This window comes from Macaca mulatta, chromosome 8 (assembly GCF_049350105.2).
Source record: "Macaca mulatta isolate MMU2019108-1 chromosome 8, T2T-MMU8v2.0, whole genome shotgun sequence".
Classification (NCBI taxonomy): Eukaryota; Metazoa; Chordata; class Mammalia; order Primates; family Cercopithecidae; genus Macaca; species Macaca mulatta.
In genome coordinates, this window is record NC_133413.1 from 84,508,941 (window position 1) to 84,797,298 (window position 288,358).

Here is a 288,358-nt window from a genome sequence, read left to right on the forward strand (position 1 = left end):
AGGTCTGGTGCAGTGGCTCATGCCTGTAATCCCAGCACTTCGGGAGGCCAAGGCCAGCGATTGGATCGCTTGAGCTCAGGAGTTTGAGACCAGCCTGGGCAACATAGTGAGATGCCCCATCTCTACAAAAAATACAAAAGCTAGCCGGGTGTAGTGGCGTGCATCTGTGTGCCCAGCTACTTGGGAGGTCAAGGTGGGAGGATTGCTTGAGCCCAGGAGGCGGAGGTTGCAGAGATCACAGCACTGCCTTCCAGCCTGGGAGACAGGAGACACTGCCAAAAAAAAAAAGCTGAACATATGCATTCCCTGTGAATCAGCAATTTTACTTCTGGGTATTTCTGGGTATTTCCACAAAATGCATATAATTTGAGCACCAAACGTCATGTACAAAAATGTTCACAGTAGCTTTATGCATAACAGCTCAAAACTGGAAACAACCTAAATGTCTATCAACAGTAGAATTGATAAATTTGTCTCTCTCACACACACACACACGCACAGACACACACACACACACAGACACACACACACAATGGAATACTTCACAGCAGTGCAAAAAAACTATTTCTAAATGCCACAGAGATGAATCTCACAAACAACGCTGAGCAAAAATGCCAGAAATGGCTGGGCATGGGGGCTCATGCTTGTAATCTCAGCATTTTGGGAGGCCAAGGCAGTCAGATTGCTTGAAGCCAGGAGTTTGAGACCAAATTTGGGCAGCAAGGTGAGACCCTGTCTCTACAAAAAATACAAAAATTAGCCAGGTGTGGTGGTAGGTACCTGTAGTCCCAGCTACTCAGGAGCTGAGGTGGGAGGATCACCTGAGCCTGGGAGGTCAAGGCTGCAGTGAGTCATGATTGCGCCGCTGCACTCCAGCCTGGGTGACAGAGTGAGATCCAGTCTCCAAGAAAAAAAAAAAAAAAAAAGGTGGGGGGGAGAGCATTCAGCTGCTTGATATCAAAGTTTCTCTCCTATATCAAATACAGTTCACCCCTTGTAGACTTGCACTTCTGGAAAAAAAAAAAAGGCTACTGACTAAAATAATGCAATGATTCTTGTTGTAATAACTAATGCACTAGCCATACCCCCACAGAGGAGCAACTCAATATCTTGTCAATTATCAATTTTTTTTTCTTTTTTTTCTTTTTTGAGATAGAGTCTTGCTCTGTTTCCTTGGCTGGAGTGCAGTGGCACCACGTCTGTTCACTGCAACCTCCGCCTCCTGAGTAGCAGTGATTACAGGTTTGCACCACCACACCCAGCTAATTTTTATATTTTTAGTAAAGACGGAGTTTCACCATGTTGGTCAGGCTGGACTCAAATTCCTGACCTCCGGTGATCCGCCCACCCTGGCCTCCCAAAGTGCTGGGATTACAGGTTTGAACCACCTCGCCCGGCCAATTATTAAATTTAAAAAAATTATTTATTTTTTTGGACAGGGTCTCACTCTGTTGCCCAGACTGGAGCATAGTGGTGCAATAATGGCTTACTTCAGCCTCAACCTCACCTTAGTGATTCTCCTACCTTAGCCCCCTAAGTAGCTGGGGCTCTCTCTGCAGGGTAATGAGCTCACTCTGCAGGTAACTCCAGGTAAGCGTGTTCCTGCTTCTTCACTCCAAGAAGATGGTAGCAGATTTAGCCGTTGAGGAGAGTCACTGGGGTTGGGAAAATGAGTCCTGTTTAACTTTTGAGGTTCCCACTCTTTTCTCCATCAATGTGCCATATTTTACATGGCAAGCGTCAACTCAATGGACACTTTAATTCAGCTTCTTATTTGATTAAACTTCAAGTTTGCTTTTTCAATTATCAGAAAGCTGTTTGTGGCTGAAGAAGAGTACTAGAAATTTCCTAGGAAGATTCTGACTGTGCCTGGCAATGAGGCTCAGAGATTTAAGGTTGTACTCTTTCTTTAATCCATCCAATACCATTACAAGCAACCATTTCACTTCTCAGGCTATAAATTATGAAAGTTAATTCTTCACATTTTCCATCCTGGGTTTTTTTTTTTTTTTTTTTCATTAAATAAGCGTTTAATTGAAGCAAGATCAGCCACACCACGTGGGAGATGGAGTTATTACTCAAATCAACCTCGCTGAAGGCTCAAAGGTTAGAGGTTTTTGAAGAACAGTTTGATGGGCAGCTGGCTAGTGTATGGGTGCTACTGATCGGTTGGGGATGCAATCATAGGGGTGTGAAAAATGGTCCTCATGCACTGAGTCTGCTTCTGGGTGGAAGCCACAGGACCAGTGGAGTCAGAGGTCCAGGTTGGGCCATCCGGTTGTTAGAAATGCAAAAGCCGGAAAAGACATCTCCAAAGACCAATCTTCATTTCTACAATGGTGATGTTATCTACAGGAGTAACTGGGGGAGTTGCAAATCTATGACCTCCAGAATAATGACTGAATTCAGGCCACTTTCATTCACCTAACTTGGTGGCCTTTTATTAGTTTCATGAGGGCAGTTTAGTTTTGGGGGGGATGATGATTTTTTTTTTCTTAAACTTTTAAGTTCACGGGTACATGTGCAGGATGTGCACACAGGTAAGTATGTACCATGGTGGTTTGCTATACAGATCATCCCAATACCTAGGTATTAAGCCCAGCATCCATTAGCTATTCTTCCTGATGCTCTCCCTCCCCCACCCCCATCCTGTTTTATTTATTTATGTTATTATTTTTTTTTTTGAGATAGGGTCTTGCTCTGTCGCCCAGACTGGAGGCTGGAGTGCAGTGGCACAATCTCTGCTCACTGCAACCTCTGCCTCCTGGGCTTAAGCAATCCTCCCACCTCAGGCTCCAAGTAGCTGGGATTACTGGGGTGTGCCACCATGCTCAGCTAATTTTTGTGTTTTTTGTAGAGACAGGGTTTCGCCATGTTGCCCAGGCTGGTCTCGAACGCCTGAGCTCAAGCGATCTGCCTGCCACGACTTCTCAAAGTGCTGGTATTACAGGCATGAGCTACCGCGCTCAGCCCTATCCTGTTTTTTGATAGGTGCATTGCAAGCATCCAAAGCTCTGCCCTCAATGGGCACTATATATGTACTTTTAAAAATTATTATTATTTTTATTTATTTATTTTTATTTATTGAGACGGAGTCTCCCACTGTTGCCCAGGCTGGAGTGCAGTGGCACAATCTGGGCTCACTGCAAGCTCTGCCTCCCGGGTTCACACCATTCTCCTGCCTCAGCCCCCTGAGTAGCTGGGACTACAGGCGTCCGCCACCACGCCCGGCTTTTTTTTTTTTTTTCTTTCTGTATTTTTAGTAGAGACGGGGTTTCACCATGTTAGCCAGGATGGTCTCGGTCTCCTGACCTCGTGATTCGCCCGCCTCGGCCTCCCAAAGTGCTGGGATTACAGATGTGAGCCACCGTGCCCGTCCTCTCTCTTCTCTTCCCTCCGTCTGTCCCTTCTTTCTTTCTTTCTTTCTTTCTTTCTTTCTTTCTTTCTTTCTTTCTTTTTTTTTTTTTTTTTTGACAGTCTCCCTCTGTCACCCAGGCTGGAATGCAATGGCGCGATCTTGGCTCACTGCAACCTCCGCCTCCCTGGTTCAAGCAATTCTTCTGCCTCAGCCTCACGAGTAGCTGGGATTACAGACACGACGCCCAGCTAATTTTTGTGTTTTTAGTAGAGAAGGGGTTTCACCATGTTGGCCAGGCTGGTCTGGAACTTCCGATTTCAGGTGATCCAACCGCCTCGGCCTACCAAAGTGCTGGGATTACAGGTGTGAACCACTGTCCCTGGCCCATCTTTGCTTTCTTAGAATAAACATTACTTAATCATGGTATAATGGTCCTTGACTACAGTCTGGGTTTAATTTGTTAGTATTTTATTCAGGAATATTGCTTCTATTTGCCTGTGGACCTCTTTTTTAGGGGGTGGCATTCTCATGGTTTATCAGGATTATATCAGCTTGGTAACATTGACTTGGAAATTTGTCATTTTTTTCTATATGCTAGAACAGTTTAGTGTGGGAATCATGTTACTTAAAGATTAAAATACACTCAACCATAAAACAGTCATCTCATGCCTCTTTGGAAGAGATATCTTAACAATTACTTCACTTTCTTCCATGGTTGTTGGTCTATTCACATTTTGTCTTAGGTTAAGTTTTATAATTATTTTCCCAGAAAATCACGCACTTACAATGTAAAAGTTTTTGGTATGGTATAAGTAATAATCGCTTGTGGTCTAAAAGACTTTTCTCTATTTCTGGGTATATAACCTTTCTCATAGCAACATATCTATGCATTTTGGCTTCCTTATTTTTTCCCTTGGTATGTCCTACAAGTTTATCTACTGTTTTGAACCAGCTTTCTTATATTCTGATTTACTGAGTCCTATTTTCTAATTGTTTCTATTTTTGCTAATTCTTTTATCCACTTTCCTTAGCATTGTCTTCAGATTTTTTGAATTTAGTCACTTTTCTTTACTAGTTATTTTGATGTCTAAATGTTCAATAGGGCCTTTTGAGTTTATACCTACCCGAATTGCTGATCGTATGGTAATTCTATTTAACTTTTATTAAAAGAACTGCCAAACTTTATCACAGCAGCTGGACCATTTTACATTCCCACCAGCAATGCATACATCCTAGACAATATTTGCTATTGTAGCTATGGTATCTCATTGTGGTTTTGATTAGAATTTCCCTGATGACTCATGACTTGAGCATCTTTTCATGTATTGTTGAGGTTATTAATATATCTTCTTTGGAGAAATGACTATTCAGAAGCCTATTCATTTTTCATAGAGTGCCAAAGACTATTCATTTTTCATAGAGTGCCAAATATCTAGATTGGCAATTAACAATCTAGAACCCAGCTTTCCTACTTCCAATTCGGTATCCTTTTCTGAAAGTGGGAGACTGGATGATGTGCAGACATCCCCAGTTAGGCTACTTAAGATCAAATCTTTTATTTCAGCACTTATACACAGTTAAGATGTAACACCAAAGGATCCAGAGGAATGTAATTGAGACACTACCCCTACACATCAATAAATTCAACCCCATAAACATTTACTGAATGCTCACTATGTGTAAAGCATCTGTGCTTGGCACTGGGGGAGATACTGAGATAAACACAACAAACAAGGCCAGGTGCAGTGGCTCACACCTGTAATCCCAGCACTTTGGGAGGCCCAGGGGGGAATATCAAGAGGTCAGGAGTTCAAGACCAGCCTGGACAATATGGTGAAATCCTGTCTCTACTAAAAATACACAAATTAGCTGGGCGTGGTGGCACGCACCTGTAGTCCCAGCTACTCGGGAGGCTGAAGCAGAAGAATTGCTTGATCCCAGGTGGCAGAGGTTGCAGTGAGTTGAGATAGTGCCACTGCACTCCAGCCTGGGCAACAGAGTGAGACTCTGTCTCAAAAAAACAAAAAACAGAAACAAAAAACAAATTAGCTGGGCGTGGTGGCAGGTGCCTGTAATCCCAGCTACTTGGGAAGCTAAGGCAGGGAGAACTGCCTGCACCTGGGAGGCAGAGGTTGCAGTGAGCAGATATCGCACCACTGTACTTCAGCCTGGGCAATGGAGTGAGACTCCATCTTAAAAACAAACAAACCCCACTCCTACTCTCATTCCTGCTGTGTTACAATCTAGTCTTTAGAAGATATATATAGGACAAAAACTGCCACTAGGAAAATAACGAAAACGTAGTTACATATGAAAACAAATCGTGTAACTTTAAATCATGGTTTCATAAGCTTTTGGCCTTTTATGACTCAAAGTACAGCCATTCCACCAGTCCATGTCACTTCATGGACCCAAATCTTTAGGAATAGGTTTTCATCAGACAATACCACCACTGTAAGGATATGGTGGTACTTTATCAGGTAGATACTACACTTGTCCAGAACAGGAAAATCATCTTTCAGTGTGATGTTGCAAAAACACCAACAAGTTGGAGTCACAATGCTTAAATCCTGTCTACTTTGAGTGGAGTAACAGAGATGATGTTTTGCATTGTATGACAGCGTTTTATAAAATCCATTTGAATTACAATTTTGATGCAGCTTCTTTCTTCAAAAAGCAAATGCTTGGTGACTGCTTTACCAAAGAAAATTGAATAGAGGTTACCTTTTGAAATTAGTGTTTTCACAAATATACCAGAAAGAAATATTTGAAGTCATGTTAAAGAAAATTTGATTAATTACTTTTATTTCCAAGGTTAGGCTTGCAACTTTAAATTTGGTTCTGTGATGTGACCGCTATCTGAGCCAGTTACTGGTTATGTGAGAAAGCTACTCTTAATTTCTTTAGTTGTGCATCTTCTTCCAACCCAGCCTGGCCACTCACCTCTATTCAGAAGGTTTGGATAAAAAACCATTTTACTGACTATTGCAAGACACTGAAAGAAAAGTATCTCCCACCACTGAGGCTATTCAAAAGAACATTTATTATAAGCTCTAAAGGCAGTTCCAGACACATTTGGAGCAACAATAGCCTTATTAAAGATGATGTTCATTTATATAGAAATATTATATATTTATTAAAGTATTTATGTTATAGGCACATCTCATGCATTAATTCCCTACCTCAGTTTGCCGTTTTAATATTCTGTATATTGTGTATTTGAATACTTTAACAAAGATGACTTTCACTTCTTGGTGTCTTTCTCTAAAATCTGAGCACCGTGTTTGTTCTAATTAACCTGAACTACAATCTGGATCTAGAATCTCACTGCAAGTCAGCTTGTAACCTTAAATTCTCATGGTTTTGTCTTGGACTCTTGTTTTTCAAAAAAACCTCCACACCGAAAATCAAAAGGGAACATAATGGGATTCAAATGGTGGCTTTAAGAAACTAAAGAAACCTGAATTTTCAAAAATCGTTGAATGAAATTATGGAAAGACAAAAACTGCTCTTGATGGTCTGAAGAAAATGCACTTTCCAATTCAAAATTATACTTCATGGAAGCACATTCTTGCCATTTTCTACAGCAGAAATGACGCTACACTGATTTAAAAGATATTTGATAAGTCTACATCAAAATGCCTATAGTTAAAATCCTACTGATGTATTAACAAAACAAAACAAAACACAACACTAACAGTGGATTGGAGCCAGTTAGTATGTGTAGGTAGGATTAACCACAAGCTTTACCTCATGTAAAAAGGAGGCTCTGATGAGATCTTAGCTAATTCTGATTAAAAAGTCACCAAATTTGAATTCTTCTTATCCTCACCTGTCATCTTATGCATGCTTTTCTAAATAATGAAGCAACAAAGCCTATCTCAAGTCTTAGTATATAAAATATATGTAGGTCAAATGTAACAAAGTTTTTTATATTAAAATAACTGCAAGCATCTAACACTATAAAGAGGGTGACATGGTTTGGCTGTGCCCCACCCAAATCTCATCTTGAATTCCCACGTGTTGCGGGAGGGACCCAGTGGGAGGCAATTGAATAATGGGGGGCAGGTCTTTCTCATGTTGTTCTCATACAGTGAATAAGTCTCATGAGAGCTGATTATCTTAGAAAAGGGGAGTTTCTCTGCACAAGATCTCTTCTCTGGTATGCTGGCGTGTGAGATGTGCCTTTCACCTTCCACCATGATTATGAGGCCTCCACAGCCACATGGAAACATAAGTTGATTAAACCTTTTTTTTTTTTTTGGTAAATTGCACAGTGTCAGGTAGGTCTTTATCAGCAGCATGAAAATGGACTAATACAGTAAATTGGTACCAGGAGGGTGGGGCGCTGCTGAAAAGGTACCCGAAAATGTGGAAGTGACTTTGAAATGGGGTAACAGGCAGAGGTTGGAACAGTTTGGAGGGCTCAGAAGACAGAAAAATGTGGTAAAGTTTGGAACTTCCTAGAGACTTGTTGAATGGCTTTGCCCAAAATGCTGATAGCAATATGGACAATAAAATCCAGGCTGAGGTGGTCTCAGATGGAGAGGGGGAACTTGTTGGGGACTAGAGTAAAGGAGACTCTTGACATGTTTTAGCAAAGAGACTGGTGGCATTTTGCCCCTGCACTAGAGATTTTTGGAACTTTAAACCTGAGAGAGATGATTTAGGGTATTTAGTGGAAAAAATTTCTAAGCAGCAAAGCATTCAAGAGGTGACTTGGGTGCTGTTAAAGGCATTCAGTTTTTTGTTTTTTGTTTTTGTTTTTAGGCATTCAGTTTGATAAGGGAAGCAGAGCATAAAAGTTCAGAAAATTTGCAGCCTGAAAATGCAATAGAAAAGAAAATTCCATTTTCTGAGGAGAAATCTAAGCCTGTGGCAGAAATTTGCATAAGTAACAAGGAGCGGATGTTGATCCCCAAGACAATGGGAAAAATGTCTTCAGGGCATGTCAGAGGTCTTTGTGGCGGCCCCTCTCATCACAGGCCTGGAGACCTAGGAGGAAAAAGTGGTTTCAGGGTGGGCACAGGGGCTCATGCCCGTAATCTCAGCACTTTGAGAGGCTGAGGTGGGCGGATCACTTGAGGTCAGGAGTTTGAAACCAGCCTGGCCAAAATAGCAAAACCCTGTCTCTACAAAAAATACAAAAATTAGCCAGGCGTGTCAGCACGGCATGTGCCCATCATCCCAGCTACTCAGGAGGCTGAGGCAGGAGAAGCACTTGAACCTGCAAGGCAGAGGTTGCAGTGAGCTGAGATTGTGCCACTGCACTCTAGCCTGGGCAAGAGTGACTCTGAAAAAACAGCGGTTTCTGGGACTGGGCTCAGGGTCCCCGTGCTGTGTGAAGCCTGGGCACTTAGTGCCATGCGTCCTAGTCACTCCAGCCATAGCTGAAAGGGGCCAACATAGAGTTTGGGCCGTGGCTTCAGAGAGTGCAAGCCTCAAACCTTGGCAGCTTTCACATGGTGTTGAGCCTCCAAGTGCACAGATGTCAAGAATTGAGGTCTGGGAACCTCTGTCTAGATTTTAGAAGATACATGGAAATGCATGGAAGTCCAGGCAGAAGTTTGCTGCAGGGGCAGGGGTCTCATGGGGAACCTCTGATAGGACAATGTGGAAGAAAAATGTGAAATCAGAGTTGGTTGTGGTGGCTCACTCCTGTAATCCCAGCACTTTGGGAGGCCGAGAAGGGTGGATCACCTGAGGTTAGGAGTTCGAGACCGGCCTGGCCAACGTGGTGAAACCCCATCTCTACTAAAAATACAAAAACATTAGCCGGGCATGGTGGCAACATGCCTGTAATCCCAGCTACTTAGGAGGCTGAGGCAGGAAAACTGCTTGAACCCGGGAGATGGAGGTTGCAGTGAGCTGAGATTGCACCACTGCACTCCAGACTGGAGAGTGAAACTCTGTCTCAAAAAAAAAAAAAAAAAAAAAAAATAAAGAAGAATGTGGAGTCAGAGGCCCCCACACAGAGTCCCTACTGGGGCACTCCTAGAGTAGCTGTGAGAAGGCCATCCTCCAGACCCCAGAATGGTGGATCCACTGACAGCTTGCCCTGTGTGCCTGGAAAAGCTGGAGACACTCAATACCAGCCCATGAAAGCAGTCAGAAGGGAGGCTGTACCCTGCAAAGCCACAGGGGTGGAGCTGCCCACGTGAACTCACCTCCTGCATCAACATGATGTGGATGTGAGACATGGAGTCAAAGGAGATAATTTTGGAGCTTTGACTACCCCACTGGATTTCGGACTTGCATAGGGCCTGTAGCCCCTTTGTTTTGGTCAATTTCTCCCATTTGGAATGGCTGTATTTACCCAATGCCTATTCCCCCATTGTATCTAGAAAGTAACTAACTTGCTCTTGATTTTACAGGCTCATAGGTGGAAGAGACTTGCCTTGTCTCAGATGAGACTTTGGACTGTGGACTTCTGAATGAATGCTGAAATGAGTTATAGTGGGACTGTTGCGAAGGCATGATTCTTTTTTTTTTTTTGAGACAGCGTTTTGCTCTGTCGTCCAGGCTGGAGTGCAGTGGTACAATCTCAGTTCACTGCAACCTCTGCCTCCCGGGTTCAAGCAATTCTCCTGTCTTAGTTTCCCTACTGGCTGGGATCACAGGCGTCTGCCACTATGTCTGGTTAATTTTGGTATTTTTAGTAAAAACGGGGTTTTGCCATGTTGGTCAGGGTGGTCTCAAACCCCTGACCTCAAGTGATCCTCCTGCCTTGGCCTCCCAAAGCGCTGGGATTACAGGTGTGAGCCACCACGTCTGGCCCATGATTGGTTTTGAAATGTGAGGACATGAGATTTGGGAGGGGCCAGGAGTGGAATGATATATATGGTTTGGCTGTTTCCCCACCCAAATCTCATCTTGAACTCTCACATGTTGTGGGAGGGACCCAGTAGGAGGTAACTGAATCATGGGGGCTGGTCTTTCCTATACTGTCCTTGTGATAATGAGTAAGTCTCAGATCTGATGGTTTTAAAAATCTAATTCTGATGTACCTGTGTCTGTCCTATATGAGAATACAAAATTTATAGAATAATTTGATGATTAAGAACATGAGATCTCAAAGCAACTTTAAAATTTCCCCAGCTGGGTGCAGTGGTGTGTGCCTTTAGTCCCAGCTATGGGAGGCTGAGGCAGGGTGATCGCTTGAGGCCATGAGTGGAAGGCTGCAGTGTGCTATGATTGTGCGCCTATGAATAGCCACTGCACTTCAGCCTGGGCAACACAGTGGAGACCATGTCTGTTAAAAAAAAAAAAAATACCAATTAAAAAAACTTGAGGGTGAAGGAATCAAACTACAGAATGAGGATGTAAACTGAATACTACACAGGGCATTAAAAGTTCATCTTCTGTTTTCAGCTAGAGATCCACAAAGGAGATAAATCATGTATGTGCCTAATTCAGGATAACTTACCACATTAGTACATGAATGCAAAGTAAGTTGGAGGTTCACCTGGCATTAAATATATTGGCATGAAATCATAGCACATAAATTTTCCTTTATATCAGCAGTGACTGACAACCAGAGCTAAAACAGGATTTTCTCTATATAGCGGGCAATAAAAACAACTACAAGAATTCTAAATTCATCTAGCTGATATATTTAGTAATGACTGTAATACTTCATGCTTAATCCAGAGGCAGCAAAAAGTCCCATTTTCTCTCTAGTTCATAATTCTAATCTGACCATCTGTAATGTTACACAATCTTAGGCTTAAGCAACATCCACAAACACAATCTTGTTCATTAATTTTTTAAAAGTTGGTAAACATTACCTTATAGATGGATGTGTAACCTCCTAATTCTATAGATGTAAAATGGAGGCCCACGGCCTTGTTCAAGGTTGCATGGCTAATCAACACAAGATCCCAGACTTTCTCACTCTCAGGTTGGTATGCTAATATACCACAATATTTCTAAGCTAATAAATATTTGTTTAAATACACCATGGCTGGGCGTGGTGGCTCATGCCTGTAATCTCAGCACTTTGGGAGGCCAAGGCAGGCGGATCACAAGGTCAGGAGATCGAGACCATTCTGGCCAACATGGTGAAACTCTGTCCTGTTAAAAATACAAAAATATTAGCTGGGTGTGGTGGTATGCACCTGTAGTCCCAGATATTCGGGAGGCTGAGGCAGGAGAATCACTTGAACCCGGGAGGTGGAGGTTGCAGCGAGCCGAGACTGCGCCACTACACTCTAGCCTGGTGACAGAGCGAGACTCCATCTCAAAAATAAACACACAAACAAATAAATACACCATTAGGTTTAATACTTAAAAGAGTTAAGCCTAATAGCAATATAAAACCTTATGACAAATATAACTGGCCTGGAAATAAACCAGATTTATATACTGCAAAAAAAAAAACAATACACAAAAGATTAATGGCATCTCTGACTACCGGACATTAAGTGTTCTATCAATATAATCTATGTACACACTCTTTACTTAATTTTAAACAGCAATTTAAAAAAGCATTTTTTTTTTTTGAGATGAGTCTCGCTTTGTCTCCCAGGCTGGAGTGCAATGGTGTGATCTTGGCTCGCTGCAACCTCCACCTCCCAGGTTTAAGTGATTCTCCTGCCTCAGCTTCCCGAGTAGCGGGGATTACAGGCATGTGCCACCATGCCTGGCTAATTTTTTATATTTTTAGAAACAGGATTTCACTATGTTGGCCAGGCTGAACTCCTGGCCGCAAGTGATCTGCTCACCTCAGCCTCTCAAAGAGCTGGATTACAGGTGTGAGACACTGTGCCCAGCCAAGAATTTCTTTTTTTCAGAGACAGGATCTTGCTGTGTCACCCAGCTGGAGTGCTGCAGTGTGATCTCAGGTCACTGCGACCTCCACCTCTGTGGTTCAAGTGATCCTCCTGCCTCAGCCTCCTAACTGGCACTACAGGCACATGCCACTGCACCCAGTTAATTTTTGTATTTTTAGTAGAGATGGGGTTTCACTATGTTCCCCAAGCTGGTCTTGAACTCCTGGCCTTAAGTGATCCTCCAACCTCAGCTTCCCAAAGTGCTGGGAAAACAGGCATGAGCCACTGTGCCTGGCCATTAAACAATAATTTCATATTATTTCTCAGAATATGTGCACTATTTTCAAATAGCATTGATAAGCTTAGCAAAATTACACTAAGATGACAGCTCCATGCATAGTAAGATGTCTCTAAATGTATTTCTTTGTTAGCATGAGCTGAATTTGCCACCTAAGATAAATCCTTTTTCACAGTATCAACAAATATCTCCCTACTTTTAAGCAGAGATTGGCTGGGTATGGTGGCTCACACCTGTAACACCAGCACTTCGGGAGGCTGAGACGGGAGGACTGCTTGAACCCAGGAGTTTGAGATGAAGCTGGGCAACAAAGTGAGACTCTGTATCTACAAAAGATTAAAAAGAAAAAAAAAAATCAGCCAGGCGTGGTAGTGCATGCCTGTAGTTCTAGCTACTAGGTAGCCCAGGAGGCCAAGGTTGCAGTGAGTGGTGATCACACCACTGCACTCCAGTGTGGGCAACAGAGCAAGACTCTCTAAAAAACAAAACGAAAAAATAAAATAAAATAGGAAGACTATCTTGATAATAACTGCATGAAAGATAAGCAATTTAAAAAGTATAACCTAGTGTAAAAATGAAATAACTGAATAATAGAAAGAATTTTGTGGTAATTTTTATGCAGAAAAAAAAATACAGAATCTGCACATAATTTGAAAAGTAAACTAATCACCAAGTGTCAGAGAACTGTTAAGATTTCAGTGTTATATCTTAAATTTAACCAAGTAAAAATTTCCCATATTCAATCATATGGCAGAAATGTCCTGAGGCAGTTTAACAAATCCTCAGAAAATTAAGGCTAAAAGAAAAATAAATAAATAAGGCTAAAATAAATAAAAATAGAAAAAACAGAAAATTAAGGCTAAAAAAAAAAAATCAAACACCAAGTGTTCATCATACCTTTCAGTCAACTCAGCCTTTATTAACGTGCAAGCACCATGTGCTTCAAGATATACAGGCTTACCTAGTCTTTGATTCAGTTTTAATGTCTTAAGGTTATTCTGATTCCAACACATAAAATAACCTATAAAAACTGGTCAAAGTTAAACTTTATTTCTAGCTATGACCTAGAAATAGCTAGTGAGTTAATAGTGAATTAATAAATAGTGAGTTAATAAAGTAATAAAGTTAATAGTGACCTAGAAATAGGTCATAGCTATTTTTTCTTTTTTGAGACGGAGTTTTGTTCTCATCGCCCAGGCTGGAGTGCAATGGCACCATCTTGGCTCACTGCAACCTCTGCCTCCCAGGTTCAAGCAATTCTCCTGCATCAGCCTCCCAAGTAGCTGGGATCACAGGTGAGTGCCACCACATCCAGCTAATTTTTCTATTTTTAGTACAGATGGAGTTTCACCATGTTGGCCAGGCTGCTCTTGAACTCCTAACCTCAAGTGATCCACCCGCCTCAGCCTCCCCAAGTGCTGGGATTACAGGCATGAGCCACTGCGCCTGGCCTGACCTTGACTTTTGAAATCATCATTCAGGTTTATACTTGGCATTATTTGTCACCAAGTGGCAGAATATAATTCTTGTACTTGATAAATAATCTTCTATACTAATATATGTAACAGTATAGCTTAAGAAGTTGCTAAGGCGGCTCTGGGCGCACTGCCTAGAAGTTAGCCCTGCTCTGCAAGGAGTAGCTTAAAAAAAAGTTACTAAAAATATGTAATTTATATTTAACTCCTTTCAATAAGCTGGAATGTATAATGTTTAAGTACAAGAGGAAAAATTTCTTTTGTGTATGGTTTTTGCAGTTTCCAGAAAAGCTGGTCCATATCAGGCCAGTCTTTTCTTTTTTTCTTTTGAGACAGTCTTGCTCTCTCACCCAGGTTGGAGTGCAGTGGTGCGATCTCGGCTCAGTGTCACCTCCACCTCCCAGGTTCAAGCGATTCCCATGTCTCAGCCTCACAAGTAGCTGGGATTATAGGCGTGTGCCACCATGGCCTGGCTAATTTTTGCATTTTTAGTAGACGGCGTTTTGCCATGTTGGCCAGGCTGGCCTCAAGTGATCTACCCGCCTCGTCCTCCGAAAGTGCTGGGATTACAGGTATAAGCCACCGAGCTCAGCCATATTAAGTCAGTCTCAAATAAGCTGAAGACTTAAGTTTACAGACCCTATAATGACAACTTTGTTCCACCTCTGAGATAAAGACAATACTAAACCCATCAGGAGTGCTTCTTTTCCCATGCATAAGGAATGATGCTGTCATATTTTTTCAAAAAAGTTTTTGGCTGCTTAATAGAAAAGCTGAATGAGCTTGATTTCAGTAGAAGACCCACTGATTATGGGTATATTTATTGGGACATATTTTAATAGAAGATAATTCATGTAGGATATCTTCAATGCATTATAAGATTTTCACTGTATCTCTTCACATGTTATTCTATAACATTCTAACTGGATGGAGAAAGACTGGAATAGTTCAGAAACGTGTAGCTTTTAAGATCTGAATAAAGTTAATAGTGAGTCTTTTAAAACACATTGAAACAACTGGAAGTGTAATCACAACAAGGGACTATGAAGGAAGAATAAAAATTGCAAAAGACACTTTATAGTCAATGCAAATACAGTACTTTGAATTATCCGAAATGTATAATGCACAAGAACTCTAAGTCATGTAGTTTACTTGTTGACCATCTGGCTACAGTTCAGTTACTTCTGCAAAAGCTATACCTAGTAACCTTCCAAAATTGTTTTTAAATAAAGTTCTTAAATTATAGCAATAAACAAAAGGACAAAGCACACTTAAAGAATACTGCAGTTTATCAAAAGACATAAGAAATTTCAACTCATACTTGGAGAGTTATAAAAATGTTTTGGCTAAGTTATAAACATGTTTATAATGCAATTATTCGCATAACTCTAGTAATGCTAACGGCAGCTATAAGATCAGAATAGGTTTCTAAAAAACCACTAAAAACATAAAAATACTTAGCCCCATTATTTCCCTGTAGAACGTGTTCATTTATGCCTAAATTTCAGTATTTACTATATCATCATTGCTGATTTTAAGTCACATTCAAAGGATAAGGCAAAACCACCTACGAATTGGCATATTTGTTTATTTCTCAGTTTGTGAAAATGTCCTTAATTTGTTGATGTAGCAAACAAATTTCAACTTTGATTGCTATGCAAAAAAACAGAAGATAATCTGCTTTGCAATGAACTTTATATAGTTCAACTGCATACAGGCAACATGCTATATATGAAAAAGTTACTAACTGAACTACAGGTATTAAATACTGAAAAGAGTTAACAGTTTATTATAATTTATTTTATTTAACAATCTAGGAAGTTCGCAGCCATCAGCAGTTCTAGTGCAATTTCAGGTGCAATTGGGAATTCGGGAATCTCGGTGGAGCTGTTAGTGTAGCGAACCTTGTACGTAAAATACATGCATACTTTTGATAGCACATGTGAAGGTATCTCTCTAAAATTGACCTCATTGGTTTCGTTCTCAGCAAACTGACCTGTAAAACAAAAGAATTATGTATGTTATTGGCTGAATTGTGTCCTCCAAATTTGTATGTTGAAGTCTTAACCCCTAGTACCACAGAATGTGACTGTATTTAGAGATAAGTTCTTTAAAGAGGTAATTAAAAGAGGTCATTGGGGTGGCAATCTAATATGATTGGTGGTTTGTTCCCCCCCCCCCCCCCCGAGACGGAGTCATGCTCTTGTCACCCAGGCTGAAGTGCAATGGCGTGATCTCGGCTCACTGCAACCTCCACCTCCCAGGTTCAAGCGATTCTCCTGCCTCAGTCTCCTGAGCAGCTGGGATTACAGGTGCATGCCATCACGCCCGGCTAATTTTTGTATTTTTAGTAGAGACAGGGTTTCACCATGTTGGTCAGGCTGGTCTCAAACTCCTGACCTCGTGATCCGCCCACCACTGCCTCCCAAAGTGCTGGGATTACAGGAATGTGCCACTGCACCCAGCCATGATTGGTGTTCTCATAAGAAGAGATCCAGACAGAGATGGGCACAGAGGGAAAACTGTGTGAAGACACGGAGAAGATGGCCACGTACAAGACAAGAAGAGAGCCTCAGAAGAGACCAACTCTACCAATACCTTAATTTTTAACCTCTATACTCCAGAATTGTTAGAAAATAAAGTTCTGTTGTTCAAGCCATCCAGTTGTGGTACTTTGTTATGGCAGCCCTAGCAAACTAATCATCATTAAAACAACCTCAATTAGCACCAAATAAATTACGGAATTCTGATTTTTTTAGTATTAATGACATAATAATTTTTTTTTTTTTTGGCACAGGGTCTTGATCTGTTGCCCAGGCTGGAGTGCAGTGGCATGGTTATGGCTCACTACAACCCCTGCCTTCCGGGCTCAAGTGATCCTCCCACCTCAGCCTCCTCGAGTAGCTGGGACCACAGGTGAGTGCCACCATGCCTGGCTAATTTTTGTATTTTCTGTAGAGACAGGGTTTTGCCATGTTGCCCAGGCTGGTCTTGAACTACTGGACTCAAGTGATTCCCCTGCCTCAGAATCCCAAAGTGCTAAGATTACAGGCTTGGCCACTTGCACCCGGCCAACAACATTAAAAAACCTTCACTAAAATAGTACTTGGGGGCCGGGCGGGGTGGCTCACACCTGTAATCCCAGCACTTTGGGAGGCCGAGGTCGGTGATCACTTGAGGTCAGGAGTTCGAGACCAGCCTGGCCAACATGGTGAAATCCCATGTCTACTAAAAATACAAAATTAGCTGGGCGTGGTGGCGAGTGCCAGTAATCCCAGGTACTCGGGAGGCTGAGGCAGGAGAATTTCTGGAACCCAGGAGGCAGAGGTTGCAGTGAGCCATGATTGCGCCATTGCACTCCAGCCTGGGCAACAAGAACGAAACTCCATCTCAAAAAAAGATAGTACTTGAGATTCATCAAAACTGAATTTTAAAATTCTCTCCCTGTGGGTTGGAAACTTAAGTAGCTTTTCCTAAGAATCTTGGTGATATGATTACTGAAGGGTGAGCAGGATGAAAAAGTAAATCGTTTTTAAAAGAGATCAATCCAGGCAATCAAGTCTTTATGGATCATCAGGATCCCTGTGTTGTACTGAATTGCCATTTAAAAATAAAGCCAGGGCACATAACGGGTTTTTTGATTTGGATTTTCTGAGAATTAGTGAATATATAAAATCACTTGAATCCAGGAGGCGGAAGTTGCAGTGAGCTGAGATCATACCATTGCACTCTAGCCTGGGTGACAGAGCAAGACTCCGTCTTAAAAGATAAAACAAACAAACAAAAAAACTATTTAAACTATTTAACTATTTACCTAAAATAAGAAAAATTCTACTTAAAAGAAATGGGCTGAGCATGGTGGCTCACGCCTGTAATCACAGCACTTTGGGAGACCCACTTGTAGTCTCAGCTACTAAGGAGGCTCAGGTAGGAGGACCGCTAGAGCCTGGGAGTTCGAGGCTGCAGAGTGCCATGATGGCGCCACTGTACTCCAGCGTGGGCAACAGACAGAGACCCTGCCACAAACAAACAAGCAAGCAAGCAAGCAAGCAAGCAAAAGAAACATTTCAGGAAAGGAATTCCATTGTTTCCTCCTTCAGTTTTTTAATAATATGATCATGTTAATGAGATCTCTTCACAAGACATTTTCCTTTAACAGCATAAACAGTTTTTCAGTCATTCCTCAAAATTTCTGTAGCTACACAAAGGTTGTATCATTTAGCCTTTACATATAGGGATAAAATATTTTCTTAGCAGTCTAGTACTAGCACTGTGTACTGAATATAAAAGGCATTTCACATCTACAAATATACTTTGAGAATACAGTATTTGAGAATATAATATTTTAAAATACTAAAATATATATAAAATGCCTTTTATATATCTGTTGGTTGGGAGTATACTGTAGTAGGAAGAAAGCAGTACAGCAGGACTCAGCAAATAATTCACAACAATAAGGTAAATTTTGGTTTGCCAATAACTAGAACTTCCTTTCTTGAATACATATCTGAAATATTACCAATAGGCACTTATTAAGCTGTTGATACTAAACAAACATTAGTGATTTTTCTAAAAGATGAGATTTATATAACATAAAATTAACCATTTTAAAGTGTACAATTCAGTGGTATTTAGTATATTTACAACGTTGTACAACTATCCCTTCTATTTAGTTCCAAAACATTTTCATCACCCCAAATTAAAACCCAGTAATCCATTAAGCAGTTATTCCTCATCTTCCTCACTCCACCCCCAGCCTCTGGCAAACACCAATCTACTTTCTGTCTCTATGGATTTACCTATTCTGGATATTTCATATAAACGGAATCATACAAATGTGTGACGTTTTGTGTCTGAGTTCTTTTACTTAGCATGCTGTGGAGGTGCATACGTACTGTAGCATGTTATCAGTACTTCGTTCCTTTTCATGCAAACAGTAATTTGAGGCTGAATGTTTTCCTGATCTTTCCAAGATAAAAATCTCCTGTTTAAATTAAAGATCAAATTTATAAAAAGCAAAAGTTCTTTGCTTCTAGCCTGCTGTTATAAAATTAATTTTTAATTAAAATTCTGTTGGCATTTGTGATTTTTTTTTTCCCCCTAAAGTACCTCCTTGCATTGTCCTGTGGAAAAGCCCAAAATCAATTCATCATATTCATCAGAGCCATGTTGTATGTGTGTGTATGAGGAGTGAAGGGTGCAATTCAACCAAGGAGCAATGAGTGTCTTTAGCACCCAGATTGGGGCCCCTAAATACCACTTTCTACTAAAACAAAACAGCGATTTTTGAAGAAACAGCTGTTTTCAGGATTGGGGAACAATGTACATGACACGCCTAAGAAATCTTATTACAGAAAGCAGTATAACTACTCAAGACTAACAGAGCCATGTCAAAAGGACATAGGAGTTAACACAATGTGGCTCTTTCTGACATAAAAATGAAGCAAATGGAACAATCTTGAGCATCAGTAAGAATGACTGCAACAGACTGAAAAACATGAAATATAAAGTCATGAATTCATGATGACATGCACTCAAGAACAAAACACTCTTTACTACTGGATGATGCTGAAGAACCAATACATTACTCTGAAAAATTATATTTAAAAGGAAAAAAATCAAGTCTTTATCATCTTTCCCATATAGACCGTATTTCAATGTAACCAAATAGTATCTTATAGGACAATTTTAGCTAATAAATGCAAAAAAATTTTACAGAATTGGAAAGTCACTGTTTTGTAATCTCAAAGTAAATCTTAACAATAATCACATGAATGCTAATTCAGAGTGGGAAATTTTTAATGGATGAATCAGCCTGACAACCTGGAACCCACTGATCAAGCATGACACTGCTAAAAGACAAGATATAACAGGAATACAAGAGTGCTACCTACAAAGTATCCTTTGCCTACAAAAATGTACCAGAGTCTAGTCAAGTCTCTGGAATTTTAACTATGAGTTTACAGAATAAAACTCAAATATAATTCAATATGAAATATGGACAGCATACAAATGACCTTGCTTCTCTGTAAAATTAACCGATGGCCTGGAAAAAAAAGAAAAGGTGCAGGGGAACTATTGCAGATTTTGCAAGTGAAATGGCACAACATCAGGCATGTGCTTGAAATACTCCAAAAAAGTAGGGATAATGAAACAACTTAAGATTGGCAAAATGGGCTAGGCACAGGGGCTCATGCTTGTAATCCCAACACTTTGGGAGGCCGAGGCAGATGGATTGCTTGAGGTCAGGAGTTCAAGAACACCCTGACCAACATCTCTACTAAAGGTCAGGAGTTCAAGAACAGCCTGACCCCATCTCTACTAAAAATACTAAAATTAGCTGGGTGTGGTGGTGGCATGCCTGTAATACCAGCTACTGGGGAGGCTGAGGGAGGAGAATCGCTTGAACCCAGGAGGCAGAGGTTGCAGTGAGCTGAGACTGCGCCACTGCACTCCAGTCTGGGAGACAGAGTGAAAGGCTGACAAAATGTTAATAACTATTGAAGCTGGATGATGGGTACATGGAGCTGTATTATACAGTTCTCTTTACTTCTGTGTAGGTTTTAAAATCTCCATAGTAAAAACAGAAAAAGAATTGTGGCCACACACGGTGGCTCACACCTGTAACCCCAGCACTTTAGGAGGCCAAGTCGGGAGGACTGCTTGAGCCCAGGAGTTCAAGATCAACCTGGGCAACATCGCTACAGTAAATAAAATTTTAAAAAAGGTGCACGCCTGTGGTTCCAGCTACTCAGGAGGTTGAGGTGGGAGGACTGCTTGAGCCTAGGAGGGCTTGTGCCACTATACTCCAGCCTGGGCAACACAGCAAGACCCTATCTCAAAAACAAACAAAAAACCCCACAACAACAACAACAAAAAAAAAAAACCAGACAACAACAGAAAGAATTGCAAGGGATCCCAAATAGCCCAAACAATCTGGAAATAGAAATACAAAGTTGGAAGCCTCATACTTTCTGATTTTGAAACTTACTACAAAGCTACGGTAATCAAAACAGCATGGTACTGGCATAAGAACAGACATACGGATCAATGGAATATAAGTGAGAGCCCAGAAATACAAACATCTACAGTCAACTGAATTTTAACAAGGATGCCATGGGGAAACGGTCTCTTCAATAAATGGTAGTGGAAGAGCCACATGCAAAAGAATGAAGCTGATCTCTTACCTCACAGGATAAACAAAAATTAACTTAAGACCAAAGACCTAAATTAAAGAGCCAAACCCATAAAAGCCTATAAGAAAACACAGGGGAAAACACAGGGTTAGATTTGACAACAGATTCTTATATATGACACAAAAACCAAAGGAAAAATAAGTTACACTTCAAAATTAAAACTTTGGAAGGCCAAGGCGAGTGGATCACTTGAGGCTGGGATTTCAAGACCAGCCTGGCCAACACGGTGAAACTCCATCTCCACTAAAAATACAAAAATTAGCCAGGTGTGGTGGTGGGCACATGTAATCCCAGCTACTCAGGAGGCTGAGACAGGAGAATTGGTTGAACGGGGAGGTAGAGGGTGCAGTGAGTCGAGACTGTGCCACTGCACTCCAGCTTGGGCAACAGAGCGAGACTGTCTCAAAATAAATAAATATATTAATTAATTTAAAAAGATAAATAAAAATAAAAATGTGCTTCAAATGACACCATAAAAGGCGCGGTGGCTCACGCCTGTAATCTCAGCACTTTGGGAGGCCGAGATGGGCGGATCACGAGGTCAGGAGATTGAGACCATCCTGGCTAAGACAGTGAAACCCCGTCTCTACTAAAAATACAAAAAAATTAGTTAGGCATGGTGGCGGGTGCCTGTGGTCCCAGCTACTCAGGAGGCTGAGGCAGGAGAATGGCGTGAACCCGGGAGGTGGAGCTTGTAGTGAGCCAAAGTTGAGCCACTGCACTCCAGCCTGGGTGACAGAGCAATACTCGATCTCAAAAAAAACAAAAAACAAAAAACAAAAACTATGGAATGAGAGAAAGTATTAGCAAATCATGTATCTGATAAGGGTCTACTACTGAGAATTAATAAAGAACTCTCACAATTCAACAACAAAAATACAAACCACCCAATTCAAAAATAGGCAAAATACTTGAATAGACGTTTCTCCAAAGGAGATACAAAAATGTCTAGGAAGCGTATTAAATAATGTTCAACATCATTAGTCATTAAGGAAATGCAAATCAAAATCACCAGAGAGGCTGGGTGTGGTGGCAGTAATCCCAGCACTTTGAGAGGCCAAGGAGGGCTGATCACTTGAAGCCAGGAGTTTTCAAGACCAGCCTGGCCAACACAGCGAGATACCGTCTCTACCAAATATACAAAAAGTTAGCTGGGCGTGGTGGCGTGCACCTATAACCCCAGGTACTCAGGAGGCTGAGGCATGAGAATTGTTTGAACCTGGGAGGTGGAAGCTGCAGTGAGTGGAGATTGTGCCACTGCACTCTAGCCTGGGTAAGAGTGAGACTATCTCAAAAAACCACCACCACCACCACCACCAAACAAACAAAAACCCACCAGATAACCACTTCACACCCATTAAGATAGCAGCTTCACGCCTGTAATCCCAGCATTTTGGGAGGTCAAGGTGGGCGGATCACCTGAGAGGCGGATGGATCACCTGAGGTTGGGAATTCGAGACCAGCCTGACCAACATGGAGAAACCCCATCTCTACTAAAAATACAAAATTAGCCGGGCATGGTGGTGCATGCCTGTAATCCCAGCTACTCAGGAGGTTGAAGCAGGAGAACTGCTTGAACCTGGGAGGTGGAGGCTGCAGTGAGCCAAGATCTGACCATTACACTCCAGCCTGGACGAGAGCAAAACTCCGTCTCAAAAAAAAAAAAAAAAAGACAGTAACGAATATTGGCCAAGATGTGTACAAAGTGGAACCCTTGCACATTGTTGGTAGAAATGTAAAACAATTCAGCCACTATGGAAAGAGTTTTGTGGCTCCTCCAAAAGTTAAACAGAATTGTCATATTTGTCATATAATCAAGCAACTACACTCCTAAGAAGACATCCAAAAGAACTGAAAGTAGGTATTCAAACAATTATTTGTACACAAATGTTCACAGAACTATACATGGTAGCCAAAATGTGTCAACAACCCAAATATTTATCAACTGATGAATAAACAAATTGTGGTATATTCACATCTGGCTGAATGGATTATTATTCAGTCATAAAAAAGAAAGAAGTACTGTGAACGCACCACATAAATGAACCTTGGAAACATGAAAAATAACAAAAGCCAGATACAAAAGGCCATATACTATATGATTCAATTTATACAAAATGTCCAGAATAGGTAAATTAGAAAGCAGACTGGTGGTGGTCAGACACTGAGGGTAGAGAATGGGAAGGTATAGTGACAGCTAATGAGTATGGGGCTTGCTTTTGGAGTAATAAAATGTTTTGGAACTAGATAGAGATGATGGCTGCAAAATATTGTGAATGTAGTAAATGCCACTAAATTGTACACTTTAAAACAGCTGCTTTTACATTATGTGAATTTTACTTCAAGAAAAAAACGTTAAGAATAGAGACTTGGACTGGGTGAGGTGGCTCACGCCTGTAATCCCAGCACTTTGGGAGGCCAAGTCAGGCGGATCACAAGGTCAGATGAGAACATACTGGCTAACACAGTGAAGCCCCGTCTCTACTAAAAATACAAAAAATTAGCCAGGCATGGTGGTGGGCACCTGTAGTCCCAAATACTTGGGAGGCTTGAGGCATGATAATTGCTTGAACCCGGGAGGCGGAGGTTGCAGCGAGCTGAGATGCCACCACTGCACTCCAGCATGGGCGGCAGAGCAAGACACCGTCTCGAAATGAAAAAAAAAAGAATAGAGATTTGGAAGGTGGCAACTTGTATAAACTTTTTATCTAGCTAGGAACACAAATCACCAGTCTGTGGTTAAAAGGCTGACAATGGGCCGGGTGCAGTGGCTCATGTCTATAATCCCTGCACTTTGGGAGGCTGAGGCGGGTGCATCGCCTGAGGTCAGGAGATCAAGACCAGCCTGACCAATATAGTGAAACCCTGCCTATACTAAAAATACAAAAAATTAGCCAGGCTTGGTGGCAGGTGCCTGTAATCCCAGTTACTTGGGAGGCTGAGGCAGAATGACTTGAACCTGGGAGGTGGAGGTTGCAGGTTGCAGTGAGCCGAGATGTCACCACTGCACTCCAGCCTGGGCGACAGAGTGAGACTCCATCTCAAAAAAAAAAAAAAAAAAAAAAGGCCGACTATGGAAAACTAATGTAGGGAAATCCATTCAGTCTTGTTGAAACGTATAGGATAAATAACTGAAAACAGAAAAGGGCAGAAATCAATTTTTTCCCATTGCAACATAATCAAGCAAAAGGCCAGGCACGGTGGCTCATGCCTGTAATCCCTGCACTTTGGGAGGCTGAGATGGGCGAATCACCTGAGGTAAGGAGTTCAAGACCAGCCTGGCCAACATGGTGAAACCCCATCTCTACTAAAAACACAACAGTTAGCCAGGGATGGTGGCACACACCTGTAATTCCAGCTACTCGGGAGTCTGAGGCAGGAGAATCACCTGAACCCAGGAGGGGAGGTTGCAGTGAGCTGAGATCACACCATCGCACTCCAGCCTGGGCAACAGAACGAAACTCTGTCTCTCTCAAACAAACAAACAAAGAAAAAAACAAAAATGTAATCATACAACAATGTTAGAAGACTTACTCTCTTTAAATGCTGAATCATTTAATTCAACTTACAAACATCCATCAAACATTAAAAGCGAACATATGAAGAAGACAGAACTGTGCTTACCTGGGCCACTCAACATGGCTTTTATCGTGCCTGATGTTAATGCATGTTCTCTTTTTACAATAAATTCATGGCCATCAGATGATATCAATTTGACATACATGGCATCAGGGCCTTCACAGCCACCATAGGTTTTCTCCTCTCCATCTAAAGTAAAGTAAGTAGTAAAACAATTTTTGAATCACACAATGTATTAAAAATAAACAGGTTTGGCCAGGCGCAGTGGTTCACACCTGTAATCCCAGCACTTTGGCAGGCGGATCACCTGAGGTCAGGAGTTCAAGACCAGCCTGGTCAACATGGTAAAACCCCGTCTCTACTAAAAATACAAAAATCCAGCCTGGGTGACAGAGCAAAACTCTGCCTCAAATAAATAAATAAAAGGTTTATTAACAAGGTTAATATTTGAAGAACTCAGACCAGAAACATTTCTGAAAGGTATTATAATAGTCACCAAGACTTTAATAGTTTTTAACTCCTTGTTTTATACTTCTCTATAAACATCTTCCAATATCAAAATAAACTGTAGATTTAAGAATGCTACTTCAGTGAAAATTTACTAGTATTTTTCAAGGAGGTATTAACAGTTGTTTTGTAACCAAAGCAGCCCATTCAAATTTGGAGACTAAGACAAAATATTTAACTAGTATGACTTTAATTCTATCACCTGAAATATTCATTTTTAAAAATAAGATGTATAGCAGATTTACAAATCAGTGTTTATATGCCATGTGAGCTCGACTTCCTTTGACAAGCCCCAAATTCTAAAAGACTTCTTTTACTCAGCATTTCATACTTGATGGTTAAAAATAATGATAAAAGTACACATTTAAACAATACTCAGTTTAAATTCATGCAAGATTAAAAGTAATTAATACGGACAAAATATTGGTCTTTAAAAAACACCCAAAGCTGACATGAGGAGACAGAGTGCACAGATGTTACTCTGCTACCGCCACTGCTGCTGTACTGGCTTCAGTCACAGTAGCCACATACATAGAGCGTAAAAGTTACATACGCGAGTAAAAATCTCCTTAATTTTTACAATTTTGTACTGTAACAGAATTTTAACTTTTATAATTATTAACATGTGAAATAAAATAGCTTAAGGTTTATTCTAAAAACTTAGGAAGCCCTAGAAAGAAGCAGAAGGATGAAGCTGAAGTACTGTTCGGCCACAGATATCCATTTGTTAATTAATTCAGAAATCTCTAAAATTAAAATTAATATAAATCTCAAAATCACTCATGTGCTATCACTGCCAAAAATGTTTAATTTGATTTAAATCACAACAACCAGACAAATTTAAATTGAGGAACAGTCTTTGAAGTAGAAAACTATTTAGAGACTAAAGAGACAAGTTAATGCAGTATGATAATTTAAAAATGTTTTTATCTATCCATCTATTTATTCATCCATCCATCCATCCATCCACCCACCCACCCACCCGCCTATTTATTTGTTTATTTATTTTTTATTTTTTGAGACGGAGTCTCACTCTTGTTGTGGAGTACAGTGGCACAATCTTGGCTTACTGCAACTTCCTTCCACCTCCCAGGTTCAAGAGGTTCTCCTGCCTCAGCCTCCCCAGCAGCTGGGATTACAGGCACCCATCACCATGCCCAGCTAAATTTTGTATTTAGTAGTAGACCACGTTGGCCAGGATGTCTCGAACTCCTGACCTCAAGTGATCCACCTGCCTTGGCCTCCCAAAGTGCTGGGATTACAGGGATGAGCTGCTGCACCCGGACTAGTTATTTATTTATGTTTTATTTTTTTTAAGAGACAGGGCCTTGCTCTGTTACCCACGCTGGAGTGCCGTGGTGCAATCATAGCTCACAGTAACCTGGAACTCCTGGGTTCAAGAGATCCTTTTGCCTCAGCCTCCAAAGTAGCTGGGAAACAGGCATGCACCACCATGCCTGGCATTGGTCTTTGTTTTTTTAAAAAGGGCTTCTGTTCCATGTAAAACTTGTAATAAATATTCCATCTGTGTTATGTCATCTTATGTTATGTAACAAATGTTCATCTATGTTATGTCGATTTAATTCTCAGACCCAGCCAGGACCCTAAGAGGACTGAGATGGAGTTTTGCCAACTCTACAGTATGAATACACACACACACACACACGAAAGCAAACGTGGCAAAACATTAACAATCTGGTGAAAGCTATCTTTTTTTGTCTAATTTTTCATAAAAAGCTGGAGGACCCATAAAGATGTAAGTAGCTTCTAAATTATAGACTATTCAGGTATATAGATTTTTAGCAATTTTTGCCAACCTCTAAAAAGAAAGTAATAATGGTTATTATTTCAATTTATGCTTCTAATATTTTTTGCAACAGAAACCATTTCATGTTTGTCGTGAAAGTTTCAAATTTCTTAAGGTAAAATTACTCACTAAAAATCACAAATTGGAGTTACCAAGATATTATTACTGATCTGCCTATCAGGAATATACAGTCATGCATTGCTTAATGATGGAGATACCTTCCAAGACAAGAAATGCATCATTAGGCAATTTTGTCATGACGCAAACATCCTAAGAGTATACTTACTAAATCTAGAGTGTACTTACACCTAGGCTATATGGTGTAGCCTACTACTCCTAGGCTACAAACCTGTACAGTATGTTACTGTATGAATACTGTAAGCAACTCTAACATGATAGTATTTGTGTATCAAAACATAGAAAAGATACAGTAGAAATATAGCATAAAAGAGTTTAAAAGGTATACCTGTATAGGTCACTCACCAAGAATGGAGTTTGCAGGACTGGAAATTGCTCTGGGTGAGTGGTGAGTGAATGTGAAGGTCTAACACAGTACTATACTACTACAGACTTCATAAATACTGCACACTTAGGCTACAGTAAATTTACCTGTTGCTCAGGTTGGAGTGCAGTCACACAATCATGGCTTATTTCTGCCTTGAACTCCTGGGCTCACTCAAGCAACTCTCTTGTCTCAGCCTCCCAGGCAGTTGGGACTATAAGCATGAGCCACTGTACCCAGCACAATTTTTCTTTATATCCTTATTCTATATGCTTTTTTCTATTTTAAAAAATTGTAATTTTTGTTCTACTTTTTAAATATTTTTGTTAAAAACTAAGATACAATCACACATTAGCCTAGGCCTACACAAGGACAGGATCATCAAGATGTCACCGTAGGCAACAGGAATTTTTCAGCTCTATTATAATCTTTATGAGACCATGTCACACATGTGGTTCAACACTGACCGAAACATCATTATGCAGGGCATGACTGTGTAGTAAAAATAAGCTGTTGATATGGACAACTAATTTCAGTCTACTGAAATTTCACTTGCGTTCACCGATTTTGAAGATCTTTGAAACAAAAAACCAGTTTCTACTAGTTAAAACACAAAATTAATTATCTTTAGCTTACCCATTTTGTTCTTATGAAATTCTACTTTGCTTCCCCAGGAACTTTAGTAGTTTCCTGAAAATATAACAATATCATATTAAGATTAATGTTGCAAGAGACAAGTTTTCACTCATTGTTATTTAATATGTCCTTGGTGTTAAAAGTTTAAGAACTCTCCCTCCTGGTTACATTACGAGCTCACCATTCCTACGCAGCAAAAACACTGCACTTTAACAAAATCAATTGAATAGCAAAATGCTTTGAGAGCTTGATCAGCTGCCACTTTTGAATTGGAAAAAGACTACTTAAAATAGAAACAATCATTATAAATTGATTGGGGGTGGGGTTGTTGAAGAGGTTATAAGTGTGACATGTTAAAAGTAACAGACATGTAAAAATGTTCATTCCATTAAAATACATACACAGAACATAATTATCAAGAAAAAACTGCCATACTGAGGTGTTCTAAGGCAGAGGTCCTTTATTCTTTTTCTGGGTAAAGGACTCTGCTGAAAATCCGAACAAAACTATCGGTCCTGTTGCATAACAAAGAAGTTGGCTGGTTTTTGATCCTCGTTTTGAGATATGGCCTCTAAATCCTTGGAATTTCCCTAGTGATGCAAGTCTCTGCTATTCATCATGGGTCCTGGTAGTTTACGTTAAACAGGTAACTCACAGTGGGCCTTTGGATAGTTTAACAAGAGGACTCAGGACAAATGGTTCCGAGGTGGCTTTTTGATATCTCCATCACCTCCAGTTGGAGGGGTGCTGAAGACTGAGCTCAGTCTTGTTGCTTATGACTCACCAATCATGTCTACAGAATGAAACCCCAAGAAAATCCCTGGACACCAAAGCTCAAGTGAGCTTTTGAGGTTAGCAATGCTCTGTACACCTCGTTATGGTACACATCAATGTGCTGGAAGGATGATGCATATTGACTTAACACAGGGAGGACAGAGCAAGTTCTGGATCTTGTACTTAGTACACAGTAGTAGACAATAAGCAAATATTTGCTTGAATGAATGGCATGATATAATAACCAAGGACATTCCAGTAACTTCCATGAGAATAAAAAAGCACAGGGCTGGGTACAGTGGCTCACACCTGTAATCCCAGCACTTTGGGAGGCTGAGGCAGGAGGACTGCTTGAGCCCAGGAGATTGATACCAGCCTGGACAACATATTGAGACCCTATCTCTAAAGTAAATATAGAAATAAATAAATAAGAAAAAAGAGAAGTCTTGCTCTTTAATTAGATAAGCATACACATACATATTTTTATGCTTCCATCTGTTCCATATACAGGCTACCTAAGTTTTGAAATTTAACAATAAAGTGGTCAAAAATTTACAATTTTTTGAGAAATTATAAATTTGACAAAATAACAAGATGATTGCTAAAGAAAATGTTTCACTTTCTCAGTAATTTGTATTTTAGTAACATACTACAGCATTTATTCAGAGGAGGATCTTATTCATACTGATACTCTTTTTTATGTCATTTATAGGAAAAAAGCATTTCCTAACTATCCAGCTCTAAGAAATTCCTGACAAATTTTCTTTCTGGCATTAAGAGAAGGATCAAGAAAATGAACCATAACACTTCAGAGCAGAAAAGGAACTTGCAGGTAACCTCTCTAATGCCTCAGGTTTGAATGTCATCCATGTAGAGAGGCTAAACAATTTGTTTCAGGTAGTGACAGAGCAGGAGCAGAAATCAAATCTTAGTCTAGAACACTTGCTAAGCATGGAGACAGATATTCAAAAATACTTTTTTTTTTTGAGAGGGAGTCTTGCTCTGTTGCCCAGGCTAGAGTGTGTAGCGTGATCTCAGCTCACTGCAACCTCTGCCTCCCAGGTTCAAACGATTCGCCTGCCTCAGCCTCCTGTAGCTGGGATTACAGGTGTCTGCCACCATGTCTGGCTAATTTATGTATTTTAGTAAAGACCAGGTTTCGCCATGTTGGCCAGGCTGGTCTCGAACTCCTGACCTCAGGTGATCCACTTGCCTCAGCCTCCCAAAGTACCATTTCCAATGTGAGATAAAGCAGAGAAAACAGGCAGCAGTAACAATGAAATACGATGAACATTTTGCAGGCCTAATAAGTGGTAAACATTGTACTAAATGCCTTATATACATTAAGTAATTAATTAATTTGTTTGTTTGTTTTGTTTTGAGACAGAGTCTTACTCTTTGGCCCAGGCCAGAGTGCAGTGGCGTGATCTTGGCCAACTTCTGCCTTCTGGGTTCAAAAGATTCTTGTGCCTCAGCCTCCCGAGTAGCTGAGACTACAGGTGCATGGGATCATGCCTGGCTAATTTTTGTATTTTCAGTAGAGACAGGATTTCACCATGTTAGCCAGGCTGGTCTCGAGCTCCCAACCTCAAGTGATCCACGCAATTCAGCCTCCCAAAGTGCTGGGAGTACAGGTGTGAGACACTGTGCCTGGCCTATCTTATTTAAAAACAACTCTTCCACAAGGGAATTATTCTGATTTTAGAGATGAGGAACACTGGAAGAGTCTGCTACTTGCTCAAGGCTTCTACAGCTTAAGTGGCATCATTAGGATTTAAACCTAGGTAGGTTTGCCTTCACAGTCCACATTCCACTCCTTCCATTATTGCCTACTGCCACAGTAAAAAATTCTGGCTCCAGTTAAACTTAATTGCCACAATTCTCAACAGCTACTGATGTAAATCCTCAAAGAGTTCTCTAAAATTTAAAAATAGTACTGTCATTTTATGATATTACACAATTTAAAAATTCACAACAGCCATTATTATTTTCTTTTCATTATACTTTGTAATTACTCTTTTAAAAAACAAGAAAAGGCCGGGCGTGGTGGCTCAAGCCTGTAATCCCAGCACTTTGGGAGGCCGAGACGGGCGGATCACGAGGTCAGGAGATCGAGACCATCCTGGCTAACACGGTAAAACCCCGTCTCTACCAAAAATACAAAAAACTAGCCGGGCGCGGTGGCGGGCGCCTGTAGTCCCAGCTACTCCGGAGGCTGAGGCAGGAGAATGGCGTAAACCCGGGAGGCAGAGCTTGCAGTGAGCTGAGATCAGGCCACTGTACTCCAGCCCGGGTGACAGAGCAAGACTCCGTCTCAAAAAAAAATAAAAAATAAAAAAAATAAAAAACAAGAAAAGAAAAAATGCTAGAAAGATTGAAGTGCAAGAATTTCAAGGGCCAACTCTTCTATCTGGAAAATCTCTAGAATAAAACATTGAGGATGTTTATTTAACTAGCAGTAGCTAAGCAACAACGCAAAGTCACATCTTAGGAGCCCTTTGGGCAGCAACAGTTTCTCTAGAGAGTTAAGGTAGTAAATCAATTCCATTTAAACAACAGAGATTAAGCAGAGGAAGAGGAGACCCACCCTTTCTCCCAACATTGAGAGGGAAAATCAACATTAAGAGTTAAAATTCCTAATTCTTAGGTAGAAGTTAGAAATATTTAAAATATGATTACATTTGGACCTAACCCATAAGTTATCTAAAGAAAATAAGTTTGAGGAGACAAAAATCTCAGCTTGAACATCTATTGCATGACAGAGCTGAATTCTGGAAGTATGAATTGGGCAGGTAAACGCCAGTCATAAGGGAACCGTTGGACTGAGAATAGTTCTAGGCAGAAGAAAGAACATGAACAATGGCCTGAGACGTCATTATGCTTTTAGGGTGTTACATATAAACATTAATCTCTTCGAGTTTTTCTGTGTATGTGTATGTTTAATAACAAATACTTTACAGATCACTCACAAAAATACACTACAGATTAAAGACTCAAATGTAAAAAATCCACGAACTCTGGAAAAACACCAGAAAAAGGAATACAACTAGCTTACACAGGTATAAAAATGCTTGATGGGGCTGGGTACAGTGGCTCACGCCTGTAATTCCAGCACTGTGGGAGGCCAAGGTGGGTGGATCACGAGGTCAAGAGATGGAGACCATCCTGGCCAACATGGTGAAAACCCATCTCTACTAAAAATACAAAAATTAGTTGGGTGTGGTGGCGGCAGCCTGTAGTTCCAGCTATTCTGGAGGCTGAGGCTGAGGCAGGAGAATTGCTTGAACCCGGGAGGCAGAGGTTGCAGTACGCCAAGATTGCGCCACTGCACTCCACCCTGGCAACAGAGCAAGACTCTATCTCCAAAAAAAAAAAAAAGCTTGATGGGCTGGGCATGGTGGTTCATGTTTGTAATCCCAGCACTTTGGAAGGACAAGGCAGGCGGATGACCTGAGGTCGGGAGTTTGAGACCAGCCTGACCAACATGGAGAAACCCCGTCTTCACTAAAAATACAACATTAGCTGGGTGTGGTGGCACATGCCTGTAATCCCAGCTACCCAGGAGGCTGAGGCAGGAGAATCGCTTGAACCTGGGAGGCCGAGGTTGCGGTGAGCCAAGATCGCGCCATGGCACTCCAGCCTGGGTAACAAGAGTGAAACTCCATCTCAAAAACAAAAACAAAAACAAAAATTAGCTGGGCGTGGGGTGGTGTGCGCCTGTAATCCCAGTTACTCTGGAGGCTGAGGCAGGAGAACTGCTTAAGCAACCTCTCAGGGGCAGAGGTTGCAGTGAGCCGAGATCGCGCCACTGTTGTCCAGCCTGGGTGACAGAGCAAGACTCTGTCTCGAGGAAAAAAAAAAAAAATTATAGGACACAGGCATATCTTATAAAATTAGGATACCTAAAATAGCAGTCTCCCAATTACGTACCCACTACCGTAACTGTTAATAATATATGCGAGTGTATGAAACATGTATTCCTGTACAAGATTTCTGGAATTTCGTGTTTCTTAGAACAGATACAGTTGTTTGAAGATGTTAATTATTTGATATGTCCTCAAATTTCCTAGCACTAAAGCTACCTGCTCTCTTAGCATTAAGACTCTGAGTTTCTGTTCTGAGCTTGTTGTTCCAGTTTTGTCTTCAGTGGCAGTGGGTCAAAGACGGAAGTTCTCTGTTTTTACTAAGAATTCTATCAGGTCATTAAAGTAAACACACTTCTATCTTGAGGGGAGCTCTCAAAAAAAATTAAAATTAAAACACAAAGTAAAAGCATTGATCTCAATTTCCAATCTGTTTCTGATAGCTAATACTTAGTAACAGCTGAACTGTGCTTCCAAATGGTCAAACTTTTAGTAATAAAATGACGACTCATCTAATAATACCCAGTAATCAATGTTTTAATATCTCATTAGCAGGGTCTCAATTTCTAGTAACACACCCTCACAAATGCCAGTCCTATGATCTGTCATGTATTGTGGGGCTTAAGGAATTTTGATCAGAAGAAATCTCTGATACTTAAGAACTGTATTTTAGACCAACCACAAATCACCAATCAGAAATATGACACATGGGCCAGGCGTAGCAGCTCTTGCCTGTAATCCCAGCACTTTGGGAGGTCAAGATGGGTGGACCACCTGAGGTCAGGAGCTCGAGACCAGCCTGACCAACATGGTGAAACCCCACCTCCACGAAAAATACAATAATTAGCTGGGTGTAGTAGTGGGTGCCTGTAATCCCAGCTACTTGGGAGGCTGAGGCAGGAGAATGGCTTGAACCCAGGAGGCGGAAGTTGCAGTGAGCCGAGATCGTGCCACTGCACTCCAGCCTGGGCGACAAGAGTGAAACTCCGTCTCAAAAAAAAAAAAAAAAAAAAAAAAAGAGGTATTACATATGGTAGTGTGGACTGCAACAGGCAATCACAGTAATGTTAAGCGGTCCCTGGATAGTGAATGATGGTTATTTATATTTTGGTGGGCTGCAGTCGTTTCATATCAAATTATAAATGGCAAAAAAACCCCAAAAACAAAACAAAAAAACAGACTTCCTGAATCCTTATACTGGAAAAGTGAGTCAAAGTGTATGGCGAGAAAGGACAGTCTCTTCAACAAAGGAAGCTGGAACAATAGCCATATGGATTAGAAGCTCACTGTTAAACCATACACAAAAATCAATTTCAGATGGTTCACAGAATTCAACTTAAAATGCAAAAGGAGGCTACTAAAAGAAAACAAATTATTTTCATACCCTCACTGTAGGCAAAGATTTCTCAGCGGCTAGATGCAGTGGCCACACCTGCAATCGCAGCACTCTGGGAGGGAGATCACTTGAACTCAGGAATTTGAGACCAGCCAGGCACCCCAGCCTGGGTGACAGAGCGAGACTTTCTCAAAAAACAAAACAAAAATCTCAGAAAAGATGCAAAAAGCACAAATTGTAAATGAAAAACTTGATAAACTGGATTTCTCCAAAACAAAATTTCTGTTCATCAACTACCACAGCTGGGCATCATGGCTCACACGTATAATCTCAGCACTTTGGGAGGCCGAGGCAAGCCGAATGTTTGAGCCCAGGAGTTTGAGACCAGCCTGGGCAACATAGTGGTGAAACCCTGTTTCTATAAAAAATAGAAAAATTAGCTGGGCATGGTGGTGCATGCCCGTAGTCCCATGTATTTGGGAGGCTGAGATGGGAGAATCACCCCAGCCCAGGGAAGTTGAGGTTGCAGCAGGCCATGATGGTTCTACTGCATTCCAGCCTGAGCAACAGTAAGACTCTGTCTCAAATACAAACCAAAAAACCCCCTCAAAAACCAAAAAGAAAAATGAAAAAAATGAGAACTCAAGCCACATATTGGAAAAAAATATTCACAACGCATATCTGACAATGGCTTTGCATCCAGAGTAAATTAAAAAATGCCTGTATGTCAATAAAAAAAATCCAATTAAAGTTGGACAGAAGAATTGAATGACCACATTAAAAAGTGCTCAACATTATTACTTATCAGTGAAATGAAACTCAAAACTGCAACAAAATACTACTATACAGCCACCAGTATAGCTAAAATTAAAAAGACCGTCAACATTAAATGCTGGAGAGGATGTAGAGCAAATGAACTCTCATACACTGCTGATGGGGAGTCCATCATAATAGGAGAATGGATCAATAAGCTGTGGTACATTCATACAGAGCAATACTATTCACAAAAAGGGATGATCTACTGATATAACATGGAAGAATATAAAAATATTACACTAAGTGGAAAAGCCAAACAAAAAAGTATACACTGTATTATCCGATTTATATAAAATTATACAACAGGCAAAACAAACCAATGATGATAGCTCAGCAAGTGACTAGAAAGGAACATTCTGGAGTGATAAAAATGTCAAAACTAAATGGTACAATTAGCATTTCACCATATGTAGGTTATATTAAAGCTAGAATTTTAAAAAATGATAGCATTTCTGAAGTTTACTTTACCTGAACTCCAAAGATATCATCATTCTAGGATGGTTTTCTGCCTAATTAAGCTTTCAAAAGTGACACCAGTAATAAAATTAACCCAAATTCTCTAGATATGCAAATACTAACAGAGGAGGAATAAGTGTTGGTCATCCCAAAGAAAGGAAATATGAGACTACAAATCTGCAACAGAAAATCTGTTAAGTGAACAGCTATAAAAGGAAAGTAGCTTTTGATCTGGGTCTCGATGGATGGAGGTTTTTTTTTTTTTTTTTTTTGAGACAGAGTCTCACTCTGTTGCCCAGGCTGGAGTGCAGTGGCGCAATCTCAGCTCACTGCAAGCTGGTAGAGGTATTTTTACCAGGCAAAACTGGAAAGAGAGGGAGATCCAGGCAAAGTGAACAGTATGACCTGAGTCAGACAGCTTGGGGCACATAATGCAACTCAGTGTTGTTGGAAATCAGTTTACAAATTCATTCATTCAATAAATATTTACCAAGGGTTAGTATGCTAGATGCTCGCCTAGGCACTGGGGACAGAGATGAACATAACAAAGATTCCAACCTCATGGGAAGAATGGTGGGGACAGAAAACCAAAACAAAATAATACATACAGCATGGTGAAGAACTAACATTAACAGAGACCTGAAGAAAGCAAGGGAATGAGTCACGGATATCTGAAGGAAGAGCCTTTTATGGAGGGAGAATGGCAAGGAGACCAGTCTGGCCAGAGGAGTGAGTCAAGAAGACAGTGTAGGAAAACAGGAAAAGAGGTGAGAGTTTGGGAAGTTGGACTTCATCAAAGAGGCAAACAGCGATACACATAAGGAGCACACATTGAGATACTGACCAAGCCATGGGTTTTTTTTTTTTTTGAGACAGGTTCTTGCTCTGTCACCCAGGTTGAAGTACAGTGGTGCAATCCCGGCTCACTGCAGCTTCAATCTCCCGAGCTCAAAGGATTCTCCCACCTCAGCCTCCTGAGTAGCCTGCTACCAAGCCTGGCTAAATTTCTTTTTTTTTAAAATAGAGGTCTCCTATTTAAAAAAATAGGAGACCTCTATTTGTTGCCGAGGCTGGTCTCGAACTTCTGAGTTCATGTAAACCTCCTGCCTTGATCTCCCAAGGTGCTGCGATTACAGGTGTGAGCCACCACACCCAGTCCAAGACATGGGTCTTGAATGTCTTAATAGTAAACAATGCTACAGAAGAATGTATTCCTTCTTTGCTACATTACCCTGTTTCATCACTCCTATTTATCCTTTTGCTGCTTTCTATCATTTCTGAAGACTTGATTTCAGCCTTCCATATAATGCAGTGCTTAAAATCAGTCAAACTCCTAGCTATATCACTGTGGGAAAACTAACCTAATCTTTCTGTGCCTAGTTTCCTCAATGGTAAAATGAGGATAATACAGCATCTATCTCACAGAGCTGTTCTGAAGAATAAATGGCTTTACATATACAAGCACTCAGAATACTGCCTAGCACACATTACAACACTGGCCATTATTCTATTTTTGAACCAGAGGTTCATTCCCATACGTATCGAGGGCCTACCATGTGCCAGGCACTGCTCTACATGCTTGGGAGGAATCTGTGGACAAAATAAATCCAATAACCTCTCCTCCACCCGTATCCTGGAATTCACATTTTTAGTGTGGTGGATGACACACTAAAGGACCAGAAAGTAAATACTGTTTGCTTAGCAGGCTGTAAGGTCTCTGTTACAACTATTCCAACTCTGCCACTGGAGTGCAAAAGCAGCCACAGACAAGATGTAAACGATTGAGTGTGGCTATGATCCAACAAAACTTTATTTATGGGCAAAAAAAAGGTAAATTTTATATAATTTGCTCTCTTTTTTTTTTTTTTCTTAAGAGACAGAGTTTCACTATTGTTACCCAGGCTGGAGTGCGGTGGCGCAACCTTGGCTCTCACTGCAACCTCCACCTCCCGGGTTCAAGTGATTCTCCTGCCTCAGCCTCCCGAGTAGCTGGGATTACAGGCAAGCACCACCATGCCTAGCTAATTTTTTGTATTTTTAATGGAGATGGGATTTCACTATTTGGTCAGGCTGGTCTCAAATTTCTGACCTCAGGTAATCTGCCCACCTTGGCCTCGAGAAGTGCTGGGATTACAGGCGTGAGCCACTGCATTCAGCCAATAATTTTCATGTTATAAAATACATATTTACTTCGAATTTTTGTCCAACTATTAAAAAATTTAAAAACCATTCTTAGCATTCTTAGCTTGCGGGTAGTATAAAAGCAGGTAGTGGGTCAGATGTGGCCTGTGGTTCTAACTTGCTGACCCTGTTCTAGCAGGTTCTTAATCTGCAGTCCCTTACTCCTCGAGGTTCATAGATAAGCAGCAGAATCCCAAATCCTTGAACCTGTAAGCACAATTTTGTGCCTATGTGCAGTTCAGGGTAAGCGGAATGAGGAGGTCCACAGCTTTTCTCTCTTATCATAAATTAAGAACTAGCCCTGTTGAATGAAAGTCAATGGCTACCTTATATAGACGTGAACCCATCTCCACATCTGAATTTCTACTGTTAGGTATTTCTATCTTGAAACTCAGATAAATTAAGTGATAGGACTTCTGTTTCTTCATCTTCCAAATGAGAGAATTGGACTCATTTATGTACAAAAGTCCATTCTGGCTCCACTATATCATGACTAAATCCATCTGAAATTCATCCTTCCCTAACAACCACCTCTAACTCAGCTTCCCATGTTTATTACCCAGAGTTGCTCTCCCACAACACAGAACTTAAGGGCTCCAGAGTACTGCATATTCTCACTGAGTCTGTCTGCCTCACCCCTGCAAACGACCTAATTATTCTCTCAAATAATATCTACAAACCCCCTTGTTTCAGTTTTAAAATTATGAGCAGATATTCCCAACTTACAATGTGTATGAATCATAGATTTTACATATTATAATTAACAGAACCTTTAGAAAGATTGGCTAAAAATAAACTGAAACCAATCACTTCAGTTGCCTTGTCTCTCCACCTTCAGCGTTCCTGTTTTTGTATAACATACATTTTGTCCACCCTGCTGTTTCAAAATACTGAATAAAAACTGTCCTTCCTACCAAAGGTCAATCTTTCCACTTAAGCAATGATTGCTATCCCCTCACCTAACTAAAGACTCTGCTATGGCCATTATTCCCACCCACACACCAATCTACCATCTACTTCTTAACCTACTCTGATCAGCCTTTTGGCCCACCAGTCCATGTTAGGGGTTCTTATCAAATTTCAATTACTTCACTCAGTCACAGGGTCAATCTTTAATGCTCATTTAGCAGTGTTTTAAACAGTTGCCTACTCCCTCCATCATGAAACACTTTTTCCTTAGTACTCCAGATGTCACACACTCCTTCCATTACTTTTCTGCTTCCATTACTGTATGCTCCTCTTCTGACTGGAGTGCTCCCAGTCATCTGCCTTCTCCATTTAACATTCTCTATTTGATGTCCTCCAGACCACAGGTTATCATCTATAAAATATGACTCCCAGTCATCTCCCTAGTTTTTCTCCTGAGTGCCAGTCGTGAATACACAACTTTTCTACTGCACATATTCTCAGGTGCCTACTAGTTATCGAACTCAGTTAATTCCCATACAGAACTTCTGATTTATCAATCTCAGAAACTGATACACCCTTCCCAGTCTTCCACATTTCAGTACATGCACTGCTGTTTACCCAGATGCTTGGAAAAATGATTGGTTATTCAAAAAACATTTTTTTTTTTTTGGTTATTTTATTCCTGGGAAGAAAGCTAAACCCATTTGGTTCCAGCTTCAAATTACATTCCAAATCAGACTACTACTCACTTTCAACTCTACACTTCTAGTTCAAATTACCATATCTCAACTGGACATTTGATTTACTTTCCTGCTTACCACTCTGATCTTGTCTCCCACCACTCTTCCTTCACTATGCTCCAGCTACACTGGCCTTTTTGGTATTCCTCGAAATCAGTCAAGTTCACTCTTACCTCAAGGTCTTTGTATTTGTAATTGCTGTTGTCTCAAAAGCTTTTAAATCCTCATCATTTAGATCTCTAAGTAAAATATCAACTCGTCAGAGAGCTCTTCCTTCCCTGATGATCTTACCAAAATTAGACACTCCCATCCCAGTCACTCTAACCCTTAACGTTGCTATATTTTTTTTTCACATTTATCACTTCTTGAAACTATACTCGCTTACTTACACATATCCTTTCTTTCCTCAAGTTCCTTGACAGCAGGCCTAGAATAGTGCCTGGCACTTTGTAGATGCTCAATAAATATTTCTTGAGTGAATGTACTATTATTTTCCTAATCGCTGAGGCTTGAAATCCAGGCATTACTGGATGAGCTTTTTCTGCTCTTACTTAATAACAGAACAATAAAGAATTTAGGATAGTTTAGCTGAAATGCATTAACACATAAATATGACCATAGCCGGCCAGATTTGGTGGCTCACGCCTGTAATTCTGGCACTTTCGGAGGCCAAGGTAGGAAGACCACTTGAGCCACCCAAACAAAAAATAAGCTGGGTGTGGTGGTGGGCACCTATAGTCCCAACTACTAGGGAGGCTGAGGCAGGTGGATAGTTTGAGCCCAGGAGGTTGAGGCTGCAGTGAGCTGTGATCATACTACTGTACTCCAGCCTGGGAATGCAGAACAGAGTGAGACTCTGACTCAAAAATACGTATGAGCATAATAGCAAAGACTCCCCTGATTATTTTCCAGTACTAAAAAATCTACCAAAAAAACCCAGATAAACATTTTAGAAGATTTAAACAATTAAGTATCACTTTAGAACTTGATGTATAGGACTGACTATAACTTCTGGCTGTGAACTAGTGCCTATTATATTAGGGAATTACTATCTGGTAATGCATACATGCATATTTTTTGAATGGTAGTTATTAAATTTCGTATTTAAGTAAAAGAGGAATGGTCATTTAAAATTAAACAGGGACCCCAAATCATCATTGGCAAGAAACAATAAATACCCATTATAGTACGTACCACAGCTGTTTCCTTGCCATTGTATGTCCAGAATGAATAAATCCACATGTAAACTGCTACGTTTCAACAACATGATTATAATGTAAATGAGATCAGAGATATGTCATTTTAGGTCAATGAACAGAAAAGGAAACAACTTTCGGGGATCAAAAAGCAAATATGGAGCCGAGCGCGGTGGCTCACGCCTGTAATCCTAGCTCTTTGGGAGGCGGAGGCGGGCGGATCACCTGAGGTCAGGAGTTCGAGTCCAGCCTGACCAACATGGTGAAACCTCGTCTCTACTAAAAAACAAAACAAAACAAAACAAAAAAAAACAAACAAAAAAACACAAAATTAGCTGGGAGTGGTGGTGCGCGCCTGTAGTCCCAGCTGCTCCATAGGCTGAGGCAGGACAATAACCTGAACCCCGGAGACGGAGGCTACCGTGAGCCGAGATCACCCCACTGCACTCCAGCCTCAGGACAGAGCAAGACTCCGTCTCAAGAAAAAAAAAAAAAAAAAAAAGCAAAGAAAAAGAAAAAAGAAAAAAAAAAAGCCAAGACGGCAGTTAAAAAGTGAGGTTTTAAGACACTAAAGAATTTCAAGGCCAGGCGCAGTGGCTTACGCCTGTAATCCCAACACTTCGGGAGGCCGACAGGGGGCGGATTACTTGAGGTCAGGAGTTCGAGACTGGCCTGGCCAACCCAACATGTCGAAACCCCGTCTCTACTAATAATAGAAATATTAGTCAGGCGTAGTGGCATGCGTCTTGGTCCCAGCTACTTGGGAGGCTGAGGCAGGAGAATCACTTGAACCTGGGAGGCAGAGGTGGCAGCAAGCCGAAATCGCACCACTGCACTCTAGCCTGGGCAACAAGAGCAAAAGTCTGTCTCCCCCGGCCCTCTAAAAAAGAATTTCGGTTTTCTACACTAAAAGCAATGTGGAGTACAAATGCTCACTCTAAAATGGCACAAACTCTACAGTTATATGTTACTAAACAGATCTCAGTTCCTTAAGAGAAACTCACTGGGCACAGTATTTCACACTAGATACCTCCTTTCAGACAAGACTGGACGGGCAATAGATGCACGAAACCCCCAACTCATGAAGTCGAGCATAGATCATCCAACGAGTTACCCAGAAGGTAAACTTCTCGGGTACTGCTGCTGGAAGAAGCGAGAGACCTCTCCTTGGGCTAGGGACTGGCTTCAAGAAAATAACGAATCTGAGCGGACACGAGGAAAGCAGAAAAAAAAAGCGACAGGGCTACCATGCTCCTAACTCCACCCTCCCGCGCTCAGCCCGGAGAAGGCCCAGTCTCGCTAGTTGCTGCCCCTCCTTCCACCTCTTTCCAAACCCACCGAGCGGCGCCAGGAAAGGTCCCGCCGCCATCCCCTCCCCCAAACCAGGGGCTGGGAAGGCCCAGGGAGGTTAACAGCTTCCGTTCCTTCCCCGCCCAGAAGGGAAGGGGTGGGAAGTGGGATTGCGAGCTCGTCCCCTCTCGGCCTCCCTCGCCCTCCACCCTTACCCGGAGCTCCGTTTCCGCCCCAGCCCGAGACTCAATCGTCAGCCCCGCAGCCACCGCAGCCGGGTCCCCGCGTACTGCCACAGCCCCTATCCCAGGGCCGCCCCCCCCGCCCCCAGCTGCCTGCTTCTGTGGGTTCCGGGGCAGTCGAAAGAATTACTTCCGCTGGGTCACAGCAGCTTTCTGCGACGCTCGGGAGATCCGTACCTGGTGAGGCGAGGACGCAGAGTGCGTCGCTCACTTCCGTCTGGAGGTAGTGCGTAGCGCCCTACTCTCTTCCCCTATAGTAGGCCAGCCTATGAACGACACCGGCAAATTTCGACCAATCCGAGTCTAGCTCTTCTGGATTCCCAGCATGCAGCGCAGACCCTGATCCAATTACTGTAAAGACGCATCCTTAGAGAGGCTCTCGGGAGTCCGAGACAGCACTGCATTCTGGGATTTGTAGTTTCTCTGGTGGATACCGTCGGCCTTGGGACCGAGGCAGCCCTGCATCCTGGGACTTGTAGTTTCTCGCACTGCGTGTGAAGATTTTGGTGGTTTTAGAGACTGTCCCTGCCTCTCATTTAGGGGTACGCCTGGAGGTGGGAGACTGCTGAGGAAAGATTGAAACGTGGGAGGGCGGTTTCTTTGCTAACGAGATCGTGCTCTTTATGAAGCAGCATCTGTCCCTCGTGAAAAGTTGCTGTGCGTGCAGAAGAGCCAGCACAGCAACGACTAGCGCAATCGGCTAGCCTCATTTCCTCTCTTCCCGGTAGAATTCAATGCTAACTGAAAACTAACCAACCCCCCTCCCCCCGCACTACACCCCCGAGGGTCCTGCCTCTGACTCTGGGTTAGCTCAGCTATTCTGGATCCTGAGCTCACGCACAGAAAATCCAGGCGCCTGCCAATACCGTTACTCAGTTTTGGGGACCTTCTTTCTCATTCCACGCCCCCCTTCCCACCCCCAGCGTTTCCTGTGGTAAGATATACAGGCACCTTTCCAGGAAGGCTGAAACAGCTAAGTAAAGTTCACCTTCTACTGTTTTCCAGGAGTGTGGCATGAAGAGAATGTATGTAGGGCCAAGACAACATTGCAAGTTGCTCAACGAAGCACTCTGTGTGCTCAAAAAATAGATAACAGGCTATCCGGAGTTTATTGAACTGAGGACTTGACAGAAAGGCCTTTTTTCTTTTTTTAATTTGGTTGATTTGGTAGATAAAAGCATTGGCTTTTTATAATTAATTGCAATAATCAAGATTGTCTTGGATAAATTTTTCAAAGCCTTTGCAGAAATCAGAACAAAGATTTTTTGATAGTAACGGTAGCTCGAAGTAGAGTTTGGTGGGGAGGACAGGCATGGAGATGCAGATGAGGAGGCTAGGATGTAGGCCCCTTTTCTTTTTTCTTTCCTTCTTTTTTATTGAGAGGGTGTCTCGCTCTGTCTCCCAGGCTGGAGTGCAGTGGCGCAATCTCGGCTCGCTGCGGCCTCCACCTCCCAGGCCCAAGCAACTCTTGTGCCTCTCAGCCCCCTGAGTAGCTGGGATTACGGGTGTGCTCCACCACGCCGGGCGACTTTTTTGTGTGTTTTTAGTGGAGACGGGGTTTCACCATGTTGGCCAGGCGGGTCTCAAACTCCTGACCAAAGTGATCAGCCCACCTTGGCCTCCCAAAGTGCTGGGATTACAGGCGTGAGCCACCACGCCCGGCCTAAAAACATCCTTAAAATCGTTCTAAAATCCCATTAGTTTATATTTAACAAATGTCTCTAAATTACTGGAACTGGAAAATCCATCTAACATAAATAACAATTCTATGTAAATCTATAGTACAGAGTTTTCAGAATATAATCTCATTTTATCTATTTAGAAATTTTGAGAACTAGATCAAACAAATGTTTTTATTTTTATCTACTTACAGTATTTGTAGGGGGAACAGCTTTACAGAAGATAAAAAATTTGAGTTCTCTCAATATAGTTAAGAAAAACATTTTTACATTAAAAATTTAAATATATCAGCAAAATAATATAGTGAATATTGATTGTGAATGAATTACCCTAAACAGAAGAGTTTTTAAAATGTAAATAAGCCAAGTGTGGTAGCTTAGGTTCATCCGACACTTTGGGAGGCCCAGGTGGGAGGATCCCTTGATTCCAGGAGCTCAAGACCAGCCTGGGCAACTAAAGGAGACCCTGTCTCCACTAAAAATACACAAATTAGCTGGGTATGGTGGCATGGCCAGTAGTCCCAGGTACTTGGGAGGCTGAAGTGGGAGGGACACTTGAGCCTGGAAAGTCAAGGCTGCAGTGAGCTATGATGGTGCCACTGCACTCCAGCCTGGGTGACAGAGCAAGACCCTGTCTCAAAAACAAAATAAAAGGTGGGCACAGTGGCTTGCCCTTGTAATTCCAGCACTTTGAGAGGCTGAGGTGAGCGGATAGCTTGAGCCTCAGGAGTTTGAGAACAACCTGGGCTATATGGTGAAACCCCATCTCTACTATTAAAACAAATATTAAAATAAAAAGAAACAAAATGTAAGTAGAAGCTAACTTTTTATAAAATAAAGTTATCCGTATAGAGGTATTATCATTATCTCCTTCTGAATACTCCCCCCAATAGACAGTATTTGGAGTTGCCAACATGATCATGTTGTTCTATTGATTTATTTTTATTTTTACTTTTATTTTTGAGACAGGATCTAGCCCTGGCACCCAGTGTAGTAGTGCAATCAGGGCTCACTGCAGCCTCAACCTCTTGGGCTCAAGTGATCCTTCCGCCTCAGCTTCCCAAGTAGCTGGGACTACAGGTAGGCACCACAACACCCAGTTAAATTTAAAATTTTTTGTAGAGACAGGGTCTCACTTTGTTGCCCAGGCTGTTCTCAAACTCCTGGAATCAAGGGATCCTCTCACCTGGCCCTCCATGTAGTGTTGGAATTACAGGCATGAGTTCCCGCCCTTGGCCACACATTATTTTAAACTATGAATTTGTTCCTCTCCAGTGCAAATAACATACCAAATCAAAAAACAGTTATAGTTCTGCAGTGGTAAACAAAAGTGTGTCTCTATTACTAAGATGCTCATCCTTCAAGACTGAGCTAAATGTGAAGCCACTCTGAAGACATTCTGAGGCAAAATTAATCATGCTCTTCTTTGCACTTCTGTGGCATTTGTTTGTTCCTTTTTTGAGACACGGTGTCACTTTGTGGTCCAGGCTAGAGTGCAGTGGTGTGGTCTTGGCTCACTGAAGCCTCGAGTTTGGACTCAAGCAATCCTACCATGTCAGCCTCCTGGGTAGCTGGGACCACAAGCACACACTACCATGTGTGGTTTATTTTTTGTTTTAAGTTTTTAAATTTTTTATTTTGTAGTGACGGGGTCTCCCTGTATTGCTTAGGCTGGTCTCAAACTCCTGGCCTCAAGAGATCTTCCTGCCTAAACCTCCCAAAGCGCTGGGATTACAGGTGCAAGCCACGACGGCCGGCCACATTTTGTATATTGCGGTATCTCAATTATATCACATTATATTCTAGCCAATTTTCAGGTGTTTTCCTCCACTATTTAAGCACTGTGGAGTCCCAATTTTATCTAGTATCTTTGTATCCTCTGCTCCTAGCTCAGTCCTGACAAGTCACTCAGTACCTCTTTAACAAGTAATGAATCAATGTGTATATAGTTGTGAATGATTTCCGAAGACAAATCTGATAACACCTATCAATATTACATGAACAAATTCCATTTATTTTCCTCCAACCCGATGATTGAATTAAGTTATCATTCATTTTTGTTCAAATCGTATATTCTTCCTTCTGTGCCAAGAGGCTGGAATCATTTTCCGCAAAGGAAACAGTTTTTAGGGATGTCGTCCACGAGAAAAAAAAGATTCAACCCTGGCTTCTGGGCTTTGTCATTCTCGCACAGCCCTCTGCTCTTCCACACTGTTATAAAGAAGGTAAAACTCTAGGAAGGAGGAGCCGCTCAGCCAAGGACAGAGCGGCGGGCTCCCAGCTCAGCTGACAGGTAACGCGCGCTGCGGGGAAGGCGGAAGGCGGGCGGCAGATTCTGCGCACGCGCGGGCAGCCCAGCTGCCCGCCAGGCGTCCCGGGCGGTGCTTGCGCCGCTTCTGCAACAGTAGGGTGGGAAGCCGTGTCTTGCCGGCGTGGGCCTCTGCAGCTGGGGCGTCCGCAGCCGGTAGTCACTCGCGGGATGCTGTTTGTAGCCTTAGGCCGCCCGTGGGCGGTCGAACTGCATCTCGGCGGAAGTAGGATTGCATTGTGTGCGGCCGCCGCGCTCCGAGGTCCCCGGGCCTTTGTCTCCCGGGCTTCCTCCTGCTGCAGGCCTTCGGGGCTGGTAGCCGGCGGGAGTACGGGGCCCTGGGGAGCCGCGCGCCTTCTCCGGCGTCCGGGCCGAGCGCAGGTGGGGCGTCCGAGGTCTGGTGTCCCAAGTGAGGCGGGGAGGGCGGGCGTCGCGTCGGGCCTGGGGAGCCCCGGCGGCTCTTCGCGACCTCTCCCGGGTGTCCGTGACTGGAGCGCGGGAGGAGCCCCCTCTGCGGGGCTTGGAGAAGTAGCAGGCCGAGGGCCCCGGGGTCCTCAGCCTCCGCGAGTCCAGGAGAAAGGCTGGAAAGTGCTTACTTTTGTGGTGGTTCCAAATCCACAGGGTTTGTGTTGACGACTATATGTAGTTTTCTACCCTTGAGCAGAAGCTTAGAAGTGTAATAATTTGCAAGAAATTGGATGCAGCACCTGGAAATAGAACCGAAAGAGCCAGGTTAACCTGACTTTGAGCTTGTTTTACTTTTATTAGGTGGCTGTACTTTTAAGAATTACTTTGGTCCCTTGGAAAGGGGGAGGATGCAGATGTTAATTCTTTTATTTTGGTCTGAATAAATTGTCTCCTAATTGTACTCTGTAAAATATCAGGATTGGCAAACCTGGTTAAAACTTGGAAGAAATGCTTAAAATGGAAATTGGAATCTAATTACATTTCAGGATTGAGGAATTAGGCATGCCTTTTACATTTTGAAGTGTGCACTGTGAAACTCCTTTTCAGATGTTTGGGGAACTCTTCTTTTCCCTTGAAATTTGATGTAGGATTTCAAGTAAATTTTATTTCTTTTTTTTGGAGGTGAAGTCTCACTCTGTCACCCAGGCTGGAGTGCAGCGACGTGATCTTGGCTCACTGCAACCTCCGCCTTCCGGGTTCAAGCGATTCTCCTGCCTCAGCCTCCCCAGTAGTTGGGATTACAGGCGCGCTCCACCACACCCCGGCTGATTTTTTTGTATTTTTAGTACTGACGGGATTTTACCGTGTTGGCCAGGCTAGTCTTAAACTCCTTACCTCAAATGATCCTCCTGCCTCGGCCTGTGAAAGTGCTGGAATTACAGGCGTGAGCCGCTGTGCCCAGCCAAATTTTGTTTCTTGGCAAGAAATAAGAAGACCAGGGGATACACAGTATTTACAAGGTCTTTAGAGAAAGAATTGATATCTTTTAATACTATTGTACAAATATTTTAGAAGTATTTATAAAAGGCTTGGACTTGAAATATAATCTGAACTTGCAGAGTGTTTTACTTAAATTATTTTAGTAAAATTAAATTTTATTTTTTAGAGATGGGGTCTTGCCATGTTGCCCCGGCTGACCTTGAACTGCTAGGCTCAAGTGATCCACCTCAGCCTCCCCAGTAGCTGGGGCTACAGACATGTTCCATTACACCTGCTAAATGTATTTATTTTTTGAAAAGGTGTTGCATTTAAATAGAATGGAAATGATGTCCTCATTAACAGTGGAGTAGAAGAAACTGTTCCACTATTTTTACTTGTTCAAGGTCATACTAGAAACCTGAGAGCTGGGATGCAAAGCTAACAAACTCCAACTCTGCAGTTTTCTACTTGTGACTAGAATTAAGGCAGGCCATTCTATCAGCCAACTGATTTCTTTAGCTCTGTAGATTATTTGGGAGAATTCCTTATGTCACCTCGTGTGACAAGTTCTCTTCATTACAATTTTATTTTATTTGAGACGGAGTCGCACTTTGTTGCCCAGGTTGGCGTACAATGGTGTGATCTCAGACCACTGCTACCTCCGCCTCCTGGATTCAAGCGATTCTCCTGCCTCAGCCTCCCGAGTAGCTGGCAGGTGCCCGACACCACGCCCGGCTAGTTGTTTGTATTTTTAGTAGAGATGGGGTTTCACTATGTTGGCCAGGCTGGTGTTGAACTCCTGACCTTAAGTGATCCGCCCACCACAGCCTCCCAAAGTGCTAGAATTACAGGCATGAGCCACTGCTCCTGCCCTCTTCATTACTGTTTTAAAAATAAACTTAAACCAGGCATGGTGGCTCATGCCTGTAATCCCAGCACTTAGGGAGTCCAAGGTGGCAGATCACTTGAGGTCAGGAGTTCAAGACCAGCCTGGCCAACATGGTGAAACCCCATCTCTACTAAAAATATGGAAATTAGCCAAGTGTTGTGGCAGGCACCTGTAATCCCAGCTACTCAGGAGACTGAGGCAGGAGAAATACTTAAACCCGGGAAGCGGAGGTTGCAGTGGTGAGCCGCGATCATACCATAGCCCTGCAGTCTGGGAGACAGAGCAAGACTGTCTCAAAAAAAAAAAAAAACTTTAAAAATTTAAGAAGGTTGGTCGACCATAATGATCCCTGTTTCAATAGATCCCTGTTTGTTGGGAAGGATATGTTCGATGCTCACATACGCCGTCTGACAAATCAGAAGATGGAAGGCTAATTTATACTGGCAATATGGCCCGAGCAGTGTTTGGTAAGTAATTGGAGGTGACGGTACTTACTTTTTTTTTTCTCTTTTAATTGTAAAAATATCCTTACCATATCTTACTTGTTGTTATGGCATCCCTTAATTACAATGCGTAAGGAAAATTAGATTGTCATTTTTTTCTTGAGGTGTGTTGATAAGATGTAGAGAACTTTGCATTTTTAGATTTTTATTTGAGACAGAATCTCACTCTGTTGTCCAGGCTGGAGTGCATTGGCATGATCTTGGTTCACTGTACTCTCTGCCTCCCATGTTCAAGCGATTCTCCTGGTTCAGCCTCCTGAGTAGCTGGGATTACAGGCATGTGCCACTACACTTGGCCAATTTTTGTGTTTTTAGTAGAGACAGGGTTTCACCATGTTGGTCAGGCTGGTCTTGAACTCTTCACCTCAAGTAACCCACCTACCTCGGCCTCCTGAAGTATTGGGATTACAGGCGTGAGCCACCACACCCGGCCTCTATTATGTTTTAATATTTGGAAGGGGTAACTTCCCCTCATTGCTTTATTTATTTTTTTATTTTTGCTGGTTTTGTTTTTCCAAGTGAACTTTAAAATCAACTTGTTTAGGATCTCAACTTTTTTATTTTCCAAACAGATGGTATTTTTTATTAGGATCATATTAAAATTATAAATTAAAGGTAAGATAAATTTACATTTTAAGTCATTTTTTATTGTGGTTAGATAAACATAAAATTTTTCACTTTAATCATTTTGAAGTATACAGTTTAGAAGCCATTTTTTAAAAATAATTGTTATTTTTTAGAGACAGGGTCTCTGTCATCTAGACTAGAGTGCAGTGGTGTGATCATAGTTCACTGCAGCCTCAAACTTGTGGGCTTGAGTGATCCTTCCACTTCAGCTTCCCAAATAGCTAGGCCTGCAGACATGTGCCACCACCCCTGGCTGATTTTTTTTTTTAAGCTAGTCAAATTTAGCAGTGGGGGCGTTGTACACCAACTTCAGTGACACCAATGTTAAGTTCTGATAACTCATTACCATCAGACCAGCCTTGGCTAATTAAAAAAATTTTTTTTTGTAGAGACAGGTCTTCCTATGGTGCCTAGGCTGGCCTCAAACTGGTCTCAAGCAGTCCCCCTGCCTACACCTTACAGTGTGCTGAGATTACAGGCATGAGCTACTGCACTGTGCTAGAAGTCATTTATTTTTAATCTTTCTAAGGTAATAGGTAAAAATGGTATCTCAGTGTTTTATTTGTATTTTTTATTATTTATTTATTGAGACAGAGTTTTGCTCTTGTTGCCCAGGCTGGAGTGCACAATCTCGGCCCACTGCAACCTCCACCTCCCGGGTTCAAGCAATTCTCCTGCCTCAGCACCCCCAGTAGCTGGGATTATAGGCGCATGCCACCAAGCCTGGCTAATTTTCGTATTTTTAGTAGAGACAGGGTTTCGCCATGTTGGCCAGGCTGCTTATCTCAGTGTTTTAACTTGAAAGTCTTTCCGTACTAAAGAAGTTGAATATCTTTCCCATGTGTTTCTCTCTCTTTTTTTCTTTTTTTTTTTGAGATGGAGTCTTGCTTTGTCTCCCAGGCTGGAGTGCAGTATGCAGTCTTGGCTCACTGCAGCCTCTACCTCCTGGGTTCAAGGATTCTCCTGCCTCAACCTCCTGAATAGCTGGGATTACAGGCACATGCCACCATCCCCAGCTAATTTTTGTATTTTTAGTAGAGATGGAGTTTCACCATGTTGGCCAGGCTGGTCTTGAACTCCTAACCTCAAATGAACCAACCAGGTCAGCCTCCCAAAGTGCTGGGATTACAGGCATGAGCCAGTCCCATGTGTTTTTTAACCACTGGTGTTATTTCTTTGGTGATTTGCTGTTTTAATCCTGGGCATTTAGCCTGATAGAATTTACCACGTTTGAATATTTTATGTTAGATATACTGGAGTGCTTGTTAATAAAGAGTTTTGTTGATAATCTGCTCTCTGAATCAACTTTTGTAGTACAGTATTAGTAAGGATCTTTAAGTAATATTAACTACTTTATTGTGGAACTGAGGTAGGGCCACTTAAACCCTAAAGCAGATTTCCTGCCTGGAGAGGCAGTGCATTCTAATGGTCAGTGGCATGGACATTGAAGTCAAAATATTTGTAAAGTCCTTAAAACAGAGGTTGGAATATAATAAGCATGGTATTTATGGTTTGATTTTGTTGTCTTGAGCTGATACAGTAAGAAGAAAAATGGAAGAATTAGTGGGATAGATTGATTCTTTTATAAAATTTACAAGTATTGATCCTCTCTCTTTTTTTCCCATTTAGGTGTGAAATGTTTCTCTTATTCTACGAGTCTGATTGGCCTTACGTTTCTGCCATACTTTGTTACACAAAATAATGCTTTTTTTGAAAGTGTGTCTCTGCCTGTTCAAATCATATTTTATGGCATCATAGGAAGCTTTACGTTGATCACCCCAGTGCTGCTTCACTTTATTACAAAAGGCTATGTCATTCGATTGTACCATGAGGCCACAACAGACACTTATAAAGCCATTACCTACAATGCTTTGCTTGCAGAAACGAGTACATTGTTTCACCAGGATGATGTGAAAATTCCAGATGCTACACATGTGTTTACCACATTTTATGCTAAAACAAAATCACTGTTAGTTAATCCAGTGCTCTTTCCAAACCGCGAAGACTTTATCCATCTAATGGGTTACGACAAAGAAGAATTCATTTTGGATATGGAAAAACCCAGTGAAGAGAAACAGCATAAAGATGAGAAATGAGCCTATTTTTAAATGTTCGTGCTTAAATGTGATTTACGTTTTAATGTATAATAATAAAATAGCCTTTTGCATTCTGTTAGTGACTGATTGTTAAATAATTTGAATTAGCAAAGCTTTTAATTTCCAGAGAATGATGTTTATTTATAATAAAACAAGATATGTTTGAAAACCAAAACGTAGTATCTGCCATTCGTGTTTTAGAAAAAGGTATGTGAATAAATATGTTCATGCTGGTATAAGAGTTCTGTATTACTGTGGTTGACTAAACTGGGGATCTGATGTCAGTAGCAAATGGGAGAGTTACTTTATTCTTTGTATATGGATTTTTCTAAGTGTATAAATATTTTCTGACATTAAAAGACATTTTCTCTTTGAGGAAGACACAGTCATAGGTGGTGCGGAGCTGTGGTCCACCTGCTCTTGCTCCTGACTCACTGCTCTTTGCTTTAGCCTGAGGACCAAATCTGTCAGGAAGCTGGCTAGGAAGCCTTGCAGCAGCCATGGCTTTTAAAGATACCAGAAAAACACCCGTGGAGTCAGAGGTGGCAATTCACTGAATTCAAATCACTAACGAGTTGCAACGTAAAATCCCTGGATAAGTTGTGTGCTGACTTGATCAGAGGAGCAAAGAAAAAGAATCAGTGAAAGGACCAGTTTGAATGCCTACCAAGACTTTGAGAATCACTACAAGAAAAACTTGTGAAGGTTCTAAGACATGGGATCGTTTCCAGTTGAGAATCCACAAGCGACTCTGACTTGCACAGTCCTCAGATTGTTAAGCAGGTTATTTCCATCAGTATTGAGCCAGGAGTTGAGATGGAAGTAGCCATTGCAATGCTGAAGTCGATTATTTTCATAAATAGATTATCAGTTGTTAAAATTTTTTTTTTAAAACCCCAAAATTTCAAGAAATTCACAAATTATGGGAACAGTTTTAAGTCTCCTTTGGTTCAGAACACAGGTTTTTGCCTAACCCCTGGAATGATTGCCCATAAGAACATTCATGCGCAGTTGAACTGGTGGTTAGCTATAAGGGAAATGATAAGTAGTGTTGTCTTCAGTAGTCTTAATTTGTTTCTCCAACTGTGCACTCCTCCTCTGGTGGCACCCTATGGGTTTAGGAAACCACTGTTACTAAGTAGGTGAAAAATACCTTGTGTAAAATTGCTGTGTCTATGCTAGCTTTGTCAAGAATATCCATTGTAAGATTTTTTACCTCCACTGTAAAGTGGAGATTGACTCTTGCCAAGGATTTTTAGCTAGGAACAAGAGGCCTCAAACCACACTAGATCAGTAGATATTTACTAAGTGCCCAGTACTGTGCTGGTTACTAAGATCATAGTTAAGAACAAAACACCCAGTCTGTCTTTATGGAGCTACCTAACATTGTCTACGGCCACCATGATAGTAAATTTAAACTTTATGGTGTACATGTGTATGAGGGAGGTTGATGGGGAAGCAGTAGGAACATCTGATCAAAGAGATCATTCAATTCCCAGGCTTCTAGAAATTTATTCGTAGGAGATAAGACAGCAAAGCTGTCTTTCTGAGACTTAGAGCCTGCCCTCTGCTTGGATTGTCCAGCTCACCAGACAGAATTCTCACCGCCATTCCTGTGTCATCTTCTGCTCAGGGTGGGTTTCTGCCTGCTTGCTCCTCTGTCCTTTGTCCCCTAGATGTATCCTAGCAATGAATGAGAGATGTCTTTCTTTTTTTTTCATAGCAACCTACTAGATAAGGCAGGCTTGTCCAACCCGCAGCCCAGGATGGCTTTGAATGTGGCCGAACACAAATTCATAAACTTACATTTTATTTTTGAGATATATTTTTTAAACTCATCAGCTATCAGTATATTTTATGTGTGGCCCAAGACAATTCTTCCAACGTGGCCCAGGGAAGCCAAAAGATTGGACACCCCTGAGATAAGAGATATCTTTCTATAAAAAGTTATTCCATGATCAAATGTTTATTATGGATACATTAGAAAGTAGAAGGAAGAAAGAGGCTGGGTCTGGTGGCTCTTGTCTGTAATCGCAGCTACTTGGGCTGAGGTGAGAGACCCGTTTGAACCTGGGGAATCAAGACTGCAGTGAGCTGGGATTGCATCACTGCACTCTATCCAGGGTGACAGAGCAAAACCCCATCTCAAAAACAAAAAAGGAAAAATCAGTCCTAGTTCCCCCTAGAAAAAATTGCATTGTTTACGTTTTAAAGATCTCTTCCAATATTATCTCTCTTCACAACTTAAGTACAATATATTTCTTTATGTTATAAATAAAGTTTTGGTGCCGCAAAAGAAATAGCACTCAAATATAAAATTTTCTTCTTTTCTTCTCAGCAAGGCAGTTTACTTCTATAGAAGACTGCGCCCTCACAGATGGAGCAATGGTGAGTGCACACCTGGACAAGGGAGGAAAAGGGGGTCTTATTCCTGACACACGTGGTCCCTGCTGCTCTGTCGTTCCCCTGTTGGCTCCGGTTAGACAGCACAGGCTAAACTAATTCCGAATGGCTAATTTAAAAAGAGCGACAGGGTGAGTGGTTTGGCGGGAAAAATGGTTGTGGAGAATGAGCAGGTAATTGGAATGAGTCAGGGTGGAAGAGGTAATCGGAAAAGGTTGGTTTATGAGGAAGTTATGTTTAAAAGTAGAAGGTAATTGAACATACTGACATATTGATTCTTTGAAGAGAAATTTAGAACTCATATCTAACATTTACATGTTCTATATCCATGTGATCATTTTATCACTGTGCTCTCGGTCCTGCAGCTGTGAGGAGGACGCTCTGCAGATTCACTGCTCACTGGCTTCCTCCCCCGTGTCCCTGTGACCGTCCGAGGGGAAGATGGCCTCAGGAGTGCAAGTAGCTGATGAAGTATGTTGCATTTTTTATGACACGAAAGTTCGTAAATGCTCCACACCAGAAGAAATCAAGAAAAGAAAGAAGGTTGTCATTTTTTTGTCTCAGTGCAGACAAAAAGTGCATCATTGTAGAAGGCAAAGAGATGGTGGAGATGTTGGCATAACCATAACTGATCCTTTCAAGCATTTTGTGGGAATGCTTCCTGAAAAAGATTGTTGTTATGCTTTGTATGATGCAAGCTTTGAAACAAAAGAATCCAGAAAAGAAGAGTTGATTTTTTTGGGGGGGCACCAGAACTAGCACCTCTGAAAAGTAAAATGATCTATGCAAGCTCCAAGGATGCAATTAAAAAGAAATTTCAAGGCATTTTATCACTGTGGAGTGGAGTGAAAAACTTGTTTTTATTGGTTGATATCAGAATAATTCTTCAGAAAACAACTTGGTAGTCTAGGGGAAAAATATGCTTACACTAAGTGGGAAAGGTGACATCTTAAGGGCATGATCTGGAGTGAGAAACTAGGATAGAGAAAGGATTAGCATGCATAGGATAACAGGATGATTCATCACTGAAATAGCAGAACCAACTCAGGCCAAGGTTAGGAGAAACTTAGGCACCTCCCTCATGCCACTTTGCTACTCTATCCCAGGCAGAGTAATCTCAGGAAGACTGGGAAGGTAATGAATCTCTCACTGTTTAGGGAAAGTGAGTCATTTATTTGCATCACAAAAGCTACCTATTTGCATGTGAAAAGGCAGGGTGATCCTAGCTGACATCTGGGTTACATCAGGTAATAACCCCGTTAACAATAAAATATTGCAATCCTTTTCCCTAATGCAGATTTCACCGCACTGAAAGGCTTTTGGAAGCAAAAGTAACAAGATGACCATTAGATATAAATGACAGTCTTAGCTTGAATGTATTTGTAAAAATTTTATTCTGATTCTTTTAGAACACCTTGTACTTGTTTTTATTTTTATTGAGAATTTCAAACACAGAAGTAGAAGAGTACAGTGAACCTGCATAACTCTGTCATCCAGATTCAACAATGACCAATTTATAGTCAATATTGTTTCATCTAGACCCTAATCATTTCTCCTCTACTTTTTGGGGAAAGCAAATTCCAGTCATAATAATATTTCTTTCTTAAGTATTTACTTTTGTAACTCTACAAGATGAGACTTCTTTAATAATGTAGCCACAATACCATTATCAGATCTACAAAAATGAAACAACCCCACAGCTCTAATGTCATCAATCTATCAGTCTGTTTAAATTTCCAATTGCTTCATAATTTTTTCCCACATTTGGTTGGATTTACGATTCAAATAATCAGACCAGAATGAAGAGTTGGTTAAAAAAATTATATATATGTGTGTGTGTATATATATATATATATATATCTCCAAATAAGTTTCATATCTTACACATATCAATTGTTTAAATGGCTTTTAAGACTGTTCTAAAAGACATTTAGAAAGCATTTAGACATTGAGTCTACCCCCTAGACTCAAGCAATCCTCCCACCTCAAGCCTCCAGGGTAGCGGGACTACAGGCGTGTGCCACCATGCCCGGCTAGTTTTTGTATTTTTTGTAGAGACAGGGTTTTACCTGTTGCCCAGGCTGATCTTGAACTCCACCCGTCTTGGCCTCCTAAAGTACTGGGATTACAGGTGTGAGCCACTGTACCGGCCAGGCCTTTCCATTTTTTTTTCCCTTGCAAATTATCTGTTGAAGAAATAATTGTTTGTCACTTAGATCTTCTCATGGTCTAGATTTTCTACTTGTATCCCTGAGCTGTATTTTAACATGTTTCTCTGTCTTCTGTATTTCCTATAAATTGATAAGTAGATCTTAAAACTTCACCAGAGTGAGGTTTGATTATTTTGGACAAAACTACTTTTATAGATGATCATATTTGTTATCTTGTTGCATAACGAATTACCCCTAAAACTTACATGCTTAAAGCCACAATAAACATTTCTAACACTGCACAGTGTCTGTAGGTGTGGAAATGAGGAGTGGCCTAGCTGAGTGGTTTTAGCTCAAGCTCTCTCAGGAGGTAGCTGGTGCTGCTGTCATCTGAAGGCTGGGCTGGGGCATGAGGAACCCCCCGTTTCCAAGATGGCTCACTTACAAGACTGAGAGTGTGGTACTAGCTCTTTGGCAGGAGGCCTCCGTTTCTCACCGCATGGATCTCTCTTTAGTGCTTCTTGCTTCTCCCAGAGTAAGTGATCCAAGAGAGTAAGGTTATACAATGTGTTGTGTGACCTACATGAAATTTGCACACTGTCATTTTACAATACTTTATTGGTTACACAGTCAGCCTTATTCGATGTTGGAGGGGATTCACAAGGACCTGTACACCAGGAGGTAAGGCTCATTGGGAGCTATTTGGAGGCCAGTCCCCGTAGTATTCTCCCATTAAGAGGTACATAATGTTGTTTTGTCTTTGTGATGGTAGCAACCATTGATGCTCAATGCGTAAGTCCACCAATTCATTAGATGTTGAAAAACGGTTATATTCTATTATTCCCTTTTCACTTATTAGCTGAAATACTTCTAAAAATAGAGCTAAAAGCACAAGAAGGCAAGAAAAATTTGCCCCTCTCTGCTATTTGGTAACTAAGTAGTTCAGTTTGTGTGGAAAAGTCAGGATAAATGCTTGATTCTGTCCTTTTATTTGCTAGTTTTAAAAATAGATTTGGTTTCCTAGCATCATCTGTTGGTAAGTAGACTTAAAAAATTCGTTATGAGGCTGGGCACGGTGGTTCACGCCTGTAATCCCACCACTTTGGGCACCACTTTAGGAGGCTGAGGGGAGGATTGCTTAAGGCCAGAAGTTCGCGACCAGCCCTGGCAACATAGTGAAACCCTGTCTCTAAGAAAAAACTAAAAAAATTAGCTGGGCATAGGGGTGTATTCCTGTAGTCCCAGCTACTTGGAGGCTCAGGAGGGAGGATTGCTTGAGCCCAGGAGTTTAAGGTTGCAGTGAGCTGTGATCATGCCACTGCCCTCCAGCCTGGGTGAAAGAGGTAGATCCTGTCTCACAAAAATGATAAATAAAATATTATGAGCTTATGGATTTAAATATATTAAAGTATTTCAACTTATTGCAATTACTATCTTATTAATGTTCATATAGTCATATGAATAGGCTAAATAATGGCGCAAAATGTTCACCTCCTAATCACTGGAAGCTGTGAATATTACCTTACATGGCAAAAGGAATTTTGCAGATGTGATTAAATTGAGGATTTTAATTTGGATTGTGCTGAATTACCCAGCTGGGTCCATTGTAATCACTGAGGTCCCTATAAGAAAGAGGCATGAAATCAAAGCAGAAGGTGATGAAGTGGGCCAGGCGCAGTGGCTCAGGACTGTAATCCCAGCACTTTGGGAGGCGGAGGCAGGCGCATCACAAGATCAGGAGTTCAAGACCAGCCTGAACAATATGGCGAAACCCCATCTCTACTAAAAATACAAAAATTAGCTGGGTGTGGTGGCGCATGCCTGTAGTCTCAGCTACTCAGGAGGCTGAGGCAGGAGAATCACTTAAACCTGGGAGGGAGAGGTTGCAGTGAGCCGAGATTGTATCACTGCACTCCAGGCTTGGCGACAGAGGGAGGCTCAAAAAACAAAAAAAAAAACAACAACAACAACAAAAAAGGATTGAAGTGATGCATTTTGAAGATGGAGAAATATAAGGGTTGTAGCTCTAAAAGCTGAAAAAGGCAAGGAAACATATTCTTCCCCTAGAGTCTCCAGAAGGAAACAGCTCTGTTGACACCTTGACTTTAGTACAGTGAAACTGATTTCAGACTTCAGACCTCCAGAACCGTAAGAGAATACATTTACAGTTTTTGTTTGTTTTTTGAGATGGAGTCTTGCTGTGTCGTCCAGGCTGGAGTACAGTGGCACAATCTCAGTTTACTACAACCTCCGCCTCCTGGGTTCAAGCAATTCTTGGGCCTCAGCCTCCCGAGTAGCTGGGATTACAGGCACCTGCCACCACTCCTGGCTCATTTCTTGTATTTTTAGTAGAGATGGGGTTTCACCACGTTGGCCAGGTTGGTCTCAAACTCCTGACCTCAGGTGATCCGCCCGCGTTGGCCTCCCAAAGTGCTGGGATTACAGGCATGAGCCACTGTGCCCAGGCTATGTTGTTTAAAGCCATGAAATCTTTTGGCAATTTGTTACAGCCATTATAGGAAACTAGAAACACCTGTCTTTGGTCAGTGGCACCATCTTCAAATTGGTTATCTAATATAACAAAGTGTTTTAGGCTCATTTTGTACATTTTCTACCCCAGACTCCAAGGAGTGCTGGTTGCTAATAGTGGGAAATTGTATTTTGAGACTGCTAAGGGTGTTCATGGGATTTTGCCTTTTTTTCCCATCTTTTAAATTTATTTTAAAATTGTGTTTTTTAAAGAATTTACCATCTTAACCAGTTTTAAGCATAGAGTTCAGTGGTGTTAACTATATTCACATTGTTGTGCAACAGATCTCTAGAACTCTTTCATCTTGTCAACCTGAGACTCTATGCCCATTGAACAACTCCCTATTTCCCCCTCCTCCCTTGGACTTTTGCATTTTTGAAAATGGCAGGGCCAACAGCCATGGCTCAAACCTGTGGTCCCAGCTGAGCCCAGGAATTTGAGGCTGCAGTGTGTTAGGATCACACCTGAGAATAACCACTGCACCCCAGCCTGGGCAACACAGTGAGACTTTGTCTCTAAAAAAATGGAAAGAAACACACTTCTGTTGTAAAATATTTTTACCAACATATTATTTTCTTCTTAAGTGTGCAGATTTTTAGCCAAAATTCCATGCCATTTTTGGCTACTAACCCTAAACTATATCCTATAAAGGATTTCAAGTAGCAAAATATCTAAAGGAATAGCTGGCTTTCTAAAATGGAGTCAGAGTTTTGAAATGAAATACATGTCACAACAAAATGATGACATTTCATTATCAGGACTCAAAATGTTCTCTTGAGGTCTAGCTTGTTGTAGGTGAATGCATTATTAAGACTGGTGGAGTCCCTGCCCACAGCACAGAATTACAGCTAGTGTCCCCTGTTTGGGGTCTTATCTGGCCCTGTTGTGTCCTGTAACTAAACCTGCTGCTGAAAAGAAATAGTTCCCATGAGACTGTTCACTTCAGATCCATAAGTGCAGCTCTCTGGGCCATGATAATTTGATTTGTTGTTGTTATTGTTGTTTTTTGAGATGGAGTCTCGCTCTGTCACCCAGGCTGGAGTGCAGTGACATGATTTTGGCTCACTGCAACCTTCACTTCCTGGGTTCAAGCAATTCTCTTGCCTCAGCCTCCTGATTAACTGGGACTACAGGCACTTGCCACCACACCTGGCTAATTTTTGTATTTTTAGTAGAGACAGGGTTTCACTGTGTTGGCCAAGCTGGTTTCAAACTCCTGACCTCAGGTGATCTGCCCACCTTGGCCTCCCAAAGTGCTGGTATTTACAGAGGTGAGCCACTGCGCCCGGCCTGTTTGTTTGTTTTTGAGACGAAGTCTCACTCTGTCGCCCAGGTTGGAGTGCAGTGGCCCGATCTTGGCTCACTGCAACCTCTTCCTCCTGGGTTCAAGCGATTCTCCTGCCTCAGCCTCCCGAGTAGCTGGGACTACAGGTGTGCACCACCATGCCTTGCTAATTTTTGTATTTTTAGTAGAGACAGAATTTCACCATGTTAGCCAGGCTGGTCTTAAACTCCTGACCTCAAGTGATCCACCCGCCTTAGTATCCCAAAATGCTGGGATGACAGGCATGAGCCACCATGCCTGGCTGAGAATTTGTTTTATAAAGTAGGAGTCCCCATCCACTGGGAGCCGTGGACCAGTACCAGTCCATGGCCTGTTAGGAATCTGGCTGTGGCTTGTTAGGAACTGGGCTGCACAGCTGGAGGTGAGCAGCAGGTGAGCGAGCATTACCACCTGAGCTCCAGCTTCTGTCAGACCAGCAGCAGCATTACATTCCCAGGGGGGAGCAGGAACCTTGTTATGAAGTATACATGCAAGGGATCTAGGTTGCATGCTCCTTATGATAATCTAATGCCTGATGATCTGGGGTGGAACAGTTTCACCCCAAAACCATCCCTCCCAATCCCCTCAGTCCGTGGAAAAATTGTCTTCCAAGAAACTGGTCCCTGAGGCCAAAAATGTTGGGAACTGCTGGTATACAGAGCTGTGGGAGAGAAGAGCAATGCAGAGGGAAAAGGAGTTCCTGTCTGTTGAGACTTTCAGGGGGACCTAGGGACTGGTTTTGTTACAGTTGACTGGGAAGCGTCTTGTTTATTTTATTTTATTTTTCATTTAAAATATTTTTCTGAAATGGAGTTTTGTTGCCCAGGCTGGAGTGCAGTGGTGCCATCTCGGCTCACTGCAACCTCTGCCTCCCAGGTTCAAGTGACTCTCCTTCCTTAGCCTTCTGAATAGCTGGGATTACAGGCGTGCGCCAACCGCACCTGGCTAATTTTTGTATTTTTAGTAGAGATGGGTTTCACCACGTCAGCCAGGCTGGTCTTGAACTCCTGACCTCAAGTGATCCACCTGCTTTGGCCTCCCAAAATGCTGGGATTACAGGCGTGAGCCACCACATCTGGCCAAAGTGTCTTGTTTTATTTTTAAGGCTTTGATCACTCTCATTTACAGTAAGTATTTGAAGAGTACATTCTAAATCATTTTTCTCTCTTCCTTTGCAGGAAGTGCTCAGATGTTAAGCACACACACACACACACAAAGAGGAAACAGTTGGATAGGAACTCAGAAATCATGTGACCGATGACTAAGTTAAATATTTTCTGCTTACTGAAAAGGAAGAGTCTGATGATTAGCTATTGATCCTCTTTGCATTTGTAAAGTTTTGGAGATATTGAATCATGTTACCATTTCTGTTTTTTTCCACCCTATTTTCTTTCATATTTACTGAAGCTCAGAAGCACTATTGGGTCTGCAACTCATCCGATGCAAGTATTTCATACACCTACTGTGGTAAGTAAAACTGCAAAACAAATAATTGTAGCATCAACTATTTTGAGGGTAAGTTTTCACAAGAACCTTACACTGTTGTGGCTGGAACACAGGAAATGTCAGTGTGTTCCAGCTGCTGTGGCGGACGCCGCCAGCAGGAAAAGCAATAGCTGGCAGCTACCCCGTGAGAATCTTTTCGACCCTTCACAGACTCGCGAGTCTCTAAACTGTGCTGTGCTTGACCTCCAAGTGCTTCTGTTCCCTGTGTCATCTTTCTCTACCCTGAGCCCAGTTTCGGGTTCTGCCCAGTTTCAGTAAAACCGTCTGCTTCTGAGCTTTCGCCTCAGCCTTGACACTTACTAGTTCTTCTTCTTGAGATGGTAGAGCAATCCCAGCTGCTTCCTGTAGTTGATTTCTGCTCCAAGCTGTGACTTTTGAGGGCTCTTGGAATCATCTCCCTAACTGGATGTAAGCCTGTTTCTGTCACTAGCTGTGTGACCTTAAGCAAAGTACTCCAGCCTTTTTAGCACTAACGTAAAAGTTTATAGCCTACTTGATAAGGGTGTTGTGAGGTGAAGTTTTTTAGCACAGGGTCACGTAAAGACAATACTCTTAATTTTTTTTTTTGGAGTCAGCCATACCCTAGTGCTATTCACTGGCTGTATCACTGTCCGCTGCCCCAGCTGCTCATTAGCAAGCGTCCTCGGGTCTGAAGGCACAGTGTCAGGCCTGACAGCTGTTTTGGTTCGGTACTTTCCACCGTGCGGCTCACCATGGATTGGCTGCCCTTTTCCACCCGCTGGCACTATCCGGAAGGTTTAAAGTGGTGCTTCCCAAAATACCAGTTCTTTGAGATTCTTTTGGGAAAATAGGATCTATGGCCTAATCATCTGGGAGAGATTTACAGATGTACTTTGAGTTCTGAGAAGTTCTGCAGTAAAGGCACCTGTTTAACCACAACATTTTCAATTTCATTTGTTGTTTGTTTGGTTTTTAGTCTGGAGTGTATGTTAACTCTCTTGAGAAACATGCTCTGCCAAATGCTAATATAAAGTGACTTTCGGGAAATTGGGATAATTGCCACATGTGAGAAGGAGACTTAGGAATGTGGCCAGTCACACACCATGGCCCTTCTTCTCCTGGTGGGTTGCACTGAATTCCCTCTCAACGTATCTCTAAAATCTCCCCATGCTACAAGATCCTTTTGCATTCCGCTCTTCCAGCAAGGCTCCTACTCTACTTGGCCCCCACTTCCCTTTCCTCCTTTGGCCCTTTTGTACCATGTGCGAATTACGCCACTCTGTGTGTGTGTGCATGTGTGTGTGTGCGCGAACGCATGGAGTTTTGCTCTGTTGCCAGGCTGGAGTGCGGTGGCATGATTTTGGCTCATTGCAACCTCTGCCTCCCAAGTTCAAATCATTCCCCTGCCTCAGCCTCCTGAGTAGCTGGGACTATAGGTGCATGCCACAACACCTGGCTAATTTTTGTTTTTTGTATTTTAGTAGACACAGGGTTTCACCATGTTGATCAGGATGGTCTCAATCTCCTGATCTTGTGATCTGCCCCCACCGGCCTCCCAAAGTGCTGGGATTACAAGCATGAACCACCTCACCTGGCTTATGCCACTCTTTATATGATCTTTATGGATATAACATTTTGTATTATTATTTAGCTTTTAGTCTTTTCTTAACAATAACTCAATTTGTCTTTTAAAAACATTTCACATTTTGTAATATTTTATCATTTATTTTTGAGACAGGGTTTTGCTCTGTTGTGCAGGCTGGAGTGAGTGGCATGATCTCCACTAACTGCAACCTACACCTCCCTGGCTCAGGCCATCCCCCTAGCTCAGCCTTCCTAGTAGCTGGGACTATAGACATGTGCCACCACGTGTCTTGGTTAATTAATTAACTTGGCTAATTATTAATTAATTATTATTTCTTTTGAGTTTCACTCTTGTTGCCCAGGCTGGAGTGCAATGGCGTGATCTTGGCTCACTGCAACAACTGCCTCCCGGGTTCAAGCGATTTTCCTGCATCAGCCTCCTGAGTAACTGGGATTATAGGTGCCCACCACCTATAATTTTTGTATTTTTAGTAGAGACAGGGTTTTGCCATGTTGACCAGGCTGGCCTCGAACTCCTGACCTCAGGTGATCCACCCACCTCGGCCTCCCAAAGTGTTGGGATTACAGACGTGAGCCACCACAGCTGGCCTAATCATTAATTTTTTTGTAGAGATGGAGTCTTGCTATATTGCCCAGGCTGGTCTAGAACTCCTGGGCTCAAGAGATTCTCCCACCTTGGCCTCCCAAAGTCCTGGGATTACAGATATGAGCCACTGCACCTGGCTTAAAATTTCACATTTTAATCACTTTTGAGTGTTTGGCTCAATTGTATTAAGTATATGCACATTGCTGTGAAACCATCACCATTGGTTTATCTTTTTATTTGACTTTCTAATTTTTTTTTTCTTTGAGACAGTCTCACTCTGTCTAGACTGGAGTGCAGTGGTACAATCTCAGCTCACTGCAACCTCTGCCTCCTGGGTTCAAGCAATGGTCGCGCCTCAGCCTCCTAAATAGCTGGGATTACAGGTGTGCACCACCATGCCCGGCTAATTTGATTTGACTTTATGAAGGAGGATCTTCCTACTTTCTCTCTGAGAAATCCTGTGGTCCTTTCCTGCTGCCCCACTGACAAAGGGACTGTGGGCAAGCCACTGGAATACACATCTACAGCAAGATGCTGCTTGCTGCCATCCCCACTGCCATATGACTGCCTTCCCGGCCTGAGAGAATCCATCCCACCAGGCCAAAAATGCATTATCTGTGGGAAGCACTGATTCCTCTAGGTACTATTGTGATTCCTCTAGGTACTATTGTGAGGGTGTTGGTGACAACAACCTCTGATTCACTGTGACGATGATCTCCATGAAAAAGCAGAGCTAGATTTCCATTTGGTCAAGCTGCTGGGCATCTAAGTGTATGGTTTTTTAAGCACAGGGTCTTGCTCTGTCACCCAGGCTGGAGTGGAATGGTACAATCATGGCTCACTGCAGCCTCAAACTCTGAGGCTCAAGTGATTTTCCCACTTCAGCCTCCCAAGTAGCTGGGACGACAGGCCTGCACCATCATGTCTGGCTAATTTTTAAATTTTTTGTAGTGACGGAGTTTTGCCATGTTGTCCATGCTGGTTTTGAGCTCCTGGACTTAAGCAATCTCCCTGCCTCAGCTTCCCAAAGTGCTGGGATTACAGGCCTGAGCCACTGATTCAGGGCTACAGTGTCTTCATTAGTTCAGGTGCCATAACAAAATACCACAGACTGGATGGCTTAAACAACAAACATTTATTTTTTCACAGTTCTGGAGGGTAGAAGTCCAAGATCAAGGTATCTGCATAATTGGGTTCTCCTGAGACCTCTCTCCTTGGCTTGCTGCTGTGTTTTGAATTTTGTGCCCTTGCAGACTCATGTTGAAATTTAATTGCCATTGTGATGATATTAAGAGGTGGGACCTTTAAGAGGTGATTAAGCCATGGAGGCTTTTCCTCTCATGAATAAATTAATGTCATAATTGAGGGAGTAAGTTTCTTATAAAAGGACAAGTTTAGCCCCCGTATGTCTCTTGCTTTTGCCCCCTCTTGCCCTTTTGCTCCTCCACCACCAGATGAGACAGCAAGAAGTCCCTTGTCAGATGCCAGTACCTTGACATGGAACTTACCAGCCTCCAGAACTGTGAGAAATAAATTTCTGTTCTTTTTTTTTTTTTTTTTTTTTGAGATGGAGTCTCACTCAGTCGCCCAGGCTGGAGTGCAGTGGCGCGATTTCGGTTCACTGCAAGCTCCACCTCCGGGGTTCACGCCATTCTCCTGCCTCAGTCTCCCGAGTAGCTGGGACTACAGGCACCCGCCACTACGCCCGGCTAATGTTTTTGCATTTTTAGTAGAGATGGGGTTTCACTGTGTTAGCCAGGATGGTAAATTTCTGTTTTTTATGAAGTACCCAGACACCAATATTTATAGCAGCACAAAGTGGACTAAGACACTCGCAGCTGGCTGCTTTCTCACTGTGTCCTCACACGGCCTTTCCTCTGTGTGTGCACATCCCTGGTGTCTCTTTGTGTGTCCAAATTTCCTCTTCTTGTAAGGACACCAACAAGATTGGATTAGGGCCCATCCTAACAGCCTCATTTTAACTTAATTACCTCTTTAAAGGCACTGTCTCCAAATGCAGTCACATTCGGAGGGACTGGAGCCTCACCATATGAATGGGGATGGGGGAATGAGGACACATTTCTGTCAGTCCATAATATACAGAAATGACAAAAATTGGCTGATTTATTCTCCCAATTTTGGGAAAGGCAAAAAATGTGGGTGTGTGGGTTGGTTTCCAGGGCCTTAGGCACAGCTCTCCTATGATCCCGAGTCATTGATCTCAGTTCTAATCTTTTTTTTTGCTACAGATAGTTAGAAAATCCAAGGAATTAATAGATTATTTAATGAAACCAATATTCTCTGAGCATTTAGCATGCACCTACTCTAGGAACTGAGGAGATAATTGAATTAACAACAAAGACAAAAGTCCCTGCCCTTATGGATTCAGTAAAATATTCAGCATGTCAGATGGTGGTAATTGCTGTGAAAGAAAAATAAGGCTGGGGGGTGCGGGGTAGAGGGTGCAAAGATGCAAAGGTGGAGAAGCTGGGGGGCTGCATTTTAAATCAGGATGGCCAGCCAGATGTGATGGCACTCACCTGTAGTATAGCCCAGCTACTCAGGAGGCTGAGGCAGGAGGATGGCTTGAGCTCAGGAGGTCAAGGCTGCAGTGAGCCATGTTTGTGCCGCTGCACTCCAGTCTGGGCAACAGAGCAAGATCAAACCTCACTCATTTTTAAATTTTTTGTAGAGACAGGGTCTTGCTGTGCTGCCCAGGTCAGTCCCAACCCCTGGGCTCAAGCAATTCTCCTGCCTCGGCCTTCCAAAGTGCTGAAATTACACGCATAAGCCACTATGCTAGGCCTAAAACCTGTTTCTTTTCTTTCTTTCTTTTCTTTTTCTTTTCTTTTTTTTTTTTGAGACAGAGTCTTGATCTGTCACCCAGGCTGGAGTGCAGTGGCGCAATCTCGGCTCATTGCAACCTCCACCTTCCAGGTTCAAGTGATTTTCGTGCCTCAGCCACACAAGTAGCTGGGGCTACAGGCATGCATCACCATGCCTGGCTATTGTTTTGTGTTTTTAGTAGAGATGAGGTTTCACCATGTTGGCCAGGCTGGTCTTGAACTCCTGACCTCAAATGATCCACCCACCTTGGCATCCTAAAGTTCTGGGATTACAGGCGTGAGCCACTACGCCTGGTCCTAGCTAATTTCTGTATTTTTTGGGATGGGATTTACTTTTTTGAGATGGAGTCTTTCTCTGTCGCCCAGGCTGGAGTGCAGTGGCGCGATCTTGGCCCACAGCAGTCGCTGCCTCCCTTTCTGAGTAGCAGGGATTACAGGAGTGCGCCACCACGCCCAGCTAATTTTTCTATTTTTAGTAGAGATGGGGTTTCACCGTGTTGGTCAGGCTGGTCTCAAACTTCTGACCTCAGGTGATCTGCCCACCTGGGCCTCCCAAAGTGCTGGGATTGCAGGCGTGAGCCACGACGCCCGACCTGTATTTTTTAAATAGACACCAGGCTAACCTTGACCTCCTGATTTTAGAGGTTCAGCCTGCTTTGGCCTTCCAATGTGTTGGGATTACAGGCATGAGCCACCGTGTCTGGCCTTAAACCTGTTTCTGTCTAAGTCTTCTCCATCTCATCATCCACCTAATTCCTTAGGTCCCAAACCAGAAGTATCCTTAAGTATCTCTTTCCCTCACCTAACATTATTGTGTTAGTCATTCCTGTTTTCATGATCTTCAGATTCTATTCTATATCCAAGTGCTTCTCACTGCTCTCTAACACTCATGCCACATTTGTCTCTCCTTGGCCTCTACAAAAACCTCTTAAATTGCCCTCCCTCTGCTTCAGTTCTTGCCACCATACAATCTATTCTTGGCACAGAGGCCAGAGAGATCTTTGCAAAATGAAAATAAGTCAGATAATGTGACTTCTCCTGGTGAAAATCCTCCAGTAGCTTTTCCCTACAATTAGAGTGAAATCTCAGGTTTATACCAAGACCTCCAAGACTCCTCAGGATCTTGAAGCAATACTAACACTACCTAGAGTTACAGTCAGATCCCACCCATTAGGGGGTCCTTCCCACAAGTTTGCCTCCCAGCTCAGATGCCATGTGCAAGCCCTAGGTTGACACCTGTGGTTCTCACTGGCTATAAATTGGAGGTTCCCCTTTCTTGGGTTTGATCATTCATTAGACTAGCTCTCAGAACACAAGGAAACACTCATTTATGTTTACTGGTTTATTATAAAGGATATTAATACAAAGGATACAGACAAATAGCCAGATAAAAGAGATACATAAGGTAAGGTGCAGGATAAGGGAACCAGAGTGTCCATGTCCTCTCTGGGCTCACCATCCTCCTAGCATCTCCACGTGTTCATCAACCCAGAAGCTCTCCTAACCCTGTCGCTCAGAAATTTTTATGGGGGGGGTTCATCATGTAGGCACAATCGAATGTTAACTCTGTCTGTAGCCCCTCTCTCCTTCCCGCAGGATGGGAGGTGGGGCTAAAAGTTCCAAGCTTCTCATCATGGCTTGGTCTTTCTGGTAACTGGCCCTTATCCATGAACCCACCAAGAGTCACCATTAGAAAAAAGATGCTGCTATTGCCCAGGACAGTCCAAGGAACTAGAAGCTCTGGGCAAGAAATTGGCATCAAAAACCAAATGTTAGGACAAAAAAATTCTCTTACCACTCCCATTGTTCTGTAAACTACAAGGATTTTAGGATCTCTGTGCCAGAAACTGGGGCAAAGACAAAATATGTATTTCTTAATATTTTACAATATCACAAATTCTGTATACATTTTATAGTTATTTTTTTCTAGTTCTGTAAAAAAATGTCATTGGTGCCAGGCATGGTGTCTCATGCCTATAATCCTAGTGCTTTGAGAGGCCGAAGTGAGAGGATCACTTGAAGCCAGGAGTTCAAGACCAGCCTGAGCAACATAGTAAGGCCCCATCTCTACAAAAAAATGAAAAAAAAATTCACTGGGTATGGTGGCATGCACCTGTAGTACTAGCTACTCAGGAGACTGAGGTGGGAGAATCACTTGAGCCCAGGAGTTTGAGGTTGCCGTGAGCTATGATTGTGCCACTACACTTTATCCTGGGTGACAGAGTAAAATCCTGTCTCTCTCTCTCTCTCTCTCTCTCTCTCAACAACAACAACAACAACAACAACAACAACAACAACACCATTAGGATTTTGACAGAGATTGCTTCAAATCTGGATCTGTAGAACACTTTGGATGGTATGAACATTTTAGCAACATTGTCTTCCAATCTATGAGCAAGGGATATCTTTCTGGTTGTTTTTGTCCTGTTAATTTCTTTGATCAATTTATTTTGTTGCTTTTACTATACAAGTCTTTAACTTCCTTAGTGAAGTTTATTGTATTCCTCTTGGTACTATTGTAAATTGGATTGTTTTTCTAATTTCTTTTCCAGATAGCTTGTTATAATTTTTTTTTTTTTTTTCTGAGGCAGAGTGTTGCTCTGTTGCCCAGGCTGGAATGCAGTGGCGTGATCTCAGCTGACTGTAGCCTCCACTTCCTGGGCTCAAGCAATTCTCATGCCTCAGCCTCCTGAGTAGCTGGGACAACAGGCACCTGCCACCACGCCTGGCTAATTTTTGTATTTTTAGTAGAGATGGGGTTTCACCATGTTGGCCAGGCTGGTCTCAAACTCCTGACCTCAGGTGATCCACCCTCCTCGACCTCCCAAAGTGCTGGGATTACAGGCGTGAGCCACCACACCTGGCAATTTTAATTTTTTTGAAACAGGGTCTCAATCTGTTGCCCAGGCTGGAGAGCAGTGGCAAAATCTTGGCTCACTGCTGTCTTGACTCTCTGGGCCCAAGTATCCTCCCACCTCAGCCTTCTGAGTAGCTACAGGCATGCACCATCACATCTGGCTAATTTTTGTATTTTTTGTACAGACGGGGTTTTGCCATGTTGTCCAAGCTGGTCTTGAATTCCTGGACTCAAGTGATTTTCCTGTCTCAGCCTCCCAAAGTGATGGGGTTACAGGTATGAGCCACTGCACCAGGCCTAATAGCTTGTTGATAGTATATAGTAACATTACCGATTTTTGTAGGTTCATTTTATATCCTGCAATTTTGCAGAATTCATTTATTAGTTCTAACAATTTTTTACATTTTTATTTTCTTTAAAATTTTTTGAAGTTTGTAATAGAGACAGGGTCTTGCTCTGTTGCCCAGGCTAGTCTTGAACTCCTGGCCTTATGTGATCCTTCCACCTCTGCCTCCCAAGGTGCTGAGATTACAGGCACGAGCTACCATGTCCAGCCAGCTGTAACAATTTTTAATGAAGTCTTTAGGGATTTCTATATATAAGACCATGTCGTCTGCAAAAAGAAAATTTTACTTCTTCCCTTCCAATTTGGATGCCTTTTTTGTTTTTTCTTGACTAATTGCTTTGGCTAGGACTTCTAGTACTATGTTGACCAAGGGTGGTGAGAATGGACATCATTGCCTTGTTCCTGATCTTAGAGGAAAAGCTTTCAGTTTTTCACCATTGAGTATGATGTTGACTGTGGGCTTTTTATATATGACCTTGCCCTCAAAGTCCTAGCCTATCTTAATGATCTTTGAAATGCCTTTCAGGTCATTCTCCCATTGTCTTGATGTAGAAGAACACTTGGCTCCCTTCTATCCATACTAATTTTGTTATCGAATTTTACTATAAGTGGCCAAAAGAAGCCATGCAGCACCTTGAGCACTTTCCTGCTTATCTATTTCTTCTACCAGACAGTATAGATCCTTGCTCCTAAGTTCTACTTTTCACATAGTTTTAGGGAACAGACAAAAGTCCATCAAGTTCTTTGCAACTGTGTAGCAAGGATGGCCTTTACTGCAGTTTCCAATACCTTGTTTTTCATTTGTGTCTGAGGCCTCATCAGAATTGCCTTTACCTTCCACATTTCTACCAACATTCTGATTATGACCACTTAAGTAATCCCTAAGAATTTCCAGACTTTCCCTACATTTCTTCCCTTCTTCTGAGCCTGCATCAGAATTGCCCTTAATGCTCTGTTCATGGCAATATGGAATTTTTTCTAGCCTATTCCTCCAAACTCTTCCAACCTCTGCCTATTATCCATTTTCAAAGCTGCTACCATATTTTTAGGTACCTGTTATAGCAACACCTCACTTCTCTGGCACCAATTTTCTATCTTCATTTGTTTTTTTGCTGCTATAACAGAATACATAAGACTGGATAATTTATAATAAACAGAAATTTATTTGGCTCATGGTTCTGGTTGTTGAGAAATCCAACATTGAGCAACATCTAGCAAGGGTTTTCTTGCTGCATCATCCCATGGCAGAAGGGCAGAAGGCCAAAAGAGCACGTGTGAGGGGTGGGGAAGGAGGCTGTACTCATCCTTTTATCAGGAATCCATACCCACAATAACTAATCCACTCCCGCAACAACAGCATTAATTCATTCATAAGGGCAGAGCCCTCATGAACTGATCATCTCTTGGAGGTTCCACCCCTCAACACTCTTGCACTGGGGATTAAATTTCCAATGCATGAACTTCAGGGAATGCATTCCAAACATAGCAACACCTTATAGTTTTGACAGTCTGTTTTAAGCTAATGACAACTTAAATTGAATCACACAAACAACTCTACACTTTAGGAGCTGGAGACCAGCCTGGTCAACAAAGGAAGACTCCATCTCTACAATTTTTTTTTTTTTTTTTTTTGAGACAGTCTCGCTCTGTCATACAGGCTGGAGTGCAGAGGTGTGATTTTAGCTCACTGCAACCTCCACCTCCTGGATTCAAGTGATTCTTGTGCCTCAGCCTCCCAAATAGCTGGGATGACAGGCACATGCTGTGCTGACATGCCTAGATAATTTTTGTATTTTTTGCAGAGATAGAGTGTTGCTATGTGGGCCAGGTTGGTCTTGAACTCCTGACCTCAAACCATCCATCTGCCTTGGCCTCCCAAAGTGCTGGAATTACAGGCATGAGCCAGCACACTTGGCCTCTACAATTTTTTTTTTTAATTAAAAACAAACCAAACCACACAAAAAACAGACCACATGTGGTGACTTATGCCTGTAATTCCAGCACTTTGGGATGCTGAGGCAGGAAGATCACTTGAGTCCAGGAGTTCAAGACCAGCCTGGGCTACATAGTGAGACCTCATCTCTACAAAAAATAAAAATAAAAAAAAATAAAAATAAGTAAAAATAAAAATAAAAAACTTAGCTGAGTGTGGTGGTATGCACCTGTAGTCCCAGCTATTGGTAAGAGGATCACTTGAGCCCAGGAGTTAGAAGCTGCAATGAGCTATGATTACATCACTGCACTCCAGCTTGGGTGACAGAGCAGACCCCCATATTTAAAAACAAACCAACAAACAAAACTATTTCATTGGGCTTCTTGGATTTGTATTTCCATTATTTCCATTTTCTTTCCTAGATTTGGGAAGTTTTCAATCTTTCCTTCCTTCCTTCCTTCCTTCCTTCCTTCCTTCCTTCCTTCCTTCCTTCCTTCCTTCCTTCCTTCCTTCCTTCTTTCCTTCTTTCTTTCTTTCTTTTTTGAGACAGAGTCTTGCTCTTTCATCCAGGCTGGAGTACAGTGGCATGATCTCTGCTCACTGCAAGCTCTGCCTCCTGGGCTCAAGTGATTCTTGTGCCTCAGCCTCCCGAGTGGCTGGGATTATAGCCATTATTTCTTTGAATAAACTTTCTGTAGTCTGTTCTTTTTTCTTCCACTTCTGGAACTCTCATAATGCATATATGGTTCTGGTTGGTAGTATCTCACCATTACCTTAAGTTTTCTTCACTCTTTTAAATTATTTTTTCCTTTTGCTCCTCTGATTGAATCCTTTTGCAGTGATCTATCTCTGAGTTCACTGATCCTTTCATCTACTTGGTCTAGTCTGCTGCTGAACCCCTCTAGTGAACTTTTTTAGTTCAGTTATTGTGTTCCTCAGCTCCATGATTTCTTTTTCTTTCTTTCTTTTTTTTTTTTTTTTTGAGACAGCATCTTGTTCTGTCATCTAGGCTGGAGTGCAGTGGTGCAATCTTGGCTCACTGCAACCTCCACCTCCTGGGTTCAAGTGATTCTCCAGCCTCAGCCTCCCAAATAGCTAGGATTACAGACACATGCCACCACGCCCAGCTAATTTTTGTATTTTTTTTCATAGAGATGGGGTTTCGCCATGTTGGCCAGGCTGGTCTAGAACTCCTGACCTCAGGTGATCCACCCACCTTGGCCTCCCAGAGTGCTGGGATTACAGGCATGAGCCACCGTGCCCAGCCTTCAGCTCCATGATTTCTGTGTGGTCTTTTAAAATGTTTTCTTTCTTCTTATTGAAGTTCCCACTGCATTCATGTATTGTTCTCTTGACCTCAGTGAGCATCTTTATAAGAGGTATTTCAAATTGTCTGTCAGGTAAATCGTATAACTTCATTTCCTTAGCATAAGTGAGGAAGATGTGTCTTGCTCCTTTGTTTGAAACATCTTTGCCTGATCTTTCATTTTACTTGTTTCTCTGTTTGGCATCTGCACATTACAAAGCAGACATCTCTTTCAGTCTTCACAAATTGGCCTCACACAGGAACATAACCCACACCTATTGTTGTGGGAATCAGGAGGATGAGAGAGACCTCAGGGTAAAGCAGGAGGATCTTTATTGAATGCACTCAGACCCAGCAGACTTAACATCTAAAAACTGGGCCCAGAACAAAGACAGCACTTGACTTTTATACACACTTCTAAAAGGTGGTAGGCTAGCTTGAAGCAGGCTTACAGTGGCATGAAAGCAAGGATATAGAGGCAGAACAATTAATCAAATTGCGATAGGTTTATAACTCAGGATTACACATGACCATTACTATGCAACCCAGATGTCTGTTATCTAGGTTTTGCTCAAAAGAGCCTTGCAGTGGTTTATCTCATAATCTTCACCATGGTGCCCAGATGGCTATAGTTCAGGCCTGCTCAGGCTTCTCATGACCTTCACTGTACTTCTTAAATAAAACAGAATACTTGAAGTTACTAGTTACAGAGAGCAAGAATCTATAAACTCATACCATAAAAGAAAGGAAAATTTGTTTTTCCTCTCCCTATGTTGAGGGAGTGCTGAGCACATTCCTTTGTGTCCTAGCTTCTCAGATAGTGTTTATCAAGACTTTTCCTGGGGCTGGGCCTTGCCTGCTACCACCTTTGAGATGAGTTGACCTAATACAGGAAAGCTTATTTCTTTCTCTTTTTAATTTTATTTTTATTTTTCTTTCTTTCTTTAATTTCCCACTTCACTAGTAGCCTGGTTGGAGATTCTGGGGTCCTCTACCAACTTTTTCTCACTTCAGGGAGATGCAGGCAGCTGTGTTTTTTTGTCCACCTATTCCGTGCTGAGCCAGAGATGGGGTGGTGGAGGGAACTGTGGCATCTACCAGCCCAAGCTGTTGTCTCCATTCCCCTGCCAGGTAGCTAGACTATGCTAGACCTGTCAGAGCTCTAGGACTGATGAGAAAGATGTAAGTGTTTTGGGGATCCCCAGAGAAGTTGGGGTGCTGGATGCATGGATTAACTCTCCCTCCCCAGGAGAAAGCTGAGAACTAAGATTTTTCATCTGCTCAGTCTGTGCTGAGCAGAGGGGAGGATCAATGATGCCTATCTGCCCAAGACACTGCCTTTATTCTCCCCTGGGTGGTAGACTGTGCCAGACTCATCAGAACTCCAAGACTGGCAAGACAGAAGCCAATCCTCTGGGGAGCCCTCGTGAAAAAGTTGGGGTTCTGGACATGTGAAACAACTTCTTTCCTCCCATGGGTGGAGCTAGGAGCTTGGGGTGGGGGGGTCTCTTCCTGATTGTATAACACCACACCAGGGTAATAATCTCTGGTTAAAGAATGTCCCAAGTCTCCCTACTGGCTTTGTTGAATCTGGTTTTGAGTTCTCCTTGGGTGCAGGAGTCTTTCAATTAGTTTGATTTCTCACAAAGGGAATTTTTCTGTAAATTGTTGTGCTAGTGGAGGCAAGAAGAGTTCAGGGCTTCTGATTCTGCCATGCTGCTGATGTCATTTCTCTGGGGAGACATTTTCAACTGTCATCAATTTTTCTTATTTTATTATTTTAATGCAAAATTCATCTTAAAAGGCTGATATCCAGAATACTAAACTTATTGGAGATGATTTGTAGTAATTTATTGACATTATCTTTATTGCTTTTAGATAAAATGCAATACCCAATTTCAATTAATGTTAATCCCTGCATAAAATTGAAGGGATCCAGAGGATTGTTGCACATTTTCTACATTCCAAGTAAGTCCAAATTTTTGCTTTTATAGACCAATCAAAGGAGTTAAGAAATATCAATGATAAATGATTGTGTTTCAAATATACTTGTGTTCATTATCTATTGCTATATAACAAATTACCATGATCTTTGTGGCTTAACACAGCACACATTTATTATCTCATCATCTTTGTTGATCAGTATTCTGGGCATGGCTTACCTGTGTCTGCTTCCAGGTCTACCATACGGCTACAATCAAGGTGCTTGCCAGGCTGGAGTCCCTTCTGAGGCTCAACTAGGAAATATATACTTCTAAGCTCACGTAGCTGTTGTCAGTATTCAGTTGTTAGTATTCAGTCCCTTGCTGGCTGTTGGCCACCATCAGTTCCTTACCACATGGACATTTTCAATATGGCTGCTTGCTTTTTCAAAGCCAGCAAGGGGGACAGTCAGCTAACTAGGCAAAATTCACAATCTTATGTAGCATAATCATGGAAGTAACACTCCATCACCTTTGCTGTGTTCTATTGGTTAGAAGCAAATCACTAGGCCAGTCCATACTATTGGGAGAGGATTACACAAGAACATGTGGGTAGAAATGGAAATAACTTCAGATGTCCAATAATTTTACAGGTATATCCTTTGTCAATCATTAGCTATAAGTAATGTTGGGTTTCCATTAGTGGAAGATCTGTGTGTGAGCAAGCCAGGACTTTAAAATTTTTTAAAGATGGTCTTTCTAGAGAAAAATACAGTAATAATGTGATGACAGAAGGCAATGTGTTTTGTTTTGCTTTGCGTCGTGTCTTGGTTTTCCTCTCTCTGACTCTGCTTGTTATCAGCTTAGAAAAAGCTAACACAGGTGGGGTGATAGCATGGGGCTGTATCTCAGTCTCTGTGCAGACACAGAACTTTTTCTTCTCCTACCAGTTACCCAACATTGCTTATTGCCTGTAAGCTCTGGAATCCCAGAAAACTTTAGTTTTAATCTTTATCATCATCATCATCACCATAATTCACATCCTAGTTTAGATTTGGAGCTTGTTTTCTATTAATGCTTTACAGAGTAGTTTTACATAAATAAGCTTAAACATTTTCCCCCGATATTAGTTATCTGGCTTACCAGAAAAATGAAAAACAACAACAACAACAAAATCCCCGAAACTGAGAACCCAGGAATGATAGACAATAAACTTGTGTTTTAATTTTCATGATTCTAGTTGTTCAACCTGTTTTTTTTGACACTCCGTATCTGCATTCATTTATTCACTAAAAAATGCTTAGTAAATTATAAGTATCGTGCTAGGCACTGTGAATTCATTGATAAGATATTCTCTCTCTCTCTCTTTTTTTCTTTTTTTTCTTTTTTGAAATGGAGTCTCTTGTCTGTTGCCCCGGCTGGAGTACAGTGGCATGATCTCAGCTCACTGCAGTCTCTGCCTGCTGGGTTCAATCCATTCTCCTGCCTCAGCCTCCTGTGTAGCTGGGATTATAGGCGCCCACTACCACGTCCAGCTAATTTTTGTATTTTTAGTAGAGATAGGGTTTCATCATGTTGGCCAGGCTGGTCTTGAACTCCTGACCTCAAGTGATCCACCCGCCTAGGCCTCCCAAAGTGTTGGGATTACAGGCGTGAGCCACCGTGCCCACCCAATAAGACATTCTCTTGAAATTCAGGAATCCATCAGTGCAATAGGAGAGACAAATCTGCAGATAGTATGGTATAAGTGAAGTGATAGGAATAGAGCTTAGTGACAGCACAGAGCAAAGGATGATTAACTCTATTTCCTCCAATTTCCTGGCCAAGGATAAAATAAATAATCTAAAGTTTTGCTTGGCTAAGACTCTACAGTTTCTTCCTTTTTCCTAGGTTCTGTTTTCTGGTCTGTTGGCAGGTTTTACCCCTACACATTTGCCATAAAGGATGATTTACATAATGAGTAATCTCACTTTCAATTGAATCCCTTCCCCTTACACACAGGAAACAGGTTGTATCTTTCCAGGCCAAGATAATAAGACAGTACGAAATCATTTAGAGTTCTCTGAAAAGCAGACATTAAGAAGGAATTAGGCTAGAGATTTCTTGGAGGAAACACCTGTGAACAATAAAGGAAGCCAGAGTAGGCTAGGAGAAAATTCAGATTGGGGTGCAGCTCTGATAACTTTGAAAAGAGAGAAGGGAGGAAGGAGAATTAAGTAGGATAACCCTCAGACCAGAATGCATCCCTGAGACACTCTTGGCCTGAGCAACATAGGGAGCCCCAGAGCAGAATGCCTGTCATAAGAGTCCCATGACAGGCGGGAGTAGCCTGGCTCTAGGGTCCTTGCAGTGCTGGATCATTATAGGAGCAGCCTATGAGAGGGTGGCCTCTGGCTGAGTGCTGAGATAGATGTGAAGGTGCAGCAGCTGCAGACTGTCTGCCAGCTACTCTCCTCACAGCAGCTGCTTTTGAAGGGAAATTTGAGGAACATATCTCGATGGCATCACAAATGTTTTATAATTTCTCACTAAATATGACATTTATATAACAAATTATATTAATTTATCAACACAATAATTATTCAGTCACATTTTTATAGTGCAATTATGACCTGAGTTTCCATAGAATATACTATAATGTTGGTATAAAGTGTGAGGCCACATTCATGGAAATCGACCTTATTTTTATGGCCTTATTTCTACTTGAATTCGGAAGGAGATACAAATACAAACTTGAACCAAAAATAGGTTGAGAATGGAAATGATATCTTTTGAGACGTCATAGCCTTGCTAGTAAATTATTTGTATATTATTAACTGATTGACAAATAGAACTGGAGCATAAGCTTCCTTTAAGGTTATTTCTGGAAGTTCCTGGAATTGTCTTTGGTAAGCTAAAAAACAGTCCTCTTATATACCACATGACAGCCACCATGTTTATTTTCTTTTTTTGAGACGGAGTCTCACTCTGTCACCCAGGTTGGAGTGCAGTGGCGTGATCTCGGCTCACTGCAGCCTTCGCCTCTCAGGTTCCAACAATTCTCTACCTCTGGTAGCTGGGATTACAGGAGCCTGCCACCGCGCCCAGCTGATTTTTGTATTTTTAGCAGAGATGGGGTTTTGCCATGTTGGCCAGGATGGTCTCGAACTCCTGACCTCAGGTGATCTGCCCGCCTCAGCCTCTCAAATTGCTAGGATTACAGGCGTGAGCCACCGTGCCCAGCCCATGTTTCTTGTCCCTCACTCCAACACCCACATTGACATCCCTAGCCTGCTGAGCCACAAAAGTGATGTCTCATTGTTGCCATTGTTCATGTTCTTAACATGACCACAGGGGTGTCCAAGGCCAAGGAGTTTCTCACAACGTAAACTATTGAGTTGTCAAAGCAGGACTTCCTTTCCTGGAGTTATTGAAGACTGGAATCATGCTGTGTTTCACAAAGAAATGGAAGAAGGTCCTTTGCCCTGCATTGTCACTGGACACCACGGTGGCACTGTCTTGTGCTTCTGTGTCTCCAGGAATTCCTTGTGAAAACGGTCTTTCAGCTTCTACACACAGCCCTGCTTTTGGAGAAGTTCAAGCCAAAGTCCATGGAGTAGGCCATGGAATCACTGTTTGAAACAGACCCCATGATAGTCTTCTCCACACCCTACCCTGAAAGTTGAGAAGTGAAGACAAATTAGGAAGGTTGGTGGTGCTTCAGGTTCAGAGCAATGAGGGCCTGCATGAAGGCAGCACGGTAATGGGTATGAAAAGGAGGTTAGAAAGATTTACTAGGACTGGGAATTCTAGTGCCAATTTGGTGATGAAGAGGAGGAAATCACTTTTAGATCTGTTGGGTAAGGTAACTGGGCAACATTTGAGTAGAGATATTGAATAAATACATGGGATCAATGCTCAGGAGAAAGGTTGAGACTAAAGTTGATTTGAGAATTGTCACCTTATGTGGTATTTGGTCTGAGAGAGTGTGCAGAGTGAAAATTGAGGAGAACTGAGGCTAGAACCTGGAGAAATCTAGGAGTCAATGAAATAGACTGAGGAGGAGGAGTCAGAGAGATTGGAGGACACCTGGAAGAGAGTGGTTGCACCAACACCAAAGAAGGTTTAGGGAAAGAAGCAGGCAGTTCTATTAAGCATAGCCAAGTTCAAATTAAAGTTAGAAAAGTTGTCTTTTGATTATGGTTATAATGAGTCATGGTGATCTTACTAGGAAAATATTTTCAGTGAGGTAGTGGTTGCAAAATTGTTTTCATTGTGAAAAGGATTGTGCATCTTTTTTGCCTGGGCACAGTGGCTCATGCCTGTAATCCCAGCACTTTGGGAGGCTGAGGCGGGTGGATCACAAAGTCAGGACTTCAAGACCAGCCTGGCCAAGATGGTGAAACCCCATCTCTACTAAAAATAAAAAAAATTAGCTGGACGTGGTGGCAGGCGCCTGTCATCCCAGCTACTCGGGAGGCTGAGGCAGGAGAATCGCTTGAACCTGGGCAGCGAAGGTTGCAGTGAGCCAAGATTATGCCACTGCACTCCAGTCTGTCTCAAAAAAAAAAAAAAAAAAAAAAAGAAAGGCCGGGCGTGGTGGCTCACGCCTGTAATCCCAGCACTTTGGGAGGCCGAGACGGGTGGATCACGAGGTCAGGAGATCGAGACCATCCTGGCTAACACGGTGAAACCCCATCTCTACTAAAAAATTAAAAAAAAAAAACTAGCCGGGCGAGGTGGCGGGCGCCTGTAGTCCCAGCTACTCCGGAGGCTGAGGCAGGAGAATGGCGTGAACCCGGGAGGCGGAGCTTGCAGTGAGCCGAGATCCGGCCACTGCACTCCAGCCTGGGCGACAGAGCGAGACTCCCTCTCAAAAAAAAAAAAAAAAAAAAGAAAAAGAAAAAGAAAGAAAAGGATTGTGCATCTTTTTCATTTGGGCCAACTGAATAAGTTGGAAGAGTTGAGAAAAATGCATTGATTACTGGAATTTTTCATGGTAGTTGGAAATAGGGAGATCACAAGGAAATTAAAAAATAGCCATATATTTATTTTTCATCAAAAGATTCTATTTTATTCTCAAGAACTCTTTCATCAGAACTCCTAGAAAGTTGACTGTCTCACTGTCTTTCCTTTCCCTTTCTTTTCTTTTGAATTTTCTAGCAGAACCATGATTAGAACTAGACATTTTATGTCTTTATTTCATAGTTTTCTCTATGAAGTTATGAAGGCTCTTCTGTTTTTAGGCAGAGCATGCATAGTTTTACCGTGGAACATTGTATTTGATTATGATTTACTAGTTGCCCTCTCAGAACTTCAGTTTTCTCATCTGCAGAAGAAGAGTAATAATACCCACCTTTTAGATAGTTGTGATGATTAAATGAAATAATGTAAGAAAAGCACAGGGCCCCTTTTAACTATACAATAAATGTTAATCATTATGTATAAAAGAATCTACTATTTGAGGACCTAATGGGAGTTTTTCTTTTAAAGGGAGAGATGTAAAGCAATTATATTTCAATCTCTACATAACTGTCAACTCCATGACTCTTCCAAAGCGCAAAGAAGTTATTTGCCGAGGATCTGATGATGATTATTCTTTTTGCAGAGCTCTGAAGGGAGGTAAGTGTTCAGTTCATATTACTTTTAGAATAGGAAATAATTCCTTATGAAAATGTTGTGAAAATTAAATACATTGAAAATGAAAACTTCCTTTTCTGGTAATAATTCTTTTTCTATCCAAAGTTTTTACTTTTAGCAGCTTAAATAGCATTTTATAATTATGTACTTGAATTGTTAAGATGACACTTATATGATTTGTATTGTTAATATTTTTCATAGTAACCCACCAGATTTTCTATACAGTCATTGGTTTCTTCAGTGACTTCTGCCTTTATGTTCCTCCTTGGAATTATTTACAGAATCATAATATCCAGAAATTAGGACCCTTACAGCGATCTTGCACCAAGGGATAAAAAATAAAAATAAAAAATAAATTTTAAAAAAGGAATTACCACTTTAAAACTATATTCCAGCTTTTCCGTTTACCAGCAATGTGACTTTCAGCATGTTATTAATATTTAACTCTTCTTGGCCTCATTTTCCTCAGCTATAAAATGGGGAAGTAAAACACATCATAAATAGTTTTAAGAATTAAATTAGAGAATGTGTGTAAAAGAAAAAAAAAAAAGCCTAGTACAGTGTTCAGAATAAGAATCCTTCTTTTGTTACTGATTTTCCAGTCCTGTCATCTTTATAATGAGGGAACTGATGTTTGCAGTGGCTCAGTAAGGTGTCCATGGTCATTTGGAGAACTAGTAACAGAGTAGCCTCCTAACTCTAAGATATGACTCTTCTACTGTGTCATGCTTTCTCTTTGAAAAAAAAAATTCCCTTAGCAGATTACTGTTTTTTTTTAAATTGTGCATTTCTTTTGCACAACTGTTTTACAATTATTTTACACAATCTCTGTGGGATTACACTGATATTTTACCTGAATCTTCAAAGTTTCTCTTTCTTGAGACCTCAGAGGTGTCAGACTCAAGTCAGCTTGTCTACTTCTTCTCTCTCTCCTCCCACTTTCTTCCATAAACATCTATTGAACCTAATTTGGGCAAATCATGATTTAGGTTCTGGTTATCTGAAGTTGAATGGTAGGATCTCCTTGCTCAGAAAGTCACTCTGAGGAAAACTGGATTGCCATATGCAGAAGAATGAACCTGGACCCCTATCTCTCACCACATTCAAAAATCAACTGAAGATGGATGAACAACTTAAGCATAAGATCTGCAATTATAAATATACTAGAAGAAACCTAGGGAAGATTCTTCTGGACATTGGTCTAGACAAAGAATTTATGACAAAGATCTCAAAAGCACAGGCAATAAAGACAAAAGTAGACAAAAAGGATTTAATTACATCAAAAAGCTTCTGCATAGCAAAAGAAATAATGGAGTGAACAGACAATCTGTAGTATATGAGAAAAAATTCACAAACTATTCATCCAACAGGGTACTAACATTCAGAATGTACAAGGAACTCAAACAACTCAACAACAACAACAAAAACAACCGCATTAAGAAGTGGGAAAAGTGGCCGGGCACAGTGGCTCATGCCTGTAATCCCAGCACTTTGGGAGACTGAGACAGGTGGATCACGATGTCAGGAGTTCTAGACCAGCCTGGCCAACGTAGGGAAACCTTGTCTCTGCCAAAAATACAAAAATTAGCCAGGTGTGGTGGCATGTGCCTGTAGTCCCAGCTACTTGAGAGGCTGAGGCAGGAAAATCCCTTGAACCCGGGAGGTGGAGGTTGCAGTGAGGTGAGACGATGCCATTGCACTCCAGTCCAGGTGACAGAGTGAGACTCAGTCTCAAAAAAAAAAAAAAAGAAAAAAAAAGTGGGAAAAGGACATGAGTGGATACTTATACTTTTCAAAAGAAGAGATAGAAATGGCCAACACATATATTAAAACATGCTCAGCATCACTAATCGTCAGAGAAATGCAAATTAAAATTGCAATGAGATATCATCTTACCCCAGTCAGAATGGCTATTCTTAAAAAGACGAAAAGTAACAGATGTTAGCAAGAATATGGAGAAAAGAGAACTCATCCACTTTTGGTGGGAATGTAAATTAGTACAGCCTCTATGGAAAGCAGTATGGGGATTTATCAAAGAACTAAAAATAGAACCACCATTCCATCTAGCAATTTCACTACTAGGTATCTACTCAAAGGAAAAGGAATCAATACATCAAAAAGATACCTGCACTCATATGTTTATTGCACTAGTCACAATAGCAAAGGTATGGTGTTCACCTAAGTGTTCATCAACAGACTAATGGGTAAATAAAATGTGGTATATTTACACAATGGAATATTATTAAGCCATTACAAAAATGAAATCATGTATTTTTCAGCAACATGGATGGAACTGGAGGCCATTATCTTAAGTGAAACAAACCAGGCACAGAAAGTCAAATATTGCATGTTCCCACTCATAAGTGGGTGCTAAAAATGTGTACACATGTACTAGAGAGTGGAATGATAGTGAAGAGTTGGAAGGGTGAGGGGGTGGATGATGCAAAATTAGTTAATGGGTATATGTTACTTGGGTGATGGGAACCCTAAAAGCCCTGACTTGACCACTACACAACCTATGCAGGTAATGAGATTGCACATGTACCTGGTAAATCAGTATAAAAAAAAAAAAGTCACTCCATTCTGGGAAATACTGTCACAAAAACAAAATTTACAATAAAATTACATGTAATTACCTGTAATGAATTTTATTGTAAATTCATTACAGGTGTGAGCCATTGCCATACAATAAAATTATATGTACATATAATTATACTAAATATAATTTTATTGTAAATTAATTGTAAAAAAGTATATGTAAACAACATATAGTTCTATTAGCAATAGAATTATAGGTTATTAGTTTTAACTATATAGTTACTAAATAACTGTGGCAGAAAAACTGGGATAAGGTGTTTTTTTTTTTGAGAAAAGATCTTGTTCCATCACCCAGATTGGAGTGCAGTGGTGCAATCATAGCTCACTGCAGCCTCAAACTCCTCAGCTCAAGTCATCGTCTAGTCACAGCCTCCTGAGTAGCAAGGACTACAGGCACAGGTTTATGCCCAGCTAAATTTTTTTTTTTTTTTTTTTTTTTGAGACGGAGTCTCGCTCTGTCTCCCAGGCTGGAGTGCAATGGTGCAATCTCAGCTCACTGCAACCTGCACCTCCCGGGTTCAAGTGATTCTGCCTCAGCCTCCCGAGTAGCTGGGACTAAAGGTGTATGCCACCATGCCCAGCTAATTTTTGTAGTTTTAGTAGAGACAGGTTTTCATCATGTTAGCCAGGCTGGTCTCAAACTCCTGACCTCAGGCCATCCGACCGCCTTGGCCTCCCAAAGTGCTGGAATTACAGGTGTGAGCCACTGCACCCGGTCCTAATTTTAAATTTAATTTTATTTTAATTAAAAAATAGAGATAAGGTCTCACTTTATCTTGAGCCCAGGCTGGTCTTGAACTCCTGGGCTCAAGTGATCCTCCTGCCTCAGCCTCCCAGAGTGCTGGGATTACAGGTGTGAGCCATTGCTCCTGGGCATTTTTAAATTTTTTGTAGAGACAGGGTCTCACTATATTGCCCAGGCTGGTCAGACAAGCCTTCAATGGAGTATTTTATTAGAGTCTTGAATCTGAAAGCATCAGAGAGTGATGGGGAAAAACATTCCCTGGAGAGGAAACAGCATATGCAAACACATCTAGTCATGAAAGAGTATGGTTTATTTGGAGAGTAGTTTTTTTGTAGTTGGAGCAGAATGTGCTTGTGGGGAATTGCTGGAGATGAGCCTAGAAAAGGGGGCAGTGTGAGCATATAAGTCATGCGCAAAATATTGGCCTGTATCCTATAGTCAGTGGGCAGGGATGACCCACTGAGATTTCCATTTTTGCAGATAACTAGCATCCATATGGCAGGAGGTGGGGGTAGGCTGAGGCAGGAAACTTGGGTGGAAGGAAGAGCATCCAGGAGGCTCTGTGAGAGACCATGAAGGGTGAACGTGATGGCAGCCAGGGAGTAGCAGGCAGGAGATGAAAGAGAGCGTTTTGGGAGACAGAATAGGCAGGATACACTGATTTAATGTGGCAGGCAAGGATTAGGTAAGATCAAGAACCTCTTGGGCTGGTTGCCTGTAATACCAGCACTTTGGGAGGCCGAGGATAAGAGTTTGAGGCCAGACTGGGCAAGGAGGTGAAACCCCATCTCTCAAAAAAAAAAAAAAAAAAATTAGCTGGGTGTGGTGGTACCAGCCTTTAGTCCAGCTACTTGGGAGGCTGAGGTGGGAGGATCACTTGCACCCAGGAGGTCTTGGCTAGCTGTGATCCACCATTGTACTCCTGACTCAAAAAGAAAAAAAAAAAAAAAAAGATAAAGAAAAAAAAGCACCACACTTGAGGGCCAGTGACTGGATGTATGGAAGTGCTATTATCTGAGATGATGTGTACAAAAGAACAGGCAGGTTTTGTTTTTTTTTTTTAGGGAAACATAATGAGTTTTGGCTTGGGCATGTTAAGCTCAAGGTAATTTTGGAACATTCAAATAAACATGGCCATCTGGCAGCTGAGTATGTGGGCCCAGAACTTAGGACTTTCTGATTTAAGAAGCATTGACGTAGCAAGAGTCCCTTGAAATTTGGGAGTCAAATTTGCAAGTACCATACATATCTATGTTTAAAATAATTTTCCTTTTGGTTGTTATAAAAGTTATACATCTTTATGATATGATATTTAGAAAATATGGACAAGCAGTTATAAAGTAAAAGTTACCCATAATCTCACCAGTTTTTACACACACACACACACACACACACACACACACACACACACACACACACATCTGTTTCTTTCAAAAACACATTTATGAATCAATAGATGGATATTTCAAAGCATCTTAAATTTAATAAGCCTGAGCTGGGCATGGTAGTTCATGCCTGCAAGCCCAACACTTTGTGAGGCCAAGGCAGGTGGGTTGCTTGACATCAAGAGTTTGAGAACAGCCTGGACAACATGGTGAAATGCCGTCTCTACCAAAAATACAAAAATTAGCTGGGCCTGGTGGCTCATGCCTGTGGTCCCAGATACTTGAGAGGCTGAGGCGGGAGGATCACTGGAGCTTGGGCAGTGGAGGCTGCAGTGAGCTGTGATTGCACCACTGCACTCCAGCCTGGGCAACAGAGCAAGATCTTGTTTAAAAAAAATTTCATAAGCCTGTAAGTTCTGTTACCAGGATTTTGCTGGGGCTGCTGTTACTAAGTACCATAAACTGAATATCTTAGAAAAACAGAAATTTATCATCTAACAGCTCTGGAGTTCAGAAGTCTGAAACCAAGATAACGAGGCCATGCTTCCTCTGCAGGAGCTAGGCATGGATCTGTTCCAGGTCTCTCTCCTAACTTCTGGTGGCCTATGGCATGTCTTGCCTTGTAGATGGCCATCTTTTTCCTGGGGCCCTTCACTGTGGTCTTCCTTCCTATGTGTGCCTATCTCAGTGTCCAAATTTCCCCTTCTTAATAACGGATATTGGACTAGGGCCCACCCTAATGACCTCATTTTAACTTGACTGTCTGCAAAGATCCTGTTTCCAAATAAGGTCATGTTCACAGGCACTGGAAGTTAGGCCTTCAACATATCTTTTTGGGGGACACAATTCAATGTACAATACCATCTGAGGCTCGGATCCCGCTGCCTGCATAGTTGCCAGGAAAACTAGACTGGACCATGAGTGAGCTGCATGGACACCTTTTGGGAAGAGGAGAGGAGAGCCTAAGAAGGGGTTCTGTTCTCCCTCGCCCTTCCTAAGTTCCCTCTTGCCTTCTTCATTGTGGGCAAAGCTTCAAGCTAACTTCCTAAGAAAAGAATGGAAGGGTCCATTCCAAGATGGCCGAATAGGAACAGCTCTGGTCTGGAGCTCCCAGAGTGATTGACACAGAAGATGGGTGATTTCTGCATTTCCAACTGAGGTACCTGGTTCATCTCATTGGGACTGGTTGGACAGTGGGTGCAGCCCATGGAGGGTGAGCCGAAGCAGCACAGGGCATCGCCTCACCCGGGAAGTGCAAGGGGTCAGGGGATTTCCCTTTCCTAGCCAAGGAAAGCTGTGACAGACTGTACCTGGAAAATTGGAACACTCCTGCCTTAATACTACACTTTTCCAGTGGTCTTAGCAAACAGCACACCAGAAGATTGTATCCCGCACCTGGCTCAGCAGTGAGCCTTGCTCACTGCTAGCACAGTAGTCCAAAATCGAACTGCAAGGCAGCAGCCTGGCTTGGGGAGGGGCGTCCACTATTGCTGAGGCTTGAGAAGGTAAACAAAGTGGTGGGTAGCTCGAACTGGGTGGAGCCCACCGCAGCTCAACGAGGCCTGCCTGCGTCTCTAGACTCCACCTTTGGGGGCAGAGAATAGTTGAACAAAAGGCAGCAGAAACTTCTGCACACTTAAATGTCCCTGTCTGACATCTCTGAAGAGAGCAGTGGTTCTCCCAGAACGGTGTTTGAGCTCTGAGAACGGACAAACTGTCTCCTCAAGTGGGTCCCTGACTCCTATGTAGCCTAACTGGGAGACACTTCCCAGTAGGGGCTGACTGACACCTCAGACAGCTGGGTGCCCCTCTGAGACAAAGCTTCCAGAGGAAGGATCAGGATCAATATTTGCTGTTCTGCAGCCTCTGCTGGTGATACCCAGGCAAAGAGGTCTGGAGTGGACCTCCAGCAAACTCTAACAGACCTGCAGCTGAGTGTTCTGACTGTTAGAAGGAAAACTAACAAACAGAAAGGAATAGCATCAACATCAACGAAAGGGACATCCACACCAAAACTCCACCTGTACGTCACCATCATCAAAGACCAAAGGTAGATAAAACCACGAAGATGGGGAGAAACCGGAGCAGAAAAGCTGAAAATTCTAAAAACCAGAGCGCCTCTTCTCCTCCAAAGGATCACAGCTCCTCGCGAACAACGGAACAAAGCTGGATGGAGAATGACTTTGACAAGTTGACAGAAGTAGGCTTCAGAAGGTCAGTAATAACAAACTTCTCCGAGCTAAAGAAGGATGTTCGAAACCATCGCAAGGAAGCTAAAACCCTTGAAAAAAGATTAGATGAATGGCTAACTAGAATAAACAGTGTAGAGAAGACCTTAAATGACCTGATGGAGCTGAAAACCATGGCATGAGAACTTTTGCGATGCATGCAGAAGTTTCAGTAGCCGATTCGATCAAGTGGAAGAAGGGGTATCAGTGATTGAAGATCAAGTTAATGAAATGAAGCGACAAGAGAAGTTTAGAGGAAAAAGAGTAAAAAGAAATGAACAAAGCCTCTAAGAAACATGGGACTATGTGAAAAGGCCAAATCTACCTTTGTTTGGTGTACCTGAAAGTGATGGGGAGAATAGAACTAAGCTGGAAAACACTCTTCAGGACAGTATCCAGGAGAACTTCCCCAACCTAGCAAGGCAGGCCAACATTCAAATTCAGGAAATACAGAGAACACCACAAAGACACTCTTTGAGAACAGCAACCCCAAGACACATAGTTGTCAGATTCACCAAGGTTCAAATGAAGGAAAAAAATGTTAAGGGTAGCCAGAGAGAAAGGTTGGGTTACCCACAAGGGAAGCCTATCAGACTAACAGTGGATCTCTTGGCAGAAACTCTACAAGCCAGAAGAGAGTGGGGGCCAATATTCAACATACTTAAAGAAAAGAATTTTCAACCCAGAATTTCATAATCAGTCAAACTAAGCTTCATAAGTGAAGGAGAAATAAAATCCTTTACAGACAAGCAAATGCTGAGGGATTTTGTCACCACCAGGCCTGCCTTACAAGAGCTCCTGAAGGAAGCACTAAACATGGAAAGGAACAACCAGTACCAGCCACTGCAAAAACATGCCAAATTGTAAAGACTATTGATGCTAGGAAGAAACTGCATCAACTAATGGGCAAAAAGACCAGCTAACATCATAATGACAGGATCAAATTCACACATAACAATATTAACCTTAAATGTAAATGGGCTAAATGGTCCAAATAAAAGACACAGACTGGCAAATTGGATAAAGAGTCAAGATCCATCAGTGTGCTGTATTCAGGAGATCCATCTCATGTGCTGAGACACACAGGTTCAAAATAAAGAAATGGAGGAAGATCTACCAAGCAAATGGAAAGCAAAAAAAAGAGTAGGTTGCAATCCTAGTCTCTGATAAAACAGACTTTAAACCATCAAAGATCAAAAGAGAAAAAGAAGGCCATTACATAATGGTAAAGGAATCAATTCAACAAGAAGAGCTAACTATTCTAAATATATATGTAGCAAATACAGGAGCACCCAGATTCACAAAGCAAATCCTTAGAGACCTACAAAGAGACTTAGACTCCCACACAATAATAATGGGAGACTTTAACACCCCTTTGTCAATATTAGACAAATCAACAAGACAGAAGGTTAACAAGGATATCCAGGATTTGAACTCAGCTCTGCACCAAGCAGACCTAATAGACATCTACAGAACTCTCCACCCCAGATCAATAGAATATACATTCTTCTCAGCACCACATCGCACTTATTCCAAAATTGACCACATACTTCCAATTGGAAGTAAAGCCCTCCTCAGCGAATGTGAAAGAACAGAAATCACAACAAATTGTCTCTCAGACCACAGTGCAATCAAATTAGAACTCAGGATTAAGAAACTCACTGAAAACTGCACAACTACATGGAAACTGGACAACCCACTCCTGAATGACTACTGGGTAAATAACGAAATGAAGGCAGAAATAAAGATGTTCTTTGAAACCAATGTGAACAAAGACACAACATACCAGAATCTCTGGGACATATTTAAAGCAGTGTGTAAAGGGAAATTTATAGCACTAAATGCCCACAAGAGGAAGCAAGAAAGATCTAAAATCAACAACCTAACATCACAATTAAAAGAACTAGAGAAGCAAGAGCAAACAAATTCAAAAGATAGCAGAAGGCAAGAAATAACTAAGATTAGAGCAGAACTGAAGGAGATAGAGACAAAAACCCTTCACAAAATCAATGAATCCAGGAGCTGGTTTTTTGAAAAGATCAACAAAATAGATAGACCACTAGCAAGATTAATAAAGAGGAAAAGAGAGAAGAATCAAATAGATGCAATAAAAAATGATAAAGGGGATATCACCACTGATCCTACAGACATACAAACTACCACCAGAGAATACTATAAACACCTCTACACAAATAAACTAGAAAATCTAGAAGAAATGGATAAATTCCTGGACACATACACTCTCCCAAAATTAAACCAGGAAGACCTTGAATCCCTGAATAGACCAATAACAGACTCTGAAATTGAGGCAATAATTAATAACCTACCAACCAAAAAAAGTCCAGACCCAGATGGATTCACAGCCAAACTCTACCAGAGGTACAAAGAGGAGCTGGTACAATTCCTTCTGAAACCATTCCAATCAATAGAAAAAGAGGGACTCCTCCCTAACTCATTTTATGAGGCCAACATCATCCTGATACCAAAGCCTGGCAGAGACACAACAAAAAAAGAGAATTTTAGACCAATATTCCTGATGAACTTAATGTGAAAATCCTTAATAAAATACTGGCAAACCGAATCCAGCAGCACATCAAAAAGCTTATCCACCAAGATCAAGTTGGCTTCATTCCTGGGATGCAAGGCTGGTTCAACATACACAAATCAATAAACATAATCCATCATGTAAACAGAACCAAAGACAAAAACCACACGATTATCTCAATAGATGCAGAAAAGACCTTCGACAAAATTCAACAGCCCTTCATGCTAAAAACTCTCAATAAACTAGGTATTGATGGGACATATCTCAAAATAATAAGAGTTATTTATGACAAACCCACAGCCAATATCATACTGAATGGGCAAAAACTGGAAGCATTCCCTTTGAAAACTGGCACAAGACAGGGATGCCCTCTCTCACCACTCCTATTCAACATAGTGTTGGAAATTCTGGCCAGGACAATCAGGCAAGAGAAAGAAATAAACGGTGTTCAATTAGGAAAAGAAGAAGTCAAATTGTCCCTGTTTGCAGATGACATGATTGTATATTTAGAAAACCCCATCATCTCAGCCCAAAATCTCCTTAAGCTGATAGGCAACTTTAGCAAAGTCTCAGGATACAAAATAATGTGCAAAAATGACAAGCATTCCTATACTCCAATAACAGACAAACAGAGAGCCAAATCATGAGTGAACTCCCATTCACAATTGCTACAAAGAGAATAAAATACCTAGGAATACAACTTACAAGGGATGTGAAGGACTTCTTCAAGAACTACAAACCACTGCTCAATGAAATAAAAGAGGACACAACAAATGGAAGAACATTCCATGCTCATGGATAGGAGGAATCAATATTGTGAAAATGGCTATACTGTCCAAGGTAATTTATAAATTCAATGCCATCCCCATCAAGCTACCAATGACTTTCTTCACAGAATTGGAAAAAACTACTTTAAAATTAATATGGAACCAAAAAAGAGCCTGCATTGCCAAGACAATCCTAAGCAGAAAGAACAAAGCTGGAGGCATCACGCTACCTGACTTCAAACTATACTATAAGGCTACAGTAACCAAAACAGCATGGTACTGGTACCAAAACAGAGATATAAACCAATGGAACAGAACAGGGGCCTCAGAAATAATACCACACATCTGCAACCATCTGATCTTTGACAAACCTGACAAAAACAAGAAGTGGGGAAAGGATTCCCTATCTAATAAATGGTGCTGGGAAAACTGGCTAGCCATATGTAGAAAGCTGAAACTGGATCCCTTCCTTAAACCTTATACAAAAATTAATTCAAGATGGATTAAAGACTTAAATGTTAGACCTAAAACCATAAAAACCCTAGAAGAAAGGTTCTTCTAGGCAATATGATTCAGGACATGGGCATGGGAAAGGACTTCATGACTAAAACACAAAAAACAATGACAACGAAAGCCAAAATAGAAAAATGGGACCTAATTAAACTAAAGAGCTTCTGCACAGCAAAAGAAACTCCCATCAGAGTGAATAGGCAACCTACAGAATGGGAGAAAATTTTTGCAATCTACCCATCTGACAAAGGGCTAATATCCAGAATCTACAAAGAACTTAAACACATTTACAAGAAAAAAATCAAACAACCCCATCAAAAAGTGGGTGAAGGATATGAATAGACACTTTTCAAAAGAAGACATTCATACAGCTAACAGACACATGAAAAAATGCTCATCATCACTGGTCATCAGAGAAATGCAAATAAAAACCACAATGAGATACCATCTCACACCAGTTAGAATGGCGATCATTAAAAAGTCAGGAAACAGCAGATGCTGGAGAGGATGTGGAGAGATAGGAACACTTTTACACTGTTGGTGGGAGTGTAAACTAGTTCAACCATTGTGGAAGACAGTGTGGCGATTCCTTAAGATCTAGAACTAGAAATACCATTTGACCCAGCCATCCTATTACTGGGTACATACCCAAAGGATTATAAATCATGCTGCTATAAAGACACGTGCACATGTATGTTTATTGCAGCACTATTCACAATAGCAAAGACTTGGAACCAACCCAAATATCCATCAATGATAGACTGGGTTAAGAAAATGTGGCACATATACACCATGGAATACTATGCAGCCATAAAAAGGAGGTGTTTATGTCCTTTGTAGGGACATGGATGATGCTGGAAACCATCATTCTGAGCAAACTATTACAAGGACAGAAAACCAAACACTGCATGTTCTCACTGATAGGTGGGAACTGAACGATGAGAACACTTGGACACAGGAAGGGGAACATCACACACCGGGGCCTGTCATGGGGTGGGAGGGATGGGGGAGGGATAGTATTAGGAGAAATACCTAATGTAAATGATGAATTAATTGGTGCAGCAAACCAACATGGCACATGTATACATATGTAACAAATCTGCACGTTGTGCACATGTACCCCAGAACTTAAAGTATAATAAAAAAGAAAAGAAAAGAATGGAAGGTATGAGCAAGATATGAGCTTTCTGGGCAGGTGCAGTGGCTCACGCCTATAATCCCAGCACTTCGGGAGGCCGAGGCGAGCGGATCACCTGAGGTCAGGAGTTCCAGACCAGCCTGGCCAACACGGTGAAACCCAGTCTCTACTAAAAATACAAAAGTAGACGGGTGTGGTAGCACATGTTTGTAATCCCAGCTACCCGGGAGGCTGAGGAAGGAGAATCACTTGAATGAAGGCAGACATTGTAGTGAGCCAAGATCCCACCACTGCACTCCAGCCTGGGCTACACAGTGAGACTCCAGTCTCAAAAAAAGAAAAACAAAAAAACAGCTTTCTAAGACAGACAAAACAATTGAAAAAGAGGTCTATCCAACAGAGGAGGTTAGAACTCCGTCTGTCTACCTGACCTGCTAAGTGTTAAGACAGTCTCCCTAAATAGAAAACTAGGGGTTGTTCTTTTTTTTTTTGAAACAGAGTCTCGTCCTGTTGCCTAGGCTGGAATGCAATGGTACAATCTCGGCTCACTGCAACCTCTGCCTCCCTGGTTCAAGCGATTCTCCTGCCCCAGCCTCCCCAGTAGCTGGGATTACAGGTGTGTGCCACCATGCCCAACAAATTTTTTGTATCTTTAATAGAGATAGGATTTCACCATGTTGGCCAGACTGGTCTCGAACTTCTGACCTCATGATCCACCCGCTTCGGCCTCCCAAAGTGCTGGGATTATAGGCGTGAGCCACCACACCTGGTCTAGGGGTTGTTCTTAATTTCTTTCTCAAATCCTCAAGTCTCATCCATCTTCCTCCCCCACCCCTTCCACAAAGTTGACAGAGTTGGCTTCATGACCAGAGCCCAGGGCCCCATATACAGAAGGGCCCTGTGCTTGGGGTTTAATGCCCTGTGATCACAATCTTGAAATTCTTAATAATTTTATTTTCGAGTGTGTGTTTTGTGTAAGTGAAATCTAATGAGACGATGGGGTATGAACCCACCTTCCCTGGACTGGTTCTTGGTTCTCGCTGCCCACTTCCCTGCTGGCACCCTGGGATCCTCTCCCCTCTTCTGTCCAGTGCCACCTGCTAACCTCTGCTCCTGGTGAAATCCTGGCTACAGGGAGGGTCAGGATCTGGTGTGGGTGCCCTGCAGTATCTTGCGTGGGCATGACAGTGGCTGCCCTACCTTGGCTGGCAGCACCATGGCCCTGTTCAGCAGCTGACTAGTTGGGCACACCATCCCCTGTCCCACCCCAAAACAGGTAGTGTGTGGAGGTATTGCATGGAGATTGCAGTGCATTGAGAGTCACTGTTGAATAGCAGGTCTGTGGGAAAGAAAGGTACTTGCTTGGACTTCCTGCCCCTCACTGGCGCATGGGGCATCTGGCAGTTTGTGGAAGGAGGACCCTGACAGGCAGCTCTCAGGCCGAAGCTTGCACAGGAGTCCCCAGTCGTGGAGGAGCCCCTGGGTGTTTCTACACTCACCTGTGCTGCTTGCTGAGGGGGCGTTCCCTCAGGCTGTTCCATGCCTTGGAGACCTTCTCTTTCTCCGTTCAAACTTCCTGCCTCTGGCTTGTGTTAGTTTCCTCTGGCTGGCTCCGCTCGAGGCACCCCCTGGGGATAAGCAGGGAAAGACAAATTGTGTAATTTCAGTGATTCTACCTTGAAGTTAAATGCTTTGATATTTGCATTTAAAACTGGCATTGTATTATAAGAAGATGAATACTGAAATTCATACTAATAGTTTAAAATGTTCTCTTTATTACAAATGATATTAAATTGCAATAAAAACATTATGGCAAGTCTAGAGAGAGAAACACATAGAAGAAGGGCAAAGTTTTATGTTCTAGTAACTTTAACAGGTTTCCCCTATCTTTTGAATAAGCAGCCTCATATCGTCATTTTGTGCTGGGCCTTGCAAATTACGGATTTAATTATGTAATGATGTATTGCATTACTTTTCATGGCAAAAACTGCAATTACTTTTACACCAACCTAATAGTTGGTCCTGAAGCTGGGTACTGAGAATTAGATACTAGGAGCCAGATTCAAAAATGTCCAAAGCAAAACCCCTGTCCTCATGGAAATTACAGACTAGTGGAGAAAACAAGATCCTAATGAAGTAATAAAATAAAAAAAAGGAGAAAAATGAAATATGATTCAATTTGTGAAAAATATTCTCAAAGAAACTAGCAAGTTAATAAGATAGAGCCTATTATTGTTATTATATAATATATACATATATAACTAATATATTAATGCATTAATATTCACAAGGTATGAATATGTTATAATTCACAAGATGCCATTGGAAGGAGGGTCTAGAAGCGAGAAAGAATAATATTAAATGTTATAAGTAACATTTAGTGGTAATAATATTTAATAAGTGCTGTGTCCCAGGCATTGTTCTTAGCACCTAACATGTATTAACTGGTATAGCCCTTGTGATAATTCTATGAGATACGTGTTATCACCCATCACTGTTTTACTGAGCCATAGAAAAATTAAGTGACTGGTCCGAAGTTACACACCAAGTAAAGGAGCTGAGATTCAAACCCAAGCAGTTCTGGCCCCAGGGCCATCACTCTTACGAAGATGTTATATTTATCCTTACTGCATCTTTCCCATTGCATATTGTATTTGGAATGGTTTCTTCTTATTATTTTGGGGGTCTTTTTTTGTTTTTTTAAATTTTTAATTTTAATTTAATATTTATTTATTTATTTATTTTGAGACAAGGTCTCCCTGTCACCCAGGCTGGAGTGAAGTGGTACAAACACAGCTCACTGTAGCCTCTACCTACTGGGCTCAAGTGATCCTCCCACCCCAGCCTCTCAAGTAACTGGGATTACAGGCACACGCCACCATACCCATCTTTCTTTTTTATATTTTGTACAAATAAGGATCAACCATGTTGCCCAGGCTGGTCTTGAACTTCTGAGTTCAAGGGATCTACCCTCTTCAGCCTCCCAAAGTGTTGTGATTACAGGCGTGAGCCACCGCTCACAGCTGGAATGGTTTCTTAAATATCTATATCTTCAATAGACTTTAGCTCTTTGAGAGAAGGGACAGAGTTGTACTACCATTGTCTTCCCAGGCCCTGGTGGGTAGTAGGCTTTCAATAAGTAGTTGTTGAATTGTTAAGTTTTGAATTGGATTGGCCTTGAATGAAAGATCATAAGATTATGAAGACATGATCACTTTACCGAGCAGAAGAAACACCTCAGGTATCAACTCCTTTAGTAAGGATACACCTGCCTAGGTGTGTTGGCTCATGTCTGTAATCCCAGCACTTTGGAAGGCCGAGGTGGGCAGATCACCTGAGGTCAGGAGTTCAAAACCAGCCTGGCCAACACAGAGAAACTCCGTCTCTACTAAAAATACAAAAATTAGCCAGGTGTAGTGGTGGGTGCCTGTAATCTCAGCTACTGGGGAGGCTGAGGCAGGAGAATGGCGTGAACCTGGAAGGTGGAGCTTGTAGTGAGCCAAGATCGTGCCACTGCACTCCAGCCTGGGCGACAGAGTGAGATTCTGTCTCAAAACAAAACAAAAATAATAATAATAATAATACACCCTTTATTTGCTTTAAAGAAAAAGCAAAAAGAAAAGAAAAAACAGTTGGGTGCAGTGGCTCATGCCTATAATCCCAGCACTTTGGAAGGCTGAGGTGGGCGGATAGCCTGAAGTTGGGAGTTTGAGACCAGCCTGGTCAGCATGGTGAAACCCCGTGTCTACTAAAAATACAAAAATTAATCGGGCGTGGTGGCAGGTGCCTGTAATCTCAGCTACTCAGGAAGCTGAGGCAGGAGAATCTCTTGAACCCGTAAGGCAGAGGTTGCAGCGAGCAGAGATCACACCATTGTACTCCAGCCTGGGCAACAGAGTGAGACTCCATCTCAAAACAAACAAACAAACAAAAACAAAAAAAGGATACACCCAGAAGTAAATAAATAAATGCTTATTTGTGAGACTAGAAGTATACATGCAGACATTATTTATTTACTTCTGAGAACAATATTATAGTTTTCGATTTAACTATTTATATTAAAAATATTTTTGGCCACTGTTTCTTTTGTTTGAGATTCAAAACATGTATTTCCATCTTTACCCCATCACATCACATTCACTACTTTGTTCTGACTAGAACAGTAGGGTGTGGATTTTCCTGCATTTTTGACTCTGTGCTCCACAGCTTGTGTGGGGCCAGGCCCATGGCTATGCACTTAAACAGAAGCTAACGTGAGCTTCTCAGTGGTGTAATTGGGAGGCGCTTCAGTATTCTGGCTGCCTCCAAAATATCTCATGTGTCTTTGGAAAGATTATTCTCTATTCTACTCAGCTTAATGTGCATCAATGTCTCTGAAAACTAGTTTAAAATACACATGTGTAACTTGGTCTGACGCATATTAGCACTAGCTTGTTCATCGTTTATTCATTATTGAGACCAGCAGATCTTAACAGTCTGTGTCCCCTAAGGGATAAGATAGGGGCAGGTGTACAGAGAGGCTGTAGGGGCAGGGAAAGGAAGCCACAGGAGAACAGTAGCCAGGGTAAAAAAGGTTCATTATTTTTCTACAGTTTTGCTTGGGACTGCCTCTGTCAGTAGTTAAGTGTATGCCATAAAGGTGTACTCTATGCTACCAAGGAAAAATTCACCTAACCGTGACCAATAACGTCTTGTATTTTATATTTTGTTTGCAGAGACTGTGAATACAACAGTATCATTCTCCTTCAAGGGAATAAAATTTTCTAAGGTATTGTTCAATATTTATTTTGTATTGTCTAACCTTTAGCAGTAATAGACATGTTAAGCATTTGAAACAAGCAATTCACAACTTCTTCCTTTTTTTTTGAAATGGGATCTCAGTCTGTCACCCAGACTGGAGTGCAGTGGCACAATCTCTGCTCACTGCAACCTCCACCTACTAACCCCCACCCCAAGCAATCCTCATGCCTTTGCCTCCTGACTAGCTGGGACTACAGGTGCGTGCCACAATGCCAGCTAACATTTTGTATTTTTGGAAGAGATGCAGTTTCACCATGTTGCCCAGGGTGGTCTTGAACTCCTGAGCTCAAGCAATCCACTCCGCTTAGCCTCCCAAAGTGCTGGGATTACAGGTGTGGGCAGCTATGCCCAGCTGACAATTTCATGAATAGCAATTCAAGATTAAGATGTTAAGGTTTTTTCCTTCACTTTTATTTAGAATTAGCTTTTTTTTTTTTTTTTGACTGAATCTTGCTCTGTTGCCCAGGCTGGAGTGAAGTGTGTTCTGGGCTCACTGCAACTTCCGCCTCCCAAGTTCAGGTGATTTTGTGCCTCAGTCACCCGAGTAGCTGGGATTACAGGCACATGCCACCATGCCCAGCTAATTTTTTAATTTTTAGTAGAGATGGGGTTTCACCATGTTGCCTAGGCTGGTCTCAAACTCCTGGCCTCATGTGATCCACCCACCTCTGTTCCTGGACCAAACTGAGGGTCAGGCTGCCATTTCTTGCAGCCCAATAACAAGATGCAGATGAACTGGGGAGGAAGAGAGCTTTCATTTCTGTAACTGGTTACAGGGAGAAGGTCTGGAAATTATTGTCAGACCAACTCAAAATTACAAATCTTTCAGAGTTTATATTCATTCTAAGGAATATGTCTATGTGTAAGTGTGCATTCATCTGAAGACACAAGTGATTAACTTCTTTTAATCTATGACTAAGGTCTGAGTCCTGAAGACCTTCGTCTGGAGCCTCAGTAACTTTACTTAATCTAAATGGGTCTGGGTGCTGGGGGGATTACCTTTATCTTGTCTCCTGCTAAATCATGGAGGTTTGAGGAGTTCCTTCAGACCCCCAATAAACTTGGTTGTGGAAACCTGGGGCACAATAAAACTTGATTAATCCTAAATGGGTCCTATTAAGAATTTCTCAGTTATTTTGTCATGCTTTAAGGCCCAGGAAAGGCCTGGCCAAAACTCCTGATGGGCTTTTCTTACATCCCATCCTTTGTATAAGGGCACTGGCTTTCAATATTTAACTTAACCACTTGGTCAGTACTGAAACAGTTGTTAGTGAGACCTGGCCTTGGCCTCCGGAAGTGCTGGGATTATAGGTGTGAGCCACCGCGCACAGCCTTAGTATTAGGTCTTTTGGTATTTTTTCTTTCTGTAGACTATGGAAAAATTGCACAAAAGATAGCATTTTTTTCCACTTCATTTTTTCCCTTTAACATACATGGGCAAGAGTAATTTGAATGCAAGAGCTCATTACTAATCTGTTGAACAGTCTTCAGATGAAAGCACTGAATGACCACTGTGTATAAGCCAGTAAATCTCTATAACTATTCATGTAATATACTAGATATAATGTGAACATTGTTTAGGAGAATAAAAATCATGTAAATTACAGACTTATTTTGTTCAAGATTTTCTTGGGAACTTAGCCTGGTCATCCATGCCTTTGTAAAAATAATTGCTGCTTCGATGAATAATACCATTGTGATTTTAGATGTTTGCATGATGTATCTAGTAATGAAAATTTATGCATTTTACTTTTGGTGACCATTTTAAAATAAAATGTAATAATGCATATTCTTTCATTATTTTGTTATAAACTAATATCTAATATTTCAAAACCTCTTAGGTTAGTTTTTAAAAATAACATAATTTTATAATTGGGAAATAAATGGGCTTATGCTCATCTAATTCAAAGACATGGAAAATTTTGTCTCATTGGAAAACTAATAAAATCAATCCAATTTAAATGGCTTTCTGCTAGTAAGAGAAAGTTCTTACAAAGCCTCTGAAATAGTAGCATCTAACATTTTGTATTACTTGTATTTCTTATACTTCATTTTAGGGAAAATACAAATGTGTTGTTGAAGCTATTTCTGGGAGTCCAGAAGAAATGCTCTTTTGCTTGGAGTTTGACATCATACACCAACCTAATTCAAATTAGAATAAATTGAGTATATAAACAAATTTTTTGAAGGTATTGTTCCTGTTTTAAGGGTACCCAGGATTTGTTTTAATCAGATATGGTAGGATAGGAAGACACAGAAATGACTGTCATGAAGAAAGAAGCTTATCCTCACAGATCTCTAGAAAACGGAGGCGTGGTGCACCATGCAGAGCCACCTGGGGAAGCACCAGGGTCTGTGAGAACGTGGAGGGAGGGGGAAAATGTGGGCAAGAGTGTTTATTGTGTTTTCCATAGGAAGCAATGGGCAAGGTAGGGTAAGTAATTGATATGGTTTGGCTGTGTCCCCATCCAAATCTCATCTTGAATTGTAGTTCCCATAATCCTCACGTGTTGTGGGGGACCCAGTGGGAGGTAATTGAATCATGGGGGCGGTTACCTCCATGCTGTTCTCATGATAATGAATGAGTTCTCATGAGATCTGATGGTTTTATAAGGAGCTTTCCCCACCCACCCTTTTGCTCTGCACTTCACCTTCCTGCCACCATATGAAGAAGGATGTGTTTGCTTCCCCTTCTGCCATGATTGTTTCCTGAGGCCTCCCTAGCCCTGCGGAGCCATAAGTCAGTTAAACCTCTTTCCTATATTTTATTTATTTTTTTTGAGACGAAGTCTCACTCTGTCACCCAGGCTGGAGTGCAGTGGTGCCATCTCGGCTCACTGCAACCTCTGCCTTCAAGGTTCAAGTGATTCTCCTGCCTCAGCCTCCCAAGTAACTGGGATTACAGGCACCTGCCATCACACTGGCTAATTTTTGTATTTTTAGTAGAGATGGGGTTTCACCATATTGGTCAGGCTGGTCTTGAACTCCTGACCTCAGGTGATCAGCCTCCCAAAGTGCTGAGATTACACATGTGAGCCACTGTGCCCAGCCTAAACCTCTTTCCTTTATAAATTACCCAGTCTTGGGTATTTCTTCATAGTAGCATGAGAATGGACTAATATAGCAGTGTTGACCTAAAAGGAAGAAGCTGAGGCAGAATTAGTGTAAGTAGAGAGTTTACCTGGGCCAAACTTGAGGATTGCATCCTGGGAGCATTACAACTTGAGTTGCCTGAATATATACTCCATAAATTAGCAGCAGTTACAAGAGGGTTTTTAAAGGGAAAGAAGAGGGAGTTTCTGAGTTGTTTACCAAGAATTTACATTAAAAATGCTGGGTGCAGTGGCTCACGCTTGTAATCCCAGCACTTTGGGAGGCTGAGGTGGGCAGATCACCTGAGGTCAGGAGTTCGAGACCAGCCTGGCCAACATGGCGAAATCCTGTCTCTACTAAAAATACAGAAATTAGCTGGACCTGGTGGCATGCGCCTGTAATCCTGGCTACTCGGAAGGCTGAGGCAGGAGAATCGCTTGAACCTGGGAAGTGGAGGTTGTAGTGAGCCAAGATCATGTCACTGCACTCCAGCCTGGCGACAGAGGTGTTTTTGGTGATGTTTATGGAAACGAAAGGATGGGGTCTTTTCTGCTTGGAGACCCCTCTCTCTATATAGAGAAAGCTGTTTCTCTTTCTCTTCTCTTCTGCCTATTAAACCTCCACTCCTAAACTCCTCATGTGTATTTGTGTCCTAAGTTTTCCTAGTGCAAGATGACAAACTCTGTTGCGGGAGGGAAGTCAGGGACACCGAATGGAGGGACTGGCTGAAGCTGTGGCAGAAGAACATAAATTGTGAAGATTTCATGGACATTAATCAGCTCCCAAAATTAATACTTTTGTAATTTCTTATGCCTGTCTTTACTGCAATCTCTGAACATAAATTGTGAAGATTTCATGGAGATTTATCACTTCCCCAATTGATACTCTTATAATTTCCTATGCCTGTCTTTACTTTAATCTCTTAATCTCGTCATCTTTGTAAACTGAGGATGTATGTCACCTCAGGACCCTGTTATGATTGTGTTAACTGTACAAATTGTAAAACGTGTGTTTGAACAATATGAAATCAGTGCACCCTGAAAAGGAACAGAATAACAGCGATTTTCAGGGAACAAGGAAAGATAACCATAAGGTCTGACTGCCTGAAGGGTTGGGCAGAATAGAGTCATATTTTTCTTCTTGCAGAAAGCCCATAGACGGATGTGCATGTAGGAGAAATATCACTGAATTCTTTTTCCAGTAAGGAATAGCCCTGGGGAAGGAATGCCTTCCTGGGGGTAGGTCTATAGACAGCCTCTCTGGGAGTGTCTGTCTTATGCAGTTGAGATAAGGACTGAAATACACCCTGGTCTCCTACAGTGCCCTCAGGCTTACTAGGATTGGGAAATTCCAGCCTGGTAAATTCTAGTCAGACCAGTAGTCTGCTCTCGAACACTGTTTTCTGTTAAGATGTTTATCAAGACACTGTGTCCACAGCGGGACATAGAACCTCATCAGTAATTCTAATTTTGCCTTGCCTTGCAATCTTAATTGTCCTTTGAAGCATGTGATCTTTGTGACTTACTCTCTGTTTGTACACTCCCTCCCCTTCTAAAATCCCTAATAAAAACTTGCTGGTTTCATGGCTCAAGGTAACCATCATGGTCCTACCAATATGTGATGGTACCCCTGGAGGCCCAATTGTAAAATTTCTCTCTTGTGCTCTTTCTCTCTATTTCTCAGACCGGCCGACCCTTAAGGAAAATAGAAAAGAACCTATATTGAAATATTGGGGGCTGGTTCCCCTGATAAAACCCTGGGTTTATACTCCAGACAACATAGCAGCTTCATATTGGAGGTTCATCTGGGATACCAAGGTACAACATTCATTGAAACGGTGAGCAGAGGAGCAGATTCCAACTCTGTCCTTTCATTTCAAGGCTCTCAGTCTCCATTTAAGAACCAAATCAAACCAACTACTGGGCTACCTTCAGCCATTTAGAAAAAATTAGCATGGCTGCCAGCCTCATAAGACTTGGAGGACAGGCTTTCTGGAGAGAACATGGAGAATTCCCCTGTACCCATGGGTTGCTAGGCATATTGGTCCTGTTTGAACCAGCTTACTTTCAGAGAGGACTTAGCTGTTGCATGTTGATTTCTGGCTGGAGCTACCACCCGGTGTTATCCAAAGGCTTCTGGAGTGACCCTAGCTTCTGACCACCTGATGGGGTGTCGGTAACAGGATCTCCACTTTTCCTATCATAATTTCCTCCTTTCCTGTCCACAACTACCATGTCTCTCATCCTCTCTGTAAAATGTGGAGTATATGCCTCCTGCTGGTCTTTTCCACTTGGAGACCATTTCTCTTTCTTTTCTCTTCTGCCTATTAAACCTCTGCTCCAAAAAAGAACAAAAAACAAAAAGACACAAGGATGTGTTTTTTTGCTAAAGAAAATGTAATTTTGCTGGGTGCAGTGGCTCACGCCTGTAATCCCAGCACTTTGGGAGGCCGAGGTGGGCGGATCACAAGATCAGGAGTTCAAGACTAGCCTGGTCAGTATGTTAAAACTCCCTTTCTACTAAAAATACAAAAATTAGCCTGGCGTGGTGGTGGGCACCTACAGTCCCAGCTACTCAGGAGGCTGAGGCAAGAGAATTGCTTGAACCCAGGAGGTGGAGGTTGCGGTGAGCCGAGATTGTGCCACTACTGCACTCCAGCCTGGGCGACAGAGTGAGACTCCATCTCAAAAAAAAAAAAAAAGTAATTTTTTTTTTTTAGTTAAGTGACTAAGAATTGCTTTAGAGTAAAGGAAAAATTATACAGATAAAACTAAATGGATAAAGAGAAAAATTAAGCTCAGGCAACAAAGTTGCCTCTGAGACCTGTGGTTACCAAGAAGACAGTCAATGTGAAGGAAGGGCGAAATGAAGTAACCATTAAAACAAGAGGGTAGCCAGTCATGGTGGCTTCTGCCTGTAATCGCACCACTTTGGGAGGCTGAGGTGGGTGGGTCACCTGAGGTCAGGAGTTCCAGACTAGCCTGGCCAAAATGGTGAAACCCTTGTCTCTACTAAAAACACAAAAATTAGCTGGGAGTGGTGGCACGCGCCTATAATCCCAGTACTTTGGATGCTGTGGTGTGAGAATCTCTTGCACCTGGGAGGTGGAGGTTGCAGTGAGCTGAAATTGTGCCACTGCACTCCAGCAAGGGTGGCAGGGCAAGATCCTGTCTCAAAAAACAAAATCAAAACAAAGCAAAAAAAAAAAACAGCCAACCAACCAAACAAAAAAACCAAAAAGCCACAGGGTGTTATGTAAAGGAATTGTTCCATTTTGTAGATTGGTATCATCATCTCCCTGAGAAACCTTTACTACAATTAAGGGAGGAGACCACCCGTCATACTGTCTTATGCCCAATTTCTGCCTCCAAATGAAGAAGAAGTAAAAACTAAAAGGGAGAAATGAAATCCACAAGCAGACAGCCCGGCACCGAGCACTGGCCCTGGTAGCTAAAGATCAACCCCTGACCGATTCCAGACATTGTATAGAAAAGCACTGTGAAATTCCCTGTACTGTTCTGTTCTGTTCTGATTACTGGTGCATGCAGCCCCCAGTCACGTACCCTCTGCTTGCTCAATCAATCACGACCCTCTCATGCGGACCCCCCTAGAGTTGTAAGCCCTTAAAAGGGACAGGAATTGCTCACTCAGGGAGCTTGGTTTTTGGAGACGTGAGTCTGCCGACGCACCCAGCTGAATAAAGCCTTTTCCTTCTACAACTCGGTGTCTGAGGGGTTCTTGTCTGCGGCTCATTCTGCTATACAAAAAATTGTAAAAATAACTACTTTAAGGATAGAATCATTAATTTTAAATGCTACAGAATGAAAGAGCTTGCTTGGGTTGATGCAGGACCCACAGCTCACGATTAAACAATTGCTGGTGAATGTATGTGATCGAAATACACAGGAGGTGATTCCTGAGAGAACAACAAGCCTAGTGTTCATCCTGAGAAGGAGATTGCCCAACTCTCCCTATAAAATGCCAAGTGGAACACCCCAGATGAAGCAGTTGATATGCTTCATATGCAAGCCATGTGGGACTGGCTTCATGGTGACCCGAATATTCTCCAACAACAATTTCTATTACCCACGTCATGGTAAATTGTGGGGTTTAGGGAGCCCTTTTTACATGGGCACCCTGGGTGACATTACTCCGGCAGCATCATAGGACTATGTGAGAAGCCTTATCAAATTTGCTGTCTCTTGTGGGTCTTACAGATGCTTAATAAAATATCAGGGGCAATTAATGAAAAAAAAAAAAAAAACAGGAAAAGAGAAAGGGAGTAAAAGAGCTCACCCCAGAAGGGTGAAACAAATTTTTGGATGGTTATTAAGAAATGAAATAAATAAAATGAAAATTTAGGGAGTTAAAACAAAGGCCTTTAAAACACTACTTGCTCCAGATTGGAAAATTTAAGAAAATTCCAAAGACAATGGTTATAATGAGAATGCTACGTTGCCTGTGGCAATAATGGGGCAAATTAAGATAAAGATTGACAAAAGGGACTGAGTGCCTTGGCCCAACCCCTGCTGGGGACCCATATCCTTTTGATATAGGATCTTGCTACCTGAGGAATGCAAGGAGGAGCAGAGGGCCTCTTTTTCCCCTAAGACTGATTCTAACTAAGTAGGAGCTGCTAGATTCTGCAAAGCCTGATAGACAGCTCCCATCTAACCAGAACTGTTTCACTTGTGAACTTCCAAGGTGAACAAAGGACATCGTGTTTGGAAGGCTGCTGCTGTGGTTAAAGAGGAGTCAAGCAAATCTTTTTCTTTTGAATTATTTATAGTTTAGAGCAATTAAGTGAAGAATGTTTTTGTGAGCAAGTTTACTTTTCTCTCTGAGCTCTCCAGAATTCAGAAACTGTTCATGAGTATTCTGATTTTATGACAATATAGTTATTTGGATAAGTTTAGTAAGATTCATTTCTTTCAAAACAGGACAATCGGAGACACTGTTTTTTTTTTTTTTCCCCCAGGGCTTAGACTAGAATAACATATTTTGAGGCAAAGTTCCAGCAAAGCCAACTTAAAAGGAGCCTATGTGGCCAATTAATTCTTGCTGCACTTTATGTGAATAATCAGGCCAAGTATAATAAGCCTAAAACTTATTTTGCACATAAATTGGTCTTACTATAATTTCTCTTTAGGCTGGGTGCAGTGGCTCACACCTGTAATCCCAGCCCTTTGGGAAGCCAAGGTGGGTGGATCACTTGAGGCCAGAAGTTTCATCAGCCTGGCCAACATGGAGAAACCTTGTCTCTACTAGAAAATACAAAAATTAGCCAGGTGAGGTGTGCACGCCTGTAACCCCAGCTACTCAGGAGGCTGAGGCATGAGAATTGTTTGAGCCTGGGAAATGGAGGTTGCAGTGAGCCAAGATTACACCACTGCACTCCAGCCTGGGCGATAAAGTGAGACTCTCTGACTTAAAAAAAAAAAAATTCTTTAATAGAAAAGGAGAACTAGAGAAAGAGGTCGTTTCAAAGGAGAAGTGTAACACTTTTTATTAGATTTCAGCCCCAACTTTTGTTTTTGAGTGCAGACTGAATCATGAATTATATAATCCTCTAAAGAGTGCCAGGTTAGCATTTTTCTTCGTATTTTTAGTTGGTGCCCTAATGGAATAGGTTCCTTTTTCTATTCTGACACACAAATACTCTTTTGATTTTCAAAAATACTGTTATTTATTTTTCCTTGTTTTACCTCCAAGGAAACCAGAATCATGGTATTCTGAAGAGTAGAGATGCGAATCTCCCTCATTTGGCATCACACTGGCTCCAATTTGCTTTTCACTGAAAATGCCCTGCTGCTAAGACTATACAAACACCGTCCCTCTAGGCCCGGAGACTGTCATGGAAGAGGTGAGCATATGAGACTGTAAGGGCCAGTTTTCAGGGATAGAATTAAGTCAAGGTCAGACCCTCCAAATCAAGGATGGGTACAAAGATGCCTAAACAGCCAGTAAAACAAGGGACTTTGCCTTCTGAGCTGTTATGTGGCACCTTTTCTAATTCCCGTAGAATTAAAGGAAGATAATTACAGACAGGATAAAGATACCTTGTGACAAAGCCTCCTGGGTACAAAATTCCCAGTTATGAGTTGTGAAGATAGATATATATTTAAAAACTTTTTGTTTCGGAACAATGTTTGCATTTTATATAGCTAATTGCTAAAAGTCTGTAACTAAACCTAACATTACTGTAGCTCAAGGCATAGAAGTTAAAGATAGTCAGTTTTGTAACCTTGCCTTCGGCTTTTTGTTTATTGACTTTTTACATAAAAACATTTTTTTTAAGGGATAATGAATGTCTCTCCATGTCTATTCCTATCTGGACATTTAATTGGCTATAAGTCTTTTGACTCTAAGTCCCTTGGCTTAGAGTTCCTTTGACTCTAAGTCCCTTGGCCATACCAAGAGACTGATTTGAGTGGAAACTCCAGTTCTCCTTCATATTAATTAGAGTTTCCTTACTGCAGTGCCATGGTCTCAGTCAATTGCAGTGGGCAAGAAGAACATATCAGGCAATCGATTACACATTAAGCTCTCTAAGTAGCTCTGTGGAGTCCCCTCTCACTTAGCTTTGAGGTAGAGCAGGTTTTTACCCAACCCTGTTTCAGTTCTTATGGGGAGGGGTTTGGAAACAGGACTCACAGTATAGCTTTCTCTAAAAACATCCTCCGCAAACCCTCTCTCTTAGATTTTTCTCTTGGATTAAAAGATTCTTTGACCTTCTAATGTACTTGATGTGAGGACAGGGTTCAGAGATGTGGAATGGATTATGAGACATGTCATGTTTCCTGCTCTTTTTCTGATGTACACCACATTTCTACTTTAGGGTGGATCTTGATTTGCTAGGTTAGCCATGTGAAGTATTCCCAGGGTATGGTTAATTGGTCTGGTTTGTCACATGACTGAGGTTGGCTCAATCAGAAGGGATGAATTCAAATTCCTTGGTTGTCTCACTAGATGTAAACAAGGAGGAATGTTGCCCACATTTCTGTGGACAATCATCTGATGACCATGAAAGGGAATTAGTGTCTGAATGAAGCTGATACTGTGAACAGAAGAATGGTTAGTCTAAAAAAATAAGAGCCTGGCGTGGTGGGTCACACCTATAAACCCAGCACTTTGGAGGCTGAGGTGGGAGAATTGCTTGAACCCAAGAATTCAAGACCAGCCTGGGCAACATTGTGAGACCCTGTCTCTACAAAAAATAAAATAAAAATTAGCCAAGCATGGCAGCACCTGCCTGTAGTCACAGCTACTCAGGAGGCTGAGGTGAGATGATAGCTTGATCCCAGAAGTTTGAAGCTTCAGTGAGCTGAGATTGCACCATTGCACACCAGCCAGGGCAACAGAGTGAGACTCTGTTTCAAAAATAAAATTTAAAATAATTTTTAAAAATTAAAAAAATAATAACTCAAATTGCAGATACTGTGGGGTCATTGAATCACCCAAGCCTGGGTTTTGCCATACTTCTGGACTTTCTGGTTATTGCTTTAGTGAGTTGGAGTCAGAATTTTATTATCTGCACCTGAGAGCATTCTAGTTGATTCCCAGCTAAATTGTCTTACCATTCCCTTCTGAGTTTTCCCATTGCTTTCAGCCCTTCTCTTGCTAATGGTTGCAGGGTAACTTATCCATTAGGTAGAGTAAGCACAGTGCCGACAGTCCTCAAAAATGTTTTGTTTCAAAAAAATTTTATTTTTTAATTCTTGTGGGTATGTGGTAGGTGTATATATTTAATGTTTACATGAGAAATTTTTAAAATCAAAATAGACTTCCAAGAATACATAAGGTATTTTGACACAGATATGCAATGTGTAATAATCACATCAGGGTAAATGGGGTATACATCAGCTCAATCATTCATCCTTTTTGTTACAAACAATCCAATTATACTTTTTTTGTCATTTTAAAATATACAATTAAATTATTTTTTATTATCGTCACTCTGCTGTGCTACCAAATATTAGGTATTATTCATCTTTTAAACTATTTTTTTTGTGCCCATTAACCAACCCCATTCCTCTGTGCCACCCCCTGTTCCCAGCCTCTGGTAACCGTCCTACTCTCTATCTCCATGAATTCAATTGTTTTAATTTTAGCTCCCATAAATAAGTGAGGACATGTGAAGTTTGTCTTTCTGTGCCTAGATTATTTCAATTAGCATAACGACCTCCAGTTCCATTCATGTTTTTGCAAATAATAGGATCTTGCTCTTGCTCTTATTTTTTTATTTTTAATTTAATTTAATTTTTACATAGAGATGGGGTCTTACTACATTGACCAGGCTGGTCTCGATCTGTTGGCCTCAAGGGAGGCCCACTGTCTCAGCTTCCCAAAGTGCTGGGATTATAGGCATGAGCCAGTGCACCCAGACTCTCATTCTTTTTTGTGGCTAAATAGTATTCTATTGTGTAAATGGACCACATTTTCTTTATCCATTCATCTGTTGATGGACATTTATGGTGCTTTCAAATCTTGGCTATTGTGAATAGTGCTGCAATAAACATGGGCATGCAGATATCTTTTTGATATACTGATTTCCTTTCTTTTGGATAATCCAGTGGGATTGCTGGATTATACGGTAGCTCTATTTTCAGTTTTTGGAGGAAACTCGAAGCTGTTCTCCACAGTGGTTATACTAATTTACATTCACACCAACAGTGTATGAAGGTTCTCTTTTCTCTATATCCTTGCCAGCATTTGTTATTGCCTGACATTTAGATAAAAGCCATTTAACTGGGGTGAGATGATATCTCATTGTAGTTTTCATTTGCATTTCTCTGATGATCGATGATGTCGAACACCTTTTCTTTCTTTTTTTTTGAGGCAGAGTTTCACTCTTGTTGCCCAGGCTGGAGCACAATGGCATGATCTCAGCTCACCGCAACCTCCGCCTCCCAGGTTCAAGCAATTCTCCTGCTTCAGCCTCCCTAGTAGCTGGGATTACAGGCATGTGCCACCACGCCCAGCTAATTTTGTATTTTTAGTAAAGACAGGGTTTCTCCATGTTGGTCAGGCTGGTCTTGAACTCCCGACCTCAGGTGATCCACCCACCTCAGCCTCCCAAAGTGCAGGGATTACAGGCATGAGCCACATGCTGGGCCAATCGAACACCTTTTCATATGGCTTGTTTGACATCTGTATGTCTTCTTTTGAGAAATGTCTATTAAAGTCTTTTGCCCATTTAAAAATTAAATTATTAGATTTTTTTTTCCCTGTAGAGTTATTTGAGCTCTTTATATATTCTGGTTAGATAGGTAGTTTGCAAATATTTTCTTTCATTCTGTGGGTTGTCTCTTCATTTTGTTGATTGTTTCCTTTGCTGTGCAGATCTTTTTAACTTGATGTGATCCTATGTAGGGTCCAGCCCTACAGGGCTTAGAGGGTGTTCTCCCCGTGTGTGGAGATGAGAGACTGTAATAAATAAAGACACAAAACAAAGAGATAAAGAGAAAGCAGCTGGGCCTGGGGGACCACTATCATCAAGACGCAGAGACCGGTAGTGGCCCTGAACGGCTGGGTGTGCTGATATTTATTGCATACAAGACAAGGGGGGCAGGGTAAGGAGGGTGGATATTCTAAGTGATTGATAAGGTGAAGCAAGTCATGTGATCATAGGATGAGGGCCCTTCCCTTTTAGGTAACCAAAGCAGAGAGAGAAGGCAGCATATGTCAGCATTTTCTTCTATGCACTTATAAGAAAGATCAAAGACTTTAAGACTTTCCCTGTTTATTCTACCACTATCTGCTATGAACTTCAAAGAGGAACCAGGAGTACGGGAGGAACATGAAAGTGGACAAGGAGTGTGACCATTGAAGCACAGCACCATGGGGAGGGGTTTAGGCCTCTGGATGACTGTGGGCAGGCCTGGATAATATCCAGAGTCACACAAGAAGCTGGTGGAGCAGAGTGTTCCCTGACTCCTCCAAGGAAAGGAGACTCCCTTTTGTGGTCTGCTAAGTAATGGGTGTCTTCCCAGGCACTGGCATTACCGCTTGACCAAGGAGCCCTCAAGTGGCCCTTATGTGGGTGTGACAGAGGGCTCACCTCTTGGCTTCTAGGTCACTTCTCACAACATCTCTTCAGTACTCAACCTGCCAATTATTCCTAGGTTATATTAGTCATGCAATAAAGAGTAATATTAAAAGCTAATGATTGATAACGTCCATGATCATCTCTATATCTAATTTGTATCATAACTATTCTTATTCTAACTATTTTCTTTATTATACCGAAACAGTTTGTGCCTTCAGTCTCTTGCCTTGGCACCTAGGTAATCTTTTGCCCACAATCCTATTTGTCCATTTTTGGTTTGGTTGCCTGTGCTTGTGGGGTATTACTCAAGAAATCTTTGCCTAGACCAGTGTCCTGGAGAGCTTCTTCAATGTTTTCTTGTAGTAGTTTCATAGTATGAGGTCTTAGATTTGTCTTTAATCTATTTTGATTTGATTTGTGTACATAATGAGAGATAGAGGTCTAGTTTCATTCTTCTGCTTATGGATATCCAGTTTTCCCAGCACCATTTATTGAAGAGACTGTTCTTTCCCCATGTATGTTCTTGGTTGCCTTGTCAAAAATCAGTTCACTGTAGATGTATGAATTTATTTCTGGGTTTTCTATTCTGTTCCATTACTCTATGTGTCTGGTTTTTGTTTTTGTTTTTGTTTTTTGATGGAATCTCGCTCTGCCACCCAGGCTGGAGTGCAGTAGCATGATCTCAGCTCACTGCAACCTCCACCTCCTGGGTTCAAGTGATTCTTCTGCCTCAGCCTCCCAAGTAGCTGGGACTACAGGCATGTGCTACCACGCCTGGCTAATTTTTTGTATTTTTAGTAGAGACGGGGTTTCACTGTGTTAGCCAGGATGGTCTCGATCTCCTGACCTCATGATCCACCTGCCTTCTTGCAACTTTTCTATAAATTTGAAACTATTATGAATCTGAGATTATTTAAATATTTATTTAAAATTAGTGTTGCAGGAAGTCAGGGACCCCGAATGGAGAGACCAGCTGGAGCTGAGGCAGAGGAATAAAAATTGTGAAGATTTCATTTTAATATGGACATATATCAGTTCCCAAATAATACTTTTATAATTTCTTATGCCTGTCTTTACTTCAATCTCTGAACATAAATTGTGAAGATTTCATTTTAATATGGACATTTGTCAATTCCCAAAATTAATACTTTTATAATTTCTTGTGCCTGTCTTTACTTTAATCTCGTAATCCTGTTATCTTCATAAGCTGAGAATGTACATCACCTCAGAACCACTATGGTGTTAACTGTAGAAATTGATTGCAAAACATGTGTGTTTGAACAATATGAAATCAGTGCACCTTGAAAAAGAACAGAATAACAGTGATTTTCAGGGAACAAAGGAAGACAACCATAAGGTCTGACTGCCTGGGGGGTTGGGCAGAATACAGCCATATTTTTCTCCTTGCAGAGAGCCTACAAATGGACGTGCAAGTAGGGAAGATATCACTAAATTGTTTTCCTAGTAAGGAATGTTAATAATTAAGACCCTGGGAAAGGAATGCATTCCTGGGGGGAGGTCTATAAACGGCCGCTCTGGGAGTGCCTGTCTTATGCGGTTGAGATAAGGACTGAACTACGCCTTGGTCTCCTGCAGTACCCTCAGACTTATTAGGGTGGGGAAAAAACTCTGCCCTGGTAAATATGAGGTCAGACCGGTTTTTGCTCTTGAACCCTGTTTTCTGTTGTTTAAGATGTTTATTAAGACAATATGTGCACAGCTGAACATAGACCCTTATCAGTAGTTCTGTTTTGCCTTTTGTCCTGTTTCCTCAGAAGCATGTGATCTTTGTTCTCCTTTTTGCCCTTTGAAGCATGTGATCTTGTGACTACTCCCTGTTCTTGCACCCCTTCTTTTTTTGAAATCCTTAAGAAAACTTGCTGGTTTTTCAGCTTAGGTGTGCATCATGGTCCTGTTGATATGTGATGTTACCCCTGGAGGCCCAGCTGTAAAATTCCTCTCTTCGTACTCTTTCTCTTTATTTCTCAGCTGGCCAAATAGGATTGTGGGCAAAAGATTACCTAGGTGCCGAGGCAAGAGACTGAAGGCACAAACTGTTTCAGTATAATAAATAAAATAGTTAGAATAAGTTGGCCGACACTTATGGAAAATAGAAAGAACCTACATTGAAATATTGGGGGTGGATTCCCCCAATAAATTAGCTATAAATAAACATTTTTAAGTTAATTAAAAACAACAAAGGCATGCATGCATTACTGTGTACCTTTCTAGTCAAACTAACAGAATTTGAGACTGCAGCTGGGCACAGAGGCTCACGCCTGTAATCCCAGCACTTTTTCCAGGTTGAGGTTGACTGGAATTTGCTCATATTAGTTGCCAAGGAGGTTGACACATGTATATTTGTCATTTTTTAATTGGCCTTATCTGCTTCAGTTGGCATACCTGCTTATTGTTGGATACTTGGATTACATACACTGGTTGAAAATATAAACAATACTATGAAGATCTTAATATAAATTAACTTAAAAAAATTAATGATATAAATGAACTCTTTCATCATCTATCATAGATGATAAAAATTAATGAATGCCTAATTAACTAAAAGAGGATACTTAGGCATGTAAAATTAAAAGTAAAAGTTTTAGTATTCTAATATTGTTTCATTTTTATCTTTGAGACATGGTCTGGCTGTTGCCTAGGCTGAAATGCAATGGTGCCATCATGGCTCATTGCAGCCTCGACCTCCCAGGCTCAAGTGATCTTCCCGTCTCAGCCCTCCAAGTAGTTGGGAGGTTGCCCAGGCTGGTCTCAAACTCGTGGGCTAAAGGGATCCTCCTGCCTCAGCCTCCTAAAGTGCTGGGATTATAAGCATAAGCCACCAAGTCAGAGCAGCATTGTAAAGTTTAAAACAATGGCCAGTGCCAGAGCAAACATGAGAAAGGTAAGCAACACTTAGTAAGCAAGGTGGAAACATGTATGTTATTTTCTTTTGTACATTAAGAAAAATTTATTTCTATTTCTTTTTTTTAAATAAGATCTCACTGTCACCCAGGCTGGAGTGCAGTAGCACAATTATATCTCACTGTAACCTCCAACTCCTAGGCTCAAGCAATTCTTCTGCCTTAGCCTCCTAAGTAGCTGAGACTACAGGCATGCACGACCATGTACAGCTAATTAAAAAAAAATTATTTTGTAGAAATGGAGTCTTGATAAGTTGCCCAGGCTGGTCTTGAATTCCTGAGCTCAGGCAATCCTTTTGCCTTGGCCTCCCAAAGCTGGGATTATAACTGTGAGCCACTATACCCATCCCAATGTATGTAATATGTTCTTACAACTTAGCCAGAGAGGCTGTATAATGCGAGTCAAAAATTAGATAAATATCAAGATGTTGGTAGGGTAAGAAAAAAATTAGAGCTGATCAGAGCATGGGAAGAGGGCAAAGCAAATGGAGATGGTGGTGAGGGACCTTTGGAAGCTGAAGGGCTCACAGACTCACATTACCTTTTCATTCTTTTCTCCTTCAAAAATTCAAAGATGAAGAATTTTTTTTCTCTGAGCAAATTATCCCCTTTAAACATTCATGAATTAACCACATTAACCTACTTTCAATGCAAAAAAGAAAAATGGTTTCTGTCTCCTACATTTTAGCTGCCTTGTCAGTGGGTTGTCAAGTTGAAGGGTTTCTTTTACATTCCTATGAATCCCTTATTCTCTATGAACAAAACTTTACTTCGAAATGGAAAGTAGGTTTGGGTTCATCTTTGATTTTTGGCTCACATTATACAACCTCTGTGGTTAAGCTGTGAGAATGTATAAAATTCCTGTCAGCCATTGCTGGCGCTTCAGAGCATGACTGGGTGGTGCCCAGGTGGGCAGAGCACTGTCTGATAATCTTTTCGCCCTAATAACTGAAATCCAGAATAGATGATATTCTCCATTCATTCAAAATGCCTGTCCTGTGCTTCATGCAGAGGATACAAACAGAAAAACACTCAGTTCCTGTCTTCAGGGCATTCACAGGCTTGTCAGTCCAGCTATTAGAGAGGATAAAAAATGAACCAAGCAATAATCAATGGGAAAAAGCTGTTTCATGCCTTAACATGACATAAATATAAAAACCATACAGGGAACAACAGATGAAAATAAAAACACAAAGGCTACAATAAATGCCAATGACAAAAACAAAGGCACTATTCAGTTCTGCTTGACAGCAAACAGATTTAGGAATCAAACCCTGACGCATTTTAAGGTTCTAGGTCTACTGTTTAAAAAATCCAAAAAATGTTATCCAAGTCTGAATACATTAACGAGACACTGTAAAAGCTTTTAGCTGTAAGGTATTATTACTGTGTCAGTCAGAGTCCTTGAAGAAACAGAAGACACATTTAAACTGGGGTTACTTAAGGAGAGTTTAATAAAGGGAATGTTTACAGAGCTGTGGACAAGGTGTAGGAAACCATGAATAGTGCAGTCCCCCAGTATTAGTAGTAGCAGTGGGGCCCCATTATTGCTCGAAGTCTAAAGGGTCAAGGGTGGGAGAACCAGGAGACAGAGGGGGCCTGTCTGAGAGTAGCAAAAAGTGAATACCACCCCCCTTCACCTCCTTTATGTAGCTAGACCAGCTGGAAGTAACCCTACAGGGAGGGATCGCACTGCTACACCCTCAGATCTCCTGCTGGGCTCCCCATTGCTGGACCCACTGGAACCAGAAGACAAGGGAGCCAGCTGATCTAGTCTATACGGGTCAGCTTCCCAGAGCACAGAGGACAGTGGAGAAGGGTAGAGAGCATCTGAAGGGGTGAATGGAAGATGTCCAGAACTAGGCTGGGCACAGTGGCTCGTGCCTGAATTCCCAGCACTTTCAGAGGTCAAGGCAGGTGGATCACCTGAGGTCAGGAGTTTGAGACAAGCCTGGATAACACAGTGAAACCCCGTCTCTACTAAAAATACAAAAATTAGTTGGGTATGGTAGCATGCACCTGTAGTCCCAGCTACTTGGGAGGCTGAGGCACAAGAATCACTTAAATCCAGGAGGCGGAGGTTGCAGTGAGCTGAGATTGTGCCACTGCACTCAGGACTGGGTGACACAATGAGACTCCTTCTGGGAAAAAAAAAAAAAGAAGAAGATGCCCAGAACAACTAAGTGACCAAGAATTTGAGAGTCAAGTGTTCACAAAGACCTTTGCAACACCTTCTCAGTCAGTATTTGACAACTCCCAGAACTGGTAATTTAATGGTTACTGAATGTGGATAGCAAAACCTTAACAGCACACCCATCAAAAATCTTGCTATTTATTAGGAACACATTTTTCAAGTTAGTAAGGCAGTGTAAGTTGAAGAAGAAAATTCTGCATACCAAAAAGTACTCTTCTGTGTTTTTTTCAAAACAGAATATAAATATGCACACCCCCCACACAAGAAAACCCCAGACAGGATACATGAACATTTTCTGATATTAACAATAAACACAAGAGTCATTCTGAACTTGTTTTTTTGGTGGCATATGATCAATAACAAAGACTGAGAGAGCTATACTAAGAAACAAAGGCTATTCTTAAATAACACACCCTCTGCTAATTGTGAAGGGTAAACTATGGATCGATCTTCATAATCCTTCACCTTCTCTTCCAGCAATCCCCCTTCTCTTTCCTACATACGTGTTTTTCTAAATTAGAACTTATCCCTTATGGCTTTTTGGGGAAAGTGAACGTTTTTACTGACCCACCCATTCTCATTCTCATTCTTTTTTTTTTTTTTTTTGAGACTGAGTCTCGCTCTGTCACCCAGGCTGGAGTGCAGAGGCACGATCTTGGCTCATTGCAACCTCCATTTCCTGGGTTCAAGCCATTCTCCTGCGTCAGCCTCCTGAGTATCTGGGATTACAGGCTCACAGCACCACACCCAGGTAATTTTTGTATTTTTAGTTGAGACGGGGTTTCACCATGTTGGCCAGGCTGGTCTCAAGTGATCTGCCTGCCTCGGCCTCCCAAAGCGCTGGGATTACAGGTGTGAGCCACAGCGCCTGGCCCTGAGCCACTCATTCTACATGGATTTTCTATATGAAAAGATTTGGTCCTGAATTCATGGAAGAGCCTGTTTTCTGCACTAGAGGGACTATTTCTTCCTTAATACACTTTCTGGCACAATAGCACAGACTCAAACATCATCTGACTTCTTTGCACAGCCAAGAAGGTGTGGTGGAGTCTGTTTCTCACACTACGCTTCTGTCCCCACAACTTATGGGTAAGCGTGGAGGCAGAGGGTTCAGGAGCATTTCTCCACCAGAATCAGGGTAGAGGAGGAAGAATATCTTAGCAGGTCAAGTTGGCTGTCTACTTTGAAAGTTGGGTAAAGCATCGTGCCCAGTAATACAATCTTTGTGCACAAGATACAAGAGAAAAGCTATTCTGCTACCCCAGTGCAATGCCAGGGGACTGGTAAATAAATTATGGCAATGCTGGTAGAACACTCTCTGACCTGGCTTTGTGTCCTGGCTCAGCCACTAATTGTGTGCCTAAAGCCAGAGTTTTCACATCTCTAAAATACAGTTACTAATACTTACCTCCTCACATCGTTGTGAATTTCTTTCTAGATTGCTGTGGTATTATCCAAACCATAATCCTAACCATAATCCCAACTAAAGCAATGTATCTGAAACACAAATCTGATAATATCATTACCCTGCTTAAAATATTTTAACCATTTCCCACTGCTTTTTTTTTTTCTTTTTAATGAGACAGGATCTCATTCTGTCTCCCCTGGCTGGAGTGCAGTGGCATAATCACAGCTCACAGCTCACTGCAGCTTTGACTTTCTTGGCTCAAACAATCCTCCCACCTCAGCCTCCTGAGTATTTGGGACCACAGGTACATACCACCACACAGCTAACTTTTCTTTTGGGTGAGGGTCTTCCTATGTTGCTCAGGCTGGTCTCGAACTCCTTGGACGCAAGCCCACCTGGTCTTAGAATGAAGACTCACATCTCTGATATGGCCTTCAAGTCCTTGGAGCCTGGGAGCCTGGCATCAGCTCCCACCATTATTTTAATACATTCTTACTCTAGACTCTAAGCCACAGTGGCCTTCGTTTAGTCCTTTTTTTTTTTTTGAGACAGAGTTTCACTCTTGTTGCCTAGGCTGGAGTACAGTGGCACAGTCTTGGCTCACTGAAACCTCCTCCTCCCAGGTTCAAGCAATTCTCCTGTCTCAGCCTCCAGAGTAGCTGGGATTATAGGCATCTGCCACCATGCCCAGGTAGTTTTTGTGCCCAGGTAATTTTTGTAAATCTGGTGTGGGCCTAAGCAGCCCAGGACTTATCTGGAGGCTCCGATGTTGGGAACCCAGGATCCTTCTGCCTTGTTGGGCTCCCTAGCTTGCTTTGGGAGAATGCTCTGCCACATCCACATTCCAGCCAGTGGAAGGAAGAAAGAGAAAAGGAAGGAAACAGCTGCTCTTTATAAAAGCATGACCCAGGAATTGCACTCATTACTTTTACTCACCTTTTACTGATCAGAACTTGGTCGTGTGCTTGCTTCTGTAGCACATATACTAAAATTGGAACCATACAGAGATTAGCTAAGGCCCCAGCGCAAGGATGACATGCAAATTCGTGAAGTGGTCCATGTGAAGGAAGGAGAGAAAGAAAGAAAGACAAAGAGAGAGAGAGAGAGAGAGAGAGAAAGAGAAAGAGAAAGGAAGAGGAAGGAAGGAAGGAAAAGAAAAAGAAAAGGAGAAAGAAAGAGAATGAACGAATAAACAAACTTGGTCACGTGGCTACACTCAGCCGTAAGGGAGGCTCAGAAAAGTAGCCTTTATTTTAGCTGCCTTGTGCATAGCTGTGTACCTGGAACTCTGTTATTGTAGATAGAATGAGTGGATATGAGGACACCTAGTGGTCCCTGGAGCAGAACGCCCAACTTAGATTAATTAGTGTGATTATTGATTAATAGCTATCTACCCCACTAGACTGTATTTCCACAAGAGCAGGAACCGTATGTGTTTTTGCTCACCATTGTATCTTTACCATCTATTCCAGTGCCTGGCACACAGTAGGATCTTAATAAACATTTGTTGAATACATGCGTGAATGAATCAGGTCCCTACCTCTTGCTATCCCTGTCATGCTTGACACTCCAGCCAGACCACACCACTTGTGATTGCCTAGCAATGTATTCATTATCAGTTAAAAGGAAATCACTGCTAATCTGGTAAACAAACATAGTCACCTCACTGTTGCTTACATTTCTTTGGTGAGTTTTCAGGTGATACACATTTTCACATCTTTATTTATACTTCTCATTTTGAGATTTGACATGATAGCATGTCAATTCTGATAGCATCACCTGAGGTACATGAAGATACATGATAACATTGCCTGAGGTACATGAAGAGCTTGACATGGCTGATTGCAGTCAAAAAATAAGGGCCAAAGGAAAAAAAAAAGTTCAAAAAGAAAAAAGCAAACAAACAAAAAGGGCCAAGTTAGCCAGCACACACAGGGACTTGCTTGCTGTGGAGTGAAATAGATACTTGAATTAGGGCATTTATGCAATTCTACATGAGTGCTGTTTCTCAAACCTCAGCTTTCCGTGAGAGTTGGGAAGCAAAGAGTTGAATGTTATATTCTCTGTTTAGAATCTAGAAGGATGGTATTTTAAGTTGCTAATTAATGGAATATCCATGAGTTTTAGCAGTCAATATATATTAATATTGTATTGATCAATTAATAAGCTTAATTTAGACTTGGTGGAGCCCGACATTGTGGTGTACATCTGTAGTCCCAGCTACTCTGCTGGCTGAGGCAGGAGGGTGGCTTGAGCCCAGGAATTTGAGACTGCAGTGAGCTATGATTGCATCACTGAACTCCAAACTGGGCAACAGAGTAAGACTCCATCCCTAAAAATAAATAAATGCAATTAAATAAATTAAGTATGACCAGGCGTGGTGGTTCACACCTGTAATCCTAGCACTTTGGGAGGCCGAGGCAGACGGATTACCTGAGATCAGGAGCTGGAGACCAACCTGGCTAACATGGTGAAACCCCATCTCTACTAAAAACACAAAAATTAGGTGGGCATGGTGGTGGGCATCTGTAATCCCAGCTACTCAGGAGGCTGAGGCACGAGAATTGCTTGAACACGGGAGGCAGAGGTTGCTGTGAGCTGAGATAGCGCCACTGAACTTCAGCCTGGGTGACAGAGCCAGACTCTGTCTCAATTTAAAAAAAAAAAGTTAAAATAAATTAAGTATGAATTAAAATATTAAAAAAAAAGACTTGGTGTGAATGATGGCCACCTCACCCATAACACACACCCACCTGCCCACTCCACCATCCGTCACCAGGTACAGATGTTTTGCTTATCATTATCATATTGTAAAAATAGGAATATAAAATAATATATTTAATATGGACACTCTTAATGAAGCCATATGAAAAATGTGTGAAGGTGGTGGGCTTTCAATTTTATTATTGTTATTTTAACATGTCTTCTTTAATGTTGTTTTCATATTGTTGCTAATTAAATGAAATTATAGCACTATTACCATCACCAAAACATAATTACCACCACTAATCCTGTTAAAATGCTCTTTTAAAAGTTATCTAAGACTTGGCTGGACACGGGGGCTCATGCCTGTAATCCCAGTACTTTGGGAGGCCGAGGCAGGTGGATCACGAGGTCAGGAGTTCGAGACCAGCCTGACCAACATGGTGAAACCCTGTCTTTACTAAAAATACGAAAATTAGCCAGGCATGATGGCACATGTCTGTGACCCCAGCTACTCAGGAGGCTGAGGCAGGAGAATCGCTTGAACCCAGGAGGTGGAGGTTGCAGTGAGCTGAGATCGTGCCACTGCACTCCAGCCTGAGCGACAGAGTAAGACTCTGTCTCAAAAAAAAAAAAAAAAAAAAAAAAAATATCTAAGACTCATAAGATACTGTTGGTAATAGAGGAAAGAAGATGGGGTTGTTCTAAACATAAACACAAATGTGGCCAATGGGCAGAAGATGCATTTTCTTGTATAACATTCATTTATAATTCTCAGAGCCAAGAGAGGAAGCAGTAATTCAAAACAAGAGAAATGAAGAGCTTCTGTTTCCTTAGTGTTCATGGGTCGGCCTGATCTGGATATAACTGCTAATGAGAACAACATGCTTTCAGGCAAAAAGTACACAGCAGGCTTTGGTGTGCAGATAACCAAGGATTAGTGCTCGAGAATTCAGTTGTTTTGCTCTTGGTGTAACTTGGGCACGAGATAAAAGACTGAGAGTAGCTTCTTAAATTGTTCAGTGGCTGCTCAGAAATGCATTTGACTGTAGGTGGGTCCTCCAATCCATGTATACTTCTTAGTAATTATCTTAATAATTCATGTTTCTCTCTCATGATACTGAAATTTTTAGCAGGTACCATGGACTGAATGTACCCCCAAATTCATTCGTGTGGCTTCCCCAGAATTCCTGTGTTGCCATCCTAATCCCCACTGTGATGATATTAGGTGGCAGGGACTTGGGGGAGGTAATGAAGTCGCGAGGGTGGAGCCTTTATGAATGGGATTAGCGCCTTACAAAAGAGACTTCAGAGAATGCCCTTCCCTTTCTATCATATGAGGACACACAGTGAAAAGTTGGCTGGCTGTGAACGAGGTACTCGGCCTTCAACAGACACCGGATTTGCTGGTGCCTTGATCTTGGATTTCCTAGCTCCAGAACTGGGAGAAATAAATGTTTGTTGCTTGAGCCACCCAGTCTATGGTATCCTATTATAGCAGTTCATACATACTAGGACAGTGGGGTTCAATTTCACTCCTTAATTCAAATTATTGAATTTTCAAGTTCAACTCCTGTATGAGTAAAATGTATTCCTATACATGTTTAGTACAGCTGTATAAGTAAAATTTATTCCTACAGATGTTTAGTGCAGCTGAAGGTGTAAAACAAGAAAAGGAAAGGAAAAATAAAAGAAAAAGAAAAATACTTGGCAATATTGTTGGGGAGAGAAGAGGTTATTTTGGAGAAGGGAAGGAGGTTTTGGTGGATGGAAGGTTTTTGCCAGTAGCAAGGGACTGTGTATGTGAGCACGTGCCTTGAGTGTGCGTGTGGGAGGCCCACAGGGGCTGGTGGGAGTGCTAGACAACAGGGCCTAAGAAAAGAAAGTAGAAGCGTGACATAACTGCCTCCGTCACAGTTTCAGTTAGGGTGCCAGGCAACCCTGTGTGCACACAGATACTTGGAAGGGGTGCAACCTTTAGCTACCCCCACGTTAGCCTGGTTGGCCTTGTGCAGGCTGCTCTGTTTCTGACTCTTCCTTTCCTCATCTAATATAGACCTACTCTTCTTTTATTAGAAGTAGGAAGATGAAAAATAGAAAAAAGAAGAGAAAAATATGAGATTAAGGCTCAGATATTAAAGGCATGAGAGACCTGGAAACTGGAGACTCCTTTTGGGACAGAGTTGTAGCAGCAAGCCTAACTATAGAAGAAGGGAACTGTGGCCTGTTGGTGGCATGGTGACCAGAAATTTTGGTGTTGGTAGGCTGGTGGCAGGAGCTCCACATGCTTCTAGAAATGCACCTAGGGAAGTAAGGTATATGTGAGTGATGGGAACTTGATTCAGGGGATGATGCTTAGTTCTAGCACATCAATTGCATACATCAGAGGTACTGCAAATTCAGATCTAAGGGGACCAGATAGAGTAGGATGGATAATAGCTGGATAGTAAGGAGGGATGATTGTGGTGAATAGACGAACACACGCAGCATTTAAATTTGCCATGTGGGAATATTGAACCAATGCTGTCACATCTTCTGATTTTTCAAGAGAAGGGGTAAATTACATTTTTATGGAAAATTTAATCATAAAAAGTTGGCAATTGATTTTAAAAGTTTAACAGTACCATGTGGGACATTATTGTACCTGCCAAGCAACCCTTGCACATCCCACGGCCCCTGAAACTCCACATGTCAAAAATGGAACTCCATCTGTAGTCCCTATTTCAGCAAGTGATGCCACAGACTGCCAGGAACCCAAGCTAGGCAGGTGGGCAAGAGTCCTGACTCCTCTTCTACTCCACTCCTCACTTTTGATACATGACTTTGCCATGTGGATTTAGCCTCCTGAAATCTCTGTTTCTTATATTTGTCCCCTTTCTTTATTCCTACTCTCAATGTCTTTTAGATTTTCACAATTTCTTTGCTGATCTAACCCATATCTCAGTCATTTCTCACCCATTTCTAATCCTTCAGTGATCTGTCTAAAAATAAAAATTGAAGCAAGTCATTGCATTGAAGCCCTGCCTTCTAAATTCCCATCTTCCCCCACTCCCTATAGAATAAAATCAGTGTGATTTAGCATGTTTAGCTCACATACTGACTTCTGCCTGCAACTTCAGCGTCATTCCTTGCAGCGTTTGTGCTCCACATACTGAAACATCCACAGCTCCTCTAGGGGTCACGCTGTTTCATTACTCTCTACCTTTACTCTCACTGCTTTTCTTGCCTAGAATGAATACCCTTTCCTTTCTGTATTAGGATGTGTTCAGTTGTAAGCAACACAAACCCCAACTCAAACGGACTTAACTAATGCTATGATTTGAATGTGTCTGCCAAATTTCATGTGTTGGAAAGTTAATCTCAAAATTCATAGGTTGATTGGAGGTAAGCCTTTTGGGAGGAGTATAGAATTAGATAAGGCTGTCAGGGTAGGACCCCCATGATGAGACTGGTGGCTTTATAAGAGGAAGAGAGATCTGACTTGACATGCATGGACTTTCCCTCTTGCCATGTGATGTCTTCCGCCATTTTATGATGTGGCAAGAAGGCGCTCACCAGATGCTGGTGCTGTGCTTTTGGACTTCATAATTGTGACTTTGGACTCTCCAGAATTGTGAGCTAAATAAACTTGTTATTTATTTATTTAGACAAGGTCTTGTTCTGTCAAGGTTGTTCTGTCACCGTAGACAAGGCTACGGTGCAGTGCTGTGAACATGGCTTTCTGCAACCTCAACATTCTGGGCTCAAGTGATTCTCCCATCTCAAGCTCCTGAGTAACTGGGACCACAGGTGTATGCCACAGTGCCCAACTATTTATAAGATATTTTGTAGAAATGGGGTCTCACCACATTGGTCAGGCTGGTCTCAAACTCCTGGGCTTAAGCAGTCCTCCCACCTCAAGCCTTCAAAAGTACTGAGATTACAGGCATGAGCAACCGTGCTTGGACAACTTCTTTTTTAATAAATTACCCAGTCAGTAGTACTCAGTTATAGTAGCAGAAAACGGACTAAGGACACTTATTATCTAATGCAAGTGGTAGGGCAGGCTTCAGGGTTGGTCTCATTCAGTGACTCAGTGATGTCACCCGGAATACTGAGATTCCTCATTTTATTTTCTTTCTTTTCTTCCTTCCTTCCTTCCTTCCTTCCTTCCTTCCTTCCTTCCTTCCTTCCTTCCTTCCTTCCTTCCTTCCTTCCTTCCTTCCTTTCTCCTTCTTTCCTCCCTCCCTCCCTCCCTCTCTTCCTTCCTTCCTTCCTTTTTATTTGAGATGGGGTTTCACTCCGTCACCTAGGCTGAAGTGCAATGATGCGATCATGGCTCACCACAGCCTCAACCTCCTGGGCTCAAGTAATCCTCCTACCTCAGCCTCTTGAATAGCTAGGACCACAGGCATGTGCCACCATGCCCACCTAATTAAAAAAAATTTTTTTTCTATGTTGCCCAGGCTGGTCTCTAAACTTGGGACTATAAAAAAATCATGTGCCACTCTATTTATAAAAAGTTTTTGATGCAGGGTCTCATTCTGTTGCCTAGGCTGGCGTGCAGTGGCCTGATCATGACCTACTGCAGCCTTGACTTCCCCAGGCTCAGGTGATCCTCCCACCTCAGCCTCCCGAGTAGCTGGCACTACAGGCCAGCACCACCATGCCTGGCTAATTTTTCTACTTTGTGTAGAGATAGAGTTTTGCCATGTTGCCCAGGTTGGTCTCAGACTCCTGGGCTCAAGCAATCTGCTCGCCTTAGCCTCCCAAAGTGCTGAGATTACAAGTGTGAGCCAACATACCCGGCCATCATGCATCATTCTTAAGGGCACAGATACTATGGCTGGCTGAATTTTTATGTCCTGTTTATATATAGATGGAAAAGACTGTATGCTAGTTATTTATTTATTTTTTGAGACTGGGTCTCCCTTTGTCCCTCTGCATTTGAAGCTCACTAGTGCTAGTTAAAAATTGCATGACCTTGGGCAAGTTATTTAAGCTTTTTTCCTTGGTCCTTATCTGTAAGATGGTTATGATATTCAAAGTGTCAGTCATAAGGTTTTGGTGAAGTTTAAATCAATTGCTGTATGTAGTGCATCCGGGACATTATGTGGCACAAACGCAAGACACACTATGCATAGTAGACAGAATGGTCCCTCAAAGATACCCACATCCTAAACTTGAGTTGTGAATATGTTATGTTACACAGCAAAAGGGACTTTGCAGTTAAAATCAAGGTCATAGGCCTTAAGACATCGATCATCCAGGTGGCACAATCTAATCACATGATCCCTTAGGAGGAGATGACTTTTGCTGGCTGGCAGCAAAAGCGATGGAGCAGAAAGAGAAGTCAGATTCCAAGTATGAGAAGCTTTTACATCAGCACTGCCGGCCCTAAGATGTAGGAGGCCATGTGGCCATCTGCAAGGACTGGCCCCTTTTGGCTCTCTGAGCAGCATGATGGTGATTGGCAAGAATAAGTGCTTTACAAAAAGCAGCAAAAAGGAAGCCAAGAAGAAAGTGGTTGATAACATTTTCTAAGAAGATTGGTACAATGTGAAAGCACCAGCTATGTTCAATGTAAGAAATATTGGTAGAACACTAGTCCCAGGGACACAAGGAACCAACACTCATCTGTTGGCCTCAAGGGTTGTGATATTGAGGTAAGCCTTGCTGAGGTGGAGAATGATGAAGCTGCATTTAGAAAATTCAGACTAATTACTGAGAATGTTCAGGGTAAAATCCACCTGCCCAGCTTTCATGGCATGAATCTTATCCATGACAAAATATGTTCCATGGTAGTTCATGACTGAAGCTCATATTGATGTTCAGGCTACCTGTGGTTACTTGCTTCATTTGTTCTGTGTGACCCAGCAATCGGTTTGCATTACGTTTATGCTCAGCACCAACAGGTCTGACAAATCTGGAAGAAGATGATGGAAATCATGATCCCAGAGGTGCAGACAGATGTCTTAAAAGAGACAATCAATAAATTGATTTTAGACAGCACTACAAAGACATAGAAAGCCTTGCCAGTCTAGTTACCCTGTCCATAAGGTCTTCATTAGAAAAGTAAACATGCTAAAAAAGCCCAAGTTTGAATTGAGAAAACTCAGGGAGCTTCATGGTGAAGGGAGCAGTTCTGGAAAAGATACTGGGGATGAGACAGGTGGGAAAGTTGAACGAGCAGTTATATATGAGCCACCAGTTCAAGAACCTGTTTAATAGTTAGACTTTTCACGATGACAAAAGTCTTGCTTGTTGTGTGTGAGGAGGAGAACTGGAGACAGTCCCCTAGGAGCTAAAGGCAACACTGGCTGGCAGTCAGTGAAGAAACAGGGGCCTGAAGAAGTTTGGAAGTGGATTTTCCCCCTAAGGCTTCCAGAGAAGTGTACGGGCTGGTGGACAACTTGATTTTGTCCTTGTAAGACTCTGAGTGTGGAACTAGTTGAGCTCACTGGATTTCTGACCCATAGAACTGCGAGGTAATGAGTCTGTGTTGTTTTAAGCTGCTAGTTTTGTGGTAACTTGTTATGGCAACGATAGACAACTAAGTTATTATGTAAGCATTAGCGTTATATAGTAGCATCATCATCACTTCCATTTGTCCCAAGCACAGACTCCTAGCTAACAAAAATGGCAGAGATCAGAAGGAGAGAGTTTGTATGCAGAAAGGCTGTCTTGGAAAATACATTGTGTAGTTTCAGCTTCTTGAAGATTAAATCACACTCTTCATACAGACAGTGATTTCACATAGCGCACCTTTCCCCTTGCAACACTAAAGAATTGAACATGCATATCTCCTCAGCAGTCCCCATTTTCTAAGGCTATGTTGGGAAGCTCTCCTACCTTTGATGGCCTCAAAAGAAGCCTGCAGGCTTTTAAAACTTTTGGGATTTCACCATTGATTACTCTGGGGATTATGACACTTTAACACAAATGGCAAACATATAGAGATTACAAAGTTTACAAAATATCATAATGTTTTTATAAATGTTACCTTAACGTGTATTGGATAATCCTTCTCAGAAGGTAACTGGAAGGTCATTTAAATTTGATTATTTTCTCACTTTTAGAAAAAGAATATGCTGACTCCCTTATTCTAAGAAAGCCCTCAGAGGCTCTTCAAACAGAGCAATGTCTCATATAGGTGACTGACATTTCTGAGGAACTCTGGAATAGGCCCAATTTCACTGTCCCCTGCCACACAGAAATCATGGTTGTTTGGGCATGTCTTCACACTCCCACTTAGGTTTCTCTCATCCTGCTAAGGCTTTCTTTAGGTCATTGATACGGATCCGTTTTGATTTTAGTGGTCTGAACTCATTAAATGGTTACTGGGTGGCCAGGCTCACACGTGCAATTTTACTCTAATAGCTTAATTTCCTTTTACGTTTTATTCTCTGTTAAAGTAATCCAGGGGATGAGGTGTTAGCATAAGTTATGCTTCAGTATAAATATGTGGAATGGAAGGCATAGAAAAGGGCAGTGAAGGGGTTGTTTGTTTTTTTCTTGTAAATTTGTTTGAGCTCTTTGTAGGTTCTGGATATTAGCCCTTTGTCAGATGAGTAGATTGCAAAAATTTTCTCCCATTCTGTAGGTTGCCTGTTCACTCTGATGGTAGTTTCTTTTGCTGTGCAGAAGCTCTTTAGTTTAATGAGATCCCATTTGTCAATTTTGGCTTTTGCTGCCGTTGCTTTCGGTGTTTTAGACATGAAGTCTTTGCCCATGCCTATGTCCTGAATGGTACTACCTAGGTTTTCCTCTAGGATTTTTATGGTATTAGGTCTAACATTTAAGTCTCTAATCCATCTTGAATTAATTTTCGTATAAAGAGTAAGGAAAGGATCCAGTTTCAGCTTTCTACTTATGGCTAGCCAATTTTCCCAGCACCATTTATTAAATAGGGAATCCTTTCCCCATTTCTTGTTTCTCTCAGGTTTGTCAAAGATCAGATGGCTGTAGATGTGTGGTATTATTTCTGAGGACTCTGTTCTGTTCCATTGGTCTATATCTCTGTTTTGGTACCAGTACCATGCTGTTTTGGTTACTGTAGCCTTGTAGTATAGTTTGAAGTCAGGTAGCGTGATGCCTCCAGCTTTGTTCTTTTGACTTAGGGTTGTCTTGGAGATGCGGGCTCTTTTTTGGTTCCATATGAACAAACAACCCCATCAAAAAGTGGGCAAAGGATATGAACAGACATTTCTCAAAAGAAGACATTCATACAGCCAACAGACACATGAAAAAATGCTCATCATCACTGGCCATCAGAGAAATGCAAATCAAAACCACAATGAGATACCATCTCACACCAGCTAGAATGGCGATCATTAAAAAGTCAGGAAACAACAGGTGCTGGAGAGGATGTGGAGAAATAGGAACACTTTTACACTGTTGGTGGGATTGTAAACTAGTTCAACCATTATGGAAAACAGTATGGAGATTCCTCAAGGATCTAGAACTAGATGTACCATATGACCCAGCCATCCCATTACTGGGTATATACCCCAAGGATTATAAATTATGCTGCTATAAAGACACATGCACACGTATGTTTATTGCAGCACTATTCACAATAGCAAAGACTTGGAATCAACCCAAATGTCCATCAGTGACAGATTGGATTAAGAAAATGTGGCACATATACACCATGGAATACTATGCAGCTATCAAAAAGGATGAGTTTGTGTCCTTTGTAGGGACATGGATGCAGCTGGAAACCATCATTCTTAGCAAACTATCACAAGAACAGAAAACCAAACACCGCATGTTCTCACTCATAGGTGGGAACTGAACAATGAGATCACTTGGACTCAGGAAGGGGAACATCACACACCGGGGCCTATCATGGGGAGGGGGGAGGGGGGAGGGATTGCATTGGGAGTTATACCTGATGTAAATGACGAGTTGATGGGTGCAGCACACCAACATGGCACAAGTATACATATGTAACAAACCTGCACGTTATGCACATGTACCCTACAACTTAAAGTATAATAATAATAAATAAATTTAAAAAAAAAAAAAAAAAGAAAAGGGCAGTGAACATCTGTAGGGTAGAAAAGGGCTCCAGCTAGAGGTGAAAACATGCATTCACTTTCTGGGATCCAGCCTGCCATGATTACCTTCTTAGGCTGTCAATACTTCGTGAGCCTAAGGACAGTTAGTAGTCCTGTTTGAAGAGGATACTTCCCCAGGTCTAGGCTTGAACAAATATGCCTGGGAGACTCCTATGACTCTAGCAAATTAGGTAGATGTTTCAAGAAACACTAGGACAGCCTTTCTTTTGATCCCTTGTAAGAGTGAAAAAAAACCCCAAAAACTAAAATATTACAACACAGATTATGCTGAACACATTCCCATTATCTTCCAGGGTGGTCCATTAAAAAGAATTTCCATTTTATTTGTTTCATGATAGTTTTAATTATATTAAGCTGATCCAGAGGAAACTTCTGGATTATAACTTTGATTTCTACCTTAAGCCTAAACTTTCTGCTACTCATGAACTTCAGTTTTTGAAAATATCATCCATTGCAAAACCTTTATGGAGAAAAATTTAGGTTTACTAGAGAATATATTATAGTCAGGGTTCTCCAGAGAAACAGAAGCAAAAGGATACTGATATATCTACACCCATCTATCTATCTAGAAGGACTTTTTTTTTTTTTTTTTTGAGACAGAGTCTTGCTTTGTTGCCCAAGCTGGAGTGCAGTGGCGTGATCTCGGCTCACTGCAAACTCTACCTCCTGGGCTCAAATGATTATCCTGCCTCAGCCTCCAGAGTAGCTGGGATTAAAGGCATGTGCCATGGCGCCTGGCTAATTCTTGTATTTTAAGTAGAGACGGGGTTTCATCATGTTGGCCAGGCTGGTCTTGAACTTCTGACCTCAGGAGATCCACCTGCCTCAGCCTCCCAAAGTGCTGGGATTACAGGTGTGAGCCACCATGCCCGGCTGAAAGAGATTTATTATAAGATATTGGCTTATGCAGTTATACAGAATGAAAAGTCCCACAGTTTGCTGTCTGCAAGATGGAAACCTAGGAAAAGCCAGTGACATAGTTCAAGGTCTGAGAACCAGCAGCGCCAAGGGTTGGGAACTGATGTTTCAGCTCAAGCAGTCAAGCAGAGAGAGGATTAATCCAAACTTCCTCCACCTTCTTGTTCTATTTAGGCCTTCCATGGGTTGAATGATGTCCACCCACATTGGGGAAGGCCATCATCTTTACTCAGTCTACCAATTCGAATACTAACCTCTTCTGGAAACACCCTCGTAGACACAACCAGCAATAGTGTTTAATCAGATATTTGGGCATCCTGTGGCCCAGGCAAATTGGTACATAAAATTAACTATCACAAAGGATATTAAAGAAGAGCTGAAGAAATGAAGAAATCTAACATATTTATGGAAGCAAATGCTTGATAGAAAGATATGAATTCTCCATAAATTAAATTATGAATTTAATGCAGTTCTAATCAATATCCCAACATTATTGTGTGGAACTTAACAAACAGATTCTAAGAACTTCTAGCCAAGACATTCTAAAAAAGAAGCAGGAGGTGGGGATTTCTCTATCAGATATAAAGACATTTTTAAAAAGTTGTATAAATAAAACTGTACTATTGACACAGAATAGACAATGAGATCTGGGAACAGATGATATTTATAGGAACTTTCCATATACCAGTTGGAAAAGGGTAAATTCAATAAATGGCGTTGCCAAAATTCACCTTCCTTATGGAAAAAAAATAAAATGAAATGTCTGATTCACATTTTTTAGTAGTTAAATTTCCAAAAAAGTTAAATTTCCAATGGATTTAAAGACTAAATGTGAAAAGCAAAACTTCAAAACTATTATACAAAAATCTACTTAAAACTATTAGGAGAACAGCTTTATGATCTCAGGGCAAAATATTAGGCATACAAGACACAAACAACAAAAGTATAAAATTAAAAAAAAGATAAATTTTGTTACATCAAAAACTTCAAACTTTGCTTGGGCGCAGTGGCTCATGCCTGTCATCCCAGCACTTTGGGAGGCTGAGGCAGGTGGATCTTTTGAGCTCAGGAGTTTGAGACCAGCCTGGGCAACATGGTGAAACCTCGTCTCTACTAAAAATACAAAAATTAGCTGTGCATGATGGTGTGCACGAGTGGTCCCAGCTACTCAGGGGGCTGAGGTGAGAGGATGGCTTGAGCCCAGGAGGCAGAGGTTGCAGTGAGCAAGGATCATGCCACTGCACTCCGCCCTGGGGGAGAGAGCCAGACCTTGTCTCAAACAACAAGAACAACAACAATGAAAAAACTTCCAACTTTTATTGTCAAAAGAAAAAAACACCATTAACAAAGATAAAAGTCAAGTGTCTTTCTGAGAGGTGTTTTCAGTTATCATAACAAACAATTGATATCCGGAAAATGTTTCTTAAAATTTTATAAATCAATTAGCAAAGTTACAAAAAATCTAATGGGATAGGCAATAGGCCATTCTTAACCTTCGGGTCTTGGCTTAAAATTCACTGCCTATCGGAACCCTGACTTTCAGTCGGGGTAATTGTATCACAACACTTTTCACTCTGAAATCATTTTTCCTTGTTGAGCAACTAGACAGTAAGCTCCTAGAGAGGAGGGAACAAATCTGGGGTGTTTTTTCTCTCCACTTTTGAGTCTCAGTTTCTTGCACATAATAGGTGCTCGATAAATACATGTTGCAAGACTGATGGAATAAATGAATAAACCTGAGTCCCTCCTTGACCCTTGTGTACTGCACAGGCATAGCCCCGTCTTTGCTGTGCAAATCTAGGGGGTAGATGTTGGAACTCCACAACCAAATTCATTTCAGGTAGTAAGCTGAGGGGTAGTCTGGTCACTCCTTGCCCTCAGGTTTTCTCCTCTAGCTTAGAAGATTATGTTTCCTCAGGAAAGGTAAATTGATCTACTTATTTAACACTTGGGGTAATTCCAGGCCCACATGGTCCTTCCAAACCTCTTTCTGGTAATCCAGTTTTCCAGTTGCCGTGGCAGGTTCTGAGCTTTGTTATTTGCTATCAAAAATACCATCCCTACTCAAGAATGACAAAATGTTGAGCATTTCTATATCTTTGTGTCCTGGAGAATGGACCTCTGTTTGTGTTCAGAGATATAATGCTATGTATTTTTTCTACTGCTTGTAGGATGAAGGCCAAATTCCTTGGCATGCCAAATCAAGCCCTTCAAGGATCTGGCCTGCTCCCTTCTCTAGGCTCCTGTGACAACTGATCGCTGTTATAGACTGAATGTTTGTGTCCCATCCCGGTTTAAAATGTTGAAACCATAACCTCCAATGTGATGGTTTTAGGAGGTGGGGCCTTTGGGAGGTAATTAGGTCTTGAAGGTGGCGCCCTCATGTGAATAGGATTAATGCCACTATAAGAAGAGACTTGTAGAGCTTGTTTCCTCTCTCTCTGCTCCCCAGCACACTGGAACGAAACAAGATGACTGTCTGCTTTGCAGAAAGAGGGCTGTCACCAGACACTAGATGTTCACTTTGATCTTTGACTTCTCAGTCTCTAGAATTGAGAGAAATATGTTTCTTAACAGAAATGAATGTTTGGGGGATGGAGGAAGAAATAAGGAGATGGTCAAAGGGTACAAAGTTTCAGTTAGACAGCAGGAATAAGTGTGTGAGATCTGTTGCACAGTAGGGTGACTATGGTTAATTATAATGTATATTTCAAAGTTGCTAAGATAGTAAATTTCTAATGTCTCACCACAAAAAGTGATAAGTCGATTTTTTTTTTTTTAGAAAAAGAGGATATAGAAAAATGGGCAGCGAACGTCTATGTTTTATTATTCAGATATTCAGGTAAAACCTTAGTTGTGCATCTTCAACTTTTCTTATATTGTCAAATTGCTCTCCAGAATGGTTGCCCCAATTTATACTAACACCAGCAAACCACAAAAACTCTCATGTTCTACATCTTTGCTAACATTTAATATTGACAGAGCAATCCCTAGGGGAAGAGTAGAGGGAGGGAGAGGATTTTTCTGTATGTATTTTGTGGTTTATTCTTTAAACTTTTGGATTGAAGTACAGTGTACACACAAAAAAGTGCTCCAATCAGACATGTACTTTTTGGTAAATTATTGCAAAATGAGCATGCCCAAGTAACCACTACTCAAGCTAAGAACTGATACTTTTTGCCAATTTTATGGGTAACAAATGATATCTCACTTTGCTTTTAATTTGTTTCCCTGATTAATAGTGAGGCTGAGCTTCCTATTTGACATTCAGATTTACTCTTCTGTAAATTAATAACAGCAGGTAATATTTCTCAGATGGACTGGTGGCCAGGTACTCTTTTAGTATCTTTTTTTTTCCTTTAATTTTTATTTTTAGTTCTGGAGTACATGTGCAGGTTTATTATACAGGTAAATGTGTACCATGGTGGTTTGCTGCACCTATGAACCCATTCACCTATGTATTAAGCCCAGCATGCATTAGCTATTTTTCCTAATGCTCTCCCTCCCCCCACCCCAACCCCAGACAGGCCCCAGTGTGTGTTGTTCCCCTCCCTGTGTCCATGTGTTCTCAATGTTCAGCTCCCACTTATAAGTGAGAACATGCGGTCTTTGGTTTTCTGTTCCTGCATTAGTTTGCTGAGGATAATGGCTTCCAGCTTCATCCATGTCTCTGCAAAGGACATGATCTCATTCCTTTTTATGGCTGGATAGTATTCTATGGTGTGTATATACCACATTTTCTTTAACCAGTCGTCTATTGTTGATGGGCATTTGGGTTGATTCCCTGTCTTTTAGTATCTTTAGTTGTATCAACTCAATCCGTATCAACTCAGTCCTCACAGTGGTCCTATGTGGTATGTTGCTAATATCCCTAGTTTACAGATGAGTAAAATGAGGCAGTCACATGACTAGTCACCAGCCATAGTCATATGGTTAGTCAGTGTTGAAGCCAGAATTTGAATTTGGACAGTCTGGCTCAGATCTTGTGCTCTTAGGCACTATGTTATTAATGTACAACTTCCTGCATTAGTTATCTATAATAGCGTAACACATTACCACTAAGCTTAGCAGCTCAAATGCAGCAAAAATTTAACTCATAACTTCTGAGTATCAAAAATCTTGGAGTGTCTCAGCTATGTCATTCTGTATCAAGATCTCTCATAAAATTGAAGTCAAGATGTCAGCTGGGTTATCTGAAGGCTTGACTGGGGCATAGAATCTGCTTCCAAGATGGCTGACTCATATGGCTATTGGCTGAAGGTCTCAGTTCCTTGTCACATGGACCAACCCATAGGGCTGCTTGAGTGTCCTCATGACATAGTGGTGAGCTTATTCCAGTGTAAGTAATTCAAGAGTGAGCAAGGAGGAAGCCATGATCCCTTATATGACTTATTAGAAATCACACATATTATCTTGTTTCCATCTTATTCTACTTGTTAAATTTGTTACTAAATCCAGATCATACTCAAGGAGAGGAGAATTAGCTCTGCTTTTTGAAGGGAATATGGACAGAATTTGTTGACATTTTAAAAACCACCACCTATATATTGATGATCCCCTTGTGTTTTAAAAAAATTTGTCCTGTGGTATTTTTTTGTGTATTCTGGACAATCATTTTTATTGGATATTTGAATTACAAATATTTTCTCCCAGTCTGTGGCAGTCCCACTGAGATTGTGATTGGAACTGCAATAAATTCACATCTGTTCACTTAGAAGGAAACTAATAGCCTTATAACGTTAAGTTTTTCTATACATGATTATATCTATTTATTTAGATCTATGATGCACTTTATAAATTTTTATGATTTTCTTCATAAAGATCCTGTACATCTTTTGTAAAATTTGTTCCTAATTATTCTTAAAATTTATATTTTCCAACCTTCTTTGCTATAGTGTAAGAATGTAACAAATACTTGAACATTAAGTTTATGAGCAGCCTCTTTTGCTGTGCTCTTATTAAATTTTTGTCTTGTCAAATTTTGGATTGTCTGTACAGTCAATTAGATTGACTGTAAATATGGACAGTTTAGTTTAATCCGTATATTGCAGCTTAGGGAAAATAAGTATTTACTAAGAGAGATTCTGGCACAAGTGTATAAGGAGCCATTAAAATAATTTATAGTAGCCTTTGTTTCCAGCCAAGAAAAGGCAAAGAAACAAACAAAAACCAAACAACCAAAAAACCAACATAAAAACCAAAACAAGAAACAAAAGGCTGATAATGATGACAATGTCCATTAACAAGAGAATGAATGACTAAATTATGATATAGTCATTCAATGAAAAATTATACAGCAGTGAAAATGAATAAATAAACCTATATATGTAATATAGATTGGATATTTTTCCCCTCCAAATCTCATGTTAAAATGTGATCCCCAGTGTTGGAGGTGGGGCCTAGTGGGAGGTGTTTGAGTCATGGGAGGTGGATTCCTCATAAATGGCTTGGTGTCATCCTCATCCTTAAGAGAGTACCCACTCTATTAGATCACAAGAGAGCTGATTGTTTATTTTAAAAAATTGTTTATTTATTTTTTCACCAGTCAACTTTAAGATTCAGAGAGCTGGTATTTTAAAAGTATGTGGCACCCCCTCCCCACTTTTACTCCTTCTCTGGCCATGTCATATGTGAGCTCCCCTTCTCCTTCTACCAGTATTGGAAGCTCCCTGAAGCCTTCACCGGAAGCAGATGGTGGTGCCAGGCTTCCTGTACAGCCTGCAGAACTGGGAGCCCAATAAACCTCTTTTCTCCATAAATTACCTAGCCTCTGGTATTCCTTTATAGCAATACAAAATAGACAGATATAATGTATCAATATGGCTAAGTCTCAAAAATGCAGAAAGTGAGAAAAATGTAAATCACAGAAGAATACACATAGTATAACAACACTAATAATATGTTTAAAATATGAAGTAATATTGTACATTGTACGCTCTACATAAGCTGTACATTAGTGTGAAGGATAAGAACTCATTAGGGGTACAGGTTTGGTGAAGAAAATGTTACTGGGGGGGTAAACCAAAAACAAAATTTTAAGCCCCCAGCTGACTGAATGGACCCCCTGTGGTCCAAGTGAAACCTGAAAAACTGAATTTCCAACCATGATGGGAAGAGAGATCTGACATGCCTCATCATACTTGCTCCCTTTTGGAGTTTAGGCACAACAGACCAGCATTAACCTAAAAATAGAGATCATAAGACTGACAAAACAGACTATCTGTGACAATAAGATACCAAATTCCAACTTGACTCTGGTATAGCATAACATGAGATAGTAAGCCCTGGAGGAAATCAAAATATTTTACACCCAAATATATTTCTTTGGCATATTTTTAAATGGCTCTGCAAAGCTGTCTTTTGTGGGGGAAATTTGCATATGTAGAAAATTTCCTTCCCTTTCTAGTTTTTTTTTGTTTGTTTGTTTTTTGTTTTTTTTTTGTGAGACGAGGTTTCACTCTGTCGCCCAGACTGGAGTGCAGTGGTGCTATCTTGGCTCACTGCAGCCTCTATCTCCTACGTTCAAGTGATCCTCCTACCTCAGCTTCCCAAGTAGCTGGGATTACAGGTATGCTCTACCATGCCCTGCTAATTTTTTGTAGAGTTGGGGTTTCACCCTGTAGCCCTGGGCTTGAACTCCTGGGCTCAAGCAATCCTCCTGCCTTGGCCTTCCAAAGTGCTGGGATTATGGGCGTAAGTCACTATGTCCAGCCCCTTTCTAGGTCTTTTTTGTATCTAGCAAAAATTTAACTAAGAGTCTGACACCTTTTAAGGTCTGAAAAGAGACATTTACCATCCATTTTCTCTGAAGCCTGCCATTTAGAGACTTCATCTATGTAACAAGAACTTTAGCTTCTACAACTGCCCTTATCTTAACTCAAGCATTTCTGCATTTCTTTCTACTGACTTCAACTCCTTTTTTTTTTTTTTTTTTTTTTGAGACACGGTCTTGCTCTGTCACCCAGGTTAAAGCACAGTCACGCAAATACAGCTCACTGCAGCCTTGACGTCCCTGGCTCAAGTGACCCTTCCGCCTCAACCTCTTGAGTAGCTGGGACCATAGGTGCATGCCAACCAGCCAGGCTAATTTTTCTAGAGATGGGGTTTTGCCATTTTGCTCAAGCTTGTCTTGAACTCCTGGGTTCAAGCAGTCCTTCCACCTCAGCCTCCCAAAGTGCTGGGATTACAAGCATAAGCCACTGTGCCCAGCCATGACTTCAACTCTTTAGACAAAGCTTAACTCATAACCAGTTGCTCCTCAGAAAATCTTTGAATCCACCAATGACCTGTAAGATCCCATTTCTAGATGTCTCACCTTTCTGGGCCAAACCAATGTATACCTTACATGTAATGATTTATGTCTTTGCCTGTAAATTCTGTCTCCTGAAAATGTATAAAACCAAGCTATAACCTGATTACTGCAGACACACATTCTCAGGACCTTTTGAGACTGTTTCCCAGGTCATAGTCACTCATATTGACTCAGAATAAACCTCTTTAAATATTTTTACAGAGTTTAGTTCTTTTCATCAACAGGCTTCAGCTGTATTTGCACTGTATTTCTTGTAGGTGTGCACATGAGTTTTGGTTGTATTATTCTTATACCTTATTCTAAGACATCACATAAGGAAAAGAAATAAAAGAGTTTCACAAGTTGTAAAGTATTATGCAAACATGAGTAGTTATTGAAGCACAAAGACTTATCCTGTGGGTTTTGTAGTGAGGTTATTTGAATTCAAATTCTGGTGCTCCCCCACTTATTATGTAAACTTGACCAAGCTCTATAATTTCTCCATGCCTTGGTTTCCTCATCTGTAAATGAAAATTACTAACATTACTTATCCATTGGGACAACTGAGATGATAAAGAAGACAGAGTGTATATAAATCACTTAACCCAGTTAGCATTGAATTACAGTAGCTATTAAGACAATCTTCACAGCTGAAACAGAAACACATTTCTGAGGCATTTAAATTAAAAGGGGAACGTTCTGCCATAGTCTGGTAATGGAGGAATGCTCTTGGAGTTGAATGCAAGCCCCTGAATTATACTGGTGAGTACAGAGGTGAAACTGTTAACATGTTATACGTGGCATACTTTGGACATGCAGGACAATTCAAATGTATCTGGACATTCTATGTCTTTATTTGCTAAATCTGGCAACCTTGTATGTGAGGGAAGAGTACCATCTTAGTCTGGGTTGCTATAACAAAATACCTTAGACTAGATAATTTATAAATAATAGACATTTATTTCTCATAGTTCTGGAGGCTGGGAAGTTCAGGACCAATGCACCAGCAGATTCAGTCTCTGGTGAGGGCTCACTTTTGGCTTCACAGATGGCACCTCTTGCTGTGTCCTCATATGGCAGAAGGGGTAGTGGTAGAAGAGACCAGCAGAATCCCTCCAGTCTTTTTATAAGGACACTAATCCCATTCATAAGGATGGAGTCCTCATGACCTACTCACCTCCTGAAGGCCCCACATCTTAATATTTTTGCACTGAAGATTAAGTTTCAGCATGAATTTTGGAGGGACACAAACACTCAAATCATAGCTGACACCCCAAGCAGAGGACTCACATGTGCAAAGGTGTGGAGACATGATGGATAAAGGTGTCTTTGGGGATTATTAAGGAATTCAGTATGATGGTAGGATAACATGGGTGTGAGGGAAGCAGGTATGCATATGTATTTTGTGGGGGATGGGTGTGGAGAAAAGAAGTATAAAATAAAGCTGAAAAAATAGGTAGCATCTAGGCTTAAAGACTTATATTGAGGATTTGTGCTTTAACCTGTCAGCATTGGTGAGACATTGACAGACTGCAGCAGGGAAGAAATAGGAGCAGATTTGTGTTTTTAAAGATTTACCTGGAGGAAGGATGGACCCAAGGCAAGAGACTGGAGGCAGGTGGACCAGCAGCTACAATCTAGTCAAGCTAGGATGAAGGTGTCAACCTAAACAGAGGGAGATTCTCCAAAGATAATATCCAAATATTTATCCAAAGATTTATTTGGGAGTGCTCAGGGTATCTGCAAATGCAGAATGTGTGGGCTTTGGGGATCACATCTGTCCAAAGAGGTTCAGGCAGGGGGAAGCTTTTAAAGGCAAAAGAGAGAAGTATAGGTAATTTGTTTTGAAACAAAGAGAACAATGGTTACAGGGGTTGACACTAGTTCTTTAGTGGAGACAGTGTGTCATGCAAGTGTTCTTGTGCATCCCGCTAGCTGTCCTTGTGACTCATGTAGCAAGCTGCAGTTTGGAAAGTCCTTGGCAAAAGTTTTGGTTACAGGCATATGTGCATAAAGCCCTTCAGAGAGTCTTTGTAATAGTTATTATCATAGGTACATGTGCATGACAGCCTTCCCTTCTTAACCTCCCGGCTTTATTTATTTTTTTGAGACAGAGTCTTGCTCTGTCACTCAGGCTGTAGTGCAGTGGTGCAATTACACCTCACTGTAGCCTGAACCTTCTGGGCTCAAGTGATCCTTCCATCTCAGCCTCCCAAGTAGCTGGGACTGCAGGTGTGTACCACCATGTGTAATTTTTTATTTTTTGTAAAGATGGGGTCTCACTATGTTGCCCACGCTAGTCTCGAGGCTTCAAGTGATCCTCTTGCATTGGAAAGTGCTGGGATTACAGACGTGAGCCACTGCGCCTTCCATGTGTTTTTTTTTGTTGTTGTTAGTTTGACACAGTGACTCCATTTTGATCCTGACAACTTTCACAAAAGCAGAAGTGGGACAAGAGAGGACTACCCAAATTCAACTGATGCTCAGTAGCAGAACTGTCAGAAGTTGACAACCATTTGGATATGGCAAAGGTTGGGGGAGATGGAGGCGTTGAGGTGTATTCTGAGGTTAATGCTGAGTTTTGAAAAAAAAAAAATCTTTGCAACTGACATCACAATCAAGATATAAAACATACCCGGGCTGGGCGCCGTGACTTACGTCTGTAATCTCAGCACTTTGGGAAGCTGAGGCGGGCAGATCACCTGAGGTCAGGAGTTCGAGAACAGCCTGGTCAACGAGGTAAAACCACGTCTCTACTAAAAATACAAAAATTAGCCGGGCATGGTGGCACATGCCTATAATCCCAGCTACTCGGGAGACAGAGGCAGGAGAATTGCTTGAACCCAGGAGGTGGAGGTTGCAGTGAGCCGAGATCATGCCATTGCACTCCAGTCTGGGTGACAAGAGTGAAACTCTGTCTCAAAAAAAAAAAAAAAAAAAAAAAATAGGACTTTTCCATCATCCCCCAAAGGTTTTCTTGTTGTCTTTCCAGTGAGCATCTGCCAATCCTGGGTCCAAAAATCCAGCAGTCTGTCTTCTGTCTCTGTATATTAGAGTTTCCTTTTCTAGATTTCATATAAATGGAGTCATACAGAATGCACTCTTTCACTCAGCATAATCTTTTGAGATTCATTCATGTTGTATGTATTGGGAGTTTGTTTCTTTTTATTGCTGAGTATTGTTATCTGTTATAAAGATACACAATTCATGGCTGGGCATGGTGGCTCACGCCTGCAATCCCAGCACTTTGGGAGGCCAAGGCGAGTGGATCATGAGGTCATGAGATCAAGACCATCCTGGCTAACATGGTGAAACCCCATCTCTACTAAAAAAAAAAATTAGCCAGGCATGGTGGTGGGCGCCTATAGTCCCAGCTACTCGGGAGGCTGAGGCAGGAGAATGGCATGAACCCGGGAGGCGGAGCTTGTAGTGAGCCGAGATCACACCACTGTATTCCAGCCTGGGCAACAGAGCAAGACTCCATCTCAAAAAAAAAAAAAAAAAAAAAAAGATACACTGTTCATTTACCTTTTGACAGACATTTGCATAGTCTTTGGTTTTAGCTCTTATGAATAAAGCTGCCATGAATACTCATGTACATATCTTTGTGTGAACAAATGATTTCTGAGTAAATACCTAAGAATAGAGCTACTGGGTCATATGGTTAATATATATTTAACTCTGGTAAATTTTCAAAATGGTTTCCAAATTAGTTGTACTTTACTTTCTCACCAGCAGTGTATGATTACTCTACATTCTCTCTAATACTTGATATTGTCAGGGTTTGGTTTTAGTCATTAGTAGGTATGCAGTGCATGGCATTGTGGTTTTAATTCGCAATAATGTTGAGAATTTTTTCATGTCCTTATTGGTCATTCATATGCAATATCTTGTCTTATGAAGGATCTTTTAGAATCTTTTGCCTTTAAACAATTGCTTTTTTTTCTTATTACTGAGTTTTAATAATTCTTTTTGAGACAGTCTCACTCTGTCACTCAGGCTGGAGTGCAGTGGCGCAATATCAGCTCACGCAACATCCGTCTCCAGGGTTCCAGCAATTCTCGTGCCTCAGTCTCCCAAGTAGCTGGGATTATAGGCACGCACCACCATGCCTGGCTAATTTCTGCATTTTTAGTAGAGACAGGGTTTCACCATGTTGGTCTCGAACTCCTGACCTCAAGTGATCTGCCTGCCTTGGCCTCCCAAAGTGCTGGGATTACAGGTGTGAGCCACTGTGCCTGGCCAGAGTTTTAATAATTCTTGAGATATTATGAATACAAGTCCTTTGTCAGATAAATATATTGTGAATATTTTCTCTCTGCGATTTATCTTTTTATACAATGTCCCCTGAAAAGCATAAGTTTTAGATTTTCCTGAAGTTCAATCTATTTTTAAAAAATAGTTTGTGTCTTTTGCCTTTCCCAAGGTCATGAAGATGTTCTCCAACATTTTCTTCTAGCAGTTTTATCCATTTAGGTTTGGGTCTGGGATTTGTTTTGAATCAAAGGTGTGAAGTGGGCATTTTGTGGCTAGCATAGGTCAGAAGCGTTGTGCCCTTCATGCACATATCCTCAGGAGACCTGGGGAAGGAAGCCTCATTCCTGTGATGGACAGTGACATTCACACGCGTGACCAGGAAGAAATCTACGTGGTGTTTCCATAGCACCATTTGCATGTTCAGTTCCCCATCTACCATCCACCTAACACTTTTTTATTTTATTTTTTTTGAGACAGAGTCTCGCTCTGTCACTCAGGCTGGAGTGCAGTGGTGCAATCTTGGCTCGCTGCAACCTCCGCCTCCCAGGTTCACGCCATTCTCCTGCCTCAGCCTCCCAAGTGGCTGGGACTACAGGTGCCCGCCACCACGCCCGGCTAATTTTTTTTTTTTTTTGTATTTTTAGTAGAGATGGGGTTTTACCATGTTAAGCAGGATGGTCTCGATCTCCTGACTGTCTGCCTTGGCCTCCCAAAGTGCTGGGATTACAGGTGTGAACCACTGCATCTGGCCTCTACCTAATACTTTTAAACTTCATTAATCAGCAGTCAATCAATTTATTTATTTATTTTTATTTGTTTGTTTTTTGAGACAGAGTCTTGCTCAGTTGTCCAGGCTGGTGTGCAATGGCCATCTCAGCTCACTGCAAACTCCACCTCCTGGGTTCACGTGATTCTCCCCTCTTAGCCTCCTGAGTAGTTGGGATTACAGGAACTCACCATCATGCTCAGCTAATTTTTGTATTTTTGTAGAGACAGAGTTTCACCATGTTGGCCAGGCTGGTCTTGAACTCCTGACCTCAGGTGATCCTCCTGCTTCGGCCTCCCAAAGTGCTGGGATTACAGACATAAGCCACTGTGCCTGGCCCATTTATTTGTTAGAAAATGAATCAGTAATTTCAATTAGGAGCTGTGAAATAATGGGTTTTAATTAATTCAATTATTCTTCTATACTTCTTAGTTGGCATTCTTCTGTAAAGTAGGGCTAGCTGGCTCTCCTGAATATATTTCATATTAGAAAATTAAGATGAATGCTTAAATCTTTCCCTTTGCCAATTTTCAAAACAAGAATTTGGCTTAATAGCTTCTTTAGATGGCTTCTTTTAATAGCTTCTTTAGACAAAGGAGTCTCCCTCACTCCAGCTTTATCTTTTTTCAGTATTGTAGACTTCTGGGTTTTTACATAACCAATGTATGCCATTTAACTATGATCATTATTCTTTTTGATGCTTATGTTATCACAGCTATGTCAGTAAGTTCCCCTTCAACTGACTCCTGTGTCCTTTTGTTATGAGTCCATTCATCTTTGGAAATTTCCTTGTTTTTGAGCGTTACAGAAATGCCCCAGGCTCACTTCGTGTCCTTACCATCCTGCCTCTGGAATCAGTTCTCCAAGGAACCTTGCTTTTTCTTTAAAAAAAAGATTAATTATTATTTTTATTTCCATAGGGAATGGCACTAGAGACCAAAATCAGGATACGAGGGGTTTTTATGTTCTTGACATTTTATGGATACTTTTTAAAAAAAATTAAAAACTTTATATGGCATGATTTTGTTTTTTTAAGCAGAAATGTTCTGGGTACCTTGTGCATCATATTGCTAGAAATGAAAATTTCCTTACTGAGTATCCAGTGTCAAGCATTTTACTACACAATTAAGCGTTTAATTCTCACATTAATGAAATTTGCTAGGGCTCTTATTCTCATCCCCATTTTAAAGATGAGAAAAATGAGACTGAGATATTAGTAACTCTCCTCGGTCACACAGCTAGCAAGTATAGGGCAGGTGTTGGAGCCAGGCAGTTGGACTCCAGAACGTGGGCTTATTAGCACCATACTATGATGCTATTCAGTTGTTCAGAAGCATTTCTCATAGGAGACGTGGCAGGAAGTACCTTAAGCAGGATAAATTGTCTTACAAGGACTTTCTTTTTTTTTTTAGAAGCAAAACTTTTGAAATATGAAGAAACAGAGTTAGAAGAAACAGAAAAATGTTTTTTTTTGTAGAATCAGAAAATAGCTCCAAATAATTCTTCTTCTTTCAGTTTTTTATATTGCCAGCAGAGTTAACTCTTTAATGTAGGGTACTGCAACTAGTTCCCAGTTCTCCTCTGGCCACCCTCAAAGCTGAACCCATCTGACTCCAGAATGCCTTTTGTAGTAAAAAAAATTGATAATATACATGAGATTACCTGTAACATCAATATTAGTTATTAAATATAGTAATATCACAAATACTATGAACCACTTCTCAACCCAAGAACTAGAATATTTCCAAAATTTTGTATCTACCAATGTATATTTTCCCTATCCCAGTCCCCTGCCTCTCGCCTCCAGGCCTACCTAGAGGCTTGCCATCCTATTGCTTTTTAAGCAAAAATATGGTTTTAGCACTAATATTTGTCTAAGAACTATATTGTTTGCCTTTGCTTGTTTTTAGAATTATGTAAACGATATGTAGTTATCTGTTTCTTGCCTTTCCTTCCTCAACATTATGTTACTAATATTAATTCACATTGTGTGTAGTGGTGGTTCATTTTCTCTGCAAAATCATGTTGCATTGTGTGGATATACCACAATTTATTTATTTATGCATTTACCTGTTGATGTCCATTTGAGTTGTTTCTAGTTTTTTGCTATTGCAAACATTGCTAATGGTCTTGTATATGTCTCCTGTATGCCAAGTACAATCCCAAGCACAAACATTTTTGGGGATAAATAGGAATGGGATTACTGAGCTGGAGTGTATGTGGAAGTTCAACTTTGCAAGATAACACTAAATAATTTTCCAAAGTGGTTGTATCAGTTTTTACTCTACTATCCATTAATCTATATCATTTTTAATAGATATAGAAATGAATATAAATTTTAAATTTATTAAAATTTATTTTGAATTAAAGTTGTGAAGTGGACATTTTGTGGCTAAATGTCCACAAATTTTAAATTTTCCCGAACTAATGGGTATAAAATTGTTTATCTTGTAAGCCTGTTCACATTTCTGTAAGTCCTAATGAAATCAAAAATTTTCCATATTTTATGGGCCATATCTGTTTTCTGCTCTGCGAAAGGCTTGCTCTTTGCAATTTATTTGTTCTTTTTCCACTTCTAACTGATGCAGTATAATCTAACATATGGTTAATTATAATTATTAGTCCTCTATTGTTGGACATTTAGTTTTTTCCCAATATTTTGCTATTATAAATAGAGCTGACCTGATAACGTTTTGGGTACCTTCAGGATTTATTTCTTTCAAATAAACTTAGAAGTGGAGTAGGCTGAGGAGGCAGATACGCTCATTTTGTAAAATACTTTGATAATACACTGAAAAGTTACCTCCTGAAATAGTGCCAATCTACCTGAAGAGGTTTTTCTCGTAACCTGTGAAACATATAAGCAGTTTTATGGACTTTGACAAAGTTGGGGTGAAAGAGGAAAAGCTTGAACACATAGGGAGGTCCTGGAAAAAGCTGGGAGGGGAGGAGCCATGCTCAGCACAGCCTTCTGACAAAGGCCGGGAGCCTGCATGAGTTCAGAGGTGAGCATGTGGGTGCCTCAGTCAGAATTCAACCAGGGGAGCAGAACTGCTAGCAGATATATGTACAGATATAAGGATTTGGGTTTTTGCAACTCAAGAAGTGGGTTAAGTGGTCTCTGTAAGGCTGTTATCCCTGTATCTGTGTGAGGCTGGAGCTTGAAGTCCATGATGCAGGTAGTCAGGCATAAAAGACAGATGGAAATTAGAGGAGACCGAGGGCAGGTAAGACTCCGCAAGCATGAGCTAAGCCCACACAAACAGACTGAAATCCGTGTCATTTCTTGTTGCCTCTGACCTTGATAGTGTGGCCATTCTGTCTGTAGAAGCCTGGGTCCTTTATTGAGGACCTAACCACATACACCTGGCTCAGGAGAAGAAGCTGACGGAGGGAAAGGGAAGGCGGCGCAGTTGCAGGTTCTGCTGTGGCTTCCTGCCACCAGGTGAGTCAGTAGATCAACAGATGTATGTGAGGGAAAGAAAGAATTTACAGCCATAGGCATCCAACAGTGTGAAAGGTGCTTTCTCACAGATGATCTCATTCAGTCCGCACAATAGCCTGTGAAGTTAGAAGTGTAAGCATTTCTAATGCACAGGTGAGTAAACTGAAATTCCAGAGCTCAGTCATGTAGAAGGGAGGAATGGTGATGGGACTGAAAATTTTTTCATTTTTATAATCAGATACTCAAGGGTAGGTTTGCAGTTCTAATTTATGCAGTTTCCCACAACCTGTGGTTGCTCAAGTTGGCCCTTGATTGATTAGGGGTAAAAAAAAAGAGAGTGATGAATTTATTTATTTATTTATTTATTTATTTATTTTGAGACCGAGTCTTGCTCTGTCGCCCAGGCTGGAGTGCAGTGGCACAATCTTGGCTCACTGCAACCTCTGCCTCCTGGGTTCAAGCAATTCTCCTGCCTCAGCCTCCTGCCCGGCTGAGGTAGGATGCCACCACGCCTGGCTAATATTTGTATTTTTAGTAGAGATGGGGTTTTGCCATGTTGGCCGGGCTGGTCTTAAACTCCTGAGCTCAAACGATCTGCCTGCGTCAGCCTCTCAAAGTGCTGGGATTACAGGTGTGAGTCACTGCACCCGACCTGATGAATTTATTGTAATTTAAATATGACCATAGTTTTAATTTTGGTTTTGTTTGTTTGTTTTTGTTTTTGTTTTTGAGACAGAGTCTTGCTTTATTGCCCAGGCTGCAGTGCAATAATGGCACGATCTCAGCTCACTGCAACCTCTGCTTCCCAGGTTCAAGTGATTCTCCTGCTTCAGCCTCCTGAATAGCTGGGATTACAGTCTCCCGCCACTACGACCAGCTAATGTTTTTGTAGTTTTAGTAGAGACAGGGTTTCATGTGGGCCAGGCTGGTCTCGAACTTCTGACCTCAAGTAATCCACCTGCCTCAGCCTCCCAAAGTGTTGGGATTACAGGCGTGAGCCACTGTGCCCGGCATGACCATAGTTTTAAAAATACAAATCTAGACTTTTTTAACACTGAAATTTGACTTTTTAATTATTTTGTGTGTCATGAACATTATTTTTCTTTTGATTCTTTTTCTTTCTTTTTTACATTTTTGTTTATCTTTTCAAAAAAAACCAACTTTTAATTTTGTTGATGTTTTATATCGTTTTCATTTCAATTTTATTTATTTATGCTCTAGTGTTTATTATTTCTTTTCTTCTACTAATTTTGGGTTAGTTTGCTCTTGCTTTTCTGCGTAAGATGCATTGTTAATTACATGACGTTTTTCTTCTTTTTTGATGTAGATTCTTAAAGGTATAAACTTCTCTCTTAGTACTGCCTTCTCTGTATCCCATAGGTTTTGGTATGTTGTGTTTCTATTATCATTTGTTTCAAGAAAATTTTCAGTTTCCTTAATTTCTTCATTGACCCATTAGTCATTCAGGAGCATATTTTCTAATTTCCATGTGTTTATATAGTTTCCCAAATTCCTCTTGTTATGGATTTCTAGTTTTATTCCATTGTAGCCAGAGAAGACACTTGATGTTATTTCAATTTTTTTGAATGTTTTAAGACTTGTTTTGTGACCTAACACATGATCTATCCTTGAGAATGATCCATATGCTGAGGAAAAAAAAATGTGTATTTTGGAGCTGTTGGATGAAATGTTCTGTAAATACCTATTAGTTCCGTTTATTCTATAGCACAGATTAAGTCTAATGTTTCTGTATTGATTTTCTGTCTGGAAGATCTGTCCGATGCTGAAAGAGGGGCATTGAAGTCTACAACTATTATTTTATTGGAGTCTATCTCTCCCTTTGGCTCTAATATTTGCTTTATACATCTAGATGCTTCAGTGTTGAGTACATACTTACAATTATTATATCCTCTGGCTGAATTGACTCCTTTATTATTATATAGAGAATCTAGACTTCTACTGTGGTTTTAAAAAATTATTTGTATTTTTTATTTTCTGAGACAGAGTCTTGCTCTAATGCCCAGGCTGGAGTGCAGTGGCACAATCATAGCTCACTGTAGCCTTGAACTCCTGGGCTGAAGCCATCTTCCTGCCTCAGCTTCCTGAGTAGTTAGGACTACAGGCATGCCCTACTACAGCTAGTTTTTAAATTTGTTTTTGTAGAGACAAGATCTTGCTATGTTATCCAGGCTATTCTCAAACTCCTGGCTTCAAGCGATCCTCCTGCCTTGGCCTCCCAAAGTGTTGGGATTATAGGCATGAACCACTGTGCCTGGCTTATTGTGGTTTATTTTGGTGACATCAGCAATTTAATGGAAATGTATCGATATAGTTTACCTATTTTAGAAGATAAAGTGAGACTTTTAAAATACATTGTATTTATCTTTAATTTCTTTTGATTAAATAATTAGAAATTCCTATTAGTGAAAATGAGAATGTTTGGCTTATAATTTTCATTCTTGAGAAATGATTGTGGGAATGCTGAAAATCATGTTTTAAATATAAAGTCAGTCCTAGTTTCTTCAACAGGTAAAAGGTATGAAAAGAAAGAGATGAGAACTGTTGCAAGTTGGATTCTCTGGAAGCAGATGCTGACACACGGTTTGGGTGCAGGATGATGGTTAGGCGCAGTGCCTATAAAGGGAAGGTGCTAGATGGAAAAGACCTGTTGCAACACAGGCCTGGCAAAACTTTGGCAAACCCAGAGTGGCTTTGTGAGCAAATATGGCTTATCAGAGTTGTTCTGCGTCAGGCCAACAGCTGGACCTTTTCACCCCTCCTTTCTCAGTCGCTGAATGTGGGTCGCTTGGGGAAGAGTGTGACCTCAGCTCTCAGTGGCTGATGCTGACCTTGAAGGAGCTGAGAGCTGGAGGCTGTCTGCTGACCCCACACCTCGCAGTTGGGCTTCAGGTTCTTCTTGATGGGTATCTCGGTGATGCCCCTTCATGGCCACCCCGGGAACCATCATAGATTAAGAAAGACTTAAGGGACATCAATCAAATGCCAATGATTCCTGATTCCAACAAACAACCAAGATACTTTTTTTTTTTTTTTTTGAGATGAAGTTTCACTCTTGTTACCCAGGCTGGAGTGCAATGGTGCAATCTTGGCTCACTGTAACCTCCGCCTCCTGGGTTCAAGTGATTCTCCTGCCTCAACCTCCCGAGTAGCTGGGATTACAGACTTGCACCATCATGCTCGGCTAATATTTTGTATTTTTAGTAGAGACGGGGTTTCGCCATGTTGTCCAGGCTGGTCTTGAACCCTTGATCTCAGGTGATCCACCTGCCTTGGCCTCCTGAAGTGCTGGGATTACAGGCGTGAGTCACCATGCCCGCCCCAAGATACTTTTGAGACAATTGCGGGAATATAGATATAGACTGGGTATCCAATGATAGTAGGGGATTAGTGTTAATTTTTTCTTGGGGGTTGAGAAAACATGCTGTTTATATTCACATAACACTTCTGACACTAGATGTGTGGGTTTTATCCCGCCACACCAAGCAATTCTCCAACTCTCTGGATCCCAGCTGGGTGTACTACAACTTAATCTAATTCTGAGACTATCTACCTGAAGTTTGCATCAGATCCCATAAGTTAAAGGGCTCGGTTCCTCAAGACTGCCCCTACTTCAGATGTCAATCGCATGTCTGGGGCTCTTGCAGTTCTCAATGACTGGCTTTTAATTGGGGGTTCCCGTAATGAGTTTGATAATTTGCTACAATGACTCACGGAATTGAGGGAAACACTTTACTCATGTTTAGTGGTTTATTATGAAGGACACACCTCTAGGAAATCTAGAGAGAAGGGATGCATAGGGCAATGTATGGGGCCGGAGAGTGATTCGTGTCTCTTCTCTTCTCTCTCTGGGCACGCCACCCTCCCAGCACCTTGATGTATTCACCTGGAAGCTCATCAAATCTCATTGTTCAAGAGTTTTTATAGCACTTACTCTGAGTCCGCCCTTTTCCAGATACTTCATTAGCATGAACTCAGGTCTGATCTAAAGAGGTGCTTTATGAATAACCAAAGACACTCCTATCACTCAGGAAATTCCAAGGGTTTTAGGAGTTTTGTGCCAGGAACCAGAAATGAAGACCAGGTAGCCTTATTTATACTACAGGTGTGATGATGGAATCATGGTTATGTAAGATACCGTAATATGGTGGTAGAATAAGGTACCCAGGGATTAGCTCCAGTAAAGCGACAGCAATAAAAATGGAGGACTGATAGATAAAACAAGAATGCTAAATTGTTGATAATTGTTAAAACTAGAGATGGGCTTAAAGAGATTCTCTTTAGTATTCTATTTATATGTGTGTCTGGAAATTCAAAACATAATGAAAAGATAAATATAGAAAAATACATGAAATCAATATAAATTATAATGAATATTATGATATATAAATGTATAAAAATTAAATATATAAAAATATTAAAACATAATAAAACGTTAAAAAAATACCAAAGGTCATTTAAGATAATACCTCATTGGTAAAAGAGGTAACACAGGCCAGGTATGGTGGCTTATGCCTGTAATCCCAGCACTTTGGGAGGCTGAGGTGGGAGGACTGCTTGAAGCCAGGAGTTCAAGACCAGCCTGGGAAACAAAGCGAGATCTTGTCTCTACAAAAATTTAAAAAATTCGCTGAGTGTCGGGGCGCATGCCTGTAGTCTCAGCTACTTAGGAGGCTGAGGTGGAAGGATTGCTTGAGCCGAGGAGTTTGAGGCTGCAGTGAGCAGGGATTGTGCAACTGCACTCCAACCTGTGTGACAGAGGAAGACCCTGTCTCAAAAAAAAAAAAAAAAAAAAAGAATTATCATAATAAATAGGGGGCATCTATTATTGGGTGTCTTTCATATGCTAGAAATCAACAAGTAAATCCAGAGTAAACTCAGTTTTAAGTATTATGAAGATCTGCCCTGGAGATAAAGCATCCTTCAGTGGCAGCTGATAGCTTTCAGTGGAATGTGAGGATTTTCCTGTCGAGTGTGACCAGATGAATAACTGGGAAAGGAGATACAGGAAGATTATAAGGCAGGACAGAAAGCAAACTACTGAGAGCATTTTTGAGAGCATCCAGACACAGTGTCAGGTGCTTTACACACACTGTCTTAATTCTCACAGTCACAACCCCACGCTATTATTTAGATTTTCTAGGATTCACTTTATGTAGATTGGGATATTAAGACTCAGATATTTGGGAACTCATCCAAGTGTTTTTAATGGGATTCTAAGTTAGGTTGTGTTGGGTTCTGAGGCTTTGCACTGGGTCACTGGAGTTCAAAGCTGGTCACTTCTCAGGCTCCCAGAGAATCTGGCAGCACCCCTGGGGCAGCATATTCTGTCTCTCCTGGAAAAGTAAACTGCACTGGTCCTCCTGTGGCTGCTGGGCAGACCCACAGAGTTTCACAGGCCTGGGATGGCCCTTTCTGCTGATGACACTCCTGCCTAACTTCCTGGAACTAGAAAAATTAGAAAAGAAGAAAACAATACTATTCTGAATTTTAACAATACTATTCTGAATTTTAATTAGAAGCTCTGAGCATTTCCTCTTCCTAAGGGCTTTCTCTCTCTCTCTCTTTTTTTGTTCATGTATCTGCCCATTTGTAGTAGTTAATTTCATATGTCAACTTGACTGGGCTAAGGGATGCTCAGATAGCTGGTAAAGCATTATTTCTGGGTGTGTCTGTGAAGATGTTTCCCCAAAACATTGGCGTTTGAATCAGTAGACTGAGTAAAGATTGGCCCTCACCAAAGTGGCTGGGCAACATCCAATCTGTTGAAGTCCCAGCTATAACAGAAAGGCGGAGGAAAGGTGAATTTTCTCTCTGCTTGAGCTGGGACATCTATCTTCTGCCCTTGGGCATCAGCACTCCTGGTTCTGATGCCTTTACACTCCGGCTGGAATTACTCCATCAGCTTTCCTGGGCCTTCAGCTTGAGACAGCAGACTGTGGAGCTTCTCAGCCTCCATAATATCATGGACCAACCTTTCATAATAAATCTCTTTCTACATAACTCTCTAAGTATCTTACTAGGTCTGTTTCTCTGGAGAACCTGACTAATACACTATCTTCAGGTAATGCCCTTTGTAATTTATTGTCTGCCAGTATGTTGGGAGTATACCAGTCTCCATTAAAAGCTGTCTAACAACTTTGGAAGAGGATTACAAGGGAGTTTTATCAATAGATAGTTATGGTGTTTGCTTTGGCAGCATGTGTATTAAAATCGGACTAATACAGAGAAGACTAGGATGGCTCCAGTGCAAGGACGACACACAAATTTGTGAAGTGTTTAATTTAAAAAAAACAATAATTAATAGGCTACCAACCAAAAAAAGTCCAGGACCAGATGGATTCACAGCCGAATTCTACCAGAGGTACAAGGAGGAGCTGGTACCATTCCCTCTGAAACTATTTCAATCGATAGAAAAAGAGGGAATCCTCCCTAACTAATTTTATGAGGCCAGCATCATCCTGATACCAAAGCCTGGTAGAGACACAACAAAAAAAGAGAAATTTAGACCAATATCCCTGATAAACATCGATGCAAAAATCCTCAATAAAATGCTGGCAAACTGAATCCAGCAGCACATCAAAAACCTTATCCACCATGATCAAGTGGGCTTCATCCCTGGGATGCAAGGCTGGTTCAACATATGCAAATCAATAAATGTAATCCATCATATAAACAAAACCAAAGACAAAAACCACATGATTATCTCAATAGATGCAGAAAAGGCCTTTGACAAAATTCAACAGCCCTTCATGCTAAAAACTCTCAATAAATTTGGTATTGATGGTACATATCTCAAAATAATAAGAGCTATTTATGACAAACCCACAGCCAATATTATACTGAATGGGCAAAATCTGGAAGCATTCCCTTTGAAAACTGGCACAAGACAGGGATGCCCTCTCTCACTACTCCTATTTGACTTAGTGTTGGAAGTTCTGGCCAGGGCGATCAGGCAGGAGAAAGAAATAAAAGGTATTCAATTAGGAAAAGAGGAAGTCAAATTGTCCCTGTTTGCAGATGGCATGATTGTATATTTAGAAAACCCCATCATCTCAGCCCAAAATCTCCTTAAGCTGATAAGCAACTTCAGCAAAGTCTCTGGATACAAAATCAATGTGCAAAAATCACAAGCATTCTTATACACCAATAGCAGACAAACAGAGAGCCAAATCATGAGTGAACTCCCATTCACAATTGCTTCAAAGAGAATAAAATACCTAGGAATACAACTTACAAGGGATGCGAAGGACCTCTTCAAGGATTACAAACCTTTGCTCAACGAAATAAAAGAGGACACAAACAAATGGAATAACATTCCATGCTCATGGATAGGAAGAAGCAGTATCGTGAAAATGGCCATTCTGCCCAAGGTAATTTATAGATTTAATGCCATCCCCATCAAGCTACCATTGACTTTCTTCACAAAATTGGAAAAAACTACTTTAAAGTTCATATGGAACCAAAAAAGAGCCTGCATTGCCAAGACAATCCTAAGTAGAAAGAACAAAGCTGGAGGCATCATGCTACCTGACTTCAAACTATACTATAAGGCTACAGTAATCAAAACAGCATGGTACTTGTACCAAAACAGATATATAGACCAATGGACCAGAAAAGAGTCCTCAGAAATAATACCACACATCTACAACCATCTGATCTTTGACAAACCTGACAAAAACAAGAAATGGGGAAAGGATTCCCTATTTAATAAATGGTGCTGGGAAAACTGGCTAGCCATATGTAGAAAGCTGAAACTGGATCCCTTCCTTAAACCTTATACACAAATTAATTCAAGATGGATTAAAGATTTAAATGTTAGACCTAAAACCATAAAAACCCTAGAAGAATACCTAGGCAATACCATTCAGGACATAGGCATGGGCAAGGACTTCATGTTTAAAACACCAAAAGGAATGGCAACAAAAGCCAAAATTGACAAATGAGATCTAATTAAACTAAAGAGCTTCTGCACAGCAAAAGAAACTACCATCCGAGTGAACAGGCAACCTACAGAATGGGAGAAAATTTTTGCAATCTACCCATCTGACAAAGGGCTAATATCCAGAATCTACAAAGAACTTAAGCACATTTACAAGAAAAAAAAAATCAAACAACCCCATCAAAAAGTGGGTGAAGGATATGAACAGACTCTTCTCAAAAGAAGACATTTATGCAGCCAACAGACACATGAAAAAAATGCTCATCATCACTGGCTATCAGAGAAATGCAAATCGAACCACAACGAGATACCATCTCACACCAGTTAAAATGACGATCATTAAAAAGTCAGGAAACAACGGGTGCTGGAGAGGATGTGGAGAAATAGGAACACTTTTACACTGTTAGTGGGACTGTAAACTAGTTCAACCATTGTGGAAGACAGTGTGGTGATTCCTCAAGGATCTAGAACTAGAAATACCATTTGACCCAGCCATTGCATTACTGGGTATATACCCAAAGGATTATAAATCATGCTGCTATAAAGACACATGCACATGTATGTTTAGTGCAGCATTATTCACAATAGCAAAGACTTGGAACCAACCCAAATGCCCATCAATGATAGACTGGATTAAGAAAATGTGGCATATATATACCATGGAATACTATGCAGCCATAAAAAAGGATGAGTTCGTGTCCTTTTTGGGGACATGGATGAAGCTGGAAACCATCATTCTGAGCAAACTATTGCAAGGACAGAAAACCAGACACTGCATGTTGTCACTCATAGGTGGGAATTGAACAATGAGGACACTTGGACACAGGGTGGGGAACATCACACACTGGGGCCTGTCATGGGGTGGGGCGGGGGAGGGATAGCATTAGGAGATATACCTAATGTAAATGACAAGTTAATGGGTGCAGCACACCAATATGGCACATGTATACCTATGTAACAAAGCTGCACATTGTGCGCATGTACCCTAGAACTTAAAGTATGATAATAAAATAAATAAATAAACAAATAAAATTTAAAAATAAAAAAGTTATTTTTTTGTGGTGGATAGTGGATTTTATGAAAGAAAGTGGATTTTTTTTTTTTTTTTTTTTTTTTTGAGACAGGGTGTCACTATGTCACCTAGACTGGAATCTTGGCTCACTGCAGCTTTGATCTCCTGGGCTCAAGTGATCCACCCGCCTCGACTTCTAAAAGTGCTGGGATTACAGGCATGAACCACTGCGCTCAGCCTTAGCTGTGGATTCTTAAAGACAGAGACTTACAAAATGTGCATGTGTGTGTGCGCATGCACACATGTGCAAGGAAGGGGAAAGAACTGATCCTTTTCTACATCCAGGCTGTGGGATACTCCAATGAAGACAGAGAAAAGGAAAAAATAAGGGAGGGCAAGTTTCTTCCTCAAGTTCACATCTAATATCATTTGCAATGAAAAGAGCGAAGGAGTGGTGGCATTGAACCTGAGCTGAAGGGAAAGCATACCTTTGCAGGCAATGTTGGAAGTGTTGTTTAGGACCCCTTTATGTGAAAGCAAGACCGTTGGAAGGCAGCTGAGACTTCCCAAGCAGCAGTACCCACTGTGGGTCTGCCTGGGGTGGTAAATGGGGCTTGGAATCAAAATGCAAGAAAATCCTAGCATAAGGGACTTTGTGTTGGGCCTGATTGACTTTGGTATATTCCCAAGCCCTGAGTACCTCATCAGAAGTTCTTTCTGCTGCTCACGGCCATGGTGGAGGAATCCCGGGAAAAGAGCCTCAGTAGTAAATTGACACTGAAAGTGCTTTCAGATGGTTTTGCTTTATGGCTGAGTGTGGAGGTGCCAGGAACCAGGCTTTGAGCTGCACAGCAATTACATGGCCAAGTGCATGCCCTGAGAGGCAAAAAACTGTAGAAGAATTTGGAAATGAAGTTAAGTGTAGGTTTTCAAGCTGTGTATATGAAACACTGTCCATATGACACACTCTACCTTCTCCACTGTCACTTTGTCCCAGGAATGTTTATTTTTCCCACACTGTTACTGATTCCCTGCTTCCCAACCTTTCTCCAAAAAGCCCCCTATGTGCTTTTTCTGGCCTGGTAAGAGAAGTAAACAGGGTGGAATTGCAAAGGATGGAATTTCCCAGCAGGCAGTGCAGAGGCTCCACCTTGCTGATGTGGTTTCACCTTCTCCAGGGACCGTTAGCTCTTTGTTGACTCCCAGGAATAAAAGCTCGGTTTCCTCTAAGGCTCTTTAGTGGTGTTTCTTGTATTGGTTATCATTTTGGCTTCCGGGGGATTTAGCACAATTGTAGAGCTTTACTCTTCCCTGGCCATTCCAGCAGACTGGCTTCAGCTCCCGTCTCCCTGCTTTCAATTATAGAATATTTCCCTTAATCTACAGTCCTATTTTTTGTGCTCCTCTTTATCCAGTTGTCCACACTGCTGCTATGTGTCAGGCTTGTGCTAGGATCTGGGAACAGAGAGATGAATAAAACGTGGTTCCTCAGTCTTCAGCAGCTCATAAAGAACTGGGGAAAACAGAGTTGCAAGGAACTCACAGTGAGTGACTCTAGCTTTATCTTGTGTCTGGATTTCTGTTTTTCACGCAATTGCACCATTTTTCTTCTGGTTGAGCATGTTCCTTGATTGGACTAGATTGTATAGGTTATCAATAAATACTGGCCATGCTCATGATTGTGGTTATGTCCAAGTAAAGGCTTTCAAATGCCTCCAACTCCTGGAACCTTTGCTTAGCAGTGCAATGTGTGCAGGTAACAGAAACTAAAGAAAAATTGTGAAGTCATTTGAACATTTTTCTGTTTTTATTTTAGTGTTTATTATTGTATTGTTATTTTTAAAAACCCAAACCTCTGCAGGAGAGGAAAGATTTCTTTTTCTCACCCACCCTAGGTTCATACTGGAGGCTCCTATAACAAAGGAAGATGAACAAGCGAAAGGCATACACATTTATTTAATATGAGTTTTATATGAAGGGGAGACTTCTTAAGGAAATGAAGATTCAAGTAAACAGGTGCACTTGTGTATTGCTATGCTTAGGTTTGATGAAGCATGGACCGTCATGGAGAAATATGACTGCAGGGCAGAAGGATGTGATGGAATGGTAATAAGCTAGGGGGAAACTTAGCAAGACCTGTTTGTTCAGGTTCCTCTCTGTGTCCCTGTGTCTTCAGAGGTAAGGATGTTCCTTTCACCCTGGATATAGGAAGGATACCTTTCAAATGAGGGATTTATGGCCTGTTTCAGGGGAGAAGGCTGAGGGAAAGGTGAGCGAGGCCTTCCTGCTTCTGTTGTTTTCTCAAAAATGCCAAGATGTCATATTTTGGGATAGTGTGTCCTGAACCCCATCTTCCCTGCCCCCCTACAGGATTAATCTGAAGTAAGTTCCAGGTATTATACATATATTTATATGTGTCTATATATGTAAATATATAGTTATAAATATCTATGCATATTATAAATGCAAATGTGTGTAAATATTCCAGCATATATCTCTGAAAGTTAAGGACTCTTTTTATTTTATTTTTATTTTTTGGAGATGGAGTCTTGTTCTGTTGCCCAGGCTGGCAACGTCTCAGCTCACTGCAACCTCCACCTCGCGGGTTTAAGCAATTCTCCTGCCTTAGCGCTCCGAGTAGCTGAGATTACAGGTGCCTGCCACCATGCCCGGCTAATTTTTTGTATTTTTAGTAGAGATGAGGTTTCTTCATGTTGGCCAGGCTGGTCTTGAGCTCCTGACCTCCTGATCCACCTGCCTTGGCCTCCCAAAGTGCTGAGAGTACAGGCATGAGCCAGGACTCTTTAAAAAGTAACCATAATATCATGAACACACCTAAAAAATTATTGGTAATTCCTTAATATTATCAGATATCCAGTCACATTTCACTGATTTTATTATAAGCTTTTACTTTTATAGTTGGTTTGTCTGAATCAGGATTTTTGATAGGTTCCTATGTTGTGATTGGTTGGGATACCTCTTAAATCTTTTCTTTCTTTCTTTCTTTTTGAGACAGGGTCTTGCTCTGTCACCCAGGCTGAAGTGCAGTGACAAAATCACTGCTCACTGCAGCCTTGACCTCTCGGGCTGAAGTGATCCTCCTGCCTCAGCCTCCTGAGTAACTGGGACCACAGGCATGTGCCCCTATGCCTGGCTAATTTTTTTTTTTTTGAGATGGGGGTCTCACTGTGTTGTCGAGGCTGGTCTGGAATTCCTGGGCTCAAGTGATTCTTCCACCTTGGCCTCCCAAAGTGCTGAGATTGCAGGTGTGAGCCACTGTGCCCAGCCAAATCTTTTCTAACCTACAGGTTTCTCCTCATGTTCTTTTTTTTTTTTTGTTCCATTGCAATTTATTTGTTGAAGAAACTGGGTGATTTCTCCAATAGAGTTTCCCATAGTCTGGATATTGCTGATTGCTTCCTTGTAATGTTTAACCTGTTCCTCTGGTCTCTGTATTGCCATCAAACTGATAGTTAGACCTAAAACTTTAGGCTTGAGTGTAGGGCAGAAATATCTCATAGGGGGTGGTGTGTGTATTTCTATCTGGAGACACAAAATGCTGGGTTCTCGCTGCTTCTGTGACGTGAGCTGTCCTGATGTACAGATTAACTCAGCTCCTTAGCTCGTTAGAGGTTGCTCAGTGGTAATACTCCAGTTCTGTTGTTGCTTCCTATGCCTTAGCCAGAATACTGGTCTGGAAGAGAAACTTCTCTCATCAGCATTTGGTTACTCTGAGGTGCAGTTTGTACAGGACAGTCAGAATTCATGCTGTCTTCTTTCCGTTTATTAATAGTTTTTAAGGAATTTAAACACTGAAGACTTCAGAGATTGTACCCCTTCTTCCCCAAATAGTTTTCTCCTCTTTCCCCTGGCCCCTCTGTAATCTAGAATCTTGCTCTCTCTTTCAATCTCTCTCTCTATTTTTTTTTTTTTTTTTTTTTGAGATGGAGTTTCCCTCTGTTGCCCAGGCTGGAGTACAGTGGTGCGATCTCGGCTCACTGAAACCTCCACCTCATGGGTTCAAGGGATTCTCCTGCCTCAGCCTCCTGAGTAGCTGGAATTACAGGCTCCTGCCACCATGCCCGGCTAATTTTTTGTATTTTTAGTAGAGATGGGGCTTCACCATGTTGGCCAGGCTGGTCTCAAACTCCTGGCCTCCAGTGATCCGCCTGCCTCGACCTCCCAAAGTGCTGGGATTACAGGCATGAGTCACCGCACCCAGCCCTCTCTTTCTCTTGAATCCAACTTTGTAGAGCTTTGGAGAAAGAACTGCAGACTCATTCACACTAAGGTACAAATGACAAATAACAGGTTACAGTGTGATTACTCCAGACAGACTTTCTGTTTAACTTCCATCAACAGCTTAAGTTAGAGAAATGAAGCTTCTTGGAGAAGAATAACATTTGTGTGCACTTACTATTATATGCCAGCTGCGGCAGTAAATGATTTATGTGTGCTGTCTCACACAATGCCTACAGCAACCCTGTGAGTAAGGTATTCTATGTTATTCCCATTTTACAGATGTGGAAACAAAGCTCAGGTTTCAATAACTTGCCAACTAAAAGGTGACAGAGGTGAAACTAAAACATATGATTGTCTCATTCCAAGCCAGACATCTTATTCTGGAATCACAGAGGAATCATATCGTGTTCTGCCTTCTTTGTATAATTTCAGACATCTTGAACTAGGAGAAAAGGCTTTGGGGGAGAGGATGGCTTCCCAAGGTCGATATTTTCCGCTAGACAGACCCAAGTTACTCATTGTGTCAGTGTGTACAGAAAAGCCTGGCAATCACCCACGGAACCAAAGATTTGTCACTGGAGTGTCATTGTTGAAAATAGTTCTCTGCCACTGCAGCAATAGCGATGCCTTTGCCGCAGCCAGCTTCTTTCTGCTTTTCCAACTCCTCCTTCCTCTTGTTCACTTGTTCCAGTCACACTGGCCTTTTTCCTGTTCCTCAAGCACACCATGCTCCTTTCTATTTCAGAGGTTTGCATCTACTGTTCTTCTCCTGGATCTTTTTTAAATTTAATTTTTTCCAACTTCATTGAGGTATAATTGACAAATAAAACTGTGTAAGTTTGAGAGGTACAATGTGATGATTTGATATACATATATATTGTGACATCATTACCACAATCAAGTTAGTTAGCATATCTGTCACCTCACCCTGGTTACCATTTGTGTGTGTTTGTGTGTGTGTAGCAAGAACATTTAGTTTCTACTCTCAGCAAATTTCAAAAGATAATACAGTATTGTTAACTAGAGTCACCATGCGGTACATTAGATCCCTAGGACATATTCATCTTATAACTGAAAGTTTGTACCCTTTGACCAACATCTCCCCAACATTCTATCCTCTGTTTTCTATGGGTTCAACTTTTTTAGATCCCACATATAAGTGAGATTTTTCCTGGATCTTTCCATGACCAGCTTCTTGACATTCAGATCTTAGCATAAATATTATTGAATCAGAGGCATTCCCCTGATCTTTCTACCTAAAGTAGCCACTCCTTACCCAATCCTCGATTTCTTTTCCAGCTCTTGTTACCATCTGAAAGTATCTTCTGTCTTTCTCTACAAACTATAGGGAGAACATCTACCAGTTTTGCTCACTGCGAGGATTCTGGTGCCTGGCACGAGATGGGCACTCAAGAAGCCTTTGCTGAATGAATGAATTAGCTCAGGCATCCTTTGCTCATTGAAGACTACATGGAGGCCTGTCTCACTGTCCCAAATCCATCACTGCTGGTTCCAGTTGATCACAAGAACTGCCATGGCTTTTCCTTCTGTGAAAGTCAGGGGTTCCTGCCTTTCGCATTTATAAACCAAAACTTGACAAAAATGGTCACATATAATTCTGGTTAGGTATTAGGTTGAGGTCTAAGGTAATTCCTGTTCTAACTGATACTGTTTGCTTGAGCTTGGTCTGGATGTTAATCCTCCCCTACCCTACGTTCCCAAATTTCTGTTGAAACCTAATCACCAACGTGATGGTTTTAAGACGTGGGGCCATTGGGAGGCACAGCCCTGCTGAATCAGATTAGTGCCCTTATAAAAGAGGTGCCAGTGAGCTTCCTTGCTCCTTCCCCATGTGAGAACACAGCAAGATAGGGGCCATCTATCAACCAAGAAGTGCAGCCCTCGCTAGACGTTGAATCTGCAGGCACCTTGAACTTGGACTTTCCAGCGTTTAGGCCTGTGAGAAATAAATTTATGTTGTTTACAAGCCATCCACATTGTGGCATTTTGTTGCAGCAGCCCATACAGGCTAAGCAGGGCATCTTTCAAATTCTCCGTTCTTGTGTGAATATTGAATACCTCTGGGTGAAAGAAGATCATGACAGAATGGAAAGTCTTGCAGAAACTCTTCTGAAGTTGGGTGGCAATAGCTCTTGAGATCCTACAAAACTGGATCTGAAGCTTAGGGGTTTGCAGTAGAGTTAACCAGCGACTTGAGAAACAGTTTATAGGGCAGTACAAAACATGGTCCTAAAATTACCTGTATGGGAATCATCTGGGGAGTGCATGAGACTTATTTAAAATGCAGATTAATAAACTGCAGTCAGACCTCCTGTGTCGATATCTTGGGAGATGGAGCCTGCCGTTCTATATTTTGACAAGTGCCCAGTTGTATTTTATTGTATGTTCCCCAAAGTTTGAGAACCAGTGTCGTTAAGAAAGGAAATTGTATTTTATTACAACCTACTTATCCCGAGGAACCTTAGAAAAGCCACCAAAACAAAGCTGTCAGCACTCAGGCTCCAATCAGCTTTGGAATCCCAGGGTCCCACCTGAGAGATAGCATCAGTCTCGGTGTGGTCTACACTTGGAGAGTGTTACAAACCTCTGGGTGGCCAAGGTTCACTATTTTGCCTTAAAGGGCCTCTAACATGTCACCACTTTGCTTGGGGAATTTTTGTTTCTGGCCTGCCTACTTTCTATTTCACAGGGGTGTGAAAAGTGTAACTCCTAACAAGTCTAATGAGAGACATCGCCAAGCTTTCTAGTGGCAAGAACTTCCTTTGTTCTTTCAGATGTTGCCCTATTTTTTTGCCTGAGGAAAGGCATAGTTTGTCCTCATCTTGCTGTAAACATTGTTTAATATTCAAAGTATGAGCTGGGCTTAACCATCTCTCTTCTGTGTCTGTTCTTGTCTTTATGGGTCTTTCTCTGAAAGCTTTTCCTTTCACCTCTAATCTCTCTTTCTTCTTCTTTCTCTTGTCTGAATCCTTCCTATACTTCGAGGACAAATTCAAGTTTGTCTTTATCCACTAACCACCCACCTACCTAAGGCTTTTTTCCTGGCTTGAATTCCCAAAACTGTTATACCATACTGTTTAGTACTTCACTGAGTGAATAGAATAGAATAGAATAGAATAGAATAGAATAGGAGTTTTGCTTAACCATATCTTACTATTCCCCTGCTCTCAGGACTCATGAATGTTTTGTGTGCAGCCATCATTCAAGAGAAAACCCCATGACACTTTGCCAGCACACAGGACACTTCTTGCAAGGGCCAGCAGAGGGCAGTGGAGCACCCATGGTTCTTTCTCCTTTTTCCACCTCTTTGTCTATGTCCAGGAAAACACAAGGAGCCATTTGTTGGTGCCCTGAGCCAAGACAAAGCAGTTGCTAAGTCTTCTGAGATGCTTTATGTCCCTTTCTTACCTTTCTGCTCTGCTCCCTCTTTTGCACCACATACCCCCAAGCATCCACCCTTCTGGGTCTCAGTCCCATCTATTCCCTCCCCTCAACCTCTAAGCTAAAACTGCAGATTGTGACCCTTTCCCACTGGGAACCCTCCTGAGTATTTATTTATTTATTTATTGAGAGAGTCTTGCTCTGTCACCCAGGCTGGTGTGCAGTGGCACGATCTCGGCTCACTGCAACCTCTGCCTCCCAGGTTCAAGCGATTCTCGTGCCTCAGCCTCCTGAGTAGCTGGGATTACAGGTACCCATCACTACACCCAGCTAATTTTTGTATTTTTAGTAGACATGGGGTTTCACCGTGTTGGTCAGGCTAGTCTCCAACCCCTGGCCTCAAGTGATCCACCTGCCTTGGTCTCCTTAAGTGCTGGGATTACAGGCATGAGCCACTGCGCCTGACCCCTCCTGCCTATTTTAAATGTAAGCTTTGCAGGAGTTAATTTAACAATTGTATCCATGTAAGTTACTCCTTCTCTCTTGGCATGGATTGATCTTGCTGGTGGGGAATTCCAGCCTGTGGCCTGGTGAGAGCCAGAGATGGGGTGAGAAGGGTGCAGAGGAAAGAACTGCTGGGAACAATCCCCTGACTTCCTAGCAGGATAGGGTTAGTCCTAGGCTGAAGAGAGCAAACCTCCCATACCCTCAGGGGCCAAGCTCCCTTCCTGGAATGATCAGTGATGAAACAGCTGGTGGTTGTGACTTATCAAAAGGGCCATGCACTGAGAGAACTGTTTATCTTTTGATGGATGTTCTCCGTGGGCTATTTACTCACACATGTTTTATTCCAAATCCTCAAAACAAGACTGGCCACAGAATTTATGGGAGCCCAGGGCAAGAGGAAAATACAGGTCCTTTTGTCCAAAAATTATGAAGGATTTCAATTTGGTCACTGAGAGCATTAAACCTGGCACAGGGCCCCTCTGAGCATGGAACACATTCATGAATCTAGCCCTGCCCCCAAACATGCATAGGACAAGCTCTCCTGTGTCCTAGACTTGGTATGAAACTTTCCCATGTCTGACCCCTTCACTGTCCTCAGGAACCAGGGTCTAGAGAATGAGAAAGATACACAGGGAAAGTGGATGAGAATTTATTTGACAGATGTGTAATGGACACTGTTTGAGGCTCTGGAGATTCCAAAGTTAACAAAACAAAGTCCCTGCCCTCATGGAGCTTGTACTCTAGTTGTAGAAGACAATGACAGACAAACAGGAGAGTGCCTGCAGATAGTAGGTCAGATAGTGATAAGCATTATGGATAAACGGGGGGCAGGAGGGATAGGAATGCCATCATAAGGAGTGCTGTTATGATTTCAGGAAAGGTGGTCAAGAAGGGCCTCACGAATCGTGTGCTATTTGAGCAAAGACCTTGAGGGAGTGTGTCCTACAGGCATCTGAGGATGAGTATCCAAGCAGAGGGGTTAGCAAGTGCAAAGACTCCCGCGGCTTCCTGACTTTGAGAAAGAGCAGGGAGGACAGGATGGTTGGTGTGGAAGATTGGGGCCTGGGAGGATGGAGAGAGGTGGAAAGGGGAGGCCAGGTCTTATACAGTAATTATTTTGCATTTTAGATGAGATGGACCTTTGGAGGTTTTAGAGCAGAGGAGGTTTGTGATCTGACTTAGGTTTTAAAGGACTCCCTCTATGCTCCATCAAGAAGAGATTGTGGAGGCATACTGTGAAAGCAGGGTGACCAGTGAGGAGACTCCTGCAATCATCTAGGTGGCTTTGGACTAAGGCATTCATAGTTGAGGTGATGAAAAGTGGTCAGATTCTAGGAAAACCGTAAGCTCTCGGTGGTGAGGGGTCATGTTGGTCTTGTTTACCACTGTGGTTCTGTTGCCACACACAAGATCTGGCATATATAGGTGCTTAATGAATATGTATTTAATGAACCCAGGGAGCAAATACAAATAGATAAGATTGGGATAATAAGATAATTAAGACAAATAGATAAGATTAAGTTCTTATAACAGAGCTGTAAGAAATAACATTAAAAGAATGGAGGCAGAATACCTTGACAATGTTTATAGTTTTTATTCCCACTTTGCTTCTATTAAATCTGTTGAAATGTTAAAGATCATTTGATATGAAATAAATTACATGTCTCAACCCTACATAGCCTGTAAGCCTGAATATGCTCAAATGGACAGCCTGTATTTTTAGTATCAGGTCAATAGGTGGTGCTATATCTTGTTAGGGCTTCGTCCCCAACTAGGCAATGTGAGAGGAGGCTTACTAATGTAGATCAAAATGTTAAATGCAGTCTTATCTGGAGTGTATTCTGAGTCTATTGAAAATTAGATTAGTTTCTCCAGCAATTTGGTAGGACTCTCTTGGAATTATATGTATGAAACTAACATTTGAAAATGTCAATTCTCCCTTACGTGGAACATTTAGATATTTAAATGATAGAAAATGCATCTCAGTATTAGAAACAGAGCTGTGCCCACATGCGGCAGATGCCCTCAATGCCTGATGACATTTTACTTTCTTTCTTTCTCCATGTGATTCTGGTATATGTGTGTATTGTCAATATATGTCTATTTTGGCTGCTATTTGTAAAAAGACCACATAAGGCATCATTAGATTTATTTCCTTTATTGAATGTGTAGGTGGGTACAGAATGTGTAGGTGGGTACAGAAAGGAGTGGCATGGGAGAGGGGTATACAAGGAGAAAGTGAGGCTGCGGTCCTATTTGGGAGACTGTGAGGTTGTGTGGAACATTCTATGAACACTTTTTGGATAGCAAATTTCTTCCAGCTGTGGGCTGTCTCCACCAGCTGGGCCATCTTTCTCCACCCAGAAAGCTCTCGAAGCAGTACCACCTCTTGCAAGATTGCATCTCTTGGAACCCTGTAGCTGGCTAGATCTTTCTTGTCCAATGCCCAACTTTCTGCTGTTAGAATTCGTTCTTATGGATTAAATTCTGCCATTGTCAGGCCTGAAGAAGTGGAAGATCAAAGATTCTGGACTGGCTTTCCTATGAGTCAGGCAGAGTAAACCTCACCCTACAAGATGACTTGTGCCCCCCTCAGGAGTCCCTGGGTGGACTTGAGAGCTGTAGGCATCTGAGGATGAAATCGTATTCTTTCATGGTGTTAATGATATGGCTCTCCTGAAATGGAAGGCCTTGAGAACTGCTTCTGCTAGCGGACCTGTAAAAGGGACACAGGCCAATATACTGTTGTTTCAGATGGTTTTCTCTCTGAGCAATATTTCTGCCTTTTCTTTTCTGGGACTTGATGCCTGAAACTGTCCTTCAACCAGCACCTGCTTCCTTTCTTGCTGTGATCTGAGACCTCTGTCCAAGGGGCAAACGCTCTAACTGACCAGCCAGCATGTCCCCATTTCTTTGACAGAGTTTTTCCTTCAAACCCTTTGGCTTGCACTTCCTCCCTCAAGCCTTCCTTGAAGTCCTTCCATCCACTTACTATTTGTTGATTCAGCAAATGGATGGTGTGTAGCTCCTGGATCTCAGGCATCATGCTGGGTGCTGGGGAAATAGCAGGACACACTTTCTGTCCTCAACCTTTCCTTAGAATAAGCCTCCTTCCTTTTGACTCATTTAAAGCCTGATTTTCCTTCTATGATACTGCTTTGCTTTGGGCCTTGCCTAAAAGCTCCCTATAGTCTAGAGCTAGAAAGTGGGACTTTCTGTCTTCTTACCTGGCTATCATTCATATATTGGCTTTTTGTCACCTCATGGGTGACAAGCTGGCTCAAAGAACTTTTGGGCATTATTTCTGCATTCAAGAAAGATGGTGGGGGAAGCACCAACTAAGTCTGTTCATTTTATCAGAGAAGCATAAGTTTTTCTGGAGGCTCCCAGCAGAGTTCCAGTATCCTCACATTGTCCCCTTTAGCTAAAAGGAAAACAGGGAAAACGAGTACGTGGCTTTAGAGAGAAAGGGTTTGGGAATGGCTCCTTAAGTCAGTCATCCAAGAACATTGGCTCCCGAGGGACACTCAATCCAGCCAGATTATGCTCTTCTACACAAGTAACCTATCAACATCCGGGTCACTCCGTTACATCCATTGACTCCCGGGCTGCCATTTCTCTCCTGACTTCATCTCCTGTTATCATCTGGCTGGCTTTAACTTCAGCACTGACAACACTTGGACATAGAGTTTCTTGACCTCCTTCATCCCTTTCTTCCACTCCTCCTAGGCAACCCATTAAATAGCTAACACTGAACTCACTGCTTCACCCAAACTTTCACCTCCTCCTGCTTTCCCATGACTGGCTCATGAAAGTTCATCTCACTTGTCATTGTCACTGAGATCATTGAATTCATCCCGTGCTGCTCCGTCTTCTTCACTTCTGGCATCCGAAGGTCCCTGAATCCTGTTCATCTTATCTCTGGAATAGCTCTTGCCTCCTCCTCCTCTCTGTATTGCCACAGCTCCACTTTAAGTCCTGATTTTCTCTCCCTGTTTCAATCCATCCTCTGAACTGCCACAATTATGTAATTATACCATATAATTTGATTTGGTTGTTCTTCCTTGGTTAAAAGTCATTCATGGTTTCTTATTGTTTTAGTATAAAATAAAAGCATGGCATTCAAAACCTTTCCTGCCCAGCCCATCACTGTAGCCTGCTCTTTCTCTTGTCATTCTGGATTTTCAGTTTCCCAAACGGGTCTCAGGGCTTTGCTGTGTCTGGATGCTCTTTCTGTCCTTCTCATTCAGTGAACTCCTTCTGCAAGCCGAGCTCAAATACAACCTCTGCAACATTGCTTTCTTCAATCTCTTAGGCAGAATGAATTACACTGCCTTCCTTTCTACCGTTGCACTGTTCATGTCATATTTGTGACATTGTTTTCTACATGCATGCTGATCTCCTTTAGGAGGGGACCAGTCTCTGATTCAGCTTTACATCTTTAATAGCTACTGCAGTGCCTGGCACATAGCAGGTGTTCAACAGAGGTTTGTTGAACAAATATTTTTGAACTATTGTGGATTGCGATGGAGGAAATTTTCTGAATGTTGTGCATTTGGTACATTCTTAACATTTGGTAAATATGAATCCTAAAAGTTTAGTGAAGAAAACTTCAGAGAACAAATGTTTACCACAGTGTAGAGTTCTTCAGTTTCCAGGATCGGAGGTGGTGTGTGTGTGGTTGATGTTTTTAGAGTGAGGCAATGGCTCAGCCCCGTGGGAGCAGATTGCATGAGACAAGCACCCGGAATGGGCGAGATAATGCCAGCCAATCTGTCAGATTTCATCATCTGCTGGTCCTGGGCTGGTAAGATTCTTTATATATGCCTCTCTCATGCTTACATCTTGTGAGGAGCTGCCTTCAAATTTCATCCTCTGCAGGTTGCTTATACAACTCAACATCTAAAAATAATAACTTGAGATAGCATATTATTTATTTTGAATTTTGTAAATGAATCTTGGTGTATTTTTTTTGTTGTTAAGCACAGATTCTAATTATTTCTGCTCTGTGATGAAATCTATAGGCATGGAGAAGAGGCAAATCTCTTTCATAGGTTATTTCTTAGTCAAGCAAGAAATAATATTTTTTCTTTTAATTTTATACTGCTAAAATTATAATTATGTAATTATGAAAAAGCAGTTTGGGGAGTAGTCCATTTATGACTCAAGTATGTCGCTGGTACTTTCTTATTGTGCACCAAAAGAAAGGACCAGCAATTTACTTTTTGAATCTGGGAAACCTAATTGTGGGTGGGGTGTGGGTGTTGGCAAATAAAATGTGTGGGTTGGCAAGTTGTTTGAATATACTTGCATGACTGTGGGTGAGGTAGTGGGTGTGTGTATGTGCGCGTGTGTGTAGCTCAGCAATTACAACAAAACCTCATAAGTTTTGGGAAAAGGTGGGACATAATTAACCCATGAGTAGATATCTATCATAATTACACATGCATCCTGTCTTTCTGTGCTAGTGTTGTTGAAGATAGCTCTCCTTTAACAAATTGATGATATTTGAAACTCTTTATGTTCTAAGTAGCTTAAATATCTTCCCTGGACATTATTTGTGTTATTAATTTTCTTTGCAATGCCTTATTTTCAAATGTGCTACAAAGGTAATCTTCAATCAAGGTTGAATTGCTGTTATTGTCAGAGTAGCAGGATCTGAAATGATGAGGTTTGATTGCAATTGTCTTATTTCCTAGCCATGGGAGTAATAATGATAGTTCTTCCCATCAGGTTGAAACAAAGCAGATGATCATCTATGTGAGTATAATGTCTTAGGTGCTTTCCTAGAAATATATTTTATAGTCTGGTTTAACTAGGGAAACAAGCAATTGGTAATTGCTAATGAGTTAGAAGGTACTGTTCAGGAATTTTAAGGCAGATCTTCCATTTTTGGGATAAAAAAGGAATGATTCTGATGGGTTTAAGTATATCATCTCTTCTGCATTCACATATGGCTTTGTGTGAAAAAGAAAGAGACAGTTCTAAATGGGTAACTTGGCAGGAATGCTGGTGATAGGAGATGATTTTACAGAGTTGATAGAAAGAGCAGGTTTGGCCTTGAATGCAGAAATCTGGCCTCTGTGGGCCGAATACAGAGAAAGGACAGTGTGAATGTCCCAATATTGTTGTTCCAAAGGTGTGGCAGCAATATCAAAGCCAAAAATCCATTGTTGGAGCCACGAATCTCAAATTGAGGAAGAATGTTGCAAGTATCCCTTTCATGTAATGAACTGGATCCAGGTTTCATTTGAGTGATAGCTTAATTGCTGGTCAATGACCTTTCTTTTTTTTCTTCTGCTTAAGAGATTAAGCTTTATTCAGGGCACAGCTGAAGAAAGAACAAAGAGTCAGTAAATTAGCAGCATAATCTGTTGAGTCATGAGAACATAAAGCCTTTTCCTACACTCACAGAAGCATTTCAGCTTGGATGACACAGATCTGTCCTTTAAGGGCCATAGGCATTGTTGCTTCTTCCTCCATCCCTCCCTATAGGTTTAATTCCAGCCATGGTGCCCCTTTCCCATTTTTATCATTGAAGTTTTCTATCCTTCCTGTGGGGAAAAATATTCCTTTTCTTACTTCCGTGAAACTGCTCATGAAGGTCACCATGGCCTCCGCCTTGCTGCAGCCAAAGCTTGGTTCTCAGTCTTCATCCCACCTCACCTTGTAGCAGCAGCTGACACAGCTGCTCACTCTCTCCTCCAGCAAACATTTTCTTCTCTTGACTTCCAAGACTCTGCACTTTCCTTCCTACCTCTTCTGCTGCTGGATACATCTCCCCAGATGTTTGTTGCTTCCTTCTCTTTTCATTGACACATCCAGGGCTCAGATCTTAGATCGCTCCTTTTTCTTGCCTTCCACACGCTCTTGGAAATCTCATTTGGTCTCATGGCTGTCTGTGCTGCAAACTCCCACACGAGCACCTCCAGCCCACACCTATCCCTGAATTCCAGACTCACAGAGACAACCATCTATTCCATGTCTCTGCATTTCCACCTTCACGTGTCTGAAACTGAACTCTAGATCTTTCTTCCAAGTTGGCTTTCCTTACCTTCTTTCACATCTCAGTTAAGGACAGCTTCATGTGTTTAAGTGCCCAAGTTAATTGCCTTGGAAGCATCCCTGACTCCTCTCTTTTGCTCACATTTCACATCTAACCTTTCAAAAAACCCCAATATCTGGAATCTCATTACCACTTCTCACTATCTCCACTGCAACCACTTTGGTCTGATCCACAAACATCCCTTGCGTGGATTCTTGCAGTTGCCTTTTAGCTGGTCTTCAAGCTTCTTTCCCTGTCCTCCGAGGTTGATTCTCCCCATTACTCTCAAAGTAAAGGCCAAGGCCCTCATTAAGGCCAATGAAGCTCTGCATGATCTGTCTCTTCCCCTAACCATTCTCTCTCTGACTCCTCTTCCTGTCACTCACCCATTTCAGACACCATGGCCTCTTTGCTGCACCTTTAACTTTCTAGATGTGTTTCTATTTTAGGGCCTTTGCACCTGTGGTTCTGTCTGCCTGGAATGTTCTCTCCCAGGCACGTGCATCATGAACTCCCTCACTTCAAATCCTCTCTCTGATGTCATTTTCTTGCTGAGGTCACCTTGACAACCCTAAGTACCATTGCAACCCCCTCCCCCCAGCCTTGCTGACTCCCCTGCTCTATTATTTTTCTATAACAATTATTGTCTAGTAAGATACTATATAATATGCTTATTTTTATGCTTTTAAAAATTGTCAGCCACTCCCCACTAGAATGCAATCTTCATGGGGGCAGGGACTCTGTCTGTTTTGTATCCCAGCACCTATGATGGTGTATGGCACATAGTAGGTCCTCGGTGGATGTTTATTGAATGAATGAAAGAAAGCTATAGATGCTAGGGTGGCTGGCTTGCTCCCAGGGTGCCGTGACTACTTTTCTCTCACGTCTTTGATCGGGGGAGACCTCACTTCCTAAAGTGTTTGTTGGGGAGCAGGAGCAAGAATGAAGTTTCCCGGGGGTAGTTTCTGGGAGAGAGAAAAAGAGAGAAGACCATTCCTGCTGTTGCAGGGATGACTTGGGTGGTTCCTACTTGAGTGACGGAGGTGGGTGGTCAGGGAGCCTGGCCTGGCCTGATGTATTTTGTATTCTGATATTTTTGCTTAACATTATATCATGATTAGTTTTAAAAATAATTTTCATGGTGATTATTTTAATGACCGCATACTTAAAATAGAGTGTTAGTGCCCCATCCTTGAAAGCAGATATGTGGATGCATGCAGATGATCATGGATTGCTTTCGAGAATCTGAGGGTAATGTAGTTAAGAGCACAGGTTATAGTTAGGCTGTCTGGGTACAAATCCTGACTCTGGCCCTTTCCACCTGTGTGCCCTTAGACAACTCACTTTCCTTCTCTGTAAAATTGGAATAGCAACAGTACCTGTATCGGTAACAGTAGCAGGGTTATTTTGGAGAATAGAAGAGTTGATATTTATATAGTTCTTGGGGCTGAGCATGTTGGCTCATGCCTGTAATCCCAGCACTTTGGGAGGTCAAGGTGGGTGGATCACTTGAGGTCAGGAGTTACCAGCCTGGCCAACATGGTGAAACCCCGTCTCTATTAAAAAATGCAAAAATTAGCTGGGCATGGTGATGTGTGCCTGTAGTCCCAGCTACTCAGTAGGCGGAGGCAGGAGAATCACTTGAACCTGGCAGGCGGAGGTTGCAGTGAGCTGAGATCATGCCACTGCACTCCAGCCTGGGCCACAGAGCAAGACTCTGTCTCAAATAAATAAATAAATAAATAAATAAATAAATAAATAAATAAGTAAATAGATAAATAAATAAAGTACTTGGACCTCTGTTACTCAAAGTGTTGTCTTCAGACAAGGATCATCAGCAATACCTAGGGGCTTGTTATAATAGAAATGCAGACTCTCAGACCTGGCCCCAGCCCTGCTGAATCAGAAGCTGCCTTTTGACAATATCCCTAGGTACTTTCTATGGCCAGGAGAGAAACTGACTTAAGCAGTGCCTGGAACATAGCAAGTACTACATAATGTTGGTTAAATTTTAGAGCAGTTCTGGTTTTTCACCAGTCATAACTGGTCATAGAAAGATGTTGAAAATCTTGAAATAAGGCTTATTTCTTGTTTGTGTCAGGCAAGCTTTTCCAATAAATAGCTGGGGTGCTGTCTCAGGCCAATCACTGTGTACCTCTGGTCTTCAGCTTACTGGTCTGTGATGTGAGAGTTGGAAATGCGTAATTTCAGAAATATCCTTCCAGCTCTGGCCCTTCGGTATTCAATACTGCCTTTCAATTCACATTTTACTGAGCAGGGAGTTAAAGAAGACCCAAGATTTCTTTTGGAAACTGTATAAAAGTAAGGCCTTGGAAAAATATTTACAAATGTCCCTTATAGTGCAAGCTAATCATGCCAGAATTGTCCAAATTAAAAAAATCTCACCAGTTCATCTTATTATGTCTTTCTATATTCTTTTTTGAGACAGAGTCTTACTCTGTCACCCAAGCTGGGGTACACTGGTGTGATCTTGGCTCACTGCAACCTCCGCCTCTAGGGCTCAAGTGATTCTCATGCCTCAGCCTCCTAAGAAATTTGGATTACAAGAACCCACCATCACGCCTGGCTAGTATTTTGTATTTTTAATCGAGACTGCCATGTTGGCCAGGCTGATCTCGAACTCCTGACCTCAAGTGATCCACCCACCTTGGCCTCCCAAAGTGCTGGGATTACAGGTGTGAGCCACCACACTCAGACCATCTTATTCTGTATTAGTATTTATTTGATGATACTAAGAACTTGCAGGATTCTGTTGCTCTTGACAGCAACTGGTCTATTAATTATTTGCCATTTTAGAATAAAAAACAATGACCCTTACAAATTATCTAACTTTTGGTGACATAATTGCTTCATAGCCCATGATTCAGACAGAGTTAGCAGTTCTTAGAGATTAATTTTCTAAAATGTAACCAGCAATCACACCCTAACAGTCTGAAAGGGCTCCTAGAAAACAGTCCTTACTTTATAGAACAGGAAAATGAAAAGGAAGATGCCTCTCTTGAGAACATTTTTATAACCTCGATCAAGATTTTCAACATCTTTCTGTGATTGGAGGAATACAGGTCCAATTCCTTGGCCTGGTTGGTATTCTTCACCTGTTTTTATTTGGCTTTAAATAATCTTTTATGGACTGAATTTTGTCTGTGTTCTTTCCACAGATTTACATGTTGAAGCCCTACCTCCTGATATAACTACTGGGAAATAAAAGTAAAATTCTAAGCCCCTCAACTGAGTGAACAGACCTTCTCTTGGCCATAGCAACCCCAGAATAACCTTGAAAACGGTTCTCAGCCATGATGGTATGAGAGGTTGGACACACCTTATTATACCTGCTCCCTCACTAACAGCCATTAGGCCTTCTTCCCTACAGGCTGAATAGAAACCAGCCCTCTCAAAAGACTCTGCTGCTGATATCAACCAACCATCTGATGCTGCCCCTCCCTTTTGCAGTTTCGGTGCAACAACAGACCAGCATTTCTTCCTGATGAGAGACAATTGACCATGGAGTTGTTCTGGCCAATCTACGGAGAATGTGCAGTGAAGGTTTTCATGTCATCTGCTTCATCTTTTGATGCCAGAGGGCCTGAAACTCCACCCTGGGATTATGCTAACACTGCCATTTTTTGTACACAGGACCCATGAAGAGGCACGAAGCTCAACTGTACATGTGCATGTTTTTCCTTTTGTAAATATTAATGACTCCTCCTATAATCTGTTGAATATGTACACTTAACCACCCAACTTACCGTATGTTTCTGTTCCCTTTTCCCCCTCCCTTGAAGTATCTGTTTTTGGCTTCTGACCAGAGGCTACACTTCCCAGCCTCTGGGAATGGCCACCCTGCAGGCTGAAACTCTTCATGAGAAATAAAGCTCTTCTTTCTAAATTTATGAAAGTTGTCATTCTTAAATTGATATGATATTTGGAGGTAGAGCCTTTAAGAAGGGAATTAAGGTGAAACGAGGTCATGAGAGTGGGGCCCCAATCTGATAGGACTGGTGTATTAGTCTGTTTTCATGCTGCTGATAAAGACATACCCAAGACTGTTTATAGAAAAAGAAAACGGACTCACAGTTTCATGTGAGTGGGGAGGCCTCACAATCATGGCAGAAGGCAAACAGCACATCTTACATGGTGGCAGAGAAGAGAGAATAACAGAACTTGTGCAGGGAAACTCCCCTTTATAAAACCATCAGATCTCACAAGACTTATTCACTATCACAAGAACAGCATAGGAAAGGCCCACCCCCATGATTCAACTACTCCCCAACAGGCCCATCCCATGACATGTGGAAATTGTGGGAGTTACGATACAAGATGAGATTTGGGTGGGGACACAGCCTAACCATAACAACTGGTGTCCTTATAAGAAGAAGAGGTACTAGAACTCACTCTCTTTCTCTCTGCATAAACAGCAATGAGGCTACATGAAGATACAGAGAAAAGGCATTGTCTGTAAGTTAGCAAGAGAGGCCTCACCAGAAACCAACCCTAATGCCACTTTGATCTTGGACTCCAGGCTTCAGAACTGTGAGAAAATAGCTGTCTGCATTTTAAGCCACCTGGCCTGTGGTATTTTATTATGGGTGCCCCAAGCAGATGAATGCATCCTCTTTGCATTTTCTTTTGTTATGCTTCCACAAGGTGCTTGTCTCTTTCTATACGCCCAGGATGTGCCCACTTCCATATCTTTCTCCTGAGTCCTCTTAGGATCGTTTTCCTCTGCACTGCTGCTGTAAGAATCAGTTGGTTTTCATGGCTCTGTTCAAATGACATCTCTTCTGGGAAGCCTTCTGAAGTGGGTTGCATAAGGTCTCTTCCAAATTCATGGTGACCTGGAACCTTAGAATGTGACCTTATTTGGAAATAGGGCCTAAAGACCAATAACTCGTATATTTATAAGAAGAGGAGATGACCCAGAGATGCAAAAAAGATGGCCATGTGAAGACAGAGGCAGAGATTGGAGTGATGCTACCACAAGCCAAGGAATGCTGGTAGCTGGAACAGGCAAGAGTTATCTTCTAGAGCCTTCAGAAGGGGTGTGGCTCTGTTGACACTAATTTTGGACTTTTGGCTTCCAAAACTGTGAGAGAATAAATTCCTGTTGTTTTATGCCACCAAGTTTGTGGTAACTTGTTAAGGCAGCCATAGAAAGCTAATAGGCCTTCTCTGATCCTCCCAGAGGAAAGTTCCCAGGGGACATTTTGCCTCTTCCTGAGACTTTCCACCTTCTATTATAGCTTATTTAATTGCATCCTATTGGTTCACCAAGACTGTGACCCTTGGACGGGAGAATCTTTGAGTCAACAAAGTACTCATCACAGAACCTTGGATATTGCAATGTTTGTAGTCCTCAAAAATGTCTTAAATAAATGAACAGAAGTTCTGGGCATCAAATTTCCTAAGGGAAATAATAGCTTTTTCCTAGGACAAAAATGCTGCAACCATGACATGTGCACATCTACTTCCAGATTAATTTACACAGCAGCATGTAGGGGGAATGAGAATTTCCTACACAATTGTTAGTGATTGTTTATTGAAACTTTATGAGAGAAACATTACTGTGTAGTAGAAAGGGCACAAGACTGGGCATTTAAAACTCTAGAATTGGGTTGGAGTCCAGGTCTTTCTGATTATTAGCTGTGATACCTTAGGTAAGCCATTCTTGGGCTCAGTATCAATATGAGCAAAATGAGAATAAAATGGTGAGGTGCTGCCTACCCCATGGGCATGTTAGGAAACTTGCATGAGGTAGGCTATAAGAGAGGGTTCTGGAAGCTACAAAGTCTCTAAGCTTCTGAGCTGGTTTGAGAGTTATCTAGAGTGCCTTGTGGGGTCACAGTCATAGTCACAGAGCTGTAGGAGTTAGACCTATAAGGGAGTTGAAGGATCATATAATGAACACCCCAATACCACATGAGGAAAACGAGTCCAAGAGAAATTGTGACTCACTTATCTACTCTGAATCCAGTGGCCCCACAGTGGGAGCCTGGGTCCCTTCTCACTAAGCTGAGATGCCATAGCAAGAGGCAACTAGCAATGTTTCTTTCTTTGCAGAAACTAATCACAGTGAGCTCATCTGATGGAACAGACAGAACAAGTGCAGGACAATTCTCAGAAACACAATAAGAATGTTATACATAACGTCAAACTCATTTCGTCAGATGATTCTTTGCAGTTCATTTTGAAGAATGTCATAAACATTTTAGCAATCCTAACATGATAAGGGTATAATTAACGATGGCATTTATCCAAGGCTTAGGTTGTAGAATATTATGCCCTAGATATTTGACAGACAGGAGTGTGAATTTTTAAGTCAAATAGATGAGGTGGAGATACCCAGGGAATATACTGGCAAATCAGCAGTTCTCAATGGAAGAGTAAACGTCCATGATGTGATGTAAGTGTCCGTGATGTGATGCAGAGATTGACAGTCTAGTTCCTAGACCTGAAACTGTTAAAATGCTGATTCTGGTATTCCCAGTCGCTTGTTGAAGAAGAGGTTAAAAACCTGTTATAAGACACTGTAGATGTGAGTATTGGTTAACTTTAAAATGTCCCTTACTGTGGGCAAGATCACATAGTTGGATGCATGAAAGAGTGCTCTATTTATTAAGGAAATGAGAACTATGAATGAGAAAGCTGGATGCTAACATTCTCAGATGGGAGCTCATTTTATTTTCTAGTAAAGAAAAACACCAAGGAATATGTCTCAAATTAAGGTTATGCTGTGCTAGATATATGAAGAACTATGTCTTTAAATGACTTAACGGGACATTTTCGAGCAACTCAGCACTTGGCAGGTTTCATTTTGACAAGCAGGAGCAGGTGGGAGGCTCAGGCTTCTCAACCTTGAAGAGATGACCCCAAATGACTTTGTGTTTTCCTGATAGCTGCAAGATAAAATAAGGGTTAATCAACTGTCTGGGGGAAGGTACATCCATTGCTCAGGTGAAGGGGAGAGGATTGTATGACAGATGAATAGAAAGAACCAGTGTCAGGAAAGCACACAGTGACATACATGCTGGGAAGCATGCTGGCCAGGCATCCCTGGGGTCCGTTGGTAATGGTTTCTGTTCAGCACAAAGGAATTAAACCCAACAGTCAATGGTGCTCACACAAGCGTGCATACTTCTGCAGCTCTTGAGTGAGAGATTTTTCTGTTTTTCTACACTTGAGAGGAACCGACCCTGCAGAGGCAATACACCTCCAGGCAGGCTTATGCCTTTTCTGAACTTTGAGAGGCTTTAAATGTTTTGAAAATAGGTAACTTTTCTGAAATTGTTTCAAATCGGGACCCTTTTGACACTCTTTTCCACTTTTTCTACTGCTTCTATTTTCTTCATTAGTGCCTCTCCCTCTTCTGCTTCCTCTAATCTCTGTCCCTGCCAGTCTGGGTCAAGTTTCTGGCACCTGACTTGTTTGCCAGGAAAAAGACAACTGCGGTGAAGGAGAAAACCCTTTCCTGCGTGCTCGGCTGCCTTCGGATCCAACGCTCCTAGCTGGGAGATGGGAAGCTGTGGGCTGCGCAGTGGGCCCTATGGTTTTGGAAAGGGGACACCCCACCTCGTGTTCATCTTTGTAGAATCTGGGCAGGTTTGGGGGTCCTCATGAAAGATTTTGAAATTTTTGAAGTCTATACTCTGCCTGTTTTTCTACAAAATTCTTTAGTAGGTGAATCATTTACTTAACATTGTATACTTGGGAGAATGTGATGATGGGGACAGAGCATGCTGTATTGCATGGCCTCTTAGGAAGAAAACACTATGGGCTGCCCTGCAGGAAGCAGGCAGAAACTGTCGTCAGTGAATGTTGGGAGGGTCCATAATGTTGGATTGGAGTAGAACTAGAGTGAGGTATTTGATTTTGGTTCTATTTGTTTGGTATGAAAATTCTATCAGATTCTCTCATGTTCATGTTTCTCCCTGTATTCATAAAAGAACAGTTTTGCAAACCAGAAAAAAGATATACACAGTTGGCCCTCCATATCTTTGGGTTCTACATCTGTGGTTTGAACCAATTGCAGATTGAAAATATTCAGAAAAAACTGTGATATGTGTAAGTCTTTGGGAGTTCATGCTGTATAAATAATTACTGTGAAGTTTCCATTTCATATGTTGTAGACAGACTCTTGGAAATATCTAAGATAGTAACAATGGGAAGTGGTCATATATTGAAAGAAAGAGAACAGCACAAATTGAATCCGAATCATAATTTTCTAAAGCAAACGTGGATGTGAACATATATTACTGTACAGTCATCCCTGAATGTCTAAGGGAGATTGGTTACAGGGCCCCCAAGGATACCAAAACCTACGAATGCTCAAGTCCCTGATCTAAAAACGGTGTAGTATTTGCATATAATCTATTCACATTCTTCTGTATGCTTTAAATTGTCTCTAGATTACTTATAAGGTCTAATACAATGTAAATGCTATGTAAGTAGTTTTCACACTGTATGGTTTAGGGAATAACGATAAGAAAAAAAAGCTATTTATACAGCATGGACTCCCAAAAGACTTACACATATAATAGTCAGATGATGATTTAAAAATTGCTGTGTCAGGTCTTTCAACCTTTAATTCCATTTTTATTTTGCTTTTCTCACTCTCTCCACAAGCACGAATATACTTATATGTAATGTATATAATATTCTAAATCTTGATCATTTGATTGAGGTGGTGTTTGCCAGGCTTCTCCACTGTAGTCACTATTTTTCTCTTTGCAAATAGTAAAAAATTTGTGAGGAGACACTTCACAATTATGTAAACATCCTATTTGTCTTTAAATTTTCCTGCACTTGTTAGCATCCACTGATAATTTCCCAACTCCAACATGCCAAGAAATAAGTGTGGAAGGAATGATGAAGTTAGAAAATCAGAAATCTATTTTTATAAAAAGAATCTGCAACATTTTTTTACTATTCTGGAATATATTTTATAGGTGGTATAATCTATCTATTTATAACTTCAGCTGTAATATAAAGGAGAAACAAAAGGATGATAATGTATAATAAAAAATAATGTGTATTTCAGTATGTAAATGCTTTGGCACTTCTATACAAGAGGATACATTGGGATTCAGGTGTGTGCCCCTATGTGAGAAATCATGGTTCGGGGATAGCTACATGTGCAGAGGTGGCCTGCTGATGTCTCAGAGTCAGCCAGTGGTATTGTGTTGGTAATGTGATTTTTGAAACCAATGAACAACTTTTGGTAAAATTTGAAATAAAGTGTGCAAAATGTTCCTTCAATTACCCCATATTCACAATCCCACAGAATTTGGTATAAATTAAAATAGTGCAAAAATTATTTGAGTTTAAATCTAAGATGTACATAAAATTTAGATAACGATAGATTTTTTATCTACATGGATGCTGGGCAGGACGTTTGACAAATTATACAGGGTGTGGATAATTCTTTGGAGTGTGGCACCAATCTCCTCATTTCAGGACATCTGATACCACTGGTTTGAACCCACTAGATGTCTTTAGCATACTCTAATCAACCAGACAATAACATAACTCCCACAAATGTCCAAAAACGTCCCCTGGAGGTCTGGTTGAGAAGCAATGTTCTGAGCTCTCTCACAAGCTCAGATTCCTGGCCACTGGTACCCCTCCCCTTTGCCAACAACAACAAAAACACAAAAAGCACATATATTGGTTTTTTCTTGGTGTCCCTGAGTAATGTTCTAGTCATTCACCTGTTTGCTTTAGCCCTCTCTATTGCATCTTGTAGGTCTTGGGCATGAGAGACTTTTTAATTTCCATGGATGCATAATATGTTGATTTGAGGTTTAAGAGAACAATGTCAAATGGCCTGATCCACCATATTTGCCCCTTCATGGAGATGAATACGAAGATTAATATCTCCTTCAGTTAAGACTAGGAAGACAAGGGACATTTTCAAGGACTCAAACCAAAGCTCTAACTCTTCCATATACTTCTCCCCCAACATTTGTAGATGTCTTTAACGTTCCATCAAAGGTTTTGCTCCTTGGTGTTCCTGAATTTAGATCAAAATCTGGAGCAGAAATGTGATCAGATAACAGGAAAGTCTGGTTTTGAAAGGCTATCTTGCCACATTGAAATAAGAAGCCTTATAAATAAGTGCTTGAGTGACCAATAATGCAATTGTGGAGAACCAGCCTATTACTTGAACTTCTAAGTCATTAAGAATGTTTCGACCAAGAAGAGCCTGGCCTACCTGATTTATTAATCTGTTTTAAACAATAATAATGGGAACAAGTCAAAGGAATCTTAAGGAAGGAGAATTGTATTTGAGCTGAGGGGTTTCTGTTGATTGAGTTTGGACAGACATATTATTAATAACTAAAACATGTGGTATTTTTGTTTGTCATCATTGGAGTATTCCTGGAGTAAATTTCCCCTCTGTTTCTCCATTTTTCTCTCTCTTTTGCTTTCCCAGGCCTCCCATAATTTTGCTTTCTTTAATGCTTTCATGTTCCAACATTTCAGGCATGATGAATCTGACTTCTAACTGAACTGAGCAAATGATTTCATTACAGTCATGCTTTAAAATCACATTTACAAATTCTCACAGGTCAGCAGCAGAGATACTGGAAACTGGGAGTGCCTACCAAGCACAGATGGGCTACATTATTTTTGTGGTTTTCACTTTGTTCTTTCAGACTGTTTCTTGAGGCCTTCTCCCATCTAGAATCTTTCTCAGGAGTATTCTGGGTGCTTTGACCTGGATCAGTTGCTACTTTGGCTTGTGGCAACGTGACAAACTGGCACAACAGGACAAAAATGAGTTGACTATTTCAGCTGAATTTCCTGGGAGTTTCATTCACAATAAAGGAGAGGGAGAACAAGTAGAAAACTGGAACGTGCGGCTCCTCATTATCCCTTTGTTGTACCATCATGCAATGAATGTTTACCAAATTCCCTTTATGTCTCATAGTAGAAGGCCACAAGGAGAGTGACTGAGTTCCCATGGCTACCACAAGAGGCCACCAGGTGGGACAAAGAATTCAGGGTGAGGAAGTAGATGGCCTGGTTCCCCATTTCTGTTGTTACCTCCTAGCAGTTAGCATGTCTGAACCTCAAACTCCTTATAAAAACCCCAGTTTTGTCTACAGCTCAGTATGATTGTGAGAGTCAAGTGAAACAAGAAAATCCCAAGGATGAGTTAAAGAAAAAAACCCCACAAGCATTTACAACAGCACAAAGCAGCTTTTCTGAGACCACATAGATGGGAATTAAGTTTCAGGAGTCTGGGGTACAAGCCTGAAAGTACATCCACTCTGTGCCTCCCAGGGCAGCTGAGAAGGCTGCATGTTCCGGAGCAAACCCTTTGAATGAGGGCGGAGTGGGCAAGAGAACAAGTGAGCCATCCTATTGTTTCTTCAACCTCAAAATGTCAAAATTGAACTCATCACTTCTTGACCTTGGCTTTAGGCCACCACTTCCCCTTCATGGCGCTCTCTGGCCCTAATACCCTAGCCTTTTGAAGTTAACAGCACGGAAGGCAACCGTGTCCACCCACAGTGTGATTCTTGGCTGCACTGTGAGGACCAGACACTGGGCCAGAGTGGACGTGGCTCTGATGTCCTATGATTCTCCCCGTTGTATGCTCAGAATCTTGTTTACTAAGTCTGCCAAGAACGGAGACTACCTAGAGAAGGTTTTCACTTAAATAATTCAGCGTGGCATTGAACCAAGTCAACTGGCAAATGATAAAATTGGAGAGAAAGAACTAGATTTAGGATTCAATCATCCAGGCTCTACTCTGGGCTCTCTACTTATTTTTTGTTGGCTTTGGAAAAGTTACTTCACCTGTTTGCACCTCAGTTTCCTAATTTGAAAAAGGGGGTTAATAATCACTGCCACTATCAAGTTACAGGGCTGCTGTGAGAGTCGGATGGAAGGATATATTTGGTGTGTCATCAACTGGCGAGCTCCCTATGGTACAAGGAACAAAAAGTAGATTTGGGGTGATTCGTTGTTAAAGTAAGGCAATTGGAAAGAAACTAGAATTTATTGACGTTTGTTATGAACCTGACTTCATGTTACATATGTAATCACATTCACTCTTCACAAGAATCCCGTGAAGTGGACATTATTATCCTCATTTTTCTCAGAGAGGTTAAGTAACTTACCCAAGATTACATGCTGCCAACGGACCTGGCTGGAATTCAAATCCAGGTCAGGCTGATTCCAAAACTCTTGTTCTTTGTATGACATCTGCTGCTTCAATAGTAGAAAAAATTATACATATTTGTGTGTACAATTTATATACATATATATATTCTTTTTTCTGAGATGGGGGCCTTTGTCACCCAGAGTGCAGTGGTGTGATCTCAGCTCACTGCAGCCTCTGCCTCCCAAGTAGCTAGGACTACAGGCCACCAACACATGGCTAATTTTTTTTTTTTTTTTTTTTTTGGTATTTTTGTAGTGATGGGGTTTCACTATGTAGCCCAGGCCAGTCTTGAACTCCTGAGCTCAAGTGATCCATCTACTTTGGCCTCTCACAGTGCTGGAATTACAGGTGTGAGCCACTGCACCCCGCCTAAAACAAATATATACTTTGACTCTAGGCAGTACATGAGTGATTTCTCTACTTGTATGTACAGAGATAAAACAAAAAAGCAAACCCCAAAATTCAATATTTATATCTTAATCCAAACAACACTTCTGTATTTGAGAAAGGAAAGTCCAGGCTAAATGGATGTCTCAGAGAGATTCAAAGCTGAAGGTTTTGCAGACACCACACCTAAGTGAGTGTTTAATCCAGGAGTGTTAGGAGAAGAATGCCAATTGACAGGACTGCCATGAGATTCCATAGGGACAGTAAACATCCATCGCGATAGCCTGAAGCCAAAACACATGCCATCAGCAGGCAGCTGAATCCACAAATCCAGCTGCATCTGGCTGCTGGGAAGCATTTCACATCATCTTTGCCGGCAAGAGCTCAAACTCACTAGGTTTAAATGAAAACTATTGATAGGAAATGCAGAGAACTCATGAAGGAATGTGTTCGGTGGAAACTTAAGTGCAAAGCTCTAAATGTTTTGTTTCTAGGGATCGATGAGAAGGCTTAAGAATCTAGAATCTGGGCATTTTAGATCTGCTTAGTACGGGGATAATTTGCGGCCTCAGGTTTGGAGTCACGTTTGAAAAACTGGCTCCTGGATTGCAGGAAAACAGAAAAACATTATAGCCATTTGGTATGACTTGTTATAAAACTTAGCTGGTGGTTTTTAAAAATAGTTCCAAACCAAATTAGCTCTGGGCACCTGCTGGAGCTTAGTATGTTTTCAGATAGACTTGTTTGCTGTCAGCCAAAAAAAAAAAAAAAAAAAAAAAAAAAAAAAAAAAATCCAACCCAACAAAACCTTCCACCCACATGGTTTGTTATAAAACCTGACACTACTAATGCTTTTCCAAGCCACTTTTCTTAGATCAAATCATTCAAATAAAGACACATAGCATTTGACATCTTGAAAGAATGGGGCAAATTATTTGCTGTTAGATAACAGTTTCAGAAAGTCATGGGAAGAAGAAAGGTAGGAAATGTTAGAAAATGCAATGTATTAATCACTGTGTGAAAGCTTTTCTAATTCTTCATGTGACTTCATTCCAACACAGATATTATAATATGGCTGGAATGTTGGGATTTACGGCTTTATAGGACAGGCCTCTTAAACCATCTCTGTTATTGCAATGTTTACCCAAGATGTGCGTGGATATAGCTGTTTCAAGTGATTTGGACATTTTGTTTATGTGACAGAAAATATATAAATGATATTTAAATGAATAATGGCAACAATGACAGCAACCAAAGTGGCAAAAATTCGTTTTCTGGAGATTTTATTTTTTAAGCAATGTTGAAAGCTGTCCATTGCTCATAGAGTATGTTAAGACCTGGATCAACATTCACAAATGAAAATCTCATTTCTGCAGTGCTCTGAGGGTGATTTAGGTTTCACAGGCCTCATTTAAATTCTGATCTGTAGCAGTTCTCTGACTGCAGTTGGGAAAGAATCCTGTTTAATTATACATATGTTTTATATAGTAAAATGGCTTCAGAAAGCCTCTCTTACCATCACTAGTCTACATATCATTGAATAAAATACTACTGACTCACTAGTGATTCACCCTGCCTTCCTGAATAACTTTGAATAATTTAACTTCCTAACCACTGCAGGTTCTTGAAATCAAATTGGTATCTTAGAAGTCCCGATAGGAGTAATTATAATAATAATGGCAAGGATATTGATGACTACTATTGTTACTACTACTTACTAAATGCCTGGTACTAAAATAGACACTTTGTATGCATTTTTGATATACTTGATAACAGTCCCGTAAAAGTTATTATTAGCCCATTTTATAAATGGGGAAACAGGACCTCAGAGTTTGTACAGTTTAAAAAAATGGAAATATTGTAATCTGAATCCAAAACAGCCTGACCCAAAACAATGTTCTTTCCATTATGCAAGGGAAAAAAAGGTTGAGTATCAGAGAGAAGGTAGAAGGAGACATTTTCTCCAGGAAGTGACCCACAAAATGGCAAATATGCTTTGATCCCCATTTCTGAAACCCCAGACATAAATATGATATAGAAACACTCTTATTAGCTCTAAATGAGGAGATGCGGGTCAAAACTTGCAGAAATTCTCTAGGCACTCTTCTAAACAGGTGTGGTTTAAATTAACCCAGCCAAGCACAGTAAGAAAAGCTGCCTTATTTGTTGCTAAAAGGCCTGGTCAGATATAATCATTAAAGTGTGTGAGTTCTCTATTGAGTAATCCACTTTTGCCATGGAAATCTTAAAATAAACTCTTCTTTATGAATGTGAAGGCTCACTAATTCTCCTTTCACTAAACCCCAAACCCTGTAATTTTTCCTAAGTACCCGAGAGTCTCACAAATGCTGATACCAGAGCATTTTAGTCTATCACAAAGATTTTGTTTTAAATTATCATTGAAAAAAAATCAGATTCAGCATTTCCTAGAAGTAATTGAAATGAAACTGGATTTCCCAAATAAAGAAAAGTATTTTAGTGGAGTTAATTCTTGACTTGTCTTATTGACAGCAATTTTTACCTAAGCTTTTGGCATTATTTATCTGCACTGTTTTTTAAGGTTATCAGATGGGATTGAAGTATACATGACATTGCTATTTATGTATTTAATTGCTTATCTCAGAGTATTTAGATCTTGGTTTAGCAACCTGGAAAAATATTTGCTGGTCTTGGACTTTTTATTATTATTATTATTATTATTATTTTAAATAGAAGGGGCTCAAGCTTTGTATGAGTCCTTGTACACTTCAGGCGACCAAACCAGAACACCTGAAAAATTTGGTCAGCTTCATTTGCCACCACTTGTTTACACAGCTGAGTCATGTACTAAGCATTTGGAAGCATCTCCCATTACTGCTTGTGTAGACTAAGTTAGCCCTCAATGAATTGGACCAGGGTTGAAAATAATCCTATTGTGATCTGTCTGAGGTTATGTAGGCTTGGCTAAAAATACCCTGCCACATCCTTATAGAAAATTAAAAAACGGTAAAGATGATGTAAGTAAACAACTGAATAGCAGTGCATTTATCTCATGATAAGTGTAATCAGAAGACCTCTACTAGCTGAAGTCTTTCTTTACCATCTCCAAGCTAATACGAACTTTCTCTTTTAAATCTTGCTGCCTAAAGTACTTAGGTCATATCTTTTTGTTATGCAAGACCATCTGCTAGAATATACCACTTCTTTGTGCATATTACAAAAAGGAACCCTGCTGATTAGACCAATTACAAAAAGGTATCCCTTGCTCTGGGTCTGGGTTAAGGTAGCTCTGTGCCAGCTCTGTGCAGACTGGATTTCAGCCCCGCTTATCTTTCCTTGTGTGTGGTGACTTGTTCTTGTGCTACTTATAGTTTGTCCTGTATGACAGATATTTATATTTTACCATTTACTAATTTATTCACTTGACAAATGTTTAATGAGCACTCATTACGTACCAGGCATTAATGAAGCTCTGGAGAATTCAAAGATTTATAAATAAGACCTGGACCCTGCCCTCAAGGAACTCATGTTTTAGTCGGGGTGAAGGATACTGTCATCAGTATCCCAGCAGCAAACAGATGGCACAGTCATAGGATAAGTTAAAGAGAATGTAATAAATAGATTATTCACAGGACAGCGTGTAGGGAACTTACAAGGGATAGTGTAGGATCTAAGGGCTAGCAAGGCATGGTTAAAATGGTGGATTGGGGGAAGCAGCTACCAGAACCCAAAGAGAGAGAGTGCTGGCTGGAGAGGGTCCCTGGCCAGAGCTAAACTTAGGAGGAGGGTTACAGGCAGGGACCCGGGGGCTCTGCAACGAGGGAGGTGGGTGGAGGGAATAAACACCCCACCTCACTCTACTGTCCTCTCATCTCCTCATTGCGTAAAGGTGTTCTTCATTGGCTGAACTTGAGCAGAAGTCAGGAGACTAGGATGCTGATTGACGTATTCTTTTTTTTTTTTTTTTTTTTTTTGAGACGGAGTCTCGCTCTGTCACCCAGGCTGGAGTGCAGTGGACGGATCTCAGCTCACTGCAAGCTCCGCCTCCCGGGTTCACGCCATTCTCCTGCCTCAGCCTCCCGAGTAGCTGGGACTACAGGCGCCTGCCACCTCGCCCGGCTAAGTTTTTGTATTTTTAGTAGAGACGGGGTTTCACTGTGTTAGCCAGGATGGTCTCGATCTCCTGACCTCGTGATCCGCCCGTCTCGGCCTCCCAAAGTGCTGGGATTACAGGCTTGAGCCACCGCGCCCGGCCGATTGACGTATTCTTTAGAGTTCAGCCTTTGGGGTGCAGAGAACAGACGTTAAGGAGGGTGGAGAGTGAGTCTGTAGGAGAAAACAGAAGATATCCACCATGATCCATTTCTCTTGCCTCTCTCTATCCACTCCTGTCCTTTACATAGCTAAAAGTTTGTGTTCCAATACAGGAAACATACAAAATCCTATCAGTTTCCATATCCCTGACATTGATATCATCAATCTGGTCATACTCTCAGCTGAAAACTAAAATGTCAACAATCATCAGTGTTCTTCATATAAAGTAATGAGGGTGTGGGGGACAACCTATTAATATAAAATATAGCTGCTACCTTGTCTACCTCTATAGCTCGTCACAGGGCTTAACTGGTAATGATGGCTGTCTTTGTCCCACAGCTGTTTCCCTCGTTCTGTGCTCACATGCTCTCTGGTGCTATGGACTGAATGTTTGTGTCCCCCCTCAAATTCATAGGTTGAAACTCTACCCCAAATGCTATGGTATTCAGTGGGCTCTTTGGGAAATAATTAAAATTAGATGAGTCATGAGGGTGGACCTTTCTCAATGCGATTAGTGCCTTTACGAGCGATGAGAGAGCTTACTTCAGCTCCCTGTTTTCTGCCACCTGACGATACAATAAGAAATTGGAAGTCTGTCTGAAAGAGGGTCCTCACCTGATTTCAGACTTCCAGCCTCCAAAACTATGAGAAATAAATTTCCATTGTTTATAAGACACCCAGTTTATAGTACTCTGTTATAGCAGCTGAGTTAAGAGTGCTTTACCTGGTGAGGTGACCCAAACCTTCATTCCTATGGGATCTGAGTCTTTGGATTCCACTTTGAGTTGCTGTAGTTTTCCATTGACCATGAGTTATTGTGCATATCTACTAAGAGGTGCCCTAGTGAATCCCTGCGTTTCAAACAGAGTGCTTCATGCTTCCATTATGCAGCAGCAATCTAGTTTCCTCCTGGTAATTCAGATCAATCACCCTGACCAGTAGAATGACCTTTTTGCTCTGTCTGTTAATTCATAGCCATGAGAATTTCAAAAAGGCAAGAGGGCAGCCTCAGGATTCATCAGAATAGTGACTGTGTTTCCTGGTAGAAGCATGCTTCCTTTGGGCATGAAGACATCTAAACCCACTGAGCTCAAAGTCACATTGAGAGTAAATAACATTTCTTTGAGTTGTGGGAAAAAGATGAGAAAATTCACTAGATATGATAGTGAGAAGGAGTACTTCCACCTTCTTGCTCTGGTTTCTGGACCCATGCGTTCTAGCTCTGGAGGAGACAGGACCACATAGTGGAAATTGGCTTAAGACATGTACTGCATCCTGTAGGATAGCACCCCAATTTCCAGTGTGTAGTGCCCCAACTGGTACCGTAGCTGATATTTTAGGGGGCTATTCTAGCTTTACATGAAACCAGGAGAAGATCAATGAAGGACATGGATATGAGCTCATTGCCATTCTTCTTTTGCCTTAAAGTATTTCCCCTGAGGCCAGGCATGGTGACTCACGCCTGTAATCCCAGCACTTTGGGAGGCCGAGACGGGCGAATCACGAGGTCAGGAGATCGACACCATCCTGGCCAACATGGTGGAGCCCCGTCTCTACTAAAAATACAAAAATTAGCTGGGCCTTGGGGCACATGCCTGTAGTCCCAGCTACTTGGGAGGCTGAGGCAGGAGAATTGCTTGAATCTGGGAGGCGGAGGTTGCAGTGAGCCAAGATTGCGCCACTGCATTCCAGCCTGGCGACAGAGTGAGACTCTGTCTGAAAAAAAAAAAAAAAAAAAAGGAAAGAAAAAATTTCCCCTGGATGGGGAACTTGTGTAGGACACCAGTGGCAAAAGTAAAGCTTTCTGCAACTCCATGTAAGGAAAGCACTTTAGGCAGAGAAGACAAGTCTGTCCCCCAGAAAATAAGTCAAATATGTGAGGACAAATGGACACACTTTCTATGACAGAGGAAGAGTCCACTGTAACTCATCTGCCTCCAGCTGACTGGGCCCCTGAGAAATTGTATCGTGTCAGGGGTTCAGTGTTGGCCCCTACTGTTGGCAGGTTGGGCACTCAGCAGGTGTGGTAGCTAGGTGCACCCTTCATCCCTGCTACCATGGCCCCCTTTTACATGCCCCGTTGAGCAAACACTGAGGAGGCTGAGGAAAGAGGCTTAAGGATACTGAATCAGTCATTTTACCCACCTGATTGTTGAGAGCCTCCCCAAAAGTCATCTTTCTAATGAATATTTTCATACTTGGTCCATTCGAATAATTCATCTACAAATCTCTTCCCCACTCACTCTTGTCATCAATTTTTCAATTTTGTTTTTGTCAAGTCCATGACCACCCAGCCAACACTGTTAGTCTCTGCCCGTGAGTTAGTGTAGATCAACCATTTTGCCTTTCTCATGAGGTGGACAACCAGATATACCTCCCAAAGTTCTGCCTTGGGGAGGACTTACATTAACCACTATCTTTCAGGGACGGCCCGGAAGACATACCATGCAGATCCATCTGTTACCAGACCCAGGTATTTTCCTCCTCCCTTAGCTGGCCACGAGCTCCCTAGGACAGCACAGGTAGATAGAGGGAGAGAGAGTGAAACACTGGAGCAGGCACTGTGAAAATTGGAGCTTCCTGCTTGTGCCTTCCCAGCATGCTCTGGTGCCTCTGTATTATGCTGTTCATAACTTACAGTGCACAATTTTATGACTTGGTGGATCAGACACTTTATACTTTTAATATATTATACTGATTCCTGTAGGCTAGTACCTTTTAATACTTTAGTATTATTCCTGAAAATATCAATGTAATGACCACCTTTTATGATCAAAACCCAGTTCATGATAAGCAGCTCAGGTTACTTGATGCCTCCTGTCTGGCATTCAGTCCCTACCAGGACTTGGAAACAAGCCAGAAACTGCATTTCAAATGGAGAATCATTGTTGGCATAAGAGTGCATGGCTTGCTGAAGTCTCATTTGCAGTGCCAATGGAAGATAACTCCTGAAAATTCTCTTACAGAAGAAGAGATCACTGAGTCAGGTTTTGAAGCATGAGGAACACATAACTGGGTAGACAAGCCATGGAACAGCATGTGCAAAAATTTAAAAAAAGTAAAATCAGCTGGGCGCGGTGGCTCACTCCTGTGATCCCAGCTCTTTGGGAGGCTGAGGTGGGAGGATCACGAGGTCAGAAGATCGAGATCATCCTGGCCTACATGGTGAAATCCCGTCTTTACTAAAAATACAAGAATTAGCTGGGTGTGGTGTTGCATGCCTGTAATCCCAGCTACTCAGGAGGCTGAGGCAGGAGAATCGCTTGAACCAGGGAGTCGCAGGTTGCAGTGAGCTGAGATCGTGTCACCGCACTCCAGCCTGGTGACAGAGTGAAACTCCATCTAAAAAAAAAAAAAAAAGGAAAAAAAAATGAGTAAAATCACTTTTGGGCACGGTGACTCACACCTGTAATCCTAGCCCTTTGGGAGTCCAAGGTGGGCAGATCACCTGAGATCAGGAGTTTGAGACCAGCCTGGCCAACATGGTGAAACCACGCTACGACTAAAAATCCAAAAACTAGCCGGGCGTGATGGCTCACACCTGTAGTCCCAGCTACTCCGGAGGCTCAGGCAGAAGAACGGCTTGAACCTGGGAGGTAGAGGTCACAGTGAGCCGAGATTGCACCACTGCACTCTAGCCTAGGCGACAGGAGTGAGACTGTCTCAGAAAAAAAAAGGACCCCTGGGGTCCTAATCAGGGGGTCTCGAACCTTGTAGATGAAGTTACTGAATTCCTAGGCAGAGGAATAAGATAAGACAGAGGAATTGTCTTATCTCTTTAAATAAAGAGACTCATCTTTGTTTTCCTTCTGGTACCTTTCACAGTCTCTTACAATAGCAGATTATATGCATTTTTTGTTTCAGAATTTTAATTGGAAATGTTACATATTGTGTTGTTTATCATGTAGGTTCACAGCATTTTTCTACTAGGCTTCTAAACTACTAATTTATTTTTTTAAAAATCAGGCATCCTCCTCAATAAATTTCACATGTGACTTGTTTAGATCCTCCTCTCTCTTTCTCCATCTCTCTGGCACAGCATAGAGTCCATGTAAGGAGATTGCATGGGGGCACCTAAATGGAAATTGGCTTCTAGTCTGCTATTTGATTCTCATTATTCAAATTTCTAACCTATTTGGGTTCTTTGCTAAGTAACTTCCTAAGAAAAAAGGTTTCACCTCCTCACTTCTATGAGTAAGATACTAATGCAAATATATCCCATCTGTTAACCTTTTTGTATTCCCTTTGTGGTACATGTAAAAGTATCTTGCCTAAACTATATGAAATATTCTACAGATAATGAGCATTGTGTTTTTGTAAGTGAATGGCATCTTTTTTTTTTTTTTTTTCTTTGAGACAGAGTCTTGCTCTGTCACCTAGGCTGGAGTGCAGTGGGGATACTGATGTGGGAGGGTCACTTGAGCCTGGAAGGTGAAGGTTGCAGTGAGCCAAGACTGCATCACTGCACTCCAGCCTGGGTGACAGAGGGAGACTCCCAGATTGGAGTGCAGTGGCACCATCTCAGCTCACTGCAACCTCTGCCTCCCAGATTCAAGCGATTCTTCTGCCTCAGCCTCCTGAGTAGCTGGGACTACAGGCGTGCGCCAACACGCCCGGCTATTTTTGTGGCTTTAGTAGAGACTGGGTTTCACCATGTTGTCCAGGCTGGTCTCGAACTCCTAACCTTGTGATCCGCCCACCTCAGCCTCCCAAAGTGCTGGGATTACAGGCATAAACCACCACGCCCTGCAGCATGGAGTCTTTAAAACATGAATAAATGAATTGCTCTTTTTTTTTTTTTTTTTTTTTTTTTGAGACAGAATCTCACTCTGTAGCCCAGGCTGGAGTGCAGTGGCATGATCTCACTCACTGCTACCTCTGCCTCCTGGGTCCTGGTTCAAGCAATTCTCCTGCCTCAGCCTCCTGAGTAGCTGGGATTACAGGCATGCACCACAGTGCCCAGATAATTTTTGTATTTTTAGTAGAGACGGGGTTTCACCATGTTGGCCAGGCTGGTCTTGAACTCCTGACCTCGTGATCCACCCGCCTCAGCCTTCCAAAGTGCTGGGATTACAGGCGTGAGCCACCGCGCCCGGACAATTGCTAAAATTTTTATAGTTTAATCAAAATAAACAATCTTGAAGAATGGTCAAAGTGATAGTACCAGATATCCATATCTTTGAAATACGTTGAGAAATGTATTACCTTACTTAGAGAAGTACCATCAGTTCTGAAACATTTCTCCCATATTTAGAAATTAAAACGTTTGTTGTTCTGTGACAGGAGTAGGGCATACCACCAACAAAAAGTGCCATCTGGGCCAGGATCCTGGGAGAGAAGGGACTGGAGAACAAATGGCAGATCAAACGTTTGGATCAGAAACTCATGCAGTGTTTACAGCAGGTCTGAGCATGGCGTGCCTTTGATTTCAAAGACTACTCCATGCCTGGATAAGTTTTGTGGCCTGGGGAACACAATAGTAACTGGCCCTAGGGGCACACAGAGGAACACTGGTTTACCAGCAGAGAAGGTAAAGATGATTAAGTTTGCAAAGGAAGTGTGAAGGAGACACTGACCAGTATAACAGGATTTGAGCTTTCAGCAAGCATTCTGAGAAAATGCAGATGCTGTTTAACCATGGAGCAGGGCTTCAAATTCTGTGGGATTCGAATTGAGTTCCTTGAGGGTTAAAGGTTGGTTATATTGTCTATCAATAAGAGAGAAGCAGAGATTGAATTATTTTGCCAATCAACCATATTTTATCCCTTTACCCACTAGAGAATCACATGGTTCTAAAATGCAAAGATGTTCAGCCCTGCTAAGGTTGTCCAAACTTTAGTACTATTCCCGAAAAAAATCAGTATAATGACCATTTTTTTGTGTGTGTGACAAAGATTCACTCTGTTGCCCTTCCTTCCTTTGCTTCCTCCCTCCCTCCCTCCCTCCCTCCCTCCCTCCCTCCCTCCTTCCTTCCTTCCTTCCTTCCTTCCTTCCTTCCTTCCTTCCTTCCTTCCATACTCCCTCCCTCCCTTCCTCCCTCCCTCCCTACCTCCGGTGGTGCAGTCTCGGCTCACTGCAACCTCCATCTCCTGGGTTCAAGTGATTCTCCTGCTTCAGCCTCCTGAGTAGCTGGGACTACAGGCACGTGCTACCATACCCAGCTAATTTTGTATTTTTAGTAGAGACGGGGTTTCACTATGTTGGCCAGGCTGATCTAAAACTCCTGATCTCAGGTGATCTGCCTGCCTCAGCCTCCCAAAGTGCTGGGATTACAGGCGTGAGCCACCACGCCCGGCCACAACCACCCTTTTACATTCCAAAGAAGATGTTAGTTTAAAAGTAAAAAAATTTCACCATGAACACAAATCAGAATTCCTTCCTTCCTTCCTTCCTTCCTTCCTTCCTTCCTTCCTTCCTTCCTTCCTTCCTTCCTTCCTTCCTTCCCTCCCTCCCTTCTTTCCTTCCTTCTCTCCCTCCCTCCTCTTTCTCCTCCTCCTTCTTCTTCTTTTTCCTTTCTTCCATTCTTTTATCTTCCTTTCTTTTTCCTTTTCTTTTCTTTTTTTTTTTTTTTGAGACAGGGTCTCCCTCTGTCACCCAGGCTGGAGTGCAGTGATGCGGTCTTGGCTCACTGCAACCTTCACCTTCCAGGCTCAAGTGACCCTCCCACATCAATATCCCCACCCCCGCCACAATCTCCAGTAGCTGGAGCCATGGGCACCTATATTTTTTGTAGAGATGGAGTTTCACCAGTATGTCCAGGCTGGTCTCAAACCCCAGGACTCAAGAGAACCACCTGCCACGGCCTCCCAAAGTGTTGCGATTACAGGTGTGAGTCTCTGCGCCAGATCTAAATCAGAATTTCTGTTTTCAAAACTAAAACAGTGATCAAATGTGCATTATGGGGTACAGTGGACAAACATGCATCTTCTTCAGTCATCATCTAGAATTATTTAGTAAGCCTAAAATTACAAATAGCCTTAATAGGTGCTATGCAAAGACATGGCCACAGAGTCAGTCCATCTATCTAGTGTCTTATCAAACCACCAGCCTTGACATAAATACTTAGTTACAGGATAGGAAGGGAAAGAAAAGAAGAATAATCTCCAATCAAAGGTGGCTATCCTTAATACCCCTTGTTAAAGGCAACAACAGAATTTATCACTGTCATTTATGCCATTGCACTGCTTTTACTTTTATTTTACTAAATAGAATGGCAACTTTTGTTACTGTGTCAATGATCTCTCTACTTTTAACTTTTAAATTGCTTTCCAAGGGTATACTTGGAGCTCTATAGAGCGGCATATAGCTATAACTAAATAAACAACTTAGTTTTACATTAAGGCGTTTACAAGTCAACTTACAAGCTTTCAGGATGGAAAGCAAGGTTAAATTACAGGGTGAAAACTGGGAGACCTTTGGGCAAGAATGAGCAAAAGGAATGTGACTGTTATTTGTAGCTTCCATATACTGAAAACAAACATTTTTTGAAGTTTTTTTTAAAACTTCTTGAACAACTCCAGTGTCTCTAAGGGTTTATGGAATAAACAGTTAGAATGTTCCTGATGCATTGTTTGTGGCAAGATTTGCTAAAGATTGCTTCATTGCACTTCTATCCAACAATGACAATATAAACTGGAATAAACACTGTTACAGCCCAAATCTCCAGGAAAGTAAATCTTCCTTTGTTGCTTGAATTAAAGGAAATGTTTTTGAGCTCACTTAAGCTTTCCAGCAATTTCTGAATTTCTTTTTTCTTTTTTCTTTTTTTTTGAGACAAAGTCTCACTCTGTCACTTGGGCTGGAGTGTAGTGGTACCATCTCGGCTCACTGCAACCTCCGCTTCCCGGGTTCAAACGATTCTTGTGCCTCAGCCTCCCAAGTAGCTGGGATTACAAGCGCCTGCAACCACACCTGGCTGATTTCTTGTATTTTTAGTAGAGAGGGGGTTTCACCATGTTGGCCAGGCTGGTCTCGAACTCCTGACCTCAAGTGATCCACCTGCCTCGGCCTCCCATAGTGCTGGGATTACAGGCATGAGCCATCATGCCCGGCCTGCTTTCCAGTAATTTAGATGCCAAATATTTAATATCTGAGTCAGTGGGTAATTAAGAAACCAAAATTTAAATCTCTGAAGATTTCTGATTGATTTTTCACAGGAAAAGAATAATACATTTATCTTTGAGGCAAATTCAACCAAAGTCTCTGGAGCTTGTCAATACTTAAAATTATATTTATAGATGGCAAAAAGATTTATTTTAGGTCATTTGCCTCCTGGAGTTTATGAAATAATGGATGTGTTCCTGAACTGGGAAAAGATCCTTCAGGCCCATGAATGTTTAAGCTGACTCTGGACATGCATGTAGGTGCTAATACTGGTGAAATTTTTCTGTTCCTTTCATCCTATTTTTACAGCGCAAGAAGTGCAACTTTTAAAGAGTTTATAGGTGAATGCTCTGAATGCAAATTGATGGTAGATTGCTGTCAATTATTTATTATTGGACTTTACTAGAGAAGTAAAAAAATGTAAAACAATTTAAAACTTTTTATGAGACTTTACTTACCTTTTATGTTTGCATTAATCATGTATGTATAGGGTATGACCCATATTCTCGGAATTAACTTCAAAAAAATAATGAAATTATTTTGTGGGATCCTGTCTCCAGAGGAATTAGAAACCTTTCTGGGTATGCTATTATCTCCTATTTTCTTTTATTTTCCCTGAAAATTTATCTCCATGCTGTAAAGAAATCAATTTCTTGTAACATACAAGATTTGCTCTCTTAAACATAGCAAATATAGGAAGTAAATAATAAACTGATATTTCTTTATTTTTCATTGCAGCAATCAGCAATGTCTTATACATATTGATTGATTAACTGATAAAATTCCAGAAATTCTTTTTTTCTTTTTTTGAGATGGTCTTGCTCCGTCACCCAGGCTAGAGCGCAGTGGTGCAGTGGCACGATCATGGCTTACTACAGCCTCCACTCTCAAGCTCAGGCCATCTTCCCACTTCATCCTCCTGAGTAGCTGAGACTACAGACATGTGCCACTATATCTGGCTAATTATCAACAAAATGTTCTTGTTGTTTTTGAGATGGGGTCTCACATTGTTGCCCAGGCTGGTCTGGAACTCCTAGACTGAAGCAATCCTCCCGCCTTGGCCTCCCAAAGTGCTGGGATTATAGGCGTGACCCACTGGTCAGAAATTCTTAAAACCAATAAATTGATGATTAACCTATTAATACCGATTAATGATTAGTTGAAAACTTCTGGAATTGCATAATTTAAATAAACTATAATTCAGCCTAAGATGGGCCACAATTTAGCCATGGAAAACGATGTTATAGAGGATATGGGGACAAGAAACATGCTCTATTACTAAGTGAAAATTTTAAATGACTGTATGACACTTCATATTCTTGATTTTATAAAAACAAATGGATGCATATGTACCTTAGAAAGAATAAGATAATATAAAGAATTGTCTCAGCTTGTCAAAAATATTTTCTCTGACTTTCAAATTTTCTTTTTTTATCCTTCCTTCCTTCCTTCCTTCCTTCCTTCCTTCCTTCCTTCCTTCCTTCCTTCCTTCCTTCCTTTTCTTTTTTCTTTTTTTTTGAGACAGAGTCTTGCTCTGTCACTCAGACTGGAGTGCAGTGGTATGATCTTAGCCTACTACAACCTTGAACTCCTAGCTCAAGCAATCTTCCTGTCTCAGCTTCCTAAACGAGAATACAGGCATGTGCCACCACATCTGTCTATTTTTTTACTTTTTTGTGGAGATGAGGACTCACCATATTAACCATTCTGGTCTCAAACTTCGCCAAGCGATCCTCCTGCCTTGGCCTCCCAAAGTGCTGGGATTACAGGCATAATGCACCATGCCTGACCTAAATTTTCTATAATGCATCAGTTTTCCCCATCTTTTCTCTTAGAAATTTTTTTATTCCTTTTTTCTTTTTTGTAGAGATGGGGTCTTGCTATCTTGCCCAGGCTGGTCTCTAACTCCTGAGCTCAAGTGATCCACCTGCCTTGGTCTCCCATAGTGCTGGGATTACAGAAGTGAGCCACTGCATCTAGTGAGATTTTTTTTTTTTTTAATTATAGAAGGATTTTATACACAAGAGTAGAGGAAACACTATAATGAATCCCCATCATGTATTCATCATCTGGCTTCAACAATTACCAATATTTTACCAATTTTTAAAAAACTGTTTTCTAATTTTTTTGGAGTATTTTAATAAATTCCTGACAGTATGTCTTTTCATACAAAAACATCTTCCTAGGGCCGGGCGCGGTGGCTCAAGCCTGTAATCCCAGCACTTTGGGAGGCTGAGGTGGGCGGATCAGGAGGTCAGGAGATCGAGACCATCCTGGCTAACACGGTGAAACCCCGTCTCTACTAAAAATACAAAAAATTAGCCAGGCGTGGTGGCAGTCCCAGCTACTCAGGAGGCTGAGGCAGGAGAATGGCGTGAACCTGGGAGGCGGAGCTTGCAGTGAGCTGAGATCTCGCCACTGCACTCCAGCCTGGGTGACAGAGCGAGACTCCGTCTCAAAAAAAAAAAAAAAAATCTTCCTTGCTTATATTTCCTTTTTTCTTGAAAAAAAAAAAATGACATTATCACTGGGTATAAAATTCTGCGTTCACAGTTTTTTCTTTTAGCTCTTTAAGGATGGCGCTGCACTGTCTTCTAGCTTGCATCATTTCTGATGAGAAGTCTGCTACAATTTTTACCTTTGTTCCTCTAATTATAATTTCTTTTTTCTCTGGCTACATTCAAGGTTTTTCTCTTACTCATTTGGTGTCAGCAGTTGACAGTGACTTGTGGAGACATGGGTTCATGTGTGTTTGTGGATGTGTGGACTTAGGTGTGGGTCCCCCTGAAGCTGCCTGTCTGTAGGGGGCTCTGCTTCCTGTAGGGGGCTCTCTGTGGTCTCCTGCCCTGCCTCTAATCTTTCTTATGAGCTGTTAGTAGAGGCCCATGGAGAAGCGCTTGGGAGTAAATGCAAAATTCCCTTGTGTCTTGGGGCTAAGCTATTACAAAATGCTACTCTACCCCACATATGGCTTTAAAAATTCATTAAAGGTTTAGCTGGTTTGTTTTCTCATCTGTTTGCATGGTGGTCCCCTCTATCTCCTCTGCTTGGCCGGATGGGAGGCAGTTAATGGATACTGTCTTTCCTTGGAGGGACCTGTCCCTCTTTAGCATTTGGTTAACTTGGTTGTTTTGTGTTCTCAGCTTGCTGACACACTTAAGAAAGTTATTATTTTGTAGATTTAATGCATTTCTCTTAGTGTTAGGATAGGAGTGATGCTCTTTGCCCCTTTCTATATCTTAAGCAGGGCGGAAACTGCTTATACAGTAATGCACTGCATAACGTTTCTATCAACAATGGATTGCATATACGATGGTGGTCCCATAAGATTATCTAAACGTAGAGAAGGTGCCACATTTTTACTGAACCTTTTCTACGTTTAGACATGTTTAGATACATAAATACCATTGTGTTACAATTGCCTACAGTATTCGGTACAGTAACATGCTGTACAGGTTTGTAGCCTAAGTTTGAGGTAGGCTGTACCATCTAGGTTTGTGTAAGTACATTCTGTGATGTGGCACAAGGAAAAATAGAGCTTAACAATGCATTTCTCAGAACGTGTCCCCCACGTTCTGGTAGTTTTTTCTACCTCAGTAAATAGCACCACTATCCACCCAGTCTCTTAAGCCAGATGGCCAAGAGTTTCCTTGATTTCTTTCTTTTATCTAAGCCTCTCCCCCAACCCCTACCCCATTCATTCTCAAGTCATATTAACTCTACTTTCAAAGCATATCCAAAATGTGGCTATTTTCTTGCTCTCATTGCTACTACCTCCCTATCCATTATCACGTCATACCTGGGCTACTGCTGTGGCCTCCTAACTGGTTTCTCCCTTCATTCTTGCTTTACCCCATATTGCCCAGCAGCCAGAGTCAACTCTAAGATACGTAAGTTCAATTATGTTAGCTCTCTGCTTAAAATCTTCTTCTTTTTTTTGAGACAGAGTCTCACTCTGTCATCCAGGCTGGAGTGCAGTAGTATGATCTCGGCTCACTGCAAGCTCCGCCTCCTGGGTTCAAGCGATTCTCCAGCCTCAGCCTCCTGAGTAGCTGGGACTACAGGCATGCGCCACCACGCCCAGCTAATTTTTGTATTTTTAGTAGAGGCGGCGTTTCACCATGTTGGCCAGGCTGGTCTTGAACTCCTGACCTCAGGTGATCCACCTGCCTCAACTTCCCAAAGTGCTGAGATTACAGGCAAAAGCCACCGTGCCCAGCCATCTGCTTAAAATCCTCTAATAATGTCCTAACCCACTGAGAACAAAACCCAAACTCCTTACTTTCACGTACAAAACTCAACATGATCTGCTGTGTGCCTACCTTGGTGAACTCATCTGCCACTCTCCTTCTTGGACCTCTTTTCAGTTCCTGAAACACATCAAGCTCATTTCTGCCCAGAGACTTTGTGTGAGTGACTAGCCTTCTGTTTAGAATATTCTTCCCTCTGATTAGAATGTCCAGCTTTCTTTTTGAAAATTCTAATATTGGCTGAGGTGATCTGCACCTGCTTCAGACTGCTTTTGGCTAGTTTATAAAAAACGCCACCCAGTATCTTGTTTTTCTGTCACCCTGTATTCAATCTTTGCATAGCACTTTTCATGTTTTTTTATTTATTGGTTTTTCTGTGTATTGTCAGCAGCGCTGCCTTCAACCTGGCAGGAGGTGCCCTTACCCCGGGTCCTTTGTTTGAGGATTATGCTCTGACCCATTCCACACATCCAGGGATCCACCAGAGCAAAAGGACATGCCTTCCTGGAGCCTGCACTACCTTCTCCCAAGTTACAGACCATGGTAAGGGAAACTGATATGCCAGAATTCCCTGTGCATATTGTCCCAAGCTAGCTTCTAGGACCTGTATGGAGCTCATTTCTAGGTCCATCTTCGCAAGAGTGGACTGTGCTGTCAGTGTGTATATTCCAAAGCCTGAGGGATGGCTAGCCAAGAGGTGTTTGCAGGAAATGTCAATAGGACTTGGACACACAATCTGGAAAGTCCACACATATGTGCTCAAGGCCACTTGTTATGTGGCCAGAACTGGGGGTGAAAGAAAAAGGGGGTATCAACTAAGGGGTGGATTTCTACAATTGAGGAATCGAAGAATTCTGACTTTGAACCAAGCCTGCTTAGTTGTTATGAAGGAGTGTCTATCAAAGTAGGAGGCTAGAAAATATTTCATCTGACAATTTGTCAATTGTTATCATTGCTTTGAATTATAACTTTTAATCATTTAGACATAAAGAATGCTTGGCTTGAATTTGTATTTTTGCCCTGAGTTCTGTAAATGTAAGGGATAGAAGTGAATGTCTGTATCCCACTGGATTCCATGCGAGCCGGGTCTTGTCTGCCTGGCTCTCTGCTACCTCCATCAAGCCTAAAAGGGTGCCTGCACATTTCAGGTGTGTAATCGGTATTTGTTGAATGAAAAATGAAACTTACTTCCATGTTTCTTCTCTCTTGAAAAGAGTTTTACTTCTTGAACTTTCTTTTGTTGGAGATTAATATTGATACTTTTGTTTTATTTATGTTAACATTTGCCATGTCTGTCTTTTTCTATCTCTTTATTTTCAGTCCTGAGACATGTTATTTTAGGCCCCTTTACTATCAACAGCATTTGACTAAATTTTTAAAAAAGTCTCTGTCTTTTAATAGACCATTTTACCCTCTCCCATTTACCGTGATTACTTATACATTGGACTTATTCTGGCATTCTTACATATGTTTTTTAGACGAAGTCTTGCTCTGTTGCCCAGGCTGGAGTGCAGTGGTGCAGTCTCGGCTCACTGCAAGCTCCACCTCCCAGGTTCACACCACTCTCCTGACTTAGCCTCCTGAGTAGCTGGGACTACAGGTGCCTACCACCACGCCCGGCTAATTTTTGTATTTTTTTAGTAGAGATGGGGTTTCACAGTGTTAGCTAGGATGGTCTGGATCTCCTGACCTTGTGACCCACCTACCTCAGCCTCCCAAAGTGCTGGGATTACAGGCGTGAGTCACCACGCCTGGCCAATTTTCATTTCTCTTTTATTTCTCTCCTCTCCCCTGACCTCCACCTTGAACCCCATTCCTGACTTTTGGGTGAAGATTGCTTTTTCAAGGTTCTATTCTCCTACCCTCATTGGTTTAGAAGTGAAGTATTTTCTGTTTTCTTATAATTTGCTTTAAATTTTTATCTCTTATAGATAAGCATATTTTTGTATCAACATGTAGAATTAATGTCTTCATCCTTCCCCTAGCCCATACTAGAACTAGAGCCCATTTTTACTTCTTCCTGCTGTTCTAAGCCTTCCTGCCACAATCCCACCCTCCTGTGTGTTCCTGGCCACCATCTTCCATGTCAAGATCATTTGGAATTGTCACTACTTTTGTTTGTTTATTATCAGTACTTATTTAGACTTAGTAATAATTTTTATCTCCTTACCACCATTTTGAATACATTACTTTAAAAAATCTGTTTGTTTTAGGTCAGGGCTGATTTTATTATATTTTTTCCAGAGAATAAAGCATGAGTGGAAGCTTCCTAAATTTTTGCATGTCTGAATGTCTTTATTTTTTATTTTTATTTTTGAGATGGAGTCTCACTCTGTCACTTAGGCTGGAGTGAAGTGGTGCGATCTCAGCTCACTGCAACCTCTGCCTTTTGGCTTCAAACAATTCTCCTGCCTTAGCCTCTTGAGTAGCTGGGATTACAGGTGCCTGCCCCCACACCCTGCTAATTTTTGTATTTTTACTAGAGACAGGGTTTCGCCATCTCTCATGGCGAAATCTTACTTTTACAGAAAAAAAAAAAAATCAAAATCCTGTTTGTTCCATGACCTTTGGTTCTGTGGATGTGAGTTTGTCTATATAATGACATAGTGCCTTCTTCCAGAAGATTACTTTTCCTTAAATATTTGCTGGGTTTGGTTGCATGCCCCTCTGGAATCTGAGCTCCTATGTTAGCCGATTCCACGCAGGGGTGTGCCTGTGGCTTCCTGGGCAATGGAGGCTTCTGCTTCCTTCCCCAGGGCAGTGAGCCCTGTCCTGATGACCAGGACTGACATGTTCGTGGATATGCACTACTGCTGTCTCGCTCAGAGCAGAAGCCTCTGCTGAACGTATGTGGCACCAGAAGGAGAAGAACAAAGGGTTCAAAGTTCCTGGATGCCTCCACTTCCACCAACCACTCTTCTGATTGACCCTGGATCCTCTTTCATTCCTTTCATTTATTGCCTCTCAGCTTGGAGCCTAAAGACACTTTTATCCTCTTTATCAGTTCTCTTTTGTGTCTGTTTTGGCTATTATTTCTTCCTTCACTATAAACTCATCTACCTTTAATTTTTTTAATACTTAGAAATAATCTTGGCCGGGCGCGGTGGCTCAAGCCTGTAATCCCAGCACTTTGGGAGGCCGAGACGGGCGGATCACGAGGTCAGGAGATCGAGACCACTCTGAGTAACGTGGTGAAACCCCATCTCTACTAAAAAAATACAAAAAACTAGCCGGGCGAGGTGGCGGGCGCCTGTAGTCCCAGCTACTCAGGAGGCCGAGGCAGGAGAATGGCGTAAACCCGGGAGGCGGAGCTTGCAGTGAGCCGAGATCCTGCCACTGCACTCCAGCCTGGGCGACAGAGCCAGACTCCTTTAAAAAAAAAAAAAAAAAAATCTTGTTTTTAAAATTGACACAAAATAATTGCATATATTCATGGGATACATAGTGTCTTTAACTTTTTTAGGAATTTCTATAATTTCTGATCCACTGAGAGCACCAAGTCTTTTTTTAGTGCTGTTTCCTTCCTTCCTTCCTTCCTTCCTTCCTTCCTTCCTTCCTTCCTTCCTTCCTTCCTTCCTCCCTCCCTCCCTCCCTCCCTCCCTCCTTTCCTCTTTCTTTCTCTTTCTTTCTTTTTCTTTCTTTCTTTCTTTCTTTCTTTCTTTCTTTCTTTCTTTCTTTCTTTCTTTTCTTTCTTTCTTTTCTTTCTCTTTCTTTCTTTTTTTTTCTTTTCTTCTCTCTCTTTCATTCTTTCTCTCCTTCCTTCCTTCCCTCCCTCCCTCCCTTCCTCCCTTCCTCCCTTCCTTCCTTCTTTCCTTGTTTTGATGGAGGCTCACTCTGTCGCCCAGGCTGGAGTGCAGTAGCATGATCTCGGCTCACTGCAACCTCTGCCTCGTAGGTTCAACGAATTCTCTTGCCTCAGCCTCCTGAGTAGCTGGGATTGCAGGCACCTCCACCACACCCTGCTAATATTTGTATTTTTAGTAGAGACACAGTTTCCCCATGTTGGCAAGGCTGGTCTTGAACTCCTGACCTCAAGTGATCTGCCCACCTTGGCCTCCCAAAGTGCTGAGATTACAGGCATGAGCCACCGCGCCCGGCCAAGTGCTGTTTTCAATTACTTCCTTTCCTTGTTATTTACGGGAATTTGAGATGGAGGAGAGGTTTTAGCATGTTCTTACTTTGCAATCTTGATCCAATCTCCTTGTGATCTGTTATAAAACATGTTCGCCCAAATTAAAGGAAGCACATCCGTTTATCTGGCAAGTAATATTTATTCCTATCATAGAATTCTAGTAGAAATGTATACTGTGAATATATTAATATATATTAATATTTATTAAATTCTTGCTTATTAATACCTTTAGTTTGGCCCTCTCAAAATCCTGAGATATACCAGTTCTAAGATGGGAAAACAGGCTTAGAGAGGTAAAATAATTTACCCAAAGTCCAAGAGATAGCACAAAACAGAGCCAGAATTCATACCTATGTCTTGCCATGACAACAGCTGCCTTCCATTAAAAGATATAAGGTAACGATAATGAACAATGTCTTCACTGTAAGAGATCAACAAAATACACTTAGCACTCACTAAAGTGGATGCTGTTAGAAGTCATGAAATCAGTAATTACTGATTATCATGAATAATTTGTCAACAAATCACTGGGTTGACTGCATTTTTCAATTCCATTTTGTTGCCTTGTCAATAAGATTTATTCTTGGAGCAATTTGTGAACTGTTGGTGATTTTTCAGTGGGCAGTGCACATAAATGGCACGTACATATTGGTAAACATCTCCGCAGTGTTGGCAAGTTGGAGGTTCTATTTTGAATTGATTTTTCTCATAGCTTTCAGCTGAGGTTTATTTTCATATAAGCGGTAATTACAGAAAACGAGTGCCTCTAAGGGTAAATGTTGCTATGCTAGTTAAAGAGCATTTATATGTGTTATATGGAGTGCTATAATTATTTGTTTGAGTTATTTCACAGAAATTTTTCCCAGCAATTGTGATATATGGGACTCAAGGTCAATAAAGGTAGAGAGTATAGATGATTTCAGCTTTTATAAAATCTATGTTGTTTCGTTCAAGAAGCATTTTTGGAAAATCTAATATAAACACTTGGAAAATTGAAAGATGGATACAGAAATAAAAATCATTTGTATTTAAATTGAGAAGTTTTAAATGCATCAGTGCCAGAGGACTTGAAAATAAAAATGTCAGAGTGCAATGGGTTTTCTGCAGCTGTGGTGTCAAATCCTAGTACTGTCCTTCACAGGTTGAAAATCCTTCTCTACTCTTCAGTTTCTTTAATGTAGAGTGAAGTAATACAACACCTGCCTCACAAGGTTGTGACATAATGGATGCAAATTGCTTAGGATTCATTTTTACCGATCATTACTTGAGGCAAGTTCTTTACACCAAATCTAGACACTTTCTCACATTTTCTTCTAGTTTCTGCTCCACCCCACCAGGGTTCAGCCTAGGTGTCCAATGCCAGACAGCAGATTACAGAAGAGCCTGCAGAGCCAGCTGAGGGACCTGGAGTCAGTAGTTGCCTCTTTTGGGGGTGTTGGTCCAGATGATAAGAGAATCATTCATGCAGATGATTTTGTCCCTAACATTCTAAGTTCCAAAGTTCTGAACATGTGTCATACTCATGACTGTTCATCATCTTTTGGATGACCTTTATATATTTAGGAAAAGTCTTCCTATTATGAATTTTTCCTCCTCTGTATAGATGTAAACTCAAATTCCAGGATCTTATGCAGCTAGGATGCAAGTATGGGTCCCAGACTCTGCCAATCAGATGCATCCGTGTGAGGCTGCAATTCAGATGTCAAGAACATGAGAAAGCATGCTGGGAAGTGAGCTTCCGTTTTTTGGCTATGCTTCCACTGCTCAGTGGGGTGGGCATTTCCTCATTTGGCCAGTTCTGTGATTTGAAATTGAGTTTTGTTTTTAGAAGGTAAGACTTGTGTCTGGCTCCCTGGTCTTCTGGGCAACTTATGTGCTACCATATATATATATGTGTGTGTGTGTATATATATATGCACACATATGTGCATATGTGTGTGTGTGTGTATGTATAGATATATATATATATAGTTTTATTTTTTTTGAGACAAGCTCTTGCTCTGTTGCCCAGGCTGAAGTGCAGTGGCATGATCTCGGCTCACTGCCACCTCCACCTTCTGGGCTCAAGCAATCCTCCCAGCTCAGCCTCCTCAGTAGCTCAGATTACTAACATGCACCACCACACCTGGCTAATTTTTGTATTTTTTTGTTGAGACAGGGTTTCGCCATGTTGCCCAGGCTGGTCTTGAACTCCTGGGTTCAAGTGATGCTCCTGCCTCGATCTTCCAAAGTGCTGGGATTACAGGAATGAGCAACTGTGTCTGGCCCAGTATGTTTTAAATCAACTAATTCTCCAGTTCATCAGTCAGCATTAGCTTCTGCTGCTTACAACTGAGATCTACGCTTGATAGACAAATAATCTGGTGTGTTGGGCTCTCCAGTATGGCTCATCTTTAAATAACATCCTATTTCTTCAAATAAATTAAGGGAGACTTTAAGGTTGAATTCATTCACCTGTTCAATCAACACACATTATTGGGTACCTTCAGTGTGTAAAATACTACATTAGATACTGAGCTTTCAATGAAAACTATTCTTAGTCTCCAGGGACTCCAAATCTTGTAGGTTAAATAAATATTAGCATATAAACCAAATGTGCTGCCTGAGGACTCAATCAGATGTGACCTCTGAATGTGATTATAATTGACAAAGTGCTGGGAGTCACTCCCAGGAGAGAAGTTATAATAACCTAATATGTTAAAAGAACTTTCCTTAAAGTAGGAAGGGAAAGAAGAAAAGGTCATATTTATTGACTGCCTTACTTACATTTTTTGTTCTAACTTGCTTTGGGGACTAATATGGATGCTTGGATAAGTTCCATTTCAAGCTTGTGGACCACTTCAGATTGGGGAGATGGAGAGAATTGGGCGAATATTGATACTCATTTAATGTTACTCTTGATGATGATGATGATTTGACTGAAGGATAAAAGAGAGGTACAGAAAAATTAAATGTAGGTTTCACCATAATACTGAGTGCCAGGCCTATGTGCTAGGGGTTTTCCAAATGCTATCACAATCAGTTTTTCTTTTTCTTTTCCTCCCTCCCAGTGCACGTGTACTCTCTTTAAATCACAAATGGAAGAGATGCAGCTCAAACTAGCAAGAGCAAAACAGGGAATGTTTTGGTTCATGTAACTAAAGAAGTTGGGAGTAGCTTCTTGCACAATCAGATCTAGGTTCTCAAATGATGTCATTGGGAATTGGTATTTTTCCATTTCTTGGCACTGTTTTCCTCTCTGTTGGTTTTATTTTCTCATTGCTGCCGCCCTTATGGAGGCTGGGGAGATCTGCGGGGTCATGTTCTACCACAGTAGTCATGCTAATAGCAGAGGAAGTTCTTTCAGGTTTGAGCCTGAATCTGGTAGGATGGTTCTGGCCACAAGTAATTCAAATGTTGGATTACAGGGCTGTACTTTTCTTACATAGCAAGAAACTCAGAGGTAGGGGCAGTTCCAGAGTTAGTTAACTCTAACTAAGGATGTTAGAGCATTTGGTCAGGTTCTCTATGAATTTCTTAATCTTCCCCTTATAGTTTCATACTATCAGACTATAGCACCCAGCATCACATCTTCACATGACAATGCCCAAAGGCAGGAAGGAATAAGTCCCTGCTTTGTGTTTTCTCTTGAGAGTGTGGAAAAACTCTCCGGAAGTCACTAAACAGACCTCTCCTATGTCTCCTGGGTCAGAGTTACATCACATGCTCACTCTTTACCAATCCTTTCCAAGGGGAATACAATTCCAAGTATATTTCATTTTATTGCACTTTGCAGATGGTGAACTTTTTAAAATTTCTTTTATTTTAAGGAGCAGAGAGTTTAATAGGCAAGATAGAAGGGAGAAGAAAGAAGGAAGAAGCTCTCCTGTACAGAGACAGAGAGAGGGGGCTCCAAAGCCGAGAGAGGTAACCCCACCTGCCATGGATAACAGCCAGGTATGTGAAGAGGCTGGAGGAGGCGCTGTTTGATTTGCATAGGGCTTAGCAAATTGGCTTGACCAGGCATGTCATTCATGTAACATGTGAAAAAAATTGCCTTCCCATCCTAGCCTCTTAATATGCAAATGTAGGGTGCCATGATGTTCTACGTGCATGGGGATATGTTGGGGCCACCATGTCACCAGAAACATATGGGGCAAGGGCAAGAAGGCCACAGGAATTGCCATGTTGGGTGGACCCAGTTTCTAATGACTGGCATTTGCATATTAAAGATTGCCAGCCCAGCCATGTTGGGTGGACCCAATTTCTAAGGGCCTGCATATGCATATCAAAGGTTGCTGGCCTGGCTCTAAGAGCCAGGGCTTTACAAGAAACTTTACTGGAGATGCTTTAAAAAATGAAAACTTCCCAAGGACCCCTTTTCCTCTCTGTCTGCCTAAAATATATATATATTTTTTGAGATGGAGTTTCATTCTTTTTTTTTTTTTGCCCAGGCTGGAGTGCAATGGCATGATCTTGGCTCACTGCAACCTCTGCCTCCCAGGTTCAAGTGATTCTCCTGCCTCAGCCTCCTGAGGAGCGGGAATCACAGGCGCCCACCATCACACCTAGCTAATTTTGTATTTTTAGTAGAGATGGGGTTTCACCACGTTGGCCAGGCTGGTCTCGAACTCCTGACTTTAGGTGATCTGCCTGCCTTGGCCTTCCAAAGTGCTAGGAATACAGGCGTGAGCCACTGCGCCCAGCCAAAAGATGGTGATTTTTTAAAAATTGTGTCTTCAATTCTGTGAAGGCTGAGAGAGGTGAGGAAAATGCAGAAAAAAATTTGGAAGCTAGAAGAGGTTGGTTCATGAGGTTTGAGAAAAGAAGCCATGTCTATAACATAAAAGTGCAAGGTGAAGCAGCAAGTGCTGATGTAGAAGCTGCAGCAAGTTATCTAGAACATCTGGCAAAGATCATTGATGGAGGTGGCTACACTAAATAAATTTCTAATGTGGGCAAAACACCCTTATATTGGGAGAAGGTGCCATATAGGACTTTCATAGCTAGAGAAGAAAATGCCTGGCTGCAAAGCTTCAAAGGACAGGCTGACTCTCTTGTTAGGGGCGAAAGCAACGTTTACTTTCAGTTGAAGCCAGTGCTCATTTTCCATTCAGAAAATCATATTGCACTTAAGAATTACGCTAAATCTACTCTGCCTGTGCCCTAGAAATGGAAGAGCAAAGCCTGGATGACAGCACATCTGTTTACAGCATGGTTTACTGAATATTTTAAGCCCACTGTTAAGACCTAAAGAAAAGATTTCTTTGAAAATAGTCCTGCTCATTGACAATGCACCTGGTCACCCAAGATCTTATGGAGATGTAGAAGGAGATTAATGCTGTTTTCATGCCTGTTAACACAACATCCATTCTACAGTCCATGGATCAAGAGGTAATTTTCTCTTTGAAGTCTTGTTATTTAAGAACTATATTTCATAAAGCTACAGCTGCCATAGATAGTGATTCCTTGGATACATCTGGGCAAAGTAAATTGAAAAACTTCTGGAAAGGATTCACCATTCTAGGCACTATTAAGAAGATCTGTGATTTGTGAGAGGAGGTCACAATATTAACATTAACAGGAGTTTGAAAGAAGTTGATGTCAACCCTCATGGATGACTTTGAGGGGTTCAAGACTTCATTGGAGAAAGTAACTGCAGATGTGCTGAAAATAGCAAGAGAACTAGAATTAGATGTGAAGGCTGACAGATTTTATGACTAAGACTTCAAAGGCAAATGCAACAAAAAACAAAAATAGGCAAATGGGACTTAATTAAACTAAAAAACTTTTGCATAGCAAAAGAAATAATCAACAGAGTGAACAGACAACCAACAGAACGGGAGAAAATATTTGCAAACTAAGCATCTGACAAAGGACTGATATCCAGAATCTATAAGCAACTCAAACAACACAATAAAAAAATCCTCAATGCTGGGCGCGGTGGCTCACACCTGCAATCCCAGCATTTTGGAGGCCAAGGTGGGCGGATCATGAGGTCAGGAGTTTGAGCCCAGCCTGGCCAATATGGTGAAACCCCATCTCTACTCAAAATAGAAAAATTAGCCAGGCGTGGTGTGCATACCTTTAGTCCCAGCTATTTGGGAGGTTGAGGCAGGAGAATTGCTTGAACCTGGGAGGTGGAGGTTGCAGTGAGCCAAGCCCACACCACTGCACTCCTGCCTGGTGACAGAGCAAGACTCCATCTGGAAAACAAAAAACAAAAAAACAAAAAAAAACCTGTCATATAACCCCATTAAAAAGTGGTCAAAGGAGATGAACAGACATTTTTCAAAATGAGACATACAAATGGCCAAAAAACATGAAAAATGCTCAATATCACTAATCATCAGAGAATGCAAATTATAACCACAATGAGTAGCATCGTACAACAGTTAGAATAGCAATTATTAAAAAGTAAAAAACAAAACAAAACAAAACCAAACCAAAATAACAACAACAAAAAACAGATGTCGACTAGGAGGCAGAGAAAAGGGAACACTTATACACTGTTGATGGGAATGTTAAATTGGTACAACCTTTATGGGTAACGGTATGGAGATTTATCAAAGAACTAAAAATAGAACTACCATATTTTATCCAGCAATCCCACTACTGGGAAAAGAAATAATTATATCAAAAAGATACCTGCACTCATATGTTTATCATAGCATTATTCACAATAGCAGAGATATGGAATTGACCTCAGTGTCCATTAACGGATGATTATATATGGCATCTATCAATCAATCAATCAATCAATCAATCATCAATCATCTGTCTATCTATCATATATCTGTCATGGAACAGTACTTAGCCATAAAAAAGAATGAAATCATGTCTTTTGCAGCAACATGGATGGAACTGCAGGCCATTATTTGAAGTGAAAGAACTCAAGAGAAGAAAGTCATATACTATATATTCTTACATAAGCGGGTGTTAAATAATGTGTACACATGAACAGAGTGTGGAATAATAGACACTGGAGACGTGGAAGGGTGGGAATGAGGAAGGGAGTGAGGGGTGAGAAATTACTTAATGGGTACAATGTACACTATTCAGGTGATGGTTACACTGAAAGCCCAGACTTCAGCACTATGCGATGTATCCATGTAACAAAACTGCCCTTCTACCCTCTAAGTTAATTTTTTTAAAAAGGAAGTAGAGCCTGAAGATGTAACTGAATTGCTGCAATTTCATGATAAAACTTTAATGCATGAAGAGTTACTTTTTTTTTTTTTTTAGACGGAGTCTCGCTCTGTCACCCAGGCTGGAGTGCAGTGGCGCGATCTCGGCTCACTGCAAGCTCCGCCTCCCGGGTTCACGCCATTCTCCTGCCTCAGCCTCCCCAGTAGATGGGACTCGCCACCACACCTGGCTAATTTTTTTTTTTTGTATTTTTAGTAGAGATGGGGTTTCCCCATGTTAGCCAGGATGGTCTCCCTCTCCTGACCTCATGATCCGCCCGCCTCGGCCTCCCAAAGTGCTGGGATTACAGACGTGAGCCACTGCGCCCAGCCGAAGAGTTACTTCTTAAGAATGAACAAAGAAAGTGGTTTCTTGAGATGAAATTTATTCGTGTTGAAGAGGGTGTGAACACTGTTGAAATGACAACACAGTGTTTGGAATATTCCATGAGCTTAATTGATAAAGTGGCCATAGCATTTGGGGGAAGACTGACTACAATTTTTAAAATGGTTCTACGGTGGGTAAAATACTATCAAGCGGCAACACATGCTACAGAGAAATCTTTTATGAAAGAAAGAATAAACTGATGCAGCAATCTTCAGTGTGGTCTTATTTTACACAATTGCTACAGCCACCCCAACCTTGAGCAACCACCACCCTGATTACTCAGCAGCCATCAACACTGAGGCCAGACCTCTCACCAGTAAGAAAAGATTACCACTCACTGATAGCTCCAATAGTCATTAGCATTTTTTTTTAGCAATAAAGTAATTTTAAATCAAGGTTTGTACATTTTTTAGACATAATGCTATTGCACACACTAGACTACAGTTTAGTGTAAATATAACTGTTATATGCACTGGAAAAATTTAAAAATTGTGTGACTTGCTTAATTGTGGAATTAGCTTTATTGTAGTCTGAAATTGAACTTATATCTCTGAGGTATTCCTGTACCTTAATAATTTAAAGCTAATTAAAATTTATCTCTTGTGCCCGTGGATGTTGCTTAAAAACTAAACAAAATCAGAGTTCAGTTAGCAAAGAAGAAGGGGTGAACTGGAACATGGTTGGTGGGTAAATACCCAACCGTGTCTGCCAGTGTCTCACTAGATTAACTCAGTTATGTAATCATTTCTGAACCAATCACAATGACCACTCCTACTCACATGCCTCCCTGTGGAGCTGTGGAAATGGTGGTCATCGTGTTAGGTAGAGGTATTATGTCAGTTCTGCCCAAGTCACATAAACTGAGAGCAGAAGAGATTGGATCTCTGTTATTCTGTGTCTCCTAGGCTAACTCTCATACCCAGAAGAAGCATAGTTTTGTTTTGTTAGATCCTTGACCCAATTTTTAGTTTTAAAAAAGGGGGTTCCATTTCCTGTCATTTAATCTTAGTCCAAGATTTGGGTAGCTCATAAATATTTTAGAGTCCCCATAGAAAGTGAATTAGGTGAATTAGGTGGTCAAGAATAAAGGAAAGCATATGTTAAAAAGGATCCCTCATTATAGAAGACATGTTATAAGCTGCTCAGCAAAACACTGTTATTATGGACCATCTGTATGAAAATGGAAATATCTGTTACAGTCACTTATTTTAATGATACTTGGTGTTGTGAAATTTCACTGTTACTCTGCTTCTTTGCTTTGATACATCTTTTGCGAAGTTTCCTTTTAAGAATCCTCTATAGGCTGGGTGCATTGGCTCACACCTGTGTATTAGTCTGTTCTCGAACAGCTAGAGAGAAATACCTGAGGCTGGGTAATTTATAAAGAAAAGAGATTTAATCGGCTCATGGTTCTGCAGGCTGTACAGGAAGCATAAAGGCTTCTGTTCACCTTCTGGGGAGGCCTCAAGAAACTGAATCATGGCAGAAGGCGAAGGGGAAGCAGGAACATCTTGAATGTCATAAATGGCTGGAGCAGGAGCAAGTGGGGTGCGGCAGGGTTGTGGGGAGGTGCTACACACTTTTATACAACCAGATCTTGTAAGAACTCTAACAGGAGAACAGCACGAAAGGTGTGGTGCTAAACCATCCACAAAGTATCCACCCCCCGATCAAATCACCTCCCACCACGCCCCACCTGCAACATTGGGGATTATAATTGAAGCTGACATTTGAGTGGGGACACAGATCCAAACCATATCAACCTATAATCCCAGCAGTTTGGGAGGCTGAGGTGGAAGGATCACTTGAGGCCAGGAGTTCAAGACCAGCCTGGGCAACATAGCGGCACTTCATCTTTACAAAAATAAAGAAAGAGGCCGAGTATGGTGGCTCACGCCTGTAATCCCAGCACTTTAGGAGGCCGAGGTGGGTGGAACACCTGATGTCAAGAGTTCGAGACCAGCCTGGCCAACATGGTGAAACCCCATCTCTACTAAAAGTACAAAAGTTAGCAGGGTGTGGTGAAGCATGCCTGTAATCCCAGCTACTTGGGAGGCTGAGGAAGGAGAATCGCTTGAATCCGGGAGATGGAGGTTGCAGTGAGCCAAGATTGTGCCACTACACTCCAGCCTGTGCGATGGGGGTGAGACTCCATCTGAAAAAAAAAGAAAAAAAAAACACAGAAAGAAAGAATGAAAGAGAAGGAGAGAGAAAGAAAGAATAGAAAGAAAGAGAGAATAGAAAGAAAGAGAGAAAGAAAGAGAGAAAGAAAAGAAAAGAAAAGAAAGAAAATAAATTAGTCAGGCATGGTGGTGCATGCCTGTGGTCCCAGCTGCTGGGGAGGCTGAGGTGGGAGGATTGCCTGAACCTAGGAGGTTGCGACTGCAGTGAGCCATGATTTTGCCACTGCACTCCAGCATGGGTGACAGAGTGAGACCCTGTCTCAAAACAAAACCAAACAGCAACAACAAAAGAATCCTCTATATAAATGTAGGTGACCTTAGGGCTTTAGTGAAGAGATACCTTGGAATTGGGCACGGACATAAATACCTGTGGGATGAGTCTTATAAACTCCATTTTGATTGAGTGGTTAAATGACATTTCCATCATGACATGCTCTTCAAAATGCATAACAGTTCTTGTTCCCTACTGATTTAAGATCTTATTTCAGGACTGTTAATAATTGGCTTCCCTTTGCTTTCAGTCATAATGCTGCACTCTCCCACCCAAGCTTCACACTCCATCACGCAGGTCCCTTCTCTGGCCTGGGCACCTCCTAACCTCCTGACTTGGGTTGTGTGTGCTTTGACCCCCTAAATGTCCTTCATCTGATTGCCTGAATTCTGTGCATCCCTGAAGGCCAGGCTCTTTTTCCCGTATTCTGCCAGCTGATGTAGTTTGCCCTGCTGTCTGAACTCTTAATTCATGACTTCTCCATTGAAAGCAATTTAGCATATAAAAACAGTGCATGTTGCTTTGTTCATTAGTTGTTTCCATGTGCACATCCTGTCTTGTCTCCTTAGTAACATCACTTGGAGATATAACAGGTATCTCCTGCTCAGATATTTCTCTTAGCACCAAATGGCCACTGGAGACCTGAACTTGGATGTCTCAGAGGCATCTCAATTCCAGCATGTCTGAGGTGGTATCTGTTACCTACCTCTCCTTCCTACTCCAACCCACTCCTGTTCCTGTAATCAATTTCAACAAATAAACTCCTATGCAGTTGCCTAAGCTAGACTCCTCAGAGGCACTCTTGATTATGCCTTCCCTTTCTTTCAGAAATGCACTCATCTAGTCACCAAGTTCTGTCAATTCTATTCCTAAACGTATCTGGGGATCTTCTTCTCCACCCCCGGCACCACTGGCCTCATGAAAGCCTTTGTCATACTTCACTAGGACTATTGCAATGGCCTTTCAACAGATCACCCTTGCTCCAAACTCACTTCTTTCAATCCACCGTCTTTACTGTTGCCCAGAGATCATAGATTATGCCACTTCTTTGCTTGAGAACCTTCAGTCATTTCTATTTGTTTGCCAGAAAAAAAAAATTCAGACCTCTTAATATAGCTTAGAAAGCCATCAAAGATCCAGTTATAGCTAGCTCCAGTGCTTTCCAGCCTGGCGTTTCATATTTCCTGACAAGTCCTTGACTCCAGGCAAATTGAGTTCCTGGTGGTCACGTGATCATCTATGTTCATTCCGTGCAGCAGACATGGATTCGGCATCTGGAATTCCCAGGTGCGGTGCTAAATGCCCCATAGAACCTTAATTGTACCTTTATGTGTTTCTTTCCTTCATTGGACTGTGAGTTTTTTGTTTTTTTGTTTTTTTTTTTTTGAGACGGAGTGCAGTGGCGCGATCTTGGCTCACTGCAACCTCTGCCTCCAGTGTTCAAGCAATTTTTCTCTCAATGCCTAGTACAAACTAGGGACTCAACAAATGGTAGATGAATGAGGTCATGATGATATGTAAACTCGGTGTGACACAGGACTACCTATCATAACTTCAGATCTCTCACAGATGACGTGTAGTATTAGGCCCACACAGGCATTGAAAACATACTTGCCATTTGATGGATTGTTTGTCAGTGCTGAAGTTGAGGATTCTGCTGCGTCTACCAGTTTTTAGCATAATTAACCTTAGGATCCGTCCATGTCTTTAGCGTTATCGAACGCATTGTTGACTCGGTTTATTGGCACTCATACATGGGTTTGCATATCCGTTGGTCCCTTGATGGGTAGAATTCTGTGTATGCTGAGGCAGATGTTTGTTGATACCTTCTGGTGGTATAGTGTGAAGTCCCCTTGAATTTATCCTATAATAAATCACCCAAATAATAGGTTATTCAAAGGAATAAGAAAGATACACATAACTTAGAACATAATTTAGAGATGAAGCCTTACCACGACCTCTCTTTTGGATTATCCACTAATATATTTCAAAGTCCACACTTTGGGTGCAGGTAGAATGTAAGTACATTAAGTGTAAATATGTGAGGCAGACTCAGTAAAACGTTTTCCAGGGAAAGTCTAAGTGGTGAGTTCTATTTTTCTAGTGATGTTTAACATACAGGCAAGGAACGTCATCAGACAGATCACATCTATCCGTGAACAAAGCTATTATAGAAGAGCACCAGTGACCTGGGATTATCAGTGTGCCTCAAAAGAAAATATTGTGTATGAGTCAGTCTTAGCCCTGTAAGTCCTAAAGCTTTTAAATGGGGTTGGTCGGCAATTTTAACAATAGAAAACAATCATTTATCTTAATGGTTCAGACATCAATTGCTCTTCTACTTTGTAATAAAATGACTTTTGGGGCAGGAGTAGGCACAGTCCATCTCTAAATTCCTCACATGGTGCCAGCAAGAGCAGCTGAGATTCTATTTGCTCTTTAGCTGCCAGACTGTGCTAGTCTTTCTTCCCTATCTCTTTGTTAACAGCTCTCTTGTCCACTGTCCCCTCTTGCTGCTGGTAATTTTTGTCGTCTTTACTATTTCTAATCTCTAATGCCATATCTTCTACGTGCCACGTCTGCAGCATGCCATTCCTTTCCTTCTGTGTCCCACTTTTTATTTTAATTTTGTGGCCTTTCTTTTTTCCAATTCTGTTGATCATGGAGCTTATCCTTTTCAGCTGTCATTAGCCAGTGCCACCTCTTTTTCCTGTTTCTATAAGCGCGAATGGTCCGGCTGCCTATTAGCTGGAAACAGCAATATTGCCCATGCTCTTCTGATGTATGGAGATGTGATGTAGGGAGCAGCAAGGTGCTAGAGCATAAAAAGATGAGGCTCCTCACCCTTAGACAGAGGGTTTGCATATTCTCTCCCCATTCTGTTCGAAATAGAGCATTTCTGGCCAGGCACAGTGGTTCATGTCTTTAATTCCAGGACTCTGGGAGGCCAAGGAGGGAGGATTGCCTGAGACCAGGAGTTTGAGACCAGCCTGGCCAACATAGTAAGACTCCATCTCCACAAAAACTAAACAACAACAACAACAACAACAAAACAAAATGAGCCAGGTGCAGTGGTGCATACCTGTAATCCCAGCTACTTCAGAGCCTGAGATGGGAGGATCGCTCGAGCTCAGGAGTTCGAGGCTGAAGTGAGCTATGGTCACACCTCTGCATTCCAGCCTGGGTGACGGAGTGACACCTCATCTCAATTTAAAAACAAAACAAAATGAAAATAAATAGAACGTTTTATTCAAGGAAAAGTCATTGCATTAATAGCCTAGGGTGGGAGACAAAAAAAATAAAAAATAAGATAAAAAAATTAAAAAGAAAAGATTGTAATCGCTAATCTCCCGATCTCTTCTATACTAGAGTATAAGCTTTTTCAGAGTGGGAACCATGCCATATTAATGTCTGCTGTCATTATATATATACATTTTACATTATATACACAACATATATACACAATATTCATTACATAGCACCTGGAACTGATTAAGTGTTCAAAGCATGCTTCTTGAATGAATGAAAGAATGACTCGAATGATCAGAGGTGTGGCAAAGGTGTTAGGGTGGTGGTTTTTAGTAACATAACAAAATGCTCATTTAGAAGACATTGATGCCTAGGTCCCCAAACCAGGACAAGTACCATTAGTTGATTCTAAGATGCAATTTCCCCCCACATTTTATTTTTTATTTTATTTTTGAGATAGGATCTCACTCTGTCACCCAGCCTGGAGTGAAGTAGCGTGATCTTGGCTAGCTGCAATCTCTGCCTCCGGGGTTCAAGTGATGCTTCTTACAGTCAATGTGTTAAGAAAGGTATTTTCTCATAATTTGATTGAAAACATTTTTCTTTTTTAGTTGCACAGAAAATGCACTTCAGAGAGCCAATGACATCTTAGATTTGATGAAATACAGTAAATCAGAATCTCTAGAGAGTGTAGCCCAGGGCAAAAGTATGGTTTAAAGTGTCTGAAGTGAGTCTGATGCACATTGTAAGTTAGAAGGCTCTATATTAGGGGGGCTTTGATGAGGGAGAAATTAACAAGGGACCACTTTTGTGTCTACCTCTGAATCCTCAGCACAGCACCTGGTCCATTACTGAACCAGATGGAATTATTTGGGGCCTTAGAGAAGCCATCAAAATTGAGATGATCTAGTAACTGTCCTGAAAGACATGTAGGAATTTTCCAGGTGAGAAGAAAAAGTCTAAGAGAACAGCATGCACAAAAGCAGAGAAGTATGGCAGCCTAGACTACCTGGGGAAGAGCAAGCAGTGGCTGTCCTTGGAGTGAGAGGCAAGCGGGGCGGGGGCAGAGGAGTCTGGGAAGATGGTGTATTATAATTTAACTCAGTCCCTGTTGGGATTAATTGGAGAGGAGATCAACTAGGAGCTAGGGAATCAGAGCAAATTTAAATGCTGATCTCCACTCTTTCGAAGTTCTGCACAGCCCAAGGATTTCCTTAACCACCTTCTAGCTTTCATTTTGTTGGGGTTTTATTTTTATACCAGGTGCCGTGGCCTTAATGCTAGTGCTTGCTGGCCCAGAAATCCCACCAGGCTTCTACCTTTTCTCTTTTTGACCTCATTGTCACTCAAAATATCTCTAGCGCCTCACTGACTTATCACTTTACTTCCGCTTCAGAGTGGCCCACCTCCAGGGGGCAGCATCCACACTGTAGTATCTGAATAGTGCCTACCCTACACAGCTCTGCAGCATGGAGGCCACTGGGGGCTGAGTGTTGGCAGGAGTATGGGCTTTGGGGCAAAGCTGTGAGTTTAAATTCTGACTCTTGCCACTTACAAGCTGTGTAAAAGGAACAAATGGCCTGCTGCTGTGCCTGTTTACTCTTCTGCAAAATGGGGATAATAGTACCTCTTTCACTGAATTGTGAGGATTCAATGGTTTAATGTGGAAAAGCTTCTGAAATAGTATTTGGCATATAGTAAGCACTCCAAACCCTTAGCTAATATTATTTGCTTGGCGCTTTCTATACCACATGTAATTTCCTACTTCCCGAGAGTTGCTTGGTATTTGCTGTCCAGTTATTACTCTTCATTTGGCTACAAAGAGGAAGAATAGTGGTGGAAGTGTGCTAGTAATCTAGTAGTCATCCTTGTTTCGGGTGTAATTGTGTTCCTGTATTCCAAAATTACCCATAACTTCGGTAATAGTTCTCTGCTTCACTATGTTCTATTTGGCAGAATGTGATGGAATTCACAGGAGGAAGCCAATTAATTTGATGGGGTCAGTTTCATATTACTTAGCTTTCTTTGGAACATTTCTGCTTAGAGATTATTAAAATGATCTACCTAAAGTCAATGTGGAATGTTGGTGGGAAGACAAGCACCATGCCTTTCCCTCCTTGAGATTTGGACTCTACGTCTCTGATCAATACTATGGGTAATCTTTTATTTTTAAATGGTTTAACTTCAGGCTTTTTGCCTTGTTACACCAAGCCCAGGCTTCATGTGGCTTCCTTATTCACCACATAATGAGCAGCCTTAATTTGAAGAAGGAATTAGCTAAATGTTGGGGACTTGCTGTGCCATATTAAACTTTCAGAACCAACCTGCAGCAAACCCAGTTAGGTCTCCCCAGAACGCATTTGATTGGTAGTTTGTTGCAAAAAGGGATGGCTCAGGTTTTTAAGTGAATGTTAATTACGGAACGATGTCACGGGGAGCACACTGAATGTCTTTAACCCATTTTTAAAAAGCAGGTCAAATTCAGCATCTGGAGGATAACTTGTAATTTGGTTGAAAATAATTGAACAAGTTTAACATGAAATTCAATAAAGGGGTCAGGGCTATTCTAGGTTTAAAATTCTGAGATAAATTTGTTCAACCCAAGGCTCTTGTCTGCTATCCATTATCACCAAGTCCAAGAGAGTACCTGCGTTTTTGTTTTTCCAGGGTTTGTATCTGCCTTGTAAAAAGAAGATTGTTCTGAATCATTCTTGGCATTTCTTTAGAAAGACATTAAAAAAAGCCAGTGGCCTCTCTACCGTAACAGGTGAGGTTGGTTGAACTATGGTAGAAGGAATGCAGAATATAGAAAGGTTTCAAGCTCACATCTTCTAGGAAGAAGAAAAATGAGAGTGACATATGTCACATACAGCAGACCCTGAGAGAAGATTTGCGTGTAAGTGGCCTATTAAGGATGGTAGCCAGGAGGACCAGTGAGGGAGTGGGGCAAGTGGCACAGGGAAGGAGAGCCAGAGCTCAGAGGATAGCTTCATCCTGCCCCCACCAAAGAACTCAGGGGTATGGACTGTGCAAGGGAGCAGAGGCTTTTCTATTCCTGCCCCCATTAGCCAATGGTTAAGAATCATGGGGGGAAGCGGGAGGGCTTTGGGGACAAATTCTTGGATACTCCCAGTTTGCACAGATGAAGGCAAGCAGGCTCCAGTTACATGCCCGCGAAGATTCTCAGGTGTTGGCTGTTGAAGATGAATGCTGTGGACATGTCAGAAAATATTTATGTAGAAAAAGAAAGAAAATAAATAGCAATAATGCTATAACACAATCCAGAGGAAACCATTGTTTACACTGTGGTGTGACTCCTTCTCACCTTTTAGTCAGTGCATATATATGGAAAGATGAAAGCCGTGGACATGCACAAAATGGTGAAAAAGGACCCAAAGGGACTTGGGCAGAGCAGTGACCTTGTCCACTACAGAGAGGAAAAGAGAGACCAGGAGCAGGAAGGCAAAGGCCAGGGCTCCTTTATTTCCCCCCTGCCTCCCCACTGCCTGGGGCCAAACTTTAATGGAAAGAGAGGGAGAGGGTGCCTCTAGGAGTATCTGGATGTGAGGGAAACATACAGCATGGGCGTATGCCAAGCTTTTATTGAGGGCAGTCTGGCACTGTTAGGGTGGGGACAGAGTTATCAGATAGAGACGAGCTGGGGTTCAGTCTCCTTTGTCTCCTTGCAGCGGGAAAGACATGCAGGGATTCCCTCACGCAGGTGGACTGCACTGGGTCAGGTGCTGACTGGGAGTCAGTAGATCCCAGGTGTACATATTTGCACCAGTGAGAACCAGGGTGAAACAAACACAAGTCAATCACCCAGGGAGGGCTGCAAGGTCATAAGATTGGGGGCATTGAAACGCAGGTGAAGTGGGTCTTTTGTGGAAGGTGTCAGTGGAGCATAGAAAGATGAGCTGGAGCTGTCAGTTCCATTTTCCTCCCTGTGCTCTTGTCTCTCTGTTTGGGTTTCCATTTAGAAGATTCCTTTCTCCTGTGGAGAATGAGAAGGGCCAGGGTAGGGCTTGGAGGAGGGGAGTCAAGAATTGAGAGCTTTGGCCTAGTTCTAGACTTCAAATTCAAGAGTGAGAGATAAAGGGAACTTGGAAATCACTGGGGGAGGAAGGGAGGCAGCCCAGGGGTCCCGACAGAAGCCTCACCTGGGCCCCGAGCGAAAGCCCATCTAGCTATTGGCTCCCTTCTTCTGCCTGCTTTGGGGAGCCGGCACGGAGAGGTGGGCACAGAAGGGTGAGGGACGAGGCAGGCAAGACTGGATGAGGTGAGATGCAGGTGAGTCTCAATGTCTCCCAGGCGCATTTTTGCAAAGCCTTCCTCTTTTAGTGACCTTGGACGCCTTCATCATAACACTGTGGTCCCTCACCCAGGCTGGCTTCACCTAATGTAGAACTGTTTCATCCTGTCCGAGCCTATCAAACATCTCATTTCCTCAGCGCTCTGCTATCAGCTGGCTGGCTTTCCAAGTAATTAACAGCAAGGCATTAATACCTTCCTCTCATGCTCACAGTTTAATGTGCTTCCTTTTCCAAGGTTATTTGCAAGGGAGAAGGGTGCAATCCTTTTGTCTCTGAAAAATAATTTTGTCATTTTCTTATTATGAAAACACCTCATTTCAGAAAATATTTAAGTAGAAAAAGATAGGAAAAAAATAGCAAGAATTCTGTAACACAGCCCAGAGGAAGCCATTGTTTACACTGTGGTGTGAGTCCTTCTTACCTTTTAGTCAATGCATATATATGGAGAACACATACATGTATATGCTAAGTTTGTCTGCATTTTAGCAGAGAATTCTTGAGGAGATGGCCAAAGTTCCCAGCCAAAGAAATGAATGTGTCCCAGTGAGATTTGTGTTGTCCCCTCTGCTTACACGGACTCTGTAGTGAGCAGGGGCAGGAGTGAGTCCAGTGAACAGCCCGAGATATCTACCCTTTGTTCAACTGGCCTGGGGCTGGTGAGGTGGCGGGCTTGCAGACTCGGACAGCAGGCATTCAAATATAAAGACTTAGGAAAAGCAGGTGGGAGTCATGTTTGGAGCAGTCCCAGATGGAGGTCCCAGTGGGTTTTGCTGCCTGGACAGGAATCTGAGTCAATTTTGTTCTCTGGCAGCTGGAACCCACTCAGTTTTTTTGGTTTACATATTAAGGTGCACCAAGTCTTAAAGATTTAGAAACTTGTAGGGCAATACTTGACCCTTTTGTAGATGTCAAAATTCATTGTGTTCCAAGAACAGCCAACTTATGTGTCACAGGCTGGTTTTCCAGGAAGCAGGCTCTGGGATGAAGTTTCATGAGCAGAGAGTTTATTGGGAAGTGCCCTGGAGAACAGCACCTGTGGAGGAAAGCAGGCTTGGGCAGAAGGAGAAAATGAGTTGCAACACGTGCCTGCCAGCTTCCGCCGATCTCACCAGGGCTTTGACATTGGAATGGTCCATCAGAGTCACCCTGTGTTGGGATCAGATGACCTAGCCTTTATTCTCTTTTCCTGCTTCATTGGTCATTGGATGTGGACTGCCCAGAAGGGTGTGACTTGGGAAGGCAGCTCTCTGCAGCTGAGGCAAACCCTGAAAGAGCTCACAGCTGTTTGGGAAGAGTCATGAAGGAGATACAGGACACATTCATGACATGTGCCCATCCCTGCGCCACAGTAGGTGGCCATGAGACAGTCTGGCATGTTGAGGATAGTGGTGAACTTGGGGGGTAGGATGCAGGCCATGGTCTAAATCATTGACATCTAATTTATAAAAATACCGTGTTGGCCAAGCAAAACACATTTTGGATTAGCCTCTGGATGTGGCCTCCTGTTTGGATCCTCTCTGCTCTAGGGAGAAGGCAGTGTCTCAGCTCCAGTTGTGGCTTACTTGCTGTAAGACCTGGGCCAGATGATGTAATCTCTGCATGTCTCAGTGGCTCATCTAAAAAAAGGAAGGGAATCATAGTTATATCTGCTGTGAAGAGCTGCTGTGCAAATTAAATGAAGTAATCCATGGAAAGCACTAAGCAGAGCACCAAACACATTGTTAGCACTCAGTCGATGTGATTTATTCTTACAGTAATTATGACATTGGCTTTGTTGTTGTTGTTGTTGTTGTTGTTGTTTTGAGAAAGAGTCTTGCTTTGTTACCCAGGCTGGAATGCAGTGGCGCAATCTCGAGTCACTGCAACCTCCGCCTCCCAGGTTCAAGCGATTCTCCTGCCTCAGCCTCTTGAGTAGCTGGTACTATAGGCATGAGCCACCATGCCCGGCTAATTTTTATATTATTTTTAGTAGAGACAGGGTTTCACTACGTTGGCCAGGTTGGTCTCAAACTCCTGCCCTCAAGTGATCTGCTCACCTTGGCTTCCCAAAGCTCTGGGATTACAGGCGTGAGCTGCTGTGCCCAACCGACGTTGGCTTTTACCTTCAGATTACCAGAAGTTCCTGGTATTTATGATTCTCAAACTTGATCTTCTGGGTTATCTCTCCTGGCCTCATAACCTGTTCCCATTGCCTACTGGATTTTTCTATCTCGTTCTGACTAACTCAAGGTCAATTACCACCCTGCCACCCAACCCCTTATGAGCTATATCTCCTTCCTGATCCTGTTTCTCCACACTTACTGCCTCCCAAATCAGACACTCTCCATGTATTTCAGAGTCACCCAAACTGGAATCTTTACAGGTGTCCTTTCTACCTCCTTCCTCTCCCTTTCTTTCCAGGTTCCATTACTCACCAAAGCTGCCCTGTTGATTCCATCTTCTCCTAAAGAGTTTCTTACCACCTCCTCTTCCCTTGCCTTACTTCACCTCTCATCCCTGTGTCTACTTTCGATGAACTGCATTTCATTCTCCAGATGGCTGCTAAGGAGATTTTTTTCCAAACCACAACCATGATCATGTTATTCCTCAGCTTACATCCTTCCTACCTCACTGCTTCCAGCAGAAGTGCTAAGCTCCTCAGACTGTTTTGTGATCTGGGCTCTACCTACCCTTCAAGGTTCATCTTTTACCACTCCCCACAGGAGCCCTTGCTACCGTGCTGATCTGCCTGCAGTTCCGTGAACGTGCCGTGTTCTATAACTTTCCCATGCACAGTTGCTTCTGTCTGGCAGGCTTACCTCCCCGGTTGCCCGTCTTCCTGGAGAATTCTTATTTATCCATGAACTCTTAGTTCATACATCATCTTCTCTGGGATGTCTCCCTGACCTAGTTCAGACTTTGGCATTCTCTTTTTTACAAATCTCCATCATTCGTTTATTTAAAACTTATTTTTTCAATAAACACTAAGTTCTCATGATATGTCAAGCAATCTGATCAATGCAGCTGTTGAATTATTTGTCATATGTCTAACTGCAAATCTGTGAGCCATGAGGATAGTGGCTTTCTTAATTTTGTATTCCTAGTATCTAGCATAGTGCCTGGCATGTAGTAGGTAGTCAAAAATGCTGTCTGTATAAATGAAGATAAAGTGCCTATTGCCTAAATAGTAATCTGGACAGATGATCTGACCAAACACTTTTTTAATATTAGTGAATGCATTTATGTAGAATCTTGTAAAATTAATTTATTATTAATTATTCTGCTGGCTATGTGAAAAACAATACAAGGACACAGAACTGAACAAGTTTCCAAAACTGGTTTACTCTGATTTGGGGGTTACTTTCTTTGGGCTTGGTTGGGGGTCCCCTGGAACCTTGATTTTCTGGGAGTTTATGAGAGTTTGGCCCTTTCCTCATTAGTGTCCTATTCCTTTAAAGGACTAAAATCCATCCTGGTCTGGAAGCAGGGGACCTGGTAGTAGAGATGATGATCTCACGTATAGCTTCCTAGGAATCCACAATTATTTTGCACCATTTTATTGTAGGCCAATTCTACAAGAAGGAAACATTTTTCTTCTTCTCACTTCACCTTTCATTCCTTCTGTCTTTGAACTTTTCTTTTTTATGTGCAGGCAATTATAAGGTCCACCTTCATCCTAGGCTTGCTGTGGCACACATAAACTGGTAGCCTTTTGAGGGAGGCACAGAATGGCTGAGAGGAGCTCTGTTAACATTTAGTAGCTCTCCAGCCCAGCCTAAGTACACAGAGAGATTGTCCTGGGTGCTGCCTGTGGTCACTTGGGAGTGCTTCATTTCAACTTCTCAGTGGTCAAAGTTCCAGACTGAGGCACTTGGGAGTGGTTTATTTGAACTGTGAGCTCTTGTGCTTCTGGAATTGGAAGTGTGGCATGAGGCCATCACGTCGGGTAGTGGGTGGTATGCAAGTGCCTGGAAAAGTATCTGTCTTCCTTGACTTCCAGCTGGTCTTTTCCCTCCTCTAAAAGGACTATCAGTGTGGAAAGATACAGAGCCTAAAAGTTGCTATTAATGTGGCATAACTAATTAGTGATTTAAGGAACTTTGAAAGAACAAGGAGTTCCATAACAAGATGACGTTTACATTAAAAATGATCTCCAGCTGGGGAAATGTACTAGACATGCAGTTTATATAAGGAAAGAACATCCCTCTCTCCCTGATATAGTCTCTGCTGCTTTTAGAAAATAGTTAAGCTTTCTTTGATGGACAGATGATGGATTTATGTCCTATCCAGAATGCTGTAATCAAGAATGCAAGGCTCTCCTTGTTCTGGCTGAAAATGGATAGCTGTATTGTGTGGTGATCTGGTCTTGTTCACAGACAGTGATCACTATCAAATCATTTCACACTAATATCTATTGTCTTTGTCTCTGAGTTTAAAATTTGAAAATTTCATTTATAAGCCGTAACAAGTTTTTATAAATTTAAATAGTTAAATAAAATCTCTTGTGGGCTCAAACATTTCTTCTAGGAAACTGTTATATCTTTTTATTCAAGGGGAGGCAAATTTACATATATTCCTTATGTTACCCTTTATGTTTTAGGATCAAAGGGCATATGCCTGTCATTTTTGTTTTAAAATATATGTTTTTAATGATACATGCATTATAGTATGAAATATATAACATACAAAACCACATACAATTATTAAGCCTTCCAGAAAATTAAATGACTCAGTCTTTTCTATGCTTACTTGGAGTTATTTCCTTATTGTCAATTTATCCCTTCAGAATTATTCAATGCATATCAGGAACAGAAAATATATATAATGTTTTTAACATGAAGAATAAGGCCTGCTTTTCCTCTTCACTTAATAATATCTCTTGGAGTTGATGGTGGTAAACATCATTGCTGCTCCCCCATATTTCCACTTCTCCTCTTGCCTAATTCAGTAGGAAAGCACTTCTAACCCATTGCAGTTATGTGTCCATATGACTTCTTTGAATGAATGAAATGTACCCAAAAGTGACACATGGCACTTCTAGGTAGAAGAATTTAAAAGTAGGTGCATAATTTTCTTTTTCTCTCATAGATGCCCCTGCACTATGGTTATGAATTTCTGGATGATGAACCCAGGACCCTGAGCGAGGATAATGTGGTGCCGGGCATCCTTCTGTTCCATGAGTATATGTTGTGTGATAGAAAAATAGTTTTGTTGGCTTAAGCTACTAAGGTATTGAGATTGTTTGTTATTGCAGTGTAACCTAAGCTATTCTGGGTAATATAGAGATTGTTCTATATTAGTATATATACAGCTACATCATTCTTTTAAAAATATGAATAAAAATCTATTGTTTGCTTGTAATATGGTTTATTTGACTAGTTGCCCGTTGATGGAGATTTAGTATGTTTCTAATATCTTGCCATTGCAAACAATGCTGCAGTAAATAGCTTTGTAAATTATATTGTTAGAGTTGGATCCTTTTTGATCCTTCTTCTTTGAATGAGATGAGATCTTCTTGGATCCACTATTTGCTGGAGTGTGCATGTGTGTGCATGTGTGTGTGTATGTGTGTATATGCATTTGGAAGGGGGGTCATGATCAGGTCATGTTTAGGCTGCCAAGAATTCTTTCTTTCACAGTAACATTTCTCATGAGATGCAACAGCATGTAGTATTACTTCCATGAGATGGAAGTAATTGATCTAACTCAATTTGGGAGTTACCAGTTTATATAATACGAAATTTGCAATTTTTGCCATAAAAAATCCTAGAAGATCAGCAATTTCATGTGGCCCAACTGAATATACTAAGAGTCTGTTCATTGTGGAAAACACTTAGTGCTTTTTCTGCTAAATACAAAGGCATGGGAACTCCTTCTGTTGACCATAGCTATCTCTGTCTTGCTTTGGTACTATACCATGAGGGGCCCGGGCACACTGATGCATGACATTCTGACTGGCATTATAGCCTCATATTTGAAAGCCTAGTCCTGGCTCTATTTGACATGCAGCACAGAGTAGGGTAAAAATTCTGTTTTTTTTTTCTTTAATGCTAAGCAAGTACATTGATACTATAGTTTATATTTTCTTTATTTGAAGACCAGCCATAATATAGTGTATAGAGAGCATGTAAAGTTATTTGCTTCCAAATGGCATCATTCCCTACGTTAGAATGTAATCCTTACTAGAAATAGCTAAGTAACAAACCCTAGAATACTGCATTTGAACCTGAGGGTGACAGGTAGAATTTTCATCGTGTGATCTAAGAAATAATAATATAGTAAATGACTTCTATGTGATTGTTTGATTTTTTTGGCTACCATTCTATCATTCTGGTTATCATTCTAAGAGCCAGTGTGTGTTGTTTCATTGTCCCTGAGTTTGTTATATTGGGAGTGTAGCAGCTGTGATCCATGTTCCAGTATATCTCTGGCATCACTGTTCCTGAAAAGGCAACTGCTTCTTACTGCAAGTACCTGCAGCTCCCTGTGGGTGGCTACAGGAGCATACTTGGCCCATGCACAGGGCAGGTGAGTAGTGCTGGAGAGTTAACGCTCCCAGGAGCAGTCCTGAATCATGGATAGATGGGAGCTGGTGGATAAATAGCCCAGCTTTCTTGAGCCACAGCTGGGAACACCCAGTTCTATGAAGTTTCTCAGAGTTCCCCAATGGGATTGAGCCCCACTTGTCCACAGTGGTAGTCAGCTCAACAACACACTTATTTTAGTTTCCTTTCTTTCTCTGTCTAGTATCAAGGATGTCCAGTCTCTTGGCTTCCCTGGGCCACATGCAAGAAGAAGAATAGTCTTGGGCCACACATAAAATACACTAACATTAATGATAGGTGATGAACTAAAAAAAGAAGAAAAAATCACAAAAAAATCTAATAATGTTTTAAGACAGTTTACAAATTTGCATTGGGCCACATTCAAAGCTGTTCTGGGCTATGGACAAGCTCAGTCTAGTTTCTTTCTCCCTTATGAGACTTTCTGGGATCACTTCCCAAATAACGTTTTTCTACCCAATCCATGTCTCAGGCTATCCTTCCAGGACACCCTAGTCTAAGGCACCTGGTATCAGGAGAGGTCCTAGTGGGCAGATCCTTAGGATGAGATCCTAATGTTGGGTCATCCTCTGGCTGGCCAGTTGGCAACAAGGGCTTCATTGCTGGGGTTCATGTGGCGCTTGTGGAGTCCTGATATGATAAGTAAGCAACAACGAGGGAGAAGCCCCAAGTGGTAGAGAACAATTATTGTGAAAAATGGCTAACTACAAACAACCTACCTGCACAACATTCTGTTCCCAAATACCTCTTTCCACATGCCCCTCCAGCATAGCCCTATAAAACTTCCCTCCAGCCCCCGTCTCTTTGCAGATAGCCTCTTCTCTGCTGTGCTGCCCATTGCACTCTTGCAATGTACCTTTGTACTTTCGCTAGTAAATCTGCATTTCTTTACCTACAACTCTCTTGGTAAATTCTTTTACCACCCACATCACTAGCCCTAGCCAGTCACACCTGCAACAGCACTGATAGCCCTTGGAGTCTTATAGCTCAAACGTATTAAAACCCTCACCTGGGGTGGATTGGGTAGAGTGCAGAGAGAAGGGGAGGCATGGACTTATCTAATAATCCTAGTGCTTGAAAGATGTGGTCCATGGTGATTAATGGGCTGTAGAACAGTTGGCTGGTGTTAATGGCCATAGAAACCCTAAAGGAAGAAAATAACATGCTCAGACTAGCCAACTATCAACTCAGGGCACAGCATAAAAACTAGAAGGCCTTTAAGGTAGGAGTTTAGGTGGGTCCTGATGTCCTGAAACAAGGGGGCAGGCTGTGCTGAAAATCAGGCACAAGATTTGGTTGTAAGTGTGATAAAGTAATGAAGGAGGCTGAACCAATAATCCTAGAAAGTCTCCTATGATAAAATAAAGCCCCTGGTAAGGAAAGGGTCAAACCCTGAGATATGAGATGAGGGTATTTGGGTATAAGCCCCAAGATCCCCTAACTGCTCTGGGCTGGCAGAAATGGAAAAGAGCAGCCTCCTGTTAATCAATGTATTCGTTTCCTAGAGCTGCTGTCACAAATTATCACAAAGTGCATGGCTTAAAACAACAGAAATTTATTATTTCATAGTTCTGGAGGCCAGAAGTCTGAAATTAAGGTGTTAGTGTTGGTTCCTTTTTGGAAGCTCTGAGGGAGAATATGTTCCTTGTCTCTCTCTCTCCCAGATTCTGGTGGTGCCAGTACCCCTTGGAATCCCTTGGCTTGTAGGTGCTTCACTCCATTCTTTGCTTCTATCTTCATATGGCATTCTTCCCTGTGTCCATATATCTTCTACACTTCTTCTAAGGACACTAGTCCTGTTGGATTAAGGCTCACCCTAGTCCAGTATGACCTCATTTAACTTGATCACCTCTACAAAAACCCTATTTCCAAATAAGGTCATGTTCACAGATATTGGTAGTTAGGGCTTCATACTTTCGAGGGGATACGATTCAACCTACACCATCTGGAGACCATGTAAATGGAAGCGCCACAATATGGTACTCATCTTTCTCAAGATCTGCCTCCTGTCATTGCTTCTAAACCAACGACTAGGATCATGTTCCAGCATGGCCCAAGGAGGGACACTTTCCCTATCATGAGAAGAAAAAGATTATTCATCAAAAGAGCTACAGGATAGGCTCATATAACCAGCAAGAACAGGAAGAGTAATACTGGAAATTGATCTTGAGAATTTGGACCAAGGAAGGTAGAATATAAAAATAGTAGGAGAGTGTTTGATATGGGGCAGAATTTTATATATTGGCAAGGACACTCAGAGCCATTCCTCATATGCTGATAGGATGGCCCTTTGAAGCTTGGAAACAACAGTGGCATCCAGTGAATGAGATGGACATGCTATAATTGCCTTGGCAAGTTTTAACGAAAGGGGTCAAAGGCTTAGAAAGCTGGTTCTGTTAGAATCAGAACTGTGATGTGGACATAGACCTTGCTAATTAAAGAATAAAACAATCTGGTTAGAATTGGTCACAGACATTTTTCTTCATTTCAGTAAAACTTTCTTCAATTCATTATTGTGAAGAATTAGAATCAATGTCCAATACAAATGATAATGAAAGCTGTATGTATTTAAAACTCTACTTATAGAAGTAGGGAAACTACCTTCTGCCCTGTCTGCTCTTGTTGGTGGAGTCTATGTCATGACACTGAGATTCTCTAACTCTTTCTAGAAGGCTTGGAGTCAGGAGTTTTGCAAAGTTCTTTAGTTGCTTTATCACTTGAAGTTTAAGAAGTTCTCTCTTAGCTACTACCTTGGGATCCAGAGAGATATATCCACTTGTATACCACGGATTCTCAGGGGAGATTCTTTGGCAGAAGCTGCCTGATAAATCAAGTGGCCAGCTCCTTGAGCTCACAGCCACGAATTTCATTTTTCCATGTCCACAGTTTCCCTGCATTTTCTAATGCTTCCTTCTAAACCTTGAGTTGAAAGCAGCTGCTTAGCTTTCACCTCATATGCAGCTGCATTTATTAAAAACTTAGTTATATTCTGATCTCTATTAAATATTGGATTTGTAACTCACTGCAGGATTCTGCAGGAATAAATGAACTGAAATCATATTCTTCCTTTCAACGGTGACATGGAATCTTCAGTTACAGTGTGTAAGGTAGTTGTTGTGGAAGCAAAAACAAGTCCCTACTGTGACAGCAAGAAGGATGCTGCCTGTATTGCAGCTGAGCCACCTGGCCTGGGAAATACAGTGACAACTTAATTGAACAATTGTTTCTGCGACTGTTGGAGTTTTACATTTTCTGAACAAGACCATCAATTACCATAAAAACAACATAGCATATTTCTTGCAGTTGAAGCAATACATAACAATTAGGGGATGGAATCTATTGTGTGTACAGCCCCCCAAAAAAAGATGAAACCCAAATTCTGACTGAGTCTGTGGAAATTCAGTTCATTTTCTTACCAGGATCCTCTTTGTGGAAACTGATCACAGCTCACCTTGCTGCTTTTCTGTGCCACTCAGGGAATTTGAAGTGATGACTTTGGTCCTGACATCCTCTTGCCAAGTTCTCCCTTGTTCTACTTGCCACACCTATTTTTGGCTAGCCAATGAGATATCCCACTTGGAGGCTGCTAGCCAAAGCCACAGGCAAGATGTTGCCTACAGATCTGGCATGATGTGGAGGTGGATGAGCAGATTATGCAGCAGGCAATGCTTAGAGAGACTGACAACAGCAGCAAATTCCAAGTATTTCTAAGTCATCATCTGGGCTCAACTAGCACGTAGCACATAATTCACCAATCACCTACAATTCATATTAGGTGCACAGAGTTTAGATTAAAAAGAAGTAGGCTGAGCGAGATGGTTGAATAGGAACAGCTCCAGTCTGCAGCTCTTAGCAAGATCAACTCAGAAGGCAGGTGATTTCTGCATTTCCTACTGAGGTACCCAGCTGATCTCACTGGGATTGGTTAGACAGTGGGTGCACCCCATGGAGGGTGAGCTGAAGCAGGGTGGGTCATCACCTCATCCAGAAAGTGCAAGGGGTCAGGGAACTCCCTCCCCTAGCCAAGGGAAGCTGTGAGGAACAGTGCTGTGAGAAACAGTGCACTCCGGCCCAGATACTATGCTTTCCCATGGTCTTTACAGCCCATAGACCAGGAGATTCCCTCAGATGCCTACATCACCAGGGCCCTGGGTTTCAAGCACAAAACTGGGTGGCTGTTTGGGCAGACACTGAGCTAGCTGCAGGAGTTTGTTTTCATACCCTAGTGGCTCCTGGAACGCCAGCGAGACAGAACCGTTCACTCCCCTGAAAAGGGGGTTGAAGCCAGGGAGCCAAGTAATCTAGCTCAGCAGATCCCACCCCCATGGAGCCCAGCAAGCTAAGATCCACTGGCTTGAAATTCTCTCTGCCAACACAGTAGCCTGAACTTGATCTGGGACTATCGAGCTTGGTAGAGGGAGGGGCGTCCACCATTACTGAGGCTTGAGTAGACAGTTTTCTCCTCATAGTGTAAACAAAGCTGCAGGGAAGTTTGAACTGGGTGGAGCCTACCACAGCTTGGCAAAGCCGCTGTAGCCAAACTGCCTCTCTAGATTCCTCCTCTCTGGGCAGGGCATCTCTGAAAGAAAGGCAGCAGCTCCAGTCAGGGGCTTATAGATCAAACTCCTATTTCCCTGGGACAGAGCACCTGAGGGAACAGGCGGGTGTGGTCGCAGCTTCCGCAGACTTAAATGCTCCTGCCTGCTGGCTCTGAAGAGAGCAGTGGATCTCCCAGCACAGGGCTTGAGCTCCGCTAAGAGACAGACGGCCCCCTCAAGTGGGTCCCTGAACCCCATGCCTCCTAACAGGGAGACACTTCCAAGCAAGGATTGACAGACACCTCTCACAGGAGAGCTCTGGCTGTCATCTGGCAGGTGGCTCTCTGGGATGAAGCTTCCAGAGAAAGGAACAGGCATCAATCTCTGCTGTTCTGCAGCCTCTGCTGGTGATACCCAGGCAAACAGGGTCTGGAGTGGACCTCCAGTAAGCTCCAGCAGACCTGCAGCAGAGGGCCCTGACTGTTAGAAGGAAAACTAACAGATAGCATCAATATTAACAAAAAGGATGTCCACACAAAAACCCCATCCGAAAGTCACCAACATCAAAGACCAAAGGTGGATAAATCCACGAAGATGAGGAAAAACTAGTGCAAAAATGCTGAAAATTCCAAAAACTAGAATGCCTCTTCTCCTCCAAAGGATCACAACTCTTCACCAGCAGGGGAATAAAACTGGATGGAGAATGAGTTTGATGAATTGACAGAAGTAGCCTTCAGAATGTGGGTAATAACAAACTCTTCTGAGCTAAAGGAGCATGTTCTAACATAATGCAAGGAAGCTCAGAAGCTTGAAAAAAGGTTAAAGGAATTGCTAACTACAATAACCAGTTTAAAGCAGAACATAAATGACTTGATGGAGCTGAAAAACACAGCATGAGAACTACGCGAAGCATACACAAGTATCAATAGCTGAATTGATTAAGCAGAAGAAAGGATATCAAAGATTGAAGGTCAACTTAATGAAATAAAGCATGAAGACAAGATTAGAGAAAAAGAATGAAAAGGAATGAACAAAGCCTCTAAGAAATATGGGACTATGTGAAAAGACCAAACCTACATTTGATTGTTGTACCTGAAAGTGACAGGGAGAATGGAACCAAGTTGGAAAACACTCTTCAGGGTATTATCCAGGAGAACTTGCCCAACCTAGCGAGGCAGACCAACATTCAAATTCAGGAAATACAGAGAACACCACAAAGATACTCCTCGAGAAGAACAACTTCAAGACACATAATTGTCAGATTCACCAAGGTTAAAATGAAGGAAAAAATATTAAGGGCAGCCAGAGAGAAAGGCCACGTTACCCACAAAGGGAAGCCCATCAGACTAACAGCAGCTCTCTCTGCAGAAACCCTATGAGCCAGAAGAGGGTGGGGGCCAATATTCAACACTCTTAAGGAAACAAATTTTCAACCCAGAATTTCATATCCAGCCAAACTAGGCTTCATAAGTGAAGGAGAAATACAATCTTTTACAGACAAGCAAATGCTGAGAGATTTTGTCACCACTAGGCCTGCCTTACAAGGGCTCCTGAAGGAAGCACTAAATATGGAAAGGAAAAACTGGTACCAGCCACTGCAAAAACATACCAAAATATAAAGATCAATGAAACCATGAAGAAACTGCATCAACTAATCTGCAAAATAATCAGCTGGCATCATGCCAGGATCAAATTTACCCATAACAATATTAACCTTAAATGTAAGTGAGCTAAATGCCCCAATTAAAAGACACAGACTGGCAAACTGGATAAAGAGCCAAGACCCATCAGTGTGCTGTATTCAGGAGACCCATCTCACAAGCAAAGACACAGATAGGCTCAAATAGAGGGATGGAGGAATATTTACCAAGCAAATGGAAAACAAGAGCAGGGGTTGCAATCCTAGTCTCTGATAAAACAGACTTTAAACCAACAAAGATCAAAGAAGGCAAACAAGGGCATTACATCATGGTAAAGGGATCAATGCAACAAGAAGAGCTAAATATGCTAAATATATATGCACCCAACACAGGAGCACCCAGATTCATAAAGCAATTTCTCAGAGACCTCAAAGAGACTTAAACTTCCACACAATAATAGTGGGAGACTTTAACACCCCACTGTCAATATTAGACAGATCAATGAGACAGAAAATTAATAAGGTTGAACTCAGCCCTGGACTAAGTGGACCTAATAGACATTTACAGAACTCTCCACCCCAAATCAACAGAATATACATTCTTCTCAGCACCACACAGCACTTATAAAATCGACCACATAATTGAAAATAAAACACTCCTCAGCAAAGGCAAAATAACAGAAATAATAACAAACAGTCTCTCAGACTACAGAGCAATCAAATTAGAACTCAGGATTAAGAAACTCAGTCAGAACTGCACAACTACATGGAAACTGAACAACCGGCTCCTGAATGACTACTGGGTAAACAACGAAATTAAGGCAGAAATAAATAAGTTCTTTGAAACTAATGAGAACAAAAACACAGTGTACCAGAATTTCTGGGACACAGCTAAAGCAGTGTTAAGAGGGAAATTTATAGCACTAAATGCCCACATTGGATAGTGGGAAAGATCTAAAATTGACACCCTAACATCACAATTAAAAGAACTAGAGAAGCAAGAGCAAACAAATTCAAAAGCTAGCAGAAGACAAGAAATAACTAAGATCAAAGCAGAACTGAAGGAGATAGAGACGTGAAAAACCCTTCTAAAATCAATGAATCCAAGAGCTGGTTTTTTGAAAAGATGGACAAAATAGACTGCTAGCCAGACTAATAAACAAGAAAAGATTGAAGAATTAAATAGACACAATAAAAAATGATAAAGGGAACATCACCACTGATCCCACAGAAATACAAACTACCATCAGAGAATACTATAAACGTCTCTATGCAAATAAAATAAAAAACCTAGCAGAAATGGATAAATTCCTGGACACATACACCTTCCCAAGACTAAACAAGGAAGAAGTTGAATCCCTGAATAGACCAATAACAGGTTCTGAAATTGAGGCAGTCATTAATAGCCTACCAACCAAAAATAAATAAATAAATAAATAAGCCCAGGCACAGACGGATTCACAGCCAAATTCTACCAGAGGTATAAAGAGGAGTTGGTGCCATTCCTTCTGAAACTATCCCAAACAATCAAAAAAGAGACTCCTCCCTAACTCGTTTTATGAGGCCAGCATCATCCTGATACCAAAACCTGGCAGAGACACAACAAAAAAAGAAAATTTCATGCCAATATCCCTGATGAACATCGATGCAAAAATCCTCAATAAAATACTGGCAAACCAAATCCAGCAGTACATCAAAAAGTTTATCAATCAAGTCGGCTTCATCTCTGGGATGCAAGGCTGATTCAACATATGCAAATCAATAAATATAACCCACCACATAAACAGAACCAGTGACAAAAACCACATGATTATCTCAGTAGATGCAGAAAAGGCCTTTGATAAAATTCAACACCTCTTCATGCTAAAAACACTCAATAAACTAGGTATTGATGGAACATATCTCAAAATAATAACTATTTTTGACAAACCCTTAGCCAATATCATACTGAATGGGCAAAAGCTGGAAGCATTCCATTTGAAAACTGGCACAAGACAAGGATGCCCTCTCTCACCACTCCTATTCAACATAGTATTGGAAGTTCTGGCCAGGGCAATTAGGCAAGAGAAAGAAATAAAGGGTATTCAAATAGGAAGAGAGAAAGTCAAATTGTCTCTGTTTGCAGATGACATGATTGTATATTTAGAAAACCCCATTGTCTCAGGCCCATGTCTCCTTAAGCTGATAACCAACTTCAGCAAAGTCTCAGGATACAAAATCAATGAGCAAAAATTACAAGCATTCCTATACATCAATAATAGACAAACAGAGAGCCAAATCATGAGTGAACAATTGCTACAAAGAGAATAAAATACCTAGGAATCCAACTTACAAGGGATGTGAAGAACCTCTTCAAGGGGAACTACAAACCCCTGCTCAAGAAAATAAGAGAGGACACAAACAAATGGAAAAACATTCCATGCCCATGGAGAGGAAGAATCAATATTGTGAAATGGCCATACTGCCCAAATAAATTCAATGCTATCTTCATCAAGCTACCATTGACTTTCCTCACACAGTTAGAAAAAATTACTTTACATTTCATATGGAACCAAAAAAGAGCCTGTATAGCCAAGACAATCCGAAGCAAAAAGAGCAAAGCTGGAGGCATCACGCTACCTGACTTCAAACTATACTACCAGGCTACAGTAACCAAAACAGCATGGTACTGGTACCAAAGCAGATATATAGACCAATGGAACAGAACAGAGGCCTCAGAAATAATACCACACATCTACAACCATCTGATCTTTCACAAATCTGACAAAAACAAGCAATAGGGAAAGGACTTCCTATTTAATAAATGGTACTGGGAAAACTGGCTAGCCATATGTAGAAGGTTGAAACTGCATCCCTTCCTTACACCTCATACAAAAGTTAATTCAAGATGGATTAAAGACTTAAATGTTAGACCTAAAACCCTAAAAACCCTAGAGGAAAACCTAGGCAATACCATTCAGGAAATAGGCATGGGCAAAGACTTCATGACTAAAACAGCAAAAGGAATTGCAACAAAAGCCAAAATTGACAAATGGGATCTAATTAAACTAAAGAGCTTCTGCACAGCAAAAGAAACTCTCATCAGAGGGAACAGGCAACCTACAGAATGGTAGAAAATTCTTGCAGTCTATTCATCTGATAAAGGGCTAATATCCAGAATCTACAAGGAACTTAAACAAATGTACAAGAAAACACAAACAACCCCATCAAAAAGTGGGCAAAGGATATGAACAGACACTTATCAAAAGAAGACATTTATGTGGCCACAAACATACGAAAAATAGCTCATCATCACTGGTCATTAGAGAAATGCAAATCAAAACCACAAGGAGATACCATCTCACACCAGTTAAAATGATGATCATTAAAAAGTCAGGAAACAACAGATGCTGGAGAGGATGTGGAGAAATAGGAACACTTTTACACTGTTGGTGGGAGTGTAAATTAGTTCAACCACTGTGGAAGACAGTGTGGTGATTCCTCAAGGATCTAGAACCAGAAAAACCATTTGACCCAGCAATCCCATTACTGAGTATATACCCAAAGGATTATAAATTATAAATTATAAATCATGCCGCTATAAAGACACATGCACATGTATGTTTATTGCAGCACTATTCACAATAGCAATGACCTGGAACCAGCCGAAATGCCCATCAATGGTAGACTGGATAAAGAAAATGTGGCTCATATACACCATGGAATACTATGCAGCCATAAAGAAGGATGAGTTCATGTCCTTTGCAGGGACATGGATGAAGCTGGAAACCATCATTCTCAGCAAACTAACACAGGAACAAAAAACCAAACACTGCATGTTCTTATTCATAAGTGAGATTTGAACAGTGGGAACACATGGACACTGGGAGGGGAATGTCACACACTTGGTCCTGTCAGGTGGTGGGGACCTGGGGGACAGATAGCATTAGGAGAAATACCTAATGTAGATGACAGATTGATGGGTGCAGCAAACCACCATGGCACACGTCTACCTATTTATTAAACCTGCATGTTCTGCACATGTATTCCAGAACTTAAAGTATATGAAAAAAAGAATTAAAAAAAAAAAAAGAAGCAGGCTGAACACATAGCTAATCTCAAAAAGTGCTTGCTCTGTTATGGAAAGAGCCACATTAGGCTGTTAGGAGACACCAAATGTTTTGCTCTTTGTTATCACTGATGACAACATGTAATCTTACCTGTTGCTTATATTTGTATGTACCACTACATTCAAACACAAACAATAACAGCCAACATCTACTGGATGTTTAGCAGACACTTGGCACTTTCTAATAATTTACAAGTATTAATTGATTTAATTCTATGCTCTATATCAAACCTGTGAAATAGATACTATTATTATCTTCATTTCACAGATGAGAAATTGAGTTAGAGCGGTAAAATAATAAGCCTAAAGCCTAGCAATCACAAAGTGGAGAGCCGGGATTTGAACAGAAGCAGCCAGCTCCAGAGCTCATGTACTTCATCATTGCTACCTCCTGGCTGATAGCAATCCCTTTTTACTCACTATTTTGCCTGAAATGATTTGCTCATGATGTTATGGTACTGGGCTCAAGACAGCAAGATGGTGGGTGCACCCACCCGACTCCACGTGTGTTATTGTCATTCTTTCCCACTGCTTAGATTGCAGTGTGAAGGCTGGCTCTCTGCTTACCATTAGGAGCCAAAGTGAGAGGGTAGGATGGTTCAGTATGACTCCAATTCCATTACTGGAAAAACAGTGCAAATTATGTGCTCAATGAGAGTCTGGAGGATTAACTTTATCTTTGTACAGATTTACTAATTCCCAAATTGAACATTCAGATAAAGACTCTTCAGCTCAGTTCCTTCCATTTAATGAGAAGAGGCAGGAATCATAAAGGGTGCAATGTGAGACAAGACAGCCATGTTACACAAATGGCAATCTCTATTTGAGAGAAGTTCTGCCCCATTGGCTTAGATGGAGAAAATAATGGTATGAAGGGGCAAATAAAATTTCTGGTATTAGAGTTTTAAGGGTTTATAATTTATTACTCCTCTGTCTTTCCTGCCTAAGTTCAAAACTGAAGGATGGAAGCAAGAGAAAGGTTGATGCCAAGAGCCACCCAGGCATTTTCACCAGATGCTGGAACAGAAGGGCAATAGCTGGCTTCCTTGCATGGACGCACCCCTCATCATCTCCTAGGAAAGTGCCTGGAACATACCCCTCTGCAGTCAGTCTGGCTCTAAGAGAAACCAACCAGGGGCTGAGCGGAGCATACCTAGTTCATTTTTCCAAGCTCATCCGTCAGACAATTCACTTCTTCAGGGTATGGAAAGGGGATTGAGGAGTGGGGCAAGTGACCAGCTGTGTTAGTCTAGTTGATATTCTTCTCTCTGGAAACATAAGGAGATGAGGAGTGGGAACAAATGTCGACCTTCGCTAACTCCAGGTTGTTTCGTATTGTATATGGTAACTGCGGTCAAACAGTAGGAGTCTGATTACCAGCACAGTAAGACTATAACACTGCTAAATTAAGTTTAGCCTAAAGCCATGTCCTTACATATTTTCAGTTTGAAGGGGTTTCTCCACACATAGTGAACTGTAACTGAATTAGATGTGCAAACAGAAGTGTAAGCAATCTACTCTTGTAACAAAAGCCAATCACAGCAGCCAAGGTTAGGCCAATCACAGGCAGCTGGCTGTTAAAGCCGTGTTAGAGTAAGGTAAACTCTGAGCTGTAGCCAGTCTGGCTGTTTCTGCACCTTACTTCTGTTTTCTGTATATCATTTTTCTTTTTCTGTCCATAAATGTGATCCAACCACGAGGCAGCCCCCAGGTCGCTCTGGCCCTATTCTGGTTCCGGGGGTTGCTCTATTTACAAATGGTTTTTTGCTCAGTTAAAGTTTGTCTAAAGTTTTCCTTTTATCAACACAGAAATACATAAGACAGAAACACACATTGGGAGGCTAACAGGGCAGAGAGGCTTTTTCATGTCCAATGTGGGCTGGTAAGTGGGGGAGGAGTAGAGACCCTGAGGAGATCCTGCAGGGACCCTCTGGGCATTCCATGGAAAGTTATGGCAATCAACAGGAAGAAGGTGCAATGGTCCAAAACTATTGCTTTGCTAGAAGAAAATATTACATTTGTTCGTCTTTTCCATTACTGGAAACTGTAGAGGTACAAGTAGAAGATTTTAAAATAAGACAACCAATTATACAGTGGAAGATGAGACATTAAAAAATAAGCTGGATGCAGTGGCTCATGCCTGTAATCCCAGCACTTTGGAAGGTGGAGGCAGGAGGATCACTTGAAGCCAGGTGTTCGAGATCAGCCTGGCCAATAAAGGGGGACCCTGTCTTTACCTAAAATACATTATCCAAGCATGGTGGGTGTGCCTATAGTCCTGGCTAGTAGGAGACTGAGGTGGGAGGATCACTTGAGCCTGGGAGGTTGAGGCTGCAGTGAGCCATGATCCACACTACTGCATTCCAGTCTGGGTGACAAAGCAAGATCCTGAAGAAGATGCCCCAGGAAGATGCATTAATTCTTCTGCCTTGTGCAAGAGGTAGAGGACAGACATGAATGGGAAACCTGGGGAATTTGGGACTTCCTGAGAATATCTGGGAATTCCTGTGGCTTATTTTTCTAATTGTTATTTCTAAACTTTTATGTTTATTTTTCAAAACCCTTGGTAAGGTTATTGGTGGATATTTTAGCTATTCCTAAGGTGATTCAGAGGAGGTAGTGGTGAGAATCAACATATCCCATGATACCAGTTATCTGGAGAATGCAGGTAAACTGAAATTGACACCGTTCTTTATGAAATTAACAGAGATTTACGTATTAGTTTGGTCGTTGACACAGAGAAGAACTTAGAATGCCTGTGGTGAGTGCCACGTTGATGGCCCTGTCACAGCCTTAACCTCTCTGTGCTTCGGATTCCTGTTTGAGAAATGTCCTAGTATTTATTTATATAAAAATGTAAAAGTGAGTCTCTACAAGCACCTGATGTTGCTCAGAAGAAGGAAAATACTTTTACATGAGGCTTCTATAAAGTAACATGAGAAGACTTTGTAAATTCTAAATACAAATATAAAAGCATTTGGCTTTAAACATTTCATTGGCACGACTTTTCTTTTTATGTGTCATAGCTTGCTTATTACTGTGGATGTGACATCTTACCTAGGCCCTGCTTTTAGGCCCCATGTAAGGATAGTCACAATTGTCCTCCTCTTCCACATCTTTTTCTTGAATAATGTCTTCACTCTCCCAAAATATATATGACAACATGTGGTTAGCATCTCCTCAGTGAGCTACAGGAGCCCCTTTCTAGCCGTATTCCTTTACATGGCCAAAGCTTTCTTGGAGGGTGATTACCTGTAGTTTCATGTATTGCCTCTTATTTGGGTTAATGGGCACAGAACGCATGATACACCAGCTTTCCCTTCTCCTCACCATTTTCCTTGTAGGGGAGTTGGCAGAATATCGCATCTTGCCAGAAGAGACCTCCCATGGTGCATTCTCCTTGTTCACAGCAAGGAAGCTGCCAGAATAGGAAACAGAGGGGGAAGACAGAGCAGTGGAGTGAGGTTGGCCCAGGACACATGAGGGGCTCACTACAGCCATCCAGCCTGGCTCTGAGACCTGGGTATTGGGCAGTGGAGCAAGGTTGGCCCAGGACACGCGAGGGGCCCACTATAGCCATCCAGCCTGGTCCTGAGACCTGAGTACGTGATGCTCCAGACAAGAAACCAGGCATTTTAGTTACCTGTTAGCCCTTCCGTTTGCGCAGGTGATGTGTTCTTAGTCCCATTTTGATTAATAATTAACATTTATTCAGTTTACAAAACACTTTTCCTTGTGTTATTTTATTGGGCCTTCTCAACAACCTGGAGTATATTTATTGTCTTTTTACTGGATGGGGGAAGAGAATTGAGGTTCCAATAAATTAATCCAAAGCCATGAAAGCCAGGAGGTGGGAAAAACAGAACTTGAATTTAGGTTTTCTGGTTCCAAACTCTGCCTTTTTTCTATGAAAACCACCCTCTCCCTTACCCTGATGATTTCACGTAAACTAAAATTCTAAGCCATGTTCAATTTCTAAGAAGAGATAAAAAATATTTTTTGAGCGCATACTATGTGTCAGACATTGCACTGTGTGGTTTTCCTACTTTCTATCCTCGAGTCCCCACATAAACTCTGTGAGTTATGCACCGCTGTCATTCCCATTTTACAGATGAGAAGGTAAATACCTTGACCAAAGTCACATGGCTTGTAAGTGGCAGAACTGGGATTTGGATGCCAGTCTTGGACTCTGATGCCGTGCTCTTAATTATGGCATTACGTTGCTTCCCTAAGAGCTGGTTTAATCTTGATGACATTGAGAGTCGTCTTTGAAGCCAGTAAGTGAGAAATTGGAGGGAGAAGTCCCATAGGTGCCTGGAAAACACAGTAATGGATCCTTAAAGAACTCATGGCAGGCAGGGCTCTCTTGCTCACATGCAACCTGATATGCTGATGCAGGAAAGTATGTGGTGTGTTGTCCTGGGGTGAAGCCCAGGGGCTTGGAAAGACTTCCAGCTTTTACCGTTTGTCCTTTTAAAGGCAATTAGAAGACAGAAAGGCTGCTTAGGAAACTATAAGCTCATGAGCTGATTTTAAAACATCCAAGGACAAGCTACCATGTCTGAAAGTAATTCAACACCTTTGGTTAGCGAATTCTTCTTGTAGTGGTAATACTAGGGACAATGACACTTAGTGCTTTCTTTATTTTTTTAATTTTAGCATGTAAATATTTAAGGTGCCATCTTGGATTATATCTTGAGTATGTGTGATTTTGAAAAAGTGAAGTTGCATCTTTTGCTCCAGATCTAGCCTCATTATTACAGCAACAAAGAACTCCAGCAGTAAGATATTTTCTTGCAGTCTCTTAGTAATGACACTTGCTTTGGGAAAGTTTCTAGGGAGCCTCAAATATAGTGCACCTGGGGAAGAAAACATGATTTACTGTTTTGTTCATCAACTTGAAAATCTTGAGAAAGTGTGAATTCCCCATGAGTTGACTCAGTCTGGCCTCTGCTTTTGTGGATTCCTGACATTGATATGTTGTGATGAACCTGTTTGATCAAAATTGGTGTCGCAATTATGTTTTGGAGGGTAAAAGAAGGTAGCAGAAGCATTTTGCTTTAGCAAATTGTGAAATACAAATTCCTGTATGGAATGTGAGTACATGATTACTGTGCAAGTCAGCATGCTTTTGGAAGTGAAAGAGGGCACTGTGCCTCGTTATAACAGACAATACCCTAGATCACAACTGTCCCAGAAAAATGGGACATATGCTTACCCTGCTTTCCTGAGTCTTAGTTTGCAAGGAAGGGGTTTCTCTAAACCCAGTGCCAGGTATTGTCAACTATGTACACCCACCACCCTCCTTTCTTCCAGCGTGAGCCATACAGATATCTAGGGATTATCTAGATATAGAAATGTCATGCACTGTTTTACTACTCTGATATCCTCTCCTGGCCATCCTGGCTTGGGCAGTTTACTTCCTTGCCACATAACGCAGAGAAATACCAATCACTCTGCCCCTCTTGCCTAAGAAGTGAGATGTGATGGACAGCAGGCTGCACTGGCTCCGCTAAGTCAGAAATCATGGGTTTGACCCTTGGTGCTGCTTCTTTCCATCCGTGCAAACTTAGAGAATTTCCTTTTTTTTCTTTGAATCGCAGTTCTCCATTCTGTGGAATGGGGTTGATAATTAATACCTATCCAGTCTATCTTTGTGGTTCATTGTAAGGGTCGGGGAGCAGAAGCGCGTGATAAACAGTACAGCACTATCCAAATGTTGGCTGTTAATGAAGCACTACTTTCACTGTTAACTAGCAGAGGAACACTGGGCAAGTTATCTCACCTTTCTAAGCCTCCATTTTCCTTATCCATAGAAAGAGGAGCATATATCTGCTTCTCCAAGGGGCTGATTAAATACATAGAGCACCTGCTCTACACAAATGTGAATTAGCTTCTTTTTAAATTGGGCTTTTCCTGGAATTTTGTAACTGTTTTGTTACTTGGAATTTTGTTTGCTTGTCTTAACGTGGTTGTCAGGGGTTGATCTCTTGCTGTCTTAAATGTCCTCACTTCAGACAAAAGAACACTGGTAAGCTCTGCAGACCACTTGAGTGGCGCCCAGGCAGGAGTGAAGATGCTGACTGGTGCCGAAGCTGGGAGGATTCAGGGGACGGGCTCAGGAGTGACAGACTGCAAGCCTGCCAAGAAACAGCACAGGGAGCTCCTTCCCTCACGCCGCTAAAAATACTGCTGGGAAAGTAATTTCTCTGGTCCTATTTTAGAAATCAGAGACAGATCCACCATATTCATGTTTGGATCCTGGTCAGCCTTCTGGTTTGAGTTTTAAATTTCAAGAGTTTTTTTTTTTTTTGGTGGGGGTAGGGCAGTTAAAACAGTCTGCAGAGTTTGAGAAGCAAAATTTGAAAATACTGTTAAGGAAGGTATGTGTTGGGCATTATGTAAGTACTAGCAATTATTATTATTATTATTGTTATTATTATTATTATTTTGAGGCAGAGTCTCGCTCTGATGTCCAGGCTGGAGTGCAATGATGCCATCACACAACTCACTGTAGCCCCAACCTCCCAGGCTCAAGTAATCCTCCCACCTCAGCCTCCCCAGTAGCGGGACTACAGGTGCATGCCACTGTGCCCAGCTAACTTTTTAATTTTTTGTAGTTATGGGGTCTCACTATGTTGCCTAGGCTGGTCTCAAACTCCTGGACTCAAGTGATCTTCCTTCCTCAGTTTCCCAAAGTGCTGGGATTACAGGTGCGAGCCACCGGGCCTGGCCGCAATTTTTGAAAAGGTTTTATTAGAGACAATCAAAATGTCATAGTGGCAAAATCTTTCCAGCTGTTTATTTGCCCACGTCATTGATTTTTTATATATATATGTGTGTGTGTGTGTGTGTATATATATATATGTATTATATACACATAAATACTTAAGGTGGATTTATAAAAATATTTACTTAAGGTGGATTTATAAAAAGATATTTTCCTCCTTCTTTTCCATTTCTTAACTTTCTTTTCCCTCTTCTTTTCCATCTTTCTCTTCTGAAAACTTCCTTCTGACGATTGTTTTTTCACTCCCTCTTTCCTTTGTCTCTCAATGACTGAGACAGAGGCCCTTCCGGTGTGTGGAAGTTTGTCTGTCTCTGCGGGAGCCTGTCTGCTCTGGCCTTTTACTGTGTACTTCGTTCACCCTCTTTCACAAACATTTACCCAGTAGCTATTAGTACAAAACACCGTATCTGGCTCTTGGAGAGGAGTGGGGAAAATACAAAGATGAATAGCACATGGTTTTTGCTCTGAAAGGATCCTACAAAGTGGTGGAAGAGACGTAAGTTCAAGATCAAAACAACAAGGGAAATGAGTGTGTGGGCGGGGGGAGGGGGTGGGAGGAGGAGTGGTACACGTAAAAGTCGATTTCCAAAAATCATTTCACCAAATGGCCAATATACTGAAAGACCGATTGACTGAAAATCAATTTGCAATTGGCCTAGAGCTGCCAGGTGTTGCTATAGAAAGAATTCACCTGAAGTTTCAACAGGGGCAATCTCAGTATTACAAGAGGGACCACTTTTAAATTCTGGCCCAGGGATATATCTATGGTTGAGAGGACTCTCTGGTCATGGAAGAGCATTTTGTATACACAGTCACAGTAAGCAGAAGCATGGTTTGCTTCAATAATACAGATTTTTTTTTTTAAATTAAAAAATTTGTTTTGAGATGGTTTCACTCTTGTCACCCAGGCTGGAGTGCAATGGCATGATCTTGGCTCACTGCAACCTCTGCCTCCCAGGTTCAAGCAATTCTCCTGCCTCAGCCTCCTGACTAGTTGGAATTATAGGCACCCACCACCACACCCAACTCATCTTATTCCTGATGTGTCAGTTGTGGTTCCAGCAGGAAACAGATGACACATAACTTGGAAATGTGAAGATTGTCTAGGGAAGGGGCTTTTTTAACGGCCCAGGTAGGATTCGGAAAACCAACAAGAGTGCAGTCTCTGGAGGTAGCAAAAGCAGGAAGCCATTGTCTCTGGAAACCTGGGGAGGGTGGCTCTACTGACAGGGCCACTGGACTGGAGGAGGGGTCCCCTTCTCATCTCTTACAGGTGCCTCTCATCGGCCAAGCCCAGCTGTAAACTAAGGAAAATGATTTCCTGTCACAAAAAAAGTGAATCTTGAAGGCATTTGCTATATTAGGTTATGATTAAATAACATGGCCCCAAATTATCATTGTGTTTCCTCAAGGAAGAATATGGTTGTCATTTCAGACTTAAAAAATCAGCATCCTTCCAAATTTATCAATTAAGGATTGAAATATGTAACAGGATTCCCAAGAAAATTCTTTTTAGCAAGAGGAATTCTCAGTAATTCACTGTATAGGTGAATACAACAAACAATTTTGGAGTAGATCTTTGTTCAGAAAAGTCATTTGCATGACACTTCCTCGTGTGCATAATGTAAGGTATTTTTAAAGGGCATAACAGAATCTTCTGTTTGGCTTAACAAGGCAACTCTGCTCTTGGAGTATGGGGGATTAGGTACCCTGGACTTGTCACAAAGTCCAAAGGGTTTTGGGAGAAGGCTGGGGCACAGCACGTGGCCAAGGTTAGAAGCCTACTGGCTTGATTCTGACTCTGGAGAAAGGTACTTTAGCTGTGAGTCTGAAGCAAGAGAGCTGGCCTCCAGGGTTATACAGGGTTCTGGCAGAGAGTAAAACACCATGGTTGCTAGACTGTGCAGGACCAGTGTTCAACAGTGACACCATGTGGTGGGGATGAAGCTTGGTGCTAGCAGCAACTACATTTCTCACTTTTCATCTGGATTCATTTCCTTTGGATTAAGTAAATTTCTGGGGTTCTTGGATACTCAAAGAAGAAAATGTCCTCAAGAGGGCAGTCATAGAGTACCTGATGATAAAGACAGATGCAGCTTTGAGGAATTAATCAGAGTAATAAATAAAATGTTATTTGACATGTGCATTAAATTGGTGAAGTAGATCGTATTTGCTACAAAACATGAACAGAGGTTTGTTCATTGCTGACTAGATGTTCCAAGTGCCTTTTTAAGGCAGAGGCAGAAGCAGTGGTTGCAGTGGGAGGAAGAAGGAATAAAAATAATTTGTCTTAGAATTGTACTGCTTATACTTCCTCCGTATTCACAGCTTTCATCCCAACACCATCCCAGCTTCAACTTAGAGGTACAGAGAAGAGATAAGGGCAGAGGCAAATGCCCTCCTGGGGTAACTTGGGGCTATCAAAGTTTACCAAACCAATTTTGGACTTGTAAAGAAAAAGTTGCCAACCTTAAATGATGAGATTCAGAAAATATGATTAAGTATAAAGTTTACTCAAATGCAAAACTTGAGGATAGCCACCCAGGACACACCAACTCTAGACAAATGAGGTCAGCGTTCCAAAGTGGAGGAGTTAAGGTTTTGCTTATATCGGCAGAGACAAAGAAGTTCCAGCAGGATTACAATATTTTCCATACAACAGTGTATGCTGCTTGGATGATGGGTGCACCAAAATCTCCAAAATCACCGCTAAAGAACTTATTCATGTAACCAAATACACCTGCTCCCCAAAAACCTACTGAAATAAAATTAAAAAAAAAAAAAAGCAAAACCTATTTTCTGTACAAGATCAGTGTGTATGCCATAGCGATTTGATTGGTTACCAATTGCTACATTCCAAGGAAGATTACTTTATTCCTCTCTGAGGCAGGGCAGTGATCTGAGGGAGTCTTATCTCTGGTGCTGCTTGGTCTTCCTAAGTATTTACAGGGGAAAAAAGTAGAATTTGTAACTGCATGCCATGCGACTCAGGCTGCATAGCCACATTCCTCTCAAGGCCAAGAACATTTTATGTTCCAACAGGTTTAAGTTTGAATAATTTTAATTCACAAAGTGAAATGGAATCCCATGACATTTAACTAGACTTCCTTCTAATCTCAGTCTAGAACATCAACTTTAAACCTGGAAGGCGGATTTGAAGAAGGGTGTTAAGAGCTGTGTTTAAGAGACAAGTATCACAAATGTAATTTGTTTATTGATCAGTACGAACTTGACGGGTAACAGTTTTCCTTTTTTCTAGAATCTACCCCTGGCTGTGCTATGTTGGATCTCTGCTTCTCCCTAATAGCAGAATCGTAAAAGCATCTCGAGCAGATTTGATAACTTCCCAGTCATTTCTAGTTATTTAAACTCAGGACAGCCCAATCCACTTTAAAGCTCCAACTTATAGTCAATGTGAAACTTTGCTCACCCCCGTCAGGTTTGGGTTTAGGGAGGAGGTCTTGGTGTACTGTTGGGGCTTCTTTCCCCACATATTTTAAGCTGCAGGAATTTGAGAAAACTTAAGAAGCAGCAAAGTCTCTCTGATCTTCTCCTACCCTTCTGTCCTGAAGCAGGCCATAAAACCTAGGAAAGATGTTCTGATCTTCCCCTGAAGCAGGTCATAAGACCCTCAGGTGAGAGGTGCCCTCCCTATATACAGAGGAAAGGAACATCTTCATCTCTAAAGACCCAGGGACACACAGAGACAAATCTGAACAAACAGGCCTTGCTAATTTTCCCCAGTTTATTACCATTAGATCATACCCTTTTTGCCCTATCCTATTTCTTCACAAATATCCACTTTTCATCAAACCTACTATACAAAACATTCAGGTTTTTTCATATCTCCATTGCTTCATGGAGGCTCCCATGTCACATAAAACATAAATAAATGTGTATGTTTTCTCTTGTTAGTCTGTCTTTTGTTATAGGGGCCTCCACCATGAGTCTAGGATGGGTGAGGAAAAAATATTTTTCCTCCCCTCCACTATCTTTTAATTCTTCTTCTGAATACTGTAGTATGGGGTTGGGTGGTTGGGGAGGGGCACTGTTCTGGTTCTAGGACCTCTTTCTTCCCTGCTGTCTTCTAGGCTCTAGCTATATCCATTGACTGGGGAGGAGGAAAAGCGTGATGACTGGATTTGCCTTTCACCAGCAGAAGCTCTTCTTAGGAGGGAGGCAGCCCCAGTCTTACTCTGGCTCACTGAGTAAGTAAGCCAGTATACCAACAATGGCAGGGTTTTGAAGCAAAGAAAGTTTAATAATTACAGGGCTGGCCACGTGGGAGGATGGAAGTTAATTCTCCAATCTGTCTCCCATAAAGCTCAGGTTAGGGTTTTCATGGATAACTTGGTGGGTGGGGGCTAGAGGAATGGGTGCCTCTGAATAGTTGGGGATGAAGTCATAAGGGTGTGGAAAACGGTCATCATGTGCTGAGTCAGTCTCTGGGTGGGCCCATAGGACCTGCTGAGTCATGAGTCACAGATCCGAGTAGAGTCAGTCAGTTGCCAGAATGCAAAAATCTGAAAAACATCTCAAAAGACCAATCTTACATTATACAATAGTGATGTCATTTGTAGAAGCTCTGGGAAAATCATAAATCTTGTGATTTTTGGCTCTGTGGCTCCTGAGCAGTAAAAGATGATAGAAAAGCAAGCTAGGGAACAATGGCTGGTTGTCATTGAAATATACCTTCATCTTAGCAAAATTCACGACACTCCCACAATGCTAATCTTATCCTCTTTTTATTTGGAGACGGAGTCTCACTTTGTCACCAGGCTGGAGTGCCATGGCATGATCTCGGCTCACTGCAACCTCCGCCTCCCGGGTTCAAGTGATTCTCCTGTCTCAGCCTCCCAAGTAGCTGGCACTACAGGTGCCTGCCACCACGCCCAGCTAATTTTTGTATTTTTAGTAGAGATGGGGTTTCACCATGTTGGTCAGGATGGTCTCTATCTCTTGCCTTGTGATCTGCCAGCCTTGGCCTCCCAAAGTGCTGGGATTACAGGCACGAACCACTGCGCCCAGCTTATGGCCTTTCATTAGCCTTACAAAGGTCGTTTCAGTCCCTGAACAAGGAGTGGGTCAGTTTTAGGGAGGGACTATTATCAATCTTACTTCACAGTTAAACTATCAGTGAAATACCTCTCATGGTTAGCTTGGCCTAGGCTCAGGAGTGAGGGAGGATAGCCAGCCTGTGAGGCTAGAAGCAGGATGGAGTCAGCCATGCTTGACTTCTTTTGCTATCATAATCCTTGCAAAAGCAGTTTCAATGGCTTCTTTCATGAGTGTGGTCTCTGTAAAGTTGTTTCATCTCAGCTCCTTCTAATGGCGAGGGTGCAGCTATGCCTCTCTTTGGTTTGTGACAGTGGTTCACGTTCCTAAGCATCTTTCTGGGTGGGTCATCTCCATTTGTGTCCTTCTGTGCATCTTCTTGGCTTCTGCTGCTTCTCTACCCTGTGCTCCTTCCTGTGAAGCCACAGGAACTGTTGAAGGTAACTCCCACACCTTTGAAGGCTACAAGGATCTGGGATGAGGTGAAGGGCCGCCCTCATATTCTTTCCAGTCTTATGAACTTCACTGTTATTCCATCTCATCCTGTTGTTGCAGGTAACGTCTCCAACCCTCCTAGCTTCAGAAATCTCCAGATAAAAAGCAGGCTTTGTGCTCTATGTTGGGTGTGCCTGCAAATGCTAGAGATCTTATAGGAAGCGTTCCCCCAAATTTATCACACTTTGCTTTGCTCTGATAGAGGCGTGAGGTGGTTCTACTGACTTTTCGGCACAGCTGATATCCACCTAGAGCAGGAAAAATCACTTTCCCCTTCTGGAAGACACCCCATCTTTATAGATAATTTCCCTGGGTCCTCTTCCCTTGCCTTGGGATGGAGAGGGTGGGAAGTGGGGAGGAGGATCTTTCCTCAGGATTCAGAAATGTCAGGACGTGTTTGAAGATGTCTGTCTCATTGAGGAACTGAAGAAACTCATCAGAAATAAATCATCTAGAGGAGGAGAGATTCAAGGAGGCCCTAGGCCATTGGTCAAATAGTGCCCTGGGCACCAAAAGAAACGAAGATTTTGAGTATAGCAGGGTTTCTCTCTGACGCCTCCCCCAACCCCCAAAGGATTTGTGTCTCCATCTGTGGGTGGGGGTGGGGAGAGCTATTTGAATAAAAAAAGAAAGACGAGCTGTTTTTACACAAACAAACTCTCTTTGAAACATTGGGAGTACAAAGCAGCATTGTTTCGAGAGGCATACAACAGAAAAACACAAAATGGGGAGAGAGAGGTCCTCTGCACCTGGGCACAGAGTGCAGTCATTTGAACGTCAGGGGCTTTGGCACTTTGGTGTCTCCTGCACATCAGTGGCTCACCAGTTCCAGTGGTGGCTGCCAACACAGCTGATTTATTCCGTAGTGGCAAGAGGAAAAGGGAGGGGAGAGGAGGTGAGGTGAGGGGAGAGGAGGAGAAGTCCTTGCCAGTGACAAGGAGTGGGGCTGAAAGCTTTGGAAGCAGTGGGAAATGGTGCCCTTGGCCTGGATACCAGCACCCTTTCTCTCAGGTTGGAGCCAAAGTAGCATCCAATGTCAGCTATATTGATGTTCTGGCACAATACAATGGCTTAGGTTTATCCCACCAGCATGGTGCCTGGCCAGCGGGGCACCCACCGAGGGACCATCTCATGGCTGAATGGAGGCTCATGCTCACACCTCACAGGCAGACGGCACCAGTGCTGCCAGGGCAGAGATGTGGAAAATGACCATGAGTTGTTCTTGACAACTTGAAGACCCAGAAATAATTGTAGGGAGGAGGAACTTCTCAGGAATCAGAGTGTAGTTGGATTAAGGGGTCCCATTTATAGTTAATGGTATTCCCTCAGCACATGATGAGAATGGGTATTTATCTTATCTATGTGTCCATATATCTATGTCAGAGGCATTTGAACCAGAGCAACTCCATCTTGAATAGGAGCGGACAAAATGAGGCTGAGACCTCCTGGGCTGCATTCACAGATGATTAAGGCATTCTAAGTCACAGGATGAGACAGGAGGTCGGCACAAGTTACAGGCCATAAAGACCTTGCTGATAAAACAGGTTGCAGTAAGGAAGCTGGCCAAAACCCATCAAAACCAAGATAGTGATGAAAGTGACCTCTGGTCATCCTCACTGCTACACTCCCACCAGGGCCATGACAGTTTATAAATTATTCCGTGGCAAACTCAGGAAGCTAACCTATATGGTCTAAAAAGGGGAGACATAACTAGTTCACCCCTTGTTTAGCATAAAATCAAGAAATAACCACAAAAATGGGCAATCAGCAGCCTTGGGGGCTGCTCTGTCTATGGTCGAGTAGCCATTTTTCATTTCCTTCCTTTCTTTCTTCCTTCCTTCCTTCCTTCCTTCCTTCCTTCCTTCCTTCCTTCCCTCCTTCCCTCCTTCCCTCCTTCCCTCCTTCCCTCCTTCCCTCCTTCCCTCCTTTCTTTCTTTCTTTCTTTCTTTCTTTCTTTCTTTCTTTCTTTCTTTCTTTCTTCCTTCCTTCCTTCCTTCCTTCCTTCCTTCCTTCCTTTCCTTCCTTCCTTCCTTCCTTCCTTCCTTCCTTCCTTCCTTCCTTCCTTCCTTCCTTCCTTCTTTCTTTCTCTCTCTCTCTCTCTCTCCTTTTTTTCTTTTTGAGATGAAGTCTTGCTCTGTTGCCCAGGCTGGAGTGCAGTGCTGTGATCTCGGCTCACTGCAACCTCTGCCTCCTGGGTTAAAGCGATTCTACCACCTTAGTCTCCTGAGTAGCTGAGACTACGGGCACGTGCAACCTTGCCCAGCTAATTTTAGTATTTTTAGTAGAGATGGGGTTTCATCATGTTGTCCAGGCTGGGCTCGATCTCCTGACCTTGTGATCCACCCGCCTCAGCCCCCCAAAGTGCTGGGATTACAGGTGTGAGACACCACACCCAGCCTCATTCCTTTACTTTCTTAATAAACTTGCTTTCACTTTATGGACTCGTCTTGAATTCTTTCTTGCACGAGATCCAAGAATCCTCTCTTGGGGTCTGGCTCAGAACTCCTTTCTGGTAACATCTATGCTTAAAATGTACAGAAGAGGAGAGAGGATGAGATGGGTGGAGAGAATTTCTGAAAGGAGATGCCCTAGAGATTTATATACATAAATAGTCCAATAGGCAATGGAGTCATGTGGTGACAACTCTTGGTAGAAATTCAACTTCAACATCTAAACATTTTCTATCGTTATAACAAGTACTCCTGGATGAAATCATTGGCAACTTTTCTGTGACACATACTTTTTTAAGGCATCAAGTCAACAGACAAACTGGCTGTGTGCATTTGACTTGGTAAACTTTAACAATGAAAGCAATGCAATAAAACCAGGATTCCTAGCTTTGTAATAATATCCTTTTAATTGCTATGGGGAATACCTGTAAGAACTTCATGTTCTCAGCTTTGAGTTTATTTTGGCCCACAATGATGCAATCAATAGTAAATACAGAATAGATTTGCATGAAAAAAGTACCAGAGAATTTTGTAAACGCCATTACATAGTATCTCAGGAATTTGGGAGAAATGATATGGAGTCAGTAACAGTAAGAAGGAGGAATCTGCTTGGTGAGAGCAGTGACAAAAATGCTTATTTATTTATTAACAGATAGGGTCTCACTGTTGCCCAGGCTGGAATGCAGTGGTGTCATAACTCACAGCAGCCTGAAATTACTGGACTCAAGTGATCCTCCCACCTCAGCCTCTCGAGTAGCTAGGACTGCCATGCTTGACTAATTAAAAAAAAACTTTTTAGAGATGGGGTCTCACTATATTGCCTGGGTAGTCCTAAACTCCTGGCCTTGAACGATCCTCCTGCCTCAGCTTCCCAAAGTGTTGGGATTACAGGTGTGAGCCACCATGCTGGGCTGAAAATGCAAATTTAAAGTAGCTTAGGGCTGGGCGTGGTGGCTCACACCTGTAATCGCAGCACTTTGGCAGGCTGAGGTGGGTGGATCACGTGAGGTCAGAAGTTAGAGACTAGCCAAGCCAACATGGCGAAATCCTGTCTCCACTAAAAAAAAAAAAATACAAAAATTAGCTGGCCTGGTGGTACACACCTGTAGTCCTACCTACTCGGGAAGCTGAAGCAAGAGAATTGCTTGAACCCAGGAGGTAGAGGTTGCAGTGAGCTGAGATCATGCCACTGTGTTCCAGCCTGGGTGACAGAGTGAGACACTGTCTCGAATAAATAAATAAATAAATAAATAAATAAACAAATAAATAAAATAAAGTTGCTTAGATTTCTGAGAGGCAGGATGGTGGCACTTAGACATATGCCAAAAACTTTCTTCATGTTTACAATTTCTTCAGCTATACTGAGAAAAACACAGTAGATTTTTTAAAATAAAGTTTAAATAGAAGTAAATGAAATACGAAATACTGGTTTTGAATGATTCTGAGAAAAAACTTTGGACTTGTCCATTGGTATGTGCTAAGAAGATGGAGGGGGAAAAAAACCCAGATTTAAAGATTAACTTCAACTCTGAAGTGCCTAATGGCATTACAAATAATTGCAAAAAAGCAAACTAGAAGTTTATTTGGGAGATCAAATTTGGATTAAGAAATATATTTTATTTTAAAAGTACATTTTTCTATACCTTTGTCTGGGTAAGGAGGGTCTTAGAAATACCTTAGACAAGCCCACGCTGATGCGGTTCATGATGTTCCTTTGAAGTCATTTATTTCTCTGGTTGTCTGAGTGCAGTATCGGCTCCTCTCTCCTGTGGTTTGCTTCCTCTTGCCATGCCAGCAGCACCTTGGCTTTTGCTCTATCTCAGCTCCACTTTCTCCCGGCTGCAATTCATTGTGTTCCACAGTGAGATACTAATCTCCATCCTCAGGAACAATTCATGACACTCCTGTCAAAAGTCAAAATTACAACAAATTTTGTTACATGATCAAATTGGCTTTTATTTCTGATTCATGAATGAGGGTGGCATCTCCTTTAAACATTTAGGAAAGGTGCCTTGAGGAGCTGAGCAGAGGAGGTTGACTTTTTAGGCAGGAAAAGGCTGAAGAAAGCAGGAACAAGGAACAAAAAGTGGATCAGTTAGTATTAGGCTACTTAGATTACCCCCCTGTGAGGGTTACAGCTGAGGGGACATTCTTATCCTGTCAGCCAAAACTGGCCTGTGTAGGGATTTGGCTATACGATGCTCTCTTGATTTCTCGAAAGGTCAGATAAATAACTTCGAACTTGGAACTTTAGCATGAGTGACTCCATTTTGATTTGGTCTGTTAGGGCCTACTGCTGGAGCTCGGTCCAAATCAAGGGACTTCTATAAATTTGTTTAACTCTCCTCTGCTTCTAAATGTAGAGTAGCTTCTTCTGCCCACTGAAGGAGGTCCAAACTCCTTGATCCAAAATAAGGTCCCATAAGGTCCCTTTAAAAATTTAAAGTCCCGTAAGTTCCCCTTTCAACTCATCTCCCACTATTCCCCTTCGCACATGCTAGCGCTGGCCCAACCCAACTATTATCAATGCTATGTTGACTTGAAACATTACCTGATTGTTGCCAGGTAGAAGAAAATTCCACTTCTGAATTCTCTCTTTTTTTTTTTTTTTGAGCTGAAGTTTTGCTCTTCTTGCCCAGGCTGGAGTGCAAACGGCACGATCTTGGCTCACTGCAACCTCTGCCTCCTGGGTTCAGGCGATTCTCCTGCCTCAGCCTCCCGAGTAGCGGGATTACAGCTAATTTTTGTATATTTAGTAGAGATGGGGTTTCATCATGTTGGCCAGGCTGGTCTCGAACTCCTGACCTCAGATGTTCCACCTATCTTGGCCTCCCAAAATGCTGAGATTACAGACGTGAGCAAGCATGCCTGACCCACTTCTGAATGCTTACAGCACTTTCCTCATGCTCCTCTGTTATGGCACTTAACACATTTTATATTGTTTTAAAATTTACAAAGAATGGGTTTTATCTCTTCTAATAGACAGTATGTGGAGGGTGTCCGTACCTGCGGCTATCATCTTTGTATCCACCTCATTCATGTATTGTCCAGTGTTGCTTCTGAATGCATATTTTACTTCAGTCAGTTAATTCTGCTGGGTTCAATTGGGATATTTGATCAAGTTGAGGAGTTCACTGGGTTACCCTTTGATGGAATTAAACATAGGCTTGGTCTTCAACTAATTTATTGTTCAGATCTTTTACAAATCAGGCCAAATGTGGGACCAGACTTGATAGCTCTTAGGACATCCTTGAAAGGACAGGACTCCCTCAGGTTTTACTTGTCCAAGCTCAAATTCAGAAAGTAGCCTCAATAACTCAAGTCAGTCTGGGCTCTCAGGGGACCGCCCCTTTTGATTCAGCACATCCTTTCTGATAGTAATGCCTTTTGCATACATGACTACTGTTTTTGGAGTATTTATTTTATGTGACTTTGCCACCCTGTTAGTCCAGGAATGGGACCAAAGAGGCAGGAGTGGGTACAGTAGCACACGTAGTATTGAAGTGACCTCATTCATCTGGGGAAATACCCAAGGTTCGTCATCTCATGTCAAGAAAATCAAGGACACGGGCACATGTGGAGTGAGGTTAAGAGCAGAGGTTTAACAGGTGGAAGAAAGAGAAAAGAGAACAGCTCGCCTTCCTGCAGAGAGAGAGGGGCACCCCAGTGGGTCTTCTGTTTCTGTGGTGAAATGCACAGGGTTTTATAAATGAGCTTGAGTAGGCGATGTCTGATTTACATGGGCCCAAGGATTGGTTGGACCAGGTGTGACATTAACATAGTGCAGGAAGAAGCTGGCCACTTCACCCTAATCTTTTATTATGCAAATGGATTTGCTACTCAGCCGGCTCCATGTTGTCTGCTCCTTACTGTACACATGGTTGACAAAGAAAAGGGAAGATGGAGGCTCCATTTTGAACATGCCTAGCCCCCAGGTAGCCTCTTCCTATTGGTGCAGCTGCCAGCATTCCTCCGTGCAAGCTTTGGAAAGCTTGCTTATCTGTGTTTGCAGCTCGACTTTACAGGCTGCTTTTATTAGAAAAGAAATGATTTGGGGGCTGGTTTTCATTAAAAGGAAAACCTTACGGTGGAATTCCATACCCTCACTATCTGCCTAAATACTTTCTTTTTAACTTTTATTTCAGTATTATGGCTGATCAGATCTCTCAGCTGAAAGTAAAAGGGATGAGAGACAAGCCCCAAACAGCGAGGCCCATGTCACCTCTCTTCAAGTGGGCAGGTGGGGTCACCCTCTGCTGTGACTGATGTGCAGGAAGCCTCTGGGTGGGTGCTGGGCTCAAGGCTACTCTTGCTATTCTTTTAGATTGGTCACCATCATCACCATTTCCAGGTTATGCTGGTTCAGTCAATGATCAGATATTTATTGAGCATGTACTTGAGGCAAGGCATCAGACTAGATATTGTAGAGAAACAAAAAGAAGTTTCAGTCACAGGCTCTGCCCTTTAGACATTTGTAATCTCTTTAGGAGAGATGTGTCAGGTTGAAATAGGCATGGGAAATGTCAATTATATAAAACAACATTGGGCATATAACATAATCATGAAGAAGAGCCTATTTACAAAATATTGGTAGTTCAGAGGATTAAATTAACACACACTAAGAGACACCATGTACATTGATTTAAGTCACTTCTCTTCAAAATATGCCACAATTCTCAGAAGCTTCTAAGCTTCTCTGAAGAACTCAATGAATAACAAATCGTACTGCAAGTCAAAATTTCTTTGATGCTAACTCATACTCTGATATCTCTAATCATCCAACTTATTTAGGGGCTCTTTTCTAGGAATAAATGAAATTGTTTACAATGAAATCTAAAGGATAAGAAATAGTAGATCACTGGAAAACTTCTAAATTATCTTATTTGGATAAAAGTGTAAGACATAAAATACCAAAAATATTTTAGTGTCAAGATAAGCAGACACCCATTTCTCCATATTGCAAATTAAACCTGGATGGAGCATTTACTTGCTTCAGGCCAGAAAAAGATCCATGAATGAATATAAATAGATGCCTGAACCAAAAGATACTACTTACCTGGCAAGAATGTCCAAGGCACCCAGCTGAACACTGAAATTAGAAAGGTCCTTTGAATTTAAAATGACCGGTACTTAGCAAGGAATCGTATGGCTCACTGCAGCCTCCACCTCCTGGGTTCAAGCAAGTCTCCTGCCTCAGCCTCCTGAGTAGCTGGGATTACAAGTGTGTGCCACCAAGCCTGGCTAATTTTTGTATTTTTAGTAGAGACGGGGTTTCACCATGTTGGCCAGGCTGTTCTCGAATTCCTGACCTTGTGATCCACCTGCCTCGGCCTCCCACAGTACTGGGATTACAGGCAGGAGCCACCATGCCCGGTCTCATTTATGTATCTTAATCAACAAAATGACTGGTACTTAACAAAGGAATCAGAAAATTTAATAATAATAAAAAAAAGCTATCATTTATGTATCTTAATCAAACCAGGAAGCAGCCACAGCACCCTGAGTTCTGAACTTGGAGGCCCAAGGTGTGAATGTAAGTGATGGCAAGTGACACCTTCTCATATCCCAAATCACTCTCTCTGCAATAATTCTACTAGTATTATCTACTTTATGGGAGCATTGAGAACTGAGAGGAGGTGGGACAGAGGAAGTGTTCTAATTATTAGTAAATCCAATTCCTACTTATTTAAAAGGGAATATAAATGTTTAACCATATGAAGGGAATTTGCAGATGTTTGTCTTCCAGTTGTGGAATCCCAGGTATCAGGGGTCTTTCACTCTGCTGTACATATTTGGTCTGTTTCCCTCAGTGCAATTCAGAACAGAGAGACTTCACTGAGTGCTGCTGTCTTTCTCCTGGAGATGGATGTCCTGGTATCTGTCCTTCTGGTTCTCCTCCACCCCCTGCACCCCACTCCTAATACACACACACACGCACACACACACGAACTTCACTTCTTTTGCCTCCCTCCCTGACTCTTTTTTCTCCTTCCTCCTTTAGGTGAGTGATCAAGGAGAAAGGAATTCCCCAGTTTCTTGCCTTGGGCTTCTCCACACCCCATCTGCCCTCTCGATCTGTCTCACCCTGGGATCTCCACCTACTATTACCCTTACCATAAGCCCTTCAGACAGCCAGCCTATCAACTCAGCTTCGCCTTGCCTCCCAGCTACGATAGCCTAGACTCCTTTGGGCACATTTGAAAAAATCCAATATTTTAGTGGGCATTTTTATTTAAAAAAATAGGATGAGGTTTAAAAAAAAAGCTTTAATTTATAGAGTCTAGATTTTGATCCCAACTTATTCACAGGTTTTCTTGGTCAGCAGTTTCTGGGGACCTCTTCCTGGATCCCTTTCCTTTGTGCAACCCAGGTCAGAATGACTGCTAGTCTTAGCTACCTGGCCTTTCATCCCCTGTGAATTGAGGATGACCCTGCTGCTGGGTCCAGGGTGTTTTCACTATTCTTGATCTTGCTTTTACGTATATATTTTATATGTTTAGTTACTTAGTTTAACCCTCTGATCTATGGTTCTCAAGAGCTCTATGAGCTCTTGTATTAAAACAAAACAAACAACAACCACCCAACACGTTTGTTGATCACCTACTTTGAGCCAGACAGTGTGCCATATGATATGGAGAATACAAAGAAAAGCAAATGTCTGGGTGGAGTAGTTCAGAGCTTAGTGAGAAAGAGAGACAATACCCATAAAATTGCGGTAGAATGGGGCCAAAACTTTGGTAAACATCTGAATTTTTTTGAGTACAACCAGGCCTTCTTTCTATTCCTGGGGTGCTGGCAGAGATTGCAGATTTGTGCTAGGCCGGGCTTTCTTTCACTTTGTACAAACTATAGGAATTTGTTCTTTCATATCTCCAGCAATAAAGATACCAGGATGTGACCATGCTCAGCTAATTTAATGCTCCTTCCAAGGATTTTTTTTCTTTTTTTTTTTTTTTGAGACAGAGCCTCACTCTGTCACCCAGGCTAGAGTGCAGTAGTGCTGTCTCAGCTCACTGCAACCTCTGCCTCGTGGGTTTAAGCAATTCTCAAGCCTTAGCCTCCTGAGTAGCTAAGATTACAGGCATGCACCATCATGCCTGGCTAATTTTTTGTATTTTTAGTAGAGATGGGATTTCACCCTGTTGCCCAGGCTGGTCTCAAACTCCTGAGCTTAGGCAAACTGCCCACCTCGGCCTCCCAAAGTGTTAAGATTACAGGCATGAGACACCGCGCCTGGCTCTGTCAAGGATTTTGAATCCAGATGGAGAGAAATAAAGATACAGGGACTACTATTGAGAAATGTTTTATTTATTTTCCATTTTTTGAGATGGAGTCTTGCTCTGTCATCAGGCTGGAGTGCAATGGTGCAATCTCGGCTCACTGCAGCCTCTGCCTCTCAGGTTCAAGTAATTCTCCTGCCTCAGCCTCCCAAGTAATTGGGACTACAAGTGTGTGCCACCACACCCAGCTAAATTTTGTATTTTTAGAGATAGGGTTTCACCATGTTGGCGAGGATGGTCTTGATCTCTTGACCTCACAATCTGCACGGCCTTAGCCTCCCAAAGTGCTGGGATTACAGGCGTGAGCCACGGTGCCGGGCAGAGAAATGTTTTAAAGATTGTGGCCCCAGCACTGAATCCAGAAACTACATTTGGTTTCTGTACATTTACCAATGTACTCTAGACTTCCAGGCACTCCGTATATTCCAATATATTTATCTTCTTCTTAAATTATTCAGAAGTATGTGTGTGTGTTGTTTTTCTTGCTTGAAATCAAAATCTTTGATACAAAAATTAATAATGGGGAGTGCAATGCAGACAACAGATCCTTAGGGATGGGAAAAACTAAAATTGGGAGGGGATCTGTGAAACTTGCATTAGTATTGGTTATGGGATTCTGGCAACCATGACATGAAGTGGTGAACACTAATTCAACGACCGCCCATGGTCACTTGTAATGAAGCACTCATTGAAGGCAAGATTTCAGGGACCACTTTACTGCTGACACAGAATAGTATGAAGAAATAAAAAAGTAGTATGAGAAATTGTTTAATTTAATAATAGTATGAGAAATTAAAGAGTAGTGGGTAAGGTGGATTCTTTTAATGGCACTAGAAAATCTGAAGAAAGAAAATGATAGGCCCAAATATATTAATTCAACCTTTGGCTGTTTCCTAAGTCTTGGGGGAAGAGGACTTACTTTTGTCACTGCAACTCCCTTGCTATGTGAAGCCAGTTCTTCTCAGGTCTTAGCCATCTGCCACCCTCACCCCCTCAACCTAACTTACCAGTAGAATAGCTGCCAGCTTTGAGTGGGACTCAGGACAAGAAGATGCTCTCTGGCTGGTATAATCAGAAGGACAGACAACTAGAATGATAAGCAGTGCTCATGGCTCAGCACAGCCAGCACTGTGTCTTATAGGAAATCATGCCATTGATTAGTTAAGAATTTCTATCACAACACCTGAGATTCTACCAACACCACAACATTTATCTTTTGTGAACCAGCTGAGCATCTACCAAACAACTTCAATATTATTTTTTCATGAGTAAATGTGCTTTAAACCTCCCCCAAATCATTTACAAACACAGCTTTGAAACATAGGCTGTTTGTTCCTGACTGTGTGTGGGTGCATGCGTACACACACAAACATGCACACAAATAGTTGTATGTGTAAACTCATTGAGCTTTGCCTTTTACTATGTATAAATACCTTTTAACTCAAGTGCACATTTCTACTTAGCATAGTGTAAGATGCAAGATGCATTGTAAGCCTTTAACCAGTAATTTTGTTATCAATAATTTGCTGAATCAAGACATAGGCGCTAATAATCTCTGATTCCTCAGATTCATAATGCAACAGATTTTATTTTCCTCATGGATTGAATTTCTTCCTAACTTGGTTTGACTCCAAACTTGTCAAGAGTTTATATCTCCAAAAAAAGTATCCCAGGGTGAAGAAAACATGTTTAAATTGTTGCATCTCTCTTAAATGTTATACTCTTTAGAAGGAAAGCTTAACTAAAGGCAAATAACTGGCCACACTTCCTCCTCCTCCTCCTCCTCTTCTGCTTCTGCTTCCGCTTCCGCTTCTTCTTCCGATGGGGTTGCCCAGACAAGTCTCAAACTTCTGGTCTCACAAGATCCTCCCACCTTGGCCTCCTAAAATACTGGGATTACAGGTGTGAGCAACCACAGCCAGCCTAAAATTTTATCTTTTGAAATTAGTATGGTGTATCATTGTTTAGAGGTCCCATTTCTACATAACAAGGGAAATGAAATACCTTTTACTGCTACAAAAATAGAATTAGGTAAGTGTGGTTTGATGAACAAATATGTTTTTGGATGCTTAATAATGTGTTTTTTTTTTCTTTCTTTTTTTTTTTTCTTTGAGACCGAGACTCGCTCTGTCGCCCAGGCTGGAGTGCAGTGGCGTGATCTCCACTCACTGCAAGCTCCGCCTCCCGGGTTCATGCCATTCTCCTGCCTCAACCTCCTGAGTAGCTGGGGCTACAGGCGCCCACCACAATGCCCAGCTAATTTTATATATATATATATATTTTTAATAGAAACGGGATTACACTGTGTTAGCCAGGATGGTCTCAATCTCCTGACCTCGTGATCTGCCCACCTCGGCCTCCCAAAGTGCATGTGTTTCATTTTTTAAGGCATATGTTCTATAGAGGTATAACTGATACGAATTTGTTATCACTGGAAACATCTTAAGGTCTACTTTCTGAATAAATTTCAGAAATGAAAGAAGCCATTTCATAGTGGAGTTGGGAGCTCTCATGGTGGGATCTATGTTATAACTGAAACTTCTTTGAAGAGTTCATGTAGATATAACCTTTATTTAAGTATTTGATCTATTTGATGTAGATGAGGAGTTGGCAAATTTTTTCTACAAAAGGCTAGATAGTAAATATTTTAGGCTTCGCAGACACCTATGGTCTCTGTTCCTCTTCCTTCTCCTCTCTGTCCTCCTCCTTCTCATCCTCCTCCTCCTTTCTTTCCCTTTCCTTCTTCTCCCACTTCCCTCTCCCTCCCTGCACCCCCATTCCTCTTCCTCTTTTTCCTCTTTCAGTCCATTAAAAAGGAACAAACCAATTCTTTGTCTAGAAAAACAGTCTGCAGACTGAATCTAGTCTGCAGGGCACAGTTTGCTGACCCCTGAGGTAGATTATTATATTAGTCGGAGCAGGGTGACAACAATAACAACTCTAAAACTCTGAAGTCTCTGTGGCTTAATACGTTTATTATTTATTTTACACGTATGCAGGTCAGGTGGCCCTCCCCCATCTTACAGATCTACTAGATCCTCATCAGCCATCCTCAAGCTTCCTGCAGAACAGGATTGGCACCAGGGTGAGGCAAGTGAGCTCTTTAGGGCATGGAATCCAAGGAGGTCCTGACTGTTAGGTTCACCAGGGTCTGCCTCTGAAGGGGAAGAGAGAGCTGGGGGATCGCGAGGCATTCTTTAAAGAAATATTTTTAGAACAGTTTTAGAATTACAGAAAAGTTGAGGAGACAGTACATAGAATTCCCATATATCTGCATCTAGGTTCCCCTATTATTAACATCTTATACTGGTTTGGTGCATTTATTACCATTAATGAATGAATATTGCTACATTAACATTAGCCAAAGTCTATACTTTATTCAGATTTCCTTAGTTTTTACAAAGTGTCTTTTTTTTAAAAAAAAATTCCAGGGTCGCATCTGGGACACCATATGACATTTAGCCGCCGTGTTTCCTTAGGCTCCTCTTGGCTGTGACAGTTTCTCAGAGTTTCCTCGTGTTGGATGACCTTGACAGTTTTGAGGAGTACTGGTCAGGCATTTTGCAGGATCCCCTTCTATTGGAACTTGTCTGGGGTTTTTCTTACAGTTCAACCATTTTTGTGTGTTTTGGGGAGGAAGACCACAGAGGTGAGGTGCTATTTTCCTCACATCATATCAAGCATGCACATCATCAACATGATTTATTGCTGTTGATGTTGACCTTGATCCCTGAGCTGAAGTAGTATTCATTACCCTCTTCCTGTCTTCCCATACTGGACTCTTTGGAAAGAGTAATTAAGTGTAAACTTGCACCTAGGTAGTAGGGAATAGCTACATAAATTATTTGGAATTCTTTTGATTCTTCTTTCCCATTTACTTTCTTATTTTTTTTTGTTTTATTTTATTTTAAATTGACAAAGAATAATGGTACATATTTATGAAGCACAATGTGATGTTTCAATACATGGATACATTGTAAAATGATTAAATCTGGGTAATTAGCATATCCCTTACCTCAACTATCATTTCTTTGTTGTGAGAACATTTAAAATCCTCTTTTAGATATTTAGAAATATACAATACATTCTTATTAACTGTAATCCTCTCGCTGTGCAACAGAACAGCAGAACTGATTCCTCCTAACTGTAACTTTGTACCCATTGATCAATGACTCCCCTTTCCCTGCACTCACCAGACTCTGGTAGCCACCATTCTACTCTCTACTTCCATGAGTATGACTTTTGTAGATTCCATGTATAAGTGAGACCATATGATATTTGTCTCTTTATACTGGGCTTATTTTATTCAATGTAATATCCTTTAGGTTCATTCATGTCGTCACAAATGACAAACTTTTCTGTGTATTTTAAGGCCGTATAGTATTCCATTGTGTATAGATATCACATTAAAGAATTCATCTGTTGATGGACACTGAGTTTGTTTCCACTTCTTGGCCATTGTGAATAATGCTGCAGTGAACATGGGCATGCAGATATCTCTTTGGCACACATTCCTTTGGGTATGTGCCCCCCAGTGGAATTGCTGAGTCATATAGTGGTTCCACTTTTAGTTTTTTGAGGAACATCCATACTGTTTTCCAAAATTGCTATACTAATTTATATTCCCACCAACAGTGTTGAAGGGGTCCGTTTTCTGCACAGCCTCTGCAACACTGATCTTTCAACTTTTTGATAATAGCCATTCTCACAAGTCTCACTGCAGTTTTAATTTGCATTTATCTGATATTTAAAATCTTCAGCATTGTTTATATTATGTATGTCTTCTTTTGAGAAATGTCTCTTCAAGTCCTTTGTCCATTTTTAAATAGGGTTATTTATTTTCCAATTATGAAGGCAGTATGAATTCCTTGTATATTTTGGACATTAGCCCCTTTATCTGATGTATGGTTTGAAAATATCCCATTTATTAATTCATTTATATTAGTATGGGCTCTTGGACATTTACTTTATACTTTGGATTATAATTCAGTACCTTATTTTGGGGCTTGAGTTGTTTAGCTTTGGCCACAGGGACTCTTTTAGCTGGCTCCTGTGCTTCTTTGACATAAGTAAGTACTGCCATACTTTTTGGCACGAAAGAACCCTTCAAGTTCGTATTTTCTGCTCCAGCTTTAGAATTAGCCATTTCTCCAAAGAGCCGTAGTTCCTTCTGTTGGAGAATGGTATTAGAAACCAAGATTTGGGTGTTAGTGTGCTCATTGCTACTGGGGTATTATTGGTTCTATCTGGGACATTTTTGGGACTTGAAAGTGTACCATACTTTGAAGCTATTTCTGTACCAAACCCACAAAAGCGTCATCCTCATTTGAGAGATTGTTAGAAATATATACTTTTTGGCCCCAGACCTACTGGATTAAGATCTACATTTTAACAAAATTTCCAGGTGATTTGCATGGACATTCAAATTTGAGAAGCACTGGCTGGAACTTAGTCCTCCAACTACTAGGAAACCTAGAAATGTGTGCTCAGAAAGAGGAAATAATGTGGAGGGCATATGGTGTTGTCTCTGCCACAACTATGCCCTCGAGTGTTTGCTGACAATTGCTGATTTGTTTAGATAACTTATGCTTAAAACACCTGTTTTATTTTTGTTCCTGCTCTTTCATTATATTATTTTTTACATAAAATATTCATTCATTTATTTAAATAATTATTCATTGTATTAGTCTGTTTTCACACTGCTATAAAGAACTTGTCTGAGATTGGGTAATTTATAAAGGAAAGAGGTTTAATTGACTCACAGTTCCACATGGCTGGGGAAGCCTCAGGAAACTTATAGTCATGGCAGAAGGGGAAGCAGGCACCTTCTTCACAAGGTGGTCGGAGAGAGAGAAAGAAAGAGTGCATGAAGGGGGACGAGCCCCACACTTACCAAACACTCAGATCTTGTGAGAACTCACTCATTACCATGAGAATAGCATGGGGTAAACTGCCCCCATGATCCAATCACCTTCCTTCCTTGTGGGGATTACAGGTCCCTCCCTTGACATGTGGGGATTACGATTCAGGATGAGATTTGGTTGGGGACACAGAACCAAACCATATCATTTATCAAGTCACTGCTGTGTTTCTGGTACTGTTCTGAGTACTGGGGATGCAACAGTGAACACAAATATAAACATTCCTACCTTCACAGAGTTTACAATTCATATGGGTGGGCACAGAAAAAATATGTATATGTTAAATGTGATGACTGTTGTAAAAAAAATAAGGCAGGTCAAGGGGTAGACAGTACTGGAGGGGTTGGGGGCAGGTTGATGATTTAGGTAGGATGGCCAGCAAGGGCCTGTTTGATTAGGTCATCTAAGAAGGGATTTGAATAAGGTGAACATGTGAAACCTGTCCTTATCTGAAAACATTCCAGGCAGAGGGGACACTATACCAGTGGTTCTCTTCAAAGCCAAAGAAACACATTTTGATTACAAGTTTAATTCTCAGCTCCAAAGCCAGGTGTCCAAATATCCAGGTGTCAAAGCCTTTTGGATCCTGGACTGATATTTTCTTTTTCCCCCATCTAGATTTTTGACAAGATATAGATCCTGCTATGTTATTGCAACCACTTTTGTCATCAATGTATGTTATGTAGTGGTGCTCACTTTATGGGATATAAAAGACTGTACTATAGTCATTCTCAAGATTTTTTGTCTCAAGACCCTTTTTCACCCTTAAAAATTATTGAGGGCCCCAAAGAACTTTTGTTTATGTGGGTTACATCTATAGATATTTAGTACATAGAAAGTAAAACTAGGAAAATTTAAGCATTTGTTTGTTAATTCATTAAAAAAGAAAGGTATTATATATTAACATAAACAGCACAGTTTTTATGAAAATAAGTCTATTTTTCAAAACAAAAACAAAATTTGGTGAAAAGAATGGCACTGTTGCATTTTAGCACATCTTTTGGATGCCTGCCTTAATAGAAGCCGGCTGGACTCCCGTATCTGCTTCTGCACTCAATCTCTTACATTGTCATGCAGCATCTGGAAAACTCTATGATATACTTGTGAAAGCATGACAGTAAAAAGGGCAAATAAGAGTTTAGTGTTATTACAAAAATAGTTTTGACCTCCGGGACACCCTCAAGGGTCTTGTGTAGCTCCAGGGGTCCCTGAGGCACAGTTTGAGAACCTGGCCCTGTGAATTCCAGCTTCAGTATGCCACCTTGGGGGCATTATTTAGTCTTCTGTGTCTTAACTTCTTCCTCTTTAAAATGGGGAGAAAAACAGTCCTTACCTCCTAGGGTTCATGTGAGGATCAAAGGACAATTCAGTGAGGCATTTAGAGCTAAGCCTAGTACAGAGAAAACTCCGCAGTCATCAGTACAATGTTTCAACAAGCACAGAAGTCGATTATGACAATTTCTGATCTGTGATAGAGTATTGTTCACATACAGGATTTAATTTTATGCTACTTCCTTGGTCAGGAATGCAATATAATCTTTTTAAAACTTATAATCTTTTAAAAATGTCATTACATTTTTTTCATATTGATAATCTCTTTGTGATCAGAACTGGGAAAAACATGTTCTTCCACTCCTCAAGTTGAAACATGCCCATGTATGACAGCTCTCCAAACATAGATCTCATTTGCTATTTACTGTTGCTGTGGATCTGAATTCCTGAAAGTCCAAGACTTTAACCACTGTAATAATTCCTTTGAGACCACTGACTTTTCAATGCTTCTTTCATTCATAACCATTTTGCATAGTTGATCTAATTGCTATAAAAATAGTATGAATTAAAACCACCAATCAAGAACACTAACATGGAAAGCTGTTTTTTTTTTTTTTTCATGTCAAGTTGCAGTGATTTTCTCTTAACTCAGGATATATGGCATTCACATTCTGTTTTATTGCACCATGTGAGTTAAAATGAAAAAGCTTCACATTACTTAAGTAACAGATGTACGATACATGCAAAGTTGTGCAGTCTTGTGATAACTGTCTTAAATGTAAAAGAACTTCAAAAGACAATAATGTGAGGTTAATCCAAGAAGCATTAACAGTCTCCTCCTTAGCCATCCTGAAAAGGGAAGCATTTATGTAACTAATTAGTGTTCCATAGTAAATAATCCACTGACATTTATAAGAAGCATTCCTATTAGAGTCTGGAGTAAATATTATGTTGCATGTAAAACTATAAATAGGATGAATAGTGGTACCAGGCTCAATTTTAAAATGCTATGGAAAATAAATGAGCACCGTCTGGGTAAAATGGGTATTCTATGTCCTCTATATACCGGTGTCCAGCTGCCCAGCTCAGGTTTCCCTATAGCTGCAGTGGAAACTCGATGATTCATCTCAGTTTGCAGTATGACTCTACAAGGTGGCTAAAAAAGTGAGTGAAGTTTCTCTTCTGGAAACAAAATGTAGAGGACAAAAGAAAACAAAATTTCTAACTGACTTAGAGATGTAGATTTCACTTAGCTTTAAGTGAATGAAGAAAACAGGATTTTCTACATCATAGAATATAGAGTTTCTACTTGCAAAAGCTTAGACAATTTGAAGAGAGTTTAAATAAGGAAACCCTATGTTGCCCCAAATAATTTTATAACAAATGATCTTTGCCTGCAAGATCTGAGTATTTGGTGGTTTTCTTCAAAACTGCGTATCAGGTATAGAAAGAATAAAGCACAGAGTAGAAAAGTAAAAAAGGAAATGACATGTCTACATGGATAAAATTTCATGAGCCCACAGATTTGGGTGAAGCATAAACCAGATACTCAGTTTAAGGCCTAGATAAGAGGGAGTGAAGAGAGGAGTAGAAAAGAGAACCAGTATTTTTAGGGCTCACCCCGGCATAGCCAAAGAAGCAGCTGCTTTCCCAGGATATGAGGAGCCCAGAGATTCTCACTTGCCCCATTCCTGAAATTCCCACCATGAGAGCCACACATTCTGATTAAATCCCTTTCAGTGGAATGATCCCATTCCTGTGTGTGACTATGTATTCATCGACTTAGTCTTTCACTCATTGATTAAACATCTATGAATAATGCATTGGGCTACAAATACAAATATAAAACAGAAACATAAGAAAACGCTATAGTTCCTGTCTCAATGAGTTGATAGTCTGGTAGAGTAGAGAAAGGAAAATAAGTGACATTTTAGTGTGACAGGTGATTTGATGGGGATAACTTCCAATAAGTACAAGAGTACAAGAGATGGGGACCCAACCCAGGTTGGAGTATGGTTGGAGTAGATCCAGGTAATATTCCTGGAGGGATGGAGGACAGGTAAGGGTGGGAAGAGAGGAACGGAGTCCAGAGCATGGGTCTCAGGGCTTCTCACAAACAGGGGAGAGTGGGGTAATCATGTCTATCCTCTAGTTCCATTAAAGAAGACCTTACCCAGTGTTTCCACTGCTGAATCTTACTGAGGATAGAGTGTGGTACACCCTGGATAGCAATATTTGTGCATATAAGTGATAAGTATTCATAGATCACCTGTTATGTGCTAGGGATACTGCAGTGAATGTGACACACCCTGATTCCTCCCCTCATGGAGCTGATGTCTTTTTTTTTTTTGAGACAGGGTCTTGATCTATTGTTTAGGCTGGAGTGCAGTGGCATGGTCATGGTTTACTGCAGCCTCCACCTCCCAGGCTCAAATGATCCTATCCTACCACCTCAGCCTCCTGAGTAGACGGGACTACAGGCGTGTGTCACCATGCCCAACTATTTTTAATTTATTTTTATTTTTTTGTAGAGATGTGGTCTCCCTGTGTTGCCCTTGCTGGTCTTAAACTCCTGGGCTCAGGCAATACTCCCACCTCGGCCTCCCAAAGTGTTGGGATTACGGGCGTTAGCCATCATAACTGGCCGAGCTAACACTCTTGTTTAAAGAATGAATGAGTACCTATGAGGTAAAATTAATTCAGGTTATGGTTACACTAAAAGCCCAGACTTCAACTACACAACATATCCAGGTAATAAAAATGCACTTATACCCCCTAAACCTATTAAAAAATATTTAAAAGGAATGGATGGGGCACAGCATGGTGCAAATAGTTAATAATAGAGTATTGAACATTTCAAAATTGCCAAAAGAGTACATTTCAAATGTTCTCACCACAAAATATTTTAAGTATTTGAGGTGATGAATATGTTAACTAGCTTGATTTAGTTGTATTCATAAATCATAACATCGCCTTGTACCCCATATATACAATTATAGGTGGTCAATATTCAATTAAAAAATAAAATTTAAACAAATGAATGGAAATGGACACGCAGAAAGAATTCAATTTGTTGTGCAGCTCCCTTACTACAACTGCATAGGAAATATGAATTGGACATACAGTAATTAAAAGATAACCATGGTTACTTCTGGATACCTGGAGATATTTATATTGTAATAATTTATTTCTGTATGCTTTAATTTTGCACACTTTGTTGCCTTAGTAATTATAAGAAGAATAAAGATGCAAAAAGAAAAAAGTGAGTATATGCTTGTGTAATAAATGATACTGCATTGATTTTTATAAAGATATTATAGAAAGTCCTGTTTCTGTTTCCTGGGAAAATGTGAGTTTTTCATCTGCTCCCTGACTTTTTTAGTTGTTGGGTCAGAATCCATTTCCCTTCAGTTTTAAGTCTGAGAACATTTTAAGGCTTTCTGCTCTTTTAACACTTTTCCGTTCCTAGAATGATTGACAGACACTATTGCTGAACGAACTGCATTCTTTTTAAAAACATTCCCTCGTCAAACACAGGACATCTGTAGGTCTTAGGATAATGTTAGACCCATAATATTAAATACTTCATTTTGCTAATACGATATCTTCAATGTGAAGTATGCATCCGTCCGTCCATCCATCCACTCATTCATTTATATTATGCGCTTTATGGTATCTAAATAGTTTAATAAGAGATACCAACAAGTAAGCAGGCCAGAGCCACCAATGTCGTAGTGCTCTGGGAGCATACTGTAATAGCTATTTGGCTAAGATGGAATTAATTCAAACTTAGCAGAATGAAGAAAATGAAAATTTGAAATATTTATCATACATAATGGTTACATTTTAAAATTTCTATTTAAAACTAAAATCATTGGAAGATTTTTGACAAGACAAGATAGCTGATGGCCTAAATTATTAAACAGCCCTGCTGCAGATCATGTTACCTCCATAGAGCTGTGCTTTGAGGATGTGCTCCAGAATTGCACATTAGAGAGGCAAAATAGTACCCTCGGTGGTAGAAAACCAAGCAAAGAAACACAGTCTCTGAAATAGTTCCTTCTGATTTGGGTGAAACCCTTAGACTGGGGTGAAAAAAATCAGATGCTCAACTTAAGACATAATTAGGGAGGGAAGAGGTGCATGGCAATGTCTGCTAATCACAGTCACACAGTTACAAGGGCCTCTGCTGCTCCTCGTGCATGATCTGTGTGCCAAAGCCCTTCCCCATGAGCCAGTTGCTATGAAAATCCCCCAGAGGGAGGAGCTTCCTGTTCAGCTGTGCCTCTACTACCCTTAAGGAAATGGAAGGGAGGCTGCATCCACTATTAATGACATCAATTGATATTCCCATACTACCAATAGGCTTAGAAGAAAGAACATCAAGGTGACAGCAAAGTCGTGGTAAATGGTCCTTTGCTGGATGACTGGCTCCAAAACTTTTTTCTAGGTTAGCCCAGCATGGTGGCATGCATCTGTAGTCCCAGCTACTCAGGCGGTTGAGGTGGGGAGGATCACCAAGCCCAGGAGGTCAAGGCTGCAGTAAGCTGTGATTGAGCCACTGCACTCCAGCCTAGGCAACAGAGCAAGACCCTGTCACAAAAACAAAAACTAAAACTAAACAAAACCCAGAACTTTTTTCTAGGGCTAACATGCCCTTGGGGCTGAGGCTACCTGTGTCTGTTGTTGCACTCACATGGAATCTTCCTGGGATGTGGAGAAGGCTGAATCTGGTCAGCTGCAGAGGCCTGGGGCAGGATACCCTTGGGAATCCCTGTACCATGGGGTCCGTGTCTATAACTAACTCTTCGCATTAGGAGCAGACAGGACTGGGCAGGGCTGGTACTCATACACCCAGTAAACCACCTCTGAGCAGAAGAGCAGCCTTTAATTCCCTGAGGCCACATCGGCACATAGTATCTCTCTGAGATTGTTCAAGGTTCTGGTTATTGAGGAGTTCCATTCCTTTTGTGGTTCCTGTTGTCTAATTAAGTAGATGTGCTTGGAGGTGGGTGGTCTCGGTGGTGGGTTGGGCAGAGACAGACTTGCAAATAGGAATATTCAAGGTTATTCTCCACCTGGTGGTTATGATGAATGCCACACAACCAAGGCCAGGGAGGGGCATGATGGCTGAAACAGTGGCTGGGGAGGCCACTTAGTGTCCTGCTGCAGGCTTGAGCCTGGCCCACCAGCTGTTCTGTTAACCACTGCTATGCTGTCATTCCAGGCCCCCTCTGGACTGCTCCAGTCAGAAGAGAGGTGAGGATGGGCGCATTTGCTGGAGATCCCTGACCCAGTCATCTCTCTCTTTGGGATGAATAATGGAGGACAGTACCTCTTGCCTCCAAAGGATTCTTGAGAACAAAACCCAGATTTCTTGTCTACACACTATCTCCTGCTGACTTCTCTGAGGTCCCAACACACTGTATTCCCTGCTGATCCCTCTTCTCTTTGCTTAATTCATGCCAGCCCTGCTGGTCCCTGGGCTGATCCTAGAACACACAGGCAGAATCCTGCCAGTAGGCATTTGCGCCTGCCTTTCCCTCTGCCTGGGGTCATTTTCATGCCTTGCCCATTCAAGGGCTTCTTGGAAGTATCTGCTCAACTGTTGTCTTATCAGAGACCACCCTATTTAAAATACTACCTTCCTGCCTCCCCTTCCTCCCTGCTGAGTCTCTACCCCTTTCCTGGCTTTGTTTCTTTTCTTAGCACTTCCCACCAACTGACTTATGTTGTGCGTTTGATGTGACATGCTGAGTGTATGTCTCCCATCACCCAAATGCAAGTTCCTTGAGAGCAGCGACGTGGTATCCCCAATGCCTGGAACAGTACGTGGCAACTGATGAGTATAGTCAAAGGTATTTTGGAATGTTTGCTGAGTGGGTAAGGGCTGTTTTCCCAAAAAGAGTCCTCTTCCTGTAACCTTCACTGTCTCTGCTTGTTTACCTTTGATTCATTTTGTAATTCATGGCAGTGAAGCTTCTTCCTTGGCAGGACCACGTCCTCTTACGCTCTTACAGTTCTTTGTAGTTCCTATTTGACTTCACCTTTCTGAAGCAATTTATGCTGTGGAAAGACTACTATGGGCTTTGGAGCCAGAAAGGTCTGGCTTTGAATTCTGTTTCACCTCTTAGTAGCTATGTGAATCTGGGCATGTTATTTCACCTTTCTTGGCTACCATTTCCATGTTAGTTACATCAGGATACTAATGTCTCCTTCATGAGATTTTCCCAGGAACATGAAGTGAGAGACACAGGTAAAACTCCTGGTACAAGACTGAGTACAGAATCAGAGTTCAATAAATGTTAGCTCCATTGCTTTCTTCCCTTTTCTACTCCACTTTTTTGTGACTCCACTTTTTTGTGACTCCACTTTCTTCTCTATTATGTTTCCTCTCTCTTGTCACTTCTTTGTGTCCCTTGCACACTTTTCTTTTTTCCTTCTCCCACCTTCTGAAAACTATTATGTTTCCCCAAATCTGTCCTCAGTCTTGCTCTTTTTCTGCTAATGTGTGCTCCCTGGGTTATCTCGTTCACACCTGTGACTCCAATTAGCATCTATCAATGATTCCAAAGTCCGCAGGCCCATCCCCGGCCTCTCTCCTGGGCTTCCAGCTCATACTTCCCAGTGCTGACATCTCTATCCACATGTCCCATGGGCTGCTCCACCTCAGTGTGTCCCGACTCAACTCATTCACTTCCCTCCAACCTCTCCTCTGTCCTAGAGCATGGTCCCATCTTCCCAGTTGCTCATTGGAAATTTGAGTCCGTTTTTACTATTCTCTCTCCTGTGTCTCATATCACAAAGCCCAATAATTTGTAATTGCCAAATATACTTTAAACATTTTCACCTTATCTGCTGCTTCCTTAATTCAATCTCTAATCTTTTCTCACCTACTTGACTGCTGTTGTTTTTAACTGTTCTCCCCATTCAATGTGTTCTCTCTTAAATAATCTTCCAGAGTAAACTGGAAATATGATTATATCACTTCCACTTAAAAAACGAGATAATTCAGTGGTTGCCTGTTATCTTCAGGATTGAGTTAAAACTCTTTAGCCTAACAAACAAGACTTTTCATGAACTGGCCCCATTCCCAGCTACACTTGTAGTTCCCCCAACATGCTGAGCTATTACAAGCCCCCGACTTTGCCCAAGCTGTTCCTGGTGCCTGGAACACCCTCCTCTTCCTCTTGTCTATTTGGCAATCTCTGGTTAAGCCTTGCAGTACTCAGTTTCAACATCACCTCCTCTTTGAATCTTTGCTGCACTTTCTAAGCTGGGGCAAGTGCCTGCCTTCCGCATCCCTTGTATTCCCATTATATGACTCACCTCACTCCACTGTAACCCATTGATTTTCCTGTTTCATGTGCAGTCCCACAGGCGGGAATGTCACGGAGCCACTCACCTCTGATTCCCCAGTATTTAGCACATCTGGCCTTCAATAGATAATGGTTGGCTGAATGAAGAGTGGGGTTAGTGTTTGTTTTAGTAGAACAAACTGGTAATGGCCTAGCTCACCCTGTAGGGCATCGAAGCTGTTGATAAATTCAGCTTTACCTCCCTCCACCATTGTTCCCCATCATATATTGCATGTGAATTCATTGGAGACTTGCCTTCAGCTTCTTTTTTGTTCTTTTTAGAACAAGTTCAGTTTTCCTTCTTCATCAAATCTGAAGGAGTACATTGGACTAGTTCATCTGTAGGCTCCCTTCCCACTCTGATATACCATGATGACTTCTAGTGAGAATAGAAACTAACAGCCCCAAAGGAATGTCCCAGCCCTGTCATCAAACAGCTGTAGGACCTTGCACAAGTCACTTAGCCTTCTTGAGCTTCCACTTCCTCTTTATAAAATTGAAGGAATATTCTTCTAAATGTTTGTGGGGATGAACTTAAAGTATGTGAAAGCATCAAATGCAAGGCAATATTTTCAGGGTGTTATACCCCATATTTTTACACTTTATGCATCTTGAAATAAAGAGGGACAAATGTCACATAGCTGCCTGGTCATGCTATTTTGGATCAGGAGAGGCCATATCAAGAACTTCGGGTGAAGTCGTGAGGAGATAATGCAGTCCTCAAATAACTCAGAGCATTCAGAACATACCAGAAGACTGTCTTAGAGAAGTGGTCTAAGAACCTCTCTTCTGAAACCTAGATGAGCTGAAATGGAATCCCCTGGGGTGAAGCTATGAAGACTGGGGTGATGTCCACCTTGCTGGATCTTTCTGAGCTCTATCCAGGTGGTGCCCTGGAATGTTCTGCTGATGTCTTCTTCTGAGAGCACTGACAATCATGGATAAAGAGGTCACTGCTGTGATTTAGAAATCCAGGAAATCCTTGAAGAATGTTTCAAACACAGAGCCCCAGAAGCTATCTGGTGTCATGGCTACAAAAAAGACCTGGTCATGAGACCACAGCCAGGGATGGAGGCTGTCTGTGGATAAACCAGTTAATTCGATAAGACTTCGTGAGCAACTGGTATGAGTCAGGTCCACTGTCAATCTCTGGGAAGGCAAAGATGAATAAGAAATGGTTTGCAGCTATAGTAGAAGTTAGAGAAGGGTTTGATATCATCAGGGTCTGGAGGAAAGGATTGCCACAAGGAGATGTGGCCCTTCCCCCAATGACTGACTACCAGAGTGCCTCAGGGACACAGGGACCAAGGGTGTGGGAGGAAGCCCAGCTTGGTCCCCACTTGTGCAGTCCCCTCCCAATAACTGCATGAGTGACAGGTACCTGTTCTCCCATCTCTATACCATGGTGGTCAGGGGACCTCCCAAAGGTTCAGATGCTGAACCGTGGGTGTGGTTTGGGGTGTGAGCAGCCGGGCAGAGCTATCATTCACACACATGGTTCTACTTGGTAGGCACAAAAAGCCCTCCCACTTAGAAATAACTTCCCCAGAAGCCTGTATTGCCTGACCTTTCACTAATACAGATTCATTGCTTCAAACTATCAATGAATGACATTTAAAAATAGGAATAATTCTGCAAATACTAATGATACTTAGTACCTACTGATATTTTCTTTATGATAGCCTCTGAGTGCTTTACTGTTATTATCTCATTTAATTCCCACAACAACCTAATGAGGCAGGTGTTATCATTATCCACATTTTACACATGAGGAAATGGAAATGCAGAGCTATGAAGGAACTTTTCCGAAGCAAGTCACACAGGGAAGTAATAGAGGCGAGATCTGAATCCAGGCAGACTGGCTCCAAATTCTTGCTATTAAACACTATGCTTTTCTAGAAAGAGCAGCATTGAGCCTTATTAGCAATTAGTTCCTTAGTTTAAACTACAGCAGCTAATATTTAATGAGCACTTATGGTGTGCCTGACACTGCACCAAGTGGTGTTTATTATTTAATTTATTGTTAATAAAACCCATAGACTAGGTACTGTTATTAGCATTTTACAGATGAGAAAAATAAAGCTTAGGGCAGAAAAAGAATTAACTTGAGGTCATATAAGCGGGAAATATGGAAACAGGATTTGAAATCAGGCAGTTTAACTCCAAAATCCACACATCCAACAGCTACCTTCAATTGTGATGTACAATTGGGTGAGACCAGACACTTGGGAGCTGCCACACCCAGTTTGTCAGTGGGAGAGCAGGCCTTGTGGGGAAGGTCAGTCCAAGGGCTCTGTGGCACTCCTGGGGAAAAGAGGACTTGGGACACATGGAAATAACGCTTTTTACCCCTCAGTTCCATCTGGGGCTGACTCTGCCCACCGTCCAGCTCAGAATTGAAGATATGGCTTTATTTAGTAAAGCCTTACCTACCAGGCCTAACATTCTATCACTGAACTTTAAAACAAAAAAGGTTAAGGATCTTCTATTTCAACATCCCACCCAATGCCACATGTAATCTCCCTGACAGGTACCAGCATTCTCATTTACAAGAACTTGTCTTTCTCAGGGCAACCATTCCTTTGTTACAGCTCGCTATGGTGGTCAAATTATTGAACTGTAATCTCTCCTCCTGGAACTTCCATTTCTACCCTCCAGAGGCTGCATGAATCAGGTCCCTCTCAGGCAACCAAGAAAGCTGTGTTCTCTGCTTCTGCAAGACCTCTGCTCATGCTATTTCCTATGCCTGGAAGTCTAGCTCCTCCCTTCCAACCCATTTTGTTAACTTTGACTTGTCCTTTCACTTCAATGCAGTCATTTCCTCAGAAAGCTTTCCCTGGCCTCCCTGACTTGGTCAGATCTCCTAATTATATACTTTCAGAATATCATTGTCTTAGATCATGTTCTCTAAAAGCAGAACCTGGGGTAGGGGATGTGTGTTCTCATGATTTATTGAGGGAGCACGCCCCCCTAAAAAAACTGCGAGGGAGTAAGAGCCACGCAAGAATGAGGTTTCAGGTGAGTCTGGTTCAGCCTGATTTGGAAAGGAGCGCAGGAGGGTAAACTGAATCTGTCCCGCCTTGAGGCAAATGTCGGGGGCTCTTGCATTCCCAACCCGGTCAGTGATTGGCCGTGGCCCGCCATGGATGGGTGAATTTCCAAGCACTTCCTGCAGGAAATGTCATGGGCAATGCTCTGGAAAGGCTGCAGGCATCAGCCATTAGGTAAAGACTGGCAGTAGCTGCAGCAGCCAGGCATGGGCTTGCTCACTAAACAAGCGAAGGGCATCCCAGAGTTCTGAGTGGGACACCAGCAGTGTGTGCTACAATCACAGCCTCTCCTTCATGGAACTTGCCCAAGTAAGACTTTTACATTTCTGCGCATGGTTATTCGATTGAAACCTGACCCTTCCATTGGAGCATAATCTCCTTGTGGCCAGAACCTGAGTCTCGTTGAGTTACTTTCCCACAGTCATTAAGCCAGTCAATCAATGTCTTTGCTTGTACAGTTTCCACAGTGCCAAGCACAGGGCTTGTAGATAGTTGGTGTTCAGCAAGGACTGGTTGAGTGAATAAATAGATCAATAGATAAATGATTGAAGTCTACTTTCTCTTATAGACGATAACAGTCTCTTTTATGTCCATATCTCCTTTTCTACTTACCAGCTTTTGTACACTTTCAATTCTCTTGTGTCTTACAGAATCTTTTCCTTTCTGGCTTCCTTGAATTACATTTTCCATCCTGTCTAGGAATCCTATATCCTGGTTGTTAACAAGCCAGGGTGTCTAGAGACATTTATCAAGTGCTTGTTCTCAAGAATGGGGCTCAGCCTGCCTTTGTAACAACTCATAATTCCTAAAGGCCTCAAGGAAAAAGACCAACAGCAGATATCCTTTAGATAAGGTTCTTTTCTGTTCTTTCAATGTCTCTTTCTGGGTGTCGGGGAAACAGTGGTGAATTACAGTCATTTTTCTTCTCCTGGAGATTTTCGTGGCTAACTTTCCGCTGACCTTTTGCTGTATCCTACTACCCTGCTTTATACTATTTAGAGTGCTGAGGATTTTTATTCATTCTTGCTAATCTATCTATTGGCTCATTAAATCAGCCAAATCCCACCTGTTGTCATATAGATTGTTGAGGGGTCAGGGTCCAGAAGCAATGGGACGAGAGAAGGCTACGTGTTGATGGTTGAGAAGCTGTTTGGAACCTAAATGCTTTTAGAATGTTCAGGATACTGGGCATTGGGTACAGAGAGTGTTCTAATGGGTGATAGAAGGTTCTGAGGCACAACTAGTCTGGCTTCCATTCTACGAATGACTCTATTGGATTAGGCAGTGGAGTTCCAATTGTGCTCTGCCTTAACAAAATATGTGTATGTGTGTATTTTTGTGTTGTTGTTGTTGTTGTTTTGAGATGGAGTTTCGCTCTCGTTGCTCAGGCTGAAGTGCAATGGCACCATCTCAGCTCACCACAACCTCCACCTCCGGGTTCAAGTGATTTTCCTGCCTCAGCCTTCCTGAGTAGCTGGGATTACAGGCATGCGCCATCACGCCTGGCTAACTTTTTGTATTTTTAGTAGAGAGGGGATTTCTCCATGTTGGTCAGGCTAGTCTTTGAACTCCCGACCTCAGGTGATCTGCTCACCTCGGCCTCCCAAAGTGCTGGGATTACAGGCATGAGCCACCGCACTTGGCTTTGTGTGTTTTTTAATTAGTCAGTCAAAAATATTTTCTGGGGTCTACTATTTGGCAAGCTGTGTTCTAGGTACTGGGAATATAGGAGACAATGAGATGACAAGGTCCCGTCCTTCAAGGAGAATTCCAGAGTGTGTGTGTATGTGTGTGTGTGTGTGTGTGTGTGCGTGCATGTGTGTATTCATGCATAAATCCAATCCTGAGGTTTGCAGCTGTCTAAATCTGCTCCTGTAACATGCATACTCTTCTGAATTTCCATAGCCTCTCCTTCCACACATCAGAGCAGTTTGGTATATGGAACAGAGCACTAGGCCAGGAGTGAAAAGGCTCCATTCTTAGCTCTATATTAACCAGCTGGGTCACATTAAGAACTATACCTCATGTCTCTGAGCCCGAGTGTCTTCATTTATAAAACAAAAGTGTTGGAATACATATTCTCCATTTGCAGAATTCTAGGGAAACATTTACTGTGGGTCTACTATGTGCTGGGCACCTTCGTGGTATCTCATGAGATTCCATTTTCTCATTGAATTATCAGTGGAGCTGCTGTCCTCCTTGATTTATAGATGAGGAAACTGATGCTAGAGACATTGAGTTACCTTCCCACAGCCACTTAGCAAGTCAGTGTCAGAGTCAGGATTAGACCCATTAGACCTGAACTCATGTCCAGTGCTATGCTTCATCATAACAACTGCTTCTCACTTCACTCCAGAGCCTGCCACTGACAGGGAGTGCAAGGTGGATTTGGTGGGGAGAAAAGAAATGGGCGAATCCCATCTGGATTGGCTATGACACTCTTACTGCCAACCTGCTTTAAATCCCTGTCTCCACACGTCCATCCATGCTGGGGCAGCGAGGCAGTAGCATCGCTGGGAGAGAGAGCCCCAGGTAAGGCGCTGGGCAAAAACACACAGAATTTAGTGCTGGAGACTAACCAAATGCATGTTCAATGATGTGCACAATAGCTATTATATTCTATAGTTTTTAAGAAACAATAGTAGTTTATGTAAGTATGATAAATATTAGATTTTAAAAGTTAAGCCGAGTGCTGTTAGTTTTAGAAGAAAAGTCTTAGCTGAGATAGAAAATTCTTCACATTCAACTTTTCCCCTAAATGATTTGAGTACCAGCTCTGGCCTTACCTGATCGTGTATTCTTGGGCAGTGGTTCACTGCGCCCACTGATACGTAGTTTCATCATCTAGAAAATGGGGACAACAATAGTAACTATTTTGGAGGGCTTTGGTAAAGACTAGATCATGTCATGAAAACAATTTTGTAAAGTGCCAAACAAATGTTCATTTTTATTTTGTGCTAGCTCTTGCGCTATCCAGTTGCTGGGGATATAAAAATGAAGAAGACACAGCCCTCTTAACAAGCCAGGGTATCTGGAGACACTCCTCAAGTACTTGGCTTTTTGATGACCTTTAAATGCTGTTTTCTTGAGGCCCTTGTGGGCAGGACTGCCTTTGACTTGTGTGTTCTAGTTGCTGCAGGTCATATAGTTTCCTAGTCCTCTCATTCCTTTGATTTATGTTACCCATGGAGCAAACTGAGTTGATTTAAGGGAGCATCTCATTTCCTGTCATGCAAACCTCCAATCTTCTACCTTAGATTTTCCTGTCAGATTGCTTTCCTAATACCTGCATTCGTTTGTCAGTGACTGATAGCACAACAGAGAAGCTCCATGCAGAGTGGATTGCTGGCATGGGGTAAGGAGGAGAAGCCATCCGGAGTGACCTGGCCCAGCGATTGGGAACCAGGGACCTTGACTAACTTTGTCCAGATGTAAAGGGTGAGTATTGCAGAGGCTGCCACTGTCCACTCATAACAACCTCCTTTCTTCCTCTAGTCAGATATCCCCCAGTTTAAGCTTGGTATATGACTGCCACGCTCCGTGACACGTATGTGTGCTTGGGAGGCTAAGTTCTGTGATGTGAACACGATTGATATGTGCAACCCCCGGGTTGTGTCCTCAGGGGAAGGGGTTTTTACTCAGCCTTCTTTTCTTTCTGCAGGCTGGAATGTTGGCATGATGGTTGGAACTGTAACAGCCATCTTCAACTACAAAATGGAAGCTGCATGCTACAAATGACAGAATGACAAGATCAAAAGAACCTGTGTTCCCAGCGCCGCAGAGCTGTCGGAAATAGACGTAACTTTGGGAGGCCGAGACGGGCGGATCACGAGGTCAGGAGATCGAGACCATCCTGGCTAACACGGTGAAACCCCGTCTCTACTAAAAAATACAAAAAACTAGCCGGGTGAGCTGGCGGGCGCCTATAGTCCCAGCTACTCGGGAGGCTGAGGCAGGAGAATGGCGTGAACCCGGGAGGCGGAGCTTGCAGTGAGCTGAGATCCGGCCACTGCACTCCAGCCTGGGTGACAGAGCGAGACTCCGTCTCAAAAAAAAAAAAAAAAAAAAGAAAGAAATATACCATACTATGTTTAAGCCTCTGTTATTGCAGTATGTGTTGTAGCAGTTGTATACTAAGTAACTAATGAGAAAGAATATTTTGTGCCCTGGTAAAGACGGATATCTCTATATAATGAGAACCATTTGATGAGGTAATTATAATTTAGTAGAATAATATCAAATATTAATGTCAAATGACTAGTTCGGAATTGCCACATAGTAATTGTTGGGCAAGTTACTAACCTGTGTCTCAGTTCCCTCACTGGTAGAATAGCAATAACAGACACGATGGTACTAGTGTCCAACATTTTACTGAATATGTAGCTTGGCTCAGTGCCATACATTATTTGAATTAAAGTAGAACAAGAGAGTCCTGAGTAAATATAACCCAAATGTAAATTATTTTTAAACTTTATTATATATGTGAATATTATTATTTGAGTTTTCTCATCCTGACTTCTTATTTACTTAACTGATTCTAGGCATTGACCACTCCTGAGATTTTACATCCATAACCCCTAAAAGATCTGGTCCAAAATTTAGCACATAATACATATTTAATGAGGGCATAGCTTATTTTTAAGTGGATACCTCTATTCACAGAATGTTTCTCTCTTGATTAAAAAATTAATTGCATTATATACATAACATAAAATTCACTATTTTAGCCATGTTAAGTGTGCAATTCAATGGCATTAAATACATTTACATTGCTATGAACCATCACCACTATCCATTTCCAGAATTTTTCATCATTCCAAATAGAAACTCCATATTCATTGAATAATAACTCTCCATTCTTCCTTTCCTCAGCCATTGGTAAACTCTTTTCTACTTCCTGTCTCTATGCATTTGCCTATTCTGGGTACTCCATATAAGTGGATTCATTCACTGTTGGCCTTTTTGTGTTTGACTTATTTCACTTGAGATAATGTTTTCAAGGTTCATCATGTTATAGCACAGCACGTGTTAGAATTTCATTTGTTTTAAAATTTATTTTACTTTTAAGTTCTGGGATACATGTGCAGAATGTGCAGGTTTGTTACATAGGTATACATGTGCCATGGTGATTTGTTGCACCTATCAACCCATCATTAGAATTTCATCCATTTTTAAAGCTCAATAATATTTTATTGTAGGTGTATGCCATATCTTGTTCATCTATTCATCCATCAATGGACTCGGATTGTTTCTACCTTTTGGCCATCGAACAATGCAGCTATGAACAAGGGTGTACACATTCTTGATTTGTTGTTAAAGCAGCAATTTGACTTCACTGCAGGAGTTGACACTGATGTTTCTCTGGGGTGGTGCAGCACACTGGAACCTGCTTGCTGTGTTTCTGTTTCTGTTAGAACAAGCTGGTCCAACCCATGGCCCATGAGCTGCATGTGACCCAGGATGGGTTTGAATATAGCCCAACACAAATTCGTAAACTTTCTTAAACATTGGAGCTTTTTCTGAGGTTGTTTTTTTTTTTCCTCATCAGTTGTCGTTAGTGTTAGTGTATTTTATATGTGGCCCAAGACAATTCTTCTTCTTCCGTTGTGGCCCAGGGACGCCAAAAGATTGGGCACCCCTGTGGTTAGCACGATGCTTGGAATATTGAGTGTTTCATTGGTGCCTAGACACAAAAACTTCCCTGGCAGAGCTGTGAGAATGTTCATAGTGTGAGGCCATGTCACTTTGCACAGAAAGACTCTAAGTCACAAAGAGAACATGGAGAGGGTGACATCAGGGTATACGGGCACAACAAGAGTTTGTGCAAATGAATTTCTCTCTGTTCCTGGGTATAATGTGTCACACCTGATACTTCCAGACTGGATGCAGGGGTGCTTCAATTTACTGAACAGAGTCAGAGTGGGAGATGGGAGCTGCAGGTCAGGCCTTCCATACCCGGTACTGTAAACGCTGTGTATGTGTTTGTCCGATAATCCTTCCATCTCTCAGTGTTGGCTCTCTGTTGTAGAGGCAGAAGCTGATGACTTTGAAGCTGCGTTACAGCAGAAGATTGCCTGAAGAATGTGACCATTACTCCAGCTTCTGCAAAATGCAGTCATGAGGATTCTCACTTAGGTTGTTTAGCTCCAAAGACATGGCTCCCTAGGCCTGCAGTTTTTATACTGGCTGCCAGTCAATTTTAGAATTGGTGTCAACATAGAAAGCACTGCATGGCCTTGGAGTCTCTGATGTTGATCCTGCAGTCTGACAGATCAGATTCCGGGATGATGGGATTTTGACTGTCTCTAAATTTCAGCAAAGTCAGATGAGGACACCACAGGCAGGTGTTCTCATACATCCCTGATTTTAGCTCTGTCCCTTTGAGTTTCAGTCATTCAGTACAAATTCATATCCTTTTATGTATTGTGGTTTAAAATATTTTTGATTGTTTACTGCTTCTTAGGCTGTGTAAAAGACCTAATGAGATATACTAAGAAAAGTAAGGATGTTGGGCTGTGCTAGAAAAACAAAGGACTTACATTTCATGTTTTGGTTAACTGCAGAAATAAAAGAGTTTATGGAATGGAATAGCTCCCAATCCTCTGGCTGGGGTCCAATGCCCTCATTTGTGCTCTGCTCACTAGGTTTCTAAAAGAAAAAAAGAAGAATTAACTAGTTTTTTTAATTGAAAAAGAAATACATGCCTTAGTCTGGGAAGCCAGCTGAAGAAAACTGAAGTGCTACTGCTTAATTGGTGGGTACAATGCCAAGGCAGCGGGAGCAAGGGGGTGTTGAGGCAGGGAAGGATGGAAGCAAACACCAGGTGGTGTGTTACTGCACATATACATACAAGGTGGCTGCTGTTCACAAGTGCGTCAGCCCCTTGGAATGGCTCTGGACAAGATATGCAGAAACACTATATCCTGCAACAGTCCATGGAGGGATGAATGATGAAGACATTTATTTGTTGGTTCTTTCCCATTTTCTGTACTTCCATAAGTTAAAGTTCACCCTATGGGCTGTTATTGACCCTGTACCCTCAGGTTGCAACCCGACCGCTTGGCAGCTGTTGTAGAAGTCGGACTCCACAGGGTGTCACTTCATCTGAAGCAGTGGGAAGAACTGGAGACTTTGACCATTGATCTCACTGGGGTGGACCAGGTGGATGGGGCAAGCGAAAGAGGTCAAGGAGAGGGCTGAAGCTAGAGAATCTCTGGTAGCCTATAAGATGGGTTCCCTACAGACACAGTAAAAATTTCAGCAATACCAAAGAAAATACAATAAATACGTTTTCCTTCCAGCTCAGACCACCAAGTCACTGTCAGTGGTTTGCCCTAACATCTTGTGTATACCAAACATTCGTCTGTGTTTATAAGATCATATGTTACAAGATTTTGCTGCTTGTAACAGAAACCCCACAAACATGGCTAAAACAAGAAAGAAATTTATTGTTCTTTGTCATGTAAAAGTCAGAGGAAGGCAGGAAGGCAGACTAATGGCAGCTCCCTGGTGATCATTCTGCTTCATCATGTTTAGCATGTCCCTTTAGCTTCTATCCTCAAAGCTACTTCATCAGAGCGAAAAAAAAAAAAAAAAAAAAAAAAAAAAAAAAAAAAAAGAGAGAAAAAGAAAAAAGAAAAAGAAAGGATAAAAGATTGTGTCTCCTAGCTGTGTTAGTCTCATTTAAGCATTTTTCTCAAAGGCCCTACCCAATAATTTTCACTTCACTTTCATTGGCCAGCCCTAGCAGCAAGGGAGGCTGGGAGGCTGAGAAATAGAACCTTTTAGACAGGTATTTTGCAGCAAAATAAAATCAGTGTTTATTTAGCAAAAATGAAGGAAAGAATGAATATTAGGTAGACAACTAGCAGGTTCGTTTTACACAAATTCAACACCTTGCTCTTATAAATGTAATGTGTTTTGGATATTGTTTAAGAGTAACGCATGTAGACGTACTTCATTAATTTGAATACATTCATTGTATTCTATTGTGTGAAAATACTAAAATTTACTTAACATATTCTCTATGGGTAGATATTTAAATTATTTCTGATCTTTTGGCTATTATAAACAGCACCACAATTAACATTGTTAGACATATATATTTACTCATTATTTGAATATATATTTCTAGGATAAATTTACAGATGAGGAATCACTAGATTGAAAGGATAACTGCATTTTGAATTTTACTATATATTGTCAAATAGCCTTCCAAACTGCTGGCATTAATTTGTATTCTCACCAACGGTATATAAAAGTACTTACTGCCTTCCACCCCAGATAGCAATGTGAGTTATTGAACGTTACGGCATTTTCCAATACAATCAGTAAAAATGGCATCTTATCAATTTGGTTTTCATTAATTGTCTTATTAACCTTCTAAGTGATCATAGAAGTGGTCAGTTCCACCCATTTCCTAGCCCAAACCAGTTTGGATCAATGGGTGTTTATATTACTCTTCACAATTTTATAGAGAGGGATATTTAGATTCTCAATGTGTAATCCATTCTAGTCATGAAACATTTTTTAAAAAGAACAGCTTTATTGAGGTGTAATTTACATATCATAAAGTGTACAATTTGGTGTACAATTCACAGGTTTTTAGTATATTCATAGAGTTGTGCAACCACTGCCATTATATAATTTCAGGACGTTTTCATCATCGCAAAATAAATCTTGTATCTGTTAATAGTCACTCCCATTCCTCTTCCCTTCTTATGTTCCTTGGAAATCAATAATCGACTTCCTCTTTCTGTGGATCTGCCTATTCTGAACATTTAAATATAAATGGAATTATACAATATGTGACCGTTAGTGTCTAACTTCTTTCACTTAGCATAACGTTTGTCAAGATTCATCCATGTTGTAGGATGTACTAATACTTCATTCTTTTATTCCATTTTTCATTGTGGTAAACTGTATATAACATAATGTTTATCATTTCAAGCAATAAATATACAGTTTAGTAGCATTAAATACATTGACAGTGTTGTGTACCTATTACCACCATCCAACTCCGATCTTTTTCATCTTTCCAAACTGACACTTTGTACCCATTAAACACTAACTTCCTGTTCTCCTCTCTGTGTCTATGAACTTGACTACTCTGTGTACCTCATATAAATGGAAACATACAATATTTGTCCTTATGTGTCTGGCTTATTTCACTTAATGTAATGGCATAATGCTTTATAGACCATTCATATTGCAGCATATATCCAAATTTCCTTCCTTTTAATGGCTCAGTAGTATGCCATTTTACATGTATATCACATTTTGTTTATCCATTAATATGTTGATGGACACTTGGGTTGTTTCTATCTTTTAACTATTGTGAATAATATTGCTATGAACAGTGATATACAGATATCTGTTTGAGTCATTGCTTTCAATTCTTTTTCATATAACTTAATGGGTGTGAAGCAGTATCTCATTGTGGTTTTAATTTGCATTTCCCTAATGACAAATGATGTTAAGCATCTTTTCATGTAATTATTGACTATTTGCATTTTTTTCCTCAGAGAAATGTCTACTCGAGTCCTTTGCTCATTTTTAAAATTGACTTGTTTTTGTTGTTGAGTTAAAACAATACTTTAAACAATCTGCATTTCCATATTGTTCATTGTCTTGTCCTGACTACTTATTTGTCAGTTTCCTTTTTCCTCCCATTATCCTCCTGTGTCTTAGTTCGTGCAGCTGTGGTATCATAAAACACATAGACTGGGAACTTTATAAGCAATGAAAATTTATTACTTACAGTTCTGGAGTCTGGGAATTCCAAGATTTGGTGTCTGGTGAAGGCTTCCTCTCAGCTTTTAAAATGGTGCCTTGTTGCTAAGTCCTCTAACATTTCCCTTGTACTTCTTTTGTAAGAAGAGGTGAACATTTCCCTTGTACTTCTTTTGTAAGGTCACTAAACCCATTCATGAGGGCTCTGCCCACATAGCTTAATCACCTCCTAAAGGCTGCACTTCTTTTTTATTTATTTACTTTTTTGTGATGGAGTTTTGCTCTTGTTGCCCAGGCTAGAGTGCAATGGCATGATCTTGGCTCACCAGAACTTCCAACTCCCGGGTTCAAGCCATTCTCCTGCCTCAGCCTCCTGAGTAAATGGGATTACAGGCATGCACCACCACGCCTGGCTAATTTTGTATTTTTAGTAGAGACGGGATTTCTCCATGTTGGTCAGGCTGTTCTCGAACTCCTGACCTCAGGTGATCTGCCTGCCTTGGCCTCTGAAAGTGCTGGGATTATAGATGTGAGCCACCGTGCCTGGCCAAGGCCCCCCAGGGTGATCAAGTTTCAACATACGAGTTTCCTCAACATATTTAGACTCTAGCATCTTGCTTTGATGCTCTGCGATCATCCACCTCTTAGATGTGTCTGCTCTTTATAGAAGATCCTTTGATCAGAGTCATGCATAGCTCTCCACTGCCTTATTTTTATTCTCCATATACCCTAATCATTCCAGGTTACTCTTATGATTTAATTTTCAAACTTTTATGACCTCAGGACTTACTTTTTATGTAAGATAATCCTGAATCAATATGTGCCCTGATGTTAAATTTGTAGTCAATTTGATGTATCTAAAATTAATGTATATGATCATTTTGTTCACATTGTCTTTGTCCTGTTCCCTCTTAACCAGTTGTGTGCTGGTTAAAGGGGCATAAAGCCCAAATGAATGGCCACTGGAAAATTTATTTTCATTTTTTTGTTTGTCATTTTCGGTTAGTTATCTTGGTAGATGTGAATTTTGAATTGGTATTTCAATATGGTTTTGATTTGCATTCTCCTAATAACAGATGATGCTGAACATCTTTTTGCATGCTTATTTGTATATCTTCTTTGGAGAAATGCCTATTCAGATCTGTTGCCTATTTTCAAATAGGGTTATTTGTCTTTATATTTTTGAGTATAAATGTTCTTTATATGCTCTAAATACATGTCCTTTATAAGATATATGACTTGCAAATATTTTCTGTCATTCTGTAGGCCATCTATTCACTTTCTTGATGGTATTCTTTTTTCTTTTTTAAAATTGTAGATTCAGGGAGTTCATATCCAGGTTTGTTACATGGGTATATTGCATAATGCTGGGGTTTGGGCTTCTACTGAACTCATCACTCAAATAGTGAACATGGTACACAATAGGTATTTTTTCACCCCTTCCTTGTCTCCTCCCATTGGAGTCCCCAGTGCCTATCGTTCCCATTTTTATGTTCATGTGTACTTATTGTTTAGCTCCCACTTACAAGTGAGAACATGTGGCATTTGACTTTATGTTTCTGCATTAATTCACTAAGAATAATGACCTCCAGCTTCATCCATTGTTGCAAAGTATATGATTTAATTGTTACTTATGGCTAAGTAGTATTCCATGGTGTAATATGTTCCACATTTTCTTTATCTAATCCACCATTGATGGGCACTTACATTGATTCCATGAATTTGTTATTGTGAATAGTACTATGATAAACATAGGAGTGCAGGTGTCTTTTTAATAGAATGATTTCTTTTCCTTTGGGTGTATACCCAGTAGTGGGATTGCTGGGTTAAATGGTAGTTCTATTTTTAGTTCTTTAAGAAATCTCTATCCTGTTTTGCATAGGAGTTAAACTAATTTTC

General features: G+C 41.5%; 3 protein-coding genes, 2 non-coding genes and 1 pseudogene across 20 annotated transcripts; 5 read left to right on the forward strand and 1 right to left on the reverse strand.

Moving 5' to 3' along the window:
• Positions 1–15,470: 15,470 nt before the first annotated feature.
• On the reverse strand, positions 15,471–42,151 carry ELOC (elongin C). Of its 6 annotated transcripts, none has more exons than XM_077942367.1 (5): positions 41,739–42,004; positions 40,399–40,451; positions 28,130–28,183; positions 24,723–24,866; positions 15,473–15,898 (listed from the first exon to the last, which is right to left on the reverse strand). In XM_077942367.1, the coding sequence occupies exons 3-5, from the start codon at positions 28,131–28,133 to the stop codon at positions 15,708–15,710; spliced, it is 339 nt and encodes a 112-aa protein (XP_077798493.1). In that variant the 5' UTR covers positions 28,134–28,183; positions 40,399–40,451; positions 41,739–42,004; the 3' UTR covers positions 15,473–15,707. The 6 variants fall into 6 exon arrangements, with proteins under 6 accessions (NP_001185606.1, XP_077798493.1, XP_015001000.1 ...); XM_015145514.3 differs by having other exon boundaries at positions 40,399–40,454; NM_001198677.1 differs by lacking the exon at positions 40,399–40,451 and having other exon boundaries at positions 15,471–15,898; positions 41,906–41,973.
• Positions 42,152–45,978: 3,827 nt separating this feature from the next.
• On the forward strand, positions 45,979–51,651 carry TMEM70 (transmembrane protein 70). The gene is given in 3 exon segments (NM_001266511.1): positions 45,979–46,300; positions 48,556–48,661; positions 50,954–51,651. Coding segments are annotated over 3 exon segments (783 nt in total). The 5' UTR covers positions 45,979–46,090; the 3' UTR covers positions 51,421–51,651.
• Positions 51,652–61,048: 9,397 nt separating this feature from the next.
• Positions 61,049–173,215, forward strand: LY96 (lymphocyte antigen 96). Of its 11 annotated transcripts, XR_013396797.1 has the most exons (7): positions 61,083–61,294; positions 69,374–69,464; positions 74,652–74,741; positions 80,168–80,296; positions 96,946–96,998; positions 172,484–172,624; positions 172,776–173,215. XR_013396797.1 is itself a non-coding variant. In XM_077942330.1 (6 exons), the coding sequence occupies exons 1-6, from the start codon at positions 61,268–61,270 to the stop codon at positions 172,514–172,516; spliced, it is 423 nt and encodes a 140-aa protein (XP_077798456.1). In that variant the 5' UTR covers positions 61,083–61,267; the 3' UTR covers positions 172,517–173,215. The 11 variants fall into 11 exon arrangements, 10 of the variants coding, with proteins under 10 accessions (XP_077798460.1, XP_077798455.1, XP_077798458.1 ...); XM_077942330.1 differs by having other exon boundaries at positions 172,484–173,215; XM_077942328.1 differs by lacking the exons at positions 172,484–172,624; positions 172,776–173,215 and adding an exon at positions 103,404–103,842.
• Positions 117,656–117,760, forward strand: LOC114680461 (U6 spliceosomal RNA). Its single transcript, XR_003732686.1, has one exon. It is a non-coding gene; the product is annotated as a U6 spliceosomal RNA (small nuclear RNA).
• LOC106999800 (small ribosomal subunit protein eS1 pseudogene) lies at positions 124,840–125,604 on the forward strand (annotated as a pseudogene).
• On the forward strand, positions 151,342–151,444 carry LOC114680467 (U6 spliceosomal RNA). Its single transcript, XR_003732690.1, has one exon. It is a non-coding gene; the product is annotated as a U6 spliceosomal RNA (small nuclear RNA).
• Positions 173,216–288,358: the final 115,143 nt, after the last annotated feature.

Bases quoted from the DNA above. Each gene is read 5' to 3' on its own strand.
- ELOC (NM_001198677.1), bottom strand. The intron at 15,899-24,722 runs GTAAGCACAGTT...TTTGTTTTACAG, and splicing joins AGCCATGTTGAGTGGCCCAG to GTCAGTTTGCTGAGAACGAA.
- LY96 (XM_077942325.1), top strand. From the start codon at position 61,268: ATGCAAGTATTTCATACACCTACTGTG. The intron at 61,295-69,373 runs GTAAGTAAAACT...TTTTTTGTACAG, and splicing joins TATTTCATACACCTACTGTG to ACGGGGTTTTGCCATGTTGT. The intron at 96,999-99,087 runs GTATTGTTCAAT...ACTTCATTTTAG, and splicing joins AGGGAATAAAATTTTCTAAG to GGAAAATACAAATGTGTTGT.